At 39.9% G+C, this 243,793-nt stretch overlaps 5 protein-coding genes and 1 non-coding gene across 7 annotated transcripts in view; 2 read left to right on the top strand and 4 right to left on the bottom strand.

Annotated features, from left to right (window-relative positions):
• Window positions 1-2,077: 2,077 nt before the first annotated feature.
• Window positions 2,078-130,178, bottom strand: col14a1a (collagen, type XIV, alpha 1a). The gene is made up of 48 exons (XM_069143154.1): window positions 129,792-130,178; window positions 127,972-128,087; window positions 116,899-117,015; window positions 111,001-111,144; window positions 109,969-110,064; window positions 90,087-90,242; window positions 89,776-89,895; window positions 89,306-89,470; window positions 88,943-89,107; window positions 88,118-88,269; window positions 86,557-86,686; window positions 86,106-86,251; window positions 85,842-85,971; window positions 85,466-85,605; window positions 84,873-84,999; window positions 83,855-83,994; window positions 81,002-81,134; window positions 80,519-80,554; window positions 79,083-79,225; window positions 76,676-76,808; window positions 74,693-74,815; window positions 72,795-72,944; window positions 69,118-69,234; window positions 65,580-65,726; window positions 63,635-63,709; window positions 60,834-60,973; window positions 58,160-58,283; window positions 51,953-52,096; window positions 51,378-51,542; window positions 51,126-51,164; window positions 50,787-50,925; window positions 49,005-49,147; window positions 47,435-47,544; window positions 39,262-39,420; window positions 36,684-36,761; window positions 35,550-35,636; window positions 30,934-30,987; window positions 27,772-27,867; window positions 27,287-27,340; window positions 20,163-20,216; window positions 15,918-15,971; window positions 15,723-15,794; window positions 12,262-12,297; window positions 9,880-9,946; window positions 9,479-9,670; window positions 6,762-6,839; window positions 5,608-5,763; window positions 2,078-2,167 (listed from the first exon to the last, which is right to left on the bottom strand). Exons 2-48 carry the CDS (start codon window positions 128,063-128,065, stop codon window positions 2,139-2,141), a joined length of 5,349 nt encoding a protein of 1,782 aa, XP_068999255.1. The 5' UTR covers window positions 128,066-128,087; window positions 129,792-130,178; the 3' UTR covers window positions 2,078-2,138.
• A 9,700-nt stretch (window positions 130,179-139,878) lies between these two features.
• deptor (DEP domain containing MTOR-interacting protein) lies at window positions 139,879-175,420 on the bottom strand. 2 transcript variants are annotated; one of them, XM_069143152.1, is made up of 11 exons: window positions 175,057-175,420; window positions 174,678-174,770; window positions 169,348-169,526; window positions 168,746-168,869; window positions 160,477-160,655; window positions 153,105-153,287; window positions 151,951-152,088; window positions 149,869-149,939; window positions 149,527-149,631; window positions 143,533-143,649; window positions 139,879-140,287 (listed from the first exon to the last, which is right to left on the bottom strand). In XM_069143152.1, the coding sequence occupies exons 1-11, from the start codon at window positions 175,068-175,070 to the stop codon at window positions 140,273-140,275; spliced, it is 1,218 nt and encodes a 405-aa protein (XP_068999253.1). In that variant the 5' UTR covers window positions 175,071-175,420; the 3' UTR covers window positions 139,879-140,272. The 2 variants fall into 2 exon arrangements, with proteins under 2 accessions (XP_068999253.1, XP_068999254.1); XM_069143153.1 differs by having other exon boundaries at window positions 174,678-174,767.
• Window positions 175,421-177,690: 2,270 nt separating this feature from the next.
• On the top strand, window positions 177,691-177,763 carry trnar-acg (transfer RNA arginine (anticodon ACG)). Its single transcript has one exon. It is a non-coding gene; the product is annotated as a tRNA-Arg (tRNA).
• A 1,037-nt stretch (window positions 177,764-178,800) lies between these two features.
• limd1a (LIM domains containing 1a) lies at window positions 178,801-196,442 on the bottom strand. Its single transcript, XM_069143151.1, has 8 exons — window positions 194,573-196,442; window positions 190,045-190,146; window positions 185,340-185,407; window positions 184,230-184,292; window positions 183,440-183,570; window positions 182,409-182,460; window positions 180,940-181,008; window positions 178,801-180,412 (listed from the first exon to the last, which is right to left on the bottom strand). Exons 1-8 carry the CDS (start codon window positions 195,705-195,707, stop codon window positions 180,278-180,280), a joined length of 1,755 nt encoding a protein of 584 aa, XP_068999252.1. The 5' UTR covers window positions 195,708-196,442; the 3' UTR covers window positions 178,801-180,277.
• A 1,703-nt stretch (window positions 196,443-198,145) lies between these two features.
• Window positions 198,146-233,495, bottom strand: lars2 (leucyl-tRNA synthetase 2, mitochondrial). The gene is made up of 21 exons (XM_069143150.1): window positions 233,266-233,495; window positions 228,225-228,469; window positions 225,785-225,916; window positions 220,508-220,599; window positions 220,364-220,424; window positions 220,140-220,229; window positions 219,681-219,824; window positions 216,420-216,527; window positions 215,086-215,245; window positions 214,524-214,628; window positions 214,022-214,137; window positions 213,603-213,886; window positions 210,296-210,394; window positions 208,169-208,306; window positions 207,981-208,084; window positions 207,311-207,490; window positions 206,933-207,102; window positions 205,301-205,378; window positions 205,084-205,195; window positions 203,703-203,830; window positions 198,146-201,807 (listed from the first exon to the last, which is right to left on the bottom strand). The coding sequence occupies exons 2-21, from the start codon at window positions 228,456-228,458 to the stop codon at window positions 201,628-201,630; spliced, it is 2,715 nt and encodes a 904-aa protein (XP_068999251.1). The 5' UTR covers window positions 228,459-228,469; window positions 233,266-233,495; the 3' UTR covers window positions 198,146-201,627.
• Window positions 233,496-242,824: 9,329 nt separating this feature from the next.
• Window positions 242,825-243,793, top strand: part of LOC138194424 (transmembrane protein 158) — a 1,615-nt gene continuing 646 nt past the window's right edge. Inside the window, exon 1 of the mRNA XM_069143148.1 lies at window positions 242,825-243,793. This exon is cut by the window's right edge and continues 646 nt beyond it. Within this exon, the coding sequence (XP_068999249.1) occupies window positions 243,137-243,793 (657 nt within the window). The 5' untranslated portion in view covers window positions 242,825-243,136.

Raw genomic sequence — 243,793 nt, 5'->3', positions numbered from 1 at the left:
CGAATCACGAGTCATCATTTTTTTTTAAAAAGCAGCCTGTACAAATGTTGAAAGCTCTTCGGTCGTGATGATCTGAACGGTAAAATAATCAAGCTCGTTACAACCAAAACAGGATGCACGTGTCCAGTTACACACTCAGTGATCGGCTCAAAGAAGACATGCGGCTTCACACAGAAAGAAGGGTTCAGTCCTGAAATCAGCTGAGATGGGAAGGAACAGGTCTTAACTTTACACTACCACGGGACGATGCTAACATAGATCAGGCACTTTTCGGACCTCCCTTTTACAGAGATATGGTACAAGAGTCCACAGAGCTATATACATTGTTTCACCTGGTGGGGCAACCCACCGCAGACACAGGGAGAGGGGGGGGGGGGGGGGGGGGGGGGTGGTGGTTCTCACCACAGTTTTCAGATGAGCGGCTATGTGCATATCAGTGTGTGATTTGTTTGCATGTGTCAGTATCTGTGTGTGTTGTGGTGTGCAGGGCTCAAGCACTTTAGGTGAAGTCCGTCCTTCCTCTAAAGTCCTCCCTCATCGCTCTCCTCCATGACAGCGACATCACGCGACGACCTCCTGGAGACGCCCGGTGACCTCAGCTCCACGTCCTCAGAGTGGGTGGGGTTTGAGCGGTAACCATGGCGTCCGTAAGCCAACTGAGAAGGCTGTTGTGGGTGGTACTGAGGGGGGTAACCACGGTAATAGGGGTCCTGCTCTTCCTCCTCCTCCTCCTCTTCCTCCTCCTCTTCGTCCCCTCCTTGGTCGTTGTTGTACGCCACTGCAGCAGGGTCGTACGGCTGATTGTACGGCTGGTCGTAGGGCCGGTAGCCGCCGTGAGGCAGACGTTGGACTGGGGTGGTGGGAATATTTAGGATCAGTTGGGGTGGATGCTTCTGGATCACCACAGCGAACATAAAGCCACCGCCACAGGTGAGCCCGGAGTGAGGTTAAGGCCGGCTTTGGGGACTGCTAACATGTTAAGTACACCCACCACTTAAAAGGAACATGGAGAAAGTAGTGTGGTATTAAAAGGTTACAAAACAAGCTGAAGGGGCCCTTGAACAGAAGCACAGCAGGAATGTGAGGCATGCACAGATTGAGATGTAGCTTTACAGCAGGATTCAATGATTTTAAGCAGTTAACTTTTCTCATTTCCTTGATGTTGAAATGAGTTCTCTGGGACCGCACAAGCAGATTTGGGACTCAAGACAGAGTTTAAACGACCGGGTTAATGAGAAGGTGGTTTAATGAAACTGAAGAAAAATTTACTTTCTACCCCGTACGGCCCAGATGAGATATTTTTTCCAGAAATGAAAAAGATCACATTACATTAGGGGTAGAAATATTTCCTGCCCATCTTATAGTACGTGAGATGCACAAATAGGTGAGCTGTTCAGTCATGAAAGCAGCCAATCAGCATCAAAGCAATTCATCTCTATTTAGCTGATTCACCTGGCTTTGAAAGATGAGATTAGCTTTGATGAGATTTGAGCTTGAAGCAGGGTGAAGTGGAGGCTGCTGCAGCAAAGCATTGTGTACACGGGTATATGTTAACAGATGGCACCGCGATCAGCAGAGGCAATTGTCACAGCAGCATTGTGGGGTTTTTGTTTGGTTTTTGGGGAAGGTAAATTAATCCACTTTTGTCCTTGAGACAGTCAAATGAGGAAACAGCCGGTTTTGACGAACCAGGTCTAATGAAGAAATCCAAATGACAGAAGAAATTAATCCAGTTTCTATGTTTAGTAAGGATTCACAGGGCATTATGTGGATGAAAATCTGTTGTGAATAATGTCTCTAAGAACTTGCACTTAACCCATATCCCTTACTCTTAGAAAGCCACTTTGGTTTTTCATTTGCTAAAACATACAAAATAATTTCCTGCAAAAATTAAGTGTAGCTTTCAAGAGTAATTTTTAAGAAAAAAAAATCTCCAGAGAAGCAAAATTTAAAGACCGCTGCTGCAGGGATAAGAGGTTAAAGAGGGTCAGGAGTACTTATCCATCCCAGGACATAGGGCAGCCTTGAGGGATTGATTGGCTTTATGAAATTCCATATTTCTAGTCTTTTTTTTTTTTTTCAGGGCACAGAGGGAGGTGAGCACAGGAGGAGGAGGAGGAGGAGGAGGAGGATGCTCCTCAGTAATCATTCCCATAGTCCTGTTGAACTTCAAGTCCAAAAGAGGAAGAACCGCAGGGAAGGGGAACAAAGGGAGAGGGAGGAAAAAAAAGAGTGAGAGAAGATGTTACCTCATATCAAGAAAAGAACCCAGTGACACCAAAGAGTTAAACCTCTCGATTCACACAACCTCCCTAGCTGCTGGGATGTGGTTTCAGAGGTAGAAATATTAGTGTTGAAATCTGCTTTTCTCTTTAAGAGCCAGAAAACACACGCACACGCACACGCACACACACACACACACACACACACAATAAGTAATTCTTACAATGAATTTAGCTCAAATAAATATTTAGACATAAAGTGTCTGAAAATAGGGAATATGTGTCAGGTGTGTCGTTTTCTTTCCGCACGAGAAAGTAAAATAAAGATTTCCAACACAGAAAAACAGTAGAATGAAGAGGACTACATGCTGTGTGAGTAAAACTGAATTCTTGTAGTTACACACCACAACAAAAGTGTTTAACACGTTAACAAATACTCAAAGGTGATTCAGCATGTACACATATACACTGAAGGGTGATTTCAGAAAGCTTTAACCTAAGGGATAAGACCTACTATATAAATCTATTAAAACTGTTAAAAAAAAACTTACGAATCTTACCCTTTTCGAAGCTTTTGTTATGTTTTTGCTTGTCATTTCATATTATGATTAAAACCTATTTTATGAAATGCATTTTTTTGGGGGGGAAAGATTAATACCACTGCCAGGTATGTCTAATGAACATGAAACTACATCCACCAGGCAATTACCTTCCATTAATTAACCCTCGTGTTGTCCTCGGGTTAAAATGACCCGCAGCTGTGTTCAACCAAGACCTATTTTATTTCTATATTTTTATATTTTTTGGGATCATTGGTCATCATCCTTTAAATAAACCCTCACAGCCTCCTTGTCACCAATGATCCCAAAAAAATATGAAAATAAAATAGAACTTGGTTGAACACAGCTGCGGGTCATTTTGATCCAAGGACAACACGAGGGTTAACCTTATTTAATGCCTTAATAAGCATTAACTAGCAGTTAATTAACAGCTAACTGGTGTATAAACAATCATTTATTGATGGTGTTCATGTTAATTAAGGTATTAATTTATTAATTATTTTACTGTTTTTTTAAAAGTTAGTTAATGTTTATTATTGTATGAAATAACTGATAGTTAATATTTATTACCGTATTTAGGCTACCTACGTCAATAACATCTTTGTAAACAATTAGATTATTTATAAATGAATACCATAGCTAATATGAACACCATTAATAAATGATTATGAAAACATTAGTTTACTGTTTTATTAACTGTTCATTAATGCTTATTAGATGGACTATTTGTTGGCAAGGAGCAATTACGTCCTGAGTAAAAGTTACTTTCAGACAGAGCTGGGCTGCCCGTTTCCCCTTTTTCAATATTTAAAATAAGCTAAGATAAGCTACGCAGGTGTTGGGTATGACCTTACAAGAAGATATGAATTGTTCTTGAGCAACATCACATCCAGCTCTGGGTTGAACATCAGATAATATATAATACGTTGTAGTTTTGTGAAACATAACAATGTCAAAAAAATATTGCTTTGAAGAGCAACACTTAAGAGGTTAAGTATCGTTAAGTATAATGATACATTATCATAGATGACAGTTTTATGGAACTGCTTACAGTTTTAAAATGTACTAAATGAGCAATTGTATTTCTGCCTTAGGTGTCAACTGTTTGGTAAGAAGCAGCCTCTCTCAAAAACAGAATTAATGTAGCCTTATCCCATCTCAAAGACAGATAATTAATTAAACTACACGCTGTCATTTACACGTAAATAAAAGTGTTAATACTTGACTATTGATGGTTAAACCTTTGACTCGGATCAAGCTGTATTTCCTCGTCTTCAAGCGGCATTGACACTGATGCTGTGGCTATGAACTGTTACATTTAAATACAGACACATTAAAAAAAAGAATGGGTTTGAGCAAGTGGAAAAAAATACAATTAAACTGACCTGTAAAAGTCACAAAGACAAAGCAAAGTTTAAGTTCAGAAAAATATGTTACACGTACTGCTCTTTATAATTGCAGCTTTCCTTTGAAGTGGTCAGGGAGGCTGTTTAATCATTGCATGGTTGGGAATAACAGACAAGACTCTTCTAGGTCATAAAATAAAAAATAAAAAACATTCTGCCTGGAATCCATTACTATGAAATAAATTGGGTTTGATGGATGAAGTAATGTCTCGTCCATCAGCTACTTTTAGCAGATGATATATCATCAGGGCAACTTGTCAGATACTGTTAGATGTGTAACGTCCGGGCAGCGATGGCTCCAGACAATGGACCCTGCGAGGTCCTCATCAGCATTAATACTCAAAAGTGTGTGCCTCAATGTATGCGTAACATTATATTTATTAGATCTCAACGCAGACAGATAACTTTGGCCAGTTAATCCATCAGTGTGGACATGAATGTATAAACTTTACTGTGGAACAACTATAAAAGACAAATTACTCTCCAATTCTCTGAGAGCTTTACAAGAACAAGAACGATCTCAGAGCCAGCTGTCACTGTGAAAACAAGATTTCAGTCTTTCATATGTAAAAAAGATGATTTATGAGTTTGAAAGACTGGGCAGGGCTGGATTGTTTGAGCTGTTTTTTTTTTTATAATAAGTCAGCAAATAAGAAATAATTATTCAGCAGTCAGTTGCTCCGAGTACATCTTTTAAATTAGTAATATAGTTGAATAATTTTTTTTTTTCATTTACTGAAGGACAAATCAGGAAATGCTTAGGTCTAAATACATGTTTTTGTTCGGTCTGGATATTTTGTGTTTTGACAATGTTCAGTAAAATATTCCAGTCAAAATGTTATTTCTGGTTTAGTTGCCAGATCTTGACCTACTGTGTCAGAATGAATACAAAAGCACTCCAATGAAGGTGCTTTTGTATTAATTTTCTACAGCATTGATTCCAAACTTTGAGAGCTGATAAAAAAAAATATAAATAACAATAAGGTAATCAAGAATGTGTTTCTTATTCATTTCTCAGTGGGAATGAAAAATGCAAAAAAAAGAAAAGAAAAAAGAACTGGAGAAGTCCCCCTATTTATCGTTCATAATCAGGATATAAGCATTTACTAAATGGTTTATAACACACTATAATGAGGTTGTAAGCAAGTGCTGACTAATATGCTTGTAATAACTCTATCTCCCTCTGTGGGCACCCATGACCGTATAATGAATAGATAACAAATGTCACTACAATAAAACACAGATGTAATCATATAAAATATGTCTTCATATTTACACATTAAAATGTCCTTATAGCAACTTCACAATAGTGTGTTAAAAACCCTTTATAAAATGTTTGTGGTCTGCTCATAAAGGCCAAAATAAGTGGATTCAAGTAAAGTGTTACCAACACTTAAATCTCAGCTGAATGATGTTTACCTCCAACGTTGTATCCCATACAGGAGTTCTGGTCACAGTATCCTGGTGGGCCTGCTGGTCCGGTGGTACCTGGGTTCCCCGGCCGCCCTGCTGTCCCCGGGTTGCCGGGCCGACCAGATGGGCCCTGGCTGCCTGTCTGTCCTTCACCTGGCAAACCTGAGAATGGAGGACAAGTTTGTGTTAATAGACAGCAAGTACACAAAGTCAACTATCATTTAGTACGAAGACTCCGGCAGTGTGACGCCTGGTGAGAAAGGATAGAGGAAGAGCACATCCTGTCAGTGTACTATCACCTCTTTAATCTCTGCTACTGTGACAACATGACATTAAAAAAAAAATTAGGGGACAGTTAACGCCTGCTTGTCATTTTGGGATGAGGGAGGTGATGGTGAATGTCCAGAGAGCAGGAGCAAGAATAACACGGTTCTTAGCTCTCATTTAGCCAGAGGCTTCTGTTGTGTGCTTTCACAGGAGACCGCTCCATCAGGACTCACTTCAGCAGTCAGCAGAAACATTAAATCAATATTTTGAGGTGAGTTTCATTTGCCAAGTGCTAAAATTATCATCCCACAAATATTCCAGAGAAGCACAGCGCTCTCCCCTGCACCATTCTCTTAGAAAAGACTTCCTATTTCATATACTGATGTTTTTTATTCTATTTTTTTTTTTTTTTTTTTTTTACAGTTATCAGATCATGCAAAAGTTTCCCGAAAGTTTTGTCAGCTTGTTCTGTGAGTATTGATCGTAGTACACAGAAGTCCTGGGACTGACATATTTTCATAACACAAACCTCAAATTCCACACAACGCGCAGGGAAATCAATAAAGACAATTGTATTCATGGTCCAAAATGTCTGCTTGAGAGGAAGTAAACCCAAAACGCATCAAGTCTCTTTGCTATTTCATTCCTTTGTTTCAATATTTGACTAATTTTTGGGTTTTGTTCTGAGGAAACACAAAGAAAAACATTTCACATACGGGAGCTGTGGTTCAGTTACAGGCTGAAACAAATCCAAAAACAAATGTTGAGGAACAGAATAATGCTAGATAATCCTGTTAGTTGAGCTTTGAGGCTGCACAGTGAGTACATACAGTAAATTCAGTTACTTACACCAATCAAGCGCCCTCGGGACTGTGTATATGTTTGTATCTTACCGGGAGATCCAGGTGGTCCTCGAGGTCCCTGATTCCCAACCCCTGGACTCCCTCTTTCTCCCTTCTCTCCTGATAGACCTGGAAACACACAAAGTTCAAAAGAGGAGAAAATCACCTCTCCAGCTCCTTAAAGGTGGCCTGCGAGGTGCTTAAACACAACTTGAGGATTTCATTTTAAAACTTCTACTCCACTACATTTCAGAGAAATATTGTACTTTTTCTCCGCTACATATATTTGAAAGCCATTGTTATTTTTCTGATTAAGATTTTTCATAAAAAATATTTAATAACCTGGTAAAATTGTGAAAGATGAAACCAGTTGTTCCAAACCTATTTAACTTTTGACCCCTTTTCAGACAGTATCACAATTTATGATCCCAGATTAGAGAAAAGTAAAAAATATGAGAACAGATGTGTTATTTTCTTAATTTCTACCCCATTAAATCATCTTGTGACCCTTTTGACCAAACCCATATTAATGAGTTATGAGTTTGCAGGTATTATATTTTTCTACTGGTGTATTGGTACCTTTACTTAAGTAAAGCATATGAATAATTTCTGCCCCAACGTCGGTAATACAATGTGAATTTTTGCTGAATAAATTCTGCCTCGATGATCAGTCTAAAAAAAAGTAGTAACAAAAAGCCAGAGCATGCTCTGTGCTGCTGTTCAGTAGTGCAGCTGTTTCAATGACCTAATGGAATATTTTTCATACGCACTAATATTAGAGAAGCACATAAAACTATGATGTGCAGATTTTCTGTCCTGCTGCTTTTATGACCATCTTAATCAATTGCATCGGTGAAAAGGAAATAAGCACGATGAGGCTGAGGAGGAAACATTTTACATTACCTCAAACAAAAAATTATTCTCTACGATGGCGGCCTCATCTCAGTAGTCCCTCTGTGAAGGCTACTAAGGCTACTACAGTAGTCGACTCCCTTGTCTCTGTGCAGGAAAATATTTTATGTGATTCTAGTTTGTCAGTTTTATCCCAAAATATACTGTTATCTGATGTCGAGCCTGAGGACAGCTTTGGTCCTGATTCTGGTAGCCCTGGAGTGACCATCTTTTCTTAAGTAAACCATACATCTTATAACATGTGGCTTACTCTGGTTTCAGTTGAGCCTTTAAAACAGTAAATTACTGTGTGTGTGTGTGTTTTTGTGGTGAACCAGTGGCTACAGGTCATAAATGACATTGGGGAGAATCAAAGGTTTGAATTGCTGAGGAAGATGTAACCACGCTGGACACTTCCTGACAGAAGTTCGGCTGCCCTCAGCTATCCTTGTTGCGTGTTTTAGTGATGAAGACGGAGCCTCATAAAGGCTGTTTCTCCTCGAAAGGCTCGTGGCGGGGAATGACCTCATGGATATTGGAGTTATTGTCTTCTGGCCTGGACTGAACCTCTTGGGAGATTTGACATTGACTGTGAGTTTGTAGGCCAGAAACCACGAAATACAGCAAACAAGCAATGGAGAAGTTCTTGTTTAAATTTTCCATTTCTTTTCTGTTCTTTTTTACCCTATGTTGTTGACATGGAAAAAGCATCATTTTACACTTCCAGATTTTTTTCTTTACTTGCAAACTAATCTTGAGTCCCAACCTATGCAGCCTCAAGTGACAACAATTAAGGCAATTTATAAAACGTGTTCATCTCTCTCTGGAGCCACAAAAGGCTTGATTCAATTTCTGCCACATCTGTCTCACCACTAATTTACTGTCTGAAATAAATACCAAAATGTTTTCCTCTGATGCCAATACAATTAGAATTACTGCCTCACGGTTGTATGCCTCCGCCAACCAGTAAAGCTACAGTTGACATCAATATCTGCCCAAACTTATAAAATATATGTGGGGAAGACTTTGAAGGAATCCCTTGAGGTGGTCACATGCTTGGCCAAAAAAGCTGATAGCTGATAAAGCCAATAGAATAGACAGTGTTGCTGCAAAGAAGCTAAAAAAAATAATAATAATAATAAAAAAATATGGTTGCTTCACACAAATCTTCAATCCCACAGCACAGAAGATTTATATGATCACAGCAGTTTCAAAGTGGACACCGAAGACTAGAGTCACCAACTATGACCAGAGGCAAAATATGACCAAAATCTCACCTTCTCTACCTGAGTTATGGTGTTGAATGATGATGTCAGAGTGAAGTTGACCTTTTAACATTTTGGAGATGAAATGTCAATACTTTATCACTTAGACATGGTGTGAAATTTTGTCGTTATTAGCCCATGAATTCTTGAGTTATTGCCACAAATGTATTTGGTAAGGTCAAAATGACCTTTGACTTTTGCCTTTTGACCCCAAAAGTGTAATACGTTTTTTCGTGAGTAAACCAAAACGTGTTTGCCTAGTTTTAAAATATTCCCTCAAGGTGTTACTGAAAAATTGCATTCACAAAAATGTGGTGGACATGTGGTCACTATGACCTTTGACATTTGACCACCAAAATCTGATCAGTTTACTGTTGAATCCACTTGAACATTTCTGCCATATTTTAAGAAATTTCATCAACGACTGTGGCTCTCGCTGTTGTGGAGGATGCAGACACGGACAGCGAAGCACTGATGATCCGTCAGTATTTGAGAGAGAAAAATGGATATAAGTGGAAATTGTTAGGTGTAATTTCCTCTAGCTGCCTCTTGAGTTGTTAATCCTGTAAACAGCCATGTTTGTATTCATATTTAAACATCTTCCTGTCTCACCTCTCTCACCCGGTCGGCCGTTCTGACCGTTAGTACCGGAGAAACCTGGCCTCCCAGTTGGGCCTTGCTCCCCCTGAGGACCTGGGAGGCCTCTCCTGCCAGGCTCTCCAGGTGGTCCAGGTACTGTTCGGACTGACACCTCCGACTGGACTGGGATCTGGTTCAGGATTGAGTTATAACGAGACAAATGGCCTGCAAGAGGTGGAAGAGGACAAAAAGATTTAGAGTTAGCTTCTTGACATTTTGAGGGGCTTTTTGGTTTCTGTTTTTTTTTATGTTTTATGACAAATTAGAAGAAAACAAGGAAGTGAAGGCAATAAAGGTCAGAAGAATCATTTTCAACCAAGAAATTGTACTTTGTACATGTTTGAGTTGATGTGCAAATATCACTGATTACTCACTCTGGATGAGCTGTTCACACACTTGCCGTGCAATAGCTCTGACAGCAGCTTGGGACTGCACATCGCCCTAGAGAAGAAACACAGAGCTCCTAGGATTTGATTTTACACAGTAAACTGATACCATTTTTCCATTTGGGCAACTGCAGCAACATAAGCTTCCACACCAGTGCTTGATAAATTGGTGGGCGGTTATTTAATGAACGTACTCCACCTCTATTCCACACTGATGCTGCTATGTTTATATTGGCCAAAACAGCAAGAGAGAGATTTGTAAACTGCTTAATACATCAAAACATAATTACACTAAATATTTAGGCCTAACTCTGGTGACTTTGACAGTGCTTCAAATACAAATTTTAAAGCAACTTCTTCTACTGCGGCTGAAATTAGCAGTCAGAAATGTGTAAAAAAACTTATAAAACTGAATTGTTGCAGTCTTTATTAGACCACAGAGTTAAGGTCCTTTCTTTTTACTGGGATTTCAGAGGGATAGATCAAACACTGCAATACCTTAGTTTTTAATCATGAATGTTTTGGAGTGCAGTATTAATTTAAAATGAGTGCAACAATAAATGAGTATATGAACGATCAGTATTTGGGGCTTTTATATAAATCAAATGACTTAAGTCAGTGGTTCTCAACTGGTCTAACCTTCGGGAACCCCATTTTTCCTTTGTCATAACCCCAAAATGTTTAGCCACTTAAATATTTTTCTCAAATAATGTTGCAGTAAAACACAGTGCTGTCATGCACTGCTAAAAACATGAAATAAACAAAAGTGCAACAAAAGAGTAACAGGCTAAAACCCCCAAAGAATAAAAAGCAATTCTTATCTTAAACTACAGGAATACTGTATATGCTTTTCAAAACAAAGTTTAAACTTGCGATGCTCATCAAGTCTCAATAATTTAAACTGAACTGTATGATATAAAAAGGCAGACTTTGCAAATCCTAAACTTGTTTACAAATGTTCAAATGATTCAGACTTTTTTTTTTTAATTTATCACAAACACACCTTCATGCCACACTCAAAATGGCTCCACAACCCACTTTTAGATTGCGACACACCAGTTGAGAACTGCTGACATTAGTTATAAGTCCTTAAATGCTAAAGGGAAACTGCAGATTTTACACATGTAGTTCATTAGTTTTGCTTCTTAGCCTGTAATAACAGTTGCACAATGTCTTCTTCGGCTCTGGAGAAACTTTCAAAGTTTGATTTGATGACCCTGGTAAGGTCTAATAAAAGATACTTTTGATGTGCATTATGGGAAATGTAGGATCCAGTGTTTCTACAGGTTGGCCCTTATAAGAAACTAAAAGTTGGGTTTTCCCAGCTCATTTCTTAAATGATTTTTTTCTCAAGTCCTCTAATTCAAAGATGTTCAATACTAAAATCACTTAAATACGCAATAAAAAAAGTTATTCCATTGAAAATATATTTATTTAGTTATTCAATAAGCACTAGACTCTTATTTGTTAGATGTCTGACTTGATATGAAGCTTTTAATATAATATATATGTGCAGTAATATTTAAAAGAACAATTGCTTAAAGTCCAGGTGAGTCTCTGCTGAACCACCATTTTGTTATGAATTCAATAGCTGGCAGTATTCTCTTTTACCTTGCAATCATCATCATCATCATCATACAGTCGTATGATATGACATTTATTACTGTGCACGTAGCAAAAATATATTAGGGGAAAAAGCTTTGCAGTAAATGTTCATTTTTCCCCGCTCAGTGAAGATATTGCTGCATGAATCATTTTGGGACTGTGAAATGAGTTTGAGGGTAGATGCACACCACATGATCATATTCAGATTCCTCTGACCCGCTTAATTCACAACTTGGCCACCTCACTTGCTAAAATCTACAACACCAAGGAAAAAAACGCCTCTCAGGTATTTTTTTCAGACAATTGCATGTTGAGTCTTGTGCAAAAATTAACTGCAGCAACGTATAAATGTCTCCAACAGTTGATAAAATGAAGCAGAAACAGGAATTACAGGTTCGATTCAAGTTGGCAAGTTGTGTGTTTCTCAAGCCCTCGGCAGTGATGGCTTCGCTACTGTGTCAGCAAAAATACATACCCTGCTCCGCAAATTTCAACCATGCACACTGATTTGATTTGGTGTGCCTTAAACGAGGTTGAGGGAGTGAAAGAGAAATAAAGTGAATGTTTGTGCAGAAGACCAACAGGAAACAGTGGCTATGTACTGGAGAGTAATGCAATTTCTTCAAAACGAGGGTGTGAAGCATTAGTGAGTAATTGTCGAGAGTTTTATTTCAGCAGAAATAACTGAATTTCCACTGCAAAATGGAGCAGTAAAATTTGATTTTCTCTAAATGGTGGCTCAAGTGTGTGAGTGGAGTGACTTACTCTTTCTCCCTTATCGCCTTTGGTACCAGCAGGACCCTGGAACATAAAAGCACAGGAGGAGAATAAACAGCCGACTGAGCTAAATCCTCACAAATAGCCATGCTCATCCCTCTTTCTCTCTCCCCTTTAATGTCCCCACCCCATTACTCTCCATGTTTCCTTCTCTTCATCTCTTTTGTAAACTGATCTAACAGTCAGTACTATATCTATATACATTTAAAATTCTTTGTGTCCTAAAGATAACATATACACACGGGCCCCAATGTTAGTGCCCGCAAACAAACAGTGACATCTGCGCCTTGGATGGGCTGGCTTTCTGCTAACGTCAACGCTGTAAAGCAGAGATGCATATCTGACCACAATACACACATACAAACCTGCCAAGCCTGTGCATATCACAGTGTAACGCATTGTAATCCAGAGGCAAATAAAAGACAAATATTTCCTGAGCACAGAACCATGGGCCGCTGATATCATGAATTTCAGTTTGATATTGTTACAGCTTTTGAATAAAGGCTTGTTTATCTTGGTGGAAGCATGTCCTTGACCAGCGACTGACTGACTGGCCGTGTTGGTGTGTTAGGGTGGGTAGAGAGAGGGATAGAGGAAATGTGTGTGTGTAGGCCTGGAATATCAAAAGCGCATTATATTGCAGATGATAGAAAGTCTTTGCCAATATTTGACACAGCTGCTGAATTGGAGTGGAGGTCTCGACAATAAATGTCTCGTTCTGGATCTCTTCTATGTGTGTTTCTGGATCTGGTGAATCTTCCTGGGCACATAAATGTCTTCTATCTTATCAGAGTGACATGGGAAAGCAAAATGAAACTATGTGGGGGCCAAAAAGCACAAGAAAGCCAGGAATATCCCTCATATAAATCTGATTTCTATTATTATTCAATCAAAACGGTCTTAACATTATGCCCTGGAAATGTAGGCTCTGTCCAATGTGTTTTTTCACTCAAAACGTTTTAGTTTATCTGCTGAGGAAAGTACACTTACGATGGATTTATTCTTGGCCAGCACTTAAAATGTGAACTGATAAAACAGTCACAAGATTGTTGATTTTTATGTCATAACTAAGGCCACTCACTACCAAATCAAGCAAAAAAAAAAAAAAAAAAAAAAACTCAGGAGGATGAGTCACTGGAAACCACTTTCAAGAAATAGTATCCAGTCAGACACTTATGGTCTCACTCACGACATTACCAAGAGCTACAATGATCTGGTGGACTTGTAAGTAAACCTGGTGACAACTGCGGTGGGACAATCTAACAGTAAACCAAATTGAGTTTCTTACATAATCTTTAGAGTAGGCTACAAATCAAAATGTTTTGTTCTGTCTCTATTATAACATTTTATGTGTCTTGATAGATGGAGCATTACATTTCCAGATGCATCATGTCATTCCTAAAATAGAGCAATTGGGATTTCACAGATGCTCAGGTCAAGAATCTGTAGAGAGCAATTGAAGAGCTGCTGCTCTGCATCTTTACACTCTATCTTGCCTTCAGTGGCATAAACTCACTGCCCTTCAACTAATTTCTCAGCCTAGCGAGAGAGATATGTGGGACTCGCCGTTTTCTTAAGGTCAGTTGTGTCACAATGAAGCAAAATGTTAAATTTCCCTGCAGATTTAACTGGCTGCAATAAAAACAACTTGTTTAAAAAGAAAAGTGTTCTCTTGCAGCGCTGGCAAAGGGTTGCAGGGGGCAGAACAGGGACTGAATTCATAATTTAATGTGGAGCTAAAGTTTGAAACTAAAAATTTAAGAAGTTAAATAATAGACTGAACTCCAGGAAAGGGAGATTACTTTGTTTTGCTTATGCATTAGCTGCATGTACAATCATTCATAAGGGTGTTTTTGTCTTCTCCATCTCAGGGAATAGGCAGATGGGATCTTTCACTGGTTTTTGTTTATATGTGTGTGAGTTGGAGAGAGAGTAAGTGATTTATAGCTCCACTCTCTGAGCCAAACTTGCTGCTGGCCTGCAGAGCTGACCCCAGGCTAGATTAGCTGTCACCGGCATCACGGTATCATCTGTTCCTGTTCGCATTACACAAAGTTTGGATCCCAACATCTTCGCCTCAGCATCCTTGTCTGCGCTTCTGCTTGTGTCACTTGCACAACTTTTTTCCTTTTTGAAGGGCTAAACAAAATCTGACTCATTCTACTTTTGAAAAGTTCAAGCCAAACCATAATACTACGGTTTTCCTTCATTATTCCTTAAAAAAAAAAAAATCACCTTATGAAGTAAATGCATCAGGATTTCTGTTTTGGATCATCTCAAACAATTACCCTCATGACTGTAGTAACATTAATTGACTAAATGATTGAGTTGTTATTACGTTCTGCTCCCAATGCTAACAGGCTGCTTCCAGTTAGGAGAAGGGACATTATGAAGTGGAATAGGACAAAAACGAACAATCCTGAAAGCAGGAGTTCCTTTTAGAAAACTAAACAACAAAGTTATCTTTCAGCACATCTGTAACTTTATGTGATGCAGCTCTGAGGTTGTTCTTTAAATTCAGGGAGGCATCATGGGGAGAAAATGAGGAAGTAGGAGAGAGGTCATGTCCTCTTGTTTAATTTTTAATGTGGATAAGTTATGTCAAAGTCTCCTGCATGGATTATGTAAGGGACTGGCCCATGCCTTCATCACGTCCAGCCTCGATTACTGCAATAACATGGAACATCATCCAAAGTACTGAACAAACTCCAGTACATCCAGAATTCAGCTGCACACCTGTTTACAAACTCCCGCAATCGCATCACTCCTGTCCTGAATAACCTCCACTGGTTTCCCATCCCTTAACAGATCCAGTTCAAAGTCTTTCTCCTCACCCACAAAGCCCTCCACAACCAGGCCCCCCCTATCCTCACCGACTTGCTCCACCACCACACTCCTTCCCGCAGCCTCCACTCCTCTGATGCCAACCTTCTGTCCCCACTGCTCAGAACCAAGCATTGGACCTGGGGCGACAGCCTTCTCCATGGCTGCCCCCTCCCTCTGGAACTGCCTCCCCGAACTCATCCAAGACTGCACTGATCTGGCCACATTCAAATCACAACTGAAAAGCCACCTTTTTAAAGCTGCTTTTAATGTTTTACTATTATTTTAATGTGATTGTTGTGTGATTTATACATTTATTGTGTTGTCTTGATCATTTTAACCTGTAAAAGTGTCTTGGAGTGTCTTGAAAAATGCTATACAAATAAAATGTATTATTAGTTATCAGTCAGTCAGTCAACACCACAGGCATCTTAAATTTACTAAACCCTCCAGATGTTAGTTTGTGTGAGGGTTGCTTAATACGGTTCAGGTCAAACAACAGAATAATTTTCTATTTTCTCAGCCCTCACAACAAATATGCCACTTATGTTTCAATGTTAAGTTCTTTCACAAATGGAGTATCAGATCAATCTTATCAAAATAAAACAAAAATCATTTTTACTCACAGGAAGTCCTTGATCCCCATGGGGCCCTCCTGGCCCACCTGATCCTGTAGCTCCTGGTGCTCCTGGTGTGCCCTGAGAGAAAGACAGCCATCAGGAGAAAGACACAGATGGAGCAGGAAGGTGACTGGAAGCAGAAGGATCAGAGTGAATTTTTCAGACAAAAGAATGCTGAGAATAATAATAAAACAGACTTACAATGGGTCCGGGGGGTCCTTGTTGTCCCTGTGGTCCATTGTTACCTGGCAGACCCTGAAAAAATGAAAGTGAAATACATTCTGTGTATTACATTTTAGGTGTGTTCATAATTGTAGGTCAAGCTTTTTTTTTTTGCTTGAGGAATTTCTTGAAAGTCTCCAGATGAAACTGATAGGGACACTGTTATTTTCTCATGCAATTAAAGAAACTAAACTAAAGAAACCCATAATTAATAGCTATTGAATATGCTGCTTCTGCCAGTCACCCTACGCACTAAAAATCTGCCTTTACGTTTGGTTTTACTGATGCTTTCAGACAGATTATACAAAACACAGGTGCATTCTTCCTGACTGTTACACAATCAGTACTCTGGTTGGCTCTGAGGTGTTTAAAAGCAACTCCTCTACCACTTAATGTCTTCTCCATGATGCTGTGGTTTAAAAAAACAACAAAAAAAACATTAATATGAAACTGCAGCTTTCATTTCAGGAGCACCAGAACTATTTTGTCTGAATGTATGACACATAATAATACGATATATAATAACATGATGATGCCTTTGTTTTATTTTAGTATTTATGGGTCATTTAAATTGAACAAATTCAGTGGTAATATTACACCGTTTGGAAGCTCAACATGGATTCTTCTGGAAAACAGTTTAACCTGAAGTTCAGCTAATCCTTTAATTTCAGTTTGGATGTCTGTCGAACGTTGTGGTGACACAATGAGGCTGGTGCCCTTTCAGCATGGACACGTCTTATACAGTCTTCATTTTAGCCTCTGTGAGGAGATAACTATCAACTAAATACAATAAAAACTACTAAAGAAGTGGAGAATCTAGCACATATGAAGACACAGCATGTTAGACAGAAGGGGAAACTCCCCTGTGGTGTTCCAACCTGCTGTCGCCGAAGCAGCATCAAGCTTATGCAAACCTTCACCTTCCAAATGAACATACCAAGTTTGTGACAGCACCACAAAATCTGCACAAGCTTTTCTGAAGACGCCGAGCCAGTGTGTGACATCAGAAAACTCCTCAGCGAGAGTCACTCTGGTGTCAAACAGTAAATACTCATCCTCGTCAACCAACTGATGGGACTCCGGAGGAGGCCTCAGATCCTCCAAAAAGTCGTTTGTCAATGTCAAACACATTTTACAAACAAACAAATTGAGCAGGTTCTCTGAGTAACCTCTTTCAACAGGACTGAAATCTGTACTCATTTTAAAGTTTGCATGCAAGGCTGTGAAGCATGATTTGGATGTTGGATAATTTACAAGTCATCAGTATCTCTCAAATAATACATGTGTGAGCCAAAATGATGGCCTGGGCAGGAGTGTTAGTAGGTTTTTATGAGGCTGGATCATGTGGAAAACCTGGATCTACTCAGTTTGGTCCCCAGTTGAAAAAATAACTAAAGATATAATCAAGATTTATGGCTTTCCTTGTTCCATTTCTCTGTTACGGACAAATAATGAACTCAAGAGACGGTTACTGTTGTTTCAACCCATCTAACTCTGCTTTTCACTTTTAGTCAGACTTGATTTCTCTGTCCTCTATTGTACACACTGGATGATCCAGAGTAGTTGCTGATCTAAATCCCCTTTAAATGGCAACCCAAACATGTAGCATAAGCATTGTGGGTTAATATTTGTTTTCAAAGGCCTGTTATTCTGTTCACTTAGTTAAAGTCATATTTCTATATTGCTGTCTATAAACTGTCTTCCCCAATTGATGTCAGCTAAAATTGCTCCCTGATTTGTGATTTTACACAATTATCCTCAATAATTACATTAGTCTACATGTAGGCCCTGGTGTTCTTCATGTTCGCTTACTGTCATACTGTTTATTGACACACTTGAATAGAACAGAACCAGTGACAATGTTATTGGTAACGCTTTTCCTACTATAACAGGTCAAAAGGTCAGCTGTGAAAAACAAAGCCTGCTCACTTTTTTTTTTTTTTTTAAGTTTAAATCTTGCCATTTAGTCAAACAGTCTGAGTTCTTGGAGACAGTGGTGTTTAGCAGAAGTACTGTGATTCTACATCCACATTTAAAGGCAGCTCTCGTGCTGCTCAACTACCTGTGTCGACCACACTTTCTCTATTGTAGTTCCTAAGCTTTGGAACAACCTTCCCCTCCATATCATGTCATCAACCTCTATACCAATGATTTTTTTATTTAACTTTTTTTTATTGCTTATTTTTCACTCTGATCAAGTCTATTTGACTTTTTGAATTCGGTTTAATTATGTTCAGCACCTTGGTTTTAATGTGTTATATAAATAAATCTGAAATGACCTGACTTTACTGCTGTGTACAAATGCATTAAAAACAGTAAAATAAGGTGCACTCTCTTTGATGTAAATGATGGTGTTTTTACATCAGCGGCCTTTTGGCAAGAAAATACATTTACTGTACTTTAGTTAGTCAAACATTAGGTATCAAAATGAGCATCAGTGATGAAGTTACTAAAGTCCTGAGGCAAAAATAACATTGGAAGAAACCATGTCAACAGAATTTAGCTCGAGTGCAGGGTTAAATTGTACACAGAGCTGAGAACCTCTACAATACTGTGTGATTATGTATCCATCTCCACTGCATACACACTCACAGTAAAGTGGGAGTTTGATGGACACACTGTTTATGAAAGTCAAATGCACAAAGGGAAATATTTGAGTTGGTACGGAAATATGTAAAGTGACACGATCTCAGGCCAGCATGGTTCTGTTGCTTAACGTCTGCCAGACTTCGAATACCTAGAAAATGTCTGATCAGCAAAATTGTAGTCTTTCACGTGTGGTGGGAACAGAAAAAAACCTTCCCAACAGTTTCTTTCATGGTCAGTTGGCACTTAATGAAACATTTCGGAACACTGCTGCTTTAAATTGACCAAGATGTTAAATAAAAACGTGGTGCTGGAATCAGATAAATATAATAATACACGTGTAAATTTACAAAGGAGAGGTTGTCACTGGCTCTTTTAATCAAACCAAAATCAAAAAGTTCATGAACTCCAAACCTTTCTGGCCAATGAAAATAAACTCCTGCCAACATACAAGTGTCCTGAAAGAGACCACATGACAGGTCTGAAAACTATGAACAACTTCTGACAACTACCACTGAGGGGACGAGCGTCTGTCAGCCAACGGAGACACAGCAGATTGATTACGTGCAGAGTCTTTCACCTCTCCAGGAGGCAGGCCACGACCCAACTCTTCTGTTATCATCTCACATATTTGGACAAAGCCTCCATTTTCTGCTTGCCGACACATTGCTCCCTGACTGCGATTTTGTTTTGGTATTTACAGCCCAGTGGGGCATTGTAAGGTCTGATTCCACTGTTAGCATCAACGACAGCCAGCTGGTATCACAGAGCCTTCGTGAATGGGATCTCATGTACCGTGAATGTTGTGTTCAAAACCCACACACTACACTGTTTTCAACAACTGGACAAGAGATGTTTGGTTTTATGAAGAGACATAAAACCAAACAGACAAACACAGCTGGGCATTCAGATCCTGCAAACAGCTGGAAAAACACTGCAAATATTTTCACCCAAAAAAAAATTTGAAAACTATATCTGTATTTTAAATTAGATCTAAAAAGTCAGCTAAAATAAGAATAAAGATGATACAAATGTTATATTTTTTATGGTCTAATTTTTTAATGCAGTCCATTGATTATATATAATGTTTGCTTAATATTTTCTATCATTCAAAATTATTATTTTTCCACATTTTCTCCATTTTGCTGTGTGGATTTAGGAGGGAAAAAAACCTCTGTATCTTTTCTCAAAACTGTTATAATTTTTTTTTATATTAGAGCATCTTCTTTAATGATTATTGGCCGAGTCAGCAGACAGATATGCTATTATCATAACTACATCAGATATGTCTGTTATTAAATTATATTTATTAAAAAATTTCCCCTCGGGGATTAATAAAGTATATACCTACCTACCTACCTACCTATTATCTTATCAGTGGTACATTTTTTAACATTTACACAATTATAACTGCCTTTAACTCCCCCTTTAAAGATGTAGTTTTACACTATTTAACTCCAAACTAAATTAAAAATGTTTTTTTGTCTTCATCTTTACTCCCATCAACATATACTGTATCTACTGTAGTTAAAATAAATGTGTCAGAAAATCTCTTTACTATACTGTATATTCCCAAGGACCACCAAAGCCCACGGTGTCACAGTAACCAGTAGAGGTGATATTGGTCCAGTATCTTACCCTTGTTCCTGGGGGGCCGTCTCTACCAGGTGAGCTAGGACTTCCAGGAACCCCCTAAACAGAACACAAACACACAGGTTTGAATCACTGAGCACAGAGTGAGGTTATAAAACATTAAAACTATGAGTTGGACAATTATTGGGGATCTGAAAAGAGACACACAAAAAAACACAATTTAAGCTGCTAATACAAACCTTTTAGTGTTTATTTCAGCCACAAAAAGCGGGTATTCCTCATGAAATATCTAATAGGGGAACTGAAAACTTTAAAATGTTTCAAGTTCAAAATGTGGAACGACATACTAATAATACAAACTAATAATATGGTCATCTTGGTTGTTGTTGATGTCCACTGTTTTACAGGCCCACAACAACAAATCAATCAGTCCTTCAAGATCAGATTCTTGTTGCTTGCAGATTTGTCTCATTTATTCATTACAGTCCAGAACCTGTCATTTTTAAAAGTAATTTCATTTGCCAAATCACATACAGTAAAACATGCAGGGTCTTTTTTCATAAATGTCTCATAATAACTAATATACATAGACACATTCAACCAAAGGTCAGAACCGCTAAGGGTTTGCTGTCTTACTCAACGATGCTTTGACAGCACTGGACATAAATTTGATTTGTGGAAAGAACCACCTTCTAACCCTCGGGATGCAGACAATCTTTACACCAGCAGGCGACCCTGCTGCTCCATCTCCTGCCCCATTTCCCCTTCATCCACCTCTGTGCAGGTCAACGCACACAGCCAATTCCAAAATACAGCCATAGATTAAGTGTTGAGGTGATTTATGTCTGCACTTCAGCATTAGTGGAGCACTCATAAAACAGGACAGTTAACACTGTTAAAGGTTCTACAAATTACAGGACGGGGTCGCGGAGGACGGGCCTCTTATGATTAATGATGTGCCGCTGTTCAGATGTTGGCTTATATGCGTTCTCCCAAGACATCTGCAATAATATCTCTCCTGTCGCTTTCAGTCACATATCTACAAACTTCAACAAACACGTGGAGCAGGAATATAAGCCTCCAAAATCTGCACAAAACACAGAGACTCAGGAAGATACTGCAACAAGTTTGTCATTTCTGTCTGAAACTAAGTCCTGAAAATCTCAATCATTCTAACGGGCCTGTGCAGCAGCGGTAGTCACACTAGTACAATAATTTTGTTGAAATGTACAAATGCACGTGTCTTAACAATAAAAAATTATCAGTAGAAATGAACCATAATCTTAGAAAATACTTGAAACAAGACAATATTCTTGTCTTAGTTTCACTGAAAACCTTTTCTGAAATTGTCTGTCACGACTTTAAGGACTCAATAAACACCAACTGAATATTCAGTATTGAATTATCAAGAATTTAGAGTATTCTATCATTTGTTAACAAATGCTGTCTACAACATAAGAAACGGAGAATAACATGAGCCAAAGAAAGAAATGTTCTGAACTGTGCAAGTGATTCTGATTCAACACATTAGTCTTGGGATCGCTTTGCTGTAGGACAACAACCACAGATATGCCCACCCACGCTCTCACACCCACGCTCTCTCACACACGCTCTCACACACACGCTCTCTCACACACACACACACACACACACACACACACACACACACACACACACACACACACACACACACACACACACACACACACACAGCTCAGTTTCTTACTGCCCAGCAGTTGAGTAAGAGAGGGGTCTCAGAGGGGCAACCATAAACAACTGCAGAAGATCTAGAGAGAACAATTTTCAATTATTCACACACAGACACACACACAGACACAAAAGCCCATGCACGCCTATGAACTGTGCAGATGACACCTTTAGGCGAGCTAAACACTCAACAAAAACACGACTGTTTGCTGTCCTGGCTCCTAAATGGTGGAATGAGCTCCCCAATGACATCAGGACAGCAGAACGTCTGTACATCTTCCGCCGCAAACTAAAAACAAACCTCTTCCGACTTTACCTTGAATAGAAAAGAAAAAGAAGAAAAAAGTAGCACTTTAGTAGCACTTAAATGGCACTTACTTATAGCACTTTATAGTTTGGCTTTTTTGAAGAAAATTGTACTTTCTTGATTCTTGTTGTTCTGAGTTCGTACCCTAATGGTTGAATGCACTTATTGTAAGTCGCTTTGGATAAAAGCGTCAGCTAAATGTAATGTAATGTAACTGATTCGGCCAATTATCGCTAAACACCTCACTAGCGCCTACTTATGCATGGCTAATATTTACATAGACTCACAGGCGTAACACACGTAGCGTAGGTGTTGTGCTGGTGCTTTAGTTCACACATATTGATAGAGTGCACACGTATAACGTTCACTACTCCTGATTTAGTTCACACGAATGTCACACCTGCCTGCATGTGTAGTCCTTGGTGCACTGCAGTAAATACTGATATATTAAGAAAGCTCATTGCCATAGTCAAATGCTCCCAGGTTGAAGTGTGGTGAAAACAGAATTAGCCTTCATGATATAGCCTACTGTAAATTCTAAGTTGATTATCATAAACTATCTATCAATCCGTAAGGTGTGGCATAGGTGTGCCGTTTGCTATAGCTCACTAATGTACACGTTTACACAAATAGGAGTACTTTGAGTGCTTCACAAACATCTGCACACCTAAATTAGAGCTTACAGTGAAATGTATTGTCAAAGGCCATCTAAATAAATAGTGGATAAGACAGAAATAGTTTTTTTTTTTTTAGACATGCAAGCGTGTAGGTGTTTGTAGCAGCGCAACAAATATGACTTGCACTCACATAAACACGCCTATACGCACACAAAAATATATTGAACCGTAAGGTGTAGTGTAAGTGTGCTGTTTGCAACTGCTCGTCAAAGTACACATTTAAACGTATAGTTAAACAGCACAGCTGGTATGGGGTGAAGGTAGCCGACTGTGTTTTTGTGTGGCTGAATTGTGTGATACCTCTCACACACACACACACACACACACACACACACACACACACACATACATTTCTGCCACAGACAAAACAAAAATAATTTCTTGATAACACACCCACACGCTGATAAACAGAATGAAAATGAGGGATGAGAAAGATGGACACACACACACACACACACACACACACACACACACACACACACACACACACACACACATACATACACACACTCTTTGCTATTCATTGCGGCTGCATTTTTCACTGTCAAATTGAAACAGAGGTGGAGGGGACTCTGATGACAAGGTTACATTGTATTTACTGCAGCAAGAAACGGAGAGAGAGAAACAGGAAAAGGGAGAGAGAGCGAGAGAGGTAATTGATGCTTTAGAGTTGTTATATTCTCTGTGGTCCCTCGTATATTACAACAGGGCCCTGGAAGCTACAATATTCTCCCACTGAGCCACACACACACACACACACACACACACACACACACACACACACACACACACACACACACACACACACACACACACACATTCATATTCCTCTCTCTGACAAAACACATTATTGCTCAGTAACATAGTGCAGCACAGGGCAGCACTGCCAGCTTTTATTAATAGGACTATGCAGGCAAAGAGAGCGCTCGATAGTGCTGCATCCAGAAGTGTTGCAGTTTTCCGTGAGCTCGTTCAGAAATCAGTTGTTCTTGCCACATGAGAGGGGCTGTTGTTCCTCCTCTGTCATTACAATTAAAAGGTTCTACCAGTCACCAAACTCTGAAAAATAAAATCTTGATTCAAACCTACTGAATAGTAAACACAAGTGGATAACAATCCCAAAGGAACAACCATACATGTGATTATTGTCCCAGTGTAAGCTGTTCCTGAACCTCCTTTGATACATTTACAAATGAAAATGTAACTGAGACTCCTGCAAAAATGAAGAACTCCACCTGCTCTCTTGACGTCATTCCTATGTCCTAAAAGAAACGCTTGTCATAATCTGTCTATGGTGAATTTATTCAGCACCTCATTCTTGAGAACTTTCCATTGGGTTTTAGGGCAGATCACAGCACAGAAGCTGCAATCCTTATGGAGTTTTAAATTAACTTTAATTTTAGCTGCTGACTTTGGTAAACATACCATTTTACTCCAGATGGTGAAACAGGTACTTTAACTGAACAATTTATAAACTGAGTGGGTATTTCAGGTTTGGTTTTAGATTAACTTGTTTATCTTTTGGGGGGGTTATTTTGTGTGGAAAATGGAAATTATAAATCAACACCAAATATGAAGTTGCACAGGATTCCATTCTTGGGCCCTCACTATTTTCCATTTACATGATACCAACCGGTCATATTAAAAAGAAAATATCACTCACCAATTCTGTAATGTTGTTGTTATTGTTAAAAAAAAAAAAAAAATCAATGTACAAAATGTTTAGTAAATTGTTTTGAAAAATGCTACATAAATAAAGGTATTACTATTATTATAATTTTCATGAACAGCATAACACCAAATTCTCTTTGTAACTGCTTCAGCTGAAAACAGTTTATCTGCATCAGCACTATAATCAACACCTGCTCACTTCAGTTGTAAATTTTGGAAAATATTAAAGACCCTGTTGACTCCAAAGAATGTGAGGAATGAATCAGAATTATTACCCGGGCTTTCATTTACCCCAAAAATATTTAAAGCAGTATTATTGTACTATTGGATTGTTGGAAGAAACCACGATAAAATTACCATCCCATCATTGTACAGTGTGCTCTGAAGGCAGATCAATATGTTTGACATGATCACTGGTGACTGTAACAAGTTGTGCTCAGTGGTGTAAAAAAAACAATAACAGCGCTTCTTTTTGCTCTGTCTGAGCTGTCTCTTAAATTCTAAACTTTTGCACTGTCAGCTCCACATGGAGCTCAACTGCAGCTAAATCTGGTTGTAATGAATTTAAAATGAGTTTATCCAGTCGTTCTCTAAAAGTTCTCATCCCCATAAACTGTTGTAGAATGAAAGAAAAAATGTAAATGGGATTATAAAAACGGGAAAACTAAGACTATGAAAGGTTTTTACAAAAAAAGATTATAACAATCTGACTTTAGGTGCCAACAAATTACATCAATATTGCTCCCAAATTGAGAATATATTTGGTAAATCATGCCATTTCATCTTCAACAATAGCTGAGGCACCTGGATAAATACTGAATTCATAAAAGGATCCATAATCACTTTTTTTCAAAGAGTCTCCTGGCCAGCAGACTGAAAAGGCAGTATTTGTGTTCTTTTTTCCAGTTCATAGGTTTGATAAAAGCCACTATTTGTCCAACAGGCAGAGCTGCAGACGGTGGGGCAGATAGTGCTGCATCAGGATCCACTTTCACCCGGCGGGAATGAGCGGGTTGATGCTGAAAGAGCTTTCAGGCACATTCTCCACTTTCAAACAATAAATCACTGAAAATAGATTCTGCAAAACAAGTTTCCTGTGACATCTACAAGAAAACAGAATTCATTTTAATCAAAAGACGTATACTAATTTAAATACGGTAATGAGGTCACCAGACAAAACTGATTGAGAAGAATTAGAAAAATTATCTGGCAGGGAGCACTCTTGCAGTTTTGTCAAGCTCCTGTGAACTCCTCAACGGTGCATTAACTATTTAACTCACCAGAAAATAGCACAGACTCAAGCCCCAAAACTCTGGATCAACCGAATGGATGCACCCTCACATGTGTTTTCACTTAATCCCACTGATTAGTTCTCTTCTTAGTAGTTTGTGTATGTCAGGGGGCATGCATCTGTTTACAAAGAGCAAGTCCATCCATCAGCCGAACCGTCACGTAAATCCTTAAATTTTTAGGCGAAGACTTGGTTTAAGGGTCAGTATAAGACCATACGATTGTGCTTGAGTTCCATTGACCAACAAAAACTCTTATTTGTGCCTTGAGTTGGTGACCTTGTTTCCCTGTATAAGTCCACCCAACTTCAACCTGAGCAGAGGTTTAATTAAGCATAATAACAAACAGCTGTTCTGCATGTACAGCTGAATCCAAACATCCACCCACTGGCAGACTTCAGTGGTACGTATTGTGATGTGTTCACCATCATGTAACGGTAACGGTTTAATTAACGGAGTAATTGTTTTACATATTTATAATAAGTTATTTTTGTTTTATCAATCGGTAACTGATAAACTACAACATTATGACTGAACTTTCTGCTGAAAGGCTGCTTGAGGCCCCTTGTCAACTGGATGAATTATCAGTTTGGACGGTCCTTATAATATTTATACACTTCCCAGGAACGCACTCAAAATGGCAGCGAGTTTGCTACAGCGGTGAAGTCCCAACATTTGGATTTGAGACCGACGAGAGACACTGTTTAAGCAGGTTTTGCACGAATGTTTTAAGAGACTTCCTACAGAATTTGTAGAAAAAATAGTGTCACCACAAATGCTCTAACAGACATGTTAATGACACAATTTTGCTTAGCAAATAACATGTTCTCCTGGTACAGAGTTACTGGAACAATAACTCTATCTTTGCTGATGTCCAGAGCTCCTACTACAGCACCATTAAATTAATTCAGTATTACCTTTGATTGGTCCACTGCCCAATAATTGAGACGTTGCTGATGATTATTCACATCTCAATGATTCCATTAAACTGCTCTGTGTAGGCGTCCATGTGCAAGTGTGTCTTCAACAAAACAGTCCACGCATGCAATGAGATCAGATGCACACAGACAGACACACACACACAGCGCTGGTTCAACATTCATGTCTATCTCTCTCTCTCTCACTGGTTTCCCTCTCTCCTGTCCTTCTCTTCCTGCTCTCTCATTCATTTACGATGTGTAGTTCCAGAACTATTAGGACATAAGATACACAATAACACTATAGTTGCAGAAAAGGCTGTTATACTGCAACAAGTTTTCATTTCTGAGAGGACCAAGGTATCTCAGTGATAATAGATGGAGAGTTCATTTGTATTCTCCACACATGCACGCAGAGCAGAACAAGAGATACACATACACACACAGCTGGGTTTGTTATACCACAATACTACTTTAATTAAGAAGAAATCAGAGTTAAAAAGCTGGAAAATAGTTACCCCTCTGGGTTCTACTTTGGGAATCATATCAGCCCCATTACACACTTCTTACTATCACAATAATTTTTGGGAAATGTTCTTACCATTTGTCCAGCGGGACCGATCTCTCCTCTCTCTCCCTTCTCCCCAGCAGTACCCTGTAAAACAAACCATGTCACTGCAACCCAGCTGGACTTACACTATGTTACCGATGCTGACCAGAGGACGGGATAAGCCAACATTAGTTATCTTAATAATATGCAGGGCCGCCACAAGTCAGAAGAGAACAGCTTTAGCGTACTTTGGACAAGATCCTACAAATGTCTGGAAGTCTATTGAAGCGTATGTCAACATTTGTCAGTTTATAGTGGCAGGTGGTGGACAGCTTAACGTTAAGTCCCTTCATAACTACACACAATGTGAAATTACAGCAGAAAATGGGAACAAGAGGACAAAAAGCACACTTTAAATGATTGTTTCCATCATGATTTAATATATAAGTGATGCTTGAAGATAATAAAACTTTAGAATTTTCTCAGATGTGGAAATGTACTCCTGAATATATGATATTACACAAGCAAATTCTTACCGGAGGTCCCTGAATGGAGAGCCCGCCGGGCCCCTGAGGACCAGGCGGCCCTGGGGGTCCAGATGAGCCAATTTTGCCGTTGGGCCCTTGTGGTCCCTGTGAAAACAACAAAATGTGGAACAAAAGGAGCAACTTAAAAGGACATGTAATTTAGACTCACTCTACAGAAAGTTAAAGACAAATAAATCTTAACAGTTATGTGTGACCCCCTTTTGAGAATGGAAATGTTTTGCGACCTCCTCAACCCTGCAGACCAGAACGGCAAACTTTAAGGAGGGTGTAACATAATGCCATATTCAGCAGTACAAAAGCTGATTTATAAGGAAGCTTTATACATGAACGTAACAATCTGCAGCATCTTCTGATGTGACACTTTCTGCCAGACAGATACTGCTGGTTGATCAGTGGAAGAACTCGTCAGTCTCAGACTCACAGACTACAACATCAGATGGACTTTCATGCACATGTATAATATCAGTGTACTGAACACTTAATGGTTGTGTAATACACACTGGTTCAGTGGTGAAAATGACAGTCATCGAATTGGCAGAATGTTTGAAGATGTGACATTTCTGCAAGTTTGTGTTCTAGTTGTTCAACAAATGTTTGATAAATGGTTTCAATGTGGTCAAATATGTCCTCCACCTCCTCTCTGGTGGAGTATGTGTAAACAGCTCAGCCACAGAGAGCAGAGAAAGAGAAGCAAAGAGGCACAACCCACCTCTCAGAATCAGAACCAGGTTTTAAGAGCCATTATTAGTCTGCTCGATTTTTTTTCATATTATTGTAGCACCCTTCCTTTGATCCCTCCAGGTTAATAAACTACAAATCTAAGCACATTGGTAACACTTTACAATAAGGGTACATTTATTAACTGCAGGTAATGCCACAATAAGCATTAATTCAGAGTAAATTAAAAGTTAACTAATTTGTAATTAAATTGGAGCGCTAAGCTTTATGGTTCTAGTTTTTCTTTTGACTAAAAAAAACCCCTTTAAAAATGTTTTAATGTGTTTTATTTGATACTATTGCTGACATACATGAGCTAATGAATGTATGCTCATGTTTTCAAAGGCCCTTCAACATTATGTCCATCAAGGTAAAACTACAACCTCAGGTCAACATCATTACTACATGCCTGGAGGCTTTTGCTACCACCGGCTGCTCCTACAATGACATATACAGCAGTAAATATAGTTAGACGCTTGTCCATCCATCTATAATCAGTTTGTGTGGCAACTCATTTGATTCATGTGAAAGAGCTGCAGATAGAGTTCCTGCAATGGGAGTCACAAAAGAGAAATTCCTGCAAACCACCACTGATTCGCAACATTCGTAGCTTGTTGGCTCAGAGGCAGCAGAAGCCAAAGTAATCTTCACTCCGGCTCTATTTATTGTTCTACTGTTCGACCTTACAGTTACCGGGTTCATGTCTTTCCTATCCGTGCAAACAATCAAAGAAACCAGGAATCAGATGTACATGATTGGAGTGGAAATAAAAACAAAGAGAGGAGTGAGGGGTGTTATGTCATGTTTAACTAAATAACGAATATCTCTGAAATATGATGTGAAACTACCCGAAGAGTTGAATCCATTGAAAGATGACTGAAATTTAAATTACTTAAAGATTTATTTGGATAACTGAACAATTTATTTTTGCCATGTATCAGCACTTATTCTGTCATAAGTAATGCACCAAAAAGGATTATTGGAAATGAATGAGTTAATGGAGGAGCTTCTCTCATACAATGGCCTAATCCAACCATTCAAATAAACGTGGCTGAAGCTGCAGAGCTACAAGAGCTGCTGAGCTAAAACAAGAGGGATCTGCCAGGCATGTATTAATAGGCTGTACTGTACTATGTGCCAGCAGGACAGAAAAACCACATCTGACTTCAGAACTAACACAATTAAACCCATCAAACATACACACACAGTCAGTACTGGGAAAGCTGTGCATAAGCTTGATCCTGGCCTTGTTTCCCTCTTGGGAGATTTGAGCTAAATGTGCTAAGTTTTGGGTTCTGGGTGGACCACTTCATGTAGTCCACTCAATACACTGTCACTCAACAAAGTTCAAATGGGACACATGGTTGAGATGAACAACCGTATTTTCTTGACTGACAGCCCTGCATGTCTGAGCAGAAGTGGCAGGACTCACACTGCATCTTTCAAAGCAGAAAAGCTTCACAAATTTTTTTTTTAAATTTAAGATTGAATTACACTCATGGGAGCTAAATTATTGTTATTAAGAAATGTCCAACCATATCCGGCCGTGTACCGAGTGACAGCTGGATACTTTGGAACAGTTTGGAACAGGCTGCCATAGTGAAACTACAGCAGATGCAAACTCCACAGTATATCTTTCACTAATCATCCAAAACAGGGTTTGTTGGAGCAGAGTCTGTTACAGACAGGATAGTGATGGTGCCTTAAGTCTGCAGCCAAAAAGAAAATGAGGTATTCTGAAAAACTGATAAAGGCTTTTCCAAATATCCTCTTCTTTCAGCCCAAGGGTACTTGACACTCAGCCTGGAGGATGGAGTGAACTGCTGTTGTAAAGGCTCTTTGACACTCTTAACTTCTTTCCTTTTATCATCTAATTAGCAGGTTAAACAGAAGATGAAGACTGTTCTGTCCTTGGAAGTTGAGGTGAGGACCAGCAAGTGTAGCTTATAAACAAAATGTATAAATGAATCTTGTAGGCTCATGATTATTTTCATTGAATAGGGTGAGATGTGCTTACTGTGAGTTGTGAACTGACCCTTTTTCTTTTGCCTCTCATAGAGGTCAGTCTGACTGAACTTTGACAGCTGAAATCACGAGGCTCAACTTGAGGGGTCAGGATTGAGATCTCATCCAAGAAATATATAGGAGAAGGTTCAAAGTTCAATGAATTTATCCACAAAATCCTGGAAATTAGAATAATATCCCCCACTTGTTTCTTACCACAGCACACACCAAAACTTTGCCTGGCAAAATCCAGTCTCGACAACCCAACTATACTGTTAACTCCTGGGCCGCTTCTACTTCCCCACCTCAGTACATGCTACGTCATGGTGCCTCAACCATGTATAAGATAGATATTCTTTGAGGCCTATTATGTCCTGAAGATTTAGCAGAAGATTGAAGTGTTTCAAAATTTAAGTGTATTTCACGAACCGTCACTCCTGGCTCTCCTCTGTCTCCTCTGGCTCCCCTTATGCCTGGACCGCCCTGAAACACAGATCAGAAACACACCGTAACAACAGAACATAATCAAGCTTTGTAAAGCGTGTGCCTATAAGGGAGAATGTTGGCGAAGACACGTCTCTAAAAATATATATATATATATATATAACCAATGCTCTCTTTGAAACAGGAAAATTGGGGTTCATGTTTAAAAATCGAATAAAAGTGGGACTCCACATGTCTTTCATGTGACTGGATTATGAATATGATGAACGGAGGCCAACGCTGATCAGCGCTGTAAACTGCCCCTTTGAGCTCTGCACTTTATTACGCTACATCTGTGACTAACAGCGGGAGTCTGAAGCTGTAAACCTCGGGCTGACCCCTCTAGCCTCAAGGTTTATTCTGGGACAAACAACGCACATCTGCTAATCATTGGCCCAATTGCAATATATCCTCCTCCTGTGTTTGCTTAAATAGGTCTCCTCTGGGAACCAGGGGGCAACTAGGTAGTTCTTGAAGTATTTAGCCAGAGGGGACAGGAGGAAAGGAATATGAGAGGGGACATGCATAAGAAGTAAAAGCAAGAGGCCAGCTCTAATGGATGGATTATAATGTTAAAGCTTTACCAGCCCTATTTTACATAATTTTAGATTAAACCAGTGTTTTAAATTTTTTTTCTTCTAATTTCTACCATTAAAAAGTCAGAACCCATCAAACTGCCAACCCAAGTCTTAAATTTGTCTGTTCGCTTTTCCTCTCAGGAGTCATTAGCTCCCACTGATTTATAAGATCTTTTTAAACAACTTGCTGACAAATTCTGGTGCCTTGGCTGAACAGAACTTATATCTGTATTTATTGCTTATATAAATGTATTAAGCAGATAAACATGCTGTTTATGAGGCCTGTTTCTACTTTCGCAATCACTTCACACTTTTACTTGAATTTACGAGTTTGTGATTCTTCCAAGTCTATCCTTCCTGTCTACACTGATCATGAATTGATCCGTTACACTGTAAACCACATATTGGCAAGATAAGGCCCGAGTGCAGGAAGCGGCCCGTGGACTTTTTCAATCCGGCCTGCAACATTGTCAAAGGGAAACACGACAACTCCTAAAAAAAAATCAATAGAAGGCTTACGTTGGTGAATCTTGAGGCGAATGACTAGTGAGTATGTACTGCTATTTAACTTGATTCCAACAAAGGGCGCAGTGATGCACGCAGTGCCAATTTACCCCAAAACAACTAGACAAGACCATGTAACATCTCCACAACAACAATTCTCTATACATCTGTTTTAACTGATGGCTTTTTATGATTTTTTTTTTTGTGGCTGAATATAATTTGTAGCATCTTAAAAACATGAAGATTGTCATAGTGAGCTACTTGACACTTTTATATAATACAGACACTGCTGTTCCTCAAATAAATGAAGTGATTCTCTCTTTCTTCAATACAAATTTCTGATATTTCGATCCACTGTAACTGTGACCAGATGACTTTACTACGAGTTTCAATTGTCCAATGTGTGTCCCTCTGGAAAAAAGATGTTGCCCACCTCTGCAGTAACTGTTAAAGGACAAAATTCCTAGTCTTCAGTCCATACAAACATTATTATAAAGTTCAACCGAAGCTAATGCAACACTGTCCAAGTTAGCCTAATCAAAAGGGTATCTTCCAACGTTTCAGTCTTTTTAGCACAATATTCTCACTGTGTTTTCCTGTGGAGGAACATGAACTTGTATTTGCTTCTGCTGAGCTCATATGCAGTTCTGCACAAAACGAGGACTGTGGATTTTGTCATATACAGTATGGGAAGCCACCATGGAGAGGAGGAATGATTGCAGTGATCAATGACTGGCTATTTAAACATGAAGAGATTCAACAAGCAAAATCTGTTCATAAAATTATCTTTTAACACACAAATACAACAACTGTGTCTATGTGAGGAAAAAAAATGGGATATTTGAAATGATTGATCGTGTTCGTCAATTCAGAAATTTGCCTGTTGCTTTTAATGGATTTTTCAAAACAATCTGAGCCCAGGACTCTTTGGAGGCACAGCAAAACCTGCAGAGAAACTGGAATGAGCTTCCAACAGCAGCAATACAAATAATTATGTTTGGATTTTCCAGGAGCCTATAATGATGATCGAAAAAACACAGCCACAGTATTATGATTTAATCGAGCAATTTGATGCCAAAAGGCAAATTTACATTTAAAAAAATAAAGCTTGGATCCCAAACAGCACGGGCCCCGTTCAGTTTTAACAAACGGCGATGGCAGGCTGAGCCTGTCTCGTTTTCCTTAATGCTAGATTGATTGTTGACTGATGTTTAGTATTGAGCTGCGTCTGTGGCAAATCAGGCGGCACAGATTGCAATTTAGCCGAGGCAATCCATACTATTTGAAACATAGAAAACTGAAGAGGCCTGCTGGTGTAAGACAGGAAAAGACATAAATCTGACTGTGAACGCAAACATTGAAATTACTCTCAGGAAGAAAAGCACAACAATGTTTTGACTGATTACCTCCGGTGGAGATAAAAAAAAAAAAAAAAAATGTCTGTTGCGTGTAGATCAGAGAAAAGTACATGTTCTTTTTATTACCAAAACTTTCTGCATCAGGTATCCCTACAGATCCAAGTGTTTATTTAGCTTTATTCATCCTGAGTTTCAGACTGACCCAAGTTTCTGCAGCACAACAACAACTTCTGTACACACCTATTGTTTACAGAAAAACTCAGTTTTCACAGTCTGCTAAGATTTTGAAAGTTTTCCTGTCTGTAAGAAGCTTGGCTTCCACGGGGGATAACACACATTTGTTGCAGTATAACAGCCATTATATTGTTTTAACAAGGGGGAATGTGCACTACCTTTTCATCGTTCCTCAAAATCCCACTGACTACAGTGTGCCGTTTTGGCACAAAAACAGCTATGATTTAGCCATTAAGCCATTCATCTACGCCCATACGCTGCAGTTAAAATGTGATTTAAGAAGCCCATTCAATGCCGGGGAGAGTAACAGACACAGACAGAGCGACAGACATGGGAAGAAAAAGGCATAAAGTGATAATAAAAAGAGAGAAAGAGCCTCAAACACTGGGATGAGGTGGAGGTAGGAGAAAGAAACAGAGAAAAGGAGAAAAACAATGAAAAGCTGAAAGCATAGGCTGTTTGCAAGGCTATATTGATCATTTTTGAGACAAGAGAGAAGAGCTGAGGCGACGGAGATTATGGGGAGAAAACATGAAAGAAAGAAAAAATAGTGTGAAATCAAATATTAAAAGTTTTTTTTCCCGAAAAGATAAGAAAATAAGATAAAATTTCATTTAAGTGTCTCCAATAGTTTGCATACGTAATATGTGAATATGTAAATGTATGTATATAAATGGATCATTCAAGGCTAAACAAAGACAAAAACAAAGACATTTATAAGGGAGGGCTGTGACCTGCGGCTATAACTCTACAGATGATTAAGTACATCTGGCTCGTCGGACAGGGAGGAAAATTTGGTGAATTGTAATTGGCTGTGATGAATGGAATCGTCCTATAATTAGTTTCTCAAACTATACCAGCGTCGATCTACACCCCTCTCCTCCCTTCAGTGCCAAAGGGTGCAGACAAAGCGAGAAACCTTCAGAAGGGAGACAATGAAAGTGTTGGGGAGAGAAAGGGAAAGACAAAAGAAGAGGAGAGAATATATACAAAAAGTATCAGGCTGCAAATGAGATCGTTTACTTGCTCTCATCTCACAGCCTCTTTCAGGTTTAACTTGCTGCTGCGTGAGAAGAATACCGCTGCTCAACATTCACACCATGACTCTCTGTAACACACAGCCACCTCACAGTGGAAACACCTGAAGATTTCTGATCTTGAAAAAAATGCTTACAGATTAATCGATCAGTGGATGAGAAATATCCTTACCGTTTATAGATGATAAATAAATAGTAGACTGTCAATGTCCCTTTTGACATAATATTACTTTCTGTTGTTTGGCACTGTTGGTTACAGATTTACTCTTGGATTGGATTTACTCCTCTCTGCTTCAACTTAAAAATCATATTTTGTTCCTTTACATTGCTTTTAAGTGTGAATAAACCATTTGTATTTTTCGTTCTTATGGTTGCAGGCCAATTTGCCTCAAAGTTGCTCCTTGAGAGAACCACTAAATTGTCTTGAACTGAATTAAATTGAATCAACTTCATACTTAACATTCACTTGTAATTTCAACAGGAGATACATTTTTTTAATGTGCTGCTTTAGTGTGTGTTTGACTATGACATTTAACAGCAGTGTCCACTATTGACAGTTCAAACACTTCTTCTGGACTTTTTGGAAAACATCTTTTTGATGAGAGTCTAGAGAGACTGAGAGTGAATGAGTGAGTAAGTGATCTGACAGAAGAGAGTAAAAAAGGCACACTGAGGTATGAGAAACAGCTTCTAATGGACAGAGGTGAAGGGAAACTCTGAAACTTATAAAAGGGTTCCCACAGAGGTTTCTGGATAGATGAGGTCAGAAGACATGGTCTTCATACTGGATTGAGCATGAAGGAGTACACCAGTAACTGAATTTAAGAATAAATGAGTATAATTGTTCTTACAGGGGGTCCGGAGGGTCCTGGAGGTCCTTTGCTGTCCTGGGAGCAGGTACAGGCATGAGGCATGGAAGGGCAATGCTCTTCGACTCTCTGAAAACACACACACACACACACACACACACACACACACACACACACACACACACACACACACACACACACACACACAATGCTCAGATTGCATTTGCACTGCACTTGTAATCAGTGAGAAGCATCACCTAAAACTTCACATAAATAAGCCTTGACTCCACCAACAAACGAGATAACGATTGGGAGACCTTGTCTCAGGTGTTTTGATGAGGGTGGAATTTATAGCGCAGTAAAACCAGTGTTTGTTCGGCCTCCTTGACGACTGATGCGATTCCAATTGATTCATTACAATTAACACTCAACATGACCAACAGGTTTTTTTTGTCAGTGATAATGCAAAAATATTTATATTTTTCTTTACAAGACAAGCATAATTCATGAGAAGAAGAATTAAGTTTGTTATCATAAATATACAATGAATAGATATTTAAATTTGGATTTAAATGGAGCAGTTCAAAAACAACTGAAATAATAGAAATCTCTCTATTTTCTTTATTATTAGCAACTGATTACATACTGTAGCTTTTTTTTTTTTTACAGGAAACTTCCAAGAAGTTGAGCATAACTGTAACACCTTTCAATACACAGTGAAGCAGTGATAAACCTTGAGCCTCAGAAATGACCAGAGAGTTACATTAAATTGTCTCTGAGCATCAAAAATAACATTATGAGCTAAACAAAGATATTACATTGCAATAGTTTGAACCAGACTGCACAGATGTGTAATTAAACTGCATACTGAGTACATATGCTGTGTTTTATGTATGTATGTTTTATGCGCAGGGTGTTAATTGATAATTGTTGTTCTTATAATGGCAAAGTCACACTTGACTTTTGGATCAAAAAGACAAAATTCTTGACTTTCAAGGTGCTTATCATTGGAATTTCTATTACATGACATTAAATTAAACAAACAAGTAGTTTTGGTTTCTGTCACGTCAGTTTGATTGTAGCCACAATCATCACTTACATTTTAACCAACACACAGGAGAGTAGACATAGTATTTACGTATTATGAGTGAGAGATTAAAGGCATGTGTTTCTTACCAATCCTGGCAGCTCACAGCACTTATCTCTGCTGGCCCAGGACGTACTGCAGATGATGTCAAACATCTGGAGCTGAAACTGTAAACACACATAGACAGTACATGTATGAGTACACACTCAACTAATTCCATCAATATTGTAATTAAAATATCAGCATTTAACACATTTCAAAATGCTGAAGTGGAAAACAGAGGCAACATCAGAAGTGGAATATCTGTCAAGATACGGTATTTTTAAATGAAGTGGTTTTGTGGTGTTTCTGTGTCAATAAAAAACAAGAAGACAGAAAGTTTGGCAGCTGACCAGCTTCAGGGACTGGTTGACAGATACATGAAGTCTGGCTGATAGCTTTAATAAACAAAATGAATGATCTGGAGGCTGCACTGTCCTCAGATGAAGGGCCAGACTGTAAGTTAGGTCATGAGCTCACACCTAATTCATTTCTAAAGTTTAGCATTGAAACTGATGAAGGGTCCTGCTAACACACTCTGTTTATTCTTATTAGAGGGGCAGTTTTGAGCATTTACAGTCCAACAATCCAGATTATCCACAACCTTCAGATCTGAATAAAACATGGCGCTCATACAGTATGAAGTATCAAATAGACAGCTTAAACTATGGAGAAATCCCTCTGTTTTAGGAGTTAGAATCAAACTGTGTAGACACGAGCACAGGATTTCAGAGTCAGATGAGATGAGGTCAGGGAATGGAAAAGTAAGCTGTGACTGTTTGCTTTTCTCTACGTTACTGTTTAATTTCTACAATTGTTATCTTTCCACTTCATCTAAAAAGGGTGAGGACTTGTTGCCTGCTATTATTCTCAGTACAGCAAAAGTTATTCTTTATTTAAAACTCGATTTACATGATCCATACACTGTTCAATTAAATTCAAGTTAAAAAAACATCCAATGTCCTTAATCACCTCATATCTTTTAAATAGCAAATAATGGCATAAGTAGTACAATTTAATTGGAAAATGTCCTGTGTGGCGACAAATGATTTGATAAATGAGATTTTAGTCAAATGTTTTAAATTCCTAAAGAGTGAAGTGCTGCCCTGCAGCCCATGTGAAATAGTCAAGTAATTATAGTTCTTCTATTGCAGCACCACAGGGGGTCTCAGATTTAATAGAGCCCAGCAATTTCAGCCACGCTGGAACTAATGTCGAGATCCAAAAGATACTGACTTCCTGTGATTAGTTTGGGGTTTTGACCCAGATTCATAATGCTGGGGATCGCTGATTGAAACAATTGAGAATCGCAGTTGTCATTATATGATAAATAAATTAATTTATTAATGTTGACGTATTGTCACAGGTTCAACTGTCTTCATAAACGAACCCCAACACTCTTAACTGAAGAGTCTCTAGATCATAAGAAATGATGCTCATTGTGGAAATGAAAACAAACAGTTGTCCACATAAGGCTTCACCTCTGACTGTTTTAAATGTGACAGCCTATAAGCCTCATAACCAAACGCCTGATGTTGTCTGATGTCTCGAGGACACCTGTCCTGGTGTGATTGTTAACTTATATATACAGTATAGGTGCCAAAACAGTCTGTCTCTCCCTCCTCCTCTGGGTCACTGGTTTGGTTTGTGTCATTTTGTTTTCTTACACCTGTACATCTTCATACATCCACACACTGCACACACTACTGATGAACTGACTATGTACTTACTGAAGTTTTCTTAACTACATTTTTTTTTAACTTTCAATAGTCATGTATGGTCTCTACTTTTTGTCCTTCCTTTGAGCTGGGTCCTGACACTAAGTACATTCATTAAGACTGATTGATTAAAGTGATTGAGTTGTATGGGATTAGAGGCCAGGTAAAGCCACCATTACAGTTTCATTTTCTGACAGATTACTTTCTGCAAAGAGTTTTCCCAACATGGCAGCAGAGAGTATTTTTGAATCAGTAGTCATTCTCTTCACTTGTAGATACCAAAGAAAATTAAAATGTTCTCTTATTTTCCTTTACAAAAACTTGTTCACAGCTTTTTCTAATTCTAAATTTATTTGGAGCCCCTCAGATGTATAAATTTACTCATGGCTGATGTTAGTAATTCCAGAAGCCCAGAATATCTCACCTTCTCCCATGGCTGTGTTTGCCAAACGTTTTTATTTTTTTTATTTTTGAGTGCCTGTGCATTAATGGGTAGAACACAGTTTACACATTATATATAAAGCACTCTGTGCATTTCCACCAGCAATAAATAAAATGAACTCCCACTGAGTGACTCACTGAAATGGTTGGGGATAATTATGACTGCCATTTTACAGGCCATAAATGTTCACACACACCTTGCTGACAGATCATTGCAATCACTGAATACGAAACAGTTTTAACAGCCAGATTAACACTTGATTAAAACATTTTTTTATTCTTTAACTGTTTGCTGTGGGAGAAAAAAAATTCTGACATGTTAATTTAACAAAACTTCACTGTTTTGTCAATTCCTTAATTTTCCAGCCCTCCCATATTTTACTGTCCTGATGATATTTACATACTTGTCTGGAAAAGACCTTTACATTTCCATGACAAGAAAGAAAGCTACATACAGGTTAATACTGACCGGAGCAGAGCTGTCTCGTCTGCCTCTTGACCGAACCATCCTCCCGAGGATCTCCACTCCATCGGTGGTGATGTTCCCGGCTGCACTGGTGGATTTCTCCCCAACCACAGAACAATCTAACACCACCTTCACCGAAGTCTTGCTGATTGTCACATGGAGCTGTATGGCAGAGAGAGAACAGCATGCATTATAAATACTTTGGAGTATTTCCCAAACTGCTAGAAAATCTAACACCTGTAGGGCAAATTAGATGTGAAGATACCTTTAAAGTATTTGGACTAATATTTTTTGAAATTATGATGAAACAGCAATTTGAAGGAATACAAATGGGCTGTCCATTATATTTTAATAAAGTATAATTTCTGCCTAAATATTCAATCTTTATTTAGTCCGCATTAACAATCATTATTGCCTATGCATATATGTTACAGGGCATAAACACAAACAACTAATTTCAGTATATGAGGTCTAACAGAGTTTCAACGTGATTTTAAGTGCAGCACTGTCACAGGCCTTGATCAGGCAAAATAGATAATGTTTAACTTCCTTGTGTGTTTCAGCAGGAGGACACCGCTTTACTGACTAATCACAGTGACAACGGGTTCCTTTGTTCTCTTTTTGAAATAAACACAGTGTAAAAGCATTTACACACAAATTACCCCATCCAGTCCGAGTGCTGGATGCCTGTGAGCTGAAACTGCCTCCTTAGACAAAACCCCTGCCAGAGCCATGAACCGTGAAATTTAACTGGTCACACGGTTAATAAGCAAAGAGGGCTGCATCCTCATGAAGGACAGTAATAAACTAGATTATCAGTATCTGCATGTTTCACCATCATGAGAGGTTTTCTGTAAGTGTTTAGCTCTTTCTCACTCAGTAAAAAATGCACATAGGTTATAGGAACATGAATGCACGTGAGCAACACATACACCTTTACACACACAAACACGCAGTAACAAGGTAGCGTGAATGTGGAGTTAGACAAAGTTCATATTCGAGTGTCAGAGCCCATTCCTGGGCTGATGTATGAACGGCTGCTGTATAATGACTTTCTGTTCTCGTCCTCCATTCAGCACACTTCAGTGGGCATGATGTGTGTGTCTGTGTGTCCGTGTGGTTGTGTCTGTGTGTGTGTATGTGTGTGTGTGTTTTATTTTCTTGATATAAAAGATAGTGAAAATCCTCTAAGGTGCAGACATTTTGCCGGTATTTTGTGTCATTTAGTCGCTCAGTTAAGGTTAACATTCATGGTCAGGGAATGAATACAGGGCACTGAAATGTCTATGGCATATAAATGTATAAGTTTCTCTTTCTGGCTGTGTGTGTGTGTGCGCCAGTCATTCTCCTTCAGGGTAGCTGGTTCCTTCATTTACTCGAGTAATGACTCAGAAAACTTTTCAGGCTGTAAGAAGTTTTACTCTTAAAACCCATTCCCTCTGTTCTTACCTCTGTGGTTTTGAGGTTCTTACACTTGTTATATGAAATCTGATTAACATGGCTGCCAGAAGCAGGCAGCAAAACTATGACTCATGTTGTTTTACTCTTATAAATTGCTTTTAATGTGCGACTGTGACGCCTACAAATGTATGGCCACAATTGTTAAGTTATTTTTGAAATTATGAGTAAAAAAGGCCAGGTATAATGCATTGTTAGAGTAATATTAAGTTGTGACTCTGAAGGTGCAGTTATGCAATTGTGACACAAGGGAGAGTATCTGCTCAGGTGAGCACGAGTTGTTGCTCATTCTGGTCATGTCACTATGCTAATACTGTAAATGAGTTGAAACTGTGTTTTGTCCATGTCAATTAGCCAGATGTGCCTGAGTAATGTTATTCATATCTTATTTTTCATATTTTGTAAGTGTGTTCAGTGAAAAATAAGTAAGTAGGCTCAACTGCAGTGGTAAAGCTACTGGTCAAGTATACTTTTGAAGCTGGTAATCAGCGTAAATGTATGAGTTGTATATATTAGCACTTTGGTATGCTAACTAATGCTGTTACTGAACAACAGACATGTGGATTTGTACATTGTTAATTGTATTTGTATTTGTATTGTATGTCGGTTTTGTGATTTTGTTATAAGAATTTGTTGAAATGAAAAGAGAGAAAACAGATAAAATTCTGTTGAATAAAGACGGAGAACAGCCTGCGAAAAGAACACATCTAAAGTCTCTTTTCTCTGGCTTCATGTACAAAACAGCGCTTATCTTCTGCTTACTGGCTATTAATGTTTGAGGCCTGTAACATGACTAATGTTGTGTGATTTATATTTTTATTGTGTTGTTTTGATCATTTTAACCTGTAAAGCATCTTTGAGCATCTTGAAAAGCGCTTTATAAATAAAATGTATTAATATTGTTATTGTGCATTTTTTTTTTCTGATACAGTTATTGCTGCAAAGAGTGACATACATGTGGTTAACATCTGGATTTAAATAATGCTAACCTTTTTGTTTAATAGGGACATTGTGTGCAATTCAAGATTTAAAAAAAAAAAAATCATCTGAACATGAAAATAAGCCGACATAAAATGATGACGCTTTCGAGATGTGTTTTTTTTCTTTCAGTCAAGCATTACTTTCTATTCATTTATGTACACAGTAATCAATATGCTGTCACTTGTCTGGCTTATATTTTACAATGAACCTCACCACATGTTTTAATCGATATATTTTCACTGTGTGGTAATGTGATTTTACATACACATTGATCTGGAAGGTCTGCACTACATCAGCTGAGTTTTAATACCTAAAAGTTTTGCAAACTACAAGAATGTCAAAATGTTACATCTTAGTTAATCAGGTAACATAAATTATTTCCATTTATGTACCAGCACAGTCTTCTCATCATCACAGCCATGATGACATATTTGACTGCAGATTACGTGAATAATTAAATAAATTACGTTTATGAATGGGGTTCTCACGTTGGCACTGCCATGAATGGGTGACTGCAAAGCTAATTTCAACATTACAAAAGGGTTTTGTTCAAATTTTTGTTCATCTGAGACACATTAGATGAATCTGACAGGAGAAAAAACTCAGAATTTAGTCTTTGTAATGGTTTAATAGGCCAGCACAAGAAAAAAAGAAGTAACAAAACCTCTGACAACAAGAAATGGAAATAAAATGTAAGAAATAAACTTAGCATGAGGTTTTTTTGCATTGAGCTGTTCCCAGCAGGTCAGTAGGCTGGCTTGAGCCATCCACAGTTAATACTACTGGCAGCACAAGATGAATTATCTTCTCACTGTCCCTGCCTCACAGATGCACAGATAAACATGAACTATCTTGTCTTTTCTAATGCTGCCTCTGTCTTAAACATCAAATCTATCTTTCTGTGAAATGAAGTACCTCATTTGTTTGAATTTGTCAAAGAATGTGTTTTATTGTTTTTCTTTATCAGAATTTGTTTCTTTCTCATTTTTCAGACAAAGACAAATTACTTTGTTTTCTATACGACTGACAGTACTATTATTTTTATATTTTTATCTTTTCCATGTTGCACATAGGATTTAAAAATGTAATAACAAGTCCGGGTGTTCATAGCAAAAAAACAAAAAACTGATCTATTATTATTATCTTCACTGAATATGAATGTGAAAACAAAGTAAATCACAGGGAAAGGAAACAGTGAAAAGTGCAAGAAATTTTTTCCATGAGTGGTGTCATTCACTAAAGTCGTTCCTTCTTATTAGTTTTCTTGACCAACTAAAAACTGTTCATAAGTCAATGGCACAGTATTTTGGTGTCATTTTACAGGTGCATTATTATGACAGTGTTATGTGCCATAACAACTGCTTGTTATATGCACAGTGACATTCAACAGAGCAAAATTCCAAAAGATTAGAAATAAAAATATTATAATGTAATGTGATCTGCTGTTATAATAGTAATCTATCTACCTCTTGAAGGGAATGGAAGATGCCACTGATTTGTTTATTTCACTTTAAGCCCAAAACACACGTATGATTAATTAAGAGACAAAGTACAACCCCTTTGAACCATGTACCTTACTATACACTGAGATGATTTCCTGCTCAGATAATAAAAGTGGATATGGATTTTCCATAAATGAACTTGCGCCATGTGCTTAGACCATTAAAATATAGACCAGAATGACTTAACATTATAAGAAAATTGAAATTAAAGCATATTTTAAGGTAAGAAGGGAAAATTAGCCAAGTTTATACCAGAATATTCTGAGCATCAACATCAACAATGATTAAGTCTGAAGCAAGAAAAAAGGGACGAAGAGAAGAAAGAGGGTGGAGGAAAGAAAAAAACAGGAAGAAAGAGATAAAAAATATGACACAAGAGTGGCAGAATGAGCATATTCAATTCATCTCACGTCTTGGTGACTAAAGGCAAAATGAAGTAAACCCTCTGATTCAATGATGAAACTGGAAAACTGGCACACAGACAAACACACACACATACAGCCCATACACACGTCAACTGTTAGGGCAGTTTTTAAACATACTGTGAATTAATGTGGGTTGAAGTAGTTGAGACTATTAGTATTTATGCTGACTCACCTGTCTCTGACCTACACTTAAAAATGTGCATCTACATGCTCACTTATGCTTTACTGTGTGTGTGTGTGTGTGTGTGTGTGTGTGTGTGTGTGTGTGTGTGTGTGTGTGTGTGTGTGTGTGTGTGTGTGTGTGTGTGTGTGTATGTGTGTGTGTGTGTGTGTGTAAATGAATAGCTGTTTTATTTTAGCCTGAATATTTATGCTTGTGCTTGCACTTTTTCTTTGCATGTGTGTACAATATGTATGTTCTTGCATGTGTCTACACAGATGTCGTGAAAAAAAATTATATAAATGATATAAACAATATAAACAAAAGGTTAATTACAGATTCAGACATGGCTGGTTTAGAAGTTGCTTATGATATGGGTTGAGCTTGTTTTCTGTTTTGTTTCCTGTTTTATTTTGAAAGTCTTTTTCCTTTGTGTCTGCCCTGTTTCTCCTTGTGTTCACATGTGGTCCTCTGTCTGTCTTTGTCTCTCTTTCCTTGCTGTGCCACTTTTATCCAACTGATTTGTTATCCGATAAACCTACAAATTATTAAAGGACTCAGACCATCGCAAAAAACCTGAATGGGACATACCTGATTAAACTGTATGTAAAAGACCACAAATATTCCTGTGTCATCAAAAAAAATAATCCTGGTGTTGTTTCAGGTTAGGCTCCCAAGTATAAAAATTCTATGATACCACGTCTTGATTTACACATGCTAGTGTATGTGACATTAATACTGTACTTGCACATGCTGACAAAAATCTAAATTTCAACAAATCTGAGGAACGCTGAAATGTTGCAAATCATTACCTACCTTCAAATCACTTGCAAGAAAATAAAATAGGTACTTTATTAAACCCCAGGAGGAAATGTGTTACCTGGAGCAGCAAGAGCAACAACATATGTGCAGAAAAATGTTCATTTAGGTCATGTACAGTGTTTCCCTTTCAGGGATCTGCATCCCTTTACTATTTTGTCACAGTCTAATTTTTGCTGCCAAATCAGTCTCCTAAAGCCCCAGTCCAGATAAGCTGAACAAGCTCCTTGCATAGTCTTATCCAATCATAACAACAATGTAAGCCTGCAGTTGAATAAAAAACCCTCAGAGACAGACTTTGAATAGCTTTAAAAATGAAGACCATGAAAATATTCCAAGACAAAACTTCAGGCACATTTCACCAGACAGTGTTGACATTTTTGCTTCTATCCGGCTTAATCATCAGGAAAACAGACCTAACCAGTGTATTGCTTTATCAGCCACACAACCCTCACCTCATCTGTCCCTTTTACACACAAACATCTCAAATCATGCCTATTTGTAGTTGCTGCTCCACTAAAAATTTTCATTTCGTCTTCTTTCTAGGAAGCTACCAACACTTATGAATGCGACTTTAAAATAGTAATTTCTGGATGAAAAAATTAAAGGTGAATTTTGAATTAGACTCTGTAATATTGTAGATTACTGAAGGCTAGAAAGGCACAAAAGTACTGAAGCAAATTCCCGGAGTGTACATTTTTACAGCACACAAGGACAGTTTTAAGTACTACCAGTAACTTTTTAATGTGAGGCATTTATTAATTTCAGGAGCCATAAAAACAGTGTCCATACACTTCTGGAGTATAATATGGCTCTAAGCAATATGTGAGCTACACTGAAGATAATTTTCACTTCTCCTTCCTGTGTCGACATGTCTCTGTTTTCTGTCTATATTTCTCTTTGTTTTTAAAACGTCAGATCTATTTCTTCCTCTGCTCTCCTTTACCCCTCCTTCATCTGATTCTGTTGTCTGTCTCTTTGTGTGTTTGTGTGTGTGAGCTTTGCTGAGCAGTGACAGATCCTGCTGGGTATTCCTGCTTTCACGCGAGGTTTCTTCATATGGTAATCCCTTTATAAATGACACACATGCATGCCCACGCTCACGGACAGTCCTCTTATTTGCTTGTCATTCTGTCTAAGTGGAGACTAACGCTTCCTCTAGTCAGGCAGTCCTCAGCATCTGTTCCCTCTCTGAACATTGTCATGTTCTCCAACCGAAAGACAAAAACAATGGAGAAGACAAAAGGCTCAGAGAATGATGGACAGCTACTCCCTGACATTTTGAGAACTGAGATAAAGACAGACAGACGGAGAGTTGGTGGGCTGCTGCTGGTTTGTTTTTAGCAGAAATCTACAGAGTCTGAGTGAAGAAACAACAACAGCTACAGAGAAAAACTGTCTGCAAAGACTTTGCTTGGACCACAATAATTGTCAAGTTGCCTTTCCTTCCCTCTTTCAAGCAATTGTTAACCAGTCTTTTAAAATCTAACACAAAAATACATGCAAATTTCCATCAGGCCTGCTGAAGTACAGCTCTTCAACAGTGAAGCTTATTCAAAGAACACATCTGATTGTTATTCGGCTGGTTGTTATTCTTATTTTGTCGGCTAATGTTGATATTTCGTGCCAAAGTGTTTTGCAATGTGCATTAGTCATTTACTCTGCCTGTTGAGGCCAAATCAATGTCATTATTTATTCAGTGGAAGCATTTGCATCACTATTTATTCCATAATTTATTTTTTTCTCAAAACAATTTCTCCTCTCAAGTGAGCCGAAAATTGTCTTCTGTTGGAGGAATATCAACAAAATTTGCCATTTTCATTCAGATGGACTAATTCGATACAACATCATTTACATGAAAATATTGGGATGTAATCCCTGCAGTGATTGAGGTAAATGTGAAATGTCTTTGTAAGAAAATTAGTGAGGAGCACAAACAATATTTTGTCTGGTGGTTCAATCTAAGGTCATCAGAGAACAGAGTCAAAATAAATAACAAAGTCATGGAAACCCCAGATTTTGACTTTTATAACAATTTTTCTACAGTGTGTTTGCAGGTGTACAAACTTATATGGCCGTCTAAACCTGGTTTTCACTGTATACACATTAAATTAGGTTTGTTGGGGCGTTGCATTCATTTATGTTGCATTTATTCCAAGTTTGGCAAAAAGGACTGTGGTTATGATTTAGTCATTTATTGATTTAAAAAAAAAACCAAACCATTTATATATCTTCAAAATATTGACTGGAGTCCACTACAACTTCATAACAGGAGACTGCAGAGACTTCTTAAAGGGAGATGCAGTTTCACTCCCACTCTGTGCGCTCCACTGGTTAAAAATAATAAATAAAAACTTGTGTAAAAAGCAGCGGAGAGAGAAGGGAGACACAGAAGAGGGAGGGCTATCATCACATGCACACTCACCCTACACAACAGTGCTGACAGATCAAGATAGAAATCCCAGCTAAGGAGCCACTGGAAAACCACCCTACAGGCTCCACAAATTCAAAAACATCAAACTATAGTGGATCTTATCTTGAGTTTACCACCAAGCTTCTGCTCCCTCAGTCCCATTCTGCTCTGCAACATAGCAGATGTGAAATATTCATCTGAAAAACTACCACCTAAGAGTTTTGATGAGGGTTTGTCACTGTAAATCTTGTCAAACTTGTCAAATGTACTGGTGGACGTTGTGAACAAACCCAACCCAACATCAGCATGTTAGCATCATCACCAGTGTTAATATTTAGCTCAAACCCAACCAACAACAATCATTCCTCTGTTTTATTACTTACATTTTTTTAGTACACACTTTTTTTTAAAGACTAACCTTGTGGAAGCTGCCATGGAAGATTTTTTTAAATTCTGTTCCTTCAAAGGTGACAGTCTGGAAGTCTCCTTTGTAGTTGTAGTTGAAGAACGTCAGCGTCTTTCCAGAGTCTGTGGGAGGGACAGAGCTGGTGGTGAGGGGGATAGAAAAGATTGATGTTCCCATCCAGTAAAAACTTCACCACCATCTCCTGCTATTACACTCCAATAACTTTTTGGCCTGGACAATATTCGCAAGAAACACGTGTCCACTAAAAATCCATTGGAAAAAGGTACACACTTTTTTCATGTGATGTAACTGTGACTGACAAATCTAATTACTACATTTCATTATGCAGCAAGGAAAAGGCATGAACTCCCTGTCATTCACCAGGTTCCTTTCAGCCTCCTCATTACTAATATATATACAATTAGTGGCAATGAGAACTATGAGTTTGAACCATACCATTGAAAAGTGTCTGTGTCTTTGTGAAATAAAATATGAAAAGCAAAAATAAAAGTGAACAATCACTGGATAGAAACGTTGTTGTTGATTCCTCAAATCCTCTGTACAGAAGCAGTTTATAGTTAAATATAACCATGAATTACTGAACGCTGTACAATTTCTTACGTAGCACAACAAGTAGAAAAAAGGTGGTACATTTAAAATACTGTCAGCATATTTAAAGATTCTGCACCAACAGTAGCTATTTTTATTACAGATATGCGATCACTACCAAAAAAGTCAAAGGAGTAACCAAAAACACTATAACTCAAACCCAAATTAATATTTAATATCCTTTATATTATTATATTATATTAATATTTTCTTGCTGCTTCGTTGGCGACTGGGAAAGCAGAGCAGCCAAACTAATTTTAACCCTGCCAGGTTGTCCAGCTACTCCTGGGGATCCCAGGATCATCAAGGCCAGAGGGTAATAGAGTCTCTGCAGCAGGTCAGGAATCTGCTCTGGGTCTGCTTCGAGTCAATGATGTTTGAAACACCTCTGAAGGTTGATGCCAGCGGTGAGTTCACCTGTGTGTCTGTGATATCGCTTATCACAGTCTGACACAAACACTTAACTAAACATGACTGCAGGCTCTGTACCAAGGTGAATCTTAAGACACTGTTATTATAATCTCTCATCTGTTTTGACTTTAAAATCTGGCTTTGTAAACTGTGATCCTCAGGTAAAAATGTTTATTAAAATACAAACAAGTTTTGGAGGATCATGAGGTCATGGCGCTGTCTTATAGTAATAGCCAGTGCCAATCAAACAAAAGAGGTTTTTTATCAGAGTCTTAGTAATAATTGAGGGTGAAATGGAAGCTGAAAATGTTTACTGAAATAAACATGTAGTGTAGAGGATCAAAAATGTAGTTGATGAACCACCCGAGCTATAATTAGTGATATCTCTGCAGTCTTTTATAATTGGCTGCATTACTCATTATTCACTTGGATTATTTGGGAGAAAACAAGAACTGCAGCACACGTCTGCTGTTTGAGTCTGCACTTCTCAAACTGTTGGGTGTTATGATGCAGGTGAGGGAAAAAATATAAAGAAGCAAAAATGTAAATGATTCTAACTCACTGTCGAGAATTAGTCCCACCAGTGGCTCATTGTCCTTGTTGAGGATTTCCCACAATGCAAAGGGCTCCTCCGGGGTCTCCGGAAGTAGTCGGAGCATCATGGAAATGGTGTAGTCGGAGGGCAAACCTTCAGGATGAAGGTACCTGATAAACACAAAGAATGGGTTAACACACACACACAGATAGTGAGCTTAGCTGCGCCCTAAAGGCAGGTATCTACTAAGTGTCTTTTAAAAGTGCCATTGTCTCTTTTCAGCTGTTGTGAACCCTTTTCAAGTGCCTCAGTCTGACTTTGAGTGCCAGCCTCTTTTTGATCACAGAGCCTAGACTTTTTTGTGTAGCTGCCTCCTAGCACTTCTGGCTCAAATCTTCTTAGCTTCAACTCTTCAAAATGCTCATCAATGTCACTTTTCACAAACTAAATATTCACAGAACAGGAAGCTAAAGTTAAAACTGGCTGACAGCATAAACTGGAAAAAAGGTCCTAAAATGACAGCATCACAAAAAGAAAGACGTTACAGGAGCACAACTGAAGCCACTGAGTGTTCCTCTTCAGGTTTTGTTCACATGTGGACTGCATGTTCAGAGCATTTCCGGCCTCAGGCTCGTTCAGGTCTGCTGTGAACACTCAACTTGACCAGTGATAAAGTAGCAAGCAGTAATGTCCCTCCTATTTAAATGACTTGGGTAGACAAAATATTGGGAAGACCTCTTAGTTTAACCCAGTTCAGTTCAGCAGCTCCACAAATTACAGCCTCCAAAATGACCATTCAAATAAATCAGCATCTCTCTCAATCAGACTGAACAGCAATTGAACATTATAATGATTAAGGGAGTATTTATTACAGGCTGTTGTATCATACTTAACACTTCAGCTATCAGTGGTTTTAGTGTTGTGGCTGATTGGTGTATTTTATATTTGAACATTAGCACAGATAAGCATTCATGCTTCTAACCTACTCCAGTAACACTAAATACTCATTCTATTAAGGAATAAAGGAAGATCGATGCATATGATATATATATCAAATTATAAATACTGACAATTATGAATAAAGATGATTAATTCAAAGGAGTCATTGAGTCATTACTGTGTTTATACAGTATATAGTGTGTGTATATATATATATATATATATATATAGGCCTGCTAAAGATTCATTATATTTGTGATTTATCAACTGATGTGTCTGTGTGTCACAGTGACTCCTTTGAATTAATCATCTTTATTCATAATTGTCAATATTTATAATTTGATCTCAGATGTCTCTCACAAATGAGATCTTGACCTCAAAAACACTTGAACAATTAAAACTATCCCTGAATAAACTGTTACCGCCACTTTCACAGATCACAAAGTAAAAGCTGATCTGTATGTATACAGTCAGGCAAGCTCGTAAACATAAAAGTAATTTAATCAACGGTTTGTTGTCTGCTTCACATTTCTGTTTGCCTTGATTGCAGGTTGCATTTCTGAGTTTTCTTACAAGAGAAAAATACAAATAGATCTATGACAACAGCTTTCAATTGTGTGTTCAGCTGTAACATAGCACAGCATGAATAAAAAAAGATAAAGAAGAGTAGGAGCTGAGAGAAAGGAAGTTCAATCAAGCACAGTGATCTGGGCCAATCCAATTCATTTCCAGGTAATGCAGAACTTTATTGCCTATTAAGTGAAAAATAATTCCTAGAAAACAATCCTTGTAAACAGAAGTCATCCTAGCACATAGTGAACTCTGTGTTTTTAGATTCCTCCCCATTAGTGCGGATATATCCTAACTCACTTGGTGGGCTGTGACACCAGGGCGTCACGGTGTAACCGGTAACAGGGGAAGCTGTTGAATGAACCCGGCTCCAGAGAAACTCCAGGTATGGTGCTGTACTCCTTCTCCACCAGGCCAAACTTCTCCATCATATGGAAACCTGCAGCAGAGTCATTATCATCACCATGAACTGCATCCCTCTTCGTGTAATCACTGCTATCACAATCACCATCAGCACCACTATTTGGACCATCATTACATTACTGCTGTCATTATTATTTACTTCCTATCCAGGGGTTTGGTACAATAGATGGACCTCTGAGATCTCTGTATATTGTTGCTGTCATTTGAAAATCTTACCCGCCATCGTGTTACCACTCATCAAAACAGACGGACAAGCTGAAAGACAGATGAAATGGTTAATGCATCTTTAATATTTCAAATTCTCAACATTCAAATAAATCATTTTCTCTCTCCAGATATGTCTCCTCCACTGACAAGAGTCTTCTTTCTGCTTCTTTCGGTCAGTCTGTATCCCTGTCTGACTCAAACTCATTTTCCTCATGGTCTCTTACTCTCTCTCTGTTTTATACATGAGGTGTTGTTACTCACTGGCAGTGGCAGCCTCGCAGACAAAGGTAATGAGCTGCTCTTCTATTTTCTTCACAGCATCCAAATCATCCACAAAAAAGACGTGTCTATCACTGGGTTTGCTGGCAATATTCACCAGCTCGCCATAGTCTGCATCCGCGAAGCCGATTGCAAAGATGATATAACCTGAGAATGTAAATAAATAAGAAGAAAGGTCATCATGGCGGCGATCAATCTCTCTGTCATCTTCACATTTGCTTGGTAAACAGAGGAATGCCTGGTACAGGGTAAAAATGGTCGGGCATCTTCTGGTCTGCAGCTTAAACACACCACGACCATTCAAATGAATAGGAGGCTTCCTTGTCTGACTTGGTGTGAATGCAGTGGTTGAACAGTCTTATATCTAATGAGACATACAGCACATGAAGCATCATGGAAAAAGGAGAGGTGGAGTGGCATTCTCTTCTCCATCATGCTTGGATTGTACAAACACACATAACTCACCTTATCATAGTGAAGGAATCACATACTTTCCATCCAATGTTGTCTGACTTTATTACTGGATTTGTGTTGGGTTTGGTACCTATAATACACACCCTCCATCTGCATCTCCTTTGACACTTTGTTGACATCATCTTGCGAACGTCCGTCGGTCAGAACCACCAGGACTTTAGGAACGCCCCTCCTGGCTCCTGCCTCAAGGGTGAAAATAGATTCTTTCACATGTTTGATGGCTCGACCTAATAGAAGACAAAATAAACCAAAATCAGAAAAATAAACATGGACATTAAAACCTGACCCATCACTGAGTCCAGCCTCTTCCTTATGTGCGTGTTGTTGACACAAGCTTTAATGTCTGTAAATATGTATTATGAAGTCTCTCGGGTAAATCATCGTCACAGCTTGGATTTTTCAGAGTCAGGGTCTTTTCCACCAAAACTCACTGTGTAACCAAAGTCTTTAACACAAGTGTCTCTAATTAAACTATAACAACTGCCTTGAAGGAAGAAACACACATGAAAAATTAAACAATGCGGATTGCTTGGGAACACGGCCACCAGGAATGAAACATATATTTTCTACTTCTACTGGAAGCACTAATATTCAAAAATACTCTTCCTGCCTCCGTCATGAAGGTGAATGCTTGTGACCTTTGCTACAATGTTAATGTACTTGCCAATTAAAAAACATCTATTCTTTATTCTTCCACAGACATTAATAAAATACATTACTGAGTCCATAATTATTACATATCAATGAGTGACCTAAAAGCTTCTGAAATCAGATTGAGGCCGAGTGCCCATTTTAAAAATGCCAGGAAACGAAGAAGGGCCAGTGTATTTCATTGATACCTATAAACGCAGAGATGTCAGAGTCCAGTCTGCAGCAGTCTGTCAAAAAAGTTAAAGTTGCATGAACTTTTGACAGTGTGTAGGTTGATCATCTGCTAATGGACTTAATCATTCAATAAAATCCATGTGGACAGTTTTAAAAGGTTTCAAGACTTAGCTATAACAAAGCAACTGAGGTGGTTTCTGCAGATACATGTTGGTGAATTTAATGAGGCTTTATGTGCATCGTTGAGCCTCACGTTTTATAAAATAAAATTCAAAACAGGCAGGTCATTGACACAGGGGAAGTCAAATATGCAGAAAGGAACTATGTTCAATTATACATTATTATATAAATATTTTGTTATTTCTATTCTTACTTGGTTTCTGCTGATATATCTGACTTTCTGTTGCTATTAAATTAAGTGAACTTGACTGCTGAAACATGAACTCTGCCCAGATGAAGGATGGTCATTATTAAACAAAGAGCAAGATAGTTTTCAAGATTTAACACCAAAATACACAAATTAGAAAAATATACACCAATAAGCGCAGCCCTCTGATCATCACACAGCGGTAGGTTATATCTGTTTAGTGCCAATATCTGCATACGGTTCATTATAATTTGCATTAATTGTTCATAAAGCTCAGCTGCTCATCTCCACCTGACCTTTTCATAATTAAAGGGACAATCGCCACCATTAATCCTCTCAAGTCCCTCTTGTGTTTTCAAGAGTGTGTCTGAGTTATTAAAGGAGGTGCTGACTACCAGGAAACTTAAAAGCAAAGGCACCAGATAAAGCAGTGAATGGTCCATAAATTGACTACTCACGTAAAAGTGTGTGGTGAAAATGAATCCATGTGTATGATGTCTCTGTCTCCAAATTTCTAACCAAACCAAAACTCTCAGACCACATAATCCCTTCCCCCCTCTGTTTTTTTTTTTTTTTTTTTTATACTGAGCTGTCAGTGATGACAAATGATAGAGAGCTCGGGCCTGTAAAGTGTTGGGACGTCAGATATCTGCCAGTGCTACATCTGTTTCTACGCTGTCCTCTGATCATGATGGGCGAGACTGGAATTACAGCAGCTAGTCAGGCATGAAGTGACTCACAGGACAGAGAAGGAAAGAGGGGCAATGAGACAGAGGGGGGGCTCGGTGGATGTCGGAGAAAGGGATGAAGAAAGAAGACAGACGGGGAAGACGAGAGAGCATGTTAAAGTGAAGACGAGGGGAAAAAAATGAAAAAAAAGCAAACATGTCGGGGCAGCTTGGGTTCAAATGCCCATCATCGATCAGCGATCCATCACATTGTGTGTGTGTGAAGTAATCCATGTCAATTTGGATTTGTTCTTGCATCTGGCAATTTACCAGCTTTGTCGCTATCCCTCAAGAAGAGAGATAAGATGAGAAAACTAAAAAGTTGAAATCATCTTTACTGTTTTAGCACCCAAAAGCTTGATACAAAAAATTAAAGCAGGAAACTTGGAATATATGTTGATATCCGATTTGCCGATATTTTTCAACTCTTTTGGCCATTGCCGATACCGATATATACACCTAATTTCCACCGAGAGAACATTGGGTCTCTACTGACATAAAATGTTATGCTTTTCAAATTATACACACTTTCTGGCAGGATTAGAAAACTACTTTAAATTAGACTTAAATTTCTTAGATAAAACATGCCATAATTATTTTTATGAAACACTTTCTTTCAAACAAAACTGTAAGATTCATTGTACTTCATTAGGCTTGAATGATGCTCTTCCTGATTGTTATAAATGACCACTTTGCTGTCCATATCAGACATTTAAAAAAAAAACTCCACACCGCAAACATATTATTTCACCTGTTTCACAGAAGAGATGTGATGATTGTGTTCTCTGCATGCACTCTCGCACCAGGGACATGACATCGAGCCTTTAGTCAGGAATCAAGCACTAAGGCATAATTACAGTTCATTTTATTGGCAGAAATATTAATTTTGGGCCGATGCCGGGATCTCATTTTGAAGCCTTTATGGGCCAATACCGATGACCATCGATATTATTATGCATCCCTGTTTTTCTCATCTTCTGTGGCTGCCGGTGTACAACTAGGAAGAGATTCTAATATTTCATCTGGGTTAGATATAAATGGAAAGAGCGATTACATTCTCTAATCCAAGTTACAGTAAGTTTCTATGAATAACTTGAAAAGAAATATGGATCATCATATTCATTATTGATACTATACACTGGGTTTGAATAGATTTTTATTAGCTTTTATAGTCAGTGAAGCACATTCATTGCCTATTCATAAATTCATTCCTGAGCTCATAAAAGACTCGTAAACCTTGAAAACTGAGTGAGGGTCTCAAACAGCTGCATCTCTTTAGCTGAAACAGGGTGGCTGCTTTTAAAATCTCAGAGGACAAATCACCCCTTAACTAATCTGATATGTGAAGACAATACTGAGCAGCTAAGGATCAAAAGTAGTACTACTTTATATGCCGTGAGTCAGTGACTTAATGCACACACATACACACACACCTGAAAATCAAATGCACCATCACATCTGCCCACAAGCAGATTATGAAACACAGTTCCTCAATCTGTTTGTACTGTACAGTCAAGCAGTATCAGGGATTAGCACAATTACTTGTGTAGCGCATGAAAATCAATCTTAAAACACACACACACACACACACACACACACACACACACACACACACACATACACACACACACACACACACACTCATATAGACTGTATATATATGGGGATAAAGACTATTACAACATTAAATCAATCACTCACTGAGTCAGTCAGAGTCTCACTAATTCCATAATGAATAAATGTATAGTGAAAAGCCAAATCCTAGAATATCAGCTTCAACACCCCGGATCCTCAACATACTCTTTCTTCACACTTGTATCAGCGGGTACAGATAGCCGAGAAAAATCAGACAGTACAGACTTAAAGAAGGCCGCATCATTTACATACTGTTTGTGAATTGGATATAAAGAAAAGGCTTGTGACTCGAGGTTTGCTCAGAAGGTTAATAAGAAGCTGGTCCGCAGTGCCATCGAGCAAGAAACTCAACCCGTTGCTGCAGTAGCAGCTCTGCAGTCAATTATACGAGATTGTGAGGTTAGTGAGAAGCTACCAAATGTGAAATGAAGCAGCGTGCTTGCTAAACTAAGCAGGTTCAAACTAAATCCCAGAATGCATGAAAATGAATAAATAGACTGAACACCAAAAAAATATCTCCTCGTGTATTTTTAAGAGCATCTACTTGACTTTTTCGTCAGGACGGAAGAGATGAAGTAAGCAAGCCATTTACAGTAAACATAAAAAAGTATTAAAGATATAGTTTTATGTTGGCTCACAGTTGTTCTCACACAGCTATATCTGCCAGAAGCTAAAGGTTTGAGAGGCAGAAAGCTACAGAGTATATTTGAGGGTTTTAGGGGATTTAGACACAGTGAGGGGCCCTGACGGGGTCTCTGTGGAGAATTTGTGGTTTTAGAAATGAAAAAGGGAATAGTTTGGGTTTGGAGAGGAAACAAGACTTTGGGTTTGTGATGCAAGCATCAGTCTTTTCTACACTGAAGGCAGTGTATGTACGTGTGTGTGTGTGTGTGGGTGAGAGACAACGAGATAGGAGGAGAGAGAGATGAGGAAATTGTGAGTATGTGAGCATTAGCCTAACCTTGTGAGTGCTGGCCGCCTCCTACCTCTCTTTGCGTGGGGAAGATGAAATTTGATGGTTTATTTTCTGCTTTGCTGTAGACCACATGCACACATCAGCTAAAACACCACCTGTTTCCACCTGTTTAGCTATTAGACAGTGCGGTAGATGTAGGTTTATAAGGTGAATGGAGAAAATGGACAGAAGAAAGGACATACAGTTTAGCAAGAAGAAGGTTTGAAGAGGATGAGGGGATACTAAAAGAGGAAGAGGAAGGAATTGAAAAAAGAAAAGTGAAAACAGTAAGGAAAAGAAAGAAAAAAGAAGCAACAAAGTGAGGGAGGAGAAGACGGTAGCAGCAGGTAACAGAGTAGGGAAGAGAAAAGAGGAGGAAGAGGAGGAAGAAGAGGGAGGATGGGACAAGTGTAGAGATGATAGTGTGATCAGCTCTGGAACAGAGAGGTACAGCTCAAGGACACAATTACTCTGAGCAGACACTGAGCCATGACCCAGACTTTAGGGGAGTGAAAGTACTCTGAACAGCCAGCATCACCTGTAAAGTCACATAACGCACTGAGTTAACGACATTCACCTTGTCTGTACGAGCACAGCTGCTTCCACATGACTTCTGCAAGTGATTCACAACCTAAAGTGCTCGTCATGCATCTTGACCCTGACTTAAACTCTTAAACCTGTCTGCAGTATATCTGCAACAGGCTACAAGTCATCAAACCGCCACGACCATGTAGACCCTACCCTCAAATACGACACAGGAGTGCTTTCCTGTAAAGTAACGTCCCTGGTTTGGTTTAGGCAAAAAAAAAAAAAAAAAAAAAAAAAAAAAAAAAAACTTACTTACGGTTAAAGAAAAATAATGGTTTGATTTAAAATAATAACTTGAACCATGTTGTGTGTTAAAGTTGTTACTTATTTAAAGTTATTCAACCTTTGTTTTCATGGCAACAGTAAACACAGTTTAAAAAAACTGTCCAGACTTGTGGTTGCAGACGGAAGCGAACGTCAATCTCCTGCATCCAAGTCTGCAGTTTTATCATACAGACTTCATCTGAACTGCGTCAGTTTTCTGGGACACCGTATTGTCACTATTTAGATGACCACTATAAGGTCACTGAACTTTAAAACGTAGGTCTGTGTAGTAATAAGCTGCTTGCAAAAAAAAATATCTATAGGGTCATTTTTCTGGAGGAGGACAGTCATGACAAGCATCACAAACCAGATGAGAAGTAGCATTTTCATAGAGATATTTCAAAATTCAGAACATACTTTTTTTTAAAGTTTGCTCATCAAGACTGGTTAAAGATTAAAAGTTCATTCAGACCTGAGAAACAGCAGATTTCTCACAACATGGTCCATTGGTAGCTGTTCTGGAGGTTTTGAGTGTATCACACTATCCTCCTCAATGGAGGTGGAGTTTGTCTGGTTCTCCATGAATTACAGAAGATTGGAAGCCCCAGTCCAGCCTGAGATTTATTTTGTAAACTGCTGGTTCAAATGTCAACTTTTAAGGCGACAAGTTGACTAGTCCTGTAAATGCTCCGAAATATTGTAGTTTTAACTTTTATATCTCCAGTGATACATGATCACTCTTCCTGCTGATATGACCGAAAGCTGTGAAACAGCTGCAAAAAAAAAAAAAAAAAGGCATTGTGTGGGGAGATTGTTTTGTGAGCAACCCGAGGTAAATCAAGAGCCAGGTATAATAATGACTTCTGACTTTATCTCTCGACCTGCAAGAACTATGACTTCAATAATCCTGCTCATACTGTGCTCTAACCTGTCTTGGTGTTCCCTCCCTTGTAGCGGATCCTCTGAATAGCTTCCAGCAGCGCTTCCTTGTTGCCATGGGAACTCAGCTGGAATTCTGTCCGGGCGTCATCACTGAACTGAGCGACGGCCACCTGGAAAGAGACGGTGAAACAAGTTCAAAGCACATGTCAGATACAATGACACAAAGTTAAACTCTCATTTGTCTGTACCAGTTTGGTTTTAAACTCGCTGCAAAAGGATAGTTTACCCACAAATCATATTTCTGTCATCATCTCTTCAAACGTCAGTCACAATACCACAGCAACGGGTTTCTACATTTGTGTGCACGGATTTGTTCCAGCCTCCTCCACAACAAAAAGCAAGAAGCTAAATTACTCCAAACAGTGTATGTGGCATTATTTAAGTGTAAAAAAGCCAAACGACCATGCTTTTGAGTTCAACAACATAATATCGCCCTCATTATCGCCTAATTTCTATATTTATCCTTAATAGTAATAATAGTATGAAACAGATGCTGTTTGTGGTCACTGAAGGAAATACTGTAATCATACAAATTGGGTGTGCTTAAACGGCCCTAAAAAGTGAATATTGTTGGGTTCAACTGTACATGACAGACAATAATGAGTTACATTTTTCACATTATTCCACCAGGTCATTGCGGGTGGTCTTAATATTCTTCATACTGATCATATAAAGTAGAAGTTCATGATGTCAAAAGGTTATACACCCTTATTTCATGCAAGTCTGGAAGAAAATTATCAGAAAGCTACATGTCCAAACTCCCAAATCAGAGCTACAATCAATCTAATTGCCTTACTCTGAGAGGGCCGAACAACTATCATTACCTCCAGACTGCTAATGGTGCTGTTGTTGGCTCAGGTCAGCATACATTTACCAGCCAACTCTCTCTTTACTGTGCAGCCAACTTTCTCACATTACAGCCAGTGCTTTGCTGTTGGTAGCCTTCTGCCAGAGGGTTATGGGGCACAGTGAGGGTAGCAAACTGCTTAACAGCAGACACTACACAAATGAAACAAAAGGGTTTAGCAAGCACTGCTACAGTGTGACAAATGAACCAGCTGAGGTCTCCTGACACAGTGGGGGCCATGCAGGAAAGAAGCACAAATAAATTAGTTCGCAGTGACAACAGGGAACACCTGCCCCAAGTTAGAGCCTGGTATTACTATTGATGACCCTGATAAATGAGAAACAGTCTGACACAGTGGAGATGGTAATATTCACTGCGGTAATGTGATTCAAAGTATTGCTCTTGGTGGAAATTAAGCTGATAGTGTGTTAGTCAGCGCTTGAACCACTTGATGTTTATTCCAGCTTTTAATGCATCTGGACTTAACATACCAAAATCAGCACTCCTGCCAGAAAAGTAATGTTTTCTGGCACAAAAAACAGCAGCAGCAAATGAGCGGACTAAATCAGATCCTGCTCAGCAACAAAAAAAATCCTCCCAGAAAGAAAAGATTGACTCACTGAGGGGTTTAAAAAGTTACATCTTACTTCCCTAAACTTTTCTATAGATACAAAGCTGTGGCCATGCTGATTTCTCAGGAGACGGACAAAGGAAATTGGGTGAAAATCTGGTCCAAAGCATCCTTCCAATACCAATTAATGCTAACAGCAGCACCTCCCCCAAACAATAAATGAGCCAAAAGCACATGGGTCAAAAGAACAAGGACTGAAATGATCCAAAGTTCATTATAACATGAAGAAAAGTGTGTCTGAAATATAAGAATGACAATGAAAGACAGAAAAGGAAAAAGTAATCTCTAGTAGGTACCAGAAAACAAGGAACAGACGACATTAAATCACTCCATCCTTTATTATCAGCACCCTGCCTTCATTATTTTATCATTTACTGAATGGAGCAATTTTTTTAAGAAATGAAAAATATGTTTTTCTTTCTCTTTTGGTAGGTAGCCAGTGGTGACATAGGTTGCAGTTCACAAAACATGGGGGGCAGACGATGAGGTAGTTGACTGGAGCGGGGATAATGGGTTGTTGGATATATGTATGACTGTACGTTTGACACTGTGCTTGAAAAACACCATGAGTGGAGAGCGTGCATAACCCTGCAGATTCTGCATGGCTTTGTAGTCTCATTTTTCAAGGATTAACACCCCCATACAAACATAAGATACTCTCTCCTGTGAGTTTCTTACCCACAAATTACTCTAAGATATGTAATTTCTTTATTTCATCATTATTATGGTTTTCACTGTGGCTACTTTTGGCTAGATCCCCAGCATCTGCTTCGCATTATGTTTCCCATGAGCGTGCATTTTCCATGAGAAAAATGCTAAAAAAAAAAAGAGAATAAATTACAAAGAGAGAGAACAGAAATTAAAAGCCTAAGGCACATTTGTATATCTGCTGGTGAAAATTATGGTACTGTATGAACTGGCAATACAGTAATTTCTTACTAGATTCAGACATTTAGACTAGACACAAGAACCACTAGCAGCAATGAATGTGAATACAAACGCTCCAGGAAGACTCACTGCAACATTACTCAGCGTGAGGTGGTCAAGACTGCATGACTTTATTTTTCAGAAATCTACCGTGTAATGCTGGATTCAGTAAAAAAGAGGTAAGAAGGTGTAAAACTTGACATAAGCACATTTGGTGGTCAAGTGACATAGGTGTGGTGTGGTCACATGTCTGACCTGCGTGCCATCTGGTCCAATCAGATCCAGTGATCCCATGGTGCTGTAGAGAAAACGTGTGATCTTCATGAAGTTGTCATCTCCAATGGACCAGGAGCCGTCGACCAGGAACACCAGATCAGCCTTGGCCTCCTTACACACTGGACAGACAGATAAGAAAGATATATAGACTTAGTCGGCATGTCACTTTGTCTCTGCATTTAAAAAAGTAATTTAATATCAAATGAATGTCAGTGGAGGACAAAGCATAAGCTGAATGTTAACTGGTTGCTTAATATATTCAGACTTTGAGTAAATATGCAAAGTCTGAAGCACCGCAAATATACATCTGCTGGAAGAGGGTAAACATGCAACGACTGGTTCTTCGGAGCAATACCCACTCTGTAGAGTTCATAAGATTAAACACACAGTTTCAGATTTTTCTGAACTCAAACATTTTCTATCCACTGTGTTTGTGTTCCTATTTTGTAAGCTGCTCATTCATATTCCTGGTCCTGCAGCGGCTTTTCCCTCTGCTTTTATTCTTCTCAGGTTTCTCAATGACTCCCTGTAGCCTTATCATTGCTGCCGTTAAGTTGTTTTGTGGTTTTAACAAGTTTTCAAACTCCCAAGTCTTTGCTGAATTCCAAACCTCGTTTATGATCATGTCAGCCTCCATAAGTTCCCGGGAAAAACCTGACAAATGATTGTAATTGTGAATGCGAACAGTAAAGAGAGGAGAGGAGAGGAGAGGAGAGGAGAGGAGAGGAGAGGAGAGGAGAGGAGAGGAGAGGAAAGGAAAGGAAAGGAAAGGAGAGGTATTACGAAAACTTTTTCATGCTTCCTGTCTGTGTTACCATCTGTCTGGAGGACTCTCACCACTTTCTATAATTTCCTGTCCATCCCTGTGCACTGTATGTCTTTTTCTTACTTCTGTCTGTCACCACCACTGAGTCTTTCTCCCCATTTGTCTCTCCTCCTGTCAACTCCCCTCTGCTCTCCTCTGCTCCCCTATCTCTGCCTGTTTCTCTCATTTTAACCATCACTTTGTTTCATTTGTTGCTTAAGTTGTCTGTCTTTTTACTACTTTCCGAAAAACACACACCTTGCTCTCTGTTTCCTCGATGTTTGCTGGTCTGTCCTGAGTAAAGGTTGGCTGTCATTACCGATGGAGCAATGGTCTGACAAAGGTCAGGAAACTTAGACAGAAATGCTAACAGATGGGCTCAGCAGGTGTGTCTGTTCACGTTTGTGGACCTCGTGTTGCAGGGCGACCTTTTACCTGAGCTCATCAGACAGGAACAGAGGAGGAGGAAGATCGAGGTGGAGGGTTGGACTGTAAACTTTAACCCTGATCTTTTTAGGATTGTAAGGCGATTTGGAAAATATTTGTCCACCTGAACAGTTGGTTTATAAAGGGTCAAAGCCAAGCTAGAAACCTCTGTGGTGTCCTGATTCAGACCTCAAATTCAATAATAATATTCATTCATTAATCGATAACACAATTCGCCTTCTACCACTTTAAAAATATCTCAGGGATCAGAGACTTGATGTCAAAGCCAGACCTAGCGAAACTGATACATCCTTTTATTCCTAGCAAGCTGGACGACTGTAATGGACTTCTTACAAGTACGTCTAAAAAAAGCTATCCGACAGCTTCAGCTGATCCAAAGTGCAGCAGTTGGAATGAGGACCAAAAAAATCTCAGCACATAACTCCAGCCCTCAGATCACTACATCGGCCACCAGCTTCTCATAGGATCAGCTTCAAAATTCTACCACCCGTCTATTACTCACTGAATGGTTAAGCTCAAAGATATTTATCAGATCTCCTGACACAGTATGAACCACTCTGCCCTCACAGGTTAGCTGGTTCAGGCTCACTACTGATGTTAAATCTAAACACAGTGAAATTGCTTTCTATGCTGCCCAAATGTGGAATAAATTGCCGGAAGAGCTAAGATTTGAGACTATGTTCAATACTTTTAAGTCTAAGATTAAGATCTAGTTCTTTATAATTGCATTCAATTAACACTTAGGGTTGTTGTTTTTTTATTGTTGTTTGTGTGGTCATTTTAACTTTTTAAAGCACTTAAAATGTGCTCTTTAAACAAATGTACCCTCCCTGATTGTGTTACAGAGCTGTGAAATCCTCAGATTTCTTTTCAGGTCACTGCTGATGTTTTGACACTAAACAGTTTAGTGCTTTGTAAAAAGTACAGGTTGACATACCCTATTAAAAGTAAACTGTGAGATTGATTTAATGTTTACTGTTTCAGAACGACACTAGACCAGCAAGGCTTAGCAGTGATTGTTATGATCCTGAAACCACAGCTCAGTCTACTTTGGTTACATTTTCCAGTGTAGCAATGTCTCAATCAGATTTTCAGATATCAGATAACTCAAATCATCTGACAGCAACTATCTGCAAAAAGTAAACCAGGTGTAATATCACCTTTTACAAAATATACAGTGAAAATAAGCAAGTTAGGAACAAGCAAAACAAATAATAATTTAAACTAAAATTCCCCTTCAACATGCTGCCTTACTGGTAAAGTAGAGGGAGTTTATTATCACCTAAAAAAACATTGGAAATGAAAATGGATAATGTTAAACAGCTAGTGTATACGAAGTGTAAAGGTTTACATGTTAGCCTGCATGGCTTTTCAGGATTTCAAATGAATATGAAGTCCAAAAACTGATGACTATGGTGTCCAGTGATTACAGTTAATATAACATCTGAGTACAGAAAAGATGACCCCACAACTCTAGAAACTACTAACATGAGAGTGTGTGTTCATGTATGATAAGCCTGTTGCTAACCTTCTTTAGCAGGAGGGATGGTAGGAGGGGGCTCTGTGGTGGGTCGTTCAGTCGGAGCCTGTGTGGGTGCCGGCACTAGAAACACACAGAGACACAGGAAAACAAGACAAGGTCATCAATCATGATGGCAGTGAAAAGTGGCACCATCACAGGGTCTGTCTGCTGGCCACAAATTTACACTACACACTTGTGCGTGTGCACACAAATAGACAGTAAATAAGCTGGCACACTGACAGACAGCAGCTGCCAATTTCTATTAAGCTGAAAGTTTCCTAATCCTCTTTTTCCCTCCAACAACTAAGCTCTGGACATTTACACAACAAATATTTCTAGTGCAATCTGTATTTACAACCTATTGGTATATAAGCAATCTAGTGACTGTGTTTCATTCTGTCTATCTTTCTTTCCATCACTAAATTACAGCAGACTTTATCTTTCTACATTTGTTTCATACATCCCGTTCTCCTACCATCTATAGGTTGGGGAAAACAAAAGTACTATTTTCTGGTATCAGCCTGACCAGAGGCTGCCTTTAAGAGCCTGAAGCAGCCCCAGGTTCAGGCATGCCTCAGTGCCAGGGCAATTACTTTGTAGAGAGCAGTGGCATTGGTCAAACCAGAGTACAGTAAGTAAATCATCTTAGAAACATCACCGACTACACAAAAAGAGGATATGTACTTTATAAAAGTAGAAAAAAAACATCTCAACAAATGTCTCTTCACCTCCCACACTGTCACGCTGTGGTGATAAAAAAGATAGTTAGGTAAAAATGAGTTTGATTGGATCACAAACTTTACTGTTTGATTTAATGTCCAACTAAAAACTAAACATGGAGATCAGGGGTGATTCATGTCATGTGTCCTCCTAAAAAATTATCATTAAAAGGCTTTTAAAGAGATACATGATACAACATAACTTTGGACAGTGCATGAAAGTCACAAAGTACATTTACAATTCTGAGTAATTTTTACCTTGGTTGGTCTTTTCTTTCTGATTGATGCTTTTTACTTCTGTATCACAACATTTTAGAGGAAAATACTGCACTTTTTAATCCTACTTGCTGACAACTTTAGTTACTTTGCAGATTTCACATATCAAAGGTGTGATCATCTTGTGAAATAAAATGTACTCTGTTTAATATACTGTTAAAATTAGTTTTATTCCCACCAGCTACAACATAAAAATTATGGTTCAGTAATTAGTGCAAAATGCCTCATAAAACAATGTAATCCTCCGAAACGGACTGTTTTGCATAATGAGTGCATTTACTTTCAGATACTTATTTGCATTTTCATCAATATACTTTCCTGAAGTGAAATTTAAATGTGAGAATTGTAACATTTCTTTAGATGAACCTACAACTATTGCTAAAAACAAACTATTGAGCTTAGCATTGGATTTAATCACCAGCTGCCCGTTACATTACTCGGGGAAAGTGTGTGTGTGTCTGAGATTGTGTCTATCTATTCATCTGTCTGTAACCCTGGTCGAGAGGTGAGTCCTCTGGGTCCCTAGAGCTGTGCGGTTCAGCTCAGCTCATCAGCTGACCAATGAACTGCAACAGAAGAATCTATCTTCCCAAAGAGAGTGAGGAAAGGTTTGGGAAGGAGAGAAAGTTGCAGAGGTGAGACAGATGTGTCACAGAAGGTGGCTACAGGGGGGACAGATGGAGAAAGAGACATTAAAGGAGGTTGGACGGATCAGCTGGGGAAAATAAGATACGGCGAGAAAGGAGCAAGTGAGTGACAGTAGATGAGAAATGGATGTAAAAAGCAGTTATAAAAGGCCCAGCTGCCTCAATCATGCTGATGAAAAATGGAAATAAAAGGATGCATTTAAAAAAAAAAAAAACTCCTTCAGTTTCACTTAACTGTTTATGTGCTGAGTATAAAATCATACATGCAAACATAATCATGCATTTATATATAAAACCTTTGCAACATACATGTCATGTCAGTGACGGAGACAGAAGGTCCCTCCATTTCTTGTATTTGCGTGTTAATGCTGATCTGGTATTGGCTGCTGGGCGTGAGGTCATAGAAGCACTGTCGGGAAGCTCCACCTCCCAAGCTCACCTCCTGCTTCTGACCATCTGCAAGCAAACAACAAATCAAAGAATTGACTCACAATCAATGAAATACAGATCAAGAGTCATGTAATCTGAACAAGCTCAAATACTCTGGAGATCCTGCATAAAATGAACTTTCATTATTTACGGGAATATTTGTTTATTTTCCGCGATGTTCTGCATCATATTGAAGACTGGAAGATGAAGAATAAACACAGTTTTATTATAATAATAATATATATTTATTATTTATTTTTAATAACAGGTAACCGATCGTAGGATTTAGAGCAAATATTGTTCTATTTTAGTTCAATCTAGGACTCAGTCACCTTGGTGAAGCTCCATGTTTTGTTGACTTAATTTATCCCAAACTCTTACAACAAAATCTATTGTAACATATCAAACTCACCAAGCCTCTCAAAGATTTCTTTACAAATACACAGATGTATGTAATATGAAAACAAACACTTGACAAAAAGACAAACCAAGGTGACAATCTGCAGCACCTGCATTCACTGCACCAAAAAGTATCAATAGAAAAAAACTGTAGAAAAACATGTTAATGTCTGCTGAAAAATGAAACGAGGCCCATTATTGATTTCTTTCTTCTTCGCTTGGCAGTTTCCTCTGAATTGCAGATGGTAAACATCTTTCAGTTTGATATTTATTTTGAAAAGCTGTACAGGGATATAATCACAGAAGAAGAAGAAGAAAAGGAACAAGAATTTATTTTGGCAGCCAAAAAGGGACAAACTGGATACAGGAAACTCACACATACAGTGCATGCTCTAATAGCTGTCATTTGTCAGTTTCATTAGTCTAATTCTATTTCCTAATGTGTGTCTCATCTCGGAGAGTGACAAATTAGCTCCTCTTTCACACAGGAAACAGCCGCAGATAATAAAGTTTAGGAAAACAGCTGTCACAGAGACTACACTTTTCCATCTGCGGAGGTGTTTAACCAAACTCTGTGTGGATTAAAGCAAATCTCTAAACTCCTGTTTGAACATGCAGCAACTGCTCCGGCAGCAGAGAGAGAGAGAGCCAAAGAAAGAAATGGAAGAGTAGCTGAAGAAGATGGAAGAGAGCAATCTTCCTCCTCCTCTTTGCTGTCTTTTTTTCTGACTGTAAAAGGCAAAAAAATGTGTAAACACATCACTTACTGCATGTTTCCTTCAAGTAAAAGGAGTTTTATTCACGTCTGTAATCGTTACATTTATCAGCCAACACTTGGAGTTCCTAAACACCTTCCAACATCTACTGGGGCCTTGTCAGGAAAACACATTTAAAAACTGAATTGACATTTGATACAGGCTTTTCCGATTATTCTGTTTGATGTCAATAACAATAGCTTTTAAAGTTGCCCTGATGCTGTCATTGTCCTGATGTTGTGTAAACTGCCTCTCTGAGACATTTCACGAGCAACTGGGAAGTGGGAAAGTGCATACCTATGAGTGGGATATACACCTGAATGCCTGTTAAACTACAACATTGCACTAGGAAAGTGAGAGAGTTTGACGTCACTTGACGGCAGCATTTGTGGTGAAATGAGGAAATTTACTTGCTGCAAAATTAAGGTGATAAAGCCAGACTTGGTTAGCCGAGCCTACCAAGTTTAGTAGCTGTGGTAAATCAAAATATGGAGAAATGTCATGCACAAAGCTTTATCTATGTCTTTGTGCTTGTTTATATGGCTAGTGACGAGGCTGTTACTTTTCTGAATTCAAACACGGCAGAAATAGAGCAGATTTTCAGGGGGCAACCATGTCGCTCTCAACCAGGAAGTGGCACATTCCCAAAGGAGAATTTTCCCAATTCCCAGCTGCTTGATAGACAAAACAGGGTCATTGTTAAAGTTAGTAGTCACACCTGTGCTCTGCCTCCTGTGGACAAGTCGCTTGCAAAGTCTGTTATAAATCTCACTAAATAGCATCGATTGGATAAATGAAAGAATATTTTTAGGGTAAATGTCAGATTGACTCTTTTTTTTTTTTTTTTTTTAAATGTTTGACTCTTGTGGCCCAAAATTAAAGTAGGGGAGACCAAAATAATTTATTTTCAAGTGCCCCCACTTTTATTTCCAATTCTTTAAAATTTCTATCAGAGGAAAAAATGTAATCTTTTACTTAGAATAGAGCTTAAAGAAGAAGTAAGATGTAAAAAAATGGGCCCAACAGCAGGACTACAATATGTCTTTTACTGAGAGATGGCCTACAGTTCTTTTATCAATAGTTTGTACCACTTTTAAGGCCAGATTTTACAAATTATTTATAGCAGTAATGAAGTTTGGAGAGAGTGGTTGCAAATCCTATATATTCTATAGGATAAAGTATGCACACTTTTGCACTACTGCACTGTATCACAATCTCATTTGAAAAATAAACTCAGGGACAGATACAAATTCAAAAGACTCAGCAGACATTAAGATGTGAGCTGCATCATGCTCACACTTACTAAAACTGTTTGAGGCTGAGAGATAGTTGTGTGATGCCAAGGTCTCCTTTTTTCCCAATGATTAACTGACTGATTTGTGCATTAAACATCCTCTAAAGGTCAAACTTGTTTTATTTCTGACACAATGACATGCAATTCTCAATCCTCTTTCCTCCCATGTCGTTTATTGTGCATATCATATCTCCTTTCTTGTCTACAAACAGGAAGATTTACGAATATCTTTTACAACGTAAACCTCTGCCATGTGAGCATGACAGAAATATATAACACATATTCCCTCAGAGGCTCATATTAATTTGGATCCAGATGACTGTGAAAGGACATGTAACCAATATACATGTAATCATCACACTCACAAGTCCTGAGCTGACTGGTTTTTGTGTTAATAATAAATGAAGGAGACATTTTCACAAGGACAGACTGTAAATCTACGAGTTTGAATCCAGCCACCTTACCAAATATCACAACTCTAGTAAAGCTTTTGATTTATTGACTGAATTGTATTCCAGTCACTTTACTGGCAAAAGCCTCTTTTCTCACATTGTGGAGTGGTAAAACACGCTGGGATGACTAAAGGTGCTCAACTGTCCACTATGTGTCTCTACAAAGCACTGCTGTTTCTTTCTGTGGAAAAAAAAAATCAGTTTGAATTAAACTTTTGTCTAAAATATTCTGCTTTTGTTGTTGTACTGCAGTTAAAAGGTTAGATCCAGACCATATCTAAGCAAGGAGGTGAGGTTACACTTAATTTGAATTGAGAACAGACATGTTGATTGAGTTAGAGTGAGCTTCTGGTCGGGTGTCACATTCTTACGCTAAAGGAAAAAGTAATGAAATCACTGAATCAAGAAATGAACTGTTTCACCAGCTTTGAGAACTTAGATTAAAAGTGCCACATTGACACAAATAAAAATGTATGCAAACTCTAGCATTCAGTCTTAATATCAGTAAATATACTTACTGAGTGGAGACTGTATGGAGACTCTGTATAATGTGGCACGTAGAAGAGGCTGCCACTGAACACACATGCTGTTGGGACGCACCTGGTAGGTTGACAAGCCTGAGACACCGAGGAACACTGGAGCAAGACAGAGAGATGACAAAGAGATTAATTGAACATTTATTTTTATAAGTCTTAAGAGAAAAGTTTCTGTTTTCATGTAACACTCACTGATGTTCAGTGTGCAGTCTCACACACAAACACTCACAAAAAATGAGTCCGCTTATGATTACTGTATCTGCATCTCCTGGGGAACTGACTTTAATTAGAGAACCTAAATGAACATCAGTAAAATCAGTGCGCTGGTTTCTGACAAACTGTACAATCTTTTGACATTCTTCAATCATTAATTTACTCCTTGTCTTTAATACTACTGGCAGTTAATCCCAGCACCGTCACTCACCAGACAACCCATGATTTTAACTGGGAAAGATTCTAACATCTACAGACAGGGAGCTCTGGCTGGATTTTTTTTGCAGACATTCATCATGTGCACATCAAACTACAACCATTACAGACACGTTGTAGCATTGTGCTGCAAATGCTTTTTAGATATAATTGTGACTAGTTTTGCATAAATCTATCATCAAGTAAACCACATTGAAAAATATGATCGTTTGGTTATTACACAAATACATATCACATACAAACATTGGCAGACAATATTGTAACAGGCAGTGTAGACTTAGAAAAGAAAAGGTTTAAGGTTCAGGGACATCAGCATTTGAGTCGGGATTGGGCTAATTTGACAGGTTGGAGCAACATTGTATTCCAGTACAAAGATACAAGTGGTCTAAACATCTCTGTTTTGGTCTGCTGTTGGGTGAAAATGAATAGTGCACCATCCATATAATGTTTAATTGGTGTAAATGTAAAACATTCTGTTTAGTACATGTTAGAACAAATTATTAACAGACAAAATTAGTCAGGCTATGTACGTCTTGAGGAAAAACAGTGGAGCATGATGCAGCAAAATGCTAAATACTATGAGCAATTTAAATAGCTGAAGCTTGTTTGGTGGTGAGATTTCAATGTACAATAGGCAAGCAAACCCTTCCTCTTCTGTTTTTCTCCGTCGTTCTCACTCTCTCTCTCTTGTTCTTTCCCCCTTGTTAACAGAATTTGCTGATGATATAAAATAAACTTGGCTCTTGAGCCAGTAAAGTTATATTTTATGCTGGGACCATATGGCAGGTGCCTTATTTAAATAGTAGTGAATAATGCATACAACAAACCATCATTCCTTTCAATAATATGCATACACGCACACAAACTTACTCCCGTACACAAAGACGTGCAGGAGTCACTGGTGTGCACAAAATATGGTCACATGTAATCTGGTGCACATGTGGGTGCACATGCATACATCCAAATAGCCACTGTGTGATGCGTATGTTTTGTCTCAATAAAACCAACTCGGCATGGTAGCATTGTAAAATGACCAGTGACCAACATGAAAGTCGGATTTCTGCCTCCTCCTCAAGTTGTCTGCAGAAATCTTCTACCCGTTCCTCAGCCTGTTTGGTTTTCACGGTGGGGAGTTAAGACTTCTCTTACTTCCTTAAAAATACATGTTATTTTTATTTTTAACATCATGCAAACTTTACAAACTGTCTTGAGACCGGATTGGCAAATCGCCCTTCAGCGGTCCTGCAAAAACTAATTTCTACTGTGAAACTGAGCTCCAGCACCTAAATGCAAACCACATATAACTTCATTTAAAGGAAACAGTTTAATTTCAGTCAGTGGTCCTCAAGGTATCAATAAGTGCCTTTTTGTGCTACATGTTAGTATGTGTAATTTATTGGTGTAAACATGCCAGTTAGGTCCCATGATAAGACTGCAATGAATGCAGTGAACCCTTGGAAATATGTATCTCCACCTTATTAGAATGACAAATGACTGAATGCATCCCCTCTAAATAAATCAGAGTTCCTCCAGTGTAGAGGAAAATATGGACGAGGAATTTAACGAAGCCCGAGCTGTGTAACGTGGGGAACTCTGACACATCTGAAAATGTATCAGTGCACTGGGAATTGATTACATCTAATACAGAATATGTGCTCTGCTGAATATTTATCAATGAGCCATTTTCTTGATCCCTAGCCAGCAGTGTAGGAAAACAAATTACAATGTGGAATACAACACTATGTGTACAAATAAAGCTCTAAAAAAGGAGAAGGAAACATGAATTTCAGAAGAGTACCATGCAGATAAAGTTATTAAAAACAGATATAGTTTCACCGTTGAGATAAACAGGAGGAAAAAAAGAAAGTCGTGAATTCAGCAGTGCCAGAGTATTAAGTTTAAATATGGAGGGTTGTTAAATCAACATGTCAGAGCCTCATATTTGATGTTTCTCTCCTTATGAAAGCATCTTTCATTATGAGAGCTTTATAGAGATAGAGAGGCTGGGGGGAGCTGTAATTCATCCTACAGGGGTGTGATTAAAGAACATGAAGGATGGCACATCATTGCAGCATAGATTAATAAAAAAAAAAAGAAGCTGTGCATGAAAACCATTGCACTCTTTTTACCAATGAGGTTAAAATCAATTACTCACTCAAAATTGTATATTTTACTTCTCATTAGTTTGTTTCAGAATTAAAGGAAATAGCTATTAAGAAAAATAAAGTTGAAAATGTATTTTGCTGTGTGCATCAATGAATGTGGGATATCAAAAATTAGCGTGCATTTCATTTAATCATACTATTTTGTGAGTTCCTTCTGAAAAATCAGACAGTAAACACAAAACAAATAAGTGGATTTTAAAGTAATGAGTAAAACAATTACACAGACACACAAACATAAAGTCAGGAGGCTAAACTGTCAACATAAAGGTTTGTTGATAGTGACACAGTACTTTTTTTGCTGAGAGCATATTTAAAGAAAGAACCCACCAACAGATGCATGTGCAGACCGACAGTATATGTACAATACATCAACTTTTCAAATTTTCTATCTATCAGCACGTCTGTCTCTCTCTTTGTCCGTATATTTGTGTTAGATGAGAGAAGCATTAAAGCCTGCGTTTTGGTCTTACTGCACCGTCTGATACCAAATCTATATGCAAAAGGGATTTTCTTCACTGGCTGACAAGGAAATATTAACATCCTGCTGTATATCTGTCTGTTTGACTAAGTCTCAACAGAAATGATGGTATCAGCCAGTATTTAATATGCATGTTGTACCTTTCCCTCTTTCCTTCAACCAGTTCACTTCGCTGCTGCCTTTGTCTCCCTCCTTCTAAAAGTCACATGTCTTTTCTGACAGATCTACACCCAAAACTTCAGCTGGTGGAGGCGTTTAAAGCTCATTTTGGAATGACTCTGTGAACTTTCATTTTGCTTTCCAAAATTAAATCATGTCATCCTCAGTGAGCGTTTAATTTCAAATAATGTTTACATGTGGTCATGAATCTTACCATTATCAATAACCTTTTGATTTAATAAACCAACACTGAGACAGCCATTTCTGTTTACAGTCAGCCAATACACAATGTGTTTATCTTGTTGTGAGGAATACAGTTTCATTTCTATGAGGGACGTGAATGCCTCTACAGATATCATTCCATTTAATAACTAATCTTACAACAAAGTATGTGGGGTTTTTTGCAGGCTGATAAAAAAAATGCTTACATGTTTTGGCATTCACAAGCAGTGGTTCACTTTGTCCTGCAGGGTAGGAAGCCATAACTTGGACACTGTACTCAGTCCCACTTTGCAGATTCAGAAGGAGCAAGGAGTTCACATCTTCACCAACTGTTGTCTCCAAAACGGGACCTCTATCTGGGAATGACACACAAACACACATAAGAGGAGGACAGAAGACAAGCAGAGCTGCTGTTAAAACACATTACAAATCAAATACACTATATCATATTTTAAAATGTATAACCTTTGTTATTTTTGTGGGGTGGGTTGTGTGCAGGATATCATGGTTAAACCAACAGTTGTTGTACTGGCGATTTTGTTCATGTCCTTTGTGTGTGTATAGATAGATACATATATATGTAAATTAACAGCTGATTCTCTCTGATTTATGTAAGCTGTGTAAACCGAGTAATACCCTCTTAATTTTCAGAGAAAAACTTCACTTGTGAACTTGTCAGGTATTAGCATTACAGTTTTCACACAAACCTGCACAAAAATACACTTATATACACACTCATAAACAAAGTCTAACTGAAAAATGAAACAATTTCTGTCCCTGGTGTAAAAAGGGCCTTAATGTGCTAAACAAAAATATCTACGACAACATAGATACACACGCACACCCTCATCAAGGATATTAAAATAAAACAAAGACACAATAACGGTCAGTTTAATGCAGATTTTCCAAACAACTGCCAATAACAAAGTTATTTTGCTTTATAACAATAACAACCCTGCATGTAAACTACATCTTACAGGGCTAAATAAAAATGAAACAAATGCAATACAAGAAGAAAACAGATAAATAAAGGAGGAGCAGCAATTATCTTTACAACACACCACCCACTGGAACACTGTTTATGGGAACAGGCTGTGTGTTTGTCTGTGGAAGTGTATGTATACTTTACACATCTGCTACAATGAGTAGGTTTATGCTTTCATGATGTATATTCGAGCTATATATGTGCAGGAAGTGTGTGTGCAGGCATTTGCACACATGGACACTTTCCTCCCCTCCACATATAAGAGATTTTCATAGTGAAAACAGCCGCCTGGTGAAACTGAACTCCTGAAATCAGATTAATGCTGCCCGTCTGCTTGAATCTGGAACTTCAGAGACGCAGTAATTGTGTTAAGATGACTAAAAACAGACATGGAAACTATAAAGACCGGAGCCTTGACTTGGAAAGATGAAACAATTAGCAGTAGAGAAGCAGCAGAACAGTGAAAATGGGCTTTTGATGACGCTTTAAGACAAAAAAAAAATAAAAGAGGAAGGGTAATGTCTTATTTCAGTGCTGGATTGCCCATGTTTTCCTTGAAGCCTCAAGCTTCCTGTTAAAAAAACAACAACTACAAAGTCACTATCAGGAAAGCCAAAACACCCTGAGAGCGGTTTGTTTTTTCAGCTATTATGTGTCTATCACAGGTCTGTCGCTGGTGGGTCCTCCCATAACAAGTGGATTAGTATGTTTGGATGAATCTGAGTCCCAAGGCAAAGCACACACAAATTTAAAAAATACTCCTGTGCTTGACAGCTAACCGCTGTCTAACAGTGCATCAAAGTGTGTGTGTGTGTGTGTGTGTGTGTGTGTGTGTGTGTGTGTGTGTGTGTGTGTGTGTGTGTGTGTGTGTGTGTGTGAGTGTGTGCCATATTTATAAAAGTGTACTTGTGTGGGAAAGACACACAGAATTTAATAAATGTGCCTGTGTGTCTGTTTTTGTGTTTCTACACTCATAAAAACTACTACAATAAAAAATGACTGAGGAAAAGGCCCGGAGAAGGTTTCCACATTTTGCAGGTCATCCCTGAGGATCTATTTTAAAATGACTGCTTGATTATACAAATAATGTTTTGATTGGCTGTCTGTGTGTATATGTACCATAGATGGGCTGGTAGACGATCCTGTAACCCACTGTAGGAGACTGAGGTGGATCCCAGGTGACCCTGAAGCGGTTGTACCACTCCTCAGACAACCGAAGATTTTCAGGAGGCAAGAGGGGCACTGCAGAAACCAGGAAAGAAATCAGACTGTAGAAAAACTTCTATTGACTTGACTTAAAAAAAATTAAAAAAAATTCCCCTTGCAGGATCAATAAAGTATAGCTATCTATCTATCTATCTATCTATCTATCTATCTATCTATCTATCTATCTATCTATCTATCTATCTATCTATCTATCTATCTATCTATCTATCTATCTATCTATCTATCTATCTATCTATCTATCTATCTATCTATCTATCTATCTATCTATCTATCTATCTATCTATCTATCTATCTATCTATCTATTTTAGGTTTAGATGCTAAAAAATTAAGTCTACTAATGTAGAGGTCGTCATCATGCATCCTGACTGTGCAGTATATGATTTAGGGCTGAATGTCACCCTATTTATTTTTTTTGTCTCAGCACAACTAGCCACACAAGAAAGTTACCTGAATAAAATAAATTCAAAAACAGGCAAAGTTAATAAATTAATCAGATACTCTTGAATAAGCAAAGAAGATTGGGGCTAAAAATTAGCGAGGTTATTGAATAATTTGCCAATAAAAGTGGACAAAAAAAATGAGGTTGGCCCACAAACTAAAATGAATGAACCTTATAGTACTTCTTTACTTTTTTGAAACTGTTTTTAGAATTTGGGTGAAAGTGAAAGAGAAATTCTGAAAACATATTGGGATTCAGCATGACATTTAAATGTTTTTTAAGTATTTTTTTGGCATGGAGCAAGCTTTTTTTAAACAGGGTATTTTTAATCTGTTACTAAAAAAAATGTCATAAAACGTTAAAGGCAACATCACATTACATATTTTATCCCATTACAGGTTGAAAACCACAAAGTATTTTCTTTACCAAGAAGAAAAAGAAAAAAAGCATAAAATGTTCACATTTAAATGTATTTAGTTGATTATCAGAAGAAGAAGCTGCAGATTAATTTTCTTATGCAAAGAACAGTGACAAACTAAGTGTTTGATGGCAACTTTTACAACTTTTAATACTTGGCAGTTTTTGATTTGGTACAACAGACACTACAGTGAAATTGTTAAGTTTCAATATTCAGCCCTATTATGACTGATGAGTTTTGCTCCTTATTGTTCATATTTAAAACTATATATACATACTCGATACATTGTTGATAGATATATAGTGTAAATATATCCTTTTCAATGAACAGTGAAAGAAAATTATGTTAAAATTGCAATTGAATTGGTTCAATCACAAGTCTGTAAATTCCTGATTTATGAGGATCTTTTCCCCTCTCCATCTCTTACTGTACATAAAGTATTCCTGGACTCTGATTTATCATGACTGTTCAAGCTAAGTAGGGGTTTCCATTGCACTAAGCTGAGCAATATTCTCATAAAAAAGATGACATATTTCATCTGACATTTCAATTCTCTGAGCACTGAGGAGGCGATCACAACTGCTCATAAGAGAATAGCTGCGGAAATCAATTAAAGCCGAGCAAAATTATTTAATCGTCTCATTAATGAAAGAAGCAGCTGTAATTATGAGAGGCCTTCATTGAGACAATTAGGATGGCATCAGTATTTGTCATGGCTTTAATTCATATTTTCCAACAGGAAAGTAAATGAGCATGAAATTAATGCAACGCAAATGAACACTCTGCTCACTGCAGTAAAAGTCAGTGTCATTAACTCTCACTTTTGTCACATGTGTTCCTTTAAACTGGGAGCTGCATCTTGTATAATGAAAAGTGAGAAACAGAGTTGACTCTGGTCATTTGTAATACAGAGTTGTGTGTGTGTGTGTGTGTGTGTGTGTGTGTGTGTGTGTGTGTGTGTGTGTGTGTGTGTGTGAGAGTGTGTGCTTGGATGTTGCCGTGTTTGAAGAGGCTTACACGTGGAACCCCAGGCTGACACACTGATGCCGTCTTGTCCATCGTTGTACACCGGTGTGACTGTCACTTTGTACTGATTGTCTGATAGTAAAGGTTGGAGCACTGCTCTCCTCTGAGCAGCTGGTACTAACACCTAGATGCACACAAACACACACACACACACACACACACACACACTCACATGCATAAACAGATTCAGGGAACATTTGAAGGAGTAAGACAGTACAGTGAATATTAAAGCAGTAGTGATTTTTGCACAAAGGCAAGATGGACAAATCAGAAGCACACACCTGGATAATTCACACAAACACATCTGTTGCTCTTTTCTGCTGGCTTATAGAAACATTTGTCGCGAATGATGAAGGCCAAGTGTAATGTGGGAAAACAGGAAGTAGCAGCAAAATGCTTCACAGACATTAAGAATTCTGCTCACTTCAGTTTTGGCAATACAATCAGTTTTCCGTGCTTCCTTTGTATAAATGAGATCTCTTCTTTTATCTAATGGTTTCAAATGAGCTATACTGCCATCCAAAAACAGTATTCTGCACAATAACAATAACAAAGCTGATAATCACAATGGTGACAGTTTGCAATATATTAAAAAAAAAAAAAAAAAAGACAGATGGGAACTAAGAACGAGATTCATTGTTTATTCTGAAAACAGCAGCTGACAAACCACTTTCCACAAGGTCCACTCAGTTGATTCTTTTAAAGCTATTTTAACTTCATCACAGTCTTCATCAGCAGATGTCATGAACCTCTAAGAGGTAAATGTTTTCATTATTCTGAGCACTTTTAGGACGCCTTGCTCATGTCGATTTGAGCACTTAAAGTTTGGCCTTCTGAAAGTGTCAGCTGAGTAAACTGATGAAGATCATGTAGTAAGTTGAAAGCAGACCTTGAGTGGAGATTGTCTTGTTAAGTAACTTTTTAAAGTAACTTGAAAAACTAGCTTTATAAACTAACTGAAGTGACTGAGTTACTGCAGATAGTCTCTCACAAACTGGCAACTATAAAATTCAACTCTCTCCCGCTGCTGATTTAATGAACTTTCTCATTCATAAAGCAAAACGTTATTTGATATGCACATGAGAAAACCTTCTAACGTTCAGCTGTCTGCTCACAACAAAGTGTCTGCTTTCCAATACAAGACTTTAACATAAACAAGAGAAGAGATTAACTTTTCGGTTATTGTGGTAAGAGCACTGATCCCGAGCCAAATGGTAATCTGTGTATTTGTGTGTGTGTCAGAGAAACAGACATATCTAAGATAGAGGCAGAGAAAGGTGTGTTGAGGTGAGGCCAGGTAAAGCTCCCAGAGTCAGCGAGTCTGGAGGAGCTGTCCACTGTGACTGTGGTGCTGAAACACTTAACAGCGTGAAAGCAGGCAGGCAGACACACATACACACACTTGAATTTGAAAAACAGAAACATGGACACAAATTAACCACCTGATAAATACTGAATTGTTCGTGCTGTATCTTCTGCCCTCCTTCTGTCTCTCACACACATACACATCAGAATGATTCTCAACTTTTAAGAAGAGGTGTGACCCGAAACAACCCTTATCTATCAGCCAGCAGACAAGTTTAAGCCTCTCTCCCGTTCTGTTTAGCTATTGTTTCTTTTTCCACCTCTCTGTTTTTTTTGCTCTTTTCTCGCTGCCCTCCATCTCTGCTCCCAGTGAGGTAAATGGCTGCTGAAAAGATAATGGAATGTCTTCTGGCTTGGCCTGGCCTCTCAATCTTGTCCGGCTCTGACACCACATTGGGAAATTAAAACAGGGGGGAAGGAAAGAGATGGAGAGGGGGGGGGGGCAGGGGGAGGAGGGGGAAGCGGGGAGGTAGTGAGGGAGAAGACAAGATGGAGAGAAAACAGAGAAAAACAGAGCGATAGAGGGACAGATGGAGAGGCAGAGTATGTGTGTGCGTGTGCGTGTGCATGCGCATGTGCGTGTGCGTGCGTGTGCGTGTGTGTGTGTGTGTGCGCATCAGTGATCAGTGTCAGTACATGACACTGAGCTAAAGGGCTCTTAGAAGAGATGGAGGGATCAGGGAGGAGAGGCAGCGTGGACCGGGACTATAAGTGTAATCAGTTTTCTGACTGTCGCAGATGACCCAGAGCTGACCACTGCAGTGTCATCCACTTGACTGGAGGAGGGAAATAACAAGGATCTACCTCTGAACACAACGTCAGTGTTGTCTATTCCACATAATCAATGTGCACAATTCACCTGGGGAGACGTTTGTGTGGGTTTGCATGCATGAGTTTGAAAGCTGCAAGAAGGTAGACTTTGACGTTGCAAAAAGCCACAGATCCATTGCAGCAAATGCTCCTTAAACCTGTAGCTCTGTACTTAATTATATGTTGTGATTTTACTTTGCAGCTCATAACTTGATGAACTCACAGACTTCTCCTTGTGTTCACCGTTGAGGCCGCCATAGGTGACCCTGTAGCTATCCACGTTAGGGTCCTCCAGCACCCATGAAGCCTCCAAGCTCTGGGTGGTCTCGTCGCTCAGTTGAAGGTTTCTCACAGCCTGACGCACCACTGTGACAGCACATCACACACAACAGTTAGTGCATTGAGCTACTGTGGAATATACTCTCAAATATAGACATTATATTGTCTTAAACTCTGTTTTCTTCACACTTTTAATGTGATTTGGTAAACTGTGCATTAGAAAATGTCAGTATACTTAAAGTCACAACAGCTAATGTTAAAGATCCGGCAGACTCAGTTTGCTGTGATGTTGGGTGATAAAAGAAAGTTTTTAGGTCCAGGTGGAGAACATTTTCTCAAGAACACCACTTGAAGCAAATTGCTTTTGTTTTGTTTTGTTTTTTTGCATGTGTGTTTTGTTTCATCAGTCTCAATAATGGCTTTAAACCAAAGTAGAGCTGAATGAAAATCGGTGTGGGGGCTCCATACATAATGCATCAGTTAAGGCTTCAGGGCTACAAGCCTTGACTTTTAAAACAAGAGGCAACTCGCTGTCTTTTAGTTGACCACTTAAAGTTGTGATTTTCTTCTCAGGAACCCTGTGAGTTTTAAACAAAGCATATGTGTTCGAGTCTTCAGGTTAGTGAGAAAAGACTTAGGGAGACATGTTGCAAAGTTTTCAAAGCCGTGACTGGAGAAACTTCTCTGACTTATTTAGCAGTAGCCTGCTTCTTATACAAAACACAATCCAGATGGCCTCCAGGTTGCCTCTGAGATAATGGAGTTTGAACTCCAGTCTCTGGGTGAAGCCAACTTGGTAAACAGGCTTTTAAAAACACAAAAGATCTTAGAAACTTTTTTCATTAGGTGCATCCAGCTCATGCACGTTATCAGTGTTGCAGTTTTGAATTTATCAGCCATGTGGAGTTTTTTTTAAAAGGCCTCAGTAAGTTCTGCTTCTTCAAACTAAATGAGCAACACTGGCCAAAACTCTGCTACACTGACTTGGTACAACTACGGTTACACTTTGGGAACATTATCACACACTGGCAGGGAGTAGAGCCTTTCACATTTGAATGGCAATAGACTTTCTTGACAGATGCTTTGGCTTGAGCTATGATTCAAATTTGGCCAGTCTCTCTGCAGGGATAGTTTTTCAAAGAGTGAAATGTGCCTGCTAGACTCATGCTAGCAAAATTATTTAAAGTCACACTCCAAAGGTTGGACCTGGCTAAAAGAATGAAAACGTTGCATGGCACAATTTGAACCAACATGAGACGTTGTGTTGTGCCACATCTTTTCAGATATACAGTATGTGTGGTCATTTCTATACATGTCCAGCAGGAAGAGTGTAATGCTTCCACTGTTTCACTCCACAGGACCAATTTGGACACTTCTTACCTGTAGTAGTGGTAGCAATCGTTGTTGTCTTGGCCACTGGGGAAATACAGAGAGTACAAATCAGATAATTGGATACAAACTCTCCGCTACAACTTTCTGTGTCAATAACTAAGCCAATTAGACAGAAATATGTAACAAATCATGGATGGTAAAATAGATTTTTTTTTCTTCTGAGATAAGGAGAGACAAAACAAATCATTACAAATGTGGTCGTGCTGAGGTGTGCACTGACTTAGAAATGGTAATCTTGTTAATCTAAAATGCACATGTGATTGCACTAGTCTGTTGTAATAAGCCGACAGTGACACTTTGTTGAAGAAGGTTAGTTAGGTCACAGGTTAGTTTCAGCATTAGAGCATATGTCTCTGAAAAAGCTGTTAAAGCTGACTTTTGTTAAGGTTTGTACTGATTAGATAAAGCAGATACCACAGGTACCCAAGTTTGAATAGCGACACGTTTCCAAAACAATCTTCAGTCACTTACATGTGGTCTCTATGACGGAGACGGTGTCACTCTCGGATTCATCTTTGAATATGGCCGTCAGCATAACTTCGTACTCAGTCAAGGGACTAAGACCGGTCAGGATGTATCTGTTGTCACGTCCACTGAAGACCACCTACAGAAGAGAAACACACACTCAAGTGTCACATTATATTTGATTTACAATATATTCTCTCCAAAAGTTGACTTTAGAAAGAAGTTGGCTAATATTTACTTAAAATGGGAACTTTATTGTTTTATAATGTTTGTAGCAGTTCATCTTAGTCAAAACTGAATATTTCAAAACCATATGTAGTTTTAACATCGGTCAGTTTGTCTTTAGTATTTAGCAGTTTTATCTGGAAGATTAGTGTTAATGAAAATATTGTAGTAAATAAAGAGCTTTAAAACTTAGCTCATTGAGATGTTGGTTAAAAAAAAAGTATAAAAACCTGCCTAATTGTAATAAACATGGGACTTTTTTTTATTGAATTAAGTGATTTTGTATTTCACAAAGAGCAGTTAGGTCACCTTCCTCTGACTTGCACTTTCATTTGTTGTTTCTATATTTGCATGGAGGAAATAAACGGGAAGAGTTTCCTAAGTTACCATCAGCATGTGATAAATATTTGGGCCCGACAGTCTGACAATATTATTTATACCCTAAGTACAACTCCAGAATTTCAAGAACCAAAGTCATCACTGAGTTTTAGTAGACAAAGCTGCTAAAAACATAAAACAACAAATCGCCTCAGTGCTGGTAATTATTCTCATAAAAACAGGAGGAAATGGTGGTGCATATTTTAAGAAGCTGGTGTCTGAAAGCAAACGTTTATACTTGGTATGTGTTAAAGATGTATGAATTTTAAAAAGATGTAATAATTAAGTACTCATTATTGAAATGTATGATTTTCTTTATGTTAAAAATTTTAAATGGATAGGGCCTTTGTGAGAATAAGAGATGATGATTACAAAATTAGTAATACAGAAACGTGTTTCCCCTAAATTGGATCGACTGCTGCTCCAGGACTCCAAACGACCACTATAATTTGTATTACACAGAGACACATCAGAGCCTGAGGTAAACACAACGAGGTCATCAAAAGTACAGCTTGTTTTTACAGAGAGCAACTCTGAAATTGGAATTTACTGTCGATGACTCAATAACCAGATTATGTGCAGGTATTTGTTTCTTCAGAAAGCCCTTCAAGGCACAGTTACGTCTAAATCTTACCATTGGGGCCAAACAGTTGTGCTTTCCTTTGAGCGAGAGCATCTTTAGTGAGTCATCATCTCCTTTATCTTTTTACATTTCTTGCCTTTAGTGTGATTTATTTCCATTTATTATAATATTGTTTCCTGAAAGAGAAACGGATGCTTTATTGATTAACAAAAAGCACAAAAATACCCAAAACACACTTTTAAAAAGAGCTGTTAGATTCAGTTTTACTCTGGTTAATATTTCCCTCTGCCTCTGTGTTGTATGTATTATTTAATCTCCTCTCAGATATCACAATACAGAGGAGATCAGTGGAGGACGTAAATAAATGCTTCCGTGCGTGCATGCGTGCATGCGTGCGTGTAATATGTGGGTGAGAAATGGAGAAAAGCTGCATGTATCCCTGTCGGTAGGCTGGCGGTATTACCAGCCCACCTCTCCAACTCCTCAGAGTGTCATTTTCAGCTCTGATGACTCTCAGCAAAACACACAAACACACGCACACAAAATGCACACACAAAACACTCTCTAAGGACTCTATCGCTGCCTCCCAGCTGTCTCTAAACCCCAGATCAAGGTAATAAAACACCCAAGCCATTAATTTCTAGATTTATTTAGCCTTTATTTATATTCAACCATGCCAGGGATTTTTTTTTTTACCAGCTACCAGTGGTGTAGTGAAGCTTCTATGTAGGTCTACAGAGTACAGTCTTTCTCTTTATTTGGGGACAAGGAGTGAGGCCACTTCTTCCTCTGGAAACAGAGCTTACAAGTGAATGAAAAGCTCTGAATCCATACATGTTTTTTATCATCTGATGCTAAATTATACATTTGATTTGTTAAATACATGTTTGCAGTTTGCTGATCAAAGGATTCAGACTTAGTATTTCATGCTTATGATGTTGTCAATATCATTTGTGAGGATCCATGGTGGGAGTGTAACTCTGTGATTCTACAATAACATGGTCCACTTTGATTTACCGAATACAAGGGTGGATCAAAAAGTTCCTGTCATGCACTGACGGAGCGTTGAACCGTGTTGTGCATGGAGCAGGGGAAAGCTTTAATCTTCATGACAAAGTATTCCAAGTTATGTTGCTTGATAAAAATCAATGCCCGAGTGAGGCATGGTTTTGTGAGCAGTGGTACGTGAACATTTGTGTTTTCACCATTGACCTGAAACTTGATCAGAGCCAACATCCGATTTTAGGTGAAACTCTAGAAATCTGCAAAAGATCCCATTGAAATTCTTCAGAAAGTCTGCGGCAATGAAGCAGTGAGGTGTTCTGAGTGACATTCACGTTTCAAGATGGGCTGAACGTCACTGTCCAAGACTGAAGAAAGCGCGTCGAGTCAGGAGCGCAACCAGGTGGGGTTTTTTTTTACATTCATAAGATTGTGCACTGTGAATTTTTCCCCCATGGTCAGACTATCAACCCCAAGTTCTACTTTGACGTTCTAAGGCGTCCGAGGGAAAACATTCAGTGCAAATGACTTGAAGTGCGACCTGAAACAACACAGCCTTGCTACGTACAACAGGATGCTGCACTCTATTCTCACACAACAGCAGCAGTCGAAAAAAAACTTTCTGATTACCAGTTGCACACATTCATTTATTAGATTTCACTGGCACTGACCTCCTTTGTGTCGCCACCTGTGAACGGTGCCCAGGAGAGTCTGTAGAGGACGATGTCGTCGGCTGAGTGATCCCAGCTGACCTTAAAGCTGTCTGTGTCGACATCAGTGGAGCGTAGATCCAGAGGACCAGGAACTGGAGCTGAGAGAGAGAGACGTTATTTCTTTTCTTCTTCTTTTTTTTACCTCAATTGTTAAATATTTATAAAACTTTTAGGACTATTTTTGATAATGTTCTGATCATAATTACAGTTTATGAAGCTGCTTTTCGGGTGGGCCAGTTTAATTGCATAAGTTTAAACTGTTCTGCAATTGTTATAGTTACAACTTAAAAAACACTGCTGCACCATTCTGGTGTTAAGTCTAATCTTTTTGGGTTCTTATCGTTATTTTACGCTTTCATCATTCAGAAAGTTTAGAAGTGCCAACACATTTGTGTTAGTTTATGAAGCTCCCTTTCTCTAACCTGCCCCATTGAACAAAGTTTGCCCGGAGATAAATAAAAATCAACACGGTCCTTTAGAGTGAGCAGTTAAATGGTTGCTTGCCAGACATACATTTCTTTGAGCTGACTCAGCACTGGAGCCAAACTGCTTGTTGCTTAAAGGGATATTCCAACAAATCAATATCTGTTAGCGTGACGGAATAGTCAGGGACAGTGAAATGACCTTTTAATGTGACTAGGCTATTATGCAGAGGTGTGAATGAGATGGGCAGATGGCCAAAAAGTAGAAGGGACCAGTAAAGGTAATAAAAATTCAACATTGTTTGGCACTAAGAGAGAAATGGTTTGCCTTCTAATGATATTGATACAAGTATTTTCAGGAGATAGAGACTGAAGTGTCCTCAGCAAAGAGGGGGCTGGGAGGTAAAACGAACAAATGCACTTTAAAGTCACCATAATGCTCATCTATCAGCCCTTGTTCACTGAGTTCCACAACTCAACGAACTAATCAGCTACTACTCTAGCTACGGTATCTTCTCATCTATCCTTCCTGTAACACAGTAACAGTTGCTTACTGGTGGTGAACCCATCAGTGAGGGGCTCTGATTGGCCGTCATCGTACAGGGCAAAGATGGCCACTGAGTACTCCATGAGAGACGTCAGCTCACTGAGGTCATAAGAACTCACAGGACCCATCTCCATCTACAGGACACACACAGGCACATCACATACACACTATTATGTCTATACAATAAGAGAACAGCTCGATCACAATCAGCTATAAAGACCACCTGTCCACTAAGGCTCTCTGCAGGGATGTTTTTTGTTTACAAAAGTGCCAAGGCAGTTGGAAGTTCAGTCCATGTAACTTGAGCAACGTTTCCAGAAGAATAACCTTCAACAATAACATGAAGTGATGCAGGCATTTCGAGAAAACTTCAAACGCAGGTATTCATTTCTTCTCCGATGTGTGCTTAAAGACATAATTTCTGTGTAACTCACTTAAAAGTTATTTTGGTCTGATGCTGTCATACTGAGGAGAGCAATCACTATAATTAATCTCCTCTTTGTTTCTTCCTTTGTTCTAATCTCTTTTCATCAATACACAAACTCTCAAACAGAAATGAATCAAATATTGATTTGTCACACGCTTGTCACACGTACACACCTCCTGTGTGAGTAGTTCGCCTGTCTTGACCCACATGATGCGATAGCCTTTGACTTCCCCAGGTGCGGGATCCCAGCTGATGTGGGCGGAGTTGTGAGTGATGTCAGAGAACTGGAGGTTGCTGGGAGGACTCAGAGGTACTGCAGGGAGAGACACAGCGAGTGTTTGATGTGTGTTTGCATGCTCCCACGCTTCAAGCTTTGTCCCTTTGAATTCTAGACTCTGAGAATGAGGACAATTTGTCCAATCCTCACTTCTATGAAGGGCTTTTGAAAGTCTGTTTGAAGGTTGAGACTTGGATAAGAGTAACATTTAATTTAGGATTAAGGTTAGAAATTATCTGAAATTAAGAACTGCATTTGTGTGCATTACTCACATGTAGATTCCTGGTTCGTAATAGGGTCACTGGCCTCCTCTCCATACATGGCATAAACAGTTACAGTGTATTCAGTTTGAGGAGTCAACCCATCTAACTCCAGCTCTGTAACTGCATCCGATACCTTGACCTGGAAACAAAGAGGTACAAAAACACTCACTTGCAGCACTTCAAACTTTGGACTTTCTGTGGCCAAGTTGCTGTTTAAAACTTTGTATTAAACAACAAATGTTGTATTCAAGAGCATTTTCTTTCTTTCACTACCTCCTTCTCATCCAAGTCTTCATCATCGGTAAGAGGAGCATACAGCAGCATATAGCCCGAGACTCTGTCCACGCTGTCCCACCTTGCTTTTATGGTGCTGTGAGTCACATCAAACAGCTGGAGGCCGGTCACTGCAGGAAGAGCCACTACACACACACACACACACACACACACACACACACACACACACACACACACACATTTTAGTTTGATAAGTTTGGGTTTCAGTTTTATAAATTAATATCACAGCGACACAGTTTTACCTGAATTTGAACTTTTCTAGAAGCTTTATATTTACAGAGGATATTCTCTGTGTATTATGAGTGCTTCATTTTCAATATGTCTGGCTTTCTTTAGCTGTCAAACTTTTAAACCATTGTTATTAACTTCTCACTTAAGTGTGGGGTTTTGTAGGAACACTTTGTGTGTTTGTGTGTAAGAACAAACTTACAGGTTGTTTCGGATCCCCTCAGAGCTTCACTTGCCTCGCTCACGTACACAGCAAACACAGCCAGCTGGTACTCAGTCAGAGAGCTGAGATGCTGTAACACCACTGAGGTCTCACTGCCGACCACTACAGCCTGGGGTGGAGGAGGAAGAGTCGGGGGAGGAAGACGGGGTGTTAAAGATGGATGTAAGGGACAAAAGTGTGGAAATGGATGGGAAAAGAGGGTGGGAAGAGGTAGGGGGGACAAACAATGGCAGGGAAAATGGAAATCAGGGCAATAAATGGGGGGAAATGAAAATGACAAATGGAACAGAGGAAAGAGGGAGGAAGGCAGAGAAGGAAATAGAGAGCGAAAGAGAGTGGAAAAGGAGGGAGGAAACAATCAATTTATTGAATAGGATAAAGCACAAACGTCTAAGGCTGCAGAATATTTTCTCATTCTGAACCAAAAACGATGACAGTTGTGATAAAGATTAGGTCTGGGCAGAGCCAGCTGGAAAGGTCTCCTCACACGCAGCTCCAGAACATCTGGTCCTTGTAAACCCAGCTAAGGAAAAGATTTAATGGTTTCAATGGTCAAAACAATCTGGAAAAATCAAGCAGGTGGCTGGTTCAGACACCGTCTCCTTTCTAGTGAGCCCTCATAACCTGCTGGGGGAGTTGTGAATGAAGGGATGAGAGGCATGGATGAACGATACCATCAGCATCTCAAGGAAAAACTGATCTCAAACTATAAACCTGCCCGATCCCAGGTAACTCTCACTGGTGTCATAAATATCATGGAAAAGTAGACTATACCTTCACTCTGCTTCTATTGACTGCAGTAACTTTTAGTTCTTGCTTATGCTTTGACATCTATATTATGTAAAAAAAAACTGTCATGCAATTTGTGAAATTTGATGTGATTTCTTTTGGCAGTAAAATTGCAGGAATTGGCAAATATTGCAAGTTGAGGGGGAAAAAAATTATTGTTTTTTCATACTGGTGAAGGAAAAGTCATATAATCACTTCCTAGGATAATAAGCTCATCAAAGAAATAACTAGAAATATTTTAGTTCTTATCTTTTTCATTTCCTGAATTTGAACAACCATGGACTCAAAGTTACAAAAATAATTCAGTCATAAAAGTTATGTAACTTTACAAAACAGTCTGTAAAATAAAATACATAGATTACATCTTCTGTAAAAATAAGTGCTTTCGATGCTTTTTAAATTATATTAATTCAACAGATCCCGTACGCACAAAAACAGGCCAATGTGTTATAACTGGAAGGGTGTATAAAAATTGAAATTTAGCAGCCTATTTCTCATGATGAGACCATAATTCTTAAATTATTATTAATTATTATTAAGTAAATTATTTACTGGTGGTTCTAACATATGAAGGCATGCATTGCTTTTAGATAGCACTAAACAACATCAGATTTTTGTGTGCTTGCAATGACATGGATATTCCTTAATTTCATGTGGTAATAAACATTTTTGTAGCAGCTGTTTAGTTCCTCAGCTTTTCCTGATTCAACTTAAACCTAATCGTGTTATCAGCAAAGAACACAGTATTTACCTCCTGAGGTTCTCCCGCCTGAGAAGGATAATAAACCACTCTGTATTTCTCTACATGTCCTGGGGCGTGAGTCCATGAGACCCGAAAACTCCTGGCTGTGACATCTGAAGTCACCAGGTCAAGTGGCGGTCCCATTTTCTCTGGTATTTGGTCTAATAAAATGAGAGGAAAAGGGAGGGATAAAATTACTGAGTAAGGAACATTTAAGAAGAAATTCCACATACCTTGAGGTTCAGAGTAAAGAAGATAGTGCTAAAATATAATCAAAACACATGAGGCTAGATTTATGGTGTCCCTTCAAAGATATCCTATTTCTTGTTTTTCCATCCAGTGTCTTTACACACAGAGATGGAAATGTGTTGAAAGAAAGAGTGAGATGGAAGAGCAGGATGAAAAAACAAGACAGTTTGTCCCCCCAAAAAATACCTCCTTGCCACAAACAGATGCATTAAACATGACAATCTCAGACCACTCAAGTTTTATCTAAATGGACATTGTTTGATTCATACCAAATAAAACGTACTTTGTAATGTTAAAGAATACTGTTCACATTAAATGTTTGAAAGTAACTACGACCAATGTTAGACTAATCATTTTAATTACTTTTTTATTATTTAGTCATTCAAATTTACATTAGCAAGAGATAAAGTGATCACTGCACGTTGTTGATTTGACTAGTTGTGAAAGTTTACTTTGCCTTACTTTACTTTATTTTGCATACTTTATATTGCAGAGCGTAGTTATTACTATTCTGGCATGCACAAAGTACACATAATTGCTTTTCTGAGGTCACACGAGTCTCTTTTTCTAACTCTCTGTCCTTACAGTGCTTGATGTCTTTGTCTTGCTGCTCCACTTGCTCACACACTGTTCTTGTTAGTCCTTCCACTATAGAGCTCATGATGTTGAAGTCAGCCACATTGTAGACATGAGTGTCATCTGGCTCTGAGGCGATGGATCGCAACTCATTCTCATCGGCATTCTTTACACCTGGAAAGGACAGGGCACATATACATGACTGTCAGCATAACATCAAGAAACATCACCTGTATCAGAGGTCTGTTGATCAATCCTCATAGACATTCATCACATAAATGAACTGTAGCAACTGTTTCAACTGATTATAGATGGGCTTTGTTAAGACTTCTTTTCTTCTGCATGAGTGTGTTTGGGTGCGTCTGTTCTCACCAATAGCAAACAGCTCAACACCAGCATTTCTCAGGCTCTCTGCTGGTGGTATGACATCGTCCTGGGACTTCCCATCCGTGATGAGGATCCCAATCTTGGGTACACCGACCCGTGAGCCAGATTCAGGCTTAAAACAATTCTCCAAGATATATGTCAACGCAAGACCTGTGGAGAGAAAAATAATGTATTAATTAAAAATAAAATAAAAATATTTTATCAGTACCTGAACAAAAACAAATTTAATATCAATTTTAGCGCATACAACTCAGACAGGTATGTGGCCAAAGCTTAGGTTGGAAAGAGTGAAATTAGGTGTCCCAATGTAAGATTTACCTAAATTGAAACAGTCAGTTAATCTATTTTGTCCACCCAAAGTATATGTATGGTCAAAGCGATTCAGTCAGTGCTATAATAGTATCAAATTTCATATCCTGCCCTGAACTCTTGTAAAACAGAAATACATCCAGAACCTGTGAGAGTGTTTCCTCCTTTGTAGGGCAGGTTCTTGACGGCATCAATGACGGTATCTTTAGTGGAGAAAGCATTTAGATGCCACTCTATCCTGGGATCTCCACTGTACTGAGCCAGACCTAGAAACACATATTTACACGACTTATCATTTGTTTGTGTTATTTACTCAAACTTGGATTCAGAAATTAAAAAACATTACCATTTCTTGACAGATCTGAGAAAAAAATATCTGTAATAAAGCACCATCAGATAACCATATTGGTCCCATGGTGTACCCATCTGTTCAAGAGGGAAAGTAGAGGGGACCCACCTATCCTTGTCTTATCGATGCCAACATCGAAGGCATTGACCAGGTTTTCCAAGAACATACGGACCAGCCTGAAGTTGATCCGACCAATACTCCAGGAGCCGTCCACCAGGATCACAATGTCTGCGATAGCCGCAGTGTGGCACACAAACTGGTCAACTAAAAGAGAGACAAAGGAGAGAAGACAATATGACATAAATTTAAATTGACTGAAGCCGGCACAGCCACAGGACAAAAAAGGTCACTGAGAAGATATCAAAAAACATAATGCTTATATTTTTTAAGCACAGGCTTCTCAGTCAAAAATACAATAAATGCACACTCAAGCAAGCAGGTTCCAAGTTTTCTTTATTGAACAAAACACATCAGAAAGTAAAAACAAAACAGGGCAGTTTCTTTTCATTCAGAACACAAATACAAACACACAGTCCGAACATCAGTTAACCACCCAACATCAAACACGTGTCCTGCATCTCGTATTCTTATCTTGCTCTGAAAACGTGTACAATGAATGATGTAAAAATGGCAGGTTGAGAGCCTCCTTTGATCTCTTGGTGTTTTTTTCAGTATCACTCAGCTTCTTGGAATGAATCTCCCACCAAGTTATTGGAGAACAGTCTCACTTTTCATTTTAAGGGAGGTATTGACACCTGAAACCTCCCACCTGAATGTAATAGTGAAGACAGATATGAGTCAATATGGTGGAAACAGCCTCACATACACATACACATATACAAACACACACACACACACACACACACACACACACACACACACACACACACACACACACACACACACAGTTGTTTTTGCAGAAGACACCACATTATTTCTCTGCAGCCTTACCCCAAATGTAACTACTACTTTCCTAGCAATAACCCCTAACCTCTTACTCACCTTGAATTGCATGTTTTATTTTGTGGGGAATTGCCTTTTGTCCCCATAAAGTAGGCAAGTCTGAAGAATATGATTGTAAAAAGCTTTATGTCCTCACAACATAAGTAATACAAATACACACACACACACACACACACACACACACACACACACACACACACACACACACACACACACACACACTTCCATTAGTTCATTCATCGTAATTCTATAACTGCTTATCTTGTCATCCTTTTCCTGGTGTGATAACCTGAAAATGAATAAATCCACTTAAAGTTGCATCATAAGTCACTTTCCTCTCTACAAATGTAATAGTGAATAAGCCAGAACATGCTGATAAGGTTGGACAGTTGTGTCCTAATGAAGAAAAGCCATAAAAGTCAGAATGCTGACTAAAGAAAATTTGAATTGTTACTTTGGATTTTTGCTCCGAATAGTATGTTTAAAGAATTAAGCCTCAGATTAAGGAGTGGAACATACCATATAAATTAATGTAGATAATTCAGCTGTGACTAGCCTTATTAAATTACATTCGTAATTGAACACAACAGGGACTGTATTCTTTTAACATCTCAAACAGGACAGATAAAGGTTCAAGATGCAGCTGGCTGCTGCTCTTTTGTTGCATTACTGATGGTTATGAAGGTAAAACAAAAACAAATTGAATATAAAGAGTGTAGGGACTTATTAACTTAAACTGCATTAAACATACAAAATGCTACACACAGTTAGACATGCTTTGGGCAGGCAACCCTTTAGATTTTTTTTTTCCACTGAAGTGGGTCACATTTAGCACACCGCCTGTGATATTTGTGCCATCATCACAAGTATTCATTTAAAACATTAAAGAAGCGATTTTCCAGACAAAGCCTTCTTTCTGCTGTCTATGTCTGTCTGACTGTTTGAACCATCCATCTGCTGTAGGCAGCAGACAAAAGAGAGACACAACGACAACAAGATCGGGAGATTGCTGAAGACAATCTTTGACTGGCAAAGGAGATGCCATTAATAAATACTTTAAAGCTATTGCTTCAAAATAGCCAAGAATATTATGAGTATCCTTCAAAGTTCAGGGACATGAGGGTTTGTTGTTTTGCCAAAACGTTAAGGAGGGGAAGAGAAGATGAAGAGATGGTGAAGAAGAGATGTAGCTTAGTTCTTGAGTTTCAGCAAAATGGCAAAAGGGAACGATGCCAAAGAGCATGAGGGCAATTCTCTGTAGAGGTCCACTTCTTACAAAACAAACAAGTATGGCCTTTAAAGAAGCTCCAGGGTTCCAGAATAAAAAGAACGAACCATAACTAAGCATCTATAAAAGCAATAGAAGACTCAGATCAACTGAGGGGCCACGGTTTGACACAAAGTGAGAGACATCTACAGGTGAGTGTAGTAACTGTGGCTAAACAGAGAGACTTAATGGCTGAGAACGAAAGAGTCAGACAGGGAGAGTGGGGTACTGTTAAACGTGAAAAGCCATCAAGAATGACAAAGGAGGTGGTAAACAGAGGATTAGAGGGTCTGTAATTACAGCTAATTACAGCTCACCGGCCATTCCCAAGTCTATCGTTGCCAGGGAGGTGAGAACGTCAACTAGGCATAACGCTGGTCTTTTACATCTGAATCAATAATCAAAGTTGCCCCGGTCCTTCACATTATTCCTGCTGACAGTCACAGTCTGTTTAGGTGAATGTAAAAGGTTTTCTTTTCCTCAGGAAACTGTTTCTTTCTCGTTAAAAGCGGTGCTCTAAAGTTTGTGAACCCATTCGAATTTAATTTTTTGCTGTATGAATATGACCTGGAACATCATCAGTAAGCCCTAAAAGTATAACAAATGATGATTAAACAAATGAGACCAAAATATTAGACGTGGTTGTTTTTTCATCACAAAAAAAATGATCCAATATTAAATATCTCTGATTGGCAAAAGTACGTGAATGTCCAAGATAAGCAGCTAATTTGAAAGTGACATTAGACTCAGGTGTTTTCAGTCAATAGGATGATAATGTGGTGAGAGTGGATGCCCTGTTTTATTTAAAGGACAGGGATCAATCAAAGTCTGAGCTTCACGTTTGGGAAAGTACATCATGGCACGAACAAAGATTTTGGAGGACGTCAGAAGAAGAGTTGTTGGCCAACAAAGATCATTCAAAGAACAAGGTGTGTATAGTCTGCGTGGTCACAAAGGAACCAGCCGTAACTTCCAAGCACCTAAAGGCCTCTCTTACATTGGTGAATGCTAATGTCCATGAGTCCAACAACAAAGGTGTCACAGCAGGGTTGCAAGGAGGAAGCCACTGCTCCCCAAAATGAACACTGATTCCCATCTGCAGTATGCTAAACATCACATGGACGAACCAGAATGGACGGATGAGACAAAAACAGGACAGTTCAGTTCAAATTAGAGGCATTATGTTTGGTAAAAGGAAAACACTGTATTCTAGCATAAATCAAGTTTGAGCAACAATGACATAAACTTTACTTTAAAAACTTTGAGATACTCAATTTTGTCAAAATGTAGGTTCAAGATGCATCCCTGTGTTCTCCCTTTTATCATTAACCTACAGTGAGGGCAACCCATCAGGCTTCCCTGCTGTGTCATACACTGCTATATCTCAAACACCACTGATTCAATATTGACAGACACTTGGAGAAACTAATCCACTAATCCACTGCCGGTAATCCGAATATAGGAAAGGGATAACTTGAAGCAAAAGTGACTGTGGTTTTATACACACAAACTATGGTATTACTGTATGAGTATCTTGTTTTCAAGAAGGTGGAAGAGTGATGAGTTAGCTAGTGGTGAGAGATTATACCTATCTATTTAAAAGTTTTGTGAACCCAATTAAATTCACAGTGTGCCACAGGGTGTAGATGTGTGCATAAATCATAAATTCAGAGAACAACGTTGCCAGTTTCCCCCATCAATTTAAATGAGCAGATAATAATCTTAAACTTAGACTTGTTCAAATACAAGTGTTTATCAAGAGTAGATTTACACTGTGATTTTTTAAAATGCAGTTAAAATATTCCAAGAAAACAATACAGATATTACTTAAATCTATACTAAATACTTAAACAAACCTGAAGTTTTAATGGTGCAACTTGATTTAGTAAATATGAAACTTGCAGGCTGTTGAGAAGAATTTAGAAACGACACATACAAAACTGCATCCTGATCCAGTTTGTCCATCTTTGTGAAAGTTTTACATCATGTCATAAACAAATTGACCCATTTGTGGAATTTTTCTGACTGGAACTGATCAACTAAGGATTTTTACAATTCAATTTGAATCTTTTTAGGAAATAAATCACAATCACGTTAGATTTGAGTCTGCAATCATGTCGTAGATGTGTGTAAACAGAAACACAAAGAAAACAGAGAGAGGAGCGGGTGTAAATAGGAAATCACAGCCATGCATACTCAACATGCAAATGATCGTATTTTCCTCCAAACAATAGATGTTGGAGAGCGTGTCTTCCTACTGTAGTTGCTATTGAAATCCCTCTTCCCTGCTCTCTGCCTGACTGCCAGACAACAGCAGGCTGGTCAAAGGTCCCTCTGTTCCTTATAAGCCTCATCTGCCTTTCTTCTTCTCCTTCTCTACTCTACCTCTTTCTCCCCTTTTCTCTCCTCGTCTAATGCCTTTGCTGAGGGTCAAAGTGCACTTACTGGGGAACAGTGGGGAACTGTGTCTGTGTGTGAACATACCATATGAGGAAAAAAGTGTGAAATGGAGGAAGAGGATCAACTGAAGCAAGGAAAAAATAACAATTGTAAAAAGCTTGTATTTGCATTTGATGAAAAACCACAGATATATTAACAGATTCTGTATTGCTCAGTTGTTCTTTTATTCAAGTCTACAGTTACTTTCCACTGTTCTTCTCAGCCTCTCTTCACTGCTCCATCACTCTCTGTCCACCGCTGTGGCTAACTAATAAGAGACAGGCTTTGTTTGCAACCAAAGTCTGAGACATTCCACTAAAGCAAAGTTCCATGGCAGAGCACAAGACATATTAATCTGTGTGTGTCCTTAAATGTTTTTTTATATGGAATTAGAAACATTTGGAAATTGCCGATTTCGTAATTTTTTTATCAGCTCTTTAATAGTACAGACCAGAGTCGAGGTTTGATTTGATACTACGATAAAGCGCAAAACGGACATTTGCCACAGTTTTTAATATCTACGTTCTAAATTAACCATTGAATGACATATCTGTACTTCAACAATCTTCCATATATGTATTCCAAAAAACTGATGTTTTGCTTTGTGACACTTTTTAACATGATGAATAGCAGAGGAACTATTCCTGTATTAAACACTGGTTTATTTTTCTCTCTCTACTGGAGAGTGTTTTCGAGTTCAGCCAGTAATTGGAGCTGAAACTGCTTTTCACTCAACCAAAGGGCTTACTGTTTTAATTTTTTTGAGCTTGCCTACCATCCTGAAACTCAGCTTCTGAATTCTTCTGAATTCTGAATTCTTGAGTGACTAACACCTGTATTTTGTGAGGTCACAGTGACCTTGAAGCACCAAACTCGCCCCCTGTTTCAGACAAGCACCGCTTAAACATTGTATGTCATCAAGCCAACTTTACAAATTTGTGTCTATATTCACTGATTGTGAACCAAGGGGTTGGCTGAACTGCGTCTGAACCTTATTTGCATAAAAGCGCATGATTAGAAAAGGTGCTGATTGAGTCTATTTACATGCGAGCACACAGTTGGACATACACCAAGAATATTTGGCATGCGAGAATATGATTAGACAGACTGTCCACCTGGTATTCATGAGAGAGTGACCAACTACATTTTTACAACTCACAGCCCACGGAGCAGTCTGCAGAGCTGTGGGAAAAAGTATGTGGCTCCCGGACAATTGAATTTACTTGTGTGGGAGTGGAGTAATGGGCATTAAAAATGTGACCGTAACAATGGAAGCTACTATTGGCTGAAATGTTTGACAAAGCAGACACAGCTATGCAGCGAAAGAGACTGTGAACAGTACTGTGAACTGAAAGAGAGAGAGATTATGAAGACAAGTAGTGACTATGAGTATCAGTTAGCATTGGGAGCTGTTGGAGCAACAAATAAACACACATATAATGCACATGAAGGTTTAAAAACAAAGTAGGCTACATGATTAATTAAAGCAAAGCAGATTGCTTTGTAATCTCCTACACCCAAACTAACACGCACACTCAAATTTATGGCGTAGTTGAGAAAGGTATAAGGGCACAATACACAAACAAATAAATGCAGAGACTCACACAACACATCTTAACCCTTATCTAGTTCAGAAAACATTCCTTCTTCCTTGGTCTCTTTGTCTCTCTGTTCTCATTAACAGTAGTTCTTCCCAGCCGGCCCTGATTTATTGCTGACCTCTATTTAGCCAGGGATCAGACAGACTGTGCTGTCATTTCAATCTCTCTCTGGTTACGTTTTATTTCCCCCGCCACTGTGATTGTGTTTCAGTGTCTGGAATTAACATTGAGGACAGTGACAGGCATACAGATGGATGGATAGCAGGAGTGACAGTCTCCACATCAGTGAGAAATCTTTCTTTATTCTCCTCGACTGATTCCTGGGTGAACCTGCTTTTACAAGAGGACTTCACCTCCACGTTAAGGCTAATTCAACGCACACATAATTGGACACTTACTCTCAAAAATAGTTTAACACAAGTTAATATGGTTGATTTTGACATATTTCTCAGCATGGCATTAACTTCAGTGAAATAAAGAAAATAGAAATAATATTATACAGTGGGTGAACTTCCTATTTTATAGTCACCTCTGTAAAATGTTTTCTCAATACATAATTTCAGGATGAATAGTAATAAGATCAGTTTCTCCTGCCTGCTGTTTATCATGTAGAATCTAATGTTTTCATATAAGCAATTTCCTGTAAACTGTGGCATAAATGTCCACTTTAAATCAATACAGTCGGGTCCTTTCCACCTCATCTGATCATGTGTAGGTGTACTTGCTAAGTGCTCTCCTAAACTGAGATGAAAATGTGGACATCATTTAAAGAGACAGTCACAACCAAGTGAAGTGACTTTGCTGGCCAAAAAACAGACACATGTGTTTGTAATTTTGAATAAAAATGTCATTATGGTTGCATGTATTTGGTGATATAATGTTAATCTTAAAAATGTCTCCTGTATATATACAATGACCAATAAGAAAATCAGATGTTCTAAATCTCACAATCAGCCTCTGCTCCTTCTCGTTTTTCTTATTTCAAAACGATACATTTACAAAGTTTATTTATTTACCCCTTAAAATAACTATAGCAGTGTTCTTCTCTTCAAATCCATTATATATCATTTATTAGGGGAAATGATACAAGTAATAGCGACATGACAGCACAAGGTTGTTTCATTTAAAGACCTACAGGCCTTTTTCACAGCAAACCTTTGAACTTGTCACAGTAGGAAGTGAACATGTAAATACAGACATTACCATTAACATTATCACCTAGCTTTGTCCTATTCAGTACTCCTAGTGAGTCATGACAGCGTGACAGTGATCCGTCATGCACAACATCAGGACCCTGACACTGAAGAAGCAAAATCTGACACAGGACAGCCTTAGGTATCATCACCTATCTAAACATTTGATCAATACTGAACATGTTATTCTAAACAAAACAGAACTGTTTGATAGCACTGGTGGCTACAGAACAAGATGCACTGTAAGAAAGACCGTTTTTAGAGTTTTTTGGAGTTTAAAGGCCAGCTGTTTTGTCTTATACCGAGACAGTCCACACACACCGGTACTGAACTCAAATAGGTGACATTGATATTAATCCTCGATCCCATTAATTTCTAATATAACTGGTGGCAAAACAGTGAGTAAGCAATTTTCTCCAATATGTCAGGGTTATCCTTTAAGGAGGAATTACCTCAAGCGTCCATGCTTTGGATGGTTATAATTAACATGTTAGTCATCACTCGTAATGCATGTGATATGACCCAAAACTTCAAATCAGCATCAAAATGGACGTGGAGACATAGTTAAAAATAATCCTTCAAGTGTTGTGAAAAAATGGACCCCAAAATGAGATTGTTTTGTCAATTACTTGTTGGTTCACCATCATTTATGCTGAAAATCCTGACAATAGCAAGAATTAAAACACCATCTATAGCAAAGAAAAGATGTGAAAACTGCATACTCGCCTGAAAGCAATCTTTTTCTGGAAAATGAAAATGCAGTAATTGGACTGATTCAAAGAAAAAGAACAGCCACCATCTCAATGACACAACTTCATACCCGGCCGACGCTTTGAACAGCCTGAGGATCAACAAGAGCTCAGAAACAAGATTTCCTTTGTTTTATGAGCTTGATTGTTCAGTCGGGAAACAGACAGCAGATTGACACACCTGTCGTTTGTTCAGTGCCCCTCGGTGTAACTCAGACAAACTCAGCCATGCACACATATTCATATTCATGTGTGAGACCTGTGGACCCACGTGCGTGCGTCTATGTGAGTGTATGCGGTGCAATCCGTTGGGTTTTAAGGTGTAATCCGACAGTTGTTTCCAGAAGGTTTGTGTCATTCCACCAGAGACCTTTTCCCTGCTTGGCCTCCTGATCTTTAATACACCGTCTTGTTCTGTTGCACTTCACTGAACACACAGACACGCTGACAGAACAGACGCTGCATGTATGCTAAAAGCAATACACGGCCTATAAACTGTTTTTGTCTCCACCTTTTTACCTCGTTCCTCCATATCTACCTGTCTCCGTTTGTCTCTCTTTGCTCTTTTCGTTCTGTTTGCCTTCCTTTAATCTCTCTGTCTGGTGCACACACACACACACACACACTTGCTGAAATAGTGTGTTATTTTGAAAGTGATGCCCCTCTTATCATATCTGGTTATTTTTTAGCCCGACGCACACATTGTGAGATCTCTAGAGATGGGTATGGCGCTCCAACTGGGCTTGTTATGTCACCATTCAATACAATACTGGTTTAATTATTAGTTCCTCTGGAGGGACAGCATGCCAGCCCAGCCCCTTTTATCCCTCCACTATCCTTTTATTTCTTCTTAGTAATGCACAAACTACTAGTTGTTTGATAGATGTATACATTCATAGACTCAAGGGAAGGAAAATAAGCCAGCAAATTGTGTAAGGAGGATTTATTGCAGCTAACCTATGAGTCATTGGAAAATCATGGAAATTAATGAAAAAACAGAGCTGTGATTTGTCTGTCTGCCATGAATGAGAAAATACACTTAAAATATATTTTGATCCTGTCATGCGCTTCTTTTCAAAATAGAGGCGTGGATAATTTTATCAACCTAAAATAGTATGTGGTGTAATTTCAAACAACAGTTTAAGGTCTGAGGTGCTTTTTCAGCTTCAAAGTTAAAAACAGGAGCGTCACAAGAGGAGGAAAGGAGGCAGAGTAAAGGAGGGAAAATAACAGAGAGGAAAGGTGCATGGAGAGCAAACAGAGGAATGTAATGAATGCATAAAAGGGTAGGGCGGAGAGGGAGGCAGAGAGGATAAAGTTTGTGTCTATGATGTGGCAGGAAATTCAGATCACTAAGATTTGGATACAGATAACAGCAGGACAGCAAAGGAAGAAGAATGTGTAAATTATTCAAATTAAACGGCCTTTTAAGTTAGTCCATTTGTAGTATAATGTTGTATTGTTTCCTCTCACCTGTGCAGGGGCTGCAAATGGAAATTAGCCAGTAGCTACATCTGGAAAAAAAAAACATCTTTCCTCTTTTTGAGATGAATGCATCTTATTCATTATCATGTCATAAATAAATCTAATAAACTAAACTAAGATGTACCTTTGGTTCCTTACGTAAAATTGCTGATTTAAAAAAAAAAGTCACCTTAATACAAACATTAGTTATAAAGGTAGGTATTTCTCTTTGTGATTATGGTTTGCCATTTGAAACTTGAAGTTTATGTAAAAATGTTCTATTGCACACTTCCCTCTTCCTGTCAAACACATTGTTTTTATCTTGGCTCATTTCTGATTAAACGCCTGCGGCGGACTTGATGTGGCACTTATAGTCGCAGAGTGGCACAGTGTCCCAGAGAGGACGGAGGGAAGAGAAGCGATAGCATGGAAAATCAGGGAGGAAGTGCATGCTAATTATTCTAATTGACCTCTGCTTAAGAAGTCCTTGCCACTAATGACCGATATTCCATTAGCACATCCACACACACATGCACTTGTTAACTACTGTCATACAATTAGCTCAACTCACCCATGAATCACCCTCTTTTAACAGAGGACATGAACAGAAATCTGGCTAGTACAGAGACCACACACACACACACACACACACACACACACACACACACACACACACACACACACACACACACACACACACACACACGTCCAAATGAGCAAATGAGCAAACACTGATCTGCTCTTAAGTCTCTGACCACACCTCCAACACATTTGAGGTTGATATTTCTTTAGTTTCTTTCAACAGGAAGAATTCAGTTGCTGGAAAATGTCCAAAACAAAGTGTAAAACAGGAATTGCAATGATAGAAAAAGTGAAACGAGACAAACGGAGATGAAATGTGTATTTCTGGAGTACGTTTACCTGAGCTTACTTTTTGTTACCCAACTTCTTATTTTCATTTATTTAAATATTTTTCTTTAAATACTTCTCTTTAACGCTGTCTTTACTAGGCCTTACAGACATCACATAAGCTCATGGAAATTGTGCATTTTCACATTAGTCACATCATTAGTTTCACATCAAATACAACATCCATTTAGAATTTCTTGGAACCTCTCATGCTCTTAGCCATGTCGTACATATTTGGCTCCTTTTGCTCTCAAATGGAAAAGACTGATGTAATGTTAAAGCAACATTATGCAACTGTTTCACCTAAAAATAACAGATTCAAAATCATTTCGATGGTGCACTAACTTGTAACTGTGCCCTGAATGCCTGTTCTTCTTCCACTGTATGCAACTTGGGTTGAGCGAATAGGATCTCCAGCGAAAAGTGTATAATGCTTTACGACACTACGTCCAACTCCACCAAATATCTCATCAGCTTGCGATGAGATGACACTGGCTGCATATTCTCATTACTGACATCAATGCGCAATGAGACAGTTGACAGAGGAAGAAGAGAAAGTGGCTGAGCAAGAGGTTGTAAATATCGGAGTGGCTGTTAGTTGTTGAAGAGAGCTTTGTAAAAAAAAAAACTCAAAAAAAACTCAAAAAAACATATGGCAGGCTAGCCTTCTTGACTAGAGTTGGACTAGAAATTGGCATTAGCCATCTTATTTTGTCTTGTTGTGTTGTCGCTCTTTGCTTGGTTGTGCTAGCCAAGTTGTTTGCTCACTAGTTTTTGATCATAAGCCAAGTTAGCCCATTTCAGCAAAGGTTTAGCTGCAATGTAAACATCTCAAATTTTGGAACTGGTATAAGTGCTCTTGCATCATTTGGAGTCTAGCTATGTTGGCCAGCTTGCCATGTTTGCAACACAGCTTGAAAATAATCCAGGTTTTGTAAGGCTAATTTAGTTGAACAGCTGCATCTGTTAGCAGCTCATGTTTTTGGCTTTTCATGAGTTTACAGCTCATTTGCTTGTTTTATTGTAATTTGAATTTTGTGTGATTACCACATGTGGCCACAGAGGCCACTGTTGTTGTTTCTGTTCACCAAAAGTTGCCTTATGTTGCTTTGAGAGACGTCTAAAAGAAATGATATCATCCCTCATGAGTTAATTTGTTCCCTGCATGTTATTGAATGGGCGGCATGTATTTACTGTATTTGTCACCTTTCTTTCGTGGTATCAGTTCTGGCCTCTTTCCTTGGTCTCTCTACCTACATGTCAGCCTAAATACATGTCTCTGGCCACAAACCATTGGCATCTTGTGTGTCCACTGAGCATCACACTGACTGAATGGTGAAGGCTGGGAATTGAATTAAATAGAGAGCAAAATGCACAAAGGCTGAGGAAGGCTGTAACTGGTAATTCTGTGGAAACTAATAAGGCAATAAATAAAGCAAGGCACACAGCCACAAAGAGATGGAGAGCTTCACACTAAATGGATGTTAAAGCTGGAAATTAACAAGGTGAGAAATACAGAGAGATGAACACACACACACACACATCTAGCTAGGGAGTGTCAGAGCTGAAATAAATGATAATGTTAGGAATTAAGGCAGGCTATAAATACAGAGACCTCTCTCTGCAGGTGTGTGTTTGTTACCCTCTGCAGAATTGATGGATACTCTCGGACTCTCCCTCTCTCTCGCTGCCAGCGTGGTGAATGTCAACAGAATCTCATTGGCCTTCAGTTCAACTTTAACTACGTCTGTCCCTTGGGTTCAATCTGTGTGTCTGCGTGTGTGAGCGCTGGTTTCAAGCTTCAGTCGGGGAGTGAGGAAGGCAACGCTCCACTCACATCCCGTTAGATAATATGTATTGAAAAAAGGCACCGTAGCATGGAGGAAGAGAGGCTTTTGCCCATTATTGCTCAATGATTTCCACTTGTGTGTGTCTGCTGTTGGTTTGGCGCTCTGATTACTTTATGTATGCGAGTAAGTCAACCATTTAATGAGTGGATTGGTAGGAGTCTATCCATTTAAGAGGTCTGAAAGGCATCAGTAGCTTGTTGTCAATATCCAAGACTTTAAGCACAACCATATTAAAAGTGATGATTCATCAAAACAAAGTATTTGTTAGAATATGTTGAAATGTAGTTTTCTTAAATCAAAGTTAAACTGAAACCCATTCAGAGTGTTTCTTCAAGTGGATCATGTTATAACTTTATGTCAATGTTACAAACTATTTATTATTAGCATTACTATTTTAATCTCTGTGGTCCATACAACAATGCAGCCTTTTTCAGGATTTAGCAGACCCCAGTATTGAGTTACAATATCTGTTAGGTCTTTATGGTCTGCAGGGTGACAACCATCTGTTTTACTACTGGGGGCTACTGACCCACATTTGTAACAAATACATGGACACACCTACAGATGCAGCGCGCGCACACACACACACACACACACACACACACACACACACACACACACACACACACACACACACACACACACACACACACTCTGAAGTCCTCTCATTTAATATTATGCAGCTGTCCAAATAATGGCTATTACTTTTGAAGAAACATTGTTCAGGGCCAATTTCCAAAGAAAATATATTACTGTCTTACACACGGGTGCATTAATGGATTCATTCTTACTTTTTTTTTAAGCAAAACACAGATATGTATTGTTATTGGCTGCAGACTTCCTTACTCACTTTATTTTGGATGAGACGTGAATGAAACCAGCAGCAACAGCAAACTGTTAAGATACTGTTTAGATAACCAAAGCAAAATCAATTGTTTTTAAAGATTATTTTTTTGGCATTTGGCTTTTATTCGGAAGGAGTCATAGAGACAGCCAGAAACTGTGGGGAAAGAGAGCAAGAGAATGATGTGCAGTAAAGTTCCTGCCAGGTAGGAATCGAACCAAGGGGCTCACACCTACTCCGCTGTTGGGTCACTGAAAATGTATTGGCTTTAACTTATTAAATATACAATTTTAAGTTAATCCAGTTTATAGTAAAGTATGACAGAGAGAGCGACAAATAAAAACAAGTCCTCCAACCTCTTTTTGCCTCATTTCTCTGTAAATAAACTTCATAGGGAACCTTTAAAACTACAATGAATTGTGTGGAAATGACAGACAGGATTTGCAGTCAAGTGATGTTTATCATTTTGAGAAAAAAAAGATAAGCGCAATCTTTCTTTGGGGAAAGCAGCTACTGAAAGCACTCTGGTGTAATTTCCGTAGGATTCACAGAATCAAGTGAACAAAAATGGCTGCCTTGTGAAATGATGTCATTTATATTGTAATAGCCTTACACAGCCTTACACAGTATTTGCTCAGCCTCTTTGTCACAGTCCAAAATGGAAAGAGTACATGCTGATATTTTGACACTTGGACCGTGAGAATAAAGAATGAACATCAAACACTGAGCCATTTTTTTAATGCAGGCAGTTGATTTAGGAACCCAGAGAGAGTATTTTGCTGGCAAAGATAAAACTGTCAGAAACAAGTGGAAAGTGAGCGAATGATAAACTTTGCTTTGATCCCAGCTGAAAAGAAGCTAAACATGTTTTTTTTTTTATACATTATCATAATCTTTCCATAAATTAGAGGTTATGATGTGCTGTCTCTGTTGTACCTGATCTGCTTTTTCCCCCATTTAGTTCAAAATGGATCTATCCTGATGTTATCACAAGCAGATTTCCAACATCCTGAAATAAAAGTTTTCTTGGAGAAATGAATATTTCCAAGACAAATGGGAATCTAAAGTTTGTTTTGTATTAGGACTGAGGTGGTGGGAAGAGAAATGAGACCATTTGCATCAGTTGGATTAGTTTTGTCCTGCAGTTTTACAGATGAAATTTTCAAGTTACACAAATTAACTTGTCACGAGAAGATATTTGCCACGTATCAACTGCAGGAACTTTCCCAGGGACTACGAAACGTTTGAAGAGCTGTGTTTCCACAACAGGGATCAGGATCTAAATTAGGTTTTACCATAGCCTGTTCGAGGGGTAGTACTTTCCAAAGTGCAGGAACTTTGGGAGAGGGGCTTGCAATGCTGAAAAATTCTAATTGGTTAAGTACTTGCTGCTTTTTATTTCCACTGCCATTTTTGTGGCTGCATTATGTTTTTTGTTTATTGTGCTTGGACACATCAGTACAGAGCCACAGAAGGAATCATACGACAGATAGACCGAAGATGAGTTCAAGGTTCTGTTTTGTATGATGTACAGCGAATACGTCAGCTGAATCTACAGCACAACACTAAGCTAAGCTGCCAACCACTGTAAAAACTCAGAAGAAAACAACAATGGGTTGAAGGAACATTTTAGTTTCTTGAAAAGTAGATCCTGTGACATTGGGGCATTTCTACATCAGAAAGTCTGGACCAAGGTTCCAACTAAGGGTCGTGTTTTTATTTAATTGTAAACCATTATGTCAGTTAATTTTGGATTCACGTTGCAATTTTGTGAGCAAGCTAAAGGACTTTGCAGAATTTACCTACATCCCTGTACTTTACATTGATTTTTTTTTTTTTGTAGACAGTGTGTGTCTGCTGTTGGCGTGTTATTGATACAGCCAGTAGCCCTTCTGTTTGAATGGAGAAAAATTAAGGAAAACGTTAATTTCATTGTGTCATAATTATTATGACGACGTTACAACCTTATTTTACTCTTAAAAATTAAGTTCTAAGTTTTGTCATTTTTGGACTTTTTTCAAGCTGACTTTTATTTCTTAAAAAAAAACAAATTACAGTTAAATGCTATCCTCTATTGTTTATTAACAACGATGATACGCTACCTCAATTTTCTGTAACTGGTCCAAAAGTTAGAACCATCCTGAAAGTGTTTTCACACCGCAAACAAACTGAACCTGGTTTTAGTTTGATCTGGACCGAGACCACCTCTTTTGACCAAATTTTGGTGCTTTAGTCCGGACTGAGGTCAAAGACACCTTTCACACCTGCTATTTTGGTTCTGACCAAACTGAAAAGGCTGAAGGTTCGGTTCAAGGTGGGTGTAAAAGGACTCTAAGAGTTCTGAGGACTTTGGGTGGAAATGCAACTATATAGATCACAAAAAGTAGATATTGAAGTCTGCACTTCTGTAATCTTACTGCGTACACAGAGAGTGCATTCAACGAATTTCTTTTTCTTTCACTAACCTGCTGAGATGTCATTTTAAGATGTATGAATGATTTATGTATATTTTCACAGGAACAATGTATATTTTTCTGACTGCCTCTGTCTTTGCCACCTTATGATTCACCCATCTCCTGCCTCTCTTCAGGTGTAGTCTGAATATAGTAAAAAAAAATCCTCCTTTTGAACAGTGTAATGATCAAAGCAGCACGTTACTGTGTTTAATTTTTCAATTATCACTTGTAGAGGGAAACACAGCAGGTGTGCTGTCTATTTATAGTAATTATTGGTGGTGTGGGATAAGGGTAAGGCAATTATGCTTCACAGTAAAAATCTTTCTCGAATGTTATTAATTTGGAGTGCATGAAGAACAACTTTACTGATTTGACAGAATGATATAACACTTCATTTAGCGGTAGCAAATAACTAAGAGCCAATCCTACTGATTCAGCAGTAAATGTGCAAACTGCAAGGATGTCATTGCATCACAGTAAATTGTGTAAATTTCCTCTTGTAGAGGAAAATGCAGTTTTGTCTTCTATAATTTGAGTTTAACCCTCTCGCTGTCCTCGGGTCAAATTGACCCGCAGCTGTGTTCAACCAAGTTCTATTTTATTTTTATATTTTATATTATAGGAGGCTGTGAGGTTTTCTTTAAAGAAACCCTCACGTTCCCCTTGTCACCAATGATCCCAAAAAATATAAAAATAAAATAGAACTTGGTTGAACACAGCTGCGGGTCAATTTGACCCGAGGACAGCGGGAGGGTTAATTCCTATCCTGCACTATAGTTCAGGTATTTAAATCCTTGTAGCGTGCCATGGTGTATATATTGCTTTTCTCAAAAGAAAACAATGCAGCAAAAAGAAAAAAACAAATGTCAGACACTTCAAAAAGAGGAATTCTCTTCCAGCAGTAAGCAGGTTAATTCACTGAATTGATATAGAGGCTGTAAAAAATGCTTCAGTCATGAGTCCCTGACCGATAGTTCCAATCATCAACTTTTAGGCCATACAGACCTACAAATGACTTTCATCCGTATTAGAGACTTGGACAGACTACAAACTACAATCCAAGGTAAAGTATCCCTTAAAAGCCTTTTCTGTTTGCTCAGAGCCAGAGTCAGTCAATGACACCCCAAGAGCAGACAGAAAATTAGTTTCATTTAAAGCTGTGGGAACGGACGAACTGTATTTAGTTCAGAGCAGCCTGTGCTTCTGCTCTGCAAGATATGGTTAAGTAATTTGTAGGGTATCTTTAGAACAAAAGTGGGTGGCTAAGGTGGTTCTTCTACTGAGAGTAGAGGAAGTTTCATGGTACTTACTTTGGCTAATCGCCCTCTTCCCTCTGCTTTAAAACACATCCACCCAATTTTATCCACCTTACTGATATGCTCACAACCACAGTTGTTTGTGTTCTCAATTGTTTGACCTTTGCCTACTAAGCTGGGATGTTCAACATAAAGCATTTCCCAAAAAGTCACTGTTGTTTTACAGAAACTGCCTCCTAATAAAACTACTGCAATTTCTTTCCAAATATTTTGAGACGGAAGTGTGACACACACGTATAGATAGTAGTGTACACACAGCTGGCTTGAGTGCAAAAAGATGATGTCTGGAATACACAAACACACAAACACACACAGATCAGAGAAAAGATGGGAGTGTGAGCCAGCTGTTAATGAAATGTTTTGTAAATAACCCACCCTGACATGAAAGAAAGCTGATTACTACTCTGGAACAAAGTGCTGATGGGGTTAGCATCGCCAATACACACACAAGCACACCTATACACACACAGAGGAAGACTTTCTGATGCATCAAGAAAAGACCATCTCTGGAGCTCGGTGGGACATTGTTATTATCTCTGTACAACATAAATACACACACACAGAGCATGATAGAGAAGGGAAGAAAGAGAGGCAGTCACACGTTACAGCGCAACATAAAAGGGTGTCTTCTATTGATCCACAGTGACATGTTATCACCATCACTACAGTAAACAAAGCTGTGCACACGCACACACACACACACACACACACACACACACACACACACACACACACACACACACACACACACACACACACACAGTGCATTCACAAATTCTACTGAAGCACAGCAGGATATTATTATAATCCCCAACAGGTAGGAGGCAGAACACCAATCAAGGTCACCTCTGCTGCAGTGAATGGTGAGAGGCTCTGATAATAGCAGACTGGAGGAAATCTAGCTTTATAATCTGCCTACTGACAGGCAGGAGAAGAGGAGGACAGCAGGAGAAACAAAGAAGAACAGAACATCAAAGATCTGAATCTCTGTGTGCGTGTGTAGTGCGATGAATTTTTTTTTTATTATTAATTTTTGTTTCCATAAAGGTCCACTTTCCTTTCGGGTCCACTGGTAATCAAAGTTTCTTTTTGTAAATAAGGTCATGTGACTTTTATAACAACAAATGCAGTTCTGCTTTGACACATGATGTTGTCCTCTGAGGTTTAATGAAGAGTAAGTAAAAAATAAATGTGACTTTAAATGTCCAAATGTAACCACGCAATCAATTTATGATATGATTGTAACTGCTACAATGAACCACAGAATCAGACAGTGGAAGTTCAAAACAAGTCAACTGAAATGACCATCTTTTGTAAAACAACACTTCTATTTAAACTTTTCATAAAAATGTTGTTTTTGTTTTTATTGTGTTTCAAGTCTTGTCAGGATGGTAAAGTGAATACAGTGAAAGTAAAGCATTTTAGTGCTTAGTTGGAAACTAAATATATAATCTCTAACATAATATAGGCGTGGAAATCAAACTTTATTTATTGTGAATTCATTATTTTTCTATAACTCAGGGAAGCAGGTTAATACACTATAATAAGAGACTGCAGACAATATGAAATTTGTGATTTACTATCAATGTGTTTTCCACCCAAGAGTCAATTTAGTATGCATTCGATATGAATTGTTCTCTGATTTTCTGTGTGTGTGTGTGTGTGTGTGTGTGTGTGTGTGTGTGTGTGTGTGTGTGTGTGTGTGTGTGTGTGTGTGCGTGCGTGTGTGGCCGTGTGTTGCTCTCCTGCTACATCAGCAACTATGCAGTTCACATATAGCATTACATTAAAATTGTGAAAATTATGTACAAGGGTTATAGTCCATAAATATGATGACACAGTGTACATGCATTGAAGTTGAGGCGGTAGTGATTTCTAAACCACCACATTCTCTTAGACCCCTATGACAACAATCAAAAAAACAAATAATAAAGCAGCTTAAAGTAAGTGTAACTGAGTAATGAGATTTTGTCTTTGTGTACACTTTAGGCATGAAAGCTACGGTAAACAAGGTCACAGAAAATGACGTTTAAATCTTGTAAAAACAATCACATTCACGCACCAGCAGCCATTACTGTCTCAAATTTGGCCACAAGCATCGTTCTTGTCTGAGTCTGCACTTAACCGGCTTCATCTTTCTCTCATACACACATTAGCATGCACAGAAAACTATATTACAACAATAAATTATTCTAAAACCTCATTTATGGGAAAGAAATCCAGAGACGGGACAGTTGCTGTGCAAGTACACTCAAAGAAGAAAACGAACACATTCCTTTCTTCTCTCATTGCACAAAGAAGAGGTTGAAATATAAGGTATTTAAATGTCAGGACATCAGTGCTGCCAACTGAAAGAACATCTTGGTTTCAATAATAAACAGACGGAAAGCCAGACGTCTTGCACAGGAGGGGGGAGCTCAGATTAACAGGCAACCACACAGACACCAACGAGTGGCGTGGGTCACTCGCCTAATATCAAAAGTTACAGTGGAGGGCTAAAAAGTTTCCACAAATCACATCTGTGAGTGATTCGCCAGCAAGGCATAGATGGTTTTGGCATCTCTGCTCTCACTTGTTGGGTAAGTAGACCACCAGGCTGATGTCTGCCTGGGTATTGCTTTAAAAAGGTGGATTTCGCTGTTCGCCGGCTGCACACAAACTCTGCAAGGGGGGAAACGCTTCGCAGTGGGATCCAACTGGACATGGACACACACCCACGCTCATATTTTTGGCTTTCTGATCGATGGAGCTGGTGTTAAAGACAGCACCGACGGCTATTTTTCCTACCTCCAAGCATCACTATGGCAACTGACTGGAGGATTCTTTAACCACAAGTCCAATTTGTCAGCGCTATTCATTTTATTTATACGTTCATGCGAGCGTAAGATTTGCGTATGTATTCCTCTCCTGGAAACAGTGTTTGTGTGCGTTTGTCCTACCTCCTGTGATCTCGTTGGCATCCTCAGGAGGTCCAACTGAATCAGTCAGCCTGTGGGGCTCAGTCTTGTCTGATCCTTCACTCTCACCTCTTTCACCTGCAGGAGATAGAGCAAATTCATTGTTAGCAGAATCCTAACGGTTATCGTAGAGTCCCTTTTGATCTGAGTCTGCATATACTGATGAGGTATAGTTAGAGACAAGTGATTAAAACAGAGCAGGGCAGAATACAGTGGAGAAAACACTGGGTCAAAGTGGAGTGCAACATTACAGAGAGGAGAAGGAGGAAGAGAAGGAGAAGGAGAAGGAGAAGGAGAAGGAGAAGACAAGACGAAGAAGGAGAGAAGAGAAGAGAAGAGAAGAGAAGAGAAGAGAAGAGAAGAGAAGAGAAGAGAAGAGAAGAGAAGAGAAGAGAAGAGAAGAGAAGAGAAGAGAAGAGAACAGAACAGAACAGAACAGAACAGAACAGAACAGAACAGAACAGAAGAGAAGGAGAAGGAGAAAGAGAAAGAGAAAGAGAAGGGGAGGGTGGAAGAGAAGGAGAAGGAGAAGAGGGACAATGAAAAGACAAGAGAAGAAGACAAGAGAAGGACAAGACAAGACGAGAAGGAAAAGGAAAAGGAGAGGGGGGAGGAGAAGGAGAAGAAAAGTCAGGGAGAAGAAAAGACCGAAGGAGAATTGGAAGGAGAGGCAGAAGAAGACAGACAAAGAGAAGGAGAAGAGTAGAGATTAAAAAGGCAGCAGGGTTTGGAGATAAGAAGACACAAGGAGAAAGAAATCAAGACAAACACAGATGAGAAGAAAGACAGCAGAGGAAGGAGGGGGGAAATGAGAGGAGAGGCAACAACAAGAAATCTGAGAGGAGGAAAAAAGACAAGTGGCATATCAGAATGAAGTTTAGTAGATAGGAACAAGGTAAAACATATTTGAGAGAATAGTACAGTCATGTAGAAGATAACAGTGTTCAGTATGAGTACAATAGAGAGGAGTACAGCACAAGAACAGAAGGCAAAAGTAAAAATGCATGAACCAACCTTTATATCTACCCTGAAGAGGTCTGCTCTGCTCGCTGCCGCTGACAGCGATGACACTGACAGTGTAGTGTTTAGTGGGACTGTAGTCTGTTATGAACACCTTAGTGTCCGATTTTGATGCTATGATCTCCCTCTGCTGACCACCTGACAGAGAGAAGAAGATATAGAGGCAGAGAGGCAAAGGTTAGACCCGTGGATATTTTAATCTGTATTGTTAATTTCTTGTTGTGTTCAGCTGCTTGGGAGGAAAATATTAGTATTCTGGTGACCGAGCCAATATGAAGTTAATTCAGCAGAGCAGCTGATTAATATTCTGCATTCTGGAAGCAGAAGGAAACATTACTTTCAAGGTCGTAATGTTTTTTTTCACTGCGGATGTGCTTCTGTGTGATTGTTCTTCGACTTCTGATAAATACCAAAAAGAAAAAGAAAGTTCTTTTGCGGGTTCGAAGTGAATTTGTTGTTGTTTATTTCTATTGGAAGTGGTTGACCCTTAGACACAGAGTAAAAGGTCAGAGGTAGTTTTGATTAGTTTCAGTTGCCCCTAAAAATAAACTGTTGATCCTCATATAGAAACAGTTTGTGTTTTTGTGTTTTGTGTTTTGTGTGTGTGTGTGTGTGTGTGTGTGTGTGTGTGTGTGTGTGTGTGTGTGTGTGTGTGTGTGTGTGTGTGTGTGTGTGTGTGTATCCTCGACTCAGATGTTAATCTCCATCAGGCCAACAGGTTGCATTATCGCCCTCTTTTAATTTTGACACTGCAATCAATCTGGCCATCAATAAGGTGTTTGTGTGTGTGTGTGTGTGTGTGTGTGTGTGTGTGTGTGTGTGTGTGTGTGTGTGTGTGTGTGTGTGTGTGTGTGTGTGTGTGTGTGTGTGTACGAGCGTCTTCCTCAGCTCTTCTGTCCCCGCCATTTGATGACTAATGACACCTGTGGGAGGGGGGAGATAAATCCTCTTGAAGGCGACTGCAGATCAGGTGCACTGATCAACTGCACAAACTGAGGGCTGAGTCTGTGCAGACGAAACAAACCGCCATCAATCAACCAAACATCAGGACTCCAGTTGAAGGGCATTCACTCGGTCGTCATATGACAACTTTTGCAAGCACCGAGAGTTCATGTCTCAGTTTCCTCAGAGATGTCTTCAAAACTTTATTTCCAGACCTTCTCTAACCTATATAGATCTCCTTCACGACTGAAATAGATGTATTAGGTGACAAAGACTTCACCTGAATCTCTTGTTTAAAAGGTTCAGGTCAGGTTCCATTATTTGTACCCGTGAGGTAGATTTGGTTTGCAGCACCCAGTTTGACACATTTTACAAACAACAATAAACAACCTTGATAAAAGTGCTCAAGGTTCCAGCAACTAAAAATAGAATAGATTATAAAAAATAAAAAAAATTTATTTTGTGTGTGTGTGTGTGCAATGTTGCTCCGACTTCATCTGAGTGAAGGCTGCTGGGACAAAGATATTTTTATATTGCTTTGTTCTGTACTTTGGGACTGTAAACCCTTATTCAGAACAAAGAAGCTGATATTCACTCTGCAAATAGGTGGGAGTCCTCATTTAAAATCAAAACAGTTATACGCTGTAACTGTCTTCTGTACAGGGACGCTGGGTTGAGCTGTGACTCACCAATCAGCCTACATGACGTTTTCATGGGAACAACTGGCACTCATTCTTTACCACAAAAGGTGCATGAATCATCCTCCCTGATTTCCATTTCCCACTGAAACGATTAAAGACTACTGAATGTGAGGTGTTAAAGGCCACCTACTGTCACATTTGTGTGTTAAAAATGGCAGTTAGCTTGTCAGAAAAACGGGAAACAGGCAGACACAGCCGATCAGCCAATCAGACTGTCTCCTAAGATGAGAAACTCACCATCAAGCATCTCAAAAAGCTTCAATATGTTGTATTTTATTTATGTAATACTTATACACAAAGAGTTTACCATTTATTATTTTAGAAGGCATTAGGTGACATGCTGTAGCAACACAAAAGTTATATCATTTATTCTGCACTTCACATACACAGGAACTTTGCTCACTGCCTGGCAAACTAGAAAAATTGCATTTGTGCACAGGTGGCGTATATTTATCACAAGTGGTGTATATTTATTCATCCAACAAATATATCCATCCATCTATCATCTTCCGCTTATACGGGGTCGGGTCGCGGTGGCAGCAGGCCAAGCAAGCTGACCCAGACTTCCCTCTCCCCCGCAACATCTTCCAACTCATCCTGGGGGATCCCGAGGCGTTCCCAGGCCAGCTGGGAGATATAATCCCTCCAGCTTGTCCTGGGTTTTCCCCGGGATCTACTGCCATTTGGGCATGCCCGGAAAACCTCCAGAGGGAGGCGCCCAGGAGGCATCCTGATCAGATGCCCGAACCGACTCAGCTGACTCCTTTTGACGTGAAGGAGTAGCGCCTCAACTCCAAGTTCCCTCCTGAGCCCGGCCACCCTACGGAGGAAACTCGTTTTGGCCGTTTGTAGCCATGACCTCCTTCTTTCGGTCATGACCCAGAGCTCGTGACCATCAGTCAGGTTCAGAACACATATATACATTCCTCCAAAATGCTGAATTAATCCTTTAAATTGGTTTAAAGCCTAGAACATTTGCTCAACACTGACTTAACTATAACAACATAAATGCAATTTGTTTCTATGATATCTAAAAGCTTTCATGAGTAGCAACGTGCATCAATTGTGGACAACTCCTTAAAATCATAATTTCTCCATCTCATATACTATAGTAATTAAGTATTAATTAATATCAAATAATATTTGACATCCATGCCAAACTACTGATGCTTTACTTGCTTTCCAAACCAGAATAAATACAAAAAGTTGGCTGGAATTTCATGGCACTCTGCTTAACATGAAGGCTTTATAACAAATGTAAAAAAGACCTGGTGTCATCAGAAAAGACACAGTCATGTTCCTTTTCCTTACTGTGGCTAACAACATGCATAAAGCAACAGCAAACAACTTTATAAGAAAGCCAAAAGTACTGTAGACAAAGACCATAATGTATAACACACTAAAATGAGTGAGTTAATGATGAGTTATACAATAAATAGCACAGCTTGAGAGAAAGTATGATGTTAAAAACCTGTTCATTTCTACCTCATAACATGTCTCCACTGTTATTTCTGATATAATCCATGACCTACACCCACCAAATATCATAGTGGAAGTTACACTCCTCAGTCTTTGACTTTTTTCTTCTTTGAAGTTCAATTTTAATCACGTCATCAGCTTTGCAGAATGTGAGTCTGAATTTTATTTTCCAGTGGGGGGATAAGGTCAGTGTTGCCTCTTGTATCTGAAATATAACAACCACCATATCTGCAGTTCACAGTTTGAAACTAAAAAAAACTCACCTGAATAAGTGACTCAAAGGTGAGATTTTTCTTTTCTATGAAGTATTTTCAAACAGTATATTGAAAGAAAACAGGAAAACAGACTTCATGGATGAAGACTGACTTGTAAGTTTTGGAAATGTGTGTCTGGTTAACTGTTCAACGTCAGCGAGCAGCTTTCTGGCTTCTCTGCAAAAGTGGGAGGAACTCTAAAAAAAAATCTGCTGAGTGACAAAACTACACCCTTGGTCAGTCAAATGATACATGACTGTCTGATGAGGTCAGCCAATGCAACAACATCCTGTATGTTTTGTTTTTCAAATTAAAAGTCCTCTAATTTCATGCATGGTCCAGCCAAATATAGGTTTTGATCTTGGTTGCCCAAACTCACTCCCTTATTCACTCATTCATTCCTCCCAATAGGAAGTTTACTCAATACTGAGCAGAACTTGTTTAGATAAATTTTGAGGCATGAAAAAGTTGACCAATACTACAAAGAATCTGATCCCCAAAAAAAAATTGCATTAGAAATATTTTATTGTATGGATGACACAAAACCCCACCATTGTTGTTTTTATACTGCGTTAAGTACTGCAGTAAATACACACACATATATATATATACATATATACATACATACATACATACATACATACATACATACATATATACATATACATATATATATATATATATATGTGTGTGTGTGTGTGCAGCTGGCAATACTGCAACACAATCTATGATAAACCTATGGGATCATGACTGGTTTCCACTATTGGTACATTTCATTGCTGGAGAAGCAAACACACTTTCCAATACCCAAATGATTCCTCCAAATGTTCAGCAACTGAAGTTTCAGTTGTACACTATAGAAACTGAAACCTTTTTCAGCTTGGTTTGGCTTCATCTCCACTGAGATTTAAAGGAATACACATAGATACCTGGCACTAATAACTAACAAACAATTATGTGTGCACACACAGACACAACACAAACTATTTGAATTTCAGGATAGTTGGCAGACTATTGAACAGACAGTAAGTGCATAGTCTAGTTTTATTCATGTACTGTCAGAGAAAAGCAAATAAACTGGACAGAGAAAAACAGGCTAAAGTTAAATACGTTTTGATGCAATGAGACATGGGTCACATTATCCACAAGGATAAAACCTGATAATGGAGAAAACTGACAGGGGACAATGTTTGAATTAATTAAAGTGTTAAGAATTTTTTTTTTAAATTGCTCATTTTTGGGGGAAAAAGTGAATCATCTGCTTCAACCTTAAACTTGAATCCTTATCCATTTTCACTATTTGCTTAAACTTATGAGAAAAGAAAAGGATATTATGTCGAGCCAAAAGGTTAGCTGCTAGTGTGACAGCCCCCTTTGTGATCTAAAAGGGTGTTTTATTCTCAACAATGGCACTTCAGACAGACTTAGTAAGCTTTAATGTGCCTGTCATTCAACTCATCTGACTAAAACACACTAAGGCACAGAGGATACTGGACATCAGGACACAGGACAGGTTCATGTGGCCTCATACCTTTTTTTTTCCATCAAAGTCATTATTTACCGCGTAGTGTAGATCAAGGACACTTTTAAAAGTCAGATTCTTTACTGCATTTGCTGAATGCCATCGAGCTGCTGTTGCACTCCTCCCTGAGAAAGCTGCAATAAATTTGAGTTTTAGTTCTCTTTTTAGCTGTCGGACGCAGCAAGAAATTGTCGGTCGAAGCATCTCTGACAAAGCATTGTTTGCAAGAAACAAGTTTTATGTTACAGAGTGCTTATTCAGTTCTACATATTAATTTTTATATTGGCTGTGAAAGAATTGTCAGCAGTGTTCAGCACAGCATTAATAACGAGAAATGTGGGCAGCGGTGCAGCCATAGTGAAGGAATTGAATTGAAGGAGGTGTAAATGTAGGTGCACTTTGATTACTATTAGGGTGATTACTGCTACACTGTGAATGCCTAAAAGAGATGAGGTCATGCTCCATGTGTGTGTGTGTGTGTGTGTGTGTGTGTGTGTGTGTGTGTGTGCTGACTGACTGACTTCTAAACAGTTAAAAGCAGGACTTCAGGTGTCCATCATGCCTATACGTTGATTCAATTATAAAGCAATTTAATGGTGAATGAATGACCACTATGGCCGCCACTGTCATTCAGCTGTCCTGAACTGAACTTCATCACGACTTGGTATAGGTCCTATTGTCCTGTGCACCTATCAGGCCTCTTTTTAAAAATCTGCTGACAGGCTTCACATGCGCAGGAAAAACACTCCCTTGTCTCAAATTTGGCAGAGGTGCAGGACAAACTCTGAGTAGTCCACATCTCTCAAGAGTGTAATCCTCTCAAAGGAGCTTTGATAAGAAGTAAAATACATAATCCTTCCTGACAGACAGAAAATCCAAGCCATTATGGGATCCCTCCTCCTAAATTCAAAGTTAAGTTTCACTTTTCTTTGGCATAGAAGTATTTTCATTTCCTGATGTGTATGTGTTTTGTGCATGTGCAAAAACAGCCTACCTGGTATACTGTTGTAGAGAAACAGATAGCTGTCAAAGTCTCCTTTAGGCTCCTTCCATGAAACGAGGAGTATGCTTGAGCTCAGGACTTTGAAACGCAGCCTCCTCGGAGCTGGAACTGAAAAACAAATTTACAGTTAAGTCACCTTCAATAAAGAAAAGGACTCATTGGAAATTAATGATATGCTGGTGAAAGAAAATGACATTAATTTAAAAAGCTACCTGCCATCAATCAACATGTATTAATAAGAGAAAAAGTCAAGAATTATATAAAACCCAGACCCAAAAGCTGTGATTCAAAGTGAGTTAAAGAGGAAATGAATGAATGGTTGGACAGAAGGACACAGAAAGGCCTGAGTGAATTTCAATTTTGAAGTTCCCTCAACCATTAGAGCCACAAATAAAGCAGGTCAGCATGGAGTGGAGCTCAGCTTCAGTTTGCTTCAGCTCAAAACAGCATGAAAAAGGTTTGAAAGGGAACTGATTTAGAGGAAACTATTTCCAGTCAAATTCTCTTCACAGGATTCATTCAAAGGAAAGACAAGTAAAATAAATGCATTTTTACAAACCAGTGAAAATACAAAAAAAAGCAAGGGTTTGTGTCTGTGCCAGTGTATGTAGGTTTAACTGTGTATCCATCTGTGATAAGGGAGAAATAATTGGTGTACATTAGCATCCTCAGCAGCTCATTACACGTTGCAGCCCCCTGTCAATGAAAGCAGATCTGCAATGGCCAAAAAAAACGGTGAAAGCAGCCATTCTCCGCATGAGTCTGTTGGTACATGTTGTGTTTTCTTACAAACACAGACAGCACATTTTGTCCAATCACAGTGTGGTAAAGAAGCAGAAGAGAATTTGACTGTTTCTAATCTACACACAAAAAGACAGCTAAAGCAGAAAGCAAGAACAGCGAAGACCTGAATGTGGAATACTACTAATTCACCTCAGATGAAAATAAAAGTCGCTGACATGACCTTTATGTCTGCGACACATATCACCATTTTTCTATGTTATTCTATGTTAGCTTGTGAAAGAAGGGGACGCTGTCATCCATAAATCTGATGACACTACTACTACAGCCATTTTAGCTGTCAGCACTCTTTAAACTCATGAAACTGAGGATCCTTCAAAAGATATGATTATTTTATTGTATAATTGATTACACTTGATACAGTAGACCAGCATACATACAGTTTTTTGGGTCAGGATAATACTCGATATGTAGATGTGGTTGCAAATGAATTGATTAATACTCGATATGTAGATGTGGTTGCAAATTAATTGATTAATGCGATGTATTGATTTTTCTTAGTACCTCGTCGATGAAGAAATTGAATGAATCGCAGTATAGCTATAATCAATTGTAGCTTTTTCCTTGATTTAATTTGTTTGTTTTTTTTCAATTATTTGACTTAAATTCAAATAAAAAAAAATTTACAACTATTTAATTGATAGGCTCTTGGGAATTTTGTCTCATATGAACAGCTTTTGAGTCAGGAAAATGTTGAGACAACCTGACATATTTTGACTAATTTCCCCCACTGGAAGTTTATCCGTTTGCAGAAAATGTTAAATGTCATTGAATCTCTTTAAGAGGTAATAAAATTTGAAGGATCTCACACTTTAGCTGCTGACCCAAATCATCTTTCAGTTTACCGACCCTGACTCGGGTCCTTCATTTACAGTAGTGAGTGCGGACATGTAAAGACTGCATCAGGAGTGAAGAAGAAAGACATGACAAATGTAGGTGACATGATGTTGACAAACCTGAGGTGTAATGATCGGGATTTTCACTCGCAGATGAGAACAGACATCCATCTTTCTCAATGGAAAAGGCCATAAACACAAAGCCCTGGAACTTCTGAATTGTGTTATTATAAGCAGAAAAGTTATAAATTGAAGGCTCAGCCTAGTTAATTACCACATGTTAGATGATGTTGATGTTTCCAAGTTGTCTTTACACACTCAGTGTGATTTTTTTTTTTTTTTTTTTTTTTTTTTTTTAACTTTTTTCTTAGTTATACAAAAAACTCTGGTTAAGTGGAGTCACTTACAGTTACATTCACTGTAGATTCAGTCTACTTTTAGGATAATAAATAAGGTGTCATGCTTAAAATATAGTGTACAGTCCTGAATTTTTTAAATTTTGTACCTTTTTTCTGATAAAATCAATTATCACTGGAAGTAGAAAGGTTCAAAACTTCATCTTTCTGAAAATCCTTAAAATTTTAGTCATGGCGTTACCTCCTAAGCTAAAGTCAACTCTTTAAGAAGCCAATCAAAACAGAATCCAGTCCCAAGTTGTCAAATGAGAACAAGTTCTTGAACTTTTCCTCGTCAGATCTTCTGATGCTGTTTGATCGTTTTGCAGAGACACAGTGCAGCACTCCACAGTTTTATGTTTGGCTTGCTTCTTTTCTTAAGTAATCACACTATGCTACCTATCAAATGCTCAAAATGCATAGGATGAAGCGGAATAATTACACCACACAATAAGAATCTATGAATAATTTAAGTGTGTGATAGAGCTGGGTGGATTATTACTGTGCTATAATTTAGTGTGCTTGATAGTAGGTGAATTGAGTTTGCAGACAGGGTACTAATAAGCAGATGAAAATTGCCTTGAATATCTTGATCTTTGCTTTGCATTTCAATGAACACACATGCACCCACTGAATTATATATGTTTAAAAAAAAAAACGTAAGTAAAACTTGAATGAGCCAGCTACAAGCCTCTTTTATGTTGTGAATGAATGTCCACAACTCCAAGTTGGAGGCAATACAAGAGACAGCAACAATGATTAATGAATATGGACCAAATTTAGGTCCAGTAAATAGTCTGAGTCACTGAAGCCTCAATGAAAAAAATGACATGCCACCAGTGTGAGAATTACACAAATCCTTTCAAAAACGACATTCAACACGCTGTCTCCTTGTGCAGCTGAATCTTAATTTGAATTGGGTCTAATTTCAAGTCAGACTTTGACTAATCTCCTGACTCAACAGGGAACCAGAAAAGACTTTTAACTGGAGGCCCAGTACCAACTGGAATTATCTGGGTTACAGCGAAACAAGCACAGTTTGATGCCCCAGTTTGAGACAAGATGACTTCCCAGAATTAGGAGCGGTGAAAGCTAGCAGGGGATTCCTGGTAAATGACTAAATACTCGCTGTCCAGTCCTCTGCTTCACTTCATCTCATGCCTCTCCGTCCCTCCCATCTGTCTTTGTCTCTGTTTCAACTTCCTCTGCATGGTTCCTCTTTCCGTCTCCTGATTTGGCTCATCATTTGGCCTCTTTACATCCCGCTTCTCTCCCATGCTATCCCTTCTCTTCTTCATATCACTTATTTGTTCCTCCTTTCTTCCTCAACAGTCTCTCTATTCAACTCACTTCTTTTTTTTTTGGTCATGTTTCGCTTCATGTCTTTCCTTTGTCTTCTCTGAGCTTTCTGGCTTTCCCAGTGTCTCCTTTCATTGCCAGTTCCCTCTTTCCTCCCCTCTCCACCTCCTACTTACCCTCTCTCTTCATTCTCATTCCCATCATCTTTATCTTCCTCTCATCCAGCCTTTGTCTTTTCTTTCCTCTCTACTAACAGTATGTCTGTATGTTTAGTCGACCCCCCCCTCCACCCTTTCTCTTACTGTATCTTCTCTCCTACACATCCTCACCTTCATTTATTCTTCCCTCTTTTAATTCCTTGGTTTCCGCCTCCTCCCTCTCCAGATAAGCCTGGTACTGACTCCACTGTGAGGATTCAGGCTGCAGTCGCTTCACTTATACTCAGGATTTAAGGATGACAACTGCTGGCTTGTGCTGTCACCATAAGATACTGTACATGAGGGAGATGGGGGGAAGTGTGTATGAGGCCTTGTGTGTGTGTGTGTGTGTGTGTGTGTGTGTGTGCGTGCGTGCGTGCGTGCGTGCGTGCGTGCGTGTGTGTGCGCACGCATGTGTTTAATGCCTGTTCAGCACTGCAGCACGCACCGTTCAGTGTGGTCGGCATTTCGTTTGTACAAGAACTACTCTGTTCACCGAGACATCACTTAACCCAAATCCACTCTGTCTTTTTCTTTCCACCTCTCCGCTCTTTTTATCTCCTCTGCTGCTCTCCTGGAACACTCCTCTCTCTTATCACATCTTCTCTTCTTATTCTTGAGTTTAAACGCCCTTCTTCCTCGCATCTTCGCTTCTCTTCTGGTCTTTTATCCCATCTTCTCTTCTTCTGCCCTCCACTCCTGCTTTAGTGACTTAATGCCTTTTTTCCTCCCTTTCATTGCTTACCTGTGTAAGTGATGCCTTTTTCCCTCAACACTCATCTGTCTGCTACAGTGTGTGTGTGTGTGTGTGTGTGTGTGTGTGTGTGTGTGTGTGTGTGTGTGTGTGTGTGTGTGTGTGTGTGTGTGTGTGTGCGTGTGCGTGTGTGTCAAATCTCTCTTAAAGACGGGCTGAATATTAAAATTGTGTTGCATGATCCATCCCCAGACACCATAATATTCTGCACCCCTGCCAACCTACTGTTAAACAAAAATATCACCATAAAAAACACAACTGGGTTAATTCTGTAGGAGATGACTGACATTAAACAGGAAGGACAGTTTTTACATTTTAGAGTCTGCTACTCTAACAGACAGTTTTGGTCATTGCTGATACATATAGAAACATACAGACAAGATATTAGATTAGTCTTTAAAGTAGAGGCGGGCAATAAGGTGGGGCCTAAAATAATATCACAAAAGATAAATGTTATAGTTTTATATGTCAGCATTAAGGTAACAGTTTGCCTTCAAATAATCAGTAAAAACTAACATTGTACCGTGTTGTATTCATGGTCTTTTGTGACCAAACCATTTCGACACTAATGAAGTTGCTCTTTTTGGATCAAACTCCTGCACTTGTTGTTCCTGTGCATATGTTTCGCACATAGTGTACGTCATACTTCTATGCTACATAACAGTATGACAAACTTTGTTTCAACAAGTCACAATATTACCATCATCACAATATACATTTTTAAATGATATTAAAAATTGCACCAATATCATTGTGAATGATACAATATGGCACACCCTCAGTTTACAGGATAATTGGGTCTTACTTGTATAGTTTTGTCCAACAGTTCTGGCATTAATACTAAAATGTAAGTTAGTTAAATATGTAGTTAAATAAATGAAATACATTATTTAAAATCTAAACTATAGTAATTAACAGCATAACAGTGCTAAAATGTAGTCGAACAGAGAGAAAATGGGCACATTGAATTAAACTTTTTAGTTAATGAAGTTGAACAATATTAGTATTACCCATTCAATAGTAAATATCTGTTATGATTCGGTTACTTTAAGTTGTGCATTTTATCACAACTGATAAATAACCTCCACAATTTAGACCCAAGTTGGAAAAAGTCTTTAAAGCTACACGGCGAACAGTCAAGTGTTCGAAAGTTCGCCCCATTAAAGATACATTGACTTAAGTCAATAAAAAAAATGCAGCAACAAGTTAAATATTACTCCAAACAGGAAGCACTACTAGTTTTCTCAGGTATTTCAGGAAACCAGGATCCAAACAGACAATTTACACAATAAAAAAACTACAAAATCTGGTCAACCCTCATTCACTAGGCTCTAAACCAGGGGTGTCAAACATGCGGGCCGCATCCGGCCCGCCAGGGGGTCTAGCTCGGCCCGCCGGATGACTTTGCTAAGTGTGAAAATTACAGAAAGACATAAATTGCATTTCTATGAGAATATGGAGGTTTATGAGTACAAATGTTTTGTAATTTTTTTTTAATCAATCCAGTAATTGCTTCAAAAACAGCGTAAATGCGATGTCTGCTCTGGAAGCAGAAGCGCTCGTTGCCACAGGCAGCAGCGCTCGCTGCTCGCTTTGTGACGCGTTTGACGTCAAATGCGTCACAAAGCAAGGGAATCCGCAGAGGAGAGCCCAGGCAGATAAACAGTGGGCTGATGTCTGAGTTTTTGGTCTTTATGTTTCTAGTTTATTGTAGAAAGACCTTCAAATAGGGTTTATCATCCAAAAATATTCACCAATAATTTAAACATAGAGAAATATTGTCGTTATGTATGCGTTATTATGCTATGATTTTACTGATCTGGCCCACTTGAGATCAAAGTGGGCAGTATGTGGCCCCTTAACTAAAATGAGTTTGACACCCCTGCTCTAAACACTATTCTTCTCTATTATTTTAGGAAACACATCTATGTTTCAAAATGCTCTATTTCATGTTTTTTACACTTGACCTGACTGTTTGTGCCCATGCTGTATGCACATGCATGCATATTGGATGTAGAGTGAACTGGATATCCCGCGGGCTATTGTGCTCAAATCATTTACACAGTTTGTACGATCCTTGCCGAACCTTAATTTTTTTTCCCAAAACTCCTCATCAGCTCATATCCCCATTAAGTTCATTTTGTTTATTTCCAATCACAGAACATTATCGACATGCTCTAACAATAACAATGGGCCAAAATCAGTGTGCCTCCTGCACATCACATCTCCTAAAATTCAATGCTCCATTTAGTCTAAAGTGGCTGATGATTATGACAAGCTGGATTACCATCAACAGCAGTAGAGTGGCGAGGTGACAGCAGTCGAGGTTTGGATAATTTAGCAGTTTTTAAATTCAGAACAGGTTGTTCCATCTCATCCTCTCTTTTGTTTATGAATAAATGATTTCTCATCATTGGCTTCTCTCCCTGTTCATTATAACTGAAATTATTGGCCAACACTTTCACTCATACTAATTCACCAGGCTGCCCTCTAACCACACACACTTATCACACAAACACACACACATACACAAAAACTGCAATGTCTTTGAAAATGTGCTCTGGAGCACATAATCTGCAGCGATATGTCCTGAAGCACGGTATTGACCTGGGCTGTCAGCCGATCAACAAAATCAATCATAGTAATTAAGTATGCATGCTTTAATCACACATGCGAACACACACACACCAACAACAACAACAACAACAACCCAAGCACACATTTAGCATCTTTACAATGACTACCTAATCCAGGACTGAGTGTAATGAATAACTGCTTCATTACTAATAACTGCTTTTTTTTCCCTGAAGTGAAAGTTCAGATGTAACAGTGCCAGACATCCACCATCAGCACCATCTGGCATCTCTCGTCCATCTATTTGTTGAAGCAGAGAACAAAATTTACATTTCCCTCTTCAATACTTTTTAATGCTGAAGAAACCGCCAGGGAGAAAAACAACAGTAATCTACTCTGTTGCACACTGCTCCCTTTCTGCAGACAAGTATCAGGGCCGCTCCCACAGGTCACACAGAGGAGCAGAGACCTGCAGCTGGAGCTTCATGTGCACCACAGACTGTATATTGTGTCCAAATCTTATCTCCTAAAAATCAGATTCATATACAGTACATTATAACAAACTTAGAAATGATAGTTGATGGGAAATACTGCTGGGAAGCCAGACAGTGAACGGCGAAGCTATCTGTCTGTTGGGCCAATCAAAAACAATTGACTGTATTGCAGTGGAATTTTCTGAAGACATTTATCTTCCCCACTTCATTAATTCTACTTAAATTCTACTTAGACACGTTGGCGTATTTTGCACTAGCAGCAGGCCCAAGTGTTCGCTCATCAAGTGAAATATCTCAAAAACTGTCGGATGCTTTGACATGAAATATTGACTGTAACATTCATGGTCCCCAGAGGAGAAATCGAAATGTTTCTGGTGATCTCCTTACTTTTTCGCTATCGCTTAAGGTTCATATTTTTGATTTAAATTGAAATATCTTGACAATTGTCTTCCTCCAACTTTATGAACAAATACGTGCAAAACTAATGATATTCCCTTCATCCTCAGCTGCTACACTATGTTGTTGAATTTGGTAAATACATTATTCCCTGCTAAACATCAGCTTGTGAGCATGTTTGTATGTTGATGTTACATTTAACTCAAAGCACCGCTGTGCCTATAAGTACAATCTCAACGGACATTTGGACAGAGAGGTGAATTTAACTTCTGTCAGGGAGAATGCAATCCAGTGTGATTTGCGGGTTTATTAACGAAGTGTTTGGAAGTACAGCCTGGAGTGACTGCTGATGGTGGGAGGCAGCTGAATTCATCTAACGCACGTCGATCACATGTTGAGTGAACGCGTGTCATATGCACATCTGCTGTCTAAAAGTGGTATCACAAAAATGCTGGTATGCTTATGTTGAAAGCATCTACAAACAGTCAAAATGAATATATCTGCATATATCCACATTCGATAAATGTCGAAGTCTAAGAAAGCTCAAAGAAGTTGTTATATCTCAGAGTCAAGAAGGGCCCAAATGCACGCCAATAGGAAAAGAAAAGTTAACCAAACAGGCTGAATCCAAAAAAACGAACTGACTAACTGGCCTTGAACTGAATACTAAAAGATAAAGTCAAAAAACAGAGTGAATAACAGGTGTAAAAATTAAAGCTTACAGGAACACTGAAAGAGACACAAAAATCGAAGAGTATCGTCAAAACATAAAGGCCGGACATGAGAAACTGATACAAAAATGGAGCAAAGCTAAATACACAGAGTGCTGATGAGATAATAAGACAGAGGTGAGTACTACAGCAGGCCGGAAAAAAACACCAAGGCAAGAAGTAAGACAAAACAGACAAGAGGTAAGTGATTTCAAAATAAAACAGGAAACACAAAGCTGAAGTAAAGACTACAGAACAAAAACAAAGTCCAAACTATGACAGAACTTGGTTAGATATCAGAAAAAGTTATTTGTTGTGAACACTGAAAAAGCTTGAGAAGAAAGTCACATTTCCTACAGTAAAGTGTAAAAAAATCGTATTTTCTTCTCAGCATATTTATCAAAGAAAATTTGTATTCATCTATATGAGCCTTTATTTTGCAGGAGACAACATTGAAGACAAATAATTCTGTTTAAATTATAATCAGTTCGTGCCGTGTTGGCTGGTTTCACAAAATGTCACTACCGACTTTACAGTGCAACTTGTACAGTGTCACACAAATACGTTTTGACACATGTCATGTGACAATAGATCGCTTTAGAGGATAAAGTTATGTGTAAATGAAGTCATATAGTCATATTCTTGGGATTAAAGTGATATTTATTTGGCCAGATCATTTGCTATATTTCTTGCAGTAAAAAAAAACCTCCCTCCTTTGGTGGGAGTTCCAGACGATATCCAGACATTTGTGTTGTACTGTACATACAAACATCCTGCATGAGTAGAACACACTAATCCTCAAACTCAAATCCCTGTGACCAGATGTTGCAGCTTACAGGGACAGATCGGGCAAAAATGAATGGCTATCACATGCTCCCTAATGAGGTGATTGAGCAGGGCACTCTCCCGTAGTGTCCGGGAGGTCATCCATGTTCTGCTGTGATTCACTGGGATCAAATCCCAGCCTAATTTATGGTGTCACACCTCTGTCTCACCTCTCATTAATGTCTGCCTGCAATGAAAAATGTGACCTATGGAACTGCCAATCAAAACCAGGCAAAAACATCTTGGACAAACGGCGAAAATAACAGAGGATAAACAAAGCGAGAGGGATGAAGGGAGAGAGTAAAGGGGAAAGAGTGAGGGCTGAATTAGGGAAGGAGTGACACAGAAGTGAAGAGAAATCTTCAAGACTTAAAATCAACAGCTGACCTTTGTAACCACCGTGTAACCTTAGGAAGACCATTCAATGAATTAAGCATTTTTATGGCAGAATTAATCTTTTAATTTAGCTGTAAAAACATGTTGATGATTATGTCACATGTGCTTTATGTGCTTTATGAATTTTAAACAACATTAGGGACTCTGTGTAATGATCCTTTAATCAAGACCTGCTGCTTCACTGCTCCTCTAACTCCACATCTTGGAAGAAATGTGAGCTGCATACACACACACACAACACACACACACTCACATATGCATGCTCTCACACACACACACACACACAAGGTCAGCTAAATGTTTAAGTGTCCCTCTGGGTCATTTTCATATGATTGCTATCCAGATAGTTTTAAGTAGGTCCTACCCTCTGCACAAGCTGCCAAAGGCAAATGCACATTCCCACAAACTCATGCACAACATGCCCTCACACACATTTTAGCTTTCACACACACACATGCAGCCGTAAGATCCAGCTTAGAGATCGTGGATCCATTTGTTGGAATAAGCTGAATTTTCTCAGTCAAAGCATCCTACAATCAACACCTGTCGCCTGATGCTCACCTCTCACCTGATCACATGACTTAATAGGACCACTATTGTAGCTCTGAAAATTACCACATCAACAGGTATTCATCTGATGCAGAACATCTGAGTGTCATTCAGAAAAACGCACATCTGTTTTATTTTAACACAATCTGCTGTTATAGCCACAGAATGACATAATAACATGTGCTCAACTGGAAGTCAAATGTGTATTTCTTATTAGGAGTCAAACTGCACAAACCAGACAACAACCCACATTTTGATGAGGCTCAGTTTAAATCAGCTCTGCTGAGGTGAGGTTAATTGCAAAGCCCACTGGAGTGTTATATATTGTGCAGCACATTGCACAGCAAATCATCACAGCATGAAGCACACTGTTACAGCACACTTATTAAAACCCCTCTGAAGCGTGGTGGCAGCGGCAGCGGGGATGCAAGTGTTGTCATGCTGGCATGATGATATGAAGGTGATATGATCATGAGTGTGATGTGACCTGATTGGACAGAGTCTGCGCGTCAAACAGAGAGATAACAAAGGGAGGAATGAGGTAGGAAAACGGTGGAGGAGGTGGACCAGTGAGGTCAGGTGAGGAAAGGGAGAGGAGTGTGGAGATAGTGGAGGTCAAAGAGGTGAGGGTAGGCTCGAGGGGAGAAAGAAGAGTAGAAAAAGGGGATCAGATCAGAGGAGTTTTTAAAAAAGATGGAGGACCTAAAGGCAAAGAAAACTTGGATAGGGTGGATAAAGGGGCCCTGTGAAATCAGGGCAAGAGAGGGCGACGGGGTAGAAGTGGAATAAGAAGTAGAATAAGAAGAGAGATGATTGGAGAAGAAGATAAAGTACTTACCTTGACTCTGTGCTTTACTGGGGTAATAGGAACTGAGGGCCAGTAACACCAGTGGAGCCCACGAACACCACCTGATCTGTCCAGTTGACAACATCCTCACAACCAGCAGTCTAAACCTGCATAGAGAGAGAAATAAACGGGTTGAGAAAGTGAAGGAAAAATGAGGGCATAAATGATAGAAGAAGGCAGATACAAGTCAAAAGAAAGGGGGATTTCAGTGACAGAAACACTGAATTCCATTCAGCTGGAGAGAGACTCTATGGGTCAACAAGACCCACCTTGCCCACACAGCTCCAAGTCACAGATCTGGAATCAGTTCTCTGTGTCTGAGGGGAATCAGATCAGAGGATCCCCTGATTCACTTTTTTACAATTACAGAGCAGTAGGCTGCCAGTCTAGACCGACCACAGAACAGCGGCAGAGCCTCCCGCCTACACAGAGGCAGGCCGGGAGCGAAACAGTGGAGGACTTTGTCCGAGAGAAGAGAAGAGAAGAGAAGAGAAGAGAAGAGAAGAGAAGAGAAGAGAAGAGAAGAGAAGAGAAGAGAATTACAAAAGGCCACAGAGAAATAGGATGGTGGACAGGCGAAGTGACAGACATGGGGGAGAGCAGTTTCATTGACAGCCCAGAGAGGCAACATTTCATGAATGCCACTGTTCGACCAAAAGGAGCAAACACAACAGCACCTCTCTTCTCCTCCGCTGCCTCTTCTCCTCCTTTCACGCTTCACTTTTTATTCCCTCCTCCACCTCTGTGCCTCCCCTGATCCTCTCCTTCACCACCTCTCTGCCTTCCTTTCCAGTCTCCCACTCATTATTACAAGCAGAGGATGGACACACACAGACATCTTATCATTTCACTCTTGAAGTCGTATGAATAAAACAGCATGTGGAACAAAAGTTGCTTCAAGACTGAATCTCTCACTGATGTGGAGGTAACCCGGTGGTATTCAAAGAACGACTGGCTCCTTCAGTTCAGACAGTGTCAAAAGAGCAAAAATATGACAACGCATATCAATAAGTGTAAAATACTCCAGGAAATGGGATTGTTTTTTCCCTCTATAGATCAGTCAGGAGACATGAGGAAGGTAGTGAAAAGTATTAAACAGAAATTTGTCTTTCTCAAGCACACACACAAAATGCAATGATACACACACACACACACAGAGAGATGAGAGGTAATTAATACTAAACGGAGATTAGAGAAGTCTCCGATCTCACGTGATCCATATGACACAAGATGACTGATTAGGGGCAAAAGTTTCTCTTGTGTGTTGTCCTCTTTCTTGCAATCCAAAGGGCAAGTTTGCAATTGGTTAATGAAAACCAGAGTTAAGGCGTCACCCTCATTAAAATTAAGCAGTTTATTCGCTAAATTGTCTTTTGTTTTAAGGCTGTTTGGGACACAGTTGCGCAAAAACGGAATGCGATTAATTGCATGGAAGACCGCAGATGACCCTGTACACACGCGTCAATTAAAGGAGAAAGAGAATTAAAAGCTAAGGAGAAAAAAAAGAGAAAAAATAGCTACATGTTTCATTAGGAGGAACCTGTTCTTCAGCCCAATAAAAATAATATTTATTTTAAAGTTTTGAACCATTTATCCACCTGCATGTGAGCCTGCAAGTTTGAGTCACTGCCCGCAGCCAAAATGCGTCTTCACTGATCATTTCAAAGTGCTGCTGACTGATTTGATTTAAGTTTTTAAGCCAGATTTGGGTCAAATCAGATTTATTCAAATTAACTGACTGCGTAGAAATACAACGCCGTGCACCTGAGTCCGACTCGGTAACACACACAATGAATGAAATCGCCTCTCACCTTTCCAGTCATCAATTCAAAGCGTCCTTTTATCCCCAAAGGAAATCCTCTGAATACCAAAGACTGCTGCTGCTGCCTCCCAAAGCGCGTCTCTTTCTTCTTACTCTTTCTCCCCCTCTCTCTTTCTTTCTCTCACTCCTTCTCTCCGAATATAATTCGGTCAGTCCGGAGTGGGTGTTTCTCTCCTCGTTATTCGGCCATCCCTCCCTCCGGCTATCCCTCCCTGTCCCAACCCTTTCCTTCGCCCGGGTTCATCTCAGAGAGAAAGAGAGAGAGAGAGACGCGAACCAGCGGCGCTGCGCAAAATCCTCCGCTGCCAACCTGCAGGTTTCAAATCGGCTTCATCCTCTCGGGGCCCTTTATGTGCGCCTCTGCGGTCACGACGGGACTTGTCGTGGAGGACATATCCGTAATCTGTGGCTTTAAAGGATCCACACAATGATTACTGAGACTCGTGTGTGTGTGTGTGTGTGCGTGTGTGTGTGAGTGTGTGTGTGCGTGTGTGTGTGTGTGTGTGTGTGTGTGTGTGTGTGTGTGTGTGTGTGTGTGTGTGTGTGTGTGTGTGTGAGTTTGACTTGTAGAAAAAAAAAAAGTCCGTCTGAAAATGGCTCTTTGCGCTCGGAGCAGGTGCCTGACCATGCCCCGCTGCTCTCCCAGCTTTGATGTTAAAGGCACAATGACACAGGTTTTCACCTCAGCTCCAAAGTTTCAAAAGAAACAATCTGACTAAAGCCACACGGGACATTTCAACTTCACAGTTCTTCTCTCTGGTAAAAATGCACATGTAAAGTCATTTTTGATCGACTTCTGTCCATGAAGTACCTGAGAAATCACCGGAAACCTATCATGGCAGTGGGTTGCTTTACTTCTTTTCAGCACAGCAACAATCAAGCTACCTTTTGGGAGTTTTTTTTTTTTAGTGACTTGATCTTGAAAGACAGAGAACTTCACAACTCGACGACTTTTTTCTGATTCAAGAGATTTACTGCAGTCATGTTATTTTATTTGCTAGATTTAGAAAATCGTATTCAAAACCAAACATTTTTAAATGAACTTCAGCCTATTCAAAGTAAAGCTACAGAAAGTGAGCCTTTGAGTGCTCAGTTAAACTTTGTTCATTCGGGGTTAACCATTGAATGTTTAAATTTGACAAAGCTGTTCATAAACAGGTTGAAAGTACTAAATTTACAGAAGTACCGCTTTTTACTCCACTGCATGTATTTCAAAACTTAAGTTTTAAGATAAAGATTTGACACAATGGACGATACAATGCTTTGACAATACAACATATTGTTTAAGATTAAACCAGTGATTTTCAACTTTTTGGCTCGTTGTAAGGCTTTTGACACCCTACAAGAAGCAATGTCACGGTCATATTTCAGATATACGAGTTGTTAACAGCTCCACCAGAATTTTTCCCTTTAAACTTCTCACAGGGGTTCATTTAAAAAAAAAAATGCAAATGATCCAATATCAGTCAAAAAAATCAAAGGTTAAAATAAGGCCCAATTACTGAAAAGAGATTTGTATATCAGAACTTTTTTCTTCTTTCCTCTCTCAGTAATTATCTGATGACTCCTCAGATTTATCTGCTGTCCCTGGATGTAAAACAGTATATAAAGTAGTTCAAACTTGCTCCTCCTGCATCAGCTACAACAGTAACATGCTCCACTCCATGCTTCACTATTGATAATCTAAAAATGTCAAACATGGTAAGATATCAGTCAGAGGGACTAAACCAGTACTTGTGTTCTTTACCGCAGTAGGATTTGTCATGCAGAACTTTTACTTGTAATGGAGTATTTTTACATTGCTGTGCTTTTACTTGAGTATAGGATCTGAATATTTCTTCCATCACTGAAAATATTTACTGGTGACACTGCTGTCCAAGAATTACATGTTGTATATGTGATTTATGGAATCCTGTTACATTAACAAGCTATCAGGCTCTAGATGATTGAAAGCAGGAGTTTTATGGCTGTAGCCTCCATTAAGTTGTCCAATATATCAGAAAATTTGAAGATAAAATGAGCTGACATTTTTCAATGAATAGCTTGAAGTTGCAAAATGTAGCACATTCTTGCTGAGAGATGAGAAGGACTGATGCCATTATCTGTTGAAAATAAAAACCACAGCCAGGATATATAGCTTAGTTTAGCATGAAGATAGACTGGCTCTGTCTAAAGATTAAAAAAGAAAAAAAAAAAAAATGTAAAAAGAACTTTAAGTATAAAATTTGACAAGTTGTGATTTTATGTTGGGTTGTTAGCGAGACCAGCTGTGTCCAGGTTTTATGCTAACCAGCTGTTGTTCATATAGGTGTGAACATGGTGTCACTCATTTAATCTTGATGATTAAGCAGAATTTCCCAAAATGCAGAACACTTCCCTTTAACTAAAGTAAGCATTTCAATGGATGGGTCAACACCAGCAGTCTTTCCTTTGAGCTGAGAAAAAAAGATCCGAGTTCACTTTACAATCCTGTTTATACATTGTGCTCCTCTGCTGTTCAAGACACTGTGTGACTTGCCTCGGGGGGCGGGGTGTCATGGGAAACAAGAGACTGGTGAAATGTGCCAGTGGCAGACTGAGTTGAATCACTGAATAGCAACACTCCAGGTGTGTCCCTGGAGCGCACGCACACACACACACACACACACACACGCGCGCACACGCACACACACACACACACGCACACACACACACACACACACACGCACACACAAATGCACACACAAATGCACACTTTAGCCAAACAACTGTCCAGATGCCATGAGCACTATAATCAGCTGGATAAGGATTCTCCCTCCTCCTCCTCCCTCCCTCCCTCACTCCTCATATTTTTTTTCCTTCAGCCTCTTCCTCCCTTCCTGTCCTTCTGTCGTCCACTTTCCCTTCATCTGTTGCCCGTTTGCAGCAGACCACACACCAAACAAATACAGCCATGTAGACACCACTCCACAGTGAGTGTACACAATTAGGGTTGGAAGTTGTGACCTCAAATCTGTATTAAGATAAATGATCAGCTCTACCTCTGGAACGATAAATGTAATGTTGCTCATAATTATGTTTTTATGTGATCAAGTATTTCCTTTCTCATTTTGGCTCTCCTCCCCTGTTTAGTGCACAGCTATGACAAATTATAGACAGTTATTATAAAACTACTACGTCAGTAAATTTTGATCAGTAATAGATTAAAAATATCTGTCATCTAGTGAATTCAGTTTATTCTATTAATAAGATATTTCTGCTTTGGGGAACAACTAGCCTCTGATGCCAAAGGTATGCTTTCTTTTAAAACAACTGGTTGTTTTTTTTGTTGTTGTTGAATAAATGATGAAAAAAATCTTTAATTTTTTCTTAATATGTTGCTGCTATGTATTGTTTGAGTATTTATCTGTAGGTCAGATGTAAAAAAAAGTCAACAATTTACATGACATGTGACTAAGAGTACACACATTTACATCAGCCTCAGGATCAACTGTAATAACTTTGGTTATTCCTTTTAATTCTTAATAAGACAATTCTTAAACTTCCTCTCCACCATCTCTGTTCCATCCCATTAGCCTCGGTTGTGCAAACAGCCGAACCTACTGTTTAAGTTAGCAGATGTCTTCATACTAATATGTTAGACCAAGATGATGGACATGATGAACATTATTCCTGCGAAACAGAAAAAGAATTGCTATTGTGAGCTTGTTAGCCTGTTGATGTTAGCATTTAGCTCACGGCACCACAGCCTCATAGAGCTGCTGCTGTGGTGGTAGAGCTGGAGGTCACAATATAAATCACATTTAGGACTTCAGATTTACACTAATGTCTGTAGTCTAAGGAGTGGTGGAACAACGGCAAATTACTGTACATGAAATGATCTTGTTATCTGTGGAACTCTGTTGTGAATAATTTAGTATTGAAGAAATATAAGAAATCAGTTGCAGATACTAAATTAGACAGCATTAAAAACCAATTAAGCTCAGCTAAAATGTGCACAGCTGAAACTGTGATTTACACCAACAATAATGGGGAATCATTTTTTTTATTTAACTTTATATTCTGAGTCGCTGCAGTCCCTGGTGGGTTTTGATTGACAGCTTCTCTCAATAGATTCACAGGCCAACAGACCTGAAGACCTGCCCGATGGATGAACCGAACTGCTGTCCTCCCTGCATGTCCCTTTTTCACTCATTTCTCTTGATGTTCTCTATTTGTTCATCTTATCTTTCATTTATTCTGTTCTTTTTTTTTTATTGTATCCCTCTTTCTTTTTCACACTACTTCTAATCTGCTCATCCTCCTTCTGTCTACATTTCCACCATCGCTGCCCAACCCAAATGAGGCTCTGTTGAATAAATGCATCACTCACATAGTAGAGTTGATCTCTGGGTCATTTAGCTCTGCGCCATATGGTCCAACCGTGATGCTTCATGAAGTTTGAAGACAGCAACAAATATCTGCAAAACACTGCAGGGACTCTTCCTTCCTAGTGGCAAATTTAACTTTAAAGGTTACTGAGTAAAGAACATAAATCACATCCATACAAAACTCTGCAGACACAAAAAAAAGTTTTAACAAGCAAGTGTGTAACAATTCTTAACCTTCAACAACAGTGCATGATACACCTAAGGAATTAGAAACATCTGTGTGGGTTTAGTTCAGCTGTGTGACTGTGTGACTATGCAGGTGATATGCGACAGATCTCACATTTGTAAAACATGATGGTTGCAGCACTGTGAGACTGGTGAGACAGCACGATAAAAACTCAAAACTTTTGATCTATTCTGACAAATACATTTGGGCTGACATTCAAAGGCTTAGGGAAGTGTTATCAGCACAAAACAATGTTTCTTTTATAAAATAAACAGTTTCTCTTTCATATTTTACCTCCAATGTTTGTATAGCACCTTAGAGAGGAACCTGTAATATAATAATGCTGGCAACAATTGTTTTCTTGATTTTGGTGTTGTCTGTGGAAATAAGCAGTCTTTCCACAGGTGTTTAGTATTCCCTGTTTGTACTCAGCTGACACATTGTAATAATAAAAATGATCAAACGACACCACAGCCTTTTGTATTTCCTCTATCCTAAATATAATTGTTAGGAACAAGCCGCCATTGTTCCTTTAACAAACAGAGAAAGCATTATTTCCTGTACAGCAGAGGATTTTCTCCCAGGAAACAGGAACCTACTCGCGTGTTTATAAGGACACATGTTTAAGCTTGAAGTGGGTGAGGGATGAAGCCTTGTTGGACGGTATCAATCAGCAGTGAGCGAAAGAGAAGCAAATTCTCTCACACTGTTATTGATATGAAAAAGTTGCATGCCTTCAAAAATGTTATGAAAATATATTTAAAAACTTCTGCAATAATGTGATTTTTACTTTTTTATCTGATTCTGCACGGCAGCTGCATGCAAGCGTGCGCACGCACACGCACAAACACATGTACCCACGCAAACACTAATGCAACACTTCAACAAAATTCTTTCCCACTTCTATCTCACACACACTCTACAAACACTTAATATTACATTTAACAAAGACATCCCACACTTTCTGCTCTATTTCCATTTCAGACACACACACACACACACACACACCTGAAGCCCCCTGCCCTACATTTTTAAGACGCAGTGATAACCCGAGGCGTGGGGCTTAGCACTCTGTCACGTTGACAGACAACCCAGATCACTCTGTCACAATAAACTGCATTTAAACCAGCAGTAGAAACACAATTTGTTATAAGTTCACGCTAAAGACCCGGACAAGTTCAAATAGAGTTGACATAAGGCCATACACGCACACACACACACACACACACACACACACACACACACTGCTCTTGAGCTCTGTGTTAATAACAAGCAGCAGTTTAATATGAGGGCAGCAGCAGACAGAAGTGACCACAACCTTCTGATTAGTCCCACTGGCCACAGTTATTAGCCAGCTTGTCATCTGTACCAGGCCTGCCGTTCTCAGAGCAACGTTAGCCCGACAGCTCTTATGGTTATGATGCATTATGTAACTTTTCATGGTGGATCGCTTGAGTGGAGGTGATTTATTCAAGAAAATACCAATATTTATTTTAAAACCTATTCAAAGCCGCAGGCAGCTGTTTAAGTACTCATGACCAAAGGTATCTTTTACATGCACTGGGCATTCAAGAGACCAGAGCTGTCTCCACATTGAGCTCACTTCAGATGCCACTATAAGCCATCATACCTTCAGCATGTGAGTTTAAAGCTAATTAGTAAATATTAGCATGCAAACATGTCAGACTAAAATTATGAACATGGACATTATACCTGCCAAAGAATGAGGACAACAGCAAAGAAATACAGGCAGAATCGCTGCGGGAAATAATGAAGCAACTTTTTAGGTATAGATTCCAAGATTATGGTGCAAAGCAAAGACATTTCTGTCACTCCCAGCCTGCATCCCAATCAGAGCTTGAAAAATAACTTTTCTCCATTACTTATGTGGTATAAAAATGTTCCTGCCCCATCATTTCCTTGTAGAAATAAGTTTTAAAAAGAAAATGCTGTATGAGCAAAAGGTGATTTCCTGCCAAAGTAGCTAGCCAAATTGACAGAGCTTGCAGCCACAGCCCAAGAAGCATTTGGCAGGCGGCTAACAAATTTTCTGCTCGCCGTGACTTGTCCTGAGCTCCTCGCCTGCGGGGAGGGAAGGACAGGAGACAATTCACTTTAAAACACTATAATCATGCCTCAAAGGCATTCAGTCCATCGGTCTGGGTTAGCACAGAAACAGGTTTTTTTCCAAGAGTGCAAATGTCTATTTTTATTTTTTTTTTCTAGGTAATATTCAAAAGGTTCCTTATTTCCCACAAGTGACAACACTGATCACCTTTATTCAATCAAGGTAGTAGTCACACTTGAGAAGCTAATTAAACTGCTCCAGTTAATATTCCTGGTACTACATTATTTATTCTGTCATAATGTAACAAATCACATAAGAAAGCATGATACAAATTTAATAATAGCCTGAAACCATATCTTTAATATGAAGAAATGTAGTGTCTTTTGAGAGATGTCTTTCTTCCAGCAGATTTTGAGCCTCAGAGAAATTTGCAAGTCATAACCTCAAGGTATTCTGCAGGCAATAGCAGACTGAGAGCAGGGGAAATTAGTGGGGAAAGGATCCATAAAACACTCTTCACACCTGTAAAATAGCTATAATCAGCACGTGCATGTCAAAACTATGTCAAAATGGATCCCAGAGAAAACTGAAGACCTTCTTGATCTTTGCAACAAACAATCCCAGCAGATGCAACAAAAAAGTATGTTTTATTTTATTTTTTTTAATTTTGTCATTATGGCAGGTCTGAAGGTTTGTGTGTTTGATGTGATGAAATCCAAAGAGAATTTTCAAAACTTGTATCCATAATCAAGACAACATTAATATAAAGAGTAAAGTTACAATAGAAATGGAAAGAAATTGTGTTTTTCTTGTCTGTGAAACTAAAGCCCAAACTAACTGCTTTCAGTGTACCTGACATTTCTACTTAACTCTCTTATTTTGGCTGCCAAAATAAAAGAGTTAAGTAGAAATGTCTCGTGACGAGAGGGATTTTTTTTTAATATGTATTAATTACTTGATCTTGGCTTGTATTGGTGCTTCTTTAATTGGACCAACTGGGCTTTTCAAACCTAAATATGATCTTATACAGGAACATGTGCCATTCAGTGAGCACTTTGATCCCAGGCTTTTGGAGCACGTAGGCCCCACTTAGACTGCTACCTTTGGCAGTGTGACAGGGATTCTGTATTCACAGAGCTACGTCACGTCATATCAGCACATTACTCTCCGAGGGTCCATAAACAGAGCTAAATTTTCAAATTCAAATGCTCACCACTCCTCCAGAACATCATTATTGCTCGCCACACATTTGCTCTGACACACTAACTGATTTCAAAATATAAACATATAGTATTGCAAACTTTAAAAGTCAATTGCTTTGTATTGTTAAGTAAACATTTTATAATTGATGGATTAAATGTTTAAATGGTTTCAATGTTTAAAACCCTGATCTCTCTCTCTCTCTTTTTATCTTTCCCTCAAGCAAAAACAAAGTCCAGCAGGCTTTCAGGTTTCTGTCTTGTGGCTTTTAATTTCCTGTGTGTATGTATCAGTCTATACACTTACCAGAAATACACACAGCAGATTGGATGTGTAGACGAATGGATGGCGATGTGAAGGTTGGTTGGTGAGCTAATCAATGAACATGTGAATAAAAGGACAGATGAATAAACGGAGGAATAAAGGGAGGAGAGTTCGTGGTGGTTTAATGTGATAAGGTCTATTATAATAATATGTGATGGTCAGATTAGCAAAGGTGGGTGGTGTGTGTGTGTGTGTGTGTGTGTGTGTGTGTGTGTGTGTGTGTGTGTGTGTGTGTATGGGGGGGGGGGCGGTGTTGTTGATGACAAAACTGTCCCGTATAGGTAAAAATAAGGTGCACATTTTTCACAAAGCCATAAAATAATGATTCAGTGATTTATCTGCTATGTTTATCAGACTTGCAGCACAATTTGATATATATCGCATTTTGCTGCAAACTCAAACTGACAGATTTTCTATAAATACCTACATAATCACACTTTACTGGATCTGCATGTGTGTGAGATCAGAAATGTCAGTCTGCAGAAAACCCACAGACGGGTCAGACAGTTCAGAAGATTCTCCATCTATGCACTCTGGATGCACAAACACTTGAGAAATAATGAGATGGGAGCCGGTAAGAAAAGGTCTGAATGTGAATGACCAGACGTTGACATTTACACTGCACACCCTGCAAATATTCTTCAGTACAGCTGACTGCATTCACATCCAGACATTTGACAAAGCTGGACTGTTCTATAAAATCTTTGTTGTTATAGTGTCCCTAATTAAAAACCATAAACTTGCCGTAAAGATTATTGAGCTTTAGAACAAAATTAAAAATGTAACAGTATAGATTGTACAGTATAACATTACCCCCTAGTGGTACCCTTGTAGTAGTGCATCTAAAAAAGAGAGACGAGATTAAATGAAGGCAGCACTGTGAACAGATTAGGCTATAAATTAACCTTCTGATTACTTTTTTCCCTCTCCGATTTCCTTTTAATATTTCCACTAACATACCTGAGGACTGTGGTTCTCGCGGTCTCTTAAAATGTGGCAATGTGTCTGCTTGTGGAGCCTCATTTGAATTTATTGTCTCTAGGGAAAAGGTGGTGCACATTGTAAAATGAGTGACTGACACTGTGACACTGAAAATCTGAGATTAATTGTTTTTTACCTGCATCTCAAATTAAAGTTGAACTGGTCTGTTTAAAAAGACAAAACACACGAAAGACTTACAGTAATACAAATGCAACTAAAGCATGTATATTAAAAAATAAAATACTGGAAATGTTCAAGTCTGTACTTTTTTCTATTAATAGAACAAATCTTTCTATTACTTTTATTTGAATAAAATTCTGGCTTTTGTGTGAGTCAACACACTCATGAATTAACCTTGCAAAATATCATCCAAAATGTGAGAATAACTCCTGTAAACTACTATGTCTCCCAGAGAGCATTAACTACAGAAACACCTAAATTTAGAAACTGTGAGGGCTCTTAGTTAAACTGTAAAATATTTGGCATACCTTTAACTGATCAATCAATAATTACCGTCATGAATTTTACACAAAAAGCAAAAACACTGACACACTGCAGTTGGTGCTTGGATAGTGGAAAGTGCCCAGTCAGCTTAATCTTTTAGTAAATGTGATTAAGATCATTTGACTGTCACTGGCGCTACAGAGTACCACTCTGCTAACTTCTTTTAGCTTTTAGTTGAACAGCTTTATCCATTAAAATTGATTGCTTCAAACACAGGAAATAGGAATGAGTGAGTAAATAGAGCTTTGCTGAAGCTTCCTTACCAGCTAAGTGGAGGGCAGTTTGGTTTTTACATGCTGTGTTTTTTAAATTGAAATATTTGCCATTACTTTACAAAACTGACATTTATTTAACAAAAAGTGAAATTTTGGTCTCAGGTACAAGAGGTCTAACAGTCGTGGAGATGAAACCAGAAGTCACAGAGTCAAATCAGTTTGTTTATTAAACACAATCAACTTTTTAATACATGATAACATTGTAATGAGCTTTAGCTGCTCTGTCAAAAACAGACTGGTGCTGTGAGCTTCTATTGTCTTGAAACCCAACATTCAATCTCGGATAGCGGAGAAAAATAAACACACATCTGTACCTGCTGAAAATGTCTGGGCCTTCACTCCGGCTTCAGGAGGCCAAAGAATCCCTTTAATTCTTAGGAGTCATTAAAATCCAAGTATAAAACTGACTGCAATGTAGAAGGTGGCGGTGAAATACATTGTCACATCATTGCTGTGCTATTTAAAAGGTGGCATCCTTAAAACACTGATTGTCAGTAGAACTGAAGCACGATCCCCCGGAGCAACGAGCGCGTCAATGCAGCGTCAGAGATACCAGCGCTGGGAACAGAATGAGAGATAAGGCGACAACCATCTGAGATTAGCAGCAAAATAAGGTCTTAAGGCAAACAATGTCAGTTGAACATCACTGAAACCTTTCCAGCTGACGCAGCACAAAGAACCCCTCCAAGACTTTAATACAACACAAAACTTCTGCATACTTCTGTTCCCAAAAACCAAACGAGACCGCCATCAGCGTTTGTAACTTTTACAAACTGCAACCAGACAAAGATGTCCTTTATCAGGATGACAAGCCTTCACCCAGATAATCTTTCACACCGTTAAAAGAACAAACAGTGAAAAGAGATTAATGAAAACAGAGGAAAAATTAACACAGAGTTCAGATATTAAAACATCTCTACAGTCGACCAATGAAAACCTGTAAAGAATTAAATTTTTTCTATCCGTGTTTTCTGTAAGAAGTCATTTTTGTTAGTTTTCTCAAAAGTATTGAAGTATATTTAAACATCTAGTTAACTTTTCAGCAAAGTATCCGTGAACTTTAGTTGAACAGTATCAACAGTATGTTGTATGGCATCATCTATGTAACGTGAGCAGAATCGAGATCAGCAACTTGAAACTAAATGCTGCAATTGTTTAGCAGAGCCGACCAGAAGATCCAAATCATTCTACGTGAGAGCCGAAAATCAGACTTCTGACGCCCAAAATCTACTTTACATCTGAAATGATTTGTCACATAACTCAGTTCTACGAATCAATAGACTGAAGAAATGCTTTGGATTAGAAGATTAAGCTACATAAACACATATTTACAGCCCCCATGCATCTCACTGCCTACAATATCAAAGCACACTGAGAAAATAAACAAAGAAATGTCCACTGAATAAGTTACTGAGGACACATCTGGAGGCAGTTTATTGGGACAGAATAATTCTATAGTTTGGCAATAAAGACTTCCAGAATATACTATATGTTCATCTTGAGTAGAAAAAGTTCAGTTTACTGCATCTGTTAAATTTTTCTGAAATAATTTCACGTCAGGACTAAACTAAATATATATCCAGTGAAACAAGCACTGTAGTTTTGTCTGAAACAAACAAGTGTTACTCAGGATTACAGACACATACTGTAAAGTGCAACATGAGAATCACTTATCCAAGCTGAACATGCTTGTATGTCTAAGAACATGATGACACAGTCTATAAACGTAGAGTTAATATGGACGCTATTCCATTTGTCTAAACCTTAAGCCTGCTTTAATCACATTTACTTTCAGTTTTTTTTTAAGACAGAATTTTGTTTTAAGGGCCATGATTAAAATGATGATGAAAATAAATCTCTATTTCTTCTAGTTGTATCCAGCCAATTAGACATTTACATCAGAAGTGAATGGAGCTTTTTCCATTGCTATTCATTGCATTGACAACAATTTTCATTAAAAATGGGGTATTGGTATTTTTCAGCAAAAAGTATTTCTAATGTAAAAAATTTAAAACATAGATTTTGGAAAGAGAAGTTGTTGTTTTTTCTGTGAAAAACAAAAATGACAATTTGTTCCCACTTACTTTGGATATCTTTATTCCCACAAAGTTTTGATTGCACCGCACAATTTCCTGCTTTCTGTGATCGTACCGGACGCCTAATTACTCCACATATGACTCTCTAACACAACACAGGTAATGAAGGAAAGACGAATATGGGAGGCAAGCAGGAGGTTATTCTTCCTCATTAGTCTCAAATTAGGGATGTCAGATTGTAACCCACAAGTTATATATACAGTAAATGTATGTACATCTACAAATTCTTCTAATTCCAAAAACAAAGCTTTTAAATAAAGCTGCTAAAAACAATTATTGAATTGTTCAAGTGCGCATATAGTCATTTTCCTCTTTAATAGTCTTCTAACATCAATCGTACCAATATCAAAAGTCAAAATAATCTTTTCTTTGCTAATTTGAAATTTAAGTTTTCCACTCAGCTGGTTGGTAAAACATGACTCCAGTGATAGTTTCAGACGTATTTGGCATTGTGACTGCTAGGGAACACCTGTAGTGTTTCATTTTTTAATTATTTTTTTTTAAAGCAATATATGCAGCACTTCTGAAAAAGATTTCCTAACGAGAGCATCTCAAGATCAAATAAAACAGACAAGGTTTACCTATTTAGTTCTTATTCTTTTAAACAAACTAACAAATACTGACATCATGTGTCATTGTGGAAGTTTCTGGTCTAACAAACAAAGACTTTAATGGGGAGGTTAAGGAAAATTAATAACTTTTAAAACAATTGAGAAACTCCTTAAGATCTTCTTGGTGCTGTTTCAGTTTTAATGAGACTTCATCCACTAAACAAATTTTGTATAAAGCTTCACTGTGCTTTAAGTCTTTTGTGACTCTTCTATGTACATTGTGCCTGTTTATGTCACATGCAGTTTATCACTGCATTTCCATCACGTTCATTAATAAATTCCAAGCAGCTTGGCACTGTCTATTTAGTTGTTTTATGTTTTCACACGACAAGGGTATAAATCTGTCTTTTGACGATTTCACATGTTGGTTCCCCAAACGAGGGGGGAAAAAACAATGAAACACCCTGAAACCAAAGACTTTGTCATTTCTGTATTTGTGTCTTCCTGTCCTTCCCAGCAGAGGGCAGTGTCGATCTGCGATGAAACTCAGTACAGTTCGAAAGTAACTGGGGGGGGGGGGGGGGGGGGGGGGGGGAGGTCGCTGAATGTGTCCATGAAATACTCTTCCGGACTTTTACAGTTTCAGCTTTTAGTTGTTCATCTGCAGGTCCTAATGACAAAACTTTGTTTCACATCCTCTGACATCCTTTTATCGCTCGTGATCAGCCACGGATTCCAGATAAAGTTTTCCTACTCAACACAAAGTCTGGTGGGTCCTTATTAAGACTGAAAGTCGTTGTGGGTGTACTGAAGCAGTCGGATCACCGTCTGTAGAAGTGGCGACTCTTGCACTTTCCATCTTTTGTGCATGTGTCTTTAAATTCAAAAGGCAAAAACTTCTGAACGACCTGAAAGTTTTCTCTCAGGATTGAATCATTTACTCGCCTCGAATTCCTTCATTCTTAACCACACGCTGTCCCTTAAGTCATCCACCTTATCCAAACAATATTGAAACAGAGCGAGTGAGTCACGTTTCACGTCATCCATGTTTCTCTGTTGATGTGTGGTTTTGAGGTAAAGTACGAAACCGTCTAGTCCCCATGTTATTACTGCACTACAGTTCTACGAGGTTTCTCCCCAGCCGTCAAATTTATACCTCCTCCATCACCTCCATGACGATTGTCCTCGGTCCAGTCAGGATCAGGTTGCTGACCGTCCGGTAGTCGTGACAGAGGACGTTCAGTCCGTTCACCGACACCACGAAATGACACACCTGCAAAGAGATGGACAAGATAGGGGCTTGATGCTTTGGCTGTAGGGCTCTCAACTTTCACCACAATCACACAAGTTATGAAAAGAGACGCAAGAATGGATCAAGAAGTATACAAAGACATAAAATGAGGTGGGAGATAAAGGAATATTTTTCGTATCAACTATAAGAGGTGGGAAAAGTCCATTGCTCCTTTGTTTCAGAGCTATATTTAACATGGTGGCTCTGAAACTGTCAATCCAAGATGATTACAGCTGCAAACAGCACTTTGCTCCTGCAGCGACACCCTGCAAGCATGAAGAAGGGAAGTGTTTTACTCTAAAATCATTTGCTGAAGTAGTTCTTTGAAAATGTATTGATAAATCAGTTTCCTTGATTATAGAGACATTCTGTGCTTTCATGCTGTCATCATTTATGAACTGTGTGCTGCACTTTTCCACATCTCTCTCACATAAATCTTAAAAGCACAGTAAACAATCTGGAGCTGCAATAAGCAATCTATCAAATCACAAAATTAATCCAGAACAGTTTTAATTCATCAATTGTTTGTCATTTCTCTAGCATCGCTGTACACGTAAACATTTTCTGGTCCCACTTTCTCAGATTAGATGAGGATTAAATGGTTTTCTTTGCTGAATATGATAGTAACATGAATCTTTTGGGGTTTGTGATTTTGGTTAAATAAAACAATCTAAATAAATCACTCAGGGCAGTGGAAAATTATAATTTCGAATATAATTATATATATTTTATAGAGATATTATTAATCGAGAAAATAATTGTCTGGCTAATCAGCGCCACTACAATCTATTAAACATTTTAGGGCTGTTAAAATCTGAATATTGTTGCTGGATTGTATTGATTTGATTTTTTTGAGAGAACTTGAGCTGTACGAGATTAAATCTAGTTACTAGTCACAATGCATCTATCAAAGCCGGACAAATATACAGATTAACAGCAGCCATCTTTCTCAGAATCACATTTTCAAAGTTTTAGTTTGTATTTAAACCTCATAGATGAGTATTCCTTTAAAAAAAAAATCACAGTGCAGCTAACAATGTCCAGTAACGTAACACAGGTGTAAGTGACTACGGTCTAAGCTCCAACAGTAAACATCTAATTAACCTCAGGTACATCATGACACATTCCCTGTCACGTCTGAACCCTGACTCCCTTATCGTTATTTAACCACTGCTCCAACTCTGCAGCTCCAGATAAAAAAAAAAAAAAAAAAAAAAGAGAGATCTTGACTTTTGGCTACTGTTCTTGCAACATGATGCTGCATTTTTGTTTTCTTTTTTTAAGCTATTACAGTGGCACACTTGCACACACACTCACAATCACATTCAGACTCCTTATTCATTGGCTCTAAAATTTTCCAAAAGCTCTGCAATATGTAAAGAAGTATAATACATGTAAGAGGGAACAAAAGTACATTGTTCTGATATTTACTTCGCCTATAAATCAACAAAGGTGCAGACAACTGAGTGATGATGGAGGAAAAACTTTTACAGAGGTAAAGTATGTGAGTATGCATACAGAATCATCTTGCAGGGAGCAGCTTTTTAAACCCGGCCTGTTCCTTACACAAACTGAAGTTACTCAGAAACACGAATACATGCAAACAGTGGGTTATATTTCGGATTATTTTTTACCGCAATTGCAAATAAATGTTTTTCCATCACTCCTAAATATTTTAGTGAAGGAAAACTTAAAATAGGCAGAGGAAATAAGGGGAAAGAGAGATTAAGAGTGGTACAAGGAAAGAGACAGACAAACAAAATCCAGACTACTAATCCTGCACTGCAGAGGAATTTCAGACTCACTTTAATCCAAACCTTTTCAGTCTATAACACACTTCATGAAAAGTCAAAGTACTTTCCTTCATGTTGTTCTGGACACACAGTCTTTTTCTTAAATTCTATTTATTTCTCTCTCTGTTCCACCTTCCCTTTCAACCTCTTTCACTCTCCTCCAACACCTCCCCCTCTTTCTCTCCCACTGATGCTTCTCTTCTTTCAGGCTCTGGGGTTGTTAGGCTTGGCTGAGGCCCAGCTGGACTGAATGGCTTCTTGCACTGAGATGGTTAAAATCACTCTCACACAACGAAAAGCAAAGAAACACAAAGAGGCAAGAAGAGAGGATGTACAGGGAGAATAAACAACACGTGTAAAGAGGCCATGTGGAGATATTCAACCTACAGCTATGTTCAATACAAGGTTAACCATTCTTTACAAAAACGAGGTGAAAGGTGACCCGAGGTCATGTTTGACTTTATGTCCCTCCAGAGAAACAAAACTGTACAGTATGTACAGATTATATGCAGACAGTGTGTCAGTATATGCTGAATATACAGTTATAAGTATGAAGCCTGAGCCAGGACAAGGTTAGTTTAGCTTAGCATGAAGATTAGAGGCAGAGGTAATCAGGTAGCCTGGCCAATACAAGGTAAAACGTAGTATATGGCTGAACCATGTATGAAACCCCATACAACTTTAAATTTGAAATGATGGCATTTTATTTATTTTTTATTTAAGGGACACAGGAAATCGTGGCATTTGGCTGACCAATGGCGCAACTTCACTCAATTAGTGACAGACACTTGCGTTTATCAGGGCATCTCTTAACCTGACACTATAACTTTGCATCAATCTTGACCATTGTTAACTCAGCCAAGACATTTTAAATTGTTTTTCTGCACAGCGAAAATGTACAAGCTTTGTGCTCACACTCGACTAATCACAACAAGGTTTCTTAAATCAAACATAGAAACCCAATCGAGTTCCAATAGTTTATTTCAACAAGATGACTGTGGCCTCAAAGTGTTGACAAAAATAGAAAACCGGGTTTATTTGGTGCACTTCTACTCTTAAAAGAGAGTAAGTTAAATTTTGTATCACCGCACAGGCTCAGTCAAGACGAGAGAAGCCACAATATGTAAAATACTAATGCATTAATATTAAAAAATACACTCTCTAGAGTGAATGATGAACTTTTGACAGTATCCATGTGAGAATTCTGACTACAGAAAAGACTTTAAACCTGACCATCCAACAACCAAACCAATGATTATTAATCAGGTGTCATGATCACCCTCAAACTGAATGGAAAAATGAACGTTGACGTAGCATTAATTTGGCCTGATTCTAAAATCAGTCCGGGAAATACGAGTGTTTTCTAACTAACTAAAAGAATATATAAAATGATTGGTAAAAAAATAACAGTTGTTGACCGTTTTCCAGAGAATTACATGGATGATTTCTTGGGAAGGAGCAGTGACTTTCAGGGGTAGACTGGTTGCCTGACAACCTCACAATGAAAACAAGATTCCACGAGAGTTGGAACAAGTGAATTAGAGCTTTTCCCAAAATGTCAAACTATTCCTTTAAAATAGAGTCACGCTATAAGATTTTTTTCTTGCCTTTCTCAACTGGTCATAACTGTGTGTCTTCAGCAGCAAGATATATACTACATCTCAAACATTTCATGTATTACTCGATGATTAGATGTCTTAGGGTATTTGGAGATTACTACCTGCTACAATTCCTGATTCTTCAAAATGTTCAATTTAAGGGTTCAAAAGTTGTAAATTGAGACTCCTTATAACCATATGGTACAAATAAGACACCAGAACACACTGTTCTGTACACACACATACTTAATGGTGTGGACACAAACAGCACAGCCCAGGAAGCACAAATGGACCCAAAGCGAGACAAATAGACACCCGGCTCTACCTGCTGCGTTAAAAGTGCATTAGAAGCTGCTCTAAGAGCGATGTATTGCACAGTTACATAAGTGCTCTGGTCCATTATGGTCAGGACAATGCTGATGTGTGTCTGTGTGTGATGGAAAAGGACAGACAGCGTTTAAGAGGATGTGTATATGATGAGAAAAGAGCCCGGTGGTGCTTTTTACTACCTCCAATCTGAGTTCAGTCAGAGTACATTTCTCCTTTGGCCTTTTGCCTGGACTGTAGTGCCAACACATCACAGCATGGCAACCCCTCTCAAGGATTGTGTTCCTGCCTCATTATTACGAAACAATAAAACTACTTGGGTGAGGTGGAAGGGGAGTAGTCCACTAGGAAATGCAAGGAGTGTAATTAACTCCTCACTGTGGCACACCCTGCTGTGGACTAATAATCTTATCTACACTGATGATAGGATTAAAATCAGGCACTATATCCAACATGATATTCTGGTTTTGGCTTGGTTCTTATAAACTTTACTCAGTACATCAACAATCATGTTATATCCTCACAATGCACATGTAAGTCAATCAGTTTTTTTTAGTTCAAAAGAACAAATCACAAGCAAAGACATAAAAACACACATTTTATGAGCATGGACACCTTTATGACAAACTTGAACCATGATACGTGTTTCCATGGTAATAAACGGTAACCAGCAGTAACCAAAGCAGAAGTGATATAATTTCCACTGTTCATTTCCTCTTCCACTGGTAACACTTAAGCTCCTCTACATCTGTCTCCTTCCTCTTTTTCTACACTCTTCAGCTCGTGTTTTCTTCTCTCCAACATCCCTCCTTTCCTCTACTAGATTTAAATTTAGCTGCCATTATGAGAGAACGGCAGCAGTTCTGCAGTAATTTCCCGATTTAATCCAAACATTACATAAAACCCTGTAACCTCAGTTTTGGAGAAAAACCTAAAATACTGTGAGACACTTTAAAAAGACTATATTAAGCCAGTTTTCTCAGCACCTGCAGAAATGTGCTCACCATATCATTTAAAATGGCCTCACAATGTACAAGATTTCCAGATTTTTTTTTTCAAAAGTTGTTTTCATAACATTTTCAACCTGGAGTTCAAATTATGTTCTTAATATTATATCATCTCTACCCAGTTTCTGCTCCAAGTAACATGATTCTCTGCTTCTTTTTCTAGCTCCCACTGCTTCTTTCATTCAGCCGTCCTCTCCTCACCTCCCTCTCCATGTTGTGGTTAAAGTGCTCTGCATTCCCAGGATTCCTTGCTGCCACAGCTGTGGCAGCAGAGCCACCATTACCCTGTTTTCTTTTTCCCTCAACAACATTTTTTTCTGTGCGTACAGCTCCTCTTTACTCCTCACCCTCCTCCTCATGCCAGGCTGAAGCTACAGGGAGTATCCCTGACCTGAACCCTTCTTTCTATTCTTTTTAAATTCCTCTCTTCCATTCTTCTCCTCTTAAACAGCTTACAAATGTAAAGGAAGAGTCCTCTCTAAATAAATAAAAACATCAAGGTTGAAATCACTACTGGTAAAGTGCAGAGATGCCAACATCAGGTTTCATGCTATCAGAATTAAATAAAGTCTCCCCTCTCCACTCATCATATTGCATTGTAGGTCAACAGTCATGGAGGGAGTAATTACATCACATAAAAATGTCTTCAATAGTGATGCATCCAACAGACTGTAAGCAAGTCACTTTTCATTCAGGTAAAACTGCAATACCTTATTATCCATTGTTTGGAAGCAGGCGGACATGTTTCTGAAATGTAGGTAACTGTTTGGTAAAGGAGAAGACAGGTTGAAAGAGTCAACCTGTAATTTGTTTTCATTTTAAATGTTTCATACGCATATCCCAACCTGAAGCTCTTTGCATGCTGTGTTGTCTTTTGCATCCACACAAAGAAGCAGGATTTCTGCTTCACTCTACCTCTGTAACTCTGTTGTATCCTCTGTGCTTACCTAATCTATGTAACTGCTGTTTCCCTCTTACCAACCATCAAGATAACATCAATCTACTTACACTACATGTGCTGACATGTACCCTTATTTCTTTTGTTTATCTCTCGCCTTCATAGATTGACAGATAGACGAAGCCCACCGGGCTTCACAGCGCTTTCAGGATTCCGTGCATCTCTCTCAGTCTTACCTTCATACCAGCAGCAGCTGCTGGTCCACCAGGGTCCACAGCCTGGATGTGACAGGGTTTGCTGCCTCGCACCACAAAGCCCCAGCCCACAGCATCTCCCATAATCTGAGGAACAACAGCAACAGATGAAATGTTGATATAATATCACGCTGCTTTTAATCACATGCTTAGGATTTGAAGAGGTGGATCTTTGTGCTTACAATCATGTCATATGCAATACTTATTTGGCACCATGTGTTGATCACACTCATCTGAGAAAAAGTGCAGAAATGTGTGTGTGTGTGTGTGTGTGTGTGTGTGTGTGTGTGTGTGTGTGTGTGTGTGTGTGTGTGTGTGTCCTACAGTGAATGTCTTCTTTATAAAAGGTCCTCCTGGTGTCTGCAGCTCCTCTGGACTCACTTGTCTTTTCAGGACTGTTAAGAAAAACACACCAACATAACACAAAATGTTACTTGCTACCATGACATGGTGCCACTTCTGTGTGTGTAGAAATTGTGAATGATGGTCACATGCTAACAAGGTCTAGAGGCACACTGCTTTCTGAAACAGTATAGCTTTCCTTCCCCTCCTCTAACTTCCCTTAACCATTACACCCTTCGACATGACTCTACACACACACTAACTGGACTTTTGTGTCACGAAAACAATTTCAAATTCTTTATGACAAATGACTGAAAATTTGAAAACTAGAGAGCTGCGGGTGAGATGTCTGAAGAGAGCTTGAGTTTAGAAGTTACATTGAAGAAGATATTTTTATGCTTTTTAGATTTTTATCTTATTTGTTCAATGCATTCTTATCATTCAACCTGCCTTTTGATTACTTAATTCCTGTTTGTTCTGTTCTTTCTCCTTAAAAGTGAAGAACTTTGTTAATTAATTTATGACTGATTAACTTTCTGGCTTGAGGTTTGATGATTGCAATGTTGTTTATGATTTGTGATGAATTAATTAATTAATTAATTAAAACAGCAGTATGTAATGGCCATAAGGGACAATTTCACCAGATATTATGGTGAACATGTGCTTCTTTAGGACAATTTCAAATTAGCTTACAGTATGTTGATCAATGGGTAAGTGTACTAGTGGAAAACAGGCTTGTGCACATGTGCAGTTCCACAAAGTTTGAGCAGTAATTGAGATTTGATGAAACAAAAATGTACACTGCATATTTCAGCCTGAGAATTTATAATTCAACAGCTGTAAGATGAAACATAAAGAGAACATGTACAACAGAACAAAATCTTTAAATGCTAAAATCAATTGCAAACCTGAGAGAACGTTCCTCGTAAAGCCTGCGACCTGTGTGTACTGTGCAATATTTGTGTATTTGACAAATCACTTGTGACCTATGTAGCGCTTCATTTTAATCTGATTAAGAGGAAGGAAAGTGAGCCAGAGTTTTTATCTTCTTAATTTAGACATTTTCATAATCTCTCTGGAATCCTGATCTCATGAGATATACAGTGCACAACAACTTATTTTTACTACTACATTTATCTGTTGTTTCCGGCTCATATTAGAAGCCAAAAACGTTTCTTTTAATCTTTCTCACTTCATGAAAGCATAAAACAAATTATATCGCACACAAGCTCATCTTCTTTGTCTCATTTGTATTATCGACTGTGAATGTCTTATATTTTTGGACTCTGCATCTTCTTATCATGCCATCCGTACAATTACTAATGTTAAAGCACAGGGGAAATACCCTCACTGTCTGTGTGTGTGTGCCTTCCTTTTCCTGTTCATTGTGTATCGTGTGTGTCACTGCCCATGTTGAGTGGTTCCTCTCGTACAAAGAGACTTCTGTCAAGGACTTTAATTGGATTCGACACGTCTAAGGAAACCGCACAGTAGTAAAGACACAAAGCAGAAAACGTACACACACACACACAAGGCTTGAATGGGGCACTCATTCATTCAAGTCGGCTCTCGGAAGTTAAAGCAGTCCATCTCCAAATGATATACATGCTTATGACGCTGTTTGCAGTACATGCATGTATACATGAGGTCATTTAGCCGCTCTCTTCTGCATTTGTTAGTTACAAGTCCACAAAAAGAAAAAAGTCAAGCCAATTCACAGTTTTTGATGGAATGAATGGCAGAAGGTGGTTTAAGTCATTTGCCATCGGTCTGTCAGTATGTACACAAAACATCGATCAATTAACTTCCAGTTCAGAACCATGCCCAGTTATCCCAATTAGTTATGAGGAGGCTGGAGGAGATCTGTATGCATTGGTTTCTATTGTCTATTGCAGATTTTATGTAACGACTAATTATAAAAAATGAACTGAACATAACAGCTTTAGAAAAGCCGACACTTGAACTCAGAAAAGGTACATGAAAACAACTTTTTATATCTCTCGAATTACATTTAAGAGCTGCACAGCTCTTCACAAAGCACACTCTGAATCCATGTTATCCTACCAGATTTCGGGTTAAAGAGGACAGGTGGACTGCTGCTGAGCGTCGGACTGCTGCTGTAATAGCCGCTGCTGCCACAGCTGCTGCTCATACTGCTCCGACGAACTCCGACCACCACCTTTATCTCTTTGGTGGGACTAACTGAGACAGATAGACACACAAACTGAGATGTTAGATGACAAGAGAGCCAGCAGAACGAGAAGGAGCCAGAGGGGAAAACAGCAGTGTATAGACTAGAATTCATTTTCACAGTTTATTAATTTAGCTTCTCTACCTGGAGGTCGATGTGCACACCAGTACAGCATCACAAAGACTCTTTCACATCATTAATATTCAAAATAACAGCTCATTAAAATACACATATGTTAGAATAAACTAGGTAATTTATTTTAAAAGAGTGGTAGAGAAACATCAATACCTCCAGTAGTAGCATATATATATATATAAAAAAAGATCTCTAAATATATATCTAAAACAAAAGCTGCCTATAGACAAAGAAACAGATTCTGCATCAAGCATTTAAAATCTGTTCTATATTATGAATTACAGCAGAAATTTAGAACCCTTGTCCAACTAGTTTACAATCACACTGCAAATCATTCTGTGGAAATTGTGTGATTAATAACATTAAGAACATAACTAGATGACTTGACAACTTATTTTTGAGATGTGATGAAACTCATGCTTCTGCCTAGCAACACAAACAGGACTGCTCTGTTATCTTTATATGGCAGACACCACCAAGGCCGTCAGTTATTGTGTGTATTTGGGTATGCGTGTCAACTGAAGATAAGGCAAAGGGGATAAATATGTCACAGAATCCAATAACCAGGGACAATATTTAAACTTTATAATAAGACGCCTGCTTCGATAAACATGTGAGCAGGTCGCCACAATGATGGTTTTACCATCACAACTTTCCAGATCCCATAATACCATCCTCATCTCAGAAGGAGCAGGAATCCGCAAATGTTTGGCAATTATATTTGCAATATTTGCTTGAAAGATTACTGGAAGGAAGATGATTATTTTTTGTTGGATAGAGTACTTGGCTCATTGTGTCAGCTTTGTTAATTATCTATCAGGTTTAAATTGACGGACGCGTAACCTCAGCTTTTTTTTAGAGAACATAAAGTGTGATATGTTTCAGTGTCTACCTGAGAGGAAGCTGGTGTTGCCTCCGTCTGAGTTTTGTTTGCGGAGACAGAAGGGGCTGTCGTGGCTCTCAGGGATGCTGCGGCCACGCTCATGAAGGAGTTCGATCAATCGCCGCCGTCGCCGGAAGTTCATCCTGAACTGGAAGAGGAGCGGCCCGTCGACAAAGTGATGCTTGTTGGTGACTAACAAAGACAAATGGATGAGAAGACAATAAGATTTGTTACAGAGAGATAGAAATAAGGAGGAAGGAAGAAAAAAGCAGAAGCTTTGAAGTGATGTAATCTTTGTGAATTTTATCCCTTTATCGTGGGACAGCATTTAATGCCTCACCCCAAGTCATAAATATTTTAACAATGATTTCATCAAGCTGAGATCGCCTATCTGAACAAACACAAACAGAGCGTATCGACCCCAGCCAAACTCGTTATCAGTACAATTTTATTTGAATGAATAATAAGCTTGTCAAGGTGAAATTAAATCATATGCACCTGTCAGTTCACTGTTAAAGCTTTGATTCTATTCTAGTTTTAGATCTTAAAAAGTAAAAAACATGTATTTAAACTGGAAGATAGAAAATGTAAACTCCTTGATGGAAAAAAAGATTTGTCTCTTCCTCTTGTTTGCATTGTGGCTCCGGAAAGTCTCTTGTCAAATAGGCTCCGAAAACGTCTCTTATGTTGTCCGTCTTATTTGCAAGTGATTCCTTTTGTTTTACTTTCCGCATCTAATTGACGACTCCCTTGTGTCCTTATCTTGTGACCTACAACCAACTCAGTATTACCATACGAAAGCAGATACAAAGGGAATGGGAGTGACTGTCAACTGTTTGTCACACTATAAAAGCTGCCCTACAGAGGAGTGACGTTAAGCAATGCTGGACACCTCTCATGTAGTTGCTCCTTCTTGCAAGAATAAATATCCAATGTATTTGATTTTGAACAAAGCCTCTTGAGTAATTTTTCCAACACTCCTAAACACACAAGACACACAGTTCACGCAATCATACAGTTTTGAGAAGATAATTTTGTCATTTTTGTCTATTGCACATTTTAAGTTTTTGCTAACCTCCTTTTATGGTTCTTGTAGTGTTAAGCATTTTATATAACCCTTCTTTCCAACCAAACACATCAGCAATCTGCTTAAAAACCCAGTTTCCTGTTTCTGGTTCTGAAAGTTAAATATGTAAACTGTTCAAATAGGATTATTTCCATCAGAGGCTGTGCTGTAATGTCATCTCTAAAATGATTAATCAGACCGATCTGTAGAGGAGACTCCCACCCAAACTAAAAGAATCCATCAAGTGTTGGGCTCTTTAGTGTTTCTTGACCCTTATTTGCCCTTTAAAGCAGCAGTTCCTCTCAGACTACATATAAACCTCCTTCAACAACATGAAATGCTCTTATAGACATTTTAATTTTGACTTCTGTCTCATTTACTGCATTGCTGACGGATTTAAAGCATTATATAATGTGTAGCCACATTCAAGTCATTTTTTTAAACAGCTCATTTTTACCACAAGAGATGAATCTTACTCATCGCCATACACACAAATAAAAACAATTTAAAAATACATAGCAAGATTATGTAAGGAAAAAGTTCAAATGATCAGGGGTTAAAGGCAGTGGTCCATCTAGTGCATATTATGTTATGAAAACAATTAAGTTTATTCCCCACTGTATGTTATTATTTGATTTAGGAGCAGCATAACGAGTAACAAACAATGGGTTTATGGTTAGTTTACATGCCATTTTGTTGCTGCGAGGCGACTCTCAACCCAACAAAGTCCACGTCTTTTGTATGAGAAAATGAAAAACAAAAAGAAAGTGCTATGGTCCAGCCTTTAGCACATGTTCCACTCCTCCTCACATTCATAAAGTGAAGTGTAATGCTGGTATCTCTCTCTGATACGGGGCGATCTTGTGTCAGTTATTGTAAATAACTGTGTGAAATCATGTCCAGTGTGATCACAGCCTGCTGCTAGTCTATTACCTTTGGCACAGAGATACAGCTACTCTACTCTGACCGCTTCATTTGTACATAACCTGCAACTTTTACTCATTACAGACACCTCTATGGCTGTTTTAACAAAAAAAAAAAAAAAACAGCCTCCAGTGTGTCCCACAGTTAACACACTGGCCAGACAAACACAATGTGGATCCATCCAGACCTTCTATACGTCATATGTATGAATGAACGGTTTGAGACCGACCCTCTGACCCGCAGAACAGGAATGCAGACCAGCTGGTCATCTCGTTCTCTTTTTATGAAGTGTTTCGAAGAGGAAGTGAGGGCCTGTAAAAACATATAAAACTAAATAATTTGTACTTACTGTAACACAAGGGCATGAAACAATATACAGAGTGTAAAGTCCACATGTCATGTAAGTAACACTAGCACAGTTATTTCCACTACAGGATGTCTCTGAGGCCGGCAGGGAGCAGATCATGCTCTGAATTACGTTAACAAGGTGAAGTGACAACACACACAGCGCTGCCGCTGTGTCTGTGTGTGTGTGTGTGTGTGTGTGTGTGTGTGTGTGTGTGTGTGTGTGTGGTAGCATCACATTCCTCTGCCTTGGAGATGCTCAGCCCTACCACAGCTCTTGAGAGATGGGAGATAGGAAGTGAGTGAGAGGAGAAAGAGGGGGCAGATGGACCCACTGTGAGATGAAAGGCATTCAGGCACAAGGAGATAAGCAGGCGCAGAAATAATAAATAACTTCATCACATGATAAACCATCTCTCCATCATTCATCAGTCGTTCCTTATTCTCTACTGTCAGGAAACATTTTCTCTCTGTTTAAATCTATTTGTATATGACAAAATCGTGGCAGCAATTACGTGACATTTTTATGATTTCTTTGCTCCTCGTAGCTATCTACAGTCTGCAATCCACTCTAAAGTACTTCAGCATGTCAACCCCCCGCTATGTTGAAGACGATACTGCGCATGTTCAATGCCTCAATTTACAGCCAAGCGCCACATGTATCCTCATCGTGCAACACGCGCATCAACAAACCGGTGACACCGGCATAATTTGTTGAAATGAAAACAAAAGCCTCTTGCGCCGAGGCCGTGTTTCTTCTCCGCATTAACACACAGGCTAATCTAATCCAAGACTCGGGTGTAAAGCAGAAACATCCGAATCAAATACATTTTTTATGTCACGCGCTGAACCGACAGAAGCACAATGCGCCTCCAGGGCTATGTTTAACAAACTGCCAAACATGAATGGTGCCGGACGCACCGCACAACGGGAGTATTACAACTAATGTACGACACATCCCGCAGGCAAACGCGTCTACGGTTAGTTAGTCAAAGAAGTTTTGAAAACTAGCTTTAAAACCTTACCAGGCCAGAAGAAGACAACAACTGCATGCTCCATCAGTACAGCTGGTCAAAGATTTCACACAGCTGGTGCTCATCATGACCTTGATTGGATTGACTTAAGGAGGGATATCAAACACACCTGGAGAGAACATGTTTGATTACGCTGCACACGAAGAACAGGCATTCACACTCTGCTAAAATAATTTTTTTTTAAAAACAACAACATTTGGCTTGTCAATTACGCTAAAACTCTGCAATAAACTACTCGTGATGAAATATACAAATGCAGAAGACAGAGTACCTGACTACACCTCCACAGCATGAGTTCTGATTTACTTCACAAATATTTTTTTTTTACTTGGTGTAAATCATTTTTAGAATCATTTCAAGATTCGTGCTGCGTTCAAATGGAACTGTTGAGCTCGTGGTTACGACATGGGAAGTCGCATGCACCGTATGCTTGGCGTTAAAGTTGTTGAGTTGTAGGAACACAGTTGCTTGGCAACGTGGAAAGCGTCTAGAAGCCACAGTTTCCAATTTAGCAAGCTAAATAACGTTATTCAGGAAATGCAACGGCACCGAGGAAAAGGTGAGATCAATATTTTTCCTCAGACGTAGGCTCTTATCGAAGTTATGTAGAAAAACTCTACATGACTAAAATTAATCATAAAAATTCTTCTCTTGTAAACGGTAAATATGACCCCATTTGAACGCAGCAATGTTTTGTGTAAAATAAAGAGTCATAAATACATACAAAGTTATTCTGTTCATATCCTGTAATCAAGTACCTGCTGTGAGATTATTCTGGCGTTCAAATTTAATTTAATTAGGGCCCGAGCACAGATGGTGCGAAAGCCCTATTGTTATCCAAGCGATTATTATGATTCTCCGTAAACAACTGCATTTTTGGAGGCTTTATCATATTCAAAAACTCATGAAAGTTGGTACAACCGTCTCTCCCGGCGAAATTTTTTTGTATTTTAGTGGAGTTGCGAGTGGGCGTGGCCAAATGGCTCATTAGCGCCCCCTAAACAGATTCATTACAGAAGGAGGAATCGAACTGCCAAACCTTTTACTGAGAGGCAACAGTGCTAATCACTGCGCCACCAATGTTCACAGGTGATGGGCTGCATTGTGACAGATCTTCAAATCAGATCAAATATTCATTCAAATGCGACCAAAATTGCCACAGACATTCTTTGGATAGTAGATATACATGTTTTCAAGGGGGTCTGCAGTGATATTAAATATCTTCCTGTAATGTATAGCTCTGCGTGAACTCCGTGAACCACTTTCTCCTGCCGCTATCCGTCCTCCTGCTAGATAGTCCAGCGGCCTACGACACCGACTCTGAGCTGGAAACGTCCTCATGAAGACACGAGTTCCAGCCCCGCCAAGGTAACACACATGATTCACTGAGGGCGAGTCCCCTTAATAAGCCACACGGTTCACAGAGAGCAAATCCCTCTAAAGGTAAGCCACATGGTTCACGGAGTCCAAGATCTCCTAAGGTGAGTCTCTCTAAGAGTAAGCCACACTGGTTTGTACGTGTAGTCATACTAATACCAAACCAAAGGTCAACAACAATACAAAACAAAAAAATAGAAGTCCAAAAGTGTCTTTTTCTTTTTCATATTTCGGACATATAGTATGACTCAGTGGTGTTAGAGCAGTTGCCTCACAGTAAGAAGTAACTTGAGGCCTGCATGTCAGTTCAGAAAAAGGTCATACTCCAAAAAGTCATGAAAACTCATCCAAAATATCCCAAGTATGTCGTTCAAAATATTCAAAGAAAAGTCATGCAGTCGTCAGGCATGTCTTCCAAAAAGTGACCCAAAATTCATTTTTGTAGAGTATAGAGTATATAGTATAGTATGCAGCTAAGTTTGATGTTTCACCATGACACAAGAAGTTGATGTTTAAGGTCAAACGATGCTCCAAACCTCATGAAACTTGAGTCAGGCACCAACTCTCATGAGTTTTTGAAGATATTAAAGCTGCCAAAATAAGCCTTTAAAAAAAAAAAAAAAAAAAAAAGAAGAAGAATAAGGAACAAGATCGAGAAAAAAAAATAAAACTGCAAGCGGAAATATGCCGACCCTCGCGTGTTGCACGTCGGGGAGCTGGCGGCCCCGACCCGCTGGATCCTCGACGTGAAGTTGCAAGGACCCGCATATCACTGCTTGCAGTTTTAATTTACATTTACTTAAGTACTGTAATTAAGTTAAATCGTACATACTTTTCCCATACTTTACATACTAAATATTTGTTAACATGATACTATAACAGATTAGAGTACCCCTATGTAATATAATTTGTACAAAACTACTATTACTTTTCATACTTTTACTGATAAAATTTCTACACTGTACCTTAAGTAACCTTTTGAGATCTTTTATTTACTACTAGTAATATTTTTACATAAGTACAGACTCTAAGTACATCTTTCACCACTAAAACTACAAGCTGAATCAAACATAAAATAATACACGTTCACAGATAACATGATACTCATAGTTCCCAGCTGTAAAGTCAAAAGAACATGTGACCTCCTAGAAGCCATGACATGTGCGTCACATCTTCCTCATGTTTATTACTCAGTAAAATTCTGCAACTCTACTTACTCTTGAACATAGCCCACAAGTCAGGTCAGGTCGAGCAGAGGAGATCGAGAGAAACAAGACGCGCGAGTAGTGAAATACAATCCCGGTCAGTGCGAGATATAATGTGGGTCAGTTCAAAACGGCTGGGAGCACAAAATGAGCAAGAATGAGTTTTAGGAGCGAAACTAACACAGTTTCCATTTTAACATTTAGAGTTAGTCTTTAGAGACCACATTAACCTATTTTTTGTTTTAGGTGGGATAGTTAGAAGATCTCGTTCAGTGTATTTTTATGAAAAGCTTTGACCGTTACCCAGATTACATCTCTCTAGACATATCTGTGATGCTAAAGAAGTAAACTGGGTCCCCTTTTTTTTTTATAAAATAAATAGGACATTGTTTTTTTGTTTTTTTTTAGTAAAGTTAAATGCATGTGTGAAAGTGCTGTAATCAACATCTACAATAGTTATCAGATTGTAAGACCCAAAAGAGCAAAGCTAAAACCGGTGCCACAGAGCTATATAATGTCGAGGTCTCCGGGTTAAGGACGAGCTGTATCAGCTGTCTGACAGGATCACGTAGACATAAGTTGGGACCAGTCTACAGGAGCTACTAGCTTTACTGTCACCAAGGGTAGTTCACAGACCATCAATCTGTAGACAGCATGGCTGCCAGCCAGAATATGTGCCCTTCAGTTGAAGCTGCTTTGACCAGAGGCAGCACAAGGTAATGAAATTGTTAGATGCTTGTGCAAATTATTACATTGCCTGCATTACCCAACTGAAGTTCATATGGTGAACTGAATTTGATACTTTACACATCCAGCCGTTACAGAGGAATGGGGTCATTCATTTTGAGTCATGTTTCTGGCCACCTGATGAATGCATGTCCAATGCTTATTCTCCTTTTGGCTGTTTTAGTTTCCAACAACTCCTGTGGGAAATATGTTGCTCTTCAACAGCTAAATGCTCCTCCGTGCTCACAAGCTAAAAGCCAAATCTGTCTGTCTGCCGATTGGAGGTGGGCAGGTACTTACAATTGGTTTAATCAAATTATTTTTTACAGCAGCATGAAGCAGCTGAGAAAACGACACAAATGAGAGCGGTAAGAGTGAACCAAAATATTCAAGTTATGGGCTAAAAAAAAAAAAAAAAAACAATGAACTAAAACACAATGCATCCAAAGCCCCAAACACTGCACCTCCACCATGTATAGAAATCCAAAGCTGCGTTGCCTGGATGCCAAGCTATCACTGGACAATCACTGTTTGGGGGAAGGGTTTAACAAATAGCCAACACTGTGGGTTCCTCACCATGAACAACCTCATTCACAGGCAAGCAGTCATTGCTAACAAAAAAAATATTTATTGTATCTAGACATGTCCCTTTCCAGTCCAAAGGATCAAACAGTGAAAAGTGCAAAAGTGTGCACCCCCCTCACCATGCTGGATGATGCCATGCTCAAGAAGCCTCCGCCCCAGCTGCTCGGTCTCCTCCCGGGTCGCCATCTCCCCCTCCTGCAGCAGCCAGTCAGTGAACTCAGAGGCCACCAGAGTCCGTTCAAATGACCCGCCCTCCTCCTCTCTGGTCTGTAATAAGTTGTTCTCTGTGTTCATCAGCCTATGGAGAGAAAAGAGCAAACGTTTGTAAATCACTTGTTAGGAAGTGGAAAATGAGTCAAAAAAGGTGATTCAATCTTTGCCTTAAACTCAATCGCACACACAGTGGCAGCTGGATGGTGAAAGTTTGGCTTTATAGAAACTGAATAAAACAATGTCACAATTCAGCCCAGAAGTCAGTTTGGTTTTAAATCAGTTTAGCATCTACAGCACAGTAATAATTCTCCTAAAAAAAGCAATGTGGATATCCTTAAACAGTCATTTTTAAACGCCCAATGTCTCCCCAGTAACAACTTGTTTATGGTACACAGAGTACAGTACATACTTAGCTGATGGAAAACAGAGTAAGCTCTCAAGAATTCTGCAACAATTATAATTGATAGCCATAATATAAACCTTCTTTCTCTGTCCAAGACTTGAAACTTGGGTTTGTGTAAAAAGTAAAGTTTCCCCAGACGGAATATCCAACATAGAAAATCTTCCAAACCAGCAGATCTGCCCATTTCTCCACTCAGTAATCTGCACAGTCAAAATACATGAATAGACATCTGTAACTGTCTCCAGATTAGCACTTCAGCCACAGAAGTGGAGGATTGAGAGTGACTCTTAAAGCTAAATTTGTGTTATTCCTAGAACCTCATACACCCAAACTACAGATCATATTTGCACGATTACAAGGTAATTACATCAAGAAAAACCGTCATCGCAGCTGGATGTAAAAGCCCAAACATCTTTTTCACAACAGTGAACATCCATTATCTATACCCGCTTTATCCTGAAGAGGGTCACGGGGGGGCTGGAGCCTATCCCGGCTCACATTGGGCGAAGGCAGGGTTCACCCTGGACAGGTCACCAGTCCATCACAGGGCCAACACATAGACAGACGGAAACAAAGATCATTCACACCTAAGGGCAATTTGTAACCTGAGACGCATGTTTTTGGATGGTGGGAGGAAGCCGGAGTACCCGGAGAGAACCCACACAGAACATACAAACTCTACACAGAAAGTCCCAGGATTCGAACCCGGAACCTTTTTACTGTGAGGCGACAATGCTAACCACTGCTCCACTGTGCTGTCCTCACAACAGTAAACATTTACTTACTAAAACCTAAAAAACATCACAAGTTAGTCTGAGTTTTACTGCTGTTTTTTTTCCTGTTTAATTTATTGATATATGTCTATATAAGATGATTACATTAAGTAGTTGGTCTTTTCTCAATGGCACCATGTAACAGACTCCAACAAAAAAAACAAGACAGGTACACACTTGCAAAAGAAGCAAACTGCTGACGCTTTCACAATGAATGCCACTCTCCTAAAAACACATTCACGCCCGTCATTTACACCCAAACACTGTTTCCTGCACACTCACACAATGTAAAAGAGCTGTAACAGCTTTACAAGAAACAATACGTTGTCTGTGGTACACCTGAACATGTCATAACATGTGCTAGCAATGAACTGGAAGATCAAAAAGACACTCAACTCTCCCTGTCTTCGTTTGGCTGTGTTTCACCGTCACAAATTATATCCCCAAATTGTTTTATTGCCCTATCAATCATTCACTGATCCCATAAAACCCACACAATGTGATAAAAAAAAAAAAAAAAAACAGACAATATCGTGTGAATGGAATAGCAGCTTGGAGATATGTAGGAATGCTCACAATATTCAACGACATGAATTTATGGAAAACTCAAAGTTGCCAGATGAAGACACCAGACACATCCTAGAGCTGAGCAATCAGGCTTCAGGCAAACAACCATCAATTTACTCTAATTAGACCAGTCCAAACAGGAAAGAGGAACCAGTGCTTTCAGTCTGTTTGACAATGAACAGAGAATCTCTAAAACTGTATTAATTTAACTACAGAGGAGACTGTTTCTATGAATTTCCACCAGATCAGTCAAGAAATGGTTAGCTTAGCTTTACATAAGGACTGGAAAATGGGGAAACAATTTAGCATGGCTTTGTCCACAGGTACAAACATCTGATCACCAGCACCTCTAGAGTCCCGTACAATCCCAGGGTCTCCACTACTTGCCTAGTAACTGCTGCCAGCCAGGAAATGTGGCACATAAGCCAATTTAAAAAGGTAAATTGTCATTTTTACACTTCAAATTTGTTTGGATTAAACAATCAATGTATAGCATGTTAACTAATGAGCTTCAGATGTGCTGGTAGGGAAACTGTTATCCCATGGTAATCCACTTCCTGCCTTCATGCTTAGCTAAGCTACTGGCTGTAGGGTTTAATGTTGTCAATGGAGGTTGGTATCAAGGTTCTCCTTTAACTGTCCGTAGGTAAGCAAACATGTGTATTTACCACAATTTTAAACTCTTTTGTAAAGACTTTGTGTGCATGGATAATTCATAAGACTATAAATATGATGCATGTAGCAGGCAGGTTTGGGGTGACATAGAAAAGCCACTTATTGTTTATACATAAAGGAGGAGACAAATTGATATCTTATTGAATACAGAATATTTGTGCCCAAGCCATTAGTGCCCAGAAGAACAGATTTTGTGTTGGTTAAGCTAAATGGGGACGCTAATAAATGAAATGAAGCTGTAGGAAACCTAAATCAGGTGCAGCTTGTAAAAAGCCTTCTCTCTGATCGAGAGTCCTTTTGGCCTGGACTGTCCTCTTAGTAAGGTTCATTCAACTACGACTGATGATGAGAAAGCTGCCCACTCACAGTTCAAGAGTAAAAACTATAATACTGTCGTTAAACTCGGTCCCAGGGTCACCCTGTGTTCCTCGAATTTCAACCCTGATTTGAGTCAAAAATAGAACATAAAACTGGTCCAAGGTGCACAGCCACAACTGCTCAAGTCTTCCAGTCATGTCAAGTCAACACACGACAGAACACGTGACTGGTTTGCATGTCACATGTTGATGGATTGGAGCTTCAGCAGAACTGCTACGGCCCAAATTAGCAGCGGGCATCATAATACAAACGTTGAAAGAAGAGAATATAATGTTCCATGAGACCCGACTGTGTACACGATGCCTTTTAATCCATTTAAGCACGCTAAGTCAACAGATCATGGTACGCTAGCTCAAAGTGATTCACTCAAAGTACTGTACTCTGAGCTTTGAATAATGGCAACTTGAGTAACACTCTGCATTATTCATTACCTGAGACTACACATATGGTATATAAATGGATCATGCTAACTTAAAGTGGGACAACTGGAGCTCCCATGACCTGTATATGCACTCAGAGCAGTTGCTCAGTCAGCATAGCTAACTGAGCCTGAGTGGTGTCCAGTGAGGTGTGGTTGTAGGATAACCAGGCTTTTCCCTGATCTCACAGTTGGTCTTGCATGAAGGTGGAACAATGATGACTCTACAGCCGTACAACAAATCTTAAAACAAATAATGCTGCTTTAAGGGGCCTTTTAGGGGCAAGTAAGATCACTATACAGTAAGCAAGCTGCTGCATTACAAAGCAGGAACAGAAAAAGCTGAATATTAAGATTTGATTAGGTTTTGAGTTTAATTATTTAATGCAGAGTCGAAGTGATTACTAAATATAGCTCATTTCGAAGTAGAGCTGAGGTAGAGTTAAAAAGTACAGAAGTATAAATATTCAAAATACACGGTGCACAACAGTGTATTTACAGGTAGATCTGGTATGTATGCACAGGTCAATACAACAGTTAAATGTGCCAAAGTACAAAGAAAAGTTGCATTATTCTAAATATGAGATACTGATTTGTATAGATGCAACTTGTCCTTATTATAGTATATGATTATACTGTGTTATATCTTTCTTGTTTAGGTTAGTTTGCTTGTGGGTTTGGTCTCAGCAGCGGTTCAAGTTTCTGGCCAAGAGCCCCTATTTACAGAGTATGAATAAATTTGTTGCTATCTCATAATATTCATGCAAACATGACTTTATGATTCCCTTTTAGCTGCGTTGTAGCTACTTCTCAGCTAAACGAATCCTACTGTATGTATTTCCATGACACAGCCTGTACCGACGACACAGACTGTTAACAAGCCTTAATGACATATAAAATCAAATTAGTTTTATTTCTAGTCTTTAGTCTCAGTTACAGCCTCCAAAGGCTCCTCACTGATACCTGATGGAAAAACAAATGATTAATGAGCCTTACTTACTACTCAGGGATTTCAGTACACATCAGCACCATTATAATCGAGCTTTAGACCTGAAATGTTTGATATTAATGTTAAAATGTGCTTTGTTATTAACCTTGTATAAATCATTAGCGTTATTATGACCTTCTCCTTTTCGCCAAAAAAAACAACGATATAACACCAGTCACCAGTAAGTCATGTAAAAGGTTAGCCCCTATCAGTTATAACATTGCATTAGTATGTTTAGGAACGAAAGGTTCTGTTGTTAATCTCAATGTAGCTGCATGTATTGTATGAATGTATCCGACAGAAGCAAAGCAGAACAGTGGTTAAGTGTGATGGATGTGTGGAATGCAGAAAAATGGCCAGCAGTAACATAAAATATACACCATTTTTTCCGTTGCAAAACCACCAGTACGGTCCTTTAAGGACTGTGGTTCCAAGACGCTGACAAAAGGTCAGACTACAGGGCAGCCTGGGGAATGAAAAACAGCCTTTGTTGTTTTAAACCGAGGTGTTTTCTAGCCTTCAAGAGTCCTGTGGAATCGACAAACAGCATTGTCGGCCTCTACCACTCTCACAATAATAATCACACATGCTTAAGTTCACACTGATGTAGCAATCAGCCATACAATAAAGACATGTGCACACAGATTATACCAAAAGTAGAGCACATGGACAGATTGTCCATAAATTGCATTTCAGGTAAATGTTTTAGCAAAGCTTCAACCTTTCTAACTGCTGCTACTGCTGAGGTGTCCTTCACCAAGGTACATAATACATGGCTGCTCCAGTGAAGCCACAAATACTGGACCATTGACTGCAGATGTGAACGTAGAGAATGCTGAGTGAATCTATCCCAGATAAATAAGGATTAAATAAAGTAGCTGCACTACATATATTGTTTTAACATGTGGACAGAACGAGCTCGGGATTAAACCGCCCTCCGTGTAATAAGAAGACGTCCTGCTCAACCACACGGTCAGATGGATTAATCTATTCAAAAGGTTTTTTTTTTGTTTTATTACAGTTTAATATCAGCAAGACTAAATCATGTGTATGAAGTCTACAGAGTCCCCCCCCCCCCCCCCCCCCCCCACACACACACACACACACACACACACGGTGAACTATGTTTAAAATTCTCCTCTCTGCCTAACTCTGTTGCTTAGGAACTGCTGTCAAAACAACTTCTTTCTGTAGTTTGTTTACTGGACTTTGTTAATGTTGTTTTGACAATCAACAGGTATCTGAGATCAATGCACGTGTGAGGCAGGCTGTTTATTTTTGCAATGGAAAGAGATGGCTGAAGGGAATTGTACTTTATGTAACATAATGTATGGCCATGCAGTATGTACCGTATGGTGGGAGGTTTAGCATGTACACAGATCTATTCAGTAAAGGACAGTCTAATGTACAACCACATCAGTCATGGTTAAATTCACTCTTTGTTATGAGACTGGCAACACTATCTTTTGGTTGACAATGAGGACCAACACGTCCCAGGATATGTCAAACAAGGCAGGTAAAAACAAAACAAAAAAATTGTTGGAGTGTGGTGTGTCCTGTGTATTCTAAAACCTAGTAAAACAATATCACCGACTTAATCTGTGCAGTGTTTTGGTGAGCAAACTACTCACTATAGAACAAAACCAGACATTGTTGTAGTGTTGTGAAAACAGGAAGCAGGAACAACAATTTTCCCTGAATGGCTGATGTTCGCACTTTGCAATGAGGCACGAGACATGACTGGTGTTTTTTATGGTGAAGGACTGTTATTTGTGTTATTTGTGCCTTAAGTGTGGCTGTGAAGCAAATCTGGTTCACAAGAAAGCAACCACCAGTGTAAGCTTTGGTGTGTGTGTGTGTGTGTGTGTGTGTGTGTGTGTGTGTGTGTGTGTGTGTGTGTGTGTACCATGGTGATTACGTAAACACACAGCTTTGAGAGCTGAGATGACAGATGTCTCCCCTTCTTTCTCTTATGCAACGACTCAGCGATTGTGTGTGAAGAAAAATAGATCTCTGTTTATAAGTGTGTGTCACTGTGTACATGTTAGAGAGGCATATAACAGTTTGCTGCTGTGTTCGGTTGGCGCAGAAACTAAAATACGTAAATCCAAAATCATAAGAGATACCACTGATACACCAGCAACAGAAAGAGGTGGAGGCACACAGAGGAAGACTTTGGTGTTTTTCTAGCAATTACTTGTCTCATCAGTATTGGGAAAAACAATATCATGGGTAGAAAGTTGATGACATGAGTCCCATCATGGTGCCCTCCTCTAAACAGAGCCCATCTCTGAACAAACTGCTATGAGTCATCTCTTGTTAAGATGCTTCCAAAATCCTCTAATTTTCCTCCTCCTGCAGGCTTTTATCCAAAAAAAAAAAAAAAAAAAAAAAAAAAGAAGAAACAGCCGAGCTCAATTCACATCACTCTAATTTAACAGAATCCAATTAACCAGCAAAACAAATTCTCCATTACTGACTTGTGGTGGTATTTCTGATGTACTCAAGCAGCATGCTGAGGAGAACAGCACTAACAAAGAGAAGCAAGGCAGGAAATACATAGATGGGATGCGCTGTAGATTGTCAAGTGGCCATGAAGCTCTAAAAGTTTTAAATGGCATCATCAGATTTCAAAGTCAATGCTCATCATATCAGCAGGCTTCACCAGTCCCATTAAGGAAACACGTCGTATTTACATCAGTGCATCACAGGAAACCAATCACAGAGGTAATGGAAGGATACGCCTGCGGGAATGTGGAGTATATCATTCAATAACATACCACAATACACTTTATGACAAAGTAACTCCTTAAAGCTGATTGCAAGTTTAGGTTTGGGTGTATTCCTTTATTGTGTATGTTTTATAATACAACATCATGTTGAATTTATTTGTCATAAGTATGTTTAAGAAATGAGACACTCCAGCTATGCATCAGCCACTACCTTTTTACCACATCAGATCTAATTTATGTATTACTTTAGGTGAAAAGATTAATATTTTGGGAACTTTGCCTTCTTGTCAAAAGTCAGATGAAGGGATTGAGACCATTATCGTGTCTCGGGCTGCATGTGACATGAAATTCTGTCAGTACGCTCTCTTTTGTCTCTGGACTGCCGAGGGTCATTCGCCCAGTCCACTTTCGGTGGCTCACGGCGAAGATGTTGCCATCCATTACTCTTCCTGTGGCTTTCACGAGGGTTTCCAGAGGGACACGAGTCCGCTGCCTGGGCCTCTTGCCGCCCACGTCTGCAGACTTCCCCCGGTAGAGGCTGCAGCAGGCAGGGGCCGACGTAAAAACGTGCCGTAGTCCGGGCCTCGCTTCCACCCGGATGACCCTGTGTCCCCTACCAACTCCACCTAAGCTCCAGGCTTCCTGCTCAGAGGGCTGCGACTTGAAGTCGGGCTGCAACGTCGCTGACCGTGGCAAAGAGGCATTCCTATCAAAGAGGAATGGGCTAGCTTGGCCCAACATCAGCCTCTATACACCTGTAAAGCTCACTGATCATCTCAGTAACTTCTACCTGGAACCCTCAGCCAAAACATAACCGTCCAGCACATTAACCCCTGTTCACGGCAAAAGTTCATTTTTACACTATTATTCATTCTTTAATTAGTAACCGATTGTGTTTCCTTTGGACAGAGACAGTCAGACTGCTTCCAATCTTTATTCTCAGTGAAGCTAACCTGCTGCAGCCTGTAGCTTTATATACTGTATGTAAGAGTGGTACCAATCCTCTCGTCTAACCCTTGGCAAGAAAGAAAAGATGCATGTTTTCCCAAATGTCAAACTATTCCTTTACAGCTCCAGTCAAAAGGTAAAAGAGAAAATCTTCCTTCTCAGAGCAACACCATGAAGAACATTGATTTTGTGTGTGTGTGTGTGTGTGTGTGTGTGTGTGTGTGTGTGTGTGTGTGTGTGTGTGTGTGTGTGTGTGTGTGTGTGTGTGTGCCGGTGCTTGTGTACGTCCATACTTTTCATAGATCCTCTGCCCCCTCATGAAGACCTTGGCTTCGCTGTCCAACGGGAACGTGCCGTCGTCCTTTCTGAAGCGATAGAACAGCTTCATGTCTTTGAACTCCCGGTGCTCGTCGCACACTGAAAACACATCGTGCAGGAATTACACAGCAGTGGGAGAAAAACATGGGAGACATAGAGCCAGAACAGGAAGAGCAATCGCTAAAATCTAGACATCAGTACTGAATTAATCTACAGCTCAGTTAAGTTGGCTATGTCTAAACATTAACTAAAGAGAAGTAGGAAGCCTTCTCCTCTCTCTGTGTGTCCAGTTAGATGGGAAGTAGCTAGAGAGACAAACTGGACAGGAGCAATGGAGAACCATCCATTAAGAGGCGCTGCTTGTTCCCAGAAAATGTCAAGAAAGAAATAGAGAGAGCAAGAGAGGGAGAGAGACCCTTGCTGTAATAGAAAGTGGAAAAGAGAGGGAAAGTACACACATGACTAACTGGACGCGCACACACACTCACACTCACACACACACGCGCGCACGCGCACACACACACACACACACACACACACACACACACACACACACACACACACAGCTGAGCCTCACCATGGTGAATGATGCTCTGGTCTAGAAGTTTCTGCATGATCTTGATGGCCGTGTCTCGGTCTGAGGCCTCCTTGTGTTCGATCAGCCAATCAATGAGCTCCTTGGCTACAAAGCAGTTCGGGTAAGTTCGAAGGTGGTGCCGCCGATCCTTGATCACCTTCGCCTCATGGAGCCGCAGTCTGGACACGAGCAACCAGAGGAAAAGAGAATTAGATGAGGACCGTGGTTTTGTTTTGTTTTTCTGGAGTGAGTGCTCATTAAAATGAAAGAACGTGTTGCACCCTGTGGGCCCACCACCCAGGATAAACATCAGGTTTGAGGTGCATTATAAACAAGGTGACAGGCCGGATTGGGGGCCTGGGCTGATCCCTGGTGGTGTAGACTAGATAGACTAGAGTAGACAAGGATATTGTCTTCTAAATACAATATTAATTTCTAAAAAATGTTTTTTACTAGATTAGATTTTGACTTTATTCATCCTACAGTTATTTTTAATGGGCTTCTGTAAAGCCCTTTGAATTGTCTTGTGTCTGAATGTTTTTAATAGTTTTGGGGCAACAATGGATCTCTGTGGCACAGAGGACAATATGCAATATGTATATATAATATATAACTATTTCTCCTTTTTAAAAGGTCCCATATTGTATGAATTCAGATTCCTTATAAGGTCTATGAATACTGTCAAAGTGTCAAAACCCTCACTCCAATGAGAAATTAACAGAGTCTGCATTCGGCGATTGAGCTGTTTATACTTCTGTAAAATTGTGATGTCACAAACTCACGCTCATGTCATATCTGCTCTCAGCACGGCCCACTGTCCAACCTTGAGAAAACCCTGAGCAGTCATACTGTCAAAAGACAAACAAGAGGAAGGAAACCTCTGATTGGCCTGAGCGTGCGTCATTGAGAAAAGAGTCAGCCAATCGGAGGAGACTGTCACTGATATCAATGCGCCTGAAAGACATAGACACAGAACAGCCTGTTCTTGTAGAGCTCCAGAGAGAAGCTTAAAAGAAGAGATGTAAAACTACATTGAAAGGTTTATTTTTATTTTAACTTAAAACCGCAAAAATATCTTCCTATGGATATATAGACTGCAAATAAAACACCAAAAAAAGTGTAAAATATGGGACCTTTAAAGCTTGCTGTCTATTTTGTGTTTCCCTTAACTAAGTGAGATGCATATAATATGAGTCTTTAAGATAAATAATCTTCAAAAGTAAAAAAAACAAAACAAAAAAAACAAAAAAACATGGTTTAATAATCTCGACACACAAGATCAAATGTTGGTTTACAAAAAAAGATCGAGCAAATCAGTCCTTTAGAGTTAAGGTGAATGTCTGTTTTTTTAAACAGTCTGCAGGGATTTATAATGTGACAGTATCACATGGTGGCACGATAAAGCTTTCATGCTTCTATAGACAGCCTCGATGCTGGTTTCCCATCATTACAGTGACCTCCACCTGAACCTGCATACTGTGAAACAGCACACTCCAGCCTCAGCCAAGCTTCCTGCAGCTAGCTGGTTCCACTCCATGCTGAGTCGGTGTGCAGCTGGCTAGTATCACTCCGGATTAGCAATGACAGCCCAAGTCGGCCCGACTATTCTGCCAAGACTGGAGAAGGGCAAACAAATTCAGCTGAACAACATAGACACTTTACATCCAAGCAGGCCAAACATAATCCTCTCTCTTCGCACAGCTTTGGAGAGTTTCAGTCTAATGTACCTGTAAAATGATTCAAAAGAAGCTGTAAGCCAACTCGGTTCTTAAATCTGCGTCGAATCAAACAATGACAGGCAGGAGTATTTCCGAAAATCTCTCTGGCTCTCAGTATGCCGAGTCCCAGGCTGAAAACATTTGTGAACCCTCGCCCTCCATCAAACTCTGCCATGGTGCAACAAACTCTCTATTCACACTATGAACTGGTCACGAGACTCACGACAGCAGCTGCATGTGCCTCTGTGCCATGATAGCCGCCTCTGTCTATTTTTACGTCCTGTGCCTGAAACAGATCTGCTGAGATGCGAGCAGTAGACATGATGAGACGCAAATGTGCAGTAAGATATATATATATATAAAAAAAAAGAAAACACCCAGTGTGCTGTTATCAGTATCAGGAACCGTGTCATTCATGCTCCATGAGCTTCACTCGTGATAAAAATGAACAAACAGAGGTGTGGACACCTGCTTTGATATCAGATGTGTTTCATATCAGGTCTCATTTGATCCTCAAGGACACTGCTGCTCAATAAAATGAAATTGACTTTCTCTGTCTCTTAGATCATCCTTTTTGGTGTGAGCTATCAAAGTACAAAGCTAAATCACACAGTCTAGGTAAAACACTGAGAATATCAAGTCATTGAACTGTCAAGGGAGTCTTCAAACTGTACAGAGAAACAAAGATAAGAGTTACAGTAGCAGCCAAGTGAGACAGCTACAGCATTATTGAGTTAAAAGCAAATATCTGCATTTAAACATGCTCAAGATGGCAATGCAACATGCTGATACTGATTAAGTGTACTATGTTCTGTCCAGTGAAATGTATTAGGGATGGGTATTTGAAGCAAAAATACTATTCACTGGAATTTATTCGACCATGATTGAGAGACTCACCTCTCCTACCCCCCACCACCTCCCGTTTCGGCGCGCACACAAACACAACGAGAGGCAGGGAGCCCCATTAATCCTCTAAACTCGGGCTCAACAAATGCTATCAAACTTCGCCAAAGTATGTCTTTAGCCATTATCTTTGGGACGAGGACCGTTTTCTGCTCTGCGTGTCTAACATGAACTTGCTTCATCTGGTGACAGCTGGGCTGGTAGCATTGATTGTTGATCTGTGATTGGACCGTCTGATCAGCGAGTTTCTCTAAAATGACTCATCATAGCTTGCTGTATGCTGATGCTAGTTTTCCTGCCAGACTTTGCCCTGTGCCTTATTTTCACAAAACTGGCTTTTCATGTTTTTCCTCTCTGGCTGTTGCATCTGATTTCACTGCTCCACGCACGTACAACCGACACACTTGGTAGTAACTTCTTCGGTAGTTGCCAAAAAGCTTTTAGGCGCAATACTGCCATCTTCCGGCAATAGTGACACGTTAATATCAGACGCCGGTGGAAAAACAGGGAAAATATATATTTAAACTTTATTTTGGACCCACAAGAGGGTCCATAGAGAAAACAAAACATACAAAAATAAAACCGCTATAATGGATGATGAAAACAAATATTTGTTTCTTGCTCTTGTTTGCATTGTGGCTCCAGAAAGTCTCTTGTCAAGTAGGCTCCGAAAAGCCTCTTCGTTTTCTCTTTTATTTGCAAGTGATTCCTTTTGTTTTACTTTCCGCATCTAATTGACGACTCCCTTGTGTCCTTATCTTGTGACCTACAACCAACTCGGTATTACCATACGAAAGAAGATACAAAGGGAATGGGAGTGACTGTCAACTGTTTGTCACACTGTATAAAAGCTGCCCTACAGAGGAGTGACATTAAGCAATGCTGGACACCTCTCTTTGAGGGTGCACGTAGTTGCTCCTTCTTGCAAGAATAAATGTCTGATGTGTTTGATTTTGAACCAAGCCTCCGAGTAATTTTTCTAACAATGGAAAAAAACAGAGTGCAGCTCTTCCTCTGGCTTGTTTAAAGTCATGATGCTGTTCTCAGACTCATCCAAGCGACATGAAATTGCAGGCGACATGAGATTATATATATATATATATATATATATATATATATATATATATATATATATATATTTTCAGACAAGATGATAGACATAAACTATTGACTTTTTATTTTGATTTAATGACTTTTCAAAGATGTGAAAATCACGACAAGGTTTCATCCAATCAGAAAGCAACGTTTTGGACAAATTAAAATTCTGACCTGATGACGGTGAATAGTAAAATTCATAAATGTTTGTGAAGGTTCATGGCAGTCCATCACCAGTGAGACAGTTAACTCAAAATAAAAAAATATCAGCCTCACTGTGGCTCTAGAAGAAAAGTCATGGTGACACCAAAGACAATAGACTTCATCCTGTGGGGGCTGCAGATGTCCGTAGCAGATTTCATGGCAGTTCATCAAATAGTTGTGATATTTCAGTCTGGACCGAAGTGGTAGATTGACTGACAGAATGTCTGCAGAGGAGGCAGATACAAGCAGATATAGAGACAGAGAGCACGCCTAGTGTGTTGCAACCTCGAGTCCTTTCGCCCAGAACAGCAGCGTCTCAGAGGACAGCCACCCCAACCAACCCTCCGTTCACTGACACCAGCCACGCTGCCAGCTGGCAGCCTCCCTGTACAGCTGTGCCAAGGACACCAACACACAGCATACAATGATGAACAGGGAAACACACTCTGGGGAAAAGCAAGAGTACACTGAAGAGGCAAACTATTAATCTCTTAAGGAGATGACTTTATTCCCTTTTTATGGTTCTTCAGAGCACAACAATGTTACAAAGTGTGCTTCTTCAAAAAAATAGCAAAAGATCTAACTCCGTTTTTCACACTCAGCTGGAAAAAAAAAATACTCAGTTGCCTATATTTTGCTCGTAGTTCAGTAGGGGGCTGACATTCCAGTTATTGGTGCCATCCTTCAAATGCTGGGCTTTTATGTATTGCTGGGGGGCACGAGGCGGTGAACTCCACCAGGGTTATGGAGCTTTTCTCATACAAAGGGTACACAGGTCGAAGGGTGCAGCATATCATCAACACTGCCAGAGTTCTCGGTACAATTCCCTGCTTGGATAAATGGGCGGGGCATGATCATGGCATGGAGTTAGTAGGTTCATCATCCTCTGTGCAGGCTCAGTGGCCACTGTATTAGTGGCGCAACACAAATCCACTTCACCAAAACAGTAAAGCAAAAGAGGATCTTGCAGAATGTAGAGATGAGAGTAGGTGAGGAGCAGCAGTGTGCACGAGCAGGGCTGTGCACGCGTAGATGTCTTTGTTTGGCTGTGCATGCTGCAGTGGGGCTGAAACTGCCTGCATGTGCCTGTTTGTAATGAGGGAGAGGATCTACATGCACGGTCATTAACCTACTGTCTAACAGCCTGCAACGCCCACTTCTCTCATTAAGTGTGTCATGCCCTATCATGTCCTTGTTCTTCAGGACCACAAAAGCAGGAAGGACTGAGCATGAAAGCAACGACAATTTTTTTTGTTATATTCATATGGGGTTTACTAAGAATTGCATGTATTGCTTCATACTATAAATGTGTCAGTTTGTAGAAGATCTTGACAATAATACTTCAAACAACAAGGTGTGCCCTACAGCCGACAGCACACGGAGTCGGCGGGGTCGTGAATCCGGACATACCTCAGCTGCTCTCCGGTGACGAGCACCTCGGCCAGCCGCTCCAGTTCTGCAGCCTTCTTCTGCATGGTGTTCCCGATCCCGTCCATCTCCCTGCTGACACAAGGGGCACACACCAGGGGTGGTTTTGTGGCCAAACAGCCACACACACACAAAGACATCACTCTGCACTGGGGAAATGCATGATCAGCCTTATATTTTGAGTAAAAATGTGCACCAGTAGCTTTTTTTTTTTTTTTTTTTAGCTGGCAAACATACAGAAAGAATGGAGACTGCACTGAAAAACAAAAGGCATGCAGGCATCCACGCGGTAATGATCTCAGAGGATAAACAATACACTGGCACCTCGAGTTTTTTGGTGTTTTTTTTTTTTTTTGCTTACCTTTCAAGCACCATGGAGAGCAAAAAGAAGAGTTGGTCAATTATTCCTTTGATGAATCAGGAAGACGATTGTTCCATCCCAGGGGACATATGCACCAACACACGGGAGTCAGAAGTGACAGAAGTCCGGGCAGCGCCTCAGTGCGCCAGCAGCCCCATCGGAAACCGTCCACATTCAATTTCTCGAAAACCTCCACTGAATGTCTCTTCACATGCTCATTAATGCAGCAGTCTTTGTGTGAATCCCCCCCATTGATCTGGCGCTCTTCGGTTGCACAGGTTTGGAGAAAACAGCACTCTCCCGTTCACCTGCTGGGTTTGTTTGTCACTGACACACCAACACACGGGCTGAGCGCACGTTTCCACCACGGTGCAAGCCAGAGCCTATCTCAGAGCAGCCCCCGCATTGGGAGGACTCTGCTGTCGTCACTGGGGGAGTTAACCGGAGGGGCGGGGTTACAGAGGCGTGTGGGTGCGCTCGATTCATGTACCGCCTGCCTCTGGGAGGAACGAGCGGTGGGACTGGTGGGACATTAAGATGTGCTTATAGCAGTAATTAATTATGGAATAGAGTTTCTACAATTTTTAACTTTACCTTTTTTTTTTTTATGTAAAGCAGGCAGGGTAATTTGTAACTGTCAACCATCAATGTCAAGCTTTTCTGAACAGACTGAAGTCTAAATTGTGTTGATAATCTTGTTAACTCCAAGAAGGGGACGTTTCCACCTTATTTAGCTCTATAAGTATAGAATATAAAAATATTTGTAATATAACTATATAACTGGGAAGGTGAGATTGACTGTTTTCCTTCTTGCTGCCCACCTTTCAATCTATTTTGGATCAAATGAGAACAAGTTTCCACCCACTGAGGCTATAGGGCTGATTTTTTTTTTTCTTTCAAAACTGCTTAAATGTGATCATTTAGAGTGGCCTTTTATTTACACAATGTGAATTAATTCCTGACTCCTGACTGAATCTACTCTGAGAAAAACAAAATAGGATTTCCTCAGTGACAATTCACCTCCACAAATATTACATCTGTCCCACAATGCAAATGTTGTGCCAAGTCTGCATCATATAGTTAAATAAGATGGAAATTAAATGGCCTATACAAAAGAAAGACACAACACTTTAAAGTAAAAACAATACAAATCGAAAGGGTGCAACGTCCAATAATAAAAAAATTTTAAAAAAAACACTACATCAAACAATACTGGCCATATTTGTGATATAAAACTTTATTCCTTGTAGCCAAAAAAAGTTGAACTCAACTATCAATTCCCTTGTGATTGTGATTTTAATACTCCTAATTGACTCCCATATATTGATTACAAAATCATAACAATAATGGACATCCAATGATCCTCCCAACATGTGAGCAGGCTGTAGCTGCACAAATACAAGAGCACAGACATGCAGGCCGCCTACATGTGTTGCTCAATGTATCAAACATGTAAAATTAGTTGAAACATGTCCAGAGAGAAGAGTGTTATCTCTGTGTTAGACCAGCTAATCTTATGCAAACAAAGTAATCCTTTTCTCAACCTAAAATCATGCTTTTAGAGAGTAATCAATACCCAACGAAACAAACTGCATACAGTAGGCTTATTAGTCTGACACCATTCAGATCAATGCAGTTAAAAGCAGAACAGCACAGGATTTTAATATACAAGACAACTCTGAATTTAATGTCACTATTCTGTGGAATCTGTGAACATAAAACCAGCGCTTCCACCCAGGACAGATGAAGTCATCATTGGCTACACAACTGTGTGTGTGTGTGTGTGTGTGTGTGTGTGTGTGTGTGTGTGTGTGTGTGTGTGTGTGTGTGTGTGTGTGTGTTTTGTATTCTGCAGACTAATGGTATTTTTGGTGAATATTCTCAGTGAGTAGCTATCGTTTGAATATTATGACCCGAAAACCTACTGTGTGTTGAAGTGAAAAAGAACAAAAAAAAATCCACAGATGAAAACTTAAAAAAACTCTTCCTCTTAATTCACCTATCCTTCTGGTTTCATCACTTAGATTTTCCTACAATAGTGATGGCTTAGTATTTGTTTGTTTTTTTAAATTGCTCTTTAATCTGTCAAGGATCGCCGGTGCAAACTCTAGGCATTTAGTTTGACTGAGAGTACCACCTACTGTAAAAGTCTGTCTGTAACAGTGTGGCTCTAGCCGACCCATCGAGCATTTTATGGTCCGACAGCGACACCTGTTGGCTAAAGAGGGCAGTACAAGAACCCAAAGGAGGTGGATTATTATCAGGACATTTATTCGCCCTGGCAAAGGACTGTTGAACTGTTGCTACTAACCACGAAATCATTCACAACGTGACATTTGAGTGTTGAAAAATTCGGGATTTTTTTTTTTTTTTTTTCAATATTCAATATGAGTGCTAATTGATCTGGGTTCGTGCTAAGGGATTATAATGTAGCCTCCGATTTTCTACAAATGAACTGATATATTCTTTGTATATTACAGCTGCTATACTAACCAGACTGTTCTAGACTCGACTCCGTTCATCTTTTAATTAAAACTTCTTTTATTCGACGCAAGAAAGAGACATCGAAACCACAGGGCTACCGTAGTGTAATCATGTTTTTTCTTACTTCCGCATTCTTAGGTGTCGTCCGCTGGGCCAGTGGCGCAATGGATAACGCGTCTGACTACGGATCAGAAGATTCTAGGTTCGACTCCTGGCTGGCTCGATCTTTTTCTTTTTTTTTTTTTTTAATTGGTTTAACTAATAAGTCATAAATAATGACTATCGACACGTAATAAAATGTGTAAACTTTCAAATTAACAGAAATTACGTGTTCGGTTTTAGTGTAACCTTGTACTTCGTTGAACTGTATCATATCCCACACTCACGCTTCACCGAGTTATTGATCATTTATACGCGCGTATTGGTTCGGTGCGGTGGCCTTTATCAAGAAAGCTCATTATGAATCAACCGGGTGGCGTTTCAAGTTGACCTTTCTTGATCATACATTCCACATTAAATTCTACTTAACAGACCCAAAGTGTCAACAACAGTAGTTTAGGTGAAATTTAGCACTAGTCTAACAAACTATGAAGAGACCAGCGGCCTCCAGGTTACACACTTCAGTTGTATCATATTTCCAATCGGCGTTGCAAATGTCCTCACGTCGTATTGAGCTGTCTCCACGATAGGAAATCCCCCCGTGAAGTAAATTTTTTGACTGTCTTTAGACGTATAACGTCTTAAAATGTACGATAATCTCGTGTTAACGCGTTATTTCTTAACGCCAATACGTTTTAAAGGGGAAACCCAAAATACAATGAAAATATTAAAAAAAAATTTTTTTTACATAGCTGCAGTTTAACAAAGATTAAATTCACACGTATATGTTTATTTTAAGTGTAGCAGGTGCTTAGTCTTTAATCAAAATGTAAATCTAACATTAACTGAATAATTTCATGTGTGCGAATAGCCACAGTAGATAAGTAGATAATCTCCGGACAAACAAGACCACAGATATCACCCCACTTCATGTCAATGAAAACTTGGAAAGTTCAGCATTTTTTTTTGCGTTTGCTCGCAATCAACGCGGCATAAAAAAAAAAAACTATCAACAATATATCAATGTAAATAACGTTGTAAATATGTTAACGTGCCACTAAACTAAGAATTTAATGGTCTGACTGAATACATGATGTTAAATAAATTCGTAAAGAATACATTCCTGGATTAAAAATAGATCAAGAATAAAATGAAAAGATGGTCTATTGCATTGCATTTATTAAATATTTTCCTTTCAACAGTCATACAGCACATATGTATATGTTTGCTCTTTGTCTTAATCTATAGTTGGCTATGAAATAAGGACTTCAAATAACAAGCCATTTAAGTTAGTAAAATGGAGACAAGACAGGAATAACATTTGGATGGCGAAGGCAGGCGATCAAAACCATTCTTCAAACTGCAAATCAAATTGGTTAAGGGGGTTTTGCACCAGAGTTAAACTGCAACAAAGGTAACAACGGTAGTTGATTATAGGCCTACAATATCTTTTTCAAATATACGTTTGCGAATGTAACAAAATATGTGGATCTACGTGCCAAATACCAACATTTTCAATGGTGCACGTGTGACTCAAACATCTATTGCCAAGTGCTGAGAACAGACTGCATGTGACGAATAACGTCTCTTTATTCACCACAGAACAGAACGAGAGGCTCCCTGGAGGCTACTGACGTCGTTCCATGTTGAAATGAGGTGGCTGCGATCAGAAGTTATTATTCGATGTAATTTGCGGTGCACTGTTTGCATGTAGAAAATGACCAGGTTGGCTGTGGGCGGGTGAACATCGTGGTCTTTCACATGTGGCCCGTGTTATCTCATCCCCCAACATGGCCACTGGTGACCTGATTGAGAGAATAAATTAAGTTTCTACAGTGGTAACCGATTCAAATGGGACAGGGAAGACATTTCTGTTATTCTGTGACTTTTCAGAAAAATATTCAATAAAAGACACCTTGTATGTCTCTTGTATAAATACACACCAGATGTTATTACTGCATGTAAACACTATTGTATATTTTCCATTGTGGTGGAAAAACAGACATGCAGAATATTCTGTGAAGCCTCAACTTCACATGATTTGGTGTAATATGACTGAGCCATGATTCAAAACTTGGTTATCGAGCTGGCACGTGATCCTCTCTCTCTCTCTCTGACCGAAGCATTAGGTACCTGTGATTTGTGCCACACTCCACAGCTGTCTTTACATCATTTGTGTACATTATTATCCTTACTAAAACTTTTGGGCAGATGATTCGTGAATCAACTTTTAAGTTGCAAGTTCACAGCAGAAGAGTCAACGTGAAGTTGAAGGCACACGGTATCTAAGATGAGGAGGCAATAAGATATTTACACAGCCAAAGCAACTGATATTTACATGAAAAAAAATAATCATATGGCAAAACTTCCACAAAGTCAGTCTGCAACGCTTCATCGTTTTCAAAGTAGGGCTTTGGTGTATCGCGATACTTCATTACTGGGTCATACCCACGTCAAGGTTTTGCATAAACGAAACTTCATTAACATTCCTGTCAAAATGCACATGGAACTAGTAGGATGCGAGGCATTAAATCAAACAACCCTCTACAACAAGAATTGTGAACATCCACTCCTGCTGTCCAGGTTTTGACAGTTGCTCCTGAGATCCACCAGGTGTCTCCCGCCACCCGCAGCACTGTCAGTAGGAGACGGCTGCAACTGAGGAGGAGCTGCCAGGCTGGATGTGCTTAAGGTGGCAGGAGTGGCACAGCAGGTGGCCGTTCAGAGGGTAACAGCGGTGACCCTCCTCGTCGTTCAGCTCCTTCTCACAGTCCTGAACAACACAGAGCAGGAGACGCATCCATTGAATGAGCTTGGACAGAGAGAACGGAGGATAGCGGGTCTGATTTTGACCTCATTTCTGAACACTGAAACACTAGTCAGCAATTATTAATAAGTGGTTGGCAAGCGGTTCCTTTACGTGCTGTATGGGCTACAGTTTCTAGAAAGAAATGTGTTGAGAAAGACACAATGTGAAGATGCTGTTCTTTGAACAACTTGAAAGATATATTCAGATGTAACGGCAGCTACTTGACCTCACAGATCGCTGATTATATTTTGAAGGTGTGAAAAAACAGGAGCTTTCAATCAGACTTTGGCAAAGCAAAGAAGAGGCACTTGAGTAAAATGAGATGTTGATGATGAGGTGTCGCGTACCTGCTCTACTCAGCACCGCATAATTACCAAGACTGTAATTAAGATCAGGGATCTACTCATTTTAATTTCTCTTAATGAGCTATTCAGAGGGTCCGTGGCTCAGAGCCAGTAAACACAAGTTTTGCGAGACGTGTTTTCACTCACCTCGCAGTGATAACATTCCACATGATAGTCTTTGTCCATGGAAACAACTCGAATGGTTTCATCAGACCCCTGGAAAGAAATTCAGACAGACAAACGCAACTGAAGCCAATCTCGCCAGCAGACACTCTTATTCTGTTCAACTTGTCAGTCTGACAAAAGCTTCAAAAGATCGATAAAAAGCGTGAGGACATTGATGAAAGCCAAGAGTTGAATTGTCTGCACTTTATACCGCTCCTCTACATTACAACCTCGGAGCACAAGCGCCTGGTAATCATCTTTCTGAGCGTCGACCCTCTCTGTGGCTTCATTATCAGTGGAGTAATTTATTGTTGAAAGACTAGAACTTGCAGTCAAATCTAATTTTGGACATTTCTTTACTTTAGCCAGCATGCCCTGCCTGTGTGTGAATCATATTTCTCCCGTCTCTCCACATCAAACAGCAGCTCGCAGATATTAGGCCTCACATTGTCTTAACCTGTTATTTAGTGGGAAATATAGCTATATTGAACTTTCTGCTATTTGTGCAGATAAATTGTGTGTTTAGGTCATAACAGAGTTAACATGAGCAGACAAGGATTTATAATCTGTGGAGTTATTGATGATTAAAAGGTCCACAGGCGAAGGTGGACAACTTAAAGATGTAATGAAGGCATCAGGCTGATCATGTCTGGCATTTTAACAGGGACTGACCCTAAAACACACCGATACAATATTCACAGTATGACACCTCTTGTGAATTTGAGCAAGTTCACAAGAGGGTTAATTCTTTTCCAGGGTCAAGATCAAATCAAATACATCAATTTATATTCATATTGTTGTGTATATTTAGCTTAATATTGTAGTTTCATTTAACAAACATTTCCCAGGAAATTAAGAAACTCTGCATTTATCTGCAATAACACCCAAACTAAGCGTTGGTCCCTGCAACCTTTGAGAGTATTTTATGTTTATAACCTACTTATTGGTCACTGAATATTTCAAATTACAGTCAACGGTCAACCGAGAAGAAAAGCATTTGAGGTTGGTCACCATAGAAGCAAAAAAATCATTTTAAACTGTCAATTTTGCTTTTTAACCAACGGGAGCACCTTTGCGGGGTGAAGGTGTTGAACATGAACGACCCTCGATTCAAGCCTGGCAAGTGTCTTTTTTTGCACGTCATTCCCCGTCTGTCTGACTATATACGTAAAAGTGTATTGTGCTACATATAAAAGCATATCCACATGTTAATACAGTTTTAGGCTTTCAGAATCTTGTGATTAAAAAGCTTCATCCCACTGAGTGAAATGATTCTTTAGGGTTCTCTTTGAACAAAATCAGACTAATGTTAAAAACGTGTTACAGTTGTCTTAATTGATTTAGACATACGAGATGTGAACCACAGTGCACTGGCATGAGAATCTTGTGTCGGCTAATATTTCCTTACGATCTAAATGAAGAGGCTAAAATGCAGGCTGATGGTGTCTTACCTCTGAGGGCAGGATGGGCTGGTTACAGGCTGCACATTTAGGCGCCAGCACCCTGGGAGAGTGACATAGGAAGAGAAAGATTGTTTAATGAGGGCGAGTGGAATAAATGGTGAGCTGAATCCAAATTCACTCTCTTCAAAGCCTGTAAAGGTTACATTTCATCTGTGGTTTCCCTCCCTCGACCTTTAAACCAGCAGAGCCTCTCCTCTTTCTCTCCTCTCTCTGACTAGGTTTGTAGACCCTGATTCAACTCGGAAGACGGCAGGTTAGCAGATGTGCTGGCTTTCCTTCACACACGTGTTTCCCCGAATCCAGCAGAAAAATAAAAAGGCAAAACTGAATTCATTATTTCCACACACATGGCTGGCACCTGGATGTCTGAGGAGGTAAACAAAGGGGCTCTCAGTGTGGATGGGGATGACTGTGGCTAAAAGTCAAACACACACACGCTCTATACACAACAAGGTTTGTCTCATTTAAATCGGCGTAGAGAACGTGTGGAGGCTACCAGGCGCTGATTGGCCACATGCTCGGCTGTGCGGTACATGCTGTTCCAGCAGAGAGAAGAACGGCTGGAACTGCGGGCTGAAGTTTTACAGGTGCTGCTGCTGATAATTCAAACCTTTCTTTAAGCAGTTAACGGGCGCAAAATACATTTTCCTCAAAACACACAAAACCTTGATGTCAGGAGTCCTTTATTTGTCCTCGCGGAGTACGTTACTGTCAAATTTGGACAGGGGCAGCCACGGCCGCATGCCTCTCTTCACACCTCTGACTGGACAGTGATCTTTTCGCCCTCCCCCTCCCTCTTCTTTCATGCCAGACCAAACTTCTCGTGTGTCTGCCACACGTGGCCGAGAGAAACTCACTCAACCTGCGCAGGCGTTCTCAACCTGATCCCGCAGCAGCAGAGGAAAGTTAAGCGGCTCTGCTGTGAATTTCTGTTTCCAGTGTCACGTTAAACCAATTTAACACGGATAAATCCAGGTCGTGCACCCGTGCTCCTCTGCTTCGTAACAAGCGGCGCTCACCTGTGGTAGTCTTTGACACAGTAAATCTTATTTTCAGTGTCCACGGTGAAGGGCACTCCATCAAGGCTCTCGTTACAGATGACGCAGCGGAAACAGCCGGGGTGGTACGACTTCCCGAGGGCCTGCAGGATCTGTAGAGGAAAAATGAGTGAAGACCATTCATTTCCCTCCGGTACTACTATTTTACGTTTCTTTACAATTTATATCCAAAAGAATGAAAATAGTAACTGTTCCTAAAAGAATCGTGCTTTTACTAGATGAATGTTTAATGATCCCTGTGGGTTTATTGAGATGTCACCCCAGAATAGAACAAAGCTAAGAGTAAGTGCTCCTCAGCATAATATAAGAAGTAATCAAGCCTACTAAATAAATTGGAGAGAAAACTACAGCAATTAACTAAAAAGTCAGCAGATGATACATCGCATGTTATATACAGTACGGAAACAACTCCTTCACTTTGTTTGCTGGATGGAGAACATGTGCAGACTCGTGTCAACAAGAATTCTTCACTTCCTGACTTGTGATGACATCATGAGCATCTGTCATTTTTGTTTTTACCCACAAGCCTGTTTGCGTGTGCGTGTGTGTGTGTGCGTGTGTGTGTGTGTGTGAGAGAGAGACAGAGATGCAGAGCCAATTCTTCCTCCTTATCCTTTATCCAGATGTGCTCACAGAGAGCTCATTTAGGGTGAAGTAACTGCTGAGATCACCTGGCTCTCACACAAACACAAACGCACAAAAATCATACAAAAGTCCAGTCAGCTGGAGAGAGGTAACAACAGACACTTACCATGTCCATGATCAGATGTCCACATGCGTTGCACTTGTCAGCAGACTGTTGGAAACCAGAGTACTACAGCAGAGGACGGACGACAGTGATGTCATTGGAATGTGGCCGTTTAACGGACGACTGAAAATTTCTGACTCTCTTCCCGTCTGAGCGCTCAAAAACTTCAACATTTTTCCTAAGCACAATCCAAAGGCGTTTGTGTGGTTTAGCATGTGTAGTTAAACTAAAACAGTTTTTTTTTTATAACCATTGAATGGCACTCCTTCCCCGCTGTAAGACCAGCATCTCTACAGTCTGTGATAACAAAAACAGCTTGCACTTTAAGTGCGAGGCATTTGCCACAAAATACATTCAAACTTATTTCAAGTCAGCATGCTATACTAAGACATTTAAACCTTCTGTTCACACACACACACTGTATTTGAATCAGTATTATTTGCTGTTAAGTACGAGCATCGTCAGCGAGGAAAGACCGCACGAGCAGGCCTGGAATTTCAGCACACGTAATTAACAGTGTATACCGGGAGCAAAGCCAGAGCAAATTTATTTCAGCGTAAATTTTGATTTTAATTGAGCAGCAAAGAGCTCTAAGTGGAAGGTCGATTAGAAGAGGTTTTATACGGAGAGGGCTACTGGCCTAAACATCCACACAGAGACTGAAAGACTGAATACAAGAAGGAGTCTGGAAAATACTTTTCATATGAAAAATGAAAAATTTTACCCCGGGGTTTAAATTGTGTTTGATAGAAGTCCTATGATTATGTATTTCATTGTGATGATGATGATTATACATTCTCCAATTTTGCAAAGCATCAGATGCCAAGTCGGATATTTTCTTTTTATGTTGAAGGCTGATGGTGTCAGCGATACCCTACAAATAGCAATTTAAAGGATCAAAAGTTTACCCCTAGTTTATCAGAAATACAGACATTTATGTCTGAATTAAAATGGATGAAAGCGTTGGATGAAAGTGAATGCAGCAAGTTTAAAAAGGTACTGTCTGGTATCTGTTGACTAAACCTAATGGCTCATTGAAGTCCCAATAAAGGTTACAAGACCACATACCCCAGTTGAGGTAGACTAAACATTGATTGCTTATTGACTACTCACCAGGAAGTCCTCTTCACAGAAAACCTTCCCTCCGACATAGTAGAAAGCCTTTCCTCTCAGCCTTCGACCTGCAGGAACACACAAAAGTCTATTCGTATCATTTCACACCAGTGACTCTCAAAAACACACTGCCAGGAAGAAAAAAAAACTATAAATGTTTTCCATTATTGAAATGTGAAAATAAGTAGGTTAAAGCAGGCAAGAAAAGGTAAGTCAATGACAGAAGGTTTAAACGTCTTAGTGGAAAATCTCGCATGAGCCATGAGCCCCGATCTCAAAAAATAGTTACAGCACTAATGCATGAACCGTGGTGATTAATTACAGTCATTGGAAGGTAATGGGCCCTCTTGCAATATTCATTATATCCTGCTGAATTCCAAGCAGATAAATCAAATAAGCGGATCTATGGTGAACTGGTAGCTTAATATAATAATGCTGGGACTCGGAGTAGTCTGCAGCAAGGCAAGGAACACATGTGGATCAAACACGTGTGAGGAAAATGCTTGTTAAATCCAATTACTGGACAGGTGCAACAGATTAATCTCTCTGCTCGATAGGATTTCATGGCAACCACAGGCCAAGGTCTGCAACGACCCGCCATTCTTCTTCGGTCCTCTTAGTGTCTTTCCACATGCTGGGAATGCTTCCTGTCTGTCTGTCTGTGTTCAGTCTGGATCTGCCTTCTTATACACACACACACACACACACACACACACACACACACACACACACACACACACACACACACACACACACACACACACACACACACACACACACACACACACACACACACACACACACACACACACACACACACACACACGCCAAACCTTCTTGCTCACTTCACATAGCTATTCTTGCCCAGGTCCCACAGGAAGAAGGAACATTCCCCACATTTTCTGAGCGGGAGGGGTGAGGGAGTGAGGAGGGGGGGACAGCAGGGGAGAGGAGGGACTAACCTTAGTGAACAGCAGCCCTGTTTATCTCCCAGGCTCATCTCACACTCTGTTTACCTGATATTTGTATCCAGACTACTACTCCCAGTCTCTGTCTCAAGAGAGAGCAAGAGAGAGATCAAATATCATATTTCATCCCTAACATATAGATCAACCTACCCATAAATCAGTGCAATCAACCTACAAAGTGAAGAAAATGACTATTTTAAACCCAAAAGGAAGAACAGAAGCTCTGCCCAACAGGCTCCCTCTTCTAAAACCCTCACTACTGTCTTTAACTGACTAACAATTAATCAAAAGTCATAATTTGACTATTTGGAAGAGTCAAAGAAAACCATAGACTCTGCCGTTTTTCAGCAATGAGCATGAATTATATGAAGAAGAGAAAAGGGAAAAACATTAAAAATTAAACCTCGTGATTTCTCTTTTTCAAATCAATGGAACATTAAATTGTCCTAACAAATTATTCACAATTATATTATTTTACTTTTATTTTATTATTTAACAGAATAATAATGATCATGCAGCAACCGAAGCCTGGCCAAGGTTAAAAAAAAAAAAAAAAAAAAAAAAAAAAAAAAAAAAAAAAAGAAGAGACAAGTCATTGTGATCAGGCCAGAGTGTGGAGCTGGCTTTGGGTAATTACTGACAGACAGTCTTGGAACTGTGTCCCTAAAGGAAGGAGGGAAGGATAAAGGGGATGAAAGTGAGTTATGGGCCATTCCTCTTCTTCACATTCTAGTCTTTTTTCTAATGAGTCAGAGAGGGAAGGCTCCGGGCTTTGCGGAAAGATAAGGGCTTAATTAAAGTCAGGAGTCAGGACTGACGTTTGAAAAGGACCAGAAAGAACTGTGACTATTGTGCTTTCATAAAAATGTAAAATACCTGAGGGACAGAACAAAACACAGGGCCATTTTCTAATTAAACCATTCTATGAATTCCCTTACGTAATCCCATTCAGAAAATAAGCAGTTCACAATGACCCTGCCAGGACTTTCTAATCAAGCCTTAACCCCATTCTTTCTTGTGAGTAAATTACTCAAATGAGACATCTCCGCAAAAGAGCTCTTTTTTTATGAACCAATTTCAAACTCGTAGATTGATTACTCCGAGATTCAATCTCACCTTAAAGTTTCCATACTGTACACTTTTCAGACATTTTATTTTTAGTCTTGATATTCGTAAGAAGATATTTTTGTGGTTTTCAAGTACCATGCATCTTTCATCTCCTCGCTTCAGCTGCTATCTGGAGCTGTACTGAAAACAGACTGTGTTTGTGCCTCGGTGAAAGGATATCAATGATCCTCTCTTCTGATTTTCCGAGTGGCCACGCCCAGGCTAATCACAGGTTTTCTTTGATCTTGTAGCTTTGCTAGATCCGCAACAGAATGACGAGTATTTTATCCACATTAATGGTTGGACAGTGGGTCGTGCCGAGGGTGGACATATGACATGAGCGTGCGTTTGTGACATCACAAACCTATTGAAGTCCAAACGGCATCGTTGCTAAATACAGGCTGGTAGCATTTCTCTATTAACTGAGTGTTTTAACAGTTGCACAACATTTATACAGCACCAAGACTAATCTAAAAAGAAACAAAAAACTGACTTTTTACAATATAGGACCTTTAAGTCACTCCCTGTCCTGCTAAAGACATCATTGTACGTTAAATTGACAAGGAAAAACAGCATTTTTAAGAATTCTTTCTGCAAGTCTACATGCATTTCTCTGACTGTGAGCAGCACCTGGAATGTTTGTTTGGTCTGACAATCTACCCAGCAGATGTTGACATACCAGTGGATTCAGGACTAATCAGATCATTGCTTGTACTCTCAACTCTCAAAGCCTGCGGACTGCCTGGGATATCAGGCTGATATTAAGAAAGTAGAATCTGTGTATCACAGTTCTTACTTGCCCTCCTGCCGCGTGTGGCCGGGCAATGGCTTTCTTTACGTTTTGAACATTTCCACAGTTGACAATGTGGGGCTCAATGTCCAACTGGAACAGGAACTGGAACAGGATTGTGCCTTTAAAATGTTTGTACACGGTAAATGATTGACTTGGACTTGGAGGGGAGCCCCTCCCTGCAGCAAAGTGCTGAATACCAAACACGCAGCCTGAGCTCTGATAGCCACCAGGAATGTCCTCCTGCCTCTCGGTCACCTTGGGGGAACTGGACGGACTGAGAGCATGGGAGGAAGTTCTGGTCATGAAAATGTATGAATCCCAACAAGAGCAACAATTGTTGTGACATTGATATGAAAGTAGTGAGTATTGTCTGGTTTACTGTGTGGGTACAAACATAATACATATATGCATGTTCATGTGTCAATGTTCCCCCGGCATGCCGGCTGCGTGTGGTGGGTGGTGTGCTCCCATTGAACGGTCTCCCTATCCCCGCCAGTACTCCCGTCTCTTTGCAGCCAGCTGACATAACAGCACCTACTGTCCTCCTGCAGCTCGACCTACTGAGGCCCCCCCCCACCCCCCCATGCCTGCATTCCTCCCCAGATGAGATGCTTTTCCATGAGGCCACTCACAGCGAACACGACACTAATGCCCTCACATGGAGCAAGCTATGAGAGGTATGTGGTGTGTAAACTCTCTCCCTCCACTTTAGACATCAGCTTCACTTGGAGCCACAATAGGTCTCCTCTTTTTTTTTTTTTCATCTCTCACATTCACAGGGCGGAGGGGAAAGAAAAACAGAGATCTTCATCACGCATATGAGTGCGTAACCAGCAAGGTCAAAGGTGCTGCAGAATAATGGACCAGAGAAAGGGTCACCGCAGTGCCACAAATACTCCACATACCCACGATCTGATAATTGGGACAGAGTTTTTAATTGGTTGGAGCAGAGAGCCAGGGAGGCACGCTGCCATCCAGGCATGAAGCTACAGGCCAGTCATATATCAGATGGTGCAGCCAAGGTCATGAACCTCTACTCATGTCTGGCAGGACTTAATTGGTCAGGTAAACTATATAAACTGTATAAACAGACCAAGTAAACAAAAACAAAAAAAACGCGGCCAGTGCAGCTTTTAATGATCGTGCCACTGAAACAGGTCACAGCAACAGATCCACACATCAGAAAGTTAACTTTTGAACAGTGGAGACTTTACCTAACCTTACCTTTATGATTTTTAATGCTAGAAGAACATTTCATGGGTTATGGTTAACTGTTCTAACGTGTAATTTATTTAAGCTCATTAAATGTAAAAATAAAAAAAAATTGTGTGTTTGAGATTGATGTTAAAGTACTTTTAAACAAACGGGGCGGGTAGCCAACAAGCTCCGTAGGCTACAAGCCATTCTGGTTTTTGCTTCCTCAGAAGTCCCACAAATTGCACATCTTTCTCAAGCATGGTTATGGTTTTAATGTTCAGTGATTTTCTGTCTCAGGACAAGACTCAAATACCCTCCGAGTATTAATCTAAAACTTCTTTTATTGACTGAATTAGGTGGACAAATATTCTTGCTCTGTGTGTCTGTGTGGGCTGGAGGAGTGACTGGCACACCCAGAAACCAAACACCATCAGAAGAGGACAGTAATCCCTGAATAACTGTGTGTTTTTGCTTGAGGCAGTGAATGACTGAAGAAGACAGGACCACTTCTATTCAAGAGCACAGGGTCTTTGGCAGCCGATTAGTCAGGAGGTGATATGAGCTTTATGTGCAGAGAGAAGTGTACAAATGGGAGCAAAAGTCATTTAATGAAGGTGTGTATGTGTGTGTGTGTACTCACTACAGGCACTACAGGTGAAGCAGTTGTCATGGTAAAGGCTCCCCATCGCCTGGCAGGCCTGGTTGGCTCCATACACTTCTTTATTACACTTCACACAGAGTCCTGGAACACAAGACGGCATCGTTTAAGAACATTTATACGGTTCAGTTCAATTCTTGGAAGTAGGCCACATCAACACACATCAAATTAAATTTCAATGCAAATAAAACAGTTACTTCAATACCCACACACTAGGTTGCACTATTAGTTTATGGAGAGAGGCAATATAGCTTCACAGAAGTCAGGAAGTCAGTTTAGTGAGCTCTATCAATGAAAGAGGAAATATCCATATCTGCTTATTTGACTTGGCTCAGAGACTGAGGTCTGTTAATAAAGACGCTGATAAAAATCACACACAGTGAGTGTGGCTTGATATGAGGATACAGGAGTCTACTTAATATTAATCCAAACACTCATTCTTTCCAAAATAGATTTGATTGAAATTGCAGAGAAAAATGTTAAAAGCAGGAAACAGGAAAAGAAACCACATGAAAGCAACAGTTTTCTCTCTCCTGTGCGTTGGGTGAAGATTACTAGTTCAGGCCTCTCACAGAGCAAATCACATGAGAGCATGCCAGGCATCTTACATAATCTCTCCTTTGATTTTGGACAGCTCCTGAGGAACACAAGGTTTCTCGTGTGATCAATATGCAAATATTTTTTTTATCTGGAGCTGCTTAGGGATGCAATGCTTTCCACAAACCTGACATCAATCCTCTTTTATCGTCACCACCTCCCTACCATTCTCAATTTCTCCCTCTGCATGACATGCTGCGATATGACAACAGACATATGGACTGGCCGGCACCGCTGAGCCCAAAGGGTCGTCAAATAAATGAATCAGACACTACGATATAACCACCCAATCATAAAGTATGATGTTAAAACAGAAGGGGCAATGACATTTACGGAGGATGAAAGCGAGCCCTTGAGTTTCTCTTTTACTCCGAGGACGTGTGTGCACGAGGTTGTTTGTGTGTGCGCGTGTGTTTTTATAGAAAAACTCCCTGGAGACTGAGGAATAGAGCTCAACAGAAGAGAGCAGCCCGGCCCAGTTTCTCCTCAAACACTCACAAAGAAACTTCTGTTTTCACTGTATCCAGCACGAATCACACAGCTGCCTCCTCCGAAAACACACAGTTGTATTTAATAACCTTCTTCAAATGTTTCTCCTCAGTAATACAATATAGAGCCGGGCTATATATAATTCAACTGTGCCCCTCCTAATGCCACCACAGACAACACATCATCGGGGGCCCAGACGGCTGGAAAGAAGATTTAGAGGAGATAATAGAGGGATATTAATAGAAAGCAAAGAATGTTGCTCTTCTGTAAAGCTATTTTGTTGACATGAAAACACAATAAAAGTAGTTAAGGCCCCAAACTACTGAAAAGGACATTTTTCTTCTTTTTTTCATTTTAAGTTTTGCATTGCATGCACCAACAGAAAAAAAAAATGCTATAAAACTCCACATTTTCGTAGTGACCTCCTCACCAGTTGGGCCACTACAAATCTGCTTTTGGCCACAGTCCCATATTCCAAAACGGTAATTATTCAGGGGACTGACTGGCTTCTACTAGGGGGAGGGGAAGCAAAACATGCAGCCAAACCCCTTCCACCCTCCACCTCCACCTCCCAATCCCACCCTCCACCTCCCAATCCCACCCCTCACCTTTCCCAGCTGTCAAAACTCTCAGTAGTAGGCTGCTTGCTGGCAACTGACAGAAAACTAAATTTTAGTCACACACTGTTGGCAGCTTGTGTTATCACTACAATTAGAACCAAGATTCTTGACTCGTGTCATCTTAGCAGCTGATAAAACCTTCACTTTAATAGTAGCAAAAATATGTACATCACCATCTAATGTGCTGAAATGTGGGGAAAGCATTTAACCTTTTGTGTCCGACGCATCCCCAGCTGTTTACCAGACTGTTTACCCGTTACTTTTAGCTTTATGAATCCATTCTTTCAATATTTCAACAGAGTATCCATTGATTTTAGGGAAGTATTTCCACTATTTCAACCTTATTTCAAATCGTTATCCATAACATTGAGGTAACTTCTTTTTCATGTAATCTCTTTGGAAAAATGGCTTTAAGGTGTTTCAAATTGAGGTTGATAGGAGGTGTGTGCTCTATAGTCTGCCAATTAAAGCTTGCATCTTGTGGCAGCAGTACTTGGTGTGTTATTGCTTAGCCAATTAGCTGCAAGTATGTGCATTTCTAAGTATAATTTCAAAGGACTGAGCAATGAAAGAGAGCTATAAATTTTAAATTGCATCTATAAACACATCCACCACCGGGCTATACCTTTGAAAGTCGCAAAAATGTGTATGCATATGAAATGCACCGCCGGTCATCTATCAATAGACAAAAACACACAGATATGAGCATGAGAGGATATCACACACACACACACACACACACACACACACACACACACACACACACACACACACACACACACACACACACACAAATTGACCTCCAAAAGCCCACCAGAGCAGAAGCCAAGAATCCCTGGGAAGACTTAAGACGACGCTTTCCAATCAACAGCCAGATGGGATAAATTAATCCTCCATCTTAACACAACACTAAATGTTCCATGTGTGTGTGTGTGTGTGTGTGTGTGTGTGTGTGTGAGAGCCACAGGATGTCCCACCACTTCTCCCTTCTCCAGTGAACTTGTCTATAAAGCTCACATCCTCTCAGGCTCTTGTGGCCAAAGACAGAGAGGCATCCACAAACTTCTCCCTTAAATCTCCCTGTTTTTACTACTCATCCATTCAGCGGCACAGCAGGAAACTCGTCTGAGACACCCGTCCCCTTTGTATCTAAAAGACCTAATTTCTAAAATTCCTCGCTCTCTTCCTTCAGACATTCTTCGTGTTCCCTTGGTGCAGCCATTTGGCACTGAACTCATTTTCCCAGAACCTCCAGTTGCAGATATGCCAATGAGCACAATGCACAAATGGGAAATCTGATGGACCCAGCCCTGAGGTATGGACACAGCTCAGTGGACCGGGTAAATACCACGGCTGCACTGGCAGAAGCTTTCTGCACACAAAGACATTTCATCTTCCAAAAACGTAAGAATACTCAAACACTGGCGAGATCATCATTAGTCAAAACTCCCAGAAATGGCTTAAAAGTCTTTCTTATATTGTTTTGTGTAGGATTATGAAGGTCTTTTATGAAGACATTGAAGTGTAGGAAACTTGCCTACACAGGTTTTTTTCTGGCATGAAAGCATGACTCAGATGATGAGCCGTGGTCTGGTGGGAAACTCCATATACGAACTATGTGTGGGCGGTGTGGGAAAATAAATACATTTAGTGTATTCATTTAAAAGGCTCGTGGTGGCGGTGATGTATGGGAGAGCATCTTCCCGTACACTTTAAATTACAATTGTGACATTGCAGCAGGAAATTCCTCCAGAGAGGAGGCGAGGGTGGGTTACACGTGTCCGTGTGTGTGTGTGTGTTTAATGGGGTGTTTTTTAGCCTCCAATATCATATTACCCATCTCACACTCTTGCCCTCCCCACTTATCTTTCCTTCTTAAAGCGAAACATCCCATTTTCAATGAATGGCTTTGGCAAACACTTGAGGACCCGTGTCTTGCCCATTTACTAAATCTGTAACAACAGCATGTCGGCGATCTCAATGCCAAGCATCTGTTTTTCAAAGTTGCATTAATTTCCTGACAATGCTCCCACAGTCCACATAGAGCAGCTGAAGTGCTACAAGCACCGATTTGAGCAATAGAAAAGCAGAATATTCTGCTGATGACGGACATTCCTCTCCACCCCTGCCCACCTCTGCAGGCACAGAGAAACGCTTGTTCCTCATTTGCCCACCCCCCCCAAAAAAAAGAGTAGAGCAATGTCCAAACACAGGTCTGTGGTAATGGCATAATTTCAACATGGGAATCACAAACTTAATGCCGCACAGATCTGACTGCAGTGACCAAGCTCTAATTTTGGAGTCAACAAAGTTGCCTCTTAAGTCGTCATTTCAATCTCAGAGCAGATAAGAGATCAACATTCTTCTTTCGGGTCTGTGGCCACCTTTTACTGCCAGAGGGTTTGTTATGGGCAGACAATGAATCATTTAAATAAAAGACGTAACAAATTAAAAAAAAAAAAAAAAGCATTCTGTCTGAATTCTTCTTAGGAAAGTAAGAGAGACCTCCTATAGCATCTGCCTAAAAAGTTTAACTATTGGATCAGTGAAGGCCATGAATGTCATCAAAGACATCAGACAGCTGGGATGCACTCCTGTTAAAGCCACAGAAAAGGAAAACGCAGATGTGTCTGTGTGCGAGGGAAACCAGAAGAAAGAGGAAAAAGGGGGACAGTTTCAATGCATGAGCATGTGTAAATGTGAAATCAAAAACAAGTGCATTTATGTTCTAAACTATGACTGGATGTTTCTGTCATTCATTCAAGAGAACCTCCCTCGTCGATGCTGGGAATCAGAGGTCTTACCAAAGTAGTCAGCCTTTGGTTGAGCATCCATCTCCTTTTCCAGCCGCTTAGTGAGGGCTTCTAACTTTATTTCAGCGGATGATGGCCCCTGTTCAGGCGGCTGCGAGAGGAGAGACCGAGAGGGTAGCTGGACAGGTTTAGAGGAGCGCAGGACTTCAGCCTCAACACTGGTGGGTATTTGGCTCTGACCTTGACCCTGGCTGATGCTTTTGGACACACTGCCTGGGATCAAGGCAGCGGGTGTCACCAGGGCTTTGGGTTGAGGCGTTTCAGAAGATGCAGCTAGGACAAAAGAAACTGGAACAGGACCATTATGGCTGGCAGAGGGTTTTGAAGTTGGAGATAGTGGCACATAATGGGCTGCAGGCTGGGTGGAGGCCTGCTGCACATGGAAGTCAGCTCCTCCTGTGAAGGCGCTCAGAGGCAGGGCAGGGATCAGGTCTGGTTTTGCCAGGCCAGACGGCTCGGCAGTCCACCCCCTGGCTGGCCCAGCAGAGGAGGGGGGACTCCGGCTGACAGAAGAAGTGACAGGGGTGGACGGGAGGCTGCTGCTCCCTGATCCAGACAAAGATAGGGACGGCTGGCTCTCTCTGGATGGGGCCCAGGCAGCCGGCTGGCTGACAGGGTGACGAGCATGCGTGGGCGCGCTGTGACCGGCGTTTCCAGCGCTGGGCGGAGAAGGGGTGTTGTGCTGGTATGAATGCGGCTCCTTATTATCGTAATTGTTTGCCCTGCCGGCTGGAAGTTCAGACTGGTGGTGTTTCTGGCCGTCAGGCTGTGCGTACTGACTCCCAGCCGCGGTGCTCGGCACTGGGCCAGAGAGTATCGGGGGCTTCGCTGCCGCTTCACTCGGCTGTCTGTAACTGTTGATGGGCGGCCTGTCTTTGGTGTAATGTGTGCTATTGTGGCCGCCATTCATTTTAATGGCCTGGTTGGTCTTTGCCATCTCCTCCTGGTGTTTCTGCATGTGTATTTTAGTCATTTTAGAAGCAAAAACTTTTCTCGTCTCCTCAAAGTCGGGGTTATTTCCCGCATCCCGCCTCATCCGAAATAAACCATCTCTGGATGCTTCATACATATTAAGGTCCTCGATAAACTTACTCGCCTCTAGTCCCAAATCCTCGTATTTATCCATTCTGGAAAAAAGAAAACGTTTTATGTCTGCTTCAATGGAGAAAAATGAACTATTCAGAAGATAGTTAAATCACAAAAAGTGAGACTTCCAGAGTGAATGATCAACTTCACGTTAAAGTCCAGCAGCTCGCAGTCTTGACAGAAGACAATGGTCCAGACCCAGGATTAAACTTTTCTCCCTTACGTCCAACTTTACCGTCCAGTTAAAACCTCCAGCGCTGAACAACAAAACAAAGTTTGAACTTCGACGTCCTCCTCGATGAAAGCGGTCCGTCCGTCCGTCCGGTTCAGCACTGCCCCGGACAAGCCGCCGTCTGTGTGGCTATAAAAGTGAACAGATCCCAGATCCGATACCCTGGACGACCCTGCAAACTACTGCCCCCTCCTCCTCCTCCTCCTCCTGCGTTACAGTCCCAGCGGGAAACCTTCATTCAAAACGCCGTCCTCTGCACTCCTGACGAGGGAAACAAAACAAAAAAAAACAAAAAAAAGTACTTTAAAGTAGTTCAAACATCTCTTATTGTCGCGACGTTTGACCGGTGAAAGTCTTCGACCGTGGAGCAGCACGGAGCCGTACGTGGCCACCGGTCGGCAGTTGGGACTGAAAACAGGGAACAGTTTGTTTTTAAAGGCGCAGTGCTCTCCTCAAGTACAAGTCACCGCGCTCCTCATTACTCACAGTGTTATATATATATATATATATAACTCACTGGCCCGTATCTTGTTTTATAATGGCGGAATCTGTGGGCAGATATCCTTTCTGTTTACTGGCCTTTACATCTTGTGTCATCTTTTAAAAAAAAAATATATGACTAAGTGTTTTGAGGCACACCCAAAAAAAATAAAATAATAAAATCAGCATTTTCTTTTCGCTTCATAAGAAACAAACACTGTTTAAAAACAAGCCCCACTAACTTTGCTTATATTCCAGTACTTTTATTATTGTAGCCATTTTTTTTGTCGGGACCTCAACCTCTCAAAGGTCTGGTATCCCGTTTCATGTGGGCTATTTCCGTTACTTCCACAGGTTAGGAGGTCACACTTAAACAGGCTGCAGTAGGTGAATTTTGACACGAGGCTTCTCATCTCAAAATTGCATACTGCTGTTCTGCAGAAATAACCTCGGCATTTGAATGCATCACCTGCAAACATATCTGAATGCCTTAATTGTTTGGGTATTTCACCAAGAAATTAGGGTGTTTTCATCCCCTCTCTTTCAAGTGCATAATAAACATAAGGATGGTGTCTATCCAACAGTAGTATAGTCATACTTAGTGAAAAAATAAACACTGGACGTGTACAACTTGCATTTAATGCAGCGTTCCACAACAACTGCAGCGTTCACAGTTGGTCATGGCTACTTTTACTTATGTTGGGTACGGGCTCTGATTACTTCATCACTGCTGGTTTAGTTCTGTAAGAGAGAAGGAAACAATAAAGTCAATGGGGAATTATTTTGGGAAACATTAACGAAGGCAAAAGCTAGCCTCTGAAGTCACTTACGCAAGATACATTTATTTATAATTAACTATTTACCTGGAATTGGTAAAAAAAATAATATATATATGAATAAATACAATTTAACTGTTTAAAGTTGCCCCACATCTCAGACGATCTATGCAGTGGGATAAATCCTTAAAACTGTACTGTTTTACCATTACACATGTGTGTGTGGACTGGTGTGTGTGTGTGTGTGTGTGTGTGTGTGTGTGTGTGTGTGTGTTTAAAAATAAAATCACAAATACACACACTGCACCTTGTCGGCACTGCGGGACAAATTCATAATGTGTCACACTGCAAACACAGGTGCACATTTTATTTGTGTCCTGCAGGGAGCCTGAGTGTGCATATATTCTCTGATGAAAAAAAATAAATAGAGGCAGGATGTTAAGGGGCCTATAGACTGCAGCTGGTGATGGTGTAATTAAAACAGAAGGTTCATAAGGCTCGCCCATCTGTGCGTATGAGGAAAAACTCACCATGATACATTCCTTTAGGTAGTAGGCTTACCTTGCTTTACTTTTTGCTTTACTTTTTTCTGATACAACAAACTGATACAGTTTGATACATTCACTAAAACAGCTGGGTGAATTATTGTAACAAAAGCCAAAGAGAAGTTAAACACATGCACAGAAGGTTATCAAATGTAAGGCAGTAGTTGAACGAACAGAAATACTTACTTTTAAAGAGGAAAGACACATAATAGATGAAGAATTTGAGTAAGGATCATAATGTAGACACAATTATGTTCAGGGATTGAGTTTTGATTTAAAAACTAAAACTATGAACTATTTTTTGTGTCATCATCACTACTAGTTAGTTTGTGAAAATGTCTTCAAGTGAGGTTAATTCATCAGCAACTCTGGAAAATCTGAGCTCACTTGGTTTCGCCAGTTATGTTAATTGGGTCATTAGAACCTCATGAAATGAGAACAAAAATTGAAAACCAAATAAAACTTTATTGCCCAGGCTTCAAACTCTTCACACATTCTTTGTTACGAAGGACATTTTGTGCAATGTCACAAATTCACAATTTTTTTTTTTAAATAGGATTAATATTCAGAGTGGTATTATTGCTATTTTATAGGGATGTCTGCTGCAGTCTTGGAGGAAACGTGGTCAAGTCAAGCCAATTGCATTTATTAAATAGCGTTGTCTCGGAGGCCTTTACAATCTGCACAACATACAACACCCGATATTCCTAAACTGATCATTTAAAAAAAAATGTGTACAGTAAGGTATTAAAATTTGCATGAAAGTATATGCAGTTGAAAAATTTAGTTGGCTTTTACTTTAAAGCAGCTGCAGTAATGAGTTAGCTACTGTGTGTTCAGTAACTGACAACAGTTTGGCTGGAAGGAAAGAAAAGTAAGGAATTAATAGTTTGTTTAAGAAACTGAACCATTGGTAGAGAAGAACAGTGGGTGAGAAAATGAGAATTGCCCAGAATTATATGACACTTTAATATACATTTTTGCAGTGAGGACTTCTGACCAGGGATGAACGATATTGTCCGAATGTCATCAGTGTTAACCGATAAAGGCTCTGAAATAAAGATCAAAATGAACATTTCTGCATATGACAGGCAAATAAAATGATGCTTTGATCATGCTTAAATGCTTGACACCATGTCTGCAGTGTGAAGGTTTTTAAACGTGTCTGAGACTCGTAGCAAAGTTGCTGTTTACAATAATTATATCTGGGAGAGCAGAGCCTGTTTAAGCGGGAGGAATCTTATAGTTTTGTTTGAAAGACAAAAAGTTACATACAAATAAATATTGCATGGTTTACCGAAGGAAACAAACTAAGTTAATGAAGTTTTCGTATTGTTTCCAGTAAGTGGGCACATTTTGAAAAGCGTTGCATTTCATGTCTACATCTGCCAGTGTTTCATCACGATAACAGTAGCAATGAGAAACATATTCGTTTCACTGCAGGAGACTTGCTGTTCTCTGCAATTAGGTGGAAAAAACACCTTCGCCTGTATCAGCCAAGAGAGTTGGAACATATTATCATATCAGATATCAGAAAAATATCCAATATGATACATACCGACTTCATACAGCGTTTGCATTAAAAAAAAAAAAAAAAAGGCAGCCTACATATTGTAGATCCTTTTCAATACAAAACATGACACACCTGTGAGAGTGCTGTAGTGCACAGCATGGGATACATGCGATGAAGTAAAAATTAATTCCTAAAAGGCCAGCAGAACTAATGGACTGTCACTATGGAGAGGTACAGTAAATAAATGAACAACTTTGGCGAGTATTGTATATCCACACATATGTCAGGAGTTTAGCTTTATCCTCAACACAATTAGAGGACTAGTGAAAATCTGCTTAGACAATGAGCTCACTCAAAGAACATCTGCAGATGACCAAATTACCAGCCTTGAGGTCAGCCTCCAAGATAATGAGCTGTAGCATTACTGCGTCGCCCAGTGAGAATGCTCAGCCCAGACTCATGCAGTGGAGGATGACTGGGACTCCACTGCTCCACCCTTTTTTCCACCAGCGCAGTCTCTCTAGGGGAAGGGGAATGATTTTCTTGAACTCATCAAAGACAATTCCTGCTGCACATCTCGTGTGTGAGAAGGCCTATGACTGTGGTCTGAAGAGAAAGTGAGTCACAGTGGAGCACTGTTGCCTATTCACTGATGCTAGTCGTCATGGAAACTGCATGAGCTGGTGAAAAGTGTTAAACGACGGCAGAGGCTGACGGTGGCAAAATTAATTGTTAAGAGCAAAAGCATCAGCACAATTCAGACCTCATTTTACAAAAAAAAAAAAAAAAAACACTTTTCAAAAATATCCTACTTCCTTATTTAGTCAAACAGGGTAGTGTTTCTTGGCATCTCTGACCCATCTAAAAACGGCCATGCTGTTGCTCTTTTAATGACACAGCGACTTCAGCCTATTGTTCAGGCACCGTTTGAGTTCAAACATGTTTATTAGCTGCTGTTATTGCTGAGGAAAGTGAAAGGAGCTGCAGTAATAGCACAAGCAAAAAGTGGAAGAAATCAGGGGTTAAAAACGACCTCCCATGGACCTAATAGTTATTTCATACAGCCAGTCTGAGAGTGTGAAAGAAAATATGGCGGATATAAAGATAAGGTCTCAGAAGATAAAATGCCTCTGCCTATCTTTGGCAAGTACTCTCTTTCTGTTTTGTGCTGTGGCTGCATCTGGTTGTGGTACAATTCTCATAATCTCTGAGACAATACAGAGAATAACTAACACAGTTTTGGCTCTTTACCCCCCTCCTCTTATTCCTGGTTTCTCTTCCTGTTATTCTGTCTCTCCTGTGAGCCTTTTCCTGTGACCTGATGGTCAGAGATAAAGTACAGAAATATAAAAAGGTTAGGTCGGAACGTTCTGTTTTTCCTTCTGTCCATAATTTTTTTTTTATTCACTAAAAACAAACCTGATATTACTCACATACTTAGATAATTAGACACAGCAGGACTCTGTCACAAGCAGTTTATCTTATTTCTATCAAAATAAAAGCAAGTCCTCAAACAGAAGCTGACCATGTGATACTGACATTTGTATTGTAGTTTTCACAGATCAAATTCCTATATGCTCCTTCACACACTGACACCAGCCAACACTTTAGACCTCACCTACACAGCTACCAAACATCCTGGATTAACCAGAGACGTGGGCACTGCAAGGCATAAAAGACAAATGCTTGTACATATCAAATAACTGCTTACTCACCTAAGCTTTAAAGACAGACCCTAGTGGGTGGACACAGATACATTTCAGTGCCGCTGGCGCGTGTGCTCTGCCAGGGCAGAGCTAATGGCTGAGTCATGTTGGCCTGATGTTGAGACACAGAGCTGATGAATAGGAACTGCTGGCGATGAGGCACAGAACAGCGTGGCATCCTCCGACCACACAAGGCTCTTCGGTTGCCTTCCCACAGACCATCTCATGGCAACCGGGTTCACAGAGCACAGCGGCGCATCCGGGGGTCAAACGGCATACCATGTACGGTGCACAGAGGAGGATCGCCAGCTAAAAGCAGGACCAGAGGTGCACAGAAAAAACTGACAAGGCAGATGATGAGTGCGTCACTCGGCTGGGACACCGGGTTGTGGTCGTGGGTACAGTGCTGAAAGTTGTGATACGGGAGAAAAAGGAGACTGTGAAGGGTGACTGGAATCTGAAGTGGAGTTTGGGCTCGTGTGTCTCAGATCTGAGAGAGACGGGTGCTGAATCTCACTTGTTAACGAGACTAAAAACCCACTGCCTCTTGAATCTTTTTTTTTTTTTCATTCAAAACAGGAAAATATAGATAAAATGTCTGTAGAGATATTTACATTGACATTATTACAGTTAATATAAACTGATTTCCCTCTTTTCACTTTGTTCAACGTCTTCAGTCTGTCCCCAGTAGTGGTGAACGCCCAAGCGTTACTCATCGACAAGGAAGTTGATGAGGGCAGTCCTCGGGGACAGGATGGCTCGCTTGATGTTGCGTTCGCTCAGAAACTTATGTCCGACGGGGCTCTCCAAGACCAGCTGCTGCACCTGACTGGCGTCTTTGGACATCTGCAGAGGCACCGTCACTGTGCCACAGGCCTTGTTGTTTATCTTAGGGTAAAGAAATAGAAGGAAAGAGATGAGAGAAGTTACTAATCTGCTCTCCATTCAGATAGTTTCCATCTGACAGAGCTTCTGCCATGTGAAGCCGTACCTAAACCCCTTCCTGGCACTAAAGTCTCAAAATAACAGACTCCACCTCTCCTTCTTCATTCCCAGTGCATTTAAAACACATAGTTAGTGGTAGGTATGGGAAGGGCAGTCCGTCTTGTATGTTTAGAAGCAAGTGTATGTGTGCACACGGTGAATGTGATCCTGTCTTTGGAAGTGGTTGCAAATGAATGGTGTGGTGTGTGTGTGTATGCGTGTGTGCACGCGTGTGTGTGTGTGTGTGTGTGTGTGTGTGTGTGTGTGTGTGTGTGTGTGTGTGTGTGCGTGTGTGTGTGTATGTATTTGAGGGCACTCAGCCTTGGTCTCCATTCTGGGACAATCCCAAGGACATGATTAGAGGACAGAGGGAGCGAGGCAGCCCACAACAGAGAGCTCAGTTTGAAGGAAAACCAACATCATCATCATTGAGCTCTGGGAGCTGAAATATACTCTACTGTATACACGCTGTGTGTGTGAGTCTGCATGTGTTATTGGAAAGTTTAAAAAAAAAAGTAAACAAAAATGCGGAGATGTGTAAAGGAAGTACTATTTTCAGTCGCAGCAAACTCAAATATGGAGAGTTTTACACAAGCAGTCATGTTTCCATTCAGAGAATATTATATTTACTGACATTCATTTCCTGGAGACTTACCCGAACCATAACTACTAGTTACATAATCTTAACCGTCATGTTAACCAAAATCTTCACGATAAAAATGTAATGACTCCCCAGGATGTGACAGTGTAATCAGATTTATGGCCCCCTAACAGGAGTAATTTTATTTTTTTGTCTTGTTTTTCTTGTTTCTTTATCAGAATAAAGTCCAGTGAAAGATAGGTGATGTTATTCAGCTGACTGTTTGCTGTCATTACACTTTGACACATTGGGTGGGGGTACGGGGGGGTGGGGGTGGAGGTGGAGGTAGAGGACTCTCAGTGGATATGACCCTCAACAGAGAAAACCGTCGGAAAGCAGTTTGAGCTTTCATCTATTAGCTGCGCCGATGCTCAGGGCAACGTGAAGACTGACATGTGTGAGTGTGTGTGTGTGTGTGTGTGTGTGTGTGTGTGTGTGTGTGTGTGTGTGTGTGTGTGTGTGTGTGTGTGTGTGTTCATGGGCCTCATTCAAGTAGATTTTCTGAACTACTCCAGCACAGCTATATATTCCCTCTGATTGTCTGTACGCCTTTGAAATGCATACATACAGACACAAACACGTTGATTCCTGACGATGTCATTTGCTGCCAAACTGGTGGATTCACTGTTTGTGAGCTGACAGGCCGTTTAAAAAGAAAAAAGAAAAAGCCCACGAGTCAGGAATAACACAGGAGCTCTGTTCTTGACTTTTAATTATTGACCAACTTGTCTATTTAGCTTAAAGCACATCACTTGACATGCCGACACATAAACACACAGGTACGCGCACACGTGTGCACACACACAAGCTAATCATAGGCTCTTTTGAAAATTACAGACTTTGACTGTCATCATGGATTTAAGAGTTTAAGAGTGAAGAGTTTGAATGAAAATGTTCGAGAATGCAAGAGAAAATTATTAGTTACAACTATTCGTAAAGTGATGTAAAAATAATGACCACAGTGATGGTGCCGAGGGGAAACTTTTTTTTTTTAATCTTCAAAGCTAAATATTAAGAAAAATAAGAGCTTCATTTTAGCCTGACTGGTTTGTTGAGACTTTTTTGTTCACCAAGCGTGAGGCAGAACTTTGATGAAGCTCCAGCTGCCATGTACTGACTGAGTGCATCGTTGTTCAAGTCTGACAGTGTGGGATCCTACCAGTACAGACAGCTCCACAAAGTCAGGGACCTCCAGATACTCGGGGTTCAAAGTGGGCCAGGTCTGCTGCAGGACATCTCCTCCCCGCTGGAGCAGAGGGCTGAGGGGATTTTTCACCTGGCAAAGACCTGGGAGAGAACCAAGAGGGAGAAACAGAAGGGCATGGGTGACCATACCGGCTGAGAAAACATATGCAGAGGAGAAAAATGTTGTATACCGTGTGTTTTGAAAAAAATAAATAAATAAAGCTGTGGATGACTTAAAATGTTACTTTTATTTGTTATATTTTATGTTAACAAAAAAAAAAAATCTCGATGAAGGGTCAAACAACAATCCAGCTACCCCTGTCCCTCCTGTCCTGACTCTCAGTTAAACAGGCGAGTGCACATCCTACTGAGCCACAAGGGAAGGATGTGAACTTCCTCTATCCTGCACTGTGTGTAAGGTTACAAAGAATGAGTGAAAAGTACAGCGTGACTCAGGTCATATGTTCCTCACTTGTGTATTTTAAAAACTACACGCATGAGCACTGACAAAATGCACACAGCTACTCATTACACAACACACACACACACACACACACACACACACACACACACACGTACTTCCTTCTTACTCCCAGCCATCATCCGTTAGGCCTTCCTGACTCTGGCTGTCAGCTGAACGCTATGTTTTCCCGGGAACCTCTCTCCTTTCGGCTGTGTGCACAAAGCTTGTGTACGTGTGTCAACGACAATAAAGGGATGTTCTTCAGGCCAGCGCAGGGGCAAGCGTCCACACAGGGCATAAAAAGTGACGCTAGATCTTCCTTACTATTGTTTGTTTGCTGCAAAAGGTCTTACAGCACTGCTTTCAGTTATGTTTGATGGACCGTTAGGGTAATAAATAAGTTAATAAAGTAACTACCTCCCTACCTACCTAATTTGGGTAAAATGTACTGTAGATTTGTTTACATGGGTTAACAGGAAAATAATTAAAAGGTTTTGTCATATTGATTAATTGGCTGTTAGATCAGTTCTGGGCGTTCATTGGTATAAGCTGCAGTTTGAACATTATGTTTATCTGAGGCATTTATCTTACAGTCATCAAAAATAACCTCGTTTTACCACAAACTTCACCTACTTTTGTTACTGTGTCAGTCGAAAATTTCATTCACAATGAAGTGATCCTAAAATACAGATATAAAATGTACAAAATGAAAGTATTTAAAATGATTAAGAGACGTGGACATTTAATGTCAGATGGGCCATCTTTATTCTCTGCTCTTCACCATATGAAAGGAGACAGTTAACGTTCCTTCCTGCCAACCATTTTACACTTTATGCGTGCATGTGCATGAGGGTGTAATTTATTATGTGTGAATACGATGAGTGTCACCAACCTGCCCACAGTTCAGAAGCCAAGTGAGGGGCCATGGGTGCTGTCATCATAACCAGGGCAGCCAAAGCTTCCTCAAACTCCGCACTGTGCTGCAACACCCTGACCGTTGCACTCTGAACACACACACGGAGTGGTAAAAGTGTCATTTCCAAACTGCATTATATTATACACATATATATTATAATATTTGCGTTGTAGGTATCAGAGGGTGCACTCACACTCAGTGTGTTGGTGAGTCCCATTAGGCGAGAGATAGCTGCGTTGAAAAGGAAATCTTCTGTGAAGTGGTTTGTCACCTGAAAATACCAACAAACATGGATTTCATGTTTCGCGGTTGGTATCTCTCCTTCAACCAGTCAAGTTGTATTTTACATCTGTGTTTGTCCCGAGTCATATAATATATATAGTGAAGACTTATAAAGCTGATTCTGACTTAACACAAAAGTTGTAGCCATGACAGTAACAAAGAAGATTCAAATATGAATGTTGCATCAAAAAAGCTACAAATTATAAAACAATGCTTCGCACACATTTCACACTAATCCGACAGCACAAAAGATCTATACAATCATCACAGTTTCAAGGTAAACATCCCAAATTTGTGCCACTAATTAAGTATCTCACCCAATTTTGCAGAACATTATGATATCGCAGTGAAGTTGACCTTTGACCTTTTGGAAATAAAATGGTATCACTTGATCATTTTATCCTGTTTAGACATTAGTAAAAAAAACATGTTGCCATAATTAGCGCATTCATTCTTCAGTTACGGCCACAAATGTGTTTCGTGAGGTCACACTGACCTTCGAGCACCGAAATCTCATCATCTTCAGGACCAAGTGGATATTTTTTTCTAAATTTGAGGAAATTCTGTGAAGGCGTTCTTGAGGTATTGCGCTCACGATAATGGGACATACAGAAAAAGACAACAACCTGTCTCCAGAGCAGGGGCATTTACGGGTGATACAGTCTGAGGCTTTATGTTCTGTTTTTGGCGACTAGACATATGGAAGCTAGACATATGGATTGATTGTGTCATGGAATATTTTGAGTCTGCTTCTGAAGAACCATTGGAAAACAATGACAGGCTCAGAAGAGGAGCCTCCTCCCTTGTTTCATTGTGTGTACCAGCTGAAGGCACACAGCGTGTCAGCATTCCCCTGCTTAGCCTTCTGGGAAGAAGAACCCATTTGGGACGGGCCTTAGGGAGGACGAGGTTGATCAACGGGGCTTTTCTAAGGGACAGATCAAAGTACAGGCTGGGCTTTGAGAGCTTATAGCAAACAGCCTGAGGTCCTCTAAAAGCACTGGCCCTGAGGGGAGGAGAGAGAATCAAACCTGGCAGCCAAAGGAGGCTATTTATAAAGTGTGAAAAGAGACCGAGTGGATTTAAAATCAATTTCCATCCCCTTCTGCTATTACTCTTTAGTCTAAGCTGTTTCAGGTTGCAACGGATGTTCAGCATTGAAACAAAAAGCTGGGAGTCGTGACTGTGTAATGAGTGATGCATTACTAGCATGATATAATACAATACCTTGTAACTGGGAAAAGACAACTTACTATGCCCTCAAACTATACAATGTGTTGGAGTGACATAAATTAATACCAGACATTAAAGAAATTAACAGCAGATAACTGGAACTAGTAGAGAGATTAAACTAAAAATAGACCAAGATGACAGATGCAATTTGTTATTCAAGGTAGATGAACAATAACCTTTTGTGAAAATCTGGGATTTTGAATTTGGACCCATCACTGACCCCTGCTGGTAAGAACTGTCGTAATATGTTACTGTTAAAAAACATCTCCGTGAGACACTTTCAGCCCAAATCACAGCAGGTCTAAGCTACCTCTTGAATGGCGTAGTTCTTGTTCTCCCAGATCTTCTTGGCCTCAGCCAGCTCCTTCTTTTTCAGCAGGGAAGGATTGGGAATGTCTCCAAGTTGCCGCGCTTCTCTCAGCTTGGTCACCAGCTGCCACAGGCGAGACTGCCATCGAAGAACCCCAGGAAGAGCGTCGGCTGGAGTGGGTCACCACACAGACACAGAAGAATCGAATATTTTGAAAAACTGCTGGAAAAACTGAAAAACTCTAAATGTATTCATTTGAAAACAAGTGGTGCATGTCTCTTTGTGGAAACAATTTTGCTCTCACAAAACCACCGTCCTTTAACGTCATTCTCATTCATTATTTCTACCATTATGTGTAATTTTGCAGTAACATCTCACTCTTGACATTCCAGAGGATGTCTTGTTCAGGCGGTGCGGCGTAAAGGATGTAGAGTCTGGCTGTGTCCACGCCGTACTGCTGCACCACCTCTTGGGGGTCCAGTCCGTTGTGTTTAGACTTGCTCATCTTCTCCCACGTCACCTCAACACGACCACCGCTCAGCGCCAACGGCTCCTTATCTGGACGAAGCAGGTCAGAGGTCAGCGATAGCTGGATAAAGAGTCTATCGTGCTGAGATTAAATGACCAGTACCTCTTGTTTATCTTGTTACCAAGCAATAGAGAAAAGCAGAAATTCCTTCGGCGTGATGCCAGTTATAAGAAACCTCTCAGGTGAGAAACCTCTCAGGTGTCTTCAAAGGATTTAAAGGGATTTGACTTTTGTTATAAGTAGATGGTTAACTTGTCGTTCTTTTTGGAAAAGCAGTAAAGCACAAAATAAGGAGCAATTTTTCTTAATAGCGCAAAGAAGTGGGGTGGGATAGTGGAGTCAAAACTTACTATAATTCAAAAAAGCATAAACTGATGTCATGAGTCCATATTTGGTTTGTCTCTGTCTGTCACTAGCTGTTTCTTTCTGAAGGGTTACAAGGAGGGAAGCCCTCGCCTCGCTCATCTATTCCAAATGTTTCACATCAACAAACACCCTCCACATTGAGGTAGTGTATACCTGTGAAGTCTATTTCCTCTCTCTTCAGGTACCGGCCGCTGTCTACCAGTTTGAAAGTCTGGCCCTTGATCAGGCCCTGGACCAGGAGCTTCCTAAAAGGCTCTCTGGAAGACAGAAGGATGGTTCATGACAAAAACACACAAAATGTACACATGCACCAACAGCAGATAAACCACAGCGTACTCCACCTGTGAACCACGAGGCCCTGATCCTTGCAGAAATGGGAGAGGAAGCGAGCATAGTACAGGTGCATGACAGCGTGTTCCTTCCCGCCGATGTACACGTCCACAGGCAGCCAGTGATCTGCAAGGCGGCGCCCAAAAGGCCTGCAGAGGAAGAGCAAACGTAGTGAAAGGTAAAGCTCCAACTGTATTTGGGAGGGTAAACTGTTAATCTAATGTAATGTTGAGTTAAAAGGACACAATAAAAAAGAAAACTGCTCAGTAAAGTCATCATTTCTTTCTTTGTCCTTCAAGCTTTTCTGTTGATGAAGATCACACAGAAGTTCTGTTTCCTTTTTTTTATTATTATTTATTTACATCCACAGAGGCTATCACTGCTCATGCTAACTACTCAAATGTATCTTCATATCAAAGGCACAACTTCAAATTACAAAAGGATTTTTCTTTAAGGCAACACACAGACAAAATGTTTACAACAGCAAATGTAAGAGATGTTCCGGGCCAAAGGTTTTATTATTCTATTTTTGACCATATATTATCCATTCATTTGACTCTCCGATGTGATCTTGTCCTCTGGTCTTTTATTTGCCAGATTATGGAGTGTATGCTGAGGAGTCGAAAATTAAGTGACATTATTTTGAAAGATTTATCATTTTATGATTATTAATGTTGGATTAATCAGCAACTGAGAGTAGCAAAGCAGACTTCTGCTTGTGTATATTTACATAATATACTGTTAAAATTAATGTTATCAGATGGCGCTGGTTATGTACAAAGCACATGCACACACTTTTCCTCCAGGGGGCAGGCTGAATCTGACACTATTCAGGGTTGGCCAACAAAAGCATCCTGAAGCCTCCCCTGTTTAACACTCACAGAGAAAAAGTATCAAAGGTCTGTTTGAAATTTGGCTCGGAGGACTTCGTCTTTAGTCAGCTTCACGTTAACAACATGCTAAGTATCTGTTTCTTTTAGATCACGACCGCTGCATGTGGTTAGCCTGCCTGTCGCGATGCTCAGCAGTCACAATGCTTTTTAGGGCAGACTACTGTCTCTGTGTGTCACCTTTCACACCAGTCATTACTCTGCTTCACACCTCTCTGCCTCTCACCCTCCCTCTGTGGCTGATGTTGTCTCTGGATAATTGAGCCAGGAGGGGAGAAAAAAAAAAAAAAAAAGTTATGAACTCGCAACACTGAAAATAATTTAGCCTGTTTGCTGGCACCATTCCAGGGAACCCCAATACACAACAACACACACACTCTCATACAACACCCCTGCCCAGGTCTTTCCTCTTACTTGCTACTTTCAACATCTCTTGCCTCATATTTTCATCGTTTCCCCCTGTGCGCATGAGGCTCAGCGGGCCGACTGAAATGCACAAATAGTGTAATTGCTTTTTCTGTTGTGCCATAATCTGTCCAGCTAAGAAAAGTGAAGGAGGGAGCAGGAGCCCCCCCCCCTTTTAAAGCTGCTTTACTGCTAGGTCAGGGCACTGGGAAATTAATCTCTTTTGTTAAGCTCAGGGTATCACCACCATCCCAGCAGGTGACAGCCATGGCTCCATAATCTCTATTGGCAGAGAGTGCAACTTTCAGGGAAGTGTGTGTGTGTGTGTGTGTGTGTGTGTGTGTGTGTGTGTGTGTGTGTGTGTGTGTGTGTGTGTGTGTGTGTGTGTGTGTGTGTGTAAAGGGTGTGCGTATACAGGCATTATACGCATGTTTGAAGTGGAAAAGAGAGAGTGGGTGATCTTACAGTGAGCATAATTATGCGTTTAAGTGCTTTCATAAAATCCTTATATAGAAGAGTTGGAGTGGAAGTGGCCAGAGAAAAATCAAGTTTGTATTTACATAGCAGAGATTACATAGAGAATAATGCATTTATTGTATATGTAAACAGACAGATGTTTATCCGCCCACTGCAAGAGCAATTTGTTCACCTTTTTCTCTTCTGGTTTTCATTTCATTTACATTTGAACAAATAGGGTGAGAATAAGATCTGTGCCATTTGTGCTCAAATCTGTCTCAACATGAGTAAAAAAAAAAGATGCAAATATAAATAACTATGTTTTAATTGGCCAGATTCACAGAGTCAATAATAGAAAGTGAAGTCTAATGAGGAGGCTGTTTGTACCTGTCTTGGTTATGAGGGTCCGTGTATCTAAAGTAATACCAAGCTGAGTCCACAAATGTGTCCATGGTGTCAGTCTCCCTCCTCGCTGGGCCTTTACATCTGAGGAAAGAGAGAAACAAAGAGAGAGTTGGCAGAGGCTGAACCAAAATTAATATCGAGCTGACAAATTAGAACGCGAGCAAATGAACGACCCCTGTTTGTATGCTCAGAGAAATGGCTCATTATGTGATTTGTTTGTTTGTGTGTGTGTGTGTGTGTGTGTGTGTGTGTGTGTGTGTGTGTGTGTGTGTGTGTGTGTGTCAGTGAGTGTAAAGCCGGCTCCATCTGGCTGAAGGGGTCATGTCCCTGCAGAGGAGCACAGCTGAAGCCAGGCTGGCAGCAGAGCTGTGTTCCTGTGCCCTGACTAACAGGCTGTGCTAACAGGGAACGAACTGGCAGGCCGCACACATGATCATGTGTTTGTGTTGGAAATGCCACCTCGTGCCCCCTTCTCTCCAAGCCAAACAGCGGCTTGGGTACGTGATGCGAATCTGCCAGCGACACTTTCACAGCACAGGAGAGGACATCTGTAAAAGACCTGGGGAGAGTGGAGCTTTTGGAGTGTTTTTGTTTCAAATTTAAAGCACTTAAATGGAAGAGTGACAGCATTCGTCTTTTGCTTTATAATGAGTCTCTGCAGATTTAAATCAGTGTCCCAGAAATAGAAACACAGAAACAGCTCTAAGCTTTGCTACGGTGTGTGCAACAGAGCTGGTATGGTTTCCTGGACCTTATGGGATGTCCCTGTTTGTCTTTCTGTCTGTCCCTTCAGTCGCACAAACAATCATCTCACAATCAATTTTTCAGTCACACACTCACTAACTGACACACAAAACATCTCGACCACCTACCATACCGGTCTATAATAAGGCTGTGATGATGAGGTAAGAGCTCGAGGTTGCCTAGCAACAAGGCTAAGGTGTAGCAAGGTTAATATTTGAAAGCCAGGTGTGATTTCATATGATGAAAATCCAGCAGTATAACGAAGCCCCCGTCCATCATAAAAGATCTAAAAATGGGAAACCTCTCAAAACGGAGAAAGACAAATTAGCACAAAAAACCTGCTTGAGCAAGTAGGATTTCTCACCTCCTCTCTTGCTTCAGACTGACCAATCAGAGACCAGATTGTGGTTATTTGACAGAGCTAGTACCAGCTACAGTCAGACTACTGAGGATCAGATTAGACGACGCACCAGCTACGCTCTCTGGGGATGGTCCTCCTCTACGCCGTGAAAGGAGCCTAACAACAAAACTAGGAAACTAAATCTGAAGCAACCTGCTTGCATGAGTGTGTAAAGTATGAAAAGTGTGTTTGTAGGATAAGCCAGAAAGAGCCAAAAGGCTCTCCAACAGATGCAGCAAGGGAGGCAGCTGCCCACTCCATGAAGGCTTTCTTCCCAGGGAAAACAGCCCTCCATCTGCTGTGTGTGTGTGTGTGTGTGTGTGTGTGTGTGTGTGTGTGTGTGTGTGAGACTCCTGAACGTGTGTGTGCTGCGATAACTAGGTGGTCTCTCCCTCTCTCTGTCTTTACCTTTGAATTCAGAGAACAACACACACTTGCGTGCACACCTTTCTAATCAGGCCAAGCCAAGGCAGGGTTCAGTTGGCAGGCTAATTTACAGTGCTGCAGAGGGTTGAAGACAAGAAGAGCACACAGGAAATGACTTCCTCAAGGACAGATAAAACTCCATTTCTGCCGCCCATCTCATCACCCTGCTCTTCTGTGCTCCACTCAAACTTTAATTGGACATGGTCGACGAGTGAAGGGAACAAATTTCGACAGACACTTAACAACGAAGGGGAGATGGGAAGAGAGGAGATAACGGCATCTTTGCGATTATACCCATCAATCATCGCTGATGGGAGGCATTATAGTAGCTTCGTGGAAGTGAGCGAACACAATCTGATGACTTGTGCCATCTGCGACTGAGTGGGCCTTTGTTTTAATCAACACGGTGCCATGGTGGTGATTAGTCTTATTCAGAGAGGAATTCCCATGTCAGCGAGGGACTCTGGAGACGCCAGTCAAGTCGTCATTCTGCATTCAACACCTTCACTGAGATGAGCTGCTGAGTGACATGTGTGCGATTATGTCCTGTGCACAAAAGGTAAACGTGTGCGCGCATGCATGTACAGTGTTTGTGTGTCCCTCGAGGCACAGCTGGTTTACATAACTTCCATCATCATCTCATGCTGTTCCTGTCACTGATGCCACTCATTACATTACCCCATCTGAACAAAAGTATTAATCACGCAATTTACAGAGCCGCTCTCAATGCTCTGTGTTCCTGTAAAGCCGTCAGACCCCACATCAGGCCTGACAGCAGGCTCAATTTGTCGGTGCTGGTCTCCTGAGGCAACACAGGAAGTACAGAGGAGAGGCGGTCACTGGAGAGGGGTTGCATGTAATTCAATTCTCACTCTACAAACACCATAACAGGCAGGATCAGTTCCCTGATCGCTGATGTCGTTGCCAAAAACAAATAACGCTGCATCTCATTTACAATATCACACAGCTGAAAGGGGTTACTGATGTGTTAACGCTACCAGAGATGGCGGTGAGTCAGTGACTTACTCAGGGGCACTACAGAAGGGTGGTTTGGTTGCTGTGCAAATGTTGTATAAGATCTAAAACTAAACCGAAACTTCATGGGAATGAGTGAGAGAAATTATTGAGGGGTTCTCACACTCAATTGAATAAGAATTTTGAATTACTTTTAGCGTCTGGTTTGTTGAAATTTAAATAATCAAAACTGGACAACACAGAGCTCACGATCTTAAATTCAAAATGATTTGTTTAAGTGAGAGGTACACAATCTCTTTGACTTATGTCCTTTTAAAATGAATCAATGTCTTCTTGTATAACAGGTTCCATACAATATGCCAACGTGGCAACCAATCCATGATGTCACCCATTGGTTTGTGAACTGCTGTTTTGAAGCCTCGAGTTCAGCATTTCGGCCGTTCCCATCTTGTTTATTTTAAGCCAGAAGTGTCCATATTTGGACAAGCTGGGGAGGAGCGAGGGGTGGATAAGACTGCCAACCCAAGGACACAAAATCTGCCCACCCATACCGGTAACCTGACAGCACCCCAGGCATATCAATCAAACCAGGCAACACCATCAAACAAACCTCTGTTATCTATCTAATCAATGATGTAATTATTTTCAGAAGGACCACCAGAACACTGATCAGAAGGAGGGAATATTGTTAATGACAGCATAATGATTTGTGGAAAATATTTATTGACTTCTCAGTCTTCTCACCTGGGACATTTGCAGTTGACCCAATCATGTGCAGCTTCCAGTGGCGACGCCCCTTTTCCTGTGAAAGATGGCAGCTTTGGCAGACTAACAGGTAACTCCTCCTCAGGGACCGCCACTGGACCACAAGACCCACAGTGCACCACAGGGATGGGTGTGCCCCAGTACCGTTGTCTGGATATTAACCAGTCCCTGAGCTTAGAGCTGGTGAGGTGGCCTCCAACCCTCTGCTCTCTGGCCTTCTGGGTAATGGAGTCAAAGGCCTGCTCTCTGGTGAGACCTGAGAACTACACAAAGAAGAGAATAAAAGAAAGAAACAAGAGGATTCAAATTTGGAGAAAAAAGGAAGAATTACGCAGCAAAATTGCATTTTAATAAATAAAGACATCATCATCATCATCATCATCATCATCAGTGCTGACCTCCTCAGAGTTTATCAGAGTTTGTGTCCCATCGTCGAGGGTTTTCAGCACTGTGGTCCAACTCAGATTCAGAGCTCTGGCCACAGGCAGATCCTCCTCACTGCAGTCTGGCACACCTGTCACATACAAGTGCACCATGAACATGCAAAAAAAACCAACCAAAAACATGAAGACAAAAATGGACATAAAAGGATGCACATGACTGAGTAAAAACCCTCCCTGTGGTGATGTTAAGCATGCTGTGATGAAACTAACAATCCCTTGGGTCCCACCTCCACTCTGTGACAAATACTCACTGAAGGTTTCACATTGACAATGGTGCATAGTACAAACACACAGTGAATGCTGACTATTTAAAATGTTAGTAATACTGGGGCAGGCCCTTTTCAATAGGAATTGTTTCAAGCTGTTTTCTGACTCCATGAAGAGGTCAGTTATTTTTACTGCTCGTATATTGTGTTCGTAGTATCGGCTCAAAGATGCCAGCTACACAGATACCCACCGAGCACAGTGTCCAGATAGCCATCAAATGCCTCCTTGTGTGAGATGACCAGGGGAACCTCGTGGCCGGTGAACAGGTTGTGAGCCGTGACCTCTGTCAGGGAGTCTGAAGAGTAAAGGGGCGGGAGGAGTAAGAGAGGCAGCGCTGCTTCCCCTGGTAGCTTATTATCAGCAACCATTCACTGCTCAGACTTCTTCAAGGGAATCCCAATTAACACATACTCGGTCCTCTGCAGCTTCTACAACCATACCTCGACAGTATGGTGGTTAAAAAAAACATATTTACACAGTCACATGTGATGTGGAATATATAAGAAGACAAGTACAGTACACATATTTAATGATGTGTCTAAAAACATGCAAGTCCTCTTCATATAAGGGCTGATGTTTCACCATCGAATCGCTGCTTTTAATTCCACATAATGTGCAAAATAAATCACAGCCTTCACCAGTATGAGCCGTCTTATGCTGCATCTAAATGTGTGTATTTAAAAAAATTTTAAAAAACAGCTGCTTTCCAAACCTGACAAGAAGGCAAACATGCCATGTGGAAGTGTGCTCACCTCTGCCTGGCTGAAAGGCTTTCTGCAGGGCAGAGCGCACGGTGCTGTTCCCATGCAGCAGTCTGTGGGAGGGCAGGATGGCCAGGTAAGCGACTCCGAACACAGTCTCCGGGGAGGAGCTGTAGGCTGACAGGGTCTGCCCCGTCTCCTCCCCGTTCACCTGGGAGATAAGAGAAGAAGTACGTGGGGAACCTCTCACCTCCACAGCAGCACTGGAGCTGAGATAATGAGAAGGACCTGCTGGCTTTCCTATTACAGTTTCGTGTCTGCACAAAAATGACTAAAGCATTTCACTGCTGAAACAATCCAATCATCAGTCACATTTTCATAATTGGCTTTACTTATTATATCGAGTACTAATCTCAAATATTTGCATCTTAAAATCAAAGAGACTTTCCTTTACACTGTTAAATGATTATTGTTTTTTTATGAGATTAAAAATTCAAGATAATTGAAGGATTTCTACCTTGTGAAAGGAGTATGTAATAATTGAATTGATTTTAATGAACAAATGATTAACAAATAAACTAGTAAATGGTCATTGAATCTTGGGACTCGGACGTGTATGCAATATGTGCCGTATGTAACTCTTTGGCTCATAATAGGACTATGATGTACAGTTTAATGTAATAATAATTCAAAGACAGACACACTTATTTGTAGGAGGTTCTAATTAATAATTAGAACAGATCATGTCGAAGACATACTAATACAAACCTCAGCCCACTGGGGATACTTCAGAAAAGAGGTCCTGTGACATTGTGTGATGATGTAAATGATGTAAAGTGATTTAACACCCCCCGGTTTTGACTTAAACCATAAAAACACAAACAGACACTAAGGTAGCCTGACCCTCTTTCTCCAGAAATACAAAGACTTTTAAATTTAGTGACAGATTATTTTGAAAGGTATAATAATAGTAGTCACAGAGGGACCTCAGTGGTGTTTTTGCTGCCGCTCAGTTTGAAACAACAGGGCACGTGAAGAACTGTAAATATAGCTCTCAGAGAAGTCAATAGAAACTAATCTGTGACATCGTCTGTTTGGGTAAATTGCCACTTGCAGATGGATGAACCCATTGAAAGTGAATAATGGAGCGAGGATTTCTACGTGATACATGATTCTTAACAGAAATATGTAAGTAAACAGAGGCGTCAAAGAATCTGTAGTAAAGCCAGCAATCAGCGCTCGGGGTGAAAGAGATGAGAAACGGAGGCAGGGACGAGAGGGAGCAACGGGGGAAACACTCGGTGGAAGAGGGCCAAACGACTGAAAGAAAGCAAGAATGATGCATGATTAAAAAGTGAGCGGGGGAGAAGTGAGCTGAGACTCACCTTGAGTTTGAAATCAAAGTAGCAGCCGGTGCACTCTCCAATCCAGTTCGCCTGCATGGCTTTGACCCCGTACCACTCTGGAAGGTCCTCCAGGGCGTCCAGGAGAGGCTGCAGGAGGGAGAAACAAACACAGACACAAGTTTACCGCCGCGTATAAGTTCGGAAAGAGCTAATTTTTCCACTTCACTGTGGAAAGTATGTGTCTGTTTAGGATAATGCATTTTGCTCCAGCTCAGTGTGGCCTCTTTCAAAGCACAGCCAATTTATTTTGACAAAGCAGCAGAGCCGACCAGGTCACATTATGCAGACAAAGACGGAGTTTCAGAAATTCTGACCTCCGCGTACCCTACTTCCTTTAATATCACAAAGCAATCGCCTATACAATGTGCATATTCCCTCTCTTTTCCTCCTCCCCCCCCCCCCCCCCCCCCCCCCCCCACACACACACACGCAGGGTTGTTCCACGTGATTATAGGGAGCTATGCATATCAATGAGGCTCGGGCCAAGAAGTCACAGCTGGTTTGAGGCCGGAGATGTTATAATTCTCTATTTCCTTTTTAGTTTGTCACAATCTATTATCCACAATCCCCCTCACGGCTGCTGCTTCAGCATGCAGTACCTCATCACGGAGTTATCAATACAAACATGAACACTGGCCACAATCATCACTAGCATGACTGCAGAGCGTGTCAGTTATGGTTTTGTTCCAGAGTGGGAGAAAAAGAGATCGAAATCCCAATTAATCTGTGTCAGCATGACTGAGAGACTCTGAGGAGACGCAGCAAAAACAAACTGGCGATGAAGAAAATGCGAACACTGGAGAAGTTCAGACAGATAACTGATGATGGCTTTAAAATGAGAGGTAGTAAACGTTTTTACTTTCCTGGGCTACAAAATATAGTTTGGCACACAGAGGCAGGAGTAACTGAAATATGTACAGCAAGGACAGGAGTCTCCATGGCAACTAAGAAAAGCTTGCAAGAAAAAGCATGGTATAGCAATAACTAAGGACTGGTGAAGGACTGGTGTGTGTGTGTGTGTGTGTGTGTGTGTGTGTGTGTGTGTGTGTGTGTGTGTGTGTGTGTGAAAGAGAGAGAGAGAGAGAGAGAGAGAGAGAGAGAGAGAGAGAGAGAGAGAGAGAGAGAGAGCGAGACGTCAAGTACACTTCTGACCAAAAAAATATTACTCAATGCACTGGCAACATTTCTGGAAGTTATGCACATATTTGAGCAATACCATAAGAGAACAATAAGCCACGCTCTCAGTTTGTGAATCATTCAGATGTCAGTGTGGTGCAAAAGGCAGGCAGCTTTTGTCGGAGTGAAACAAGAGTGATTATGCATGAAACTAAGAACTCTGCGACTGCCACGTGATAATTTAACTGCCTGCACGCTCCACATCAATAAAACCCATCTTAGTAATAATGCAGTCGTTGTACAGTGTGGAACAACTTGACAGCTAAACTGAATAAATATTGTCTGAGGTTAATGTTCTCTGATGGACGTGTACCGGCGAGGCAGACAAAACACACATGCAGGGAAATCACAGTCCAATTACATCCCTTTTTATTTGGCACACTTTGCTTTGACACGGTCCTCCTTTCTCTCCATCTGTCTTTCTCACTTCTTTCCCTTAACACCTCCCTCCCTTCCTTCCTTCCCTCCTTCTCACTTCTCCGCTCGTCAGGGAAAATTAGAAATGCAAGAACACATTGTCACAGTGGGCAGCTTCCACCTCCACTCACACCTCTGACATGGACAAATATGGGCGAAACTAAGTGACGCCTGTGGAACAAATTATTTTTTCTTTTAATCAAAATGATAAAACTGGCAAAAGAATCGAACGAACCCCTTCAAGGACAAATTGGTGTTTTTGCAACTTTAAGGCCACTTATTAGAAATCCCATGTGGTTTGCATTATGGCCAACCATTTGTCAAAGCAAAAAAGTATTTTTTTTTAATTACATCACACCTCCCAGGCATTGGTTTCTATTTTATTTCAATGTGATATTAAACACCACTCATAGAAACATGCTTTTACATTCTTTAGCTTGCTTTGCTTGTCCTTTTCAAGGCCTCATTTTGTCTCACTATTTTGATGGAAAAAAGAAATGACAGAGTAATATTATGTAATATAATCAATTCAAGTCCTATTTAAAGCAGAAATGTCAGTCATTATTTGTTTTTAGCTCTTCACATTTAATAATTTGCTGCTTTTCTGTTCCATATCTTTGTAATCTGACTATCTTTGGGTTTTGGACTGTTGGTCAGACACAACGAGACATTTGAAGATGCCACCTTGAGCTGATATTTTGATGAGCCTTTTTCTGCAAGTTTGTAGACCAATCAACAATAACAATGAACAGATTAACTGATCATGAAAATAGTCCTTAGTTGTTGCCCTACAAACGAGGAATATATTAACCATGTTTTTCCCAATTAATTTGAACTCAACTGTAAATGATGGTGTGGTGGGCCTGGAAGGGGCTTAATTAGCCCCAGCTGAATCAAATCCCTGATTGTCCCTCCCTAACCCAGATAAAAACCCAAGCAGGTGACCAGACGAGGGACAGAGGACGGCGTAGCAGGGTGGCTGCTAGACACACAAAGACACAGAAATTGTGGAGTATTTTTGGGTTGTTTGTATTAGGTGGAATAAACACCTTGGAAACCTTACGTCGGCTGACTGTTGTCGTTCGTGCTGGAAAGAACCCCCTGGTGATGGCGAGATGCTTGTCACAGATGGATTTCTGTTTGTTGCCTGTAATTCAAAGATCTGCTCGAACTCTCCTCCTCGATAGACACGTTGTCTGCAGTGTTAGTAAACGCACACACCTACATGCCTAACAATGCACATGTATTTCCTGCATGTAAAATGCATGAACAGTCTTTGGCTGACTCATTTCATGTCTAAAGGGGCTAATTTCACCCTGCAGCAGGCCTCTTCCCCCCCCCTGTGCTGAAAGGTGGAAGCTGCTCATCAGCCGGCCAGGCCACCTGGAGGCATTACCCCTGAGCCTGCTGGTCTCTTTTTCTTTCATAGAGAGACATCAGGCTACAAATGACAGTCTCCAGGGGTCTGATTGCAGAAGCAGAGAGGCAGGGCTGCAGCTGCTGCGACTGAAGTGTCAGCCATGATTGTTATCAGAGGGATCAGCTGCTCATTTTTGCCCCCGTGAAGCTGCTGGCCAGCCATTCAGCCACTTGTCATACATACACACACACACACACACACATACATATATATAATGGCAGTCATACCTTGGCATAGTTTGTCGTCTTGATGAACCATTGTGTGAGTAGCTTCTGTTCCACCAGAGCGCCAGACCTCCAGGAGCGCCCGTTTTCATCCACCTGCTCATCAGCCAGCACCGTCTGATCAACAGGGTCCCAGTTCACCACAGCCTGGATGACACACACATATTAGCACACAAATGCAGACAAACACTCGCGCAGAAAAATTTAAAAGCAGCGCTCGGGAAGAAGCTTGGATTTAATCGACAGACCAAAGGCTTATTTTAAAGTCGTGCCATTTCATTACACATATTCAAAAGACTTCTATCAGGGTCTTTTCTTTTCAATTCATTCATTTTCTTCAAACAGTGACGGGTGAGCTGCCTCAATCATTTCTCTAGCTGTTAGGAACCTCAAACGTAAGTCAATCATATTATTCTCTTCAAAAGAAACCGGGATAGGCTTTAGTGTAAAGGCCATTCCTACCTCTTTCTGGTACGCCAGTCCTGCTTCAAAGAGCTTGATGAACAGATACTGCGTCCACCTGTAATAGTCTGGCAGACAAGTGGTCACTTCCTGTCAGAAAAAGGTGCAGTCAGGTCAGCAGTGTAAAGAGTCAAGTCACACACACTCAAAAAAAAGAGCAAACCAAACCTGAGAGCTGCCAAACTCTCTGGTTGATGCTCAATTCTTCATCAGTTCTTGCTCACCCGGTCCCAGTTGAAGCAAAGCCCGAGGCTGTCCAGCTGCTCTCGCATGGACTGAATGTTACTGAGGGGGGAGAAAGAACAACAAAGTTGGGGGTACATTTAAACAAGGGCTACTTATAATAACAGATATGTTACTTCTCTGACCTTTTCGTCCACTCCTCTGGGTCGAGGCCTCTCTCAATGGCTGCATTCTCAGCTGGAAGTCCAAAAGCATCCCAACCCATCGGATTCAACACCTGTGGACGCAGTTTGTGGCTCTGTATTAGCGGTCATTAGTGAATCAACAATTATTTAGTTGTTGTTTTATCATACAAAAAAAGAGCAAACAGTCTCTGTTTCAGCTTTGTGAAGATTTGCTGTATTTCTCAGTTTTTTTTTTTATTGTGGCAATTTATAATTTATTTAGTGCAATTTTGAGTCTCCAAGTTCTGGCAAGTTGCGACGGGCATTTATTGCTATTTTTTGACATTTATAGACTAAACATAGCCTGTTTAAAATAATGATAATATGATTTCTTATATGTGACAAGATGATTTATGCAAACAGTAACACTAAAAGACAAAATATGTCATTGTAGGAGAAAATTTATTCAGTGAAACATTGTTTGGTCGCCTAAAATGCAGCACACAAAGATCTGTATATGAAAATGTGCTGTTCCCTGCTGAGATTTCAACTCCATCACGCATTGTGTTTAATGTATGCAGACTAACAGCTGTTATATAATGCAAAAGCAAGCAGAAAGAAAGGTTAAACTTAGAATGGCAGACGAGGATGTGACAGCTTTGTATTAGCCCGCATGCTGCTTATTAAGTTGTTTTATACACACTTTCCAAAACACCACCGTCACTTTCTTTCTATACCCCAGTTCTCCCTCTACCCCCCCCCCACACACACACACTTTGTGCCAACATCTATTTTGTTGCCCCCACCTCCAAAATACACCGTCCTTGACAAACACTTGACAGTGCACCGCTCTCACTCATGTCTTTAGCTCATGTGCTGTGTTTTTCTGCTCACCGAAAGAAAACGAGATGAAAGCACAGGAGTAGAAGGCGTGAGCAAAGTAGAGGAGAAGCAGATTGACAAGGAGTCGAGGACTGGAGAGGATCATTGTACGGACTCTAACGGGTCTGATGTTTCAGACGAATTGGTATCCTTGGTAACTGCATGGGCCTCATTTGTAAAGCCGAGTGCAGGATGGTAGCAGGCTGAGAGCTCAGCGCAGCATACCACTGTGACTGCTCAGTAGGAATACAGGCACACTGCGAGCGAGGAACCCATCTCAGACAGCCTATGTAAATAAGAAAGCAGAAGAAGAAAAACATGCAGCCCATTCGGATGGATGTGCTACTGTTTATTCAGTATACTTAAAGTGAGACAGTATTCATGAGACGCTGACACGGAGACCGGCTCCGACGGACAGGCTGCGTTAGTGAGCAATAAGTTTAGAGAGAGCGGCCAAGGCAAACGATCTGTCCGCTGGTAATAGCTCCACTTATCCTTGTGTCCACACAAAGTGTGAAGCCCGGCCCGACTCTTTACTAACCTGTTATCACGGAGTCGGTACATTTCAGAGCATGAAGTGACAGGAGGCGGTGAAAGATGGACGTGGGAGTCAGTGTAGAATGATTTTATGACAATCTGTCCACTGTCAATGTGAAACAAATCAGTGCCAACCACAGACAGATACATGCATCCACAGCTCACTGGATGACAAGGAGGACAGAAGAGCTGGAAGCCTCTCTGTTATATGCAAGTGTCCACCCACACAGCTCCAGCTAGAAACTGTCCATCTGTGGCAGCTTTGAAATGCAACTTCAGAAACTGACAGTTTCCCTAATCACACGAACTAATTTCATTGTTTCAGAATGACTAAATAACCTTGTTATTTAAGTGCAGCAGCAACTGCAGAGCAGAAGCTCTAATGGTATTTATCCAGCCAGACAGTTTTGATTCAGATAAAAAGTTTGATATTTTTTATTCCATTTCATGCTGACAGTTTGATGAGAATGTTGGTAATAATGTTGTCATGTCATTAAATTCAAGTTTAAATGAAAGCATCAAAGAAAGTTTAGAGACATTGTTTCACATGTCAGGAAACGGAAAGCTTATTTGCTGGATGAAAAAAAATGTATACCACATCTTAGCTTAGCCTCAGATCAAAGGTAACACAATCTAGCAACATGCACCTATTCATCTCACATATAAACATATTAATTCTCATTAACTACAAAATTCATTAAAAAGCTCTGGTTTCGCAAAGGATTATGTACTAGAATAGGCCGATCATAGGGAGGTGAGCTGTTTTCCCCGATTTCAGTCTTTATGCTAAGCTAAGCTAACATCCCTTTGCACAAGCTTCATACTTATAGTATAGTACAGACATGACAGTGGTATCGGTATCGTCAGAACAAAACAAATTCTTAAGTTATCAAATTTTAAAAAGAAAAAAAACAATGGAGATAAACAGGATTTTATTCGTCATTTTCAGAACATTGAAACATTAATCAAGATTTCGTGCACAGTATTTTGATATGACGAAGAACGAATTGGGGTTTTAAAAAAATGTGTTCGTCACACATGAAATACCCCCTAAAGCCCAGAAAATCTACATCGGCAGAGAGTAACTCTCTTAATTAACTGTGAGCATAAAGCAGAACAGTGTTCACTTTCTGACAGATGCTGAGACTCCTCGGCAGGAAGTGGTTAGCAGTCATGTGAAACCAGGTTTTTGTTCAGGGAGAACGCAGACAGTGGAAGAGGGGATTCTCTCTGCAGATGGGAGAAGATACACACCATCTACTGTAAAATCCACCAGGATCAGAAAACACAGAGGAGGGGAGACGATTGTTACACACTAACATTTTGTCTGGGTAAAGACAGAGATGGCTTGTACTCGTGCTCACCTCTCATTGCGTGATCTTTTACTCGTCGTTTGTTTCTTTGCTGTCGATTTTTGTTTGAGAAGCTGCATAAAGACGCTTTCCTCGTACACCTTGTACCTTGAAAACAAAGAGTTTTCTTCTGTTGTGCGAACAGAGACTAAGCACAAGGCTGAGATGTTTGTGTCACTGCAGGCGCACAGTCCGCCTGACAGACACTGGTCACGGCTTCATCACCAGAAGCCGTTTAGGGGAATCAAACTGAGCGCTGAACATCGATTGTGCCGCTTTGATCTGAAACCTAGTCGAGTCAATAACTCACTGAGTAGCTGAGATCAAGAGTTTGTATTTTACTTTATTCACACCTAATTTCAACCATAAAGACAGGCCTCATAGAGAAGATCAGAATTACCACGGCAGGTTTGAACCCCTCTATTGTCTCAAGTTCTCAGCTTATAAGAAAGACGACAACACTTTCTTACTTTTGGGCCGACTTTGTTTCTGTGGTCCAAGGTGTCATAAAAATATCTCAACTCAAAGAGGATCAGGGAATCGTTCAAACCGAGTACAACTACAGAAATAACAGTTGTTTGTTTCTACAACATGAAACTACAACCTGTTTTATAATTAGGTCATTGTATGAAAGAGATCGAGCTCTTAATATACTGGTATATAATGATCACATATTTGAATCAGCCCCTCTCTAAAACAGTTTGAAATAAAACAGATTTTTTTTTTTTTTTTTTTAAAGAGAGAAAGATGATTAGATCTTATTTAGCTGTCACTAATAAATTGGCAGGTGAGTGTAGAGTTCAAATGAGCAGTGTATTTAGTCTGAAGGAAGCAGGCGTGCAGCCATACAATAGAAACTTCAGTACATGTATAAAACAAAATTATAATTACATGCTCTCAGCGTGAAATAAACTTTGGCCATCTAATTGAAAGAAAGTGGGGCAAGAAGGTATTGTTATGCTACTAATTATATTAATGCGGACATTATTACCGCGTAAGCACAACTCCTGTTAATAGCTATGAAGCATCACAGTTCAGACATGGAGTGTAAACAGAGAGTCCAGCTGCGCAAACACAGCTGATTTTAATTGTATTATTAATAAACTGTTGTATAAACAACGGCGATGTGGAGCAGAAGTAAACAGAAGAGATCAGGGTCACAGTGCACTGAGTGGTACAGTGTGAAAGGGGCCATCGTACTGTCAATACTGTTATTATGTTTGGTATCAAATAAGGGGTGCTCCATTAAGTCTAAATAAAAGACTGACTCGTTGGTCCTGTTTACCAGCAAAATTATCAATAACAGTCAAATCAAATTTATAACATATAACCCGGAGAGGAAAGTGGATTGTCCACCAGTAATGGCCGTTCGCTACAGTAAATTTGCACCCCAAAAGTACTTTTAAGGTTGACACATTCTTGGTAGATTTGTGTTTTGGAAGAAGAGTCAGTTTACTATACGTCAGAAAAGAGACAGAGATAGTAGAGCCTTGTGGTGAGGGGAAGATAACAAAGAATAACCCAAACACAGGCATATAGTTAAAGGTAAAGGCTTTGAGTCATAATCGGATCATTTTTAAGAGACGCTTATTTGAAAAATCTCCATGGATTGTACTCATTGCATCAGTCGTTATCTATACGAGAGCTGCTGATTTGATTTTGAGTCATCGCACAGGAAACATTCAGTTTCTTTTTGGTTTTAAGCTAAAGCAGTAAATAGACTTGAAAGAAGCCTGTCACCTTGAGTCTCTGTTCTCATGTCAGGGTGACATTAGTATCATGATGTTCGGTAGCGAAGTGCTGTGAGGTTGAACTCAAGGGTTTTTCTAAATGTTTTTGCAGCAGTGGTAGAGTTTCTGTGCATTTTTTTTTTATCACTGCCGGTTGGTTTAAGGCTACTGCAATAGTTTCAAAATCAACCCGAGGTCTATACGTAGGATGCAACGACTGGAAAAGATTCTCTATCAAAACAGGCCAGACCCACAAATTTACACACTACCTTTTTTTTCTGGAAACACCAGGCGGCAGCTGGAGGGAGGCGAGGAGTGGATCTGACTGAGAACTCCCACCATGCCCATCCACCGATAACGGAAACCTGACTGCACCCCAGGCCTGTCGATCAAACCAGGCATATCCCCAAACATTATGTCTATCAATGAACATATCTAATATTTAATTAACTATGGAATCGTTTTTAGAAGGAACAGAACGCAGATCAAAATGAGCATATGTAGTGAATGACACTATAATCTATAATGAAATGTATTGACTTTTTGAATGGAAGTGTATTGGAGCCAGAGGTTTTCTTTAAAGACAGCCTCAAGTGGCCGTCAGTGGTATTGCCCTTTAAGGCACTTCTAAGACTCTTTGAGTCTACTCCTTTTTTATATACACAGTCTATGGCTGAAACATTAGCAGCTAAATGGGTTCCAGTCACTGCTGCTGGGAGTGCAGAGTGGGCTGACCTGGCTTGTTTTCGGGAGGAGAGAAGGAAAAGTAAAAACACATCTACTAAAAGCAGACATACCTGATGGCCTCTCATTCTCTGGAAGTGAGCAATGGTGTCACCGATGGTATACACTCGCACGTGGCCCATATGCAGCCGGCCCGATGGGTATGGAAACATGGAGAGGACATAAAACTTCTTCCGGTTGGAAATCTGGGGAAAAACAAGAGAGTATTATGATAATGTACACTGTTGTAAGAAAACCTCAGGACACGTGAAAAAAGATCATAAAGCTTTAGACCACAATAAAAGAATGAAGTTCACAGTTTCCTCCATTACCAGTCTCATTGTGTGCCCGATATGCTTTCAACAGCAGTGAACGCCACCTCAAAAATGTCACATTGTACATAATAATGACAACAAATGCAAACCACACCCTTCCTTGAGTTGGAGCAGCTGACTGGAGGTGGCGGTGATGCAGCCTCTCCTCTCCATCCTCTCCTCTGCTCTCTGTGTTGGCGTTTACCCGCAGACAGCGGAGAGGGCAGTTGGAGACGAGCTGAAGGTAAAGATGACGCGACGAATTGCATTTTGTCCCTCGTGACATATGTACATACTCGTGAATGCAATATCACAAGAACACGTTAAGGGGCTTTCTTAAAATTTGGCACAAACATGTACTTGTCCCAAAGACGAACAGCTTAGATTTTGCCGGTCAAAGATCACCGTCACCTCACATCAGTTACATTTTTCTGAATGCAATGCCACAGTAAGGAGAAATTGTGTCACTCATCTTTTGTGTCCACCAATAAACTACTGCGCTGTTGGGTAACTTTGAAGCGTCCACATTTTTGAATTTGTAACTCCTTTGCAGCAGCCTGCATATTTGATGCGTCGGCAAATGTCAATTAGCTTTATTGGTAAATGATCTGCACTTATATAGCGCTTTATCACCTTAGCGATCTGAAGGCACTTTACTGTTTGTCATCCATTCACACACTCCCAGTGCTCACCTGCCATTAGGTGCAACTGAATAGTACCGAGTAGTTTGAAGTTATTTCACTGGCACGTTTGCACGAATACAGGTTCTGGTATCTTTTTTTTTTTACAAGTGCACAACAGCACCGCTGCTGGAAAAAAGCCATGAGGAGAAACACTGAGTCTGGCTCCTGAATGATTCTTGAGTGGGGAAGAAAAAAAAAAAAAAAAGCCGCATTAAGCCAATGAGGTCATGACAGGAAGAATAATCCATCACACAAGGAGCGAGCTCGCTGACTGACTTCTGGCTCTATCAGCATCTGATTATAGTATCATAATCTAAATGGTGGCAGCGCAGATTATAGATGCTTTACGGTCACAACACTGTTACCACGGCAACACAGTAAGTGCCTGTTACTCCCAACTATACATGATTACAGGAAACTTGAGTCATGAATTTTTCAATAAATTAATTAGGACCAGGGTCCTGTCATAAATGCACTTAATCACTGTCAGCCGGTCCCAGACAGCCGCACGGTCAGACCATTAGGATATATAATCAGCCAGTAATAGCGGAGAGGATCATTTGGAAGGATGCTTAACAACCTATTAATCAATTAATATTAAAGATTTGTCAGATAGATTTGTCCAGATAGATGGATGCAGTCTCACTACAGATTTAAAAATATGTATTTTTTTTTTTTAATTTTAGAGCAATACAATTTTCATCAAATCATTAACGACAACAAAAACATCCGTTTTTATAAACGTAAGCTTGTTTTAATGCAGAGTTATACAAAACAAGCAAAATGGCCAACTGACATTAGAACATGGAATAATTGTTAAGAAATTGGTTTCTGAGCAAAGGGACAGCTAATTGAAAGGCATCAGGACTAATCAAGCCCGGCTGTTAGCCTGGTCTGGAGCAGGCTAGCTGAGTCAATGTCCATGTAATTTATGTGGTGCTGCTCCCATGAAATCGAATCATAGCTGAATTCAGTCAGGATAGCTGGACAATCCCAGCTTAATCCCTTATACAGGTTTCGTGAAACAGCCCTCTGACCAAAAACAGACTTTCTTCACAGCGAAGTTGTGACTTGTCAAAAGCACATTTGAAAAAAGGTTCATCATCAGCTGCTCATTTCCATCAAGTTTCACAGTAAACCAGTGAATCAACGTCTGTGCTTTTCCTGCAGCAACAGGCCAAATAGTTTGATGTCAGTGTGGACGATAAATTGTAAAATGTCCTGCCTCAATTGCATATCTTTGTCGCAAGTGTTTGATAACTACATTTGAGGGATCACTCCAAAAAAATGTGTGTTGGAAGTGTATATAATAACAGGAATTTATTTACTCCTGACTATCGGTGCTAGCATCACCCCCGAAAATCCAGTATTCGATCGGGATCTAGACAGCGTATCCCAGTGGGATTAATGCTTATGCAAGTTTCTGAAACCAGTATATAACATCATCTTATTTATAACGAAGTCACCAGGTTAAAGACTGCATGTGGGCACGTGGAATAAAGCAAAGCCCCTCGTACCTCCTCCAGCGCATCCTTTCGCCACTGCGCCATAATCCGGGGGTGCCACCATTCTTCCACTCTGCATCTGGTCTCAGTTCGATAGACCTGCTCCCACACTCCTGTCTCGCTGAACAGGGTGCGACTGCTGGGGGTCAGGAGGCGTGGTACTGGACTCAGGGGGGGCCCCCTACTTTGTCCACACCGGGCTGCACACAGGGGATACAGAGCCAGCCTTCTCACGGACGCCTGCATGGTTGTGTCTCCTAAAACACGGGAGAAGAGACACAGTAAAAAAAAAAAGAAAAAAAAAAAGGCAGGTGGCTCGTGGGAGTGTTGACATGCAGGTGAAATACACAGATGGGTCACCTACAGCCAACTACTTTAACACGGGTGTCACCTTTACTTTTCCACAGAGCAGGAAACAAATCAAATGTAAAATGATATCACTGATTTGGTACTGCCGAGATTAGACAATTCATTTGTGAAATTGTGGTAAAGGAAAAAAATAAAAATTTAAAAAAAAAAAAAGAGTAAAACAGCAGGATCCCTTTTATCATATATGAGGATTTACTGGTATTCTTTTTTTTAATTTCAGATTATATTGAATGTATTTGTATTTTGGACTATTATCAGACAGAAAGACAACAGAGGACAATCACTTTGAACATTAGGACAGTCGGTCAGTTAGCTGATCAATTAACAGTAAGGGTCACATAATCGACAAAGAAAATATTAATATGACTTTTTATGCATTTAAAACAATAACTTTAACAACTTAATTTGTTCTTGTATACAAAATGGTTGTGATTCTACTAAAAGTCACATTTAAAAAAACATGTCCATAAGAGTGCAGGTGACTTGTTCTAAAAACTGTGCCACAGAATAATCAAAAAAATAAATAAATCAAACTTCAAGTATTAGAAAGTTCTGCTTTATAACACATTTTGACTTTGTAGTGTTCCTTTCTCCCCTTTCTTTCCTCAAAATATTTTGAGTACAAAAGTTGAAATGTCAAAAATGATAAGAGAGAGACTTAAAAACGTCTTCTTCATTAAAACAACAAAGCCGTTGTTCACAAGGCGGACGGCCGCCGCTTGGTGTAATGGGAATGAAAAGCTCATCCCATGTGAGTCCATGTACGGAGTCCACTTGTTGGGAACACAGAGTGACACATCTGCGTCTTTCCACGTGATCTTTTTTTTTTTTTTTTTCCCACCGCTGCTGTTTCCCAGTCTGTGTCCTTCACGCCACGTCACTCCCACAACAGCATGATTTTGTGTAAATAAGATGTTTTATTCAGCGTGAAGTGATAAAGGCTCTGCCTCACTGTGAAGCTCTAGACAGGTTGTTCTTATCAAACCGCCTGGCTACTCGGACGTGAGGATGACAGCTGATTTAACATGATACACTGATTTCTCTGCTTTAAATGTGCCCATGACTCTTATACTTTGTTTTTTATTAAGTCCTCGAACCGCCTCTAGACATCAAGCGGAGATAACTTCCTACTCCTTCCAAGTTTTCACTTGTAGGTTGAAAAGGACAAAACACTGGATCATACAACCAGTCCCACGACTAACCGCTTGAAAGAAGCAACATTCAGAAAAGTTTCACTCTCTTTCATGAACGTAGAAGTTCAGATAAACTTTCCTGTGGCTTCATGCAGGTCAGACAGTCAAGGGAAAAGAAAAAAAAAAAAAAACATCTTGACCCACATTTGTCCTTTAAACATCACATCACAACACACAAATATATATACAGTTACCATGGTAACCCAAGATATCGCTACAGTCTCTGCATCCTTGGCAGCGGAGGACCGCTGCCGCTCACCTGACCCGTCGGGAGACTGCGTTCACATCAGTGACGCATCTTGATGTCGGACAGCGAGACCTTTATAGCTGCGGAGTGGAAGACGTGATAATCTGCACTCCGTGACACCAAGTTGAGTCAAAGATGTAAATGAGGTAAATAAAATGATGACTGTTTATCTAAAGCTGTGGAGGACCCACCGGAAAGGTATTCTATGTTATATGATGTGGAGAGAAAGAGAGCTCAGGCAGTCAACGAAATCAGTTAAAAAATAAATGATTTTCACTTGACACATCGTAAAACGTGATTTTAGCAACAAGATAGTGCTTTTGAAGAATAAGAGTATCACTCAATGGAAGAAACTACAAGCTTTTCATCATGTCGTGGGAATTACACAAGCATGAAGGGAGGACAAGTAACTTGAGGGATAATCAAGCTCCTCTCCTCTCCTCAATATATATTGTTTTTTTAAATAAATTCCCCCAAGTATAAGCTCAGAATCGCAGCAGCACAACGCTCCTCCCTCAGGCTCAGGCTGAGGCTGGGAGAGCCGACCACTCAACACTGTGTGTGCATCTCTGTCGGTGCGAGTGGGTGGGCTGAAGCCAGAGACTTGAGCTAATGTTTCTATGGTGACCAGGCTCATACATTCGGGTGTCTCCGATGACGAGTGACTGAAAACTTGTGCAAACAGCCCCGTGGCTCTGCTGTGTGTTCTGCACGGGGCAGAGGGAGGTCCTGTTTCAACAGAAGGTAGTTTTCATTTTCATGTCTTAAGACTGCAGGGACACCTCGAAATGTGTTTCAGGCAACGAGTGCCAAAAGTTGCCATCAGTATTTGGTCCAATCCTTATAAGTGTTTGCTTATCTATATTATAACTGTGGACATTGTAAACTTTTTTTTTTTTTTATTTCGGGAAAAAACATTTTATTTTGTGAAAACAAATTTGTAAAAATTGTGAACATTTTATTTTGTAGTAAAACATTTTTAGATTCCAAAAAATGTTTAATAAAATCTATACAGGAACGTAACATACTGTAAATACTGAGATGTGTGATTGGATTGGATATCTGGGATTTTGGTTCTTGTGACTTTACATCAAAGCTTAAATGTCAGTTTCCGGTTTTAAGGACTAAATATACATAAACAGATAATGATTATAAATTACAGTCTGTGTTGAGTACAATCAACAAGATATCCCCAAGAAAAAAATGATTTTGCTACTTATTCATGCTCAAACATTTGATCACATCAAAAGCTTTCACCATGATATCACCGCATTACAGATAGATTGCCCATTAATCACAGGTTTGGCATCTCCTGACCAAACGCCCCAATTCAAGACACCAAACTCCCGGTTCCTCCTGCAGCTTCGAAGCCTGGAGGCTCGTGTGTGTGAACCGGTGAAGGAAAGACAAATTGTTTGGTTAAGATGTAAAAGCAGGTCATTTGTGTTTTGTTATTCACAACCAGCTCCTCTAACAATGACAACAAGGACCGAGTTAATAACTGTCTCTCTAAGTCGATGTTTATATGAGGATTTATTATTCTGCATCATCAGAAGATGAGACCACCGATGCCCACAAATAAGAGGCTGAAGAGACGAAGTACAAACGAAGTGAAGGAATAATAGAAATTCAAATTCAAATTCAAATAGATTAACAGTCTATTCAAATAATGCAACACTATAAAACAATCAACATTTGACTTTGTATTTGGACACTTCATCGACATTTTATAAAACATCTCTGGCCTTTCTGTGTTTCGTCCATTTTGTGTTGCACTTGATACATTTTGTGTCTCGTCTCTTTGTGGTCACGTATGTCTCTTTGTGGTCACGTATGTCTCATTGTGGTCACGTATGTCTCTTTGTGGTCACGTATGTCTCTTTGTGGTCACGTATGTCTCATTGTGGTCACGTATGTCTCTTTGAGGCCACGTGTGTCTCTTTGAGGCCACGTGTGTCTCCTTGTGGTCACGTATGTCTCCTGGTGGTCACGTATGTCTCTTTGTGGTCACGTATGTCTCATTGTGGTCACGTATGTCTCTTTGTGGTCACGTATGTCTCATTGTGGTCACGTATGTCTCTTTGAGGCCACGTGTGTCTCTTTGAGGCCACGTGTGTCTCCTTGTGGTCACGTATGTCTCCTTGTGGTCACGTATGTCTCCTTGTGGTCACGTATGTCTCCTGGTGGTCACGTATGTCTCTTTGTGGTCACGTATGTCTCCTTGTGGTCACGTATGTCTCCTGGTGGTCACGTATGTCTCCTGGTGGTCACGTATGTCTCCTTGTGGTCACGTATATCTCCTGGTGGTCACGTATGTCTCCTTGTGGTCACGTATGTCTCCTGGTGGTCACGTATGTCTCTTTGTGGTCACGTATGTCTCCTTGTGGTCACGTATGTCTCTTTGTGGTCACGTATGTCTCCTTGTGGTCACGTATGTCTCTTTGTGGTCACGTATGTCTCATTGTGGTCACGTATGTCTCCTGGTGGTCACGTATGTCTCCTTGTGGTCACGTATGTCTCCTGGTGGTCACGTATGTCTCTTTGTGGTCACGTATGTCTCCTTGTGGTCACGTATGTCTCCTGGTGGTCACGTATGTCTCCTGGTGGTCACGTATGTCTCCTTGTGGTCACGTATGTCTCCTTGTGGTCACGTATGTCTCCTGGTGGTCACGTATGTCTCCTTGTGGTCACGTATGTCTCCTTGTGGTCACGTATGTCTCTTTGTGGTCACGTATGTCTCCTTGTGGTCACGTATGTCTCCTTGTGGTCACGTATGTCTCCTTGTGGTCACGTATGTCTCCTGGTGGTCACGTATGTCTCTTTGTGGTCACGTATGTCTCCTTGTGGTCACGTATGTCTCTTTGTGGTCACGTATGTCTCTTTGAAGCCACGTCACATCTTTTTTTATGGTGGTTTTGAGTCACACTTTAGTCGTTTCACATTTCATTGTCGCCATGTTGTGTCTTTTGTTGTCGTTGTTTGACTGTCTCGTGTTGTTTGTCTCGTGTCTCTTTCTGCAGCATCATATTTCTGAGTTCAGACCTGGAGCTCTCTGACTCTACGTAGTAATACGTCCTGGGGCACGAAGTGGGACAGTAAAGAAGTTGACAGGTTTTGGATTTGAAACCTTTAAGGCCACGATGACATGGATCTGATCCACATTAAACAGCAGAGCAGCTTTCAAACACGAGACTAACCGGACACCTCTTTACAACCGTCAATGTCTGTTTTTGAATGTACTTACTGTCTTATTACTCGGTCCTTTGTTTCCGCGTTGTGGTTGTAGTGACGTAAAACCGATAATCCATGTTAAGAAAAAAAAAAAAAAAGTCACGTCCCGCTTTACAAACGTTGAAAAAAAAACTGTTTCTCTGGATCACGTCTCCACTACAGGCGCCGCCATCTTGGATTTCAATCAACTTTATCAACACGGCGAACGTCGACAAAGACAAACCGGTGTCAGTTGAAAATGTTAAAAACAATAAAAAAAAAAAATTACGGGACGTAATCTAATGTCAATAAATATTCCTCTCTCCATTTTACATGACAACGCTGTTTGTTTTGCTCTTCCTCGCTCCATGTGCGTGCGTGCGCGCGATCACAGATGTTCAGGTCAGTGAGTGACGCTGTTACCGTAACAACCGTGTAACCCCCCCCCCCCCCCCCCCCATTCACCCATTTATTGTTTTTCATTTTAAAAATCCAGACGATATAATTTAATTTCAGCCTCCAGACACAGAAAATTAGTCTGAGAAGAGACTTTCATTGGAAAAAAAAACAACCTCAAAACAAATAATCGAAATTTAAAAATAGTTTGTGATTAATTTTCTGTCAATCAACTAATTAATCGACTAAACGTTATAGCTCTAAAAAAAAAATTAATTTGATGCAAAATAGAGGCTGCTTAAGTTATAAAGTGTGCAGAAGTGGATATTTTTCACAAGCTGAAAATCCAAGTGTTGTTCTTTGATCTGTACGGTATTATTAAATTATTTCTTGACCATTCATAAAGCCATTTGTAACTTTATAAAAGGTGAGCTTCTATTTCAGAATTAACAGAAAAGCTGAAGCTATTCTTCATAACTTTCTTGTTTGTTTGTTTTAAAGTGTCTTTTTATGTAAATCAAACCAAAGTGATCACATCCAATCATAAATCAATCATCTCCACAGAACTAGAGTTACCATGAAATCTGACTGAGAGAATTCCATGACACAGATTCACTGCTGGCAGCAGGACGAACACCATCCTCAGGAGGGACTTTGATTTCTGAGAGAAGCCTTATTTCTTTGATGCCAATTTCCAGCGTGAAGTGATTGCTGACTGAAAAAGAGCACCTCTACTTATTCTCATCTTCATCACAGAGCAGAGGCAGTGAGGAGGAAGAGGAGGAGGTGGAGGCAGCGTCTCATCAGTCTTCTTTTCTACGAGCTCTCTCCCTGTGGGTCTCACCTTTGATCTGACACAGACAGAAGTGAAGGAGGGGGGGAAGTCAGAGTCATTGAGAGAAGAGAGAAAGGAAGGTGAGATATCATTAGCAGGAGATGAAGAAAGTTCTTCTGTCTGACGTCAGCGAGCTAAACCTGGGGCTTGCTGTCGTACATCAGAGTTAAATGGGCGCCTCTGCCCAGGGCACAACAGGAAGTGGCTGAAGAGGAGGAATGAGGGGGAAATGGGCTTCTGATACAGTGGAAACGCTAACTCTCCAAAGCCCGAAACCAGAGTGTCCCTGTGGAATAAATCTGATACTCACCTCCTCACCACTGTTTCAGATGGAGTTTCTGTTCAAAACGGGAATTTCTGATAAAATCTTGAAAAGCAAAACTGACGAATTTTAAAGTATTTGAACATTGACATTTTAAAAGTAAAGCTCCAAGCACAGATAACCAAAGTATAGGTTGCATAACTACATGATGAGTGAAAATGTTGCAACGAGGATAAAAGGTAACTTTTGAAGGTCACCTTTCCCGATTTAGAGTCAATGAAACTGTTTGAACGAGACCAGATCTAAAGCAGTGGAGCATGGCTGTGAATATGAACAGGATGGTACCTTTACTCATCTGATGACACACGTGAACGGTACGAATTAGAGGGTTCTGATGATCAGTCAGAACAAATTATAAATTACAGGTCTTTTTGATTTGAATTTCTGTCATTCCACAGAGGAAGAAGGTTCGTAATCACACAACAAAGCACAAAGGTCAGGGGAGTTGAAGACCCGGCACACTTCTTTGGTCCACCCACACAGGAGTGTCTGATTATTTTTGCCTGATTAGATCTTCTGTGATGACCTACAATACCTTCCCATTCATTGCCGTGTCAAAAAAAAAGGGTGAGGGCCATTCACTTCAGGTTTCAAATTTACACACCCATCCAAGGCTACAAACTTTCGTGTGTTTTAGCGGGACAATTAATGGAACTAAGCCATCAAAAGTACATACATATACATGCATTACTGCTACAAGTCAAAATGTCTGCCATGAAAAAGGTCTATTAAACATAGTTTTATATAAAAACATATAAAGAGGGAGTTATAGCTAGTTTGCCTGCCAACACCTCTAAACCTCACTAACTCTATCTTGTTTGCTTAATCCATACAAGTAGTCAGATTTAAAAAGAAGGATTATGTCTTCCTAGATAATCTCCGGATCACATTTATTTGCCAGTTGCCTGGCAACATGAACAAACAACATTACAATTTGAATTCAAATATCACAAAATGGTGGAGTGTGTGGTGGCCTGTTGATGAAGATAAAATGCATATAATTGCAAATTGCTTGTCTCTAATCTGGTTGATGACCTTCAATGCGCGTCGTAGCCCGTCTTTCTGCTCATACTTTGTGTCTGTATAATACCAAAAACAATGAAACTAAATCCTCATGAATAAATCTAATGCAGATTATTTAATGTTCATGTTGCTGCTCATATTTCAGCAGACTGAAATTAACATAAAGTCTCACTGTGTGATGTGAGGACAGTTCTTGGTGAAATTTGGCTGCTCCAGGTCAATATTATTTTGAAATAATGGTCCTCTAACACCATGACATTTAAGTGAAAAATGGTAGGTATCATATTACAGGAACAGATGGAGGCTCGGTGTCCTCGGGGAGCATCTGAGTGAATAAAGTCAGTTTGTTGCTGGAAATCTGTGGAGAAAAGAGATTCTGAAATAAAACATGGAATCAGTTCTGTGAAAGGCTCGTCCTGTGCCTTTTTGCCAGCTTTGTCTCACTTTTTTCGATATCTTTCCTTCTGAAAACTGTTTGGCATCCCTCTTCATTTTATTGGCAAAGTCTTTTAATCAGTTATTTTTGGTTGCATTAAAGTTCTGCATTTTTGGACTGCCATATTGTAGTTTCAGGTACAAGCAGGCCGTCTGTGGTTTTTCAAACAAATCACTTTTGAAAGCAACCAATCATCCTCTTTTTCCACTCACATCCGCCTCCTTGTTCCCACCATGACAAACAACCCATGGTAATCACACCGTCTCTCTGTTTCGCAGGACAATTGCATTTCACCAGCAGAGAACCAGATGACAAACGACCACACAGAGCTGCCGGAGCAGCAACGTGTTCACTGGAAAGCAGATGAGGAGAGTTGGGGGCTGACTTGTCTTTACCTGTCCAAGGTGACCTTTCATACCAACGGATGTGTGATTCACAATCCACATCCGCCTCAGTGAGAAGCGGGCCGGCGGTGCCACAGAGAAGCAATCTCGTACCATCTCAGCTCCCAGAGACCGACGAGGAGAAGGCTGATAGGTCTCTGCACGCCGCTGACCGTGTTTCAGGCAGCCTGATAAGTGTGATTTTATTTCCAGGGGATACTTCACTCTGACAGCCCTGTGTGTCCTTCACTTATCTTTGCTCATGGAAGACTAAGGCCTCAGAGAGAAACGTGGTGGCACAGGAGAGATGAGGGCCTTTGCAGCTGGAACAAGATTTCAAACAATCTGTTGGAGGTTCTCTGGCAGCATCACTATCCATCCTGATCTTTCCTGTTCTAATTTTCTTCCACATCCGCATGACTTTCACTCATCTGAGATGAAAAACGCAGATTCTGCAACACACAAGCTGCTCTACGGAACTCTCTCTGACATCCCTCTGGCTCCCCATCGTCTTTGCCTGATATCAGAGCAGCTCCTCAACAATTAATGCTGCTAATTAGCGCACAGCTCCTCAGTTCTGCAGACCCAGATCCATGTGCAGTCTCATGATGCACTCAAACCGGGGGATGGGGTGGCAATCTGATTAAGATTCGAATGCAATGACTTTCCAAATTGTCATCTTGTTGTGACCTCAAGTTAAAATTCAATTTCTACATGTGTTCATTTGAATTGCTCTCATTTAAAGGCCATCAGTGTGACAGAGACTTCAGGAGACCTAATGCAGGAAGAAATGAGACAAATCTAATCAATATATTGACTTGACAATGTCCAGAAGGCCTGTACTGAATGGGAATAAGAAACACGTTCATAACTACAGAACTGAAGCAGAACTATGAGATGCTTGTACTTTTTCTACTCCACTATGAACTGTGAACACATCACACACATCTTCATCCTGACAGCACAGATCTCAGCAATCATTCCAGTTACAAAGTGGACACCCAAAATTAGTCTCAAGTTCAATATCTGACCAAATGTGAAATATGATCACAGTCTCCTCTTGTGTTCAATGGTCACTGTGACCTCATGTCATAGTGACCTTTGCCCACCAAAATCTGATCATCATATTCCCAAGTTGATGGGAGTTGTGTTCTTCATGAGTCTCGGACATACGGACAGACAGACGGATGAAAACATAATGCCACAACTGTGCCTGTCACAGACGCATTAAAACAAACAATAAATCCATTGAAACACATCGGGGGAAAAAAAATTGAAATCAGTGAACAATGTAATGTTCTAGTCCAAATCCAAGTTCACTCTTAGACCCGAACTATCACAGGCTGAGTTTAACTCCTGATGAGTAAATTCAACTTTGTGTGTAAAATAGGTGGCGGGCCCTTTTAATTAAGGCCCAAATACTTCTTCCACAACTGTATGCAAGTCATATAATGAAAAATCGTTTCAAAATGTTTGGTGTTCTTAGCTCGAGAGCCTGAATTTAAAAGACACATCCAGGTGTTTGTCTTATAATCACTTTGTCTTTGTCTCTGACTCTTTGCAGACCACCAGCTTTGACCACCTGAGTAGGTCGTTCTCTGACTAGTGTTGCTTCTGCAGAGGAGCAGTACGAGAGGAAGAAACTCTGCTTTGGCTGTGTGATGCAGTGTGATATAGGCCGGGTGCCCTGTGGACTGTTTTGACACACGGTCCCTGAACACAACATGTGAACTCTCAGCACTGACTGACACCATCATACATGACAATAATAACAGTGATGGTGTTGTTAGTTTATTCAAAACAGAAAGGAAACCGCTGTGTTTGTTGCCGTGGTGATAAGTCCTAGCAGTGGTTGGTGGTGTGACATGACTGGAGACAGACAGGGGATTCACCCGACTCAGATGTAAAACAAGAGCTTTAACACTGTGGCTTTGGGGATGTATGCACCCAGTCCTCAGCTTCCAATTAAGCCAGTGTTGTGTGAGAACCGGTGGGTCAGACTAACAGCGTCTGATCCAGCACAGAGCTGATGAAGGCCAGCCAGGACCCACTGCAGGTCCTCCTTTTGGTTTCCTGAATAAAGAGCTACCTTTCTAGAAAAATGAATCTTTCATTTTCCTTTTGCAGAGGAGACTTTTATCTTAGGCCATTTGCATTTTTTTCACCAAAGCAATTTACATTTTTATAGCATAATTAATTAACAAGAAAGTAATTTACATGTCCTTGCTCTGCTCACCAGTACATTGTCTGGAGCGTATCTGATGCGGAGGGACCAGCATTTGGAAACGTGTGGGAGTATTTGTGAGCACTAGAGATGTCTGAGTGTACAGAAAGAGAGCTGAACAACTACATGATTGTTTTAAAGCAAAAAAAAAAGGTTGAGCTGAATACACTGTCATAATTAAACGGAAACAAGATGACAAGGGCTTTCAGGTGCAAATTGAGGCCAAAGCATCCTTCACTTCAGCTGGCCTTCACATCAAATACACGGAGGCAGGCCTCCAGAGCAAATTACAGCATTTAAACAGCGCAGAAGAAAAATGATTCATGCAAGTGGCATTCCTATTTCCCAGCCAGAAGAGATGAAACAGAATAATTCATCATGATTTCGCTTCTGGTCAATGACCTAATTCTGTCAATAGCTTATTATCTGTTCTGATGCATTATATATAAGTTGTTAGGATGGGTTTATTGGTAAAAGGTGTAATTAATTCCTAAGTCAGAGCACCCTTTAAAAAGTGGTTACCAGGTGTAGGATGCATGGAAAGTTAAGTGATAGACGAAGAGGGATGATTTATCTTTTCGATAGCCTCTTCAGGAGGATGGACAAAAAAGGAGTAAGAGCTGTAAAAAAAAAAAAAAAAAATTAAATGGCCCTGAACCTTTGAGAAGCCTCTACTGTTAACCTTTTGTTCAAAAACGGGTCAGAGAATGAATTTGACTTCTAAAAGCTTTCGTTTTTTTGGTGCTGTTACACAGATTTTTTTTTTATTTGGCAAAATGTAGGACAAAAGTAACATCAACTGTGACCCTGTAGATAAAAACAAAAAACAAAAAAAACACCCATCACAGTCTGAGATATATGACTGTCTATACCTGGATATCTTTAGAGATAATTTCTCCAATAACAGATAAAAGAAATACAACATATTTCAAAAAGTATAAAACAAGAATGATTTGAATACTTTTTTAAAGGTTAAAAAGATGGGAAAGGTAAGAACTGGCCCCATCCGGATGAAATCAGTTTTCAACTTTGAGCCATTTTATTTTTCTCTGTGATTTGAGCCAAAGCCTGCTCACGTTGACCGTAACTCAGAGCTCTCCCTTGCCAAAAATCGGCCAGGTGTTCAACCACCAGTCCTAATATTTAAACTGCTATTAGAGCTCCACAGCACCGAGATTAACTGCAGCCGTGTCCCCGGCTGTAATTGTAATCAGGTTTGCTGTTTGTGATAAAGTGCTGGATCCAAAACACAAAGAGGGCAAGGGAGGGGGAGGGGGAGGGGAGGGAAAATGAGGGGGGGGGGGGGGGTGATTGTGTCCTCTTTAGCATCAGATACAGCAGCCAGGTGATACACACTGTGTACAAAAACCCCAGTTGCTGCAGCACAGCAGAGGCGCATGTTTATTGATATGTCTGACTTCCCCTGAGTGCACAATATGGTTGAGCAACGTACAGAAAGCCCTCAGAGCAGACAGCAGATGAACAAACAAGTGACGGGACTGTGGACTGTTGGGTTCACCTTTTCATAAAGGGAAGCTACAAACATACACAAAACACAAACAAATACATAATTCTTTTAAAATAACCAAACCAAACTCTTTATAACTCAATGAGAGAAATCGTTGCTCTTAATTCTCTATCAGACAATCTGACTTTCAGATGATAACACAAAAGGAGAAAAAAAGATTAGATACTGCTACGACTTTCTTTGTATTGACTTCTGAATGTTGATATGATCTGTTGCCTTTGACATATGGCCTAACTACTTTGCGTGTGCATTTTAAAGTTGTGTGTATGGACCGGGTAAGCTGCAAATGAATTGGCCTTCTTGGGATCAAAAAAGTTGTCTGAATCTGAAGCTGAATCTGAAAAATAAGTGACATAAGTTGACATTTACAAAATATAACATTTTGAATTCAGCTTCACACTGCAGCTTTTTCTTCCGAACCTTAGTGGAGTGAGTTATAGGCTCTGCCATGTAATCATATTACAGAATAACGTTTAAGAACAAACATAACACTGCCTTCTCTGCTCACCTGCAATGTGTCACTACAGGTATTTTTATACAGCAACTGGTCATGTAGCGCACAAAGTGGCTGATTTTATGACTGGATTAAAAAAAATAATAGATGATGAATATTTGGTTTTGGAACATTTTGTATACAAAATGTGGCCTTGAGTTACTTCAGAGGAAGCTGTAATAAAACAAAGCAGGTTCTTGATCTTTCTCTGAATGGAAGGAAATACTTTTAAATGACTTCACTTAAACTTCACACATTTTTGGCATTCACACTTTAAGTGAATTCAACTTTAAGAGAAAGAAGCATATATTTATGGAGGAACGGGCCGTGGTGGTTTATATAGATTTTGAGCAGCAATCATCTTTACTTCACCACCACAGACAAAGTGCTTTTGAGCAAGACACTGGTGCTCCAGCACACAGAGCTGCTACACCGTGGCCATCATTCAGGCTGAACTCAGTGAATCTATTCTGAATAAATAATGGTTCAGAGGTTAATCTTTCCTGCATGGGATGCAGATTAACTTCTTATCTTTTAGCTCAATCAGTTGTAGTCATTTGTGTGACCTTGTTGTGATGCCGTGGTCCTTTGTCATATGAAATCTTATCATGTTTCACAGCTTAGTGGCCTTTACAGACCTCATTCTTTCAATGGAAAACTAGTCTCTGGAAAGGCTATCTCTTTCCTTAAGTCTCATATCTGGTCAGCACCCCCTGAGGATGCTGGATTTATATAAAAATATACATTTTTACCTGATCGTGTCACTACAGGAGAGGATCACCAAAGTTATTTCAACTCATCCAGAAGGGGCCTTGAACATTTGTAATAAAGTTAAAAATCCATCCAACACTCATATCAAGACATTTCAACCAAAGCTACAAACGTCACCTTTTAACAATCAGCATCTGAGAACCATGAATGTCTGTACCAATTGTTGAGCTCATCTATTTAGGAGATGTTAAAATATTACACAAAATAACCTGATCTTTGTCCTTCTGTGTTTCAAGCTGCTACTGAAAATGTTAGAATGACCACTAAAGGCATTAGCATTTGACCATTAATGTTGATGGCAACTAACCCAGTAGCTGTTGGTATATTTCAGTGCAGACCAAAGTGGACTGACTGATCTACAGATGTTGTCATCCCTGGCCAGGCTGATGGCTTAAAATAACATCTGTATTTCTTGGGTGATCCCCAATACCTTTTTCAGTACACTCAAACTTGACCTTTAAGCAGAAAACTAAATTAAAGGATCCATTTATTCACTGCCAGAATGATATTGCTGGTGGTGTAAAGGTTTTGAAGCAATCATCAATTTACACCAAAAAAAAAATGACTTCATGTTGTAGATTTTAAAGATGCTCAGAGCACAAATTCAAGGTTTCTCAGCGCACTATTACAATGAAAAATGTTAGTTTTTACTGAGCTTACAGAAAATATTTGAAAAAAACAAAAAAACTATTTAAAAAAAAAACAAAAAGCCTCTAAGAATTTATCTTTGGTGTTTGACGAGAATGATCCCAGTCCAGTGCATGGGGACAGGAAGGTGCACTGAGGGACCTTATGACCTCAATACTTCTAAAATCCTGGCTATAGCTCTGCTTATATTTCTTCCACAAAATGATGTCTCTGTGTCAAAGGAACAGACCAGGTAGTTGATGAACTGTTTTCAGCAACTGGATGTTTTCTGCAGACTACGAATACAACATCTCTCTTATTTTTGTTTGCCTTTTTCACATTCTGAAACTGGCTAAAAGAAGTAAGCTTCATATACCAATAAAGCTGATTGTTATCTTGAAAACTGTGAATTCGCTTATTTTATTATATCCAGAAAGTTTTATAGTGCTGGTCAGGATTGAGTGGAAGACGTGAGTTACACTCGGCGCTTCTGTCCCTGAGCACTGGAGGCTCTCCCCTCACCACTCCCCTGGGGTTTGGTGCTCTGCGCTCACACCTGAAGTAACGGAGCCGGAGTGAAGCTCGGAGCATTGAGCACACAGCGCTGCCCAGTCTGCTTCTCATGCACAGCTCATTTGGAGAACAAGACAGAAGGAAAATATCCAAAGGGAGGGGGGGATCGATGCGCGTATGTGGTAGGCTCTGGACGTTTCCATTTCTACTAGTCGGGCAGGGAATTGAATCTCTCTATTGGGAGCAGCTTTTTTAAAAACCACTTGCGATTGGCATTTTCATTCATTGCACATCTTGTCCGTCGCCTGCGGATCGTCACAGCACCATGCGAGCAGGAGAGACGCGCCCTGTGCCATGTTGAACAACTCTCCGACTCTCCTGCTGGCTGTGACCGCGGTGGCCACACTTCTCCTGCGATGCCAAGGCTGGAGCGACGAAGACCTCCTCCTGCCGCCCATCAACTCCTCCAACAGGTTCATGGCCAACCTGGAGGTGGACGTGCGCTTCTCCAAGAGGTCTGTGGACGAGAGCGAAGCCCTGCAGAATCTGTCCCAGTGCAACGTGAGCGTCCACAGACTCCTGCCGACCTCGCTGGTGGCTCACTGGGACAGCAGCTTTGGCTTCCAGTGTGATGTGCTCATCTACACCACCAACAACCACGGCAGGGCTTTTTTCTCGGCGTCTTTCAACAGGGCGATCTCCCCTGTGGTCATCGAGCACCTGGGGGTCACCGGGGGTCAACAGGAGTTGCGTCTTTGCGTGGGCTGCGGGATGTCCCGCTACCGCAGGTTTGGTCAGGGCAGGTCGAAGGGCCAGCAGAGCGGAGATCAGGTCACTTTCTGCTGCGTGGATTTCAGCCTCGACGAGCTGAAAGGGGACAAAAGTTGGAGGCTGAACAGAAAGCCCATCGAGTCGACACTTGTGGCTTGTTTCATGACTTTGGTCATCATCGTGTGGAGTGTTGCTGCTCTCATATGGCCAGTTCCGATCATTGCAGGATTTCTGCCTAAT

This window comes from Embiotoca jacksoni, unplaced genomic scaffold (genome assembly GCF_022577435.1).
Source record: "Embiotoca jacksoni isolate LCO1_2020_lvr unplaced genomic scaffold, fEmbJac1.0.p SCAF_11, whole genome shotgun sequence".
Lineage (NCBI taxonomy): Eukaryota > Metazoa > Chordata > Actinopteri > Embiotocidae > Embiotoca > Embiotoca jacksoni.
Note: the sequence above shows the minus strand (reverse complement) of the source record. Positions and strands in the feature narration are given on the sequence as shown.

What these genes read in the sequence shown, in the direction of transcription:
- col14a1a (XM_069143154.1), bottom strand. Translation starts at nt 128,065, where the DNA reads ATGTTGTCAACTGGACAGATCAGGTGGTGTTCGTGGGCTCCACTGGTG. An exon ending in CTGCGAGGCTGCCACTGCCA is followed by an intron (nt 51,165 to 51,377) that starts GTGAGTAACAAC and finishes TCTGTCTTTCAG; the next exon opens with CTTGTCCGTCTGTTTTGATG. An exon ending in ACGGCCCCCCAGGAACAAGG is followed by an intron (nt 15,972 to 20,162) that starts GTAAGATACTGG and finishes TCATTTTTTCAG; the next exon opens with GGTCTGCCAGGTAACAATGG.
- lars2 (XM_069143150.1), bottom strand. Translation starts at nt 228,458, where the DNA reads ATGCAGGCGTCCGTGAGAAGGCTGGCTCTGTATCCCCTGTGTGCAGCC. An exon ending in CCAGAGGAGTGGACGAAAAG is followed by an intron (nt 220,425 to 220,507) that starts GTCAGAGAAGTA and finishes CTCCCCCCTCAG; the next exon opens with TAACATTCAGTCCATGCGAG. An exon ending in AGCCTTTCAGCCAGGCAGAG is followed by an intron (nt 214,629 to 215,085) that starts GTGAGCACACTT and finishes TTTACTCTTCAG; the next exon opens with ACTCCCTGACAGAGGTCACG.
- deptor (XM_069143152.1), bottom strand. An exon ending in CAACACCAGCTTCCTCTCAG is followed by an intron (nt 152,089 to 153,104) that starts GTAGACACTGAA and finishes TATCTGTCTCAG; the next exon opens with TTAGTCCCACCAAAGAGATA. An exon ending in CAGCTGCTGCTGGTATGAAG is followed by an intron (nt 143,650 to 149,526) that starts GTAAGACTGAGA and finishes ATCTCTTTGCAG; the next exon opens with GTGTGTCATTTCGTGGTGTC.
- limd1a (XM_069143151.1), bottom strand. Translation starts at nt 195,707, where the DNA reads ATGGATAAATACGAGGATTTGGGACTAGAGGCGAGTAAGTTTATCGAG. An exon ending in ACCAAAGGCTGACTACTTTG is followed by an intron (nt 190,147 to 194,572) that starts GTAAGACCTCTG and finishes CTTGTGTTCCAG; the next exon opens with GACTCTGTGTGAAGTGTAAT. An exon ending in TGTGTCAAAGACTACCACAG is followed by an intron (nt 182,461 to 183,439) that starts GTGAGCGCCGCT and finishes TCACTCTCCCAG; the next exon opens with GGTGCTGGCGCCTAAATGTG.